The sequence below is a fragment of the Pristiophorus japonicus genome, chromosome 15 (genome assembly GCF_044704955.1).
Source record: "Pristiophorus japonicus isolate sPriJap1 chromosome 15, sPriJap1.hap1, whole genome shotgun sequence".
Lineage (NCBI taxonomy): Eukaryota > Metazoa > Chordata > Chondrichthyes > Pristiophoridae > Pristiophorus > Pristiophorus japonicus.
The window spans coordinates 177,860,384-178,116,943 of NC_091991.1; the positions used below are offsets into that span (position 1 = coordinate 177,860,384).

A 256,560-nucleotide genomic window follows, 5' to 3' on the forward strand; every position below is an offset into this window, starting at 1 on the left:
TCTCTCACTCTCTCTCTCTCTCTCGCTCACTCTCTGTCTGTCACTCTCTCTGTCTCACTCTCACTGACTCTGTCTCTCTCACTCTCTCACATTCCTGTACCTCACCTTTTTCTTCGACCGTTTCCGACATTACAACAGTGACTACACTCCAAAAGTACTTAATTGACTGTAAAGTGCTTTGAGATGTCTGATGGTCATGAAAGGCGCTATATAAATGCAAGTTTTACTTTTTTTTTGCCCAAAGTTAGAGTCTGCAACCTTGCCAAGGACCAGGAAGGAGTATGTAACAATAATCCCGCAATTTAGTAACATGATACTGATTGGTTATATTTTGTGCTTTAGTCATTAGCAACAGAGTTGCATCAGACTCAATGACGCCTAAAGCAAAACTATAAGAATTTGAGAACAAGGAAATGAGCTGCCTCCTTTTGATTGATCTGAACCCCATCTTCTAAATCCCTTTTATGTCCAGACATACATCTGATTGCCTCCCAAACCCATTTATTTTGCTCATTTAAGTGGCCCAATAGCAAATGTGACAGCCATTTCATGCACAGCTAGATGCTACTAACAGCAGTGAGATGAAATCCTGGTTAATCTGTTTTTGGTGGTACCTGTAGTTAATTGATGAATATTGGTTTCGCTCATTGGGCAATCCCTCTGGCCTTGGGACCTTTAACATATTCCCTGGACGAGTGAAGCAGTCAAACCTGGCCTCAGTTTCACCTGATGTATGGCACCCAGAATTTTTGCAGTCTGGAGGAGTCCGTGTTCCATGTGTTTGTACAATGTGTGAGGTTGCAGCCCCTCGTCCATTATTTGAACATAAGAACATAAGAATTAGGAACAGGAGTAGGCCACCTAGCCCCTCAAGCCTGCTCCGCCATTCAACAAGATCATGGCTGATCTGGCCGTGGACTCAGCTCCACTTACCCGCCCGCTCCCCATAACCCTTAATTCCCTTATTGGTTAAAAATCTATCTATCTGTGACTTGAATACATTCAATGAGCCAGCCTCAACTGCTTCCTTGGGCAGAGAATTCCAGATTCACAACCCTCTGGGAGAAGAAATTCCTTCTCAACTCGGTTTTAAATTGGCTCCCCCGTATTTTGAGGTTGTGCCCCCTAGTTCTAGTCTCCCTGACCAGTGGAAACAACCTCTCTGCCTCTATCTTGAAGGGGCTGCTCCTCGATTTTTGGCTGCATTTCAGTCCCAGGCTCCTGATCTTTGGGCACCCGGTGCGGAGGGTTGGAGGGTCTCCTTGTAGGACTGCTCCTGGGCCAGGCCAAGGTGGCCATTAACCGATCGTTCAGCCCGACTGCCTGCCTCTCTTTCGCGGCTACGTTCACACCAGGGTGTCCCTGGAGATGGAGCAGGCTCGTGGCCTTCCGCGAGAGGCGGGCACCAGAGGGACTGGAGTGCATCATCACCCCCGCAAACCAAATTTTAATTTGACCGTTTAAGGTTCGCAAAGTTTTATTTGTTAATTTGTTGGTTCTTGTGCCCCTTTAATAAGAGGGCACTTGGCTTTATTGTTTAATTAAAATAATTGTATGGCACCCAGTACGTTCACACCAGGGTGTCCCTGGAGATGGAGCACGCGGCATTTACTGGTGCGCTTGAGGCCTTCCGCGACAGGTGGGCACTGGAGGAACTGGAGTGCATCATCACCCCCGCAAACCAAATTTTGAATTTAATTTGTTAGGTTTTCTAGTTATAGTGCTCCTTTAACAAGGGGGGCTCTTGGTTAATAGTATAATTTAAAATAGTTGTACGGCCTCCAGGGTTTGTGGACAGGAAGTGCAAACCAACGCAAGACTTTTAATAACATCTCACGGGATAATGATCAGAAGTAGGAAGGAACCCTAGATGACATGGCTCCTTCCTAGCCCAGGAGCGAAGTGAAAGACTAAAGCAAAATATTGCGGATGCTGGAATCTGAAATAAAAACAGAAAATGCTGGCAATCTCAGCAGATCGGGCAGCATCTGTGGAGAGAAACCGAGTTAACATTACAGGTCTGTGACCCTTCATCAGGATTGAAGGAGTTTGTTCTATTGGAAGTCTAAGCAATGAGACTGAATGAGAATGGATTAGTTCACTAGAATTCTATACAATGGGAGTGAATGGGAAGGGGATTGATTATAATTGCATACAATAGGAGTGGATGAGAAAGAATTCAAATTGTATAATGTAGAAGTGAATGGGAGAGCGATTGATCAATTTGAATTGTGTGAAATAGGAGTAAAAGGAAGGGTTTGTTGGTCTATTTTAATTGTATAAAATAAGAGTGAATGGGAAGGGGTTTGATCCTTTGGAATTTTGTATTGAATCAGGAATGTTTTATGGGACACTAACTCGATCTTCCTCCCGCCAATAAATTGATATTAGTTTCCATACTCATAATGGTATTTTTTGGACAATATGACAAGACAGCACCCTTTTTACTCACAATAAATCCCCTTAAGGGCACCCATTAACATTTTAAACAAATGCAGTTATAGTGGATTAATGGTGAATTAATCTAACGGGCCTTGCATTTCTAATTAGAACATATATAATTTATTAAGGAAGAAACCTCATTAGGATGGGGAGCTTGTCCGAGTTGAGCCCCTCCTCTCTATTCTTATATTCCCAGCACAACCACACAGCAGAGAGGAGTGTAGGACAGCCGCTAGCAAAGCACAAGCTGAACTGCATCTGTGTGTGTGTATATGAGAGAGAGAGAGAGGAGTCTACCTGACAGGAGGAAGTACCTCCTCACAAGGCCCTCCCTCCCCGCCCCAGCTGTGAGCTATCTGGGACTTAGCCATGTGAGAGAAAAAAAACCTGCACTGGGTGGATTTCAGAGATTAGTACCCATCCATTCAGGTGCCACCGGTCTTTAATTGTTTTTTCTCTCTCTCCCTGTGAGTTTGAACAATATGGCTGCTGAAATTGCGCAGAAAGAATGAAGAGTTAATAAAAAATCTGCATTTTTCTCTCTCTGGATTTCTGAACGATCTGGATTGTGTTTTTTTGTTGGATTCTACCCCCTCCCTCCCTTTCTGTCCCCCCCCCCCCCCCCCCCCCGTCTCTGCCACACACACATTCCCTGTGGAACAGATAAAGAAGACCTGGGAAGCAGAAAATGACTGCAGGTAAATCTTGCCAGCTATTAGCAGTGCCCGCAACAAACAACAAAAAACACCTACCCGGGGGGCAAAGGATTGCTGTGAATTGATGCGTGTGACTGGCTCTGGGGAGGGAGAGGGGGCGGTGTAGACGAGAATCGGAGCCGATCTTGAGCAGAATCGGCGTTTCAGAGCCCATATCCGAAGTGGCCAGAGGTGGCTGTTTTTCCTGTCTCTGTAACGCATGCTTTTGATGTCCGATTTCCTCTTGCAGCAGGGATCAGCTGGTCATTTCACCCCCCCACCCCCCGGCTGATATTGTCAATTTCAAAGTCTAATGTCTTTTAAGAGGAGGAGGAGGGGAAAAGAATTGTGTGGAGAGAGAAATCTTGTCAAAAACTGCAGAGAGACACAACCGATGTAAGTCTGTCTGGCTTTTAATCATTTTTTTCTGCAATGCTTTTCTCTCTCTCTCTGGCGTGTCTTTGAACAGAGCAGAGGCCCCTTGGCTGACTGCTGTTGGTTGATGCAGTCTCTACTGCTGGGTATACAGACAGGCTCTTATAGGGTAACCTGTCTGCTTGTATCTGGAGGGCTGGCAATGCAAATTGCAACCCACAGATGTTTTTTTACTGGCTTTAAGTGTAAGGCTGTCTGTCTTAAGAAGAGGCATTGGCAGAGATATGGAGGGGAGGAGGAATTTAATGTAAGCAGTCATTTTTTAAATATATCTATATATATATATATGTGTGTGTGTGTGTGTGTATATTATATATTGCATTTGGAACAGTGCACTAGGTTGAAGAAATGCAGAGTCGTTTATTAACCTGACAGAGCGAAATATTAGGGCAACGTGTTACACATCTTGCCAACGCACGACCCAGAAGCTTATCTATGTCACTCGCTGATGGGGTGTTGGAGGGAGAAGGAATCTGGTGCCTTTTCCATAGAATTAGCAGGTGATGAAATGCAACCAGTGCAACTCTGTTTACCCGAGGTTATAAATTGTGCCCTGATACGTTGGGAAGCAGTGTCGGGGGCTGGCTGTCGAATGATAATGGAGTGCCTCAAGCAGAGGTAGCAAGGCTCAAAAGCCCCCGGAGGTCGGTTCCAAACGTAGTGGCGGCACTCTCGCCTCCGAGTCAGGAGGTCGTGTGGGTTCAAGTCCCACTCCAGAGACTTGAGCATATCATCCAGGCTGACACTCCCAGTGCCAGTGCTGAGGGAGCGCTGCGCTGTCGGAGCTGCCGTCTCTCGAATGAGACATTGAACCGAGGTCCCTCCTGCCGAGCTCTCAGGTGGACGTAAAGGATCCCACGACCACTATTTTGAAGAAGAATTCTCCCCGGTATCGTGGCCAAAATGTATGCTTCAACCATCATCACTAAAAAAAAAACAGATGTTATCACATTGCTGTTTGTGGGGGCTTGCTGTGCGCAAATTAGCTACATTACAACAGTGACTACATCTTAGAAAAGTTCTTCATTGGTTGTAAAACTCTTTGGGACGTGCTGAGGTTGTGTCCGGCAAAAGTTATTTCTTTCTTTAACCCACAGCCAGACGAAAGCTGTAAGATGTTTATTAAGTGTATGTCTGTCAGTCTTATGACGGGGTTCAAAGGTCATGCCACCCATCCAGACAGCCACCTTCTTTCTCCCCCACCCAAGGACAGTTTTGAACAGAATGATAGGTTGTATTCTGGCTTTCAGAGTCTTCAAGGTAAGGGACTCCACCAATACAAAACTAACATCTGTTTCTTTTAATCAATTCTCACCCTTTCCAGTCGTGGGTGGGGGTGGGTGGTCCAGAGAGCACTGACCATCTGGACTTAATGGTCATTATAAGAACAAGAAATTAGAGCAGGAGCAGGTCATTCGGCCCCTCGTGCCTGCTTCACCATTCAATAAGATCATGGCTGATCTTCTACCTCAATTCCACTTTCCCGCCCGATCCCCATATCCCTTGACTCCCTTAGTGCCCAAAAAGCTATCGCTCTCAGTCTTGAATATACTCATTGACTGAGCATCCACAGCCCTCTGGAGTAAAGAACTCCAAAGATTCACAACCCTTGTCATTATTCTAGACAGTGTCAGCAGGCTGATCGACTGTGGAAGGAATCACATCCAAGCCTGATTGGGGGTCACTGGATAGTGACCTTAGCTGATTCCCCACCACCCCCCCCCTCCCTCCCCAGCCAAGGGGTACTCTGATCGAATGCAGCACCCCCTTTATAGGCTAAGACCAGAAAACTCAACACAGATCAAACCTGGGATCTTCCTGGCCTGCATGCCTCAGCACCACAGTGGGCGATGCATGTACCCATTAAGCTTTCAAGGTGCTCAATAGGTCAATTTCTTCCTGTTTTATGCACAACTTACAATAAAGTTGCTTTAATGTAAACAATCAAAGATAAGATTAAGCACTGGAGCGGGAACTATGGGGAAAAGTGTGTTCTCCCCCCTCCCTCCAAATATTTTGGGCATGGTTTATGCTGCCCCCCCACCTTTCCAGATCTCAGAATTGCCTGACATGCTTTTCGCCATCCCATCCCCAAACTTTATATCTGTGGGTGTGCTTCAGTTTGGAGATAGTGAGAGAGGGAAGAAGAGCAAAGAAACAAAGGCACAGATCAAGATTCCTAGCTCTAAATTTTCACCATAATAAACACTTGCACAAAACAAATTCCTTCTGCAAACTGCCAATGTGGCTTAAAGGGGCAGGGGTTGGAGAATAACTTAGAAACTCTGGATTTCTGCCCCTTGATTCTCCTTTGTCAAAATATTGGGACTTGAGATCTTTCCCCTGATGAAAACAAGATATTACTTACCTACACAAGACACAGTGCCATCTTCAGGAGTCTCTTGCCACCCTCACCAGCTCTAGTCCCTGTGGCTGAGGGGAAGGATACCAATAGCCCCAATCTGAAACTCTGCATTAAGGGATCAACTTGCTGTTTCATATGTTCAGTGGCACTCTTAATTTGATCCAGCGGCTGCTTTTGGCTTGCTTCCACTTCACCTCTGAACCTTGACATGCCACCACTTCACCTCCAACCCTTGACATACCTCCACTTCACCTTCGAACCTTGACATACCTCCACTTCACCTCCGAACCTTGACATGCCTCCACTTCACCTCCAACCCTTGACATACCTCCACTTCACCTCCGACCCTTGACATACCTCCACTTCACCTCCGACCCTTGACATACCTCCACTTCACCTCCGACCCTTGACATACCTCCATTTCACCTTCGACCTTTGACATACGCACTTCATCTCTGAACCGTGACATGCCTCCACTTCACCTCCGAGCCTTAACATATCTCCACTTCACCTCTGAATCTTGACATGCCTCCACTTCACCTCCGACCCTTGACATGCCTCCACTTCACCTCCAACCCTTGACATGCCTCCACTTCACCTCCGAACCTTGACATGCCTCCACTTCACCTCCGAACCTTGACATGCCTCCACTTCACCTCCAAACCTTGACATGCCTCCACTTCACCTCTGACCCTTGACATGGCTCTACTTCACCTCTGACCCTTGTCATTGCCTCCACTTCACCTCTGACCTTTGACATGGCTCCACTTCACCTCTGACCCTCGACATGCCTCCTACTCCAATGTCTGTGAGCTCCCTTATGGGTTGGGAGTTGTTAGCGGAGCTGGGGCTCAGCTCTATTCCCTCTCCTCTTGCTGTCTAGAGAGAGAAAGCAAAGGAATGCTAATAAGAGACAGAACTATCCCAGCATCCATAGAACTAGCAAAAGAACCACAGAAGACTCCAGCTTTTTTTAATAAAACTATAATAAATCTAGTAGAAATAAAACAAATGCACATTGCAAAAAACAATCATTCCAGATAACTAACAAATCCATACACGAAAAGAGTACAAAAGTAATGATTAGCAATACAAAGTTACAGTAGAAACATTTTAGAGAGCAATTATCAGGATAAAGGCAGAAAATGCTGGAAATGGAGCGACAAACAGAGTTAACATTTCAGATCGATGACCTTTTGTCACAAAATCAGGATATCCCTGGTATCAATTTGAGGCATTCTGAAAGAATAAGGAATACTGCAGAGCAAGTGCCAAATAAATGGGTGATTAGAAACCTTTTATCACAAGGAAATTGAGATACAACCACAACTATGGGAGGGAAGAATACGACAAGGCAGACAAGGAAGTTGAGAAACACTGTGGGTGGTAAGGCTGTGAGAGGGAGACAATAAAAGGGACACCTAAACCCAGAATTATACCAGGGTTTAGAGGATTAAATTATGAGGACAGGTTGCTTTAAATTGACTTGTATTCCCTTGAGTATAGAAGATTGAGGGGTATTCTGATCGAGATGTTTAAATTGTTAAAGGGATTTGATAGGGGAGATACAGAGAAAATATTTCCTTTGGTGGGGGCATCAAGAACAAGGGGGCAACATTTTAAAATTAAGGACCAAACCCCTTAAGTGAAATCAGGAAGCACTTCTTCACAGAAAGGGTAGTAGAAACCTGGAACGTTCTTCCCCCAAAAGGCTGTGAATGCTGGGGAACAATTGGAGCTTTCAAAGCTGAGATTGATAGATTTTTGTTGGATAAGCATATGAAGGGATATGGAGCAAAGGCAGGTAAATGAAGTTGAGATGCAGATCAGCCATGATCGACTTGAACAGTGGAGCAGGCCCGAAGGGCTGAATAGCCTCCTCCTGTTCCTATCCCTACCAAAAAGCAACCAAAGGAGAACCATAGCTAGATCAAACCTACATAACGTGTCACTGCACTTCAAAAGTAATTCACTGTACGCAAAGCACATTGAGATGTTTCTGAGAAATGTGGTGGGAAAGGACTTGTATTTATATCTCAGATCGTCGGGACGTCCAAAGTGTTTCACAATCAATTAATTACTTTTGAAGTGCAGTTGCTGTTACGCAGCAACCAAACTGCGCACAGCAAGGTCCCACAAACAGAAATGAGATAATGTCCAGGACACCAGAACACCCCTGCTCCTTTTTGAATAATGCCGTGGGATCTTTTACTCGCACCTGAACAGGCAGACGTAACTTCAGTTTAGCATCTTATTCTAAAAGACAGCACCTCTGACAATGCAGCACTCCCACAGTACTGCACTGGAGTGTGGTTTAAATTATGTCCTGGAGTGGGGTTTGAACCCATGACCTTCTGACAGAGATCAAAGCACTACCAATGAGCCAAGCTGATACTTAACACGGTGTTAATACTAATACTTGATATGTCTGGTGCTCGTGAAAGGCGCTACATAAATGCAAGTCTTTCTTTTACTATCGAAGGGCCTCCCTTTCCTCCTCTCCCTCTTCTATTCAATTCCTGATCTTGGGTATGCTGTTGTGGAGAGTTGGCCTGTTTCTGTGCTGTAAATTCTATGCAAAAACTAAAGTGTTCAAAGAAAATTAAAACAAAATGCACCATTTTTTAAATTCCCCTGTGATTTTTCTCCTGGTTTTGCTCGCATAGTGTCGTGTCTAAGAGATTAATCTTTAATTTCCAGACAATCCTAACATAATGTCGGTGTGTGTAGAACATGTTCCTGTGCTTTTTGATATGTGGCTGTGTGTGTGTATCTATGCACCCCAAACTGGCACTAATCTTTAGCAGAATACCTGGATGTGCCCCTTAACCGCCCCTTCCCCGGCAGACTGTTTGTGAGATTTTGCTGGAGACTTATCACCATGGAGACAGCCACATCGTTTATTATGGTTGTCTTTGATTTTCCTCAGGTAAATTATTAATGGCTGGATTTTGTTAGCAGTGACTAGGCCTTCCATTAGTTCTGGTCATCCGTTGAATAAGTTTATAACTTCGTATTGTTGGGGGAAGTGTAAAGTAAAAGATGAAATCTGAGAATTTAATTTGGACTGTGAATAGAGAACTGGAAGACACAGGTTTAAAATTAACAGGTTTTAAATGAGATTAGATATGAGAAGATCGCCCCCCCCCCCCCAACCCCTTCCAGCAAAATAGTATTTATGGGGAAAAAGAGTCCCCTCAAAAGCAGTTGATGTTGTGTTGATAAATTTGTTCAAAAAGTATATTGGGTCAGCAACCGCATTGGTGACTGTTTATATAGACACTCGATCAGCTTTGCTGGGCAGGCCACATAATTCGCAAGCCAGACACGAGACTCCCAAAGCAAGTGCTCTATGCGGAGTTCCTTCATGGCAAACGAGCCAAAGGTGGGCAGTGGAAAAGTTACAAGGACACCCTCAAAGCCTCTCTGATAAAGTGCGACATCACTACTGACACCTGGAAATCCCTGGCCAAAGATCGCCCGAAGTGGAGAAAGTGCATCCGGGAGGGCGATGAGCACTTCGAGCACGGCGAGAGTGTGAAGAGGTCAAGCAAAGGCAGCGGAAGGAGCGTACGGCAAACCAGTCCCATCCACCCCTTCCCTCAACGACTGTCTGCCCCACCTGTGACAGAGTCTTTGGCTCTCCTATTGGACTGTTCAGCCGCCAAAGAACTCACTTCAGGAATGGAGGCAAGTCTTCCTCGATTCCGAGGGACTGCCTATGATGATGATGATGGTTCCTGTGTGGAGCTGGTACAATGATCCAGATGGCCTGCTCTTGTTTCTACATTACTGTTATGCCGGATTGCTGTGTCGGGGGAAGGGAGGGAAATGGGTTGAAGCTAATCAATGGATATGTAGGGATAGATAAATATTCTGGAGTTTTGATTCATTGCCCTTTAGGGATCAGGGAGCTTTTATCCACAGCTTTTCTTCTGAAAATGATTGGATTTTGGTCGGATAGTTTTTTTTAGTCAGGTAGTCATCTGAAATCTGCAAAAACCCAACACAATTGGGTTGATTTTACTGTTCCCACTGCTCGGGGTACGAGAGGTAGTGGGTGAGCCACCCATTTTTCGCTCTGCACAATTTTGCTTTCATTGAAGCTGACCCACTGCTGCCAGATTCCACCCTGGTGGGAACAGTTAAAATCGACCCCAATAAGAATATAAGGTAAAGTAGAACATAATTTACAACTTGAATTTTTTTGTTAGGACAGATATTTTCACAGAATTTATGCTACTCTTAAATTTTCTTTATATTAGTGGGAAAGCGGGTTGTGTAGAGGACACAGAAAGGCTGCAAAGAGATTTAGATAGGTTAAGCGAATGGGCTAAGGTTTGGCAGATGGAATACAATGTCGGAAAGTGTGAGGTCATCCACCTTGGGAAAAAAAACAGTAAAAGGGAATATTATTTGAATAGGGAGAAATTACAACATGCTGCGGTGCAGAGGGACCTGGAGGTCCTTGTGCATGAAACTCTTTTGAATCCCAAAACGTTAGTTTGCAGGTGCAGCAGGTAATCAGGAAGGCGAATGGAATGTTGGCCTTCATTGCGAGAGGGATGGAGTACAAAAGCAGGGAGGTCCTTCTGCAACTGTACAGGGTATTGGTGAGGCCGCACCTGAAGTACTGCGTGCAGTTTTGATCACCTTACTTAAGGAAGGATATACTAGCTTTGGAGGGGGTACAAAGACAATTCACGAGGCTGATTCCGGAGATGAGGGGGTTACCTTATGATGATAGATTGAGTAGACTGGGTCTTTACTCGTTGGACTAGGGGGCACAGCCTCAAAATACGGGGGAGCCAATTTAAAACCGAGTTGAGAAGGAATTTCTTCTCCCAGAGGGTTGTGAATCTGTGGAATTCTCTGCCCAAGGAAGCAGTTGAGGCTAGCTCATTGAATGTATTCAAGTCACAGATAGATAGATTTTTAACCAATAAGGGAATTAAGGATTATGGGGAGCGGGTGGGTAAGTGGAGCTGAGTCCACGGCCAGATCAGCCATGATCTTGTTAAATGGCGGAGCAGGCTCGAGGGGCTAGATGGCCTACTCCTGTTCCTAATTTTTATGTTCTTATGTTCTTATGATCCTCAACTTTGCTCCTAAATGTATATCACCAATAAAGCCACTAATGAGTGGGATGCAATGTTGGATGTATTAGAAACATAGAAAATAGGTGCAGGAGTAGGCCATTCGGCCCTTCGAGCCTGCACCGCCATTCAATGAGTTCATGGCTGAACATGCAACTTCAGTACCCCATTCCTGCTTTCTCGCCATACCCCTTGATCCCGCGAGTAGTAAGGACTACATCTAACTCCTTTTTGAATATATTTAGTGAATTGGCCTTGACAACTTTCTGTGGTAGAGAATTCCACAGGTTCACCACTCTCTGGGTGAAGAAGTTTCTCCTCATCTCGGTCCTAAATGGCTTACCCCTTATCCTCAGACTGTGACCCCTGGTTCTGGACTTCCCCAACATTGGGAACAATGTTCCTGCATCTAACCTGTCTAAACACGTCAGAATTTTAAACGTTTCAATGAGATCCCCTCTCATTCTTCTGAACTCCAGTGAATACAAGCGCAGTTGATCCAGTCTTTCTTGATAGGTCAGTCCCGCCATCCCGGGAATCAGTCTGGTGAACTTTCGCTGCACTCCCTCAATAGCAAGAATGTCCTTCCTCAAGTTAGGAGACCAAAACTGTACACAATACTCCAGGTGTGGCCTCACCAAAGCTCTGTACAACTGTAGTAATACCTCCCTGTCCCTGTACTCAAATCCCCTCGCTATGAAGGCCAACATGCCATTTGCCTTCTTAACCGCCTGCTGTACCTGCATGTCAACCTTCAATGACTGATGTACGATGACACCCAGGTCTCATTGCACCTCCCCCTTTCCTAATCTGTCACCATTCAGATAATAGTCTGTCTCTCTGTTTTTACAACCAAAGTGGACAACCTCACATGTATCCACATTATACTGCATTTGCCCACTCACCTAACCTATCCAAGTCACTCTGCAGCCTCATAGCATCCTCCTCGCAGCTCACACTGCCACCCAATTTAGTGTCATCCGCAAATTTGGAGATACTACATTTAATCCCCTCGTCTAAATCATTAATGTACAGTGTAAACAGTATCCCAGTAGTCACTGGAGGTTTCCTGGAGGTTTCATCACATGATCTCCTGCCTCCAATCTCATGACCAACGGCCAATCGGAAAGCGAAGGCTCTTCGTTACCTGATTGGATGATCCGTCAAACAGTCGATTTTCCCCATTTCCAATATTTTTATAACTAATGAAAATGAAAAAAGTTTTTTTAATGCCCCTGTGACTTGTCTCCCGGGTGTTGCTCACAGCAGTGTCCTGGAGATTAATCTTCAATTCCTGGAGACTCCTGGACAATCCTGGAAGCGTGGCAACCCCAACAGCAACAATAACTTTTATTTATATAGCACCTTTAACATGGTAAAATGTCCCAAGGCGCTTCACAGCAGTGTTATAAGACAAAACAGATAAATTTGACACAGAGGCACATAAGAAGAAATTACGGCAGATGACCAAAAGCTTGGTTAAAGAGGTAGGTTTTAAGGAGCATCTTAAAGAAGGAAAGAGAGGTAGAGAAGCAGAGAGGTTTAGGCAGGGAGTTCCAGAGCTTGGGGCCCATACTAGTGGAGCTTAAATTAAAATTCAACCTCGGTGTTTAGTACCCTGCATGATATACGTTGGGACACATTCAATTCTATAACCAGACTTCTTCCATTGCAATCGTCAGGTGCCTGTACAGTGGCTATACGCTACCTCATTGGTCACCATTGCTCAAAGATAAATGTCTCCTTTTATAATTTTGCCTCGATTTGGTCTGTTTATTGAATCATCAATCACTTCCTTCCATGGTTTTCACTTAGAAAAATATATTTTCTATGACAAAAATTATCTTCTGCTGAGCCAAAGATCAAATTATTTATTTATGTGGCAATTTTTTAAAAATGGGTTTTAAAGTCTTTCTGTTAACTTGCATGGAATGAATCCTTCATCAAGCTCCGTGCGCATGGATTTGTGCTGTCACAGGCTCAGAATTAAACGAGTTATCTGGAAATATTTAAGAGGTTTCTTTCCCACTTCTGTGACTCGTGCTGTTGAGTTTATTGGAGTCTGACGACTATACTTTATTATAAAATAAAGATTCCCTTGATCTCAGAACTGAATTGACTGGCAAGATGTCACATAGGCACTCAGGAGGCAACTGTTATCTGCCTTTCCTATCAATAAAGTTAACTGAAGGTTAAATTAAACTCCACCTCCCTGCTTCATAAACCTAGTGTTATTGGTGATATACATTAAGGAAACCATTGACGATTTGGAGAGACTGGAGAAGCTGGGATTGTTCTCCTTTGAGTAGAGAAGGTTAAGAGGAGATTTAATGGAGGTGTTCAAAATTAGGAAGGGTTTTGTCAAGGCAAATAGGGAGGAACTGTTTCCACTGGCAAGAGGGTCGGCAACCAGAGGACAAAGATTTAAGATAATTGACAAAAGAACCAGAAGGGGAGGTGAGAGAATTTTTCGTTACGCAGTGAGCTATGATGGTCTGGAACGCACTGCCTGAAAAGGTGCTGGAAAAGAGATTCAATAGTAACTTTCCCAAAGGGAGCTGGATAAATTCTTGAAAAAGAAAAATTTGCAGGGAAGCGGGACTAATTGGATAGCTCTTTCAAAGAGCTGGTACAGGCATGATGGGCCAAACGGCCTCCTTCTGTGCTGTATGAGTCTATAAGGTGTCCAGAATCAATGGAAGTTCTGGACACTGCTCGCAAAATCCAGCGATTAATAATTTACCCGAGTGAGGGGAGGAAAAATCCGAGGCAACATTATAAATGATGTGGCTGTTGTCATGGTGATAGGGGAACTTCAAATGGTCTGTGTCGAGCGGTTTGGGGAGGCGGGGAGAAGGGTTAAACAATTAGCTTGTAAACTTTCCTCAGTGCGGGGAAATCCTTGGTGAAAGTTTGGGCCATGATTTTGCTGTTTCTCTGAGATATTTTTAAGGTATTTATTGATGATAAAGAATAAAGTCCTGGGCCTTTTCGTGGGCGAATGGTCTGACTGCGTGGTGCTGAGCCACACAGTCGACAAAGGTCCCCGCCGTCCCCTCCCAATTTGATCAAGGGTCTGTGCCACTCTCAGCCAGGATGGTGGGACGGGCATCATAGTTGGCCTCAGTGCCCTAGGCTATAGAGAGAGAAATCATGATGGCTCTCTCGTGACTCCTGCTGGAAAGGGTGCATGTGAATACGTCCAGCGAGGACTGGACAATGTTCAGCAGTGATACCCCTCACAGTCGAATATCGTGGCCACAATCACTAACCAGGAATAGGTTGAAAGTAATGGAGGGTCAGACAGGTCGTGAAACTGTACCCCAGCAAAAGTCAAGCACCTTGAGGGCTGAAAAGAAAAAGTAAATCTGTATATGGTAAGATTTCAGTGGAGGGAGCAGTGTGTTCCCATCAGTGAATAAGACTGCATCTGTCTGTGTTGCTGATTTGATTACGTGCAACAGATGGCTCCATTCTGACACACAGCAGGATAATGAGGAAGAGACGTGATTCCTGGAGCATCTACAGGATGCAAGAGCAATTCAACTGCAGCAATGTGGAAACGCAGAGCGCGCACGAGAGAGAGAGAGAGAGAGAGAGAGAGAGAGAACGGCAGGCAGGCAGGCAGTGAGAGTATGGGAGAGAGGCAGACAGACAGAAGCAGAGACACAGTGAGAGTATAAGAGAGAGTTAGACAGACATGGTATGGGAGAGACACAGACAGAGGCAGAGACAGACAGGGTATGGGAGAGAGACAGATAGAAAGACCGGGAATGGAAGAAAGACAGGCAGAGAAAACATAAGAGAAAGACAGAACGTGAGAGCGAGAGAGATGCAGAAAGGGAGGGAATGTGAGGAAGGGATATAGACGGAGACAATGAAGGAAGGAGACAGATATAGAGAGTGTGTGTGAGGGAGGAAGACTGTGTGAGGGAAGGTGAGGGCAGGCAGAGATTGACTTCTTGAGAGGGAAGCCAGAGAGAGTGATGGTCACACAGACACAGAATGAGAGTGTATTAGAGAAAGAGGAGACCTGCTGGGAGAAACATAGCCAGATGCATAGAGGGAGAGTCAGAAAGAAAAATATTCCGAACGCCAATGAGAGTGTGGGATCTCTCCATGGTGCTGGTGCAGTCTGTTTGAACTGATCTGACTTTAGTTGTTGTGAAGGATTGTGTTTTCTCTGTTTTATTGTAACATTTTGGGGTACAACATTGGACAATCGAATGAGCAGGGACAGAGATTAAGGATTCTCTGCTTGGGTGGGGGAGAGAGGTTGTGGTTGGGGTGGAATTGTTGAGGCTTCATCAGCTGCATCCAGACCGTAAGCTGTTGCACCCACCCTATATAAATGAAAGTGTGTCTGTCTTTCTCTCTCGCTTTCTTTCCCTCTCTCTTTCTGTCTGTCTCTCTTTTTCTTTCTCTCTCTTCTTTCTCTCTGTCTTTCTGTCTCTCTCTGTCTCTCAGCCTCTGTCTATCCCTTTTTCTTTCTCTTTCTGTGTCTCTATTTTTCTTTCTCTCTCTTTCTCTGTCTGTGTCTCTGCCTCTGTATCTCTTTTTCTTTCTCTCTGTCCCTATCTGTCTGTCTCTTTTTCCTACATTACAACAGTAACTACACTTCCAAAAGTACTTAATTGGCTGTAAAGCTTTGGGACATCTAGCAGTCGTGACATGTACTATATTAATGCATCTTTCTTTATGTAGGAATGAGGCAGCCAATTTGCACACAGCAAACAGCAATGTGATAATGACCAGATAATCTGTTTTAGTGATGTTGGTTGAAGGATAAATATTGGCCAAGACACCGGAGAGAATCATCTTCAAAATAGTGCCTTAAGATCTTTTACGTAGGCAGACAAAGCTTCAGTTAAATGTCTCATCTGAAAGACAGCACAGCACTCCTGCAGCACTGCACTGGAGTGTCAGCCTGGATTACATGCTTAAGTCGCTGGAGTGGGATTTGAACCCACAACCTTCTGACTCAAAGACGAGAGAGCTACCCACTGTGCCACGGCTGACACCAGCTCTATATTAGTTCAGAGCTTGTACTGGTCACTGTAGAATCTCAGGGATTTAAGAAGTATAAAATGATAAGGAGTGTCACCCATGTTGATTGGAAATGGTGCCAATTTTTTAAAGATCTGATAATGCTCCTGTGAAGCGCCTTGGGACATTTTACTATGTTAAAGGTGCTCTATAAATGCAAGTTGTTGTTGTGAATTCATATTTTGGTGCCATTTAGTCAAAGTTTTGAGTTTCGGACCACCAAGGGTTAAAAGCTTGTATTCTAGATGCTGTTTCCTCAGCACTGACCACGGTTTGAACTGGGATCTTCCTTGTCTGTTTGCCTCAGTGTCACACAAGGCAGTAGATTTCCTGTTTCTTTCTTAAACATGAATCTAGGATACCTATGGCTTGTTGCTGAAGTGTACAGAATCAATAACACTCTAGGTATGTGCGGCTATTTATAAAGCACTCCCAGAGGACTGTCTGTTCAAGGCAATAGTTGTGTGAAGATGGCTTTCTCGATAGTGCTTGGTATTTTTCCCTGTACAATCAGGTGGGGCTTTACACCAATATCATCGCCAATTTACAGAAGTGGGGGGGAGGAACAGCAAAGAACGTGGAAAAAAATCTGAGCAAAAATTGCACGTAAAAGATCAGGCTCCTAGCAACCAGGCTACCCTAGCAACCGGGCTACCCTAGCAACCATGCAAAGGATTATAGTCTCTTGTATTGTGATTCCTGGCATGGATTAACTGGTGTTTAGTTGGTGGTGTTTTGAAATGTTAGTTTTAACCCTCGCTGGTCTAAAACCAACCTTGGATGTTCTATCCTGGTGAACTACATTTTTTAAAAAGGGATTATTGGTATTGGAAAGTATTCTTCCTCCGTCCCCCCTCCCCATTCCATCCCCTGTACCCCTCCCATTCCCCCCACCACTCCTATTCCCCCCGCCCCACCCCTCCCATTCCAGTCTACCCCACCCCTCCCATTCTGTCTCCAAGCCCCTCCTCTCCCATTCCATCCCTCCCCTCCCATTCCATCCCATGTCCAGAGGCACTGAGGTCAATTTTTCCTGTCGGATTTCCATCCTGACTGAGTTCTACTAACTTGGGATGGATTGGGGATCAAACCATTTGGAAACTGTTTCCACTGGCGTGAAGGGTCGGTAACCAGATTACTTTTTCTATCATTGGGGGATCTTTAGCCTCAAATTGAACAGGGCCTCGGTTTAACATCTCACCTAAAGAAGGTGAGAGTCACAGAGCTGAGCCATAATCATACTCCAACCCCAACTCTCACCATCCCCCACTAAATCCATCCTCCTCCCACCCCATCTCCCACACTAAATCCTTCCCTTCCAGGGCATCAGGAACAGATTGAAGAATAAAATCTCTCCTTTTTCTTGACCTAGTCATTGAGACCTGTTGTAGCGGCAAACCAGTGCCACCCAACCTTTCCCTCAATGACTATCTGTCCCATCTGTGACAAAGTCTGTGGTTCTCGTATTGTACTGTTCAGCCACCTAAGAACTCATTTTGAGTGGAAGTCTTCCTCGATTCCGAGGGACTGCCTATGATGATGAGTGTTCCCAGCTGTGTAAAAAAAAGACTTGCATTTATACAGCGCCTTTATCCAACACTGGACATCACAAAGCACTTCACAGTCAATTAAGTACTTTTTGAAGTGTAGTCACTGTTGTAATGTTGGAAATATGGCAGCCAATTTGCGCACAAGAAACAGCAATGTGATAATGACTAGGTAATCTGTTTTAATGATGTTGACATGAGGGATAAATATTGGCCCCAGGACATGGGGAACTGGGCTGAGGGAGGTGGCTGCCCCTTTAAGGAGGAACTGAGCCGAGGGAGGTGGCTGCCTCTTTAAGGAGGAACTGGGCTAAGGGAGGTGGCTGCCCCTTTAAGGCTGGTAGGTATGTGTGTGATTGGACTCGGGGTGCTAGGCAATGAGCAGAGTCTGCGGCAGGGCTCGCTGTAAAATTAATTTGCTGCAGACGCTCTCATATTTATAGTGCATTAAACCTGCCGTGACGGTTGCCTGCTCAACCATCCATCGAGCTCTTTTATTTTTTTTTGGTCAGCGCCCTGAAGCACTTACTGATCGACGGGACGTGACCTCCTCGCATTTGCGTGCGGACGCGCTCTCTCTCTCTCTCTCTCTCACTCTCTCTCTCCCCGCCCCCCCTACTGCGCAGCCGCTAATCTGGAGCGCGCCTGCCTGCCTGCCTGCCCGCCGCCGTGCACGCGCACCCCCGGGATTGGGTCTCGTGCGCGCGCTCTCTCTCTCCCACTGCGCAGCCGCAGTCGCCAGCACGCGCACGCGTTCCCCCCTTTCGGAATTGTTCCCCACGCGCGCGTTGCTACGGGGGCGCCTGAGCAGGGGCGCGTTGTTGTCCGCTCGACCCTCCGAAGGCGGGCTTTTCGTGGTCGACGCCCCGCCTGGAGAGGCTGTTGTCTTTCAGGTTGAGCCTTTAGCTATTTGACCAGGGCAGGCGTTGTAAGCCCCCCTCCCTCCCGCCCGCCCACCACCACCGGCTGGCTTCCTGCTCACCCCCACCCACTTCCATCTAATGCATTTAAGGGGAGGCTCGACAAGCACATGAGGGAGAAGGGAATAAATAGAAGGTTATGCTGATCGATTTAGATGAGGAAAGGCGGGAGGAGGCTCGAGTGGAGCATGGAGTGGTTGGGCTGAATGGTCCATTTCTGTGCCGTATATCCTATGTATGTAATCCAACCGATCAGGACAGTCCCCAAGTACCTCACCCTAACTCTCCTGGCCGGCCGGCCTCCCACATTCTACTCCAGGTAAACTTGAGGTGATCTATAACTGGGCAGCCTGTGTCATGACTCGCACCAAGTCCTGCTCACCCATCACCCCTATGCTTGCTGACCTACATTCGCTCCCGGTTAAGCAATACCTTGATTTCAACATTTTCATGCATGTTTTCAAATCCCACCCATGGCCTCGCCCCCTCCCTATCTCTAATCTTCTCCAGCCCCATCACTCCGCCCCCCCCCACCCCCCCAAGATATCTGCGTTCCTCCAATTCTGCCCTCTTGAGCATCCCTGATTATAATCGCTCAACCATTGGTGGCCGTGCTGTCTGTTGCCCAGGCCCCAAGCTCTGGAACTCCCTGCCTAAACCTCTCTGCCTCTCCTCCTTCAAGATGCTCCTGAAAAAATACACCTTTAACCAATCACCTGCGCTAATTTTTACTTATGCGGCTCGATGTCAAATTTTTAATCTCATAATACTCCTGTGAAGCGCCTTGGGATGTTTCACTACGTTAAAGGTGGTATCTAAATACGTTGTTGTGAACCGTTTTTTGGGAGAGGGGGTGGGGGTTGTGTGTGAGAGATCCCGAACCATAGAAATTATTTACACAGAAGAAGATCATTTGGGCCATCCTGTCTGCACTGGCTCGACAAAGAGCTATTCCAGCCTAATGCCACTTTCCAGGTTTTGGCTGTTCCTTGTATGATATGGCACTTCAAGTGCTTATCCAAGTACTTTTTAAATGCAATCAAGGTTTCTGCCTCGACCACTCTTTCAAGCAATGAGTTCCAGACTTCCACAACCCTCTGGGTGAAAAGGGTCGTCTCAACTCCCCTCTAATCCTTTTACCAATTACTTTAAATCTATGCCCTCTGGTTATTGACCGCTCTGGATGAGTGCAGCTCCAACACTCAAGAAGCTCGACACCATCCTGGACAAAGCAGCCCGCTTGGTTGGCAGCCCATCCACCACCTTAAATATTCTTCTTCTTAGGCGGTCCCTCAAATCGAGAATGACTTGCTTCCATGCCAAAAAGGGATGTATGTGTTCAATAAATTCACAGGTGTTTTAATGACGGACCTGATATTCCAGGTCCTGAACTGCATATTGAAGGGTGGAAGATGCCTGTGTGTGGATTTTTTTAACGTGTGGTGGCCGTTGCACACCAGCCATCACACGGGCTTGACAGAGCTAGGTCTTGGTCCAGTGACAAGGGTTAACCAAGACGACTGGAGAGCAGCTCTGCTGCATGGACCTAGTGCGCACACATATCGCAGTGTGGGCTGGCCCGTGCTGCCCCTGGGCCCACGCCTCTTCTGGGCCCCGAACGCACGCCTCTCCTGGGCCCCGATCACATCGCTCTGCAATCTCTCGCCGCTCATTCACCCTGACCTCCCCGCTCCTGTTGTACCTGCCCACGCTCCAATCACCGATCTGGGTTATGGTGACGTCCAACCCAGTCGCCCTCTTCACAGCCGTTGCCCACCCGGACCGGCTCGTGCTTTACCCTGCAGTGGTATGTCGCCACGCTGCTCCAAGGCCGCCGCTTCTTTTACGACTACGACCTGCCGCTCCATCACTGACATACCGTGGCTGCAGTGTGTACCATCTACAAGATGCACTGCAGCAACTCACCAACGCTTCTTCGGCAGCACGTCCCAAACCTGCGACCTATACCACCTAGAAGGACAAGGGCAGCAGGCACATGGGAACACCATCACCTCCAAGTTCCCCTCCAAGTCACACACCATCCTAACTTGGAAGTATATCGCCGTTCCTTCATCGTCGCTGGGTCAAAATCCTGGAACTCCTTAACAGCACTGTGGGAGCACCTTCATCACCAGGACTGCAGAGGTTCAAGAAGGCGGCTTACCACCACCTTCTCAAGGGCAATTAGGGATGGGCAATAAATGCTGGCCTTGCCAGCGACGCCCACATTCCATGAATGAATAAATAAAAACTATCCAGGACTCTCATAATTTTATACATCTCAATTAAGTCTCCCCTCATCCTCCTCTGTTCCAAATAGGGTGTGGTTGACCATGGGGGCACCATTGCGGCCACTTCTGCCATCGCCCAGATGTCTGCACTTGCACTTTTCGGCTGCTGGAGCAGGAGCCCTCGCTGAGTTCCCCCATTTCCCCCCTAACCTAGCACAGGGCCCCTGAGGCAAATAAAGGCTCCCAATTGCTCCATACACCTGAGAACATGATGCACTGTGTCCTGCAGTCAGAAACTAATTGTTTTATTTTAAGGGAGTGTTATTTTTGGGGGTAAATCACCCCCTCATTCGTTGCCTCAGCTGGCATCTCTGGGGCTGAGAGGAAAGGGCTCTCTCAGTGCACCGGTAGTGACCCCTCTAGCCAGGTGCCAGGAACTGCTCATGTAAACTGCTCTGCTTTTAATTTTCCCTCCCAGCTCAGCGAGACTCAGATTTCAAATGGGAAAAGGGGTGAAATTAAAGCTGCACCAACTCCCCCCGGCCATGAGTCCACCCACCCCAGCAACGCATTTCTAATGGTTATATAACTTCTCCATGGAATTCTCTGCCCCAGAGAGCTGTGGAGGCTGGGTCATTGAATATATTTAAGGCGGAGATAGATTTTTGAGCGATAAGGGAATAAAGGGTTATGGGAAACGGGCAGGGAAGTGGAGCTGAGTCCATGATCAGATCAGCCCTGATCTTATTAAATGGTGGAGCAGGCTCGAGGGGCCAGGTGGCTACTCCTGCTATTTCTTATGTTCCACAAGGTATTGCCTTGCTGGTGGGTTTATGTCTGGGAGCATTGATAAACTCTATTACCCTCACCCCTCTTGCACTATCCCCTTTCCCTCTCCCATTACTTCTCTTATCTATCTCTTCCCCTCTCACTCCTTCTCACACTCTCCCCTCACCCTCTACCCCCTCACTGTCTCCCTTTCTACCCTCACCATCCCTCCCCATTCTCGCTCTCCCTCCCCAACCTCTCTCCCCCTCTCCCCTCCCTCTCGCTCACACACTCTCCCTCGCACACTCGCCCTCTCCCCCTCTTTCTCTCCACCCTTCTACTCTCCCTCCCCATAAGCCTTCCTCTCCTCCTCGCCCCGACTCTCCTCCCTCCCACCTCACCCTCCCACCTCCCACTTTTCCCTCCCCTCCCCTCCCATATAATCTCCTGAAGACTATCTCTGCAAAACAGTCACACAAATCCCCCAATACCCACATGAGCTGAGCCCCCACTGTTTTCCCCGGGTGATGTTTCTCTTCCCTGGGTATATGAAATAGCTCAATCCCATACCAACTCAATCCGACCCGTATTCCCATCCCCAAGCATTTATCCAGCTTCTTTTTGAAGGAAGTTAACAGCATCTGCCTAACAAATATATGTATATATAATATAAAACCTGCTTTGACAAGAGTGGTCATTCTCTGTGAAGGAGAATGTTGCCTTTGCAATCTGTGGCCTTCCTTTAGGGAATGTTTCTGTGTTGAGATTATTCATTAGATTCTGTTCAGACGTTGGGAGTTAAAAATAGCTTTGATTTAAAAAAAATCTATTTAGTTTATGCTGATTGCACATACAGTCTCATTGTCAAGGGTTCCCGAGTTTGCTGCACTAATCTCCAGCCATTTCATTTCTGAGGAATGTCAGGCATTTTACTGGGAATCTTTAAGGGGAGCTCAGCATAGGCAACAGAGCCCTCTGAGAGAGGAGGTGGGGAAGACCCGAAAACAACCAGCCTGAATCAATAGAGTGAAGGAACGAATGAGCGGGGACGGAGATTAAGGATTCTCTGCTTGGGTGGGGGAGGGGGAATTGTGGTTGGGGTGGAATTGTTGAGGCTTCAGACCGTGAGCTGTTGCACTCACCCCATATAAATTAAAGTGTGCCTTTCTTTCTCGCTTTCTTTCTTTCCCTCTCTCTCTTTTTTCTGTCTGTCTCTGCCTCTGTGTATCTCTTTTTCTTTCTCTCTCTGTCTCTGTCTTTCTCGCCTTCACCGAGAGAGATCTTTGAGCCTGCCACTGATCATTGTGTATTCTATCTGTGTGCAGGCAATTTTACAGCCGGCCTCCCGGGCTGGATGAGTGGTTTCATCTGCTTTGGGTAAAGTGCTAATGCTGACCTTGACCCCACACGGTGTCCATTATCTGCATGGGTCTGACACCAGCCCAGCTCCATGTGTTGCTCAGTCAAGTTAAGTGGTCTGCATGCAACTCCTCTGTGACACGACTTTTAATAATCAGGCTGCATTTTATTAAAAGATCTCCTGTGGGGATAAGAACCACCAGCATTCCCTCCGCTGGTTTCATCTCACAGCCACCTCAGGCGGCCAGGCGTGATTTGCCTCAGCCCTGCTGCTGGTGAGGGTGCTTGTAGCTGCTCATGGGCAGCTGTGTGTACAGAGTGAGTGTGTGTAGGGTGCAAAGGAGCTGCACTACAGTGGTACCAGCGATGAAAAACTTCAGTTACGTGGAGAGACTAGAGAAACTGGGTTGTTCTCCTTAGAGCAAAGAGAACCGATTTCAATGGGTCGATAACAGGAGGGTACAGATTTAAGGTGATTGGCAAAAGAACCAGAGGCGACACGAGGAATATCTTTTTTACGTGAGTTGTTAGGATTTGGAATGCACTGCCGGATAGAGTGGTTGTTACAGATTCAATAGTAATCTTCAAAAGGAAACTGGATAAATAGCTGAAGGAGAAAAAAATGAAGGATACAGGAAAAGAGCCAGGGAGTGGGACTAACTGGATTGCTCCTCAAAAGAGCTGGCGCAGACTCGATGAGCCGAATGGTCTCCTTCTGTGCTGCACTATTCTATGATTAAGGGGAGATGTAATAGAGCATTCAAAATCCTGAAAGATTTTGATAGCGTACATAAGGAGAAATTGTTTCCAGTGGAAGAAGGTTCAGTAACCAGAGGCATACAGATTTAAGGTAATTGGCAAAAGCACCAGAGGTAACATTAGGATATTTTTTTATACAGCAAGTTAGGATCTGGAATACACTGCCTGAAAGAGTGGTGGAAGCAGTTTCAATAATAACTTTACAAAGGGAATTTGATAAATATTTGAAGGGGAAAAATTTACAAGGCTATGGGGAAAGAGCAGGTGAGCTGGACTAAATGGATCGCTATTTCAAAGAGCTGGCATGAGGGACCGAATGGCCTCCTGTGCTGTAACATTCTATGTGGGCAGTTTGTGTACAGAGGGAGTATCTATGGAGGTTTCTGGGGAGATACAATTGTGTTGTTGATAGAGCAGGAGAAAATAGAGAAATCAGCCTCAAAAATAAGGGGTGTGTGGGGTGATGTAGAAATGCCTATTTCAAGTCATCCGAGCCTGATTTGGATGAACATCTCCCCTCTGTTGCCTATAAGGGACGCATGTGAATGGAATTGGGTTCGTCGCAACCTAGTTCCAATTGGATGTGCCCTACATAGTAAATTGTCCCTTATTTCGTGGTAATTGGTACTGAGCGGAGTTTCCAATCCGTATCCTTACCGTCACCAAGATCACCTACTTCCACCCCGTCACATGGCCCACCTCCGCCACATGGCTCGCTTCCACCCTTACCCCAGCCCAAACACCACTGAAATTATTATCCTTATCTCCCGCCATTCTCGATTACTCCAACACTCCTCTTGCGTGCCTCCCATTCCTCAATTTCCATAAGCGTGACCTCTGTTGCTCATGTCCTGCCCGCACTAAGTCCCGTTCACCCATCAAACTCGTCCTTGCTGACTCTCTTTTACTTCCTGTCCACCAATGCCTCCCATTGAAAATTCTCATCCTTGTGTTTAAACCCCTCCCCATCTCTGTCACCTTCTTCAAAAGAAAGAACTTGCATTAATATAGTGCCTTTCACATCCTCAGGATGTCCCAAAGTGCTTTTGAGATGTAGTCACTGTTGTAATGTAGGAAAACGTAGCAGCCAATTTGCACACAGCAAGGTCCCATAATCAGCAATTTGATAATGAGCAGATCTTTTTTAGTGATGGTAGTTAAGGGATAAATATTGTCCAGGATACCGGTGATAACTCCTCTGCCCTTCTTTGAATAGTGCCATGGGATCTTTTACCTTCACCTGAGAGAGCAGACAGGGCCTCGGTTTAACATCTCATCTGAAAGATGGCACCTCTGACAGTGCAGCACTCCCTCAGTACTGGACCATAGCATTGCCACCTCCCCCCCCCCCCCCATTCCCTGCTGTACGCTCCGCCATTGTCAGCCATGACATCAGCTCTAAGGGTCCAGGCTCTGCAGTTCTTTCCGCCTCTCTACATCTCTCCCTTCCTTTAAGACCCACCTCTTTAACTAAGCTTTTGATCATCTGTCTAATATCCCTAAGGGTTTGGTGTCCATTTTTGCCTGATTACATTTCCTGTGAAGGGACATTTTTCAACATTTACGGCGTCATATGGCAAGTTGCTGTTGTCATTATGTTAACAATCTCACTCAAGAATAAGAGATGTGTAGAATGACAAGATAGAAAGAACTTGCATTTATGTAGCAGCTTTTCCTACATAACAACAGTGACTACACTTCAAAAAGTACTTCATTAGCAATAAAGCACTTTGAGACGTCTCATGGTCATGAAAGGCGCTATATAAATTCAAGTTGTTCTCCCGCAACCTCGGAGCGTCCCAAAGCACTTTATAGCCAATTAATTACTTTTTATTGAAGTGTAGTCACTTGTAGAAAACATGGCAGCCAATTTACGCACAGCAAGCTCCCACAAACAGCAATTATGACCAGATCATTTATTTTTAGTGATGTTGGTTGAGGGACAAATATTGGCCAGGACGCCAGGGAGAACTCACCTGCTCTTCTTTGAATAGTGCCATGGGATATTTTACATCCACGAGAGGGCACACTGGGCTTTGGTTTAAGTCTCATCTGAAAAACAGCACCTCCAACAGATCAGCACTCTGTCAGTACTGCACTGGAGTGTCAGCCTGGATTTTGTGTTGAAGCCTGTGGAGTGGGACTTGAACATCAACCTTCTGACTCAGAGGCGAGAATGCTGCCCACTGAGCCACAACTGACACCTTAAGGGTTACTTGTTACTAGTTAACCTGTGGGGCCAATTGGATGTACTGCAAAAGTCTCGTCCTGCCCTGAACCTTCCTGTGTCCCCAGAATCCAGTAGATAACAACAACAACTTGTATTTATATAGCGCCTTTAACGTAGTGAAACATCCCAAGGCGCTTCACAAGAATATTATGCAATAAAAATTTGACACCGAGCCACATAAGTAAAAATTAGCGTAGCTGACCAAAAGCTTGGTCAAAGAGAATTTTAAGGAGAGTCCTGAAGGAGGAAAGAGAGGCGGAGAGGTTTAGGCAGGGAATTCCAGAGCTTGGGACTAGGCAACAGAAGGCACGGCTACCAATGGTTGAGTGATTATCATCAGGGATGCTCAGGAGGGCAGAATTAGAGGAGCGCAGATATTTCGGGGTGGGGGGTAGTTGTGGAGCTGGAGGAGATTACAGAGATAGGGAGGAGTGAGGCCATGGAGGGATTTGAAAATAAGAATAATGGGAAGAATGTCCCACTGGTGCAGTGGAGAATGCTTCCTTGAGCTTGGTGCAGAGTAGAGTGGGAGGTTTACTCCGTGCCTTACCCTGACTGGGAGTGCTTGATACTGACAGTGTTCCACCACCTCCCCCTTTCCCACGGGGCTGGTATCTCTCAACCCTGACCAACACGAAACATTTTATGGAAAAGAAAAAGATATATATGATCCGAACAATAAAAAAAAGAATTATCTTTCAATCCTGGTGTAAATCTCTGCTCTGTGAGGTGGAAATGAGTCCAGGCGGAAGCTTTATTCGTGGCTGCCTTCTTCAGTGCCTGTGGTTGGTTATCACATCAGCACGACTCCCCTCTCTGAGCGCACGTACTAATGTACTTTGGAAAGATTAAAATGCTAATGATACACACAGGCAGCTACACAGTGACAAGGCAATGAATACAGTGATGGGTCCCTGGTATCAGGTTTGAAGGAGCAGAGAGGCAGCTGACTAGAAATCAGGCACAGCCAAACTGCTGTTGTAACATCCAGAGTCGGCAATCACATTGTAATAGGAAAGGCGCCTGATATCTCCATGAGAGGTACAGAGGGCATGTTATTCTTCAGTATTAGATACAGGGCTTCTTTGTCTCTCTATAAGGGGTTATTTTACAAGGCTATGTTCTTATAGAGAATAGCAGAGACCCCAGGTTCTGTGCATATTATAGAAAATAGAGAATAGCAGAGACTGCAGGTCCTTGTGCGTATTATAGAGAATAGCAGAGACTGGAGTCCTTGTGTATATTTTAGAGAATAGCGGAGACCCCAGGTTCTGTGCATATTATAGAGAATAGCAGAGACTGCAGTCCTTGTGTATATTTTAGAGAATAGCAGACACTGCAGGTTCAGTTTGTATATTATAGAGAATAGCAGAGACTGCAGTTCCTGTATATTTTAGAGAATAGTGGAGACCCCAGGTTCTGTGTATATTATAGAGAATAGCAGAGACTGCAGTCCCTGTGTATATTTTAGAGAATAGCAGAGACTGCAGATCCATTGTGTATTGTAGCGATCATTAAACATTAAAACTAAACCTAGCACAGAGTTGAGATTGAATCGAGAACTCTTTATAGTTGTTTGGACCAATACCACATCAGTACCATTGGAGGCAGCTTTTGGTGTTCATTATCCATCATTTTATTGGCTGAAGTTGGTTATTGTTTTTAACTTTCTCGTATGATTCTTGCTATTGTCCGTTCACAGGGCTCAGTGACGCAAGCTAAGAAGCCATGCAGTCCTTCCGAGATCCCGGGGGCTTCCAAGGCAGCCAACAGAATTTCCAGCAGGTCCGGGCTGACTCCTCGCGTCTGGAGACCTACAGGCAGCAGAACCCGGTCGCCCAAAGCTACGAGGCCCATGGCATCACCTCAAAGGAATATTACAACCAGCAATCCTACCAGGGCTATGCCAATAACACCGCTGCCAATTACTTCAGTGGCGTTAAGCAGGTTGCTGCCCAGCACCCACAGGGGAGACCTTCGAGTGCCGTGTCGACATACCAAAGCGCTGCCTACTCCAGACAGTATCAGAGCGAAGGGCAGGCTCCAAAATGGGGCTCTCAAGGCTCTTCGGTGGGAGGTCTATCCCAATACGGCCAGGACTCCTTTAAGGGGTCTGTTCCTTCCACTGCCGGTGTTACCGCCTACCAACAGCAGCACATGCAAGCCAACGCCACCAGGAACCCGCCTGCCCTGTCGGCGCAACAGACTCATTTCATGCACCAGCCCCATCACAAGCCCTTGATGCAGCAGGCCTCCCCCTACGCTGCCAGGTCGGCACAGTTCAACCAGGCCTTCCAGTCCTCGCCCACCTCTTACCCCACCGTGCAGGATTACAACCATCCCTCTCGCTCGTACGAAGGCTACGCGCAAGTGCCCGCAAATTCACAGTACGACCGGCAAAGCGCGGCCACGCCAGACTATTCCACCCAGGCCGGCTACGGGTACAAGGCGGCCATCGCCAAGTCCGGGGGCTATGAGCAGAGCAAAGCCGCCCAGGTCAAGCAGCACAGCCTCCAGTATCATAACCAAGCCAAGCTGCATCTCTTGAGTCAGTCGCCCCAGGTGTACTACCAGACCGACGCTCCCGTAAAATCTCCGGAACAGTTCTATCAAACCTTCAGCCCCACTTCTAGCCACTCCCCTGTTTCCACTGTGGTCAGGTCCCCGTCCTACAGTTCGACTCCATCTCCGTTGATGGCCAACCCCGAGACTCTCCAATACGGCCAGCCACCCGAGGGTGGCTCCATGGCGTCTGATCTCAAAGGTAACGTTTCTCACATGATGCCATCGGCAGCGCCGTCCACCACGCAGAGTTCCAGCAAGACGCCGGGTGGAAGCTGTAAGGTCTTCCTCAAGGATAAAATTCCCGAGAAACTGCTGTCGGATGGAGCTTTCAGCAGCCTCATAGCTCTCAGCTCTCAAGTCGAAAACATTCCCAGAACCGTGCAACAGCTCTTGCTTTCCAACAGCCTTGCTCCGCACAGGAAGATGGGCAAACGCCTGCCCAAAAAATCCGAGATATTAAAGGAGCTGAAGAGCTCCGAGGACACCCTGTATTCGGAAGAACCCCTGGGGACACCTCAATCGGAACCTCTGGGTACACCCCAGTCACTGCAAACCGACCTGCAGGAAGGAGAATATTCCAGCAGCTCCGAAGATCAGCTGGAGAAAATTCATTTCTTTCACGGCCACTGCAGGAGCTCGGCAAACCTGGACGCTCTGAGGAAAAATCTGGACACCATTCTGTCCTGTTCCGTCACCTCGCCGAACGACGTGGTTGCCGAGTCCAAATCGGACGACTCAATGCAGAGCGGGGAAAGCTACCCAACATCGGCAGACTTTGAGAAGCTGGCCGGTGATAGACAACCCATCCTCTTTTCAAAGGAGGACACGAAAGCCTCTAGTGTTATCATCCTAAAAGACTCTTTCAAGGAGAAGTTGGAAGCAGAACTCAAGTTTAATCATTTTGGGGGGGACAGGGAAAGTAAGGGGGCGCACTTAAATTTGTACAGCGGCGAGAACTTTGTCGGCCACCTTATCCGCCCAAAACGATCCGTTCAAGGACAAGGCTTCGCCTCGGATTGCAACCAGGGGACAGTTAAGAGTGACTGTCCAATGATGCCAAAGGGTTTTGGGGATGACACTTACAGCGAATCACAACTTTTTCCCCATGGGATGGACTCCATAAACCCATTACAACCTTTGGCAGTAGATTACAGAGATAACTTGATGTCCTCTCTATCCAACAGTAACCACGAGTGCTATTCCTCGCACATTCCGGGTGCTCCGCAGGATTTGGAAAAGCTTGATTTGCCCGATAAGAAAGGGAAGGAGCCTTTGCTGGAGTGGGAGGAGTTGGAGGTCGACCTCTCGCAATGTGATCTTCAGAAAAAGTTCCTTCAGAAGTTCCACGTCAACTACAGGCAAGAGCAGAGACCTGTGCAGAAGGATTTGACTCCTGCGCGCTTGGTCCAAGAGATGGAACCGATGAGGGGAGCTGATGAGGAGAGAGATCCAGAGAGCAGTGGGAACCAGATAAACAGCAACTCTGAATTTCGGCTCCCCACCATGGAGCAGAAGGAGCAATCGGCAGAAGATGAGGAGCTATCAGTGGAATCAAAGGGAAATGCAGTTCTACAAGACGCTATTGCTGCCATCACCGAAAGAAAATCCGTCATCTGTGATGTCTCCCCCACCCGACACTGTGTGAAGGAGGCGGTCTCTCCACATCCAGAAGGGAACTGTGGTTGTATAGAGGAAAAGCAAAATAGCACCGAGAGAGGGGAGGATAAAGTGAGTTCGAGTGCTGCACCCCGCTTGCTGGGGCATTCAGTTATCCACGTGGGACCAGCAATAGTCGCAGATTCAAAGGTTCCTCAAGGGGATCCTTCCGGAGTTGTGATGAACCCCGAAGGAGAGCACGTGAAGTGCGAAGACCACCAGCAGGACAAGGCCCCTGAACCCACGGCGGTCGCAGAGACTCTGGGCTTGCCAGCGCTTTCCTCAGAATTAATCAGCTCGGCGCTGACCGAAATAGAAAACGGTCCCTCGAAAATGTCGGGGAGCAGAGGTCCAAGATTCCGGAGACTCTCGGCCAGAGCGACGCAAGGAGTCGGTCTCGGGAGCAAAGACCATTCGCCGCCCAAGCCAGAGGAGAACGTCCAGCCTCTCAAGATGGTGCCGGCCAAACTGAGATGTTTGGGGCCACAGAGAGACCGAGCTAAAAGCAAGGGCCCCCAGGAAGGGTTCGCTGCCTCAGAATCCATGGCAAATCTGCCCACCAGAATGTGCACCCGCTCTTCTACTGCTTTACTGGAGACTGAGCTGACCATCCAGTCCAGGGGTCTCTTGAGAAAGGGAATGGTCTCTCACCGGGAGGATGGTCCAAGGGACATGAGCTGTAGCTCTAGGCACAGGTTGCACTTGGACTCAGACAAGTGTTTGATTCAAAGACAAGGTACCAGTCCAAGTATAAGAGCTCATCTGACCAGGACCAACACCGTGCCCCACAGTAGGCCCGCCTACACTGTCCACCCGGACCAACAGATGAAGGGCCACGAGTGCTTGACCCAAGAGTCCAATTCATATAAATCTGTTGTGCTGAGGGCCAGAACTAGGGCTCAGGGAATGATTTTGCAAAAAGATGTAAAACAACGAAAAAGCTGCAATCTTGTCTCCGGTCGATGTTTGACCACCAAAAATAATACTTCGGTGTCAAGGACTCAAAGACAACTGACAGCCAGACACGAGGCGTTGGATTATGTTGAAGGGGAGATGACGACCGAGAGATTAAAGGCACGAAATTCGGCTTTAAGACTTGGGGGGCAGGAGGACCAAAGGTTTCCCCTGTCGCATCCTTTGAAAAGAAAAGGTTACTGTTCCCTTCCACTGATCCCCGCTAAAAGGCAACATCAGATGTTGAAGGCAAACGATACAAGGACAGAGAAACAGAAACCACTTCCTGGTCTTTCTCCTTCAGAAAGTAACTCAACAGCCCAATCTGTGACTGGTGAACCCATCCAAGGTGCCAGTTGTGAAGGAACTTCACAACGTTGCCTCAGTAAGGAAACATCAAACACTGACAGCAATACCCAGTCTGTTATCTCTCTGAAGACCCCTCCGAAGACAAAAATTCTGCCCCCGCGGAAAGGCAGGGGCCTCAAACTGGAGGCCATTGTGCAAAAGATCACCTCTCCAAACTCAAAATCATTCGCCTGTAGCAATTATTCAGATAGCAATGTGACGTGTTTGACCCTGGATGAAATACTGTCCCTAAAAGAAGAGAAACTTGCGGAAAATGCCAGCAATGAGGTGCATCAGGCATTGATTGAACAAAGCAAAGTGACGGCAAAAGATGTTCCATCGAAGATTGCCCTGGTGGAGTTGAATAAAAAATGCCTTATCGCATCCAAGAGACTCAAAGATGAAAATGAATCAAGAACTCAGGAAAAGAGCAGTATTCATGTGAAGACTGATGTGAATGTAACTGCCCAGCCAGCAAGTATTGAAGCGGAAGACCAGCTCAATGTGAAGCTTTCTCCGAAGGAAAGGATGATGGAAGAGAAAGAGGGAAAGCTTACAGCTACCACTGATGATAATCCTCAGCTTGCCTCCCCTTCCTCAGTTTTGTCTTCTATTTCAGATCCGGGTCCAAATGAAGAGTTGGTGAATTCTCGGGATGTCGTGGAACCGAAGAGGCAAACTTCCCCGAAAAGCTGTCTTCCTCCTGCGAAGAGGCGCGGTCACCCAACAGGGAATAAGAAGGTCAAGCAAACCAAGACTAATTCCAAAGTCAAGAGGCTTGCTGGAAGAGGCGGCAGAAGGCGAAGAAAGCACCTCAAAGGGAGCAAGACCACAAAAGCTGCCCAAAGACGTAAAAACCAGCTGAAGAAAATAAACCTCCCTCCTGTGGAAACCAAAGAACCAGTGATACGGCTAAAATATGTGTCGTATAAGATGCCAAGAGCAGAGAACAAAGCCAAGACCTTTTCTCCTTACATTCGTGTTGAGAAGAGTAATGAGGTATCGTCCATCTGTACGATCATTAACACGTTGTCAGAGGAACAGTCCAGGTTCCAAAAGATCAAGAAAAAGTCTTCATTTTCACAGGCCCCTGTATCAGTCAGCAAGACACTGCCAACATCTTCAGCTATGTTACCTGGACCTGTGGTGCTAGATTCCGCTAAGCAAGGCTATCTGGTCTGCTGCTTATGTGGAAGACCGAAGAATCACAAGGAGCTCGGTGACCTTTTTGGACCATATTATCCAGAGGACTATATACCACCAGTAACAAAGAACCAGCATGTCAAGGGGAAATTGGAGATAAAGAATGGAATGAAAGAGACACAAGAGAGGCTCTCTGTTGAATCAAAAGTTGCCAACTCAGATAATGAGAGTACTGTCGGTATTACCGTGGAGGTCCCGTCCATTCAGGAGAAGGTCCCGTCCATCCCGGAGAAGATACCGTCCATTCCGGAAAAGGTCCCGTCCATCCCGGAGAAGGTCCCGACCGGCCTGGAGAAGACAACCGAGGTGGAAGATCAGAATCCGCTCAGGACTAGTTCAAGAGAAAAGTGCAAAAGGCTGAGCTGCTACTGCTGCGAGAAAAGTGCCGAAGACACTGAGCCGAAGAAGGTGAAGAAGAAGCCAGGCGTGGAGGAGGAGATGCAGCCTCCTGAACTGCCCCTGGACCCCCACGAGCGTTGGGTGCACGGAGCATGTGCTGTGTGGACCAGTGGAGTCTACCTGACTGCAGGGAAGCTGTACGGTCTGCAGGAGGCTGTGGAAATGGCCAGTGAAATGGTGAGATATCAAACCCAGATTATCATAGGGAGAAAATGCTGCATCCTGAGAAATTAACTTGCTGCAATGTTGTCATAAATATATATAAAATCTATCTTTTATTTCATATTCTCCAGGCATATATTGATTCAGTCGTGATACAACTTTTTAAAGTTTTTTTTCGAGTGGTAAACTGGGTTAGAGTAATGTCCCTGTGCCTCTTGAGATCTGGGTTTGAGTCCAGCTTAGAGTTCGGCTTTGATGGGAGGCTCCTGAGGGACAGCTGAATGCAGTCTCAGCCTACTCCCCATTGAACATCTGCTCACGGCAACAGAGCTGAATATGAATCATCCAGACAGAGACCACAGGCCTGCTTCGAGTGGAGGAATAAAAGGAAGAGGCAAAGTGCTGTCGGTAGAGTTTATCTAAAGTTTGGGGGTCAATTCGACATTTTGGGATCCATCTAACTGGTGCAATGCAGACTGGGGAGAGGGCTTGGTGCAGCCAAGCGAGGGGAAGAATTGCATTCCTTAGCACTGCAGCCTCTCACTACAGTGACTACAAAACAAAGTGTGGATGGAAATACCAAAGTAGGTTTTAAGGGGCATCTTAAATATACTTGGAAGGGAAAAATGTATAGGGCTATAGGGAAAGGGCAGGGGAGTGGGGCTAATTGGATAGCTCTTTCAAAGAGTCAGCACAGGCACAATGGGCCAAATGGCCTCTTTCTGTGCTGTACAATTCTATGATTCTAAAACTGAGTCAAATCATTTTAAGATTTAGAGTCAAGTGCATATTTTCTCTCTTCCCTCCTTAATACTTGTACCAAGTTCATTCCCCCCTTGTGTGCCAATAACTTAACAACCTGTCCTCTAAGACTTGAGGTCTGATGATGTTAAATCTTCTTACTACCATGGTGTGCAAAGATCATTAAGTCTTTGGTAGAGCTATCCACTCCCCTGCTCACTCCCCAAAGCCCTGCAATTTTTCCCCCTTCAAGTATTTATCCAATTCCCTTTTTGAAAGTTATTTTTGACTCTGCGTCCAAAATGATTTGCGACAGATTATTTTTCATATCTCCCTTCCCACCGCCCCCGAGATGGTGTTAACATTTCCTGTGGAGGAGATGTAGTTTTACTTGCAGCTTTTTCATTAATTTCTAGGAACATCCAAATATTTTCCCCAAGTCTTTTAACAAACTGACCTTTCATCAACACTGATTCATTAAATTGTCACATTTAGTAGGGGAAGCGGGTGGGGGATGATGACATTTGTGATCAGAAAGGAATATAAAATCAATTCTGGCATCTGGTGTCAAGAAGAGACTCCAAAGAAATATTTTTTTCTAAATGTATCAGTTCTTGCATCCGTGTTGCGGATGTTTGCCTGCTGTATCTTTCCCTTCCATCACTGCTTTTTGTCTGTGAGTCCTTTCCACGGTGATGATCCCAGCCCATCTAATATTAATCATCTCTCGACACACAAGCTGAGCAGCCAAAAAAATCATGATTCTCACAGTAGGATCCTGCAAGTTGGCAACAACAACAACTTTATATAAGCCCCTTTTATGTAGAAAAAGGTCCCAAGGTTCTTCAGAAGCATGATCAGACAGAGATTGGAGGCCGAGGCAACACAGCTGAGTCATGGGATAGCAACAACAGTAATTTGCATTTATATAGCAAGTTTAACATTGTAAAACGTCCCAAGGTGCTTCACAGGAGTGATTATCAAATGAACTTTGATAGCGAACCACGTAAGGATACATTAGGGCAGGTGACAATAAACTTGGTCAAAGAGGTAGGTTTTAAGCCATGTCTTGAAGGGGTGGAGAGATGGGGAGAGGTTTAGGGAGGGAATTCCAGAGCTTCGGGCCTAGACAGCTGAAGGCATGCCAGCCAATGGTGGAACGAAGGATGTGAGGGGGTGTGCAAGAGGCCAGAGTCAGAGGAATGCAGATCTTGGAGGGTTGTAGAGCTGAAGAACAAGGCTGTTGCTAATTTTTTTTTGGAATGTGAGATTTAGTTCCATTCACTCCAGTAAAAGAGGAAAGATTAATTGGAGGCAAACTTTGAAATCATTAACGTTATGTACCTGTATTTATTCTTTCCCTGCAGAGGTGCTCGATATGCGAGCAGGCAGGTGCCACTCTGGGCTGCTACACCAAGGGGTGCAATCAGAAATACCATTACATCTGTGCCATTGAGTCAGGTAAGGAGACCACCATCTCACAGCGACTGTCAAACCTAGTTAATCCTCACCGTGCCTTTCTGTCTAACTAAATAGAGGTGTTCAAAATTATGAGGGGTTTTGAAAGAGCAGATGGGAAGAAACTGTTTCCACTGGGAGGAGGTTCGGTAACCAGTGGACACAGATTTAAGATAATTGGCAAAAGAACCAGAAACGGAGATTAGATATTTTTTATAATGCAGCGATCTGGAACGCGCTGCCTGAAAGGGTGTTGGAAGCAGATTCAATAATAACTTTCAAAATGGAATTGTATACATACTTGTAAAGAAAACATTTGAAGAGCTATGAGGAAAGGATGGGGCTGGAGGGCTGGGGGGATATGACTTAATTGGAAAGCTTTTTCAAAGAATCGGCACAGGCATGATGGGATGAATGGCCTCCTTCTGGGCTATATGACTGAGAAATAATAAAATAATCTATTGATATTAGGTTCCATTTTATATTATCTCTCCAATATAAAAAAAACTAAACCTGCAAATGCAGTTAACTGTGTCTGTACAGAGGTCAGACCAACCTGCTTTCTAGGCCAGGTTACACATTGTTTACATTTAGCGATTAAGTTATTTGTAACTAATCACAATAAAACATTATATGCCTTGTTAACCCCAAACACTGATATTTTCTGTGTATCTTCGGTACAACATCAGAATAGAGATAAATGTTTAGCAGGCCTGGAACATATTGGTAGAAAGAAGAACTCGCATTTATATCGCCTTTCACCACCTCAAGATGTCCCAATTAAGCGAATTAAGTATTTTTTTGAAGTGTAATCACTGTTGTAAGGTAGGAAATGCAGCAGCCAATTATTCCACATCAAGCTCCTACAAACAACAATGTGATAATGATCAGATAATCTATTTTCTTAGTGGTGTTGTCTGAGGGATAAATATTGGATGTGTTTATTTGTACTAACTGAATGGCAGCCGTTTCTCTGATTGGCTCACCAGTATTACATGACCTATTGCTGATTAGTCCCCTTAGAGGATAAGCCACACCCTGAAGTTCCTCTGGAATGTGCAACTAGAACCACCCAGCCCAAGTTCTGACTGACTTTCCAATTTGTAATTCGATCCATTTTGACTTCATAAGACACAGAGGATAGATCTCCCCAAAAGCCACCAAGTTTCAGCTAAAGTCCCTTACACCAGCGCAAGTGCTGCCTCCCCCAGCTGAAGACCATTACACCAGCGCAAGTGCTGTCTCCCCCAGTCAAAGTCCCTTACACCCTCTACCTCCGCCATAGATAGGGCATTGTGTGTGGATTGTTAACAGGTTTATTTGGTATGAAGTGTCGTGACTTCTGGATTTCATCCACCCCAACTATGTCCCTTGTAACACACGCACCGAGCTTGCACGCATCAGGGGATTGGAAGAACATGATCCATCTTCGCTGAGGTCCCTCTCTCCCCTCCGATCACCCCACCTATGTCTCTCTCTTCCCTGCCCAACCCCCAGGCTCTCTTTCTCTCCCCCTCCCCCAACCCGCCCAAGGCTCTCTCTCTCTCTCCCTCCCCCCCAGGGCGCCTCTCTCTCCCCCCCTCCCTCCCACCCTGCCCCCCAGGGCCTCTCTCTCTCTCTTCCCCCCCCTCCCCCCCCCGCCAAGACCCAACCAAGGCCCTCTCTCCCTCTTTCCCCCCCCCCCCCAAGCTCTCTCCCTCCCCAAGCTCTCTCTCCCTCTCTTCCCCCCCCCCCAAGCTCTCTCCCTCCCCAAGCTCTCTCTCCCACCCCCCCTCCCCTCTCTCCCTCCCACCCCCCCTCCCCTCTCTCCCTCCCCAAGCTCTCTCTCCCACCCCCCCTCCCAAGCTCTCTCTCCCACCCCCCCTCCCAAGCTCTCTCTCCCTCTCCCTCCCCAAGCTCTCTCTCCCTCCCTCCCCAAGCTCTCTCTCCCTCCCTCCCTCCCTCCCTTCCCCCCTCCCCAAGCTCTCTCTCCCTCCCCCCCCCTCCCCAAGCTCTCTCTCCCTCCCCCCCTCCCCAAGCTCTCTCTCCCTCCCCCCCGTCCCCAAGCTCTCTCTCCCTCCCCCCCGTCCCCAAGCTCTCTCTCCCTCCCCAAGCTCTCTCTCTCTCTCCCCCCCTCGGCTCTCTCTCCCACCTCCCCCCCAGGCTCTCTTCTTCCTCCCCCCCCCCATCAAGGCCCTCTCTCCCTCCACTCTCTTCCCCACCCCGCGGCTCTCTCTCCCTAGCCCCCCAAGCTCTCCCCCTCCCCCACCAAAGCTCTCTCTCCCTCCGCCCCCCCCACTGCCCCAAGGCTCTCCCTCCCCTCCCCTCCCGTGGCTCTCTCTCCTCCTCCTTCTCCCCCCCCCCCCCCCCCACGGCTCTCTCTCCTTCCTCCTTCTCCTCCCCCCCCCCCGGACCCAAGGCCTCTCTCTCCCTTTCCCTCCCCGGACCCAAGGCCTCTCTCTCCCTTTCCCTCCCACCCCCCCCCCCCCCCAAGGCCTCTCTCTCTCCCCTCCCCAAGGCCTCTCTCCCCCCCCTCCCCCCCAAGGCCTCTCTCCCCCCCCCCCCCAAGGCCTCTCTCCCCCCCCAAGGCCTCTCTCTCTCTCCCTTTCCCTCCCACCCCCCCCCAAGGCCTCTCTCTCTCTCCCCCCTCCCCAAGGCCTCTCCCCCCCCCCCCCAAGGCCTCTCTCTCTCTCTCTCTCTCTCTCTCTCCCCCCCCCCCCCCCCAAGGCCTCTCTCTCCCTCTCCCCCCAAGGCCTCTCTCTCCCTCCTCTCCCCCCAAGGCCTCTCTCTCCCTCCCCTCGGCCTCTCTCTTCCCCCCCCCCCCCCCCCAAGGCGCCTCTCTCTCTCTCTCTCTCCCCCCCCAAGGCCTCTCTCTCCCTTTCCCTTCCCCCCCCCCCACAAGGCCTCTCTCTCCCTCCCCCCCCCCCAGGCCTCTCTCTCCCTTCCCCCCCCCCCCCCCCAGGCCTCTCTCTCCCTTCCCCCCCCCCCCCCAAGGCCTCTCTCTCCCTTCCCCCCCCCCCCCCCAAGGCCTCTCTCTCTCCCCCCCCCCCCCAAGGCCTCTCTCTCCCTTCCCCCCAAGGCCTTCTCCCCCCCCCTCCAAGGCCACTCTCTCTCTCCCCCCCCCCCCAAGGCCTCTCTCTCTTCCCCCCCCCCCCAAGGCCTCCCTCCCTCCACCCCCCCCCCCCCAAGGCCTCTCTCCCTCCCTCCACCCCCCCCCCAAGGCCTCTCTCCCTCCCACCCCCAGGCCTCTCTCCCTCCCACCCCCAGGCCTCTCTCCCTCCCTCCACCCCCCCCCCCCCCAAGGCCTCTCTCCCTCTCTTTCCCCCCCCCCCCCCCCCCCCCGGACCCAAGGCTTTTTCTCCCCTCCCCCCCCCAAAGGTCTTTCTCTCTCCCTCCCCCCCCGCCCAAGGCCTCTCTCTCTCTCTCTCTCCCCCCCCCGCCCAAGGCCTCTCTCTCCCTCTCTCTCTCTCCCCCCCCTCCCCAAGGCCTCTCTCTCTCTCTCTTTCCCCCCCCCCCAAGGCCTCTCTCTCTCTTCCCCCCCCCCCAAGGCCTCTCTCTCTCTTCCCCCCCCCCCCAAGGCCTCTCTCTCTCTTCCCCCCCCCCCCCCCAAGGCCTCTCTCTCTCTTCCCCCCCCCCCCCCAAGGCCTCTCTCTCTCTCTCCCCCCCCCCCCCCAAGGCCTCTCTCTCTCTCTCCCCCCCCCCCCCCAAGGCCTCTCTCTCTCTCTCCCCCCCCCCCCCCAAGGCCTCTCTCTCCCCCCCCCCCCCCAAGGCCTCTCTCTCTCTCTCTCTCTCTCTCCCCCCCCCAAGGCCTCTCTCTCTCTCCCCCCCCCCAAGGCCTCTCTCTCTCTCTCTCTTTTCCTCCCCCCCCCCCAAGGCCTCTCTCTCTCTCCCCCCCCCCCAAGGCCTCTCTCTCTCCCCCCCCCCCAAGGCCTCTCTCTGCCACCCCCCCAAGGACCCCCTTTCTCTCCCTTCCCCCCCTCCCCAAGGCCTCTCTCTCTCTCTCTCTCCCCCTTCCCCCCCCCCAAAGGCCTCTCTCTCTCTCTCTCCCTTCCCCCCCCCCCCCAAAGGCCTCTCTCTCTCTCTCTCTCTCTCCCTTCCCCCCCCCCCCCCAAGGCCTCTCTCTCCCTTCCCCCCCCCACAAGGCCTCTCTCTCCCTTCCCCCCCCCCCCAGGCCTCTCTCTCCCTCCTCCCCCCCCCCCTCCACTCCAGGCTCTTTCTCTCTCTCCCTATCCCCGCCGCCCCTCTCGACACAGTTGGAGATGCGTTGGGAGGCTCGAGGCTACTCGGGCCTCTGGGCGGGACGGGCCAGACCTGATGCATTGGAGGATCGCCACTGCCGATTGCCTCGACACAGTGGCAACGCGGTATTCGGGGCCAGTTCCGTTTCCGGGCGTGGTCGTGGAAATTGTGCTGAGGGAGGGGGGTGGGTAGTCGGTGACTATTTGTCCCAACTCTCGCCTCTGGGAGACGCATGCGCAGAAGCGAGAGTTAGGACAAATAGTCACTTTGAGAAATATATGTCAGGACACCGGGAGAACTCCCCTGCTTCTCTTTGAAATAGTATCAGCGGATCTTTTTGGTCCATTTAGGAGGCAGACGGGCGTCGGTTTAAAATCTCATCTGAAGGACGACATCTCAGACAGTGCTGCACTGGAGTGTCAGCCGAGATGATCTGCTCAAGTCCCTGGAGTGGAGCTTGCACCCACAACTTTCTGACTCTGAGACACGAGCGATACACACTGATCCACAGCTGACACTCCATCCCGAAAATGTTACCTCATCTTGACTCTTTGTAAATGCTGCAATAATTATTGCTCTGCTTTCTGTTTTCACACATCCCTTGTCCCCGCAGGTTGCCAATTAAGTGAGGAGAATTTTTCAATGAAGTGCTCGAAGCATAAGGTAGGTCAGAAATATGTTTGGGGAGTTGTGCTTCAAAAGCAGCACGATTTCCTTTTAACTTTTTTTCCGTGAAAATTACAGTATAAACAGACGGCGACTTTGTGCTGCAAGCAGGCCAGAAAGTTCACGAAAGGCTAAAATACTTTTATATGCTTTATGTAGAAAATACTAAATTGTGTGCCGTCACTTACAGTGTGCCCTATAAACCTTTCGTTCGTTTTAATCAAAGATTTGGAACTTGTAACTCGCATCGGAGGTAATAAAGCTGAATGTTTCCATTGACGAGATCAACAGTTTAATGTACCCGATCAAGAGCTGCAGTGTCACCGCCAGCTTTCCCCAGCCTTATAATGCTCCGTGCAGGAATTGACAGTGCACCAGCAGAAGAGCAGCCTCTCACGGGACTTGGTGACCAGGGTACCGGTGGCTGGAGGTCCTTTTACACCGAGGGCAGACTGTCGGCAGAGGCACAGTGCTCCTGCCTTCGATGACTCTCGTTCATGTGAAGTACCAGATTTCTGTGTGTCACGGGAGCTGCTGTTGAATCTGCACGTCGCAGCGCAGCCACTGTTGTAATGTAGGGAAACGCAGCAGCTCAGCTGCGCACAGCAATGATCAGTTATATATGTTTTAGTGTTGTTGGTTGAGGGTTAAACATTGTCCAGGACATTGGAGAACTTCCCCTGCTCTTCTTCCAGTAGCGTTATGGGATCGATTCAGTATGTTACTGGCATTCCTTCATGCATTACTGGGATACAAGTCCTGTGAACATTTTACAGTAACACACCATACATAGGATATACGGCACAGAAACAGGTCATTTGGCCCAACCAGTCCATGCCGGTGTTTATGCTCCATTCCAGCCTCCTCCTGGCTTTCCTCATCTCACCCCAACCGCATAACCCTCTATTCCCTTCTCCCTCATATGCTTATCTAACTGCCCCTTAACTACATCGATACAATTCGCTTCAACCACTCCCTGTGGTAGCAAGTTCCACATTCCCACCACTCTCTGGGTAAAGAAGTTTATTCTGAATTCCCTATTTGATTTCTTGGTGACTATTGATGGCCTCAAGTTATGCTCTTCCCCACAAGTGGAAACACTCTCCGTATCTGCTCTATCAAAACCTTTCCTGATTTTGAGCGAAAAGAGTCCCAGCCTGATCATCTTTTCTTGATAGGTGTACCCTCACATTTCTGGTATCATCCTTGTAAATCTTCTCTGCACCCTCACCAGTGCCTCTATATCCTTTTTATAATATGGCGACCAGAATTGCACACAGTTCTCCAATTGTGGTCTAATCAAGGATCGATACAAGTTTAGCATAACTTCACTACTTTACTGGGGTATTATAGAAACATAGAAAATAGGTGCAGGAGCAGGCCATTCGGCCCTTCGAGCCTGCACCACCATTCAATAAGATCATGGCTGATCATGCAACTTCAGTACCCCACTCCTGCCTTCCCTCCATACCCCCTGATCCGTTTAGCCGAAAGGGCTATATTTAACTCCCTTTTGAATATATCCAACGAGCTAGACTCAACAACTTGCTGTGGTAGAGAATTCCATAGGTTCACAATTCTCTGGGTGAAAAAGTTTTTCCTCATCTCGGTCCTATATGGCTTACCCTTTATCCTTAGACTGTGACCCCTGGTTCTGGACTTCCCCAACATCAGGAACATCCTTCCTGCATCTAACCTGTCCAATCCCATCAGAATTTTATATGCTTCTATAAGATCCCCTCTCAGTCTTCTAAATTCCAGTGAAAATAAGCCTAGTCGATCCAGTCTTTCTTCATATGTCAGTCCTGCCATCCCGGGAATCAGTCTGGTTCCCACTGCACTCCCTCAATAGCAAGAATCTCCTTCCTCAGATTATGAGACCAAAACTGCACACAATACTCAAGGTGTGGTCTCACCAAGGCCCTGTACAACTGAAGCAAGAACTCCCTGCTCCTATACTCAAATCCTCTCGCTATGAAGGCCAACATGCCATCTGCTTTCTTAACTGCCTGGTGTACCTGCATGCCTACTTTCAATGACTGATGTACCGTGACACCCAGGTCTCATTGCACCTCCCCTTTTACTAATCTGTCACTATTCAGATAATCTGCCTTCCTGTTTTTGCCATCAAAGTGGATAACCTCCACATCCACATTATACTGCATCTGCCATGCATTTGCCCACTCACCTAACCTGTCCAAGTCACCCTGCAGCCTTTTAGCATCCTCTCACAGCTCATCCAGCTCAGTGTCATCTGCAAACTTGGAGATATTACATTCAATTCCTTTGTCTAAATCATTGATATATATTGTAAATAGCTGGGGTCCCAGCCCTGAACCTTGCGGTACCCCACTAGTCACTGCCTGCCATTCTGAAAAGGACCCGTTTATTCCCACTCTTTGCTTCCTGTCTGCTAACCAGTTCCCTATCCACGTCAGTACATTACCCCCAATACCATGTGCCTTAATTTTGCACACTAATCTCTTGTGTGGGACCTTGTCAAAAGCTTTTGAAAGTCCAAATACACCACATCCACTGGTTCTCCCTTATCCATTCTACTAGTTACACCCTCAAAAAACTCTAGAAGATTTCTCAAGCATGATTTCCCTTTCATAAATCCATGCTGACTTGGACCGATCCTGTCACTGCTTTCCAAATGCGCTGCTATTACATCTTTAATAATTGATTCCAGCATTTTCCCCATTACCGATGTCAGGCTAACCAGTCTATAATTACCTGTTTTCTCTCCCTCCTTTTTTAAAAAGTGGGGTTACATCAACTACCCTCCAATCCATAGGAACTGATCCAGAGTCCATGGAATGTTGGAAAATGACCACCAATGCATCTACTATTTCTAGGACCACTTCCTTAAGTACCCTGGGATGCAGACTATCAGACCCTGGGGATTTATTGGCCTTCAATCCCGTCAATTTTCCTAACAGCATTTCCTGACTAATAAGAAGTTCCCTCAGTTCCTCCTTCTTGCTAGACCCTCGGTCTCCTAGTATTTTCGGGAGGTTATTTGTGTCTTCCTTAGTGAAGACAGAACTAAAGTATTTGTTCAGTTGGTCTGCCATTTCCTTGTTCCCCATTATGAATTCACCTGATTCTGACTGCAAGGGACCTACATTAGTCTTCACTAATCTTTTTCTCTTCACATATCTATAGAAGCTTTTGCAGTCAGTTTTTATGTTCCCAGCAAGCTTCTTCTCATACTCTATTTCCCCCCTAATTAAACCCTTAGTCCTCCTCTCCTGAATTCTAAATTTCTCCCAGTCCTCAGGTTTGCTGCTTTTTCTGGCCAATTTATATGCCTCTTCCTTGGATTTAACACTATCCCTAATTTCCCTTGTTAGCCACCTTCCCCATTTTATTTTTACGCCAGACAGGGATATACAATTGTTGTAGTTCATCCATGTCTGCCATTGCCTATCTACCATCAACCCTTTAAGTATCATTCGCCAGTCTATCCTAGCCAATTCACGTCTCATACTATTGAAGTTACCTTTCTTTAAGTTCAGGACCCTAGTCTCTGAATTAACTGTCACTCTCCATCTTAATGAAGAATTCTATCATATGGTCACTCTTCTCCAAGGGGCCTCACACGACAAGATTGCTAATTAATCCTCTCTCATTACACAAGACCCAGTCTAGGATGGCCTGCTCTCTCTAGTTGGTTCCTCGACATATTGGTCTAGAAAACCATCCCTTATACACTGCAGGAAATCCTCCTTCACAGTATTGCTACCAGTTTGGCTAGGCCAATCTAGATGTAGATTAAAGTCATTCATAATAACTGCTGTACCTTTATTGCATGAATCCCTAATTACCTGTTTGATGCCATCCCCAACCTCACTACTACTGTTAGGTGGTCTATACACAACTCACACTAACTTTTTCTGCCCTTGGTGTTTCGCAGCACTACCCGTATAGATTCCACATCATCCAAGCTAACATCCTTCCTTACTATTGCGTTAATCTCTTTAACCAGCAACGCTACCCCGTCTCCTTTTCCTTTCTGTCTATCCTTCCTGAATATTGAATACTCCTGGATGTTGAGTTCCCAACCTTGGTCACCCTGGAGCCATGTCTCCGTAATCCCAATTACATCATATCCGTTAACAGCTATCTGTGCAGTTAATTCATCCACCTTATTACGAATGCTCCTCGCATTGAGACTCAGAGCATTTCAGACTTGTTTTTTTTAGCACTCTTTGTCCTTTTAGAATGATGTTGTAATGTGGCCCTTTTTGATTTTTGCCCTTAATTTCTCTGCCCTCCACTCTTACTTTTCTTCTTCCGACCTTTTGCTTCTAGAAACAGAAAATAGGTGCAGGAGTAGGCCATTCGGCCCTTCGAACCTGCACCAGCATTCATTAAGATCATGGCTGATCATTCCCTCAGTACCCCTTTCCCACTTTCTCTCCATACCCCTTGATCCCTTTAGCCGTAAGGGCCATATCTAACTCCCTCTTGAATATATCCAATGAACAGGCATCAGCAACTCTCTGCGGCAGGGAATTCCACAGGTTAACAACTCTGCGCGAAGAAGTTTCTCCTCATCTCAGTCCTAAATGGCCTACCCCTTATCCTAAGACTGTGTCCCCTGGTTCTGGACTCCCCAACATCGGGAACATTCTTCCCGCATCTAACCTGTCCAGTCCCGTCAGAATCTTATACGTTTCTATGAGATCCTCTCTCATCCTTCTAAACTCCAGTGTATAAAGGCCCAGTTGATTCAGTCTCTCCTCATATGTCAGTCCAGTCATCCCTGGAATCAGTCTGGTGAACCTTCGCTGCACTCCCTCAATAGCAAGAACGTCCTTCCTCAGATTAGGAGACCAAAACTGAACACAATATTCCAGGTGCGAACTCGCCAAGGCCCTGTACAATTGCAGTAAGACCTCCCTGCTCCTATACTCAAATCCCCTAGCTATGAAGGCCAACATACCATTTGCTGCCTTCACCGCCTGCTGTACCTGCATGCCAACGCTCAATGTCTGATGAACCATGACACCCAGGTCTCGTTGCACCTCCCCTTTTCCTAATCTGCCACCATTCAGATAATATTCTGCCTTCATGTTTTTGCCCCCAAAGTGGATAACCTCACATTTATTCACATTATACCGCATCTGCCATGCATTTGCCCACTCACCTAATCTAGCCAAGTCACCCTGCAGCCTCTTAGCGCCCTCCTCATAGCTCACACCGCCACCCAGTTTAGTGTCATCTGCAAACTTCGAGATATTACACTCAATTCCTTCATCTAAATCATTAATGTATATTGTAAAGAGCTGGGGTCCCAGCACTGAGCCCTGCGGCACTCCACTAGTCACTGCCTGCCATTCTGAAAAGGACCTGTTTATCCCGACTCTCTGCTTCCTGTCTGCCAACCAGTTCTCTATCCACGTCAGTACATTACCCCCAATACCATGTGCTTTGATTTTGCACACCAATCTCTTGTGTGGGACCTTGTCAAAAGCCTTTTGAAAGTCCAAATACACCACATCCACTGGTTCTCCCTTGTCCACTCTGCTAGTTACATCCTCAAAAAATTCCAGAAGATTCGTCAAGCATGATTTCCCTTTCACAAATCCATGCTGACTTGGACCGATCCTGCCACTGCCTTCCAAATGCGCTGCTATTTCATCCTTAATGATTGATTCCAACATTTTCCCCACTACTGATGTCAGGCTAACTGATCTATAATCACCCGTTTTTCCTCTCCCTCCTTTTTTAAAAAGTGGTGTTACATTAGCTACCATCCAGTCCATAGGAACTGATCCAGAGTCGATAGACTGTTGGAAAATGATCACCAATGCATCCACTATTTCTAGGGCCAATTCCTTAAGTACTCTCAGGCCCCGGGGATTTATTCGCCTTCAATCCCATCTGCCTCCTTTTTACTTCCCTCTGCCTCTCTGCATTGATTCACATCCCCCTGCCATATTAGTTTAAGCCCTCCCCAACAGCACTAGCAAATACTCTGCCTCGGACATCGGTTCCAGTCCTGTCCAAGTGCAGACCATCCGGTTTGTACTGGTCCCACCTCCCCCAGAACCGGTTCCAATGTCCCAGGAATTTGAATCCCTCCCCCTTGCACTATTCCTCAAGCCACGTATTCATCTGAACTATCCTGCTATTCCTACTCTGACTAGCACATGGCACTGGTAGCAATCCTGAGATTGCTACCTTTGAGGTCCTACTTTTTAATTTAACTCCTAGCTCCCTACATTCAGCTTGTAGGACTTCATCCTGTTTTTTACCTGTATCGTTAGTACCTTTATGTACCACGACAGCTGGCTGTTCACCCTTACGCTCCAGAATGCCCTGCAGCCGCTCCGAGACATCCTTGACCCTTGCACCAGAGTGACAACATAACATCCTGGAGTCTCGTTTGCGGCCGCAGAAACGCTTATCTATTCCCCTACAATAGAATCTCCTATCACTATAGCTCTCCCACTCTTTTTCCTGCTCTCCTGTGCAGCAGAATCACCCCTGGTGCAATGAACTTAGCTGCTGCTGCCTTCCCCTGATGAGCCACCTCCCTCAACAATATCCAAAATGGTATATCTGTTTATGTTCCTACATGCAGTACACACAGAGTGTGGTGTGAGGTACAATGCTCCCGTATTTATTTTAACTGATTTCTTGTTCCTCTCTCTCTTTTTAGAGTGTATTGTCTAAAACACTATAACAGCAGGAAAGCTCCACTGTGCCAAGATTAAGTGACGTTACCCCACAAGAAGGTGTTAAATACAGACTGCAAGCTGAGAACAGTCAATGAATGTATTGTGGAATCATGCAGTTAAAGGAATGGAAAGATGAGACGCCCTGAAGCAGCATCACCTATCCTGAAATACCAAGGACACCAACAGATTGACTCAATCCTAGTCAATGTACGTTCTCCCCCATTAAATCCTCGCTGCATTTTTTTCCCTGGGGGGGCGGGGGGAGGGGAGGGGGGGGGTGGGTTGGAGGGAGGGAGGTGGGTAAATATAAATAGGTTCTGAGTTTTTCTGAACTGCAAGACGCCTGTGTAAACACTGATAATTCAAGAAGCGCCAAACCATCAATTGTCTTAATGTTGCTGTGTAGATAATCTTACGAAGTGGGATCCAGGGTGTTTTGCAAAGAAATGCAAGAGGGGGAAATGATATCAATTTGCAGACTGCCATTAAATGATAAAAGAAAACTTCATGGATGAGCGAAGTCTAATTTGTTAAAGTAGGTAATGAAATACAGTTTGAAATAAGGACACAACTGATTGCCTTGCCGTGGGTTTTTAAAAAATGTTTCATTTCACCGGTTGTTTTATACAGTAGGGAAAGGGTGGGAATACTCGCGTGACTCCCAAGTGAAGTACTGCAGGAGATTGTATAACTCACGAGGCAGCGAGTATTCCCTTTATCACACTTGGCAGTGTTTATTTTGAGTTTGCAAAATTAATTTTTTGTAAAAATTTTCTTTTTAAAAACACGAAGCAATGGTGGCATCATCATGGATACACTCCCAATATGTCAGCATTGGAAATGTGAGGAGGGGAGGAATTGTTTTTCCTGCAATTATCAGTACGTCAGAGTGTGATAATTATTGAAAATTAATGGAACCGGAGGTGTCTGGATAGTCTGATACCTACTGGGAAGAGACCCACAACTTTAAGCTCCTTCTTTCAATGTGTAATGTAATGTACTGTACATGTACCTGTAATGCAATGCCACTTTTTAGGAATAAAAAGCTGCAGAAAGCAATCTGTCCCATTGGGATAATTGAAGAGGTCTTTGTAATTAATTTTCTTTGCACTTTTCTTTTGAGTCACTGGATCAAAGAAGTGGTGCAGGACACATCCTTGGGTTGGTCCTCTACTCATTGGAATTCAGAAGAATGAGAGGTGATCTTATCGAAACGTGTAAGATTATGAGGGAGCTTGACAAGGTGGATGCAGAGAGGATGTTTGCACAGCTAGGGGAGACTAGAACTAGGGGACATAGTCTTAGAATAAGGGGCTGCCCATTTAAAACTGAGATGAGGAATTTCTTCTCGGAGGGTTGTAAATCTGTGGAATTCGGTGCCTCAGAGAGCTGTGGAAGGTGGGTCATTGAATAAATTTAAGACAGTGATAGACAGTTTCTTAATCGATAAGGGGACATGGGGGGAGTGGGCAGGGAAGTGGGCAGGGAAGTGGACCCGAGTGCACGATTGTATTAAATAGCGGAGCAGGCTCAAGGGGCCGTATGGCCTACACCTATTTCTTATGTTGTGCTGGAAATGTGCAATTTCCTCCCAAAAGGTTGTGGCTGCTAGGAGAGGTGGGGTCAACATAAGAAATAGCAGGAGTAGGCCATTTGGCCCCTCGAGCCTGTTCCATCATTCAATAAGATCATGGCTGATCTGATCTTGGTCTCGACTCCACTTTCCTGTCCACTCCCCATAACCCTTGACTCCCCCCTGTAGTTCAAAAATCTGTCCATCTCCGCCTTGAATATATATCCAATGACTCAGCCTCTACAGCTCTCGGGTGTAGAGAATTCCAAAGATTTACAACCTTCAATATCACTTCTCATTCTTCTAAACTCCAATGAATATAGGGCTCAAACTTTCCTCATACGATGTGTTCCAGGTTTCCTTGATCTCTATCCAGTGACTCCTGCTGGGAACAAACAGGATTGGGCTGGGCTATGTTGTCCGAAACGATAAGACTGCCATTGGTCCCTGACCAGGCTTGCACATGAAGAACAGACACTTTGTGGGAGGAAATAGATTGCTGCAGACACCAGGGGAACACTATCCCAGCACTGGGATGGGCAGGGGAAGAAATGGGACAGAAAAATGGGCTCCAAGCATCAGTGGACAGGCAATGCTGTAAAAACTAATTCGGAACAGAGTAGAAGCAGAAAGTTCTGTGTTGCGCTATTAGCTTTTTGGCGAACAGCAGCAGGTTTCTTGACTCTTTCATTTTGCCACTGGCCCACATTAGTGTGCAAATGACATACCGTTTCCTGACTGAAGCTAAAATATAAACAGCAACACAGTAATCCTAGTCCCCTAAGCACACAGGCCTTTCTCTTGGAAACTGAAGGCACTTTGTACAGCACTAACTCCCCACTGTCACATCTCCTTAAAAAGATGTGTACGGAAAGATACAAAGGCTGTGGAAAGAAGCCAAAGAGAGGCGACAAAGGCAATTGCAGGATTTTGATTATTCAGCGATGAAGAGAAGCTATGCCTGGTCTCGTGGGAGAGATAAATTGAGAGACGTGATCGAACTTTTCAAAATAATGAAGGGAATTGCTAATGTGGATGTAGAGGTAATTGCACAAAAATGAGAACAAATGTGAAGATTTGAAGCCAGGACTCAATGTTACCTTAAAGGGGACAGGAAGTTGAAATTAGTACATTTTATTTAATGTACTCCCAAGCCCATGTTAAATAAAATTGTGTTTTTAAAATGACAGCACATTTTCTGCTCCGATGATTGTTATTGAATGATACAGCATAGAAGGAGGCCATTCGGCCCATCGTGCCTGAATCTTACCGTTAGACTGCTCCAGTTATATAACTGATAGATAAGCCGCCTAAAGCTCGATTCATTTGAATTGGGATAGGGCGAACACAACTTTGGTTTGACCTACAAGATAATCTGTAGTGGCCCAAGCGTATCCAAACACAGGTTTGTGCTGGGGTAGGAAATTTGACAATAGCGTCTTCAAATAATACACAGCCTCCCACACACACTCAGTAGCTGTGTAACCTAACTTAGGAAACCAGCGCAGGTGAGAATTGTCATGTTGATTTCAAAATTCTTATCCTTGTTTACAAATCCCTCCAAGGCCTTGCCCCTCCCTCTCTCTAATCTGTTTCAGCCTCACAACCCCACGAGATGTCTGCACTCCTCTAATTCTGCCCTCTTGAGCATCCCTGATTATAACTGCTCAACCATTGGTGGCCGTGCCATCAGCTGCTGGGCCCTAAGCTCTGGAACTCCCTCCCTAAACCTCTCCGCCTCTCTATCCTCCTTTAAGACACCCCTTAAAGCCTACCTCTTTGACCAAGCTTTTGGTCACTTGATGTAATTTCTTCTTATGTGGCTCGGTGTCAAATTTATTTGTTTTTTATAACACTGCTGTGAAGCGTCTTGGGATGTTTTACTATGTTAAAAGTGCTATATAAATACAAGTGGTTGTTGTTTGTTGCAGATAGGTATTTAATGGATCCTCAGTGCATCTCTAAAACCACCCAAACAGAACCTCAGTTTAATGCCTCACCCGAAGACTGCAGCTCTAACAATGCAGCACTCCCTCAGTAACGCACTCTGTGTTCAATTCCTGGTGCGGGGCTTGAATTCAAGAGGCAAGAGTGCGCCTAACTGAGCCAAATTGAAAATGAGCACTCTGCTTGCAAGTACCCCATCCCTCCAAACTACAGGGGAAAAAAAATCCTGAATGCGCTGAAAACAATTGTGCAAGTTCATGCAAACATGAGTGTAAAACAAAAGACACAAGGAAGTTAGATTTTGTTTCCATAATTCTTTCATTTGGGTTATTTTAATCATATAAAAGTATATTGCACAGAATACAGCCGAGAATGGCTTTATCATTGGTGCAGTATTATGAGGGAAGCGAAGCTTCTAGAGAGACAAGTGCTTTTAATTCTACAAAAATGAATTTGCTGCATCCCAACTTTTGTCTTTTTAAAAAATTATAAATATTTTTTATATATACAGTTTCTTTAAACTATGAAAATACGATTTTATTTGACCAGGTCATTATTTTAATACGAAATAAAAAGGGCAGTGCTGCTTCACCTGGGGGGGCGCACACTATGCAGTCACTGCGCTTTTGGGGTGGGGGCTTTTAAAAAATAATACAACCACTTCAGCTCGTGGTGACGGTGGTGCCGCTGCCCAGTTTCATGATCATCTGCTGGCAGTCGTGCAGAGTCCGTTTGTCGCCAATCTTTTCCAGTGTGCGGGCTGCCTCTGCCAGCATGCCGACCCGTTGCCCCGGTGCAGACAGGAAGCTCGGGGGGAGGTAGCGACACGCCAGCAGGAGAGCTTCGGCATGCTCCCGCCGGCCAGGGTCCGTCTCGGCCTCGCCTGTTGAACAGCACAGGAAATGTAGGAAATAAGCCAACAGTTAACTCCTGGAGGAGGGGTGGGTGGGGGACACACACAGAAATAACCCAAATTGATTAATAAATAAAGCCCAATCGATGGACTGATGAACCACGTGGTGTGGCACTGAGTCAGAGAGATCCCAGCTTCAATTCCCACTATAGGCTGAATTAGCTGGGGCGGTGGTGGGCCGGGTACAATTGCCTCAGTGTGTCTCTGGACCAGTGAGCAGAGAGAGAGGGGAAACTCAGCCAGGTTTCACTATCCTGTTGGATGTCTGGGAAATTGTGCTTCCCTCTTCTGACACTCTGGTGTCCAGGATCATGCTTTAGAAACAGCCATTTGCAAGGTACTGCAGGGCTGCAAACTGCTCTCATTAACAGCCAAGAGCGAGCAAGATGGAGTCCCAGGGTCCGAGGCTCTGAATCTAGGAATTATCGAGTCCATCACCCTTATGAACCACTGTGCAGAAGAACTTTTCTGAACACTTGAAAGCCCAAGAGGCCGAGCATCGGGCCCCAAACTAAAAGCTTGAGCTGGCTTCCCATATGCCGTTGTAACGCAAAAGTATGCTGAACAACATTCATGTTTATGGTTTATCAATTTGAAGGGTGGAAATTATTTTTTTATGCCTAATTGTTTGAAAACAGGGTGTAACAAATTGGATTAAAAGACTACCCCAAAATGACTGCTCTCTAAATGCTGCTACTTACCACCTTTGGGTACTGGGGTCGTGACCCGCCTCCGGAGACTGCGGTCCAGTAACTGGTGAGTACGGGTTGGACTGGCTCCTGCCATTAACCTGGCTGTCGCTTCGTGCAAAAACACCTGAAAGATAAATGAAACTAAACTATTATATTACATCTAATCAACATTACTGTTGTCCGTGCTCTTCTGAACCTCCCTCTCTTGTTCCACCTCCGCTCCAAATAACTCTCTTCCTTCTCCATGTGTCGTCACTGGGTTAAAATTAAGACTCGTTACATCATCTCCGATTCCAACTAATTTTCCCCAAAACTGCAGACAATTTTCTCCAATTTATTTTCGTCCTGCGCGGCCTTTTGTGTGGGCCATTCAAAACATCGTACATGGACTTTTTTTTTTACATTGAAAAGCCGGCAAGCCAGCTGCGCGGGTTCCCTGGATACGTTAAATCGAGGCCCCAGCATAAAAGATCCCATGGCATTTCGAAGATGAACAGGGGAGTTTCCCCTGGTGTCCTGGCCAATATTTATCCCCCAATTAACATCACTAAAACAGATTACCTGGTCATTATCACATTGCTGTTCATGAGAGCTTGCTGTGTGTAAATTGGCTGTCACATAAGAAATAGGAGCAGGAGTAGGCCATTTAGTCCCTAGAGCCTGCTCCGCCATTTAATAAGATCATGACTGATCTCATCATGGACTCAGCTCCACTTCCCCGCCCGCTCCCCATAACCCTTCATTCTCTTATCGCTCAAAAATCTGTCTATCTCCGCCTTAAATATATTCAATGACCCAGCCCCCATAGCTCTCTGGGGCAAAAAATTCCACAGATTTATGACCTTCTGAGAAGAAATTCCTCCTCATCTTGGTTCTAAATGGGCGACCTTATTCTGAAACTATGTCCCCTAGTTCTAGATTCTCCCACAAATGGAAATATCCTCTCTGTGTCTACCTTGTCGAGTCCCCTTAGTATCTTATATGTTTCAATAAGATCACCTCCCTTTCTTTTAAATTCCAATGAGTATAGGCCCAAACTTCTCAACCTTTCTTCATGAGTCAACCCCCTCATCTCCAGAACCAACCTAGTGAACCTTCCCTGAACTGCCTTCAATGCAAGTATATCCCTTCTTACATAAGGAGACCAAAACTGTACGCAGTACTCCAGGTGTGGCCTCACCAATAGTCTGTACAGTTGTAGCAGGACTTCCCTGCTTTTATACGTTTATCACGTTTCCTACATGAAAACAGCGACTACACTTCAAAAGTACTTCATTGGCTGTAAAGCACTTTGGGTCCTGAGGTCATTGAAAGATGCTACAGAAATGCAAGTCTTTCTTTGCTTTAACCTTGGTGGGATCATACATTATGTCCCTTGGCCCTACACTAGGGTCTGCCCAAGTAATCCTATGCTCTGTATCTAGATCTAGACTGTGCACTGAATTATTTCCAGTACAATATTCAATTAATAAGCAGTTATCCCATATTAAGAGGCCAACCTACTCGGGAGTCCAAGCAAATGGCAGGATTAAGACATGCTACAGCATCCTAGACCTAAAAGGAAGATGTAGAACTGGGAGATTGCTATAGTAACTGTATTGCTTTCAGTTCAATTATAATTCATGGTTAGATGGAAGTTATCTTTAAAAAATATTTAATGATAAGCAATTGATTCCCACGGTTGATTTTTGTGTTTTTGTTTTCACGGAGTTACAGCTAATTCTCTTCCTAGCTCTGTCAGTCACCGTTAACTCACTGTTAAATCAAGTACTGATCAGGTCTAGGACAGCCTCCAACCTGTTAAAAAGCAAACTAGCCTCGGAGTTATTTAATTAACCCTTTCCTCAGACTATGTATGTCTTTCCCATCATATAGAAATTGTTTGTTAAAAAGTTTAAGCATTAATGCACAGAATTATTTTGAAAAAAGAAATTGCTTAATTTAAAAAAAAATAAGTTGGAGGGAGGAATGCCACGTTTTTCCACAATATTATTTGCCAAGAATGTACTCCACTCCCAGAGGGTGGTACGGGTGAAAAGCTCAATCACTACGCCCCAAAGTATTTCATATCCAAAATATTACTTTTAAAGTGTAGTCACTGTTCGGTAAGCAAATTTGGCAGCAATTCTATTCACAGCATGTTCTCAAAATTAACAAGTGAGATGACAGAGCAGTTAATCTGTTTTTGGTAATGTTGGCTGAGGGAGGAGTCTTGGTCAGGACGCTGGGAGAGCTCCCCATGCTCTTCGAACAGAGCCATAGCATCTTTGACATCCGCCTGAACAGGTGGACAGGGCCTCAGTTTAATGTCTCATTCAAAAGACGGTATACCTTTGACAATTGGCACTCTCTCAGTACGGCACTGAAGTGCTGGCCGAGATTATATTCTCCATTCAAGTGGGACATTAACCCCCAAACCCACTGACGCAGAGGTGAGTGCTTTCAAGTGAACCATTGCCATTAGTGCTCTGAAATAGGCTTCTTTGGATGCCTCTCCCTTTGATTTTTCCTTCCTCTAAGTAACATTTTAATCGCCGTTGAGTATTTCTCCCCTCAACACCACAGCCAAGATCAATAACTCAAGCAGTGGAAGATCACTGACCACAATCAACAATTCCACTACAGAATCCAGCGCTACTCTTGCCATGATCTTGTTGAATGGTGTAGCAGGCTCGAAGGGCCAAATGGCCTACTCCTGCTTCTATTTCTTACTTTTTTGATTTGTTAAGTCCCTCAAAAATAACCCCCCCCCGCCCCCCTCACAATCTACTTACCCTACGGAGGGCAGGTCTGAAAGTTTGGGACAGTTTTCTGAGGCTGCTAAGGTCCTGTTGAAAGCCTCTCAGCTCTATCGGGGACGCCTGGTGTGCGCAGTTCACAGGCTGACTCCCGCTGATCTGTTGCTGCCACGTGCTGGTTCTGGTGACGAGCAAGAGATCACACAGCAAGAGCTGCACTGCCTGAAAAGAGAAGAACAGACAACCTCAGACACACAAACCTCTCTGCTGCCGTGGTAACCGAAGTGACTGGCGTATCTTAACTCTCTGTAATTATTTAGTTGTGGTTCCTGGATAGCCAGCTCCATATATCCACACAAATGTCTTTTAGTTTGTAGTTGCTTTACTCAAAACTTCTTTTAGTCAATTAATGTGACCATTTCAGCACGACCCAAAGCCCAACACGTAATGGAGGCTGTTGATTTGGGGGCCCATTACAGGGTAGTGGGGACACAAGGTTTCAGCTACGATTCTCCACATGCAAGTTGTCTATTTCAGTCATTTGACAACCAGCAGAAATAATCCAAGAAGGGAGATGAGAGAACAGTATATTAAAGAAGAGACACACACAATGAGAGAGAGAGAGAGACAGACAAGAGAGAGGGGAAGAGATTAATAACAGCAGAAATAAGCCACTCAAAAAAAACAATACACCTCAATCACAACGCACTGGTCAGCTCTGATTTTTAAGGTTTGCAGCTTTTCCTCTCGGACGCTCTGTAGAACTGGTGACAGGGTCTGGCTCTGTATTGCATTGCAGGTGCATTGCACATCGAGGACACATGCAATGCAACTACAATGCACCACAGCTGCAGCCATTCATCCAGTAGAGTGGGGTCGATGAGGCAGAAAAAAAAATACACTGAGCGTTTTGACCATTACCAAGTGGATTCTATTTCTTGGTGGTGTTTTTCCCCTCCTTTGTTCGAAAAACTTGTGGGGGGAAAAAAGCTGCATTATTATCACAGAAAACAAAGGTACATAACTGTGACTATAAATATATAGTGGTCTTGACTACATGCCCATGTCCTACTTGCATCTCTTTAGGGTAGAAATGAATTATAATCTAAAAGGTCAAAGCTTCTCCCAGCCGATTTGCATTACACTCCAAGAGTTATCAATATACAGTGAGATACATAAAACAAAGTTTACTGCCCTCTCCCCCACTTCAGACGAGTCGACAGGGACTGTAACTGACGGCTCAGTGATATTTATTGAGCCACACATATCAGGAAGGTCTCTGGTCTGTGCCAAGTTAGCGGATCTCAGCTGTGATGGCATTGGGAATGCTATGCTCGACTCCAGTGGCCTCGGCTCCTGCTGCTGATTATGTCCAGTGACCTCTGTTGTTATACGTATGGACGTCACGGTGAGGACAGGATCAGAGTGTGCTGTGATGCTGCTCTATGCTAAAATTCTCATCCTGGTTTTCAAATTCCTTCATGGCCTTGCCCTTCCCTATCTCTAATCTCCTCCAGCTCCACAACTCCGTCCCCCCCACTCCCCTCCCAGAACACTGCACTCTTCTAATTCTGACTTGTTGAGCATCCCCGATTTTCGTCGCTTCATCATTGACGGCCGTGACTTCAGCTGCCTGGGCCCTAAGCTCTGGAATTTCCTTCCTAAACCGCTCTGCCTCTCTCTCCTCCTTTAAGTCGCTCCTTCAAACCTACCCCTTTCACCAAGCTTACAGTCACCTGCCCTAATTTCTCCTTGTTTGGCTCAATGTCAAATCTTGTTTGGTAACACTCCTGTGAAGCGCATTGGGACATTTTACTGCATTAAAGGCGCTATATAAATACAAGTTGTTGTTGATGATACTGTCTTTGCTCACACCTGAGCAGTGACCTCGGACCATGCACTAAGAGGGCTAAGGCACCTGTGGAACCAAATCCAACCAGACAAAAAAATACAAGTGGCACATGGTGGGGGAGGGGGTTGAAGAACACATCAATCTGAAAAACCACCTTGCCTAGCCCCTGTAGCAAATATAACCCAATGCACATTATACTGCAAGGGATACCAGTAATTGCCCAGCCTTTCAAATTTTTGCCAGAATCCTTCTAGTGACTAGTTGAGCCTAGGCAGTGCTTAACTCGAACAACGATGTTAAACTGGGGACGAGGAGTGAGGGAAAGAGGGGGAAGAGAATGGCAAGGGAAGGCAGCTGCCTACAAACACTGAATTATGATCGCTCATTGCCCACTGAGGGCTTTTCACAACAGTCTGGGCTGACTGTACAGCAGCAAGACATGCCTGGCACTGCTTTAAAAAGCACAGAGCAGCAGCTCCTGTTGGCGTGGATGTACAACTGTCACTATTTCTAGGCAGACACCTCCCGCTGAGATTCGATTTCCTTTCCACCCCCCACTCCACTACCATCACCACCCTTTCCATCAGTGTTCAGATAAAATGTCTTCCCATCATCGGCTGCAGAAATACTCCACAGGAAAGCGTCGGCAGATTTTAAAATGTTTAAATGCAGTTAGCACAAGACATTAGGGGGATAAGTACTTTTATACTGCATGTGCTTCCTCCCACACCAAATGCTCTTTAACACTTTCCTACCTAAGCTCGTCAGTAGACAAGGAGCACTCACCCCTTAATGGCAACTGCAAGCTGTTTAAAGGCTTAAACGGAAAGGTGCTGAGCAGAGGCTGCAGTGTGTCCCAGCAGGGAGGGGGGGGGGGGGATTGCAAGGCTGAGTCATGCCTGAGTGATCTTCAAACACCACTTGGCAGCCAGCCTGGGAGCAGCCTGTAAACACAGGGAGTTGGGAAAAAGGAGGAATTTAAAAAAATACCGAGGGCCACTTGCCCACAAAAATAATGCTTACAAGCACAAAAATGCTGATCATTTATTAGATTACCAAAAGAGATCACTTTAATTTTTGGGGGGTAGGGGTTAATGAGAGGGGAAGCTGGAAAGTATGTCGCATTGCCAACGGAATGTTTAGGAAGCAGATTAAATACGCTCAGCGAGGTTTTTCAACCCCTCCTGATGATTCTTCTGCTCATCATAATGAAGGATGATAGCGGTAGAATTCGAGCACGTCCAGTATTTTCTCTGCTTTTATTGCAATCATCTATCTCACACGCACTAGGAGTCCAAGGCTCCCCCGCTCCTGTACCTTATCAATACTGTTGCTGGTGGGAGAGGCCATATTCAGGCTGTCCCTCAGGTATCCGCTGGCCTTTTCACAGTGCACCAGGCTCATCTGGCTGCTGTCCTGTTTACCCAGCATGGCACGCACAGCCTTGAATGTGAACAGCGCTGCTTTTGGCAACTGGCTCCTGCAAGAGATTAGCGTTCAAAGAATCAGGCAAGATTCTCCAAGGAGGCACACGACTAATAATGCAGACGGGTAGGTGGAATGAACTCTGCTGGGGTCGGCATATCATTTACCCGTGCAGCCGGTGCGGGTGACCAATGTACCAATTAGGCACTCAGTTGCCCAGTTCCACACCTTTAACAAGATTTAAACGATGGTTTCTAATCGTGGGGGAAATACTTTCAAGCCCTTCCCACCACATTTGAGAGAATGAATAATCCCACTCACTAATACTGAGTTTCCGACACTAGGGGAAATTTTAACAGCATCATAATGCCGGAGGTCCACGTAGTGGTTGAAACCCGGGGCTGCAACAACAACACAAGCTTAATTTAGTGGCTTTGGTGCAGCACAGTTTGTGCTGATTCAGACCCATCTCCCACAAAATGAGGTCCTAGATTTTAAACTGTGAAGCATTTAAGGTGTCAGTTTGGCTCACCTGGTAATACTCTCGGTTATAACAACATGGTTCAAGATATTTTCAGTAGATGTACTGCAAGAGATTATATGGAGAGAAAGCAGGTCTGATACTTACTCTGTTGCATGAAGAGTCTTCGGCATGTATTCCACCACCGGGTAAAGTCGCTCTGCTGCCTCATCATCACCTTGCAGCCAGTTGATAGCAACTACAATCATGGAAGCCCACCATTTGGCTACTGGATCAGTGCCTGCGCATACAATGAATAAACAGCATTAAAATCATCAGAATTAGCATAGGCTGGTGTGGTACTGTGCTATACGGATCAGAGAGTACCAGGTATAACTCTGGTCTGCGCGGAGTTAGCTAATCTCAGACCAGGGGATGGGAGGGATGCACTTGGGATGTGGCCAGAAAATATATTCAAGCATTTCTATTTGCGGTCTCCTGCTGGAAAGTGCACATGCATCGACATTGGGCGAGGACAGGGCCGGGCACAGGCTTTGATGTCAAATAGCCTGCCAACATTAGCTGTCTAGACTCACACATGAAGAGGAGTCTCTTGGGCAAGGTGGCACAGGGCAGCGATACCATAGAGTCAGCACTGCCTCCATTCGTAGGGCTCAGTACCACACGGGATGAAATGCAATGGTTAGTATTCGGGTGACACCCAAGAGCTGAAAATTGAAATCTAGAATTTAGAAGAAAGTGTGCAGGCTGACCTGTGACGGCTGCCATACTGGAGCCGATAGCAAAGGTCTGCGTGGTGATTGCAGCAGCGTCAGAGCAACCGTTCAGCAGCTGTAGGTACTCGAGAGCGTCCGAGAATTCACTGTGACAGAAAATTGGGGGTAAATAGTAAACAACTGCACAAGATCTCTATTCTGCCAGAACATTTAATTTAGTATATACACAGGATTACTGAATTACTATATAATGAGAGTAAACTGCTACTCGTGTAAAACTGAGCACATTATATAATTCACGCAAGACTATTATATAATATATACAAGGAGTGTCACATCTCTAACAGTGTGTTATTCCTCTATAAATCTCGCTGCCTGCTACCTATTATATCCCTGATTGAGTGACAGATGAAGCAAAATCCCAGGGACCATATGGTATCTGCAACACAAGAACTTCAAAAGGGTTTATACTAAAACCAAACGGAATGTACCGATTATGAAACAAACCGTGTCTGGGAAGAGGATAGCTCAGCAGGTAAAGGCATGGAGGCATACAGACCAGGAAGGTCTGTGCCAAATTCACTGATCTCAGCCAGATTAACAAGGCTGAGAGGACTAGGCTAACCCCTGCATAGGATCACTCCTTGGCAGTGTTCAGGTGCTCAGCCACCCACCAGTGCTGCCCGGCTGATGCAGGGAGGCACGGACTCTCGCTGGGGAATGGTTCCCATACACCTAGCAGCTCTCTGTTACTTTGTCCATTCTTCAAAAGCTACTACTAAATCGAGGAAATGGATGAGCTGCACTCTGAAAAATCTTAAAGCACTGAATGGTCTTTTCACTTTTCAGATACTGATGGGGCTGCTGAGTTTTATTTTTCATCTTCCCATCTCTCCAACTGCAACGTGCGACAATACAACACAGCAGCAGACTACGCGAGTGGTAATAACTGTTACTCACCCTCCCGATCCGGTCACTGGCTTGCTGTTCTCTGGTTTGGCAATACAATACAACGCTTTTTCCAACAGGTGCTCACGGAAAGCCTGAGTCACCTGAGCCAACGGATCGACTGGAAGAAAAAAATAAATAGCTTTGCATTACACATTTAATAACGTTAACAACCTGCGTCTGGCACTTCAAGGACAGTGGGCAGCAAGTTCTCGCTGCAGATCATTGTGGACCAAACTTTCAATCACCACTCCTAATCTCTCCTTCCCTGCCAACTGTTCCTTTTGTATTTATACTTTCCCTGTAAAAGGCCTTGGGTCATCTTCTCGGTTAATGCCACGTTATAAATGCAAGTTGCTGTTCTTACCGATAGAAATTTGGCATTTCGAGGGCTGCATATTTGGCCGTACTTCTTTCACTTAGTCTTAATTCTGTCGTTTTTTTTACTCTTTCCGATACCAAATTAAACAAGATGATATGACGGTCTGTTTTATTTACTTGCAATCGTAAGTAGATAGTACATGTGAGCCGCCATACAGACATCAAGTAATGAAAAGCTCCCCCCCACCCCCATGGCTCAATGAGTAATGAGCTGTCCCTTGTGAGACTGAACCACACAGGCCAGGACGGTCACAAGTCTGCGCGGATTTAACCGTCCGGGGTAGTGAAAGAGCTGCTAGTTGCGATCAGCCGCCCTGGTCTAGGGAAGGAGATAGAGATAGAGATAGAGATAGAAAGAGAGAGAGCGCAAGAGAAAACATTCAACTCGGCTTCCTGTCCCAATGAGCTCTGCTGGTGTAGTGTATGCACCTGTGAGTGCCCTCACAGGTTTATAGAGCTGTTGAGATCACGGAGTATCTTTTCGGAACTCTGCACGCTTTCGGGTTCGGGACGCATTTCGTTGCCTGGATCCGACTTCTGTACGCCGCCGCGGAGTGTCTGATTAAGGTTAACAGCTCTTTGACGGCCCCCCTTCGCTTTGGGAGAGGGATGTGCCAGGGATGCCCCATGTCCGGCCAGTTATATGCCATATGTGTGGAGCCTTTCCTGCACCTCTTGCAGAAGAGGTTGACGGGACTGGCTCTGCAAGGGCCGGGCGTGGAGGTCGTCCTCTTGGCTTACGCCGATGACATGCTCCTCATGGTCAAGGATCCCGTTGATCTGTGGAGGATGCGCGAGTACCAGGAGATTTACTCGGGCGCATCCTCCGCCAGGATCAACTGGGAGAAATGTTCCGGACTCCTGGTGGGTCAGTGGCGAGTGGACACCCTGCCGGAGAAGCTCAGGCCTTTTGCCTGGAGCACGACCCATCTCCTCTATCTGGGAGTCTACCTTAGCCCAGACGAGGAAGGCTGACCGGCAAACTGGCAGGAGCTGGAGGCCAAAGTCGCTGGACAGGACTGCTCCGAGTGCTGTCCTACAAGGGTCGAGCGCTAGTCATAAACCAGCTGGTGGCCGCTATGCTGTGGTACTGGCTGGTCACTTTGACCCTCCCCCTGCGTTTGTCGGCAAGATACAGAAGAAACTGGTGGACTTCTTCTGGAACAACAGGAAGCACTGGGTCTCTGCTGCGGCTCTGAGTCTCCTGCTTAGGGAGGGCGGTCAGACGTTGATGTGCGTCAATACCCAGCATGCGACTTTCAAGACCCTGCAGAAATACCTCTACATCGAGCCCCCTGCTAGATGGTGCGCTGGCAACGTATTTCTTCCGCCAGCAGTACAGCCTCAATTATGACACGCAGCTCCTGTTTGTGAGCCTGGGAGGGCGTCAGGACCGCCATGCGGGGGCTGGCTGTCTTTTACCAGGAACTCATCAGGGTCTGGAACAGAGTTGCCACCAAGCGCAGCTCTCCCCCCATCTGGAGTGGCGGCTGTCCTGCAGGGGCCACTGCTCAGGAATCCGTACCTCCACGACCGCGGTTTTAGGTGGCAGGCGGACAAGAGGCAAGGTGACCAGGGTCAGGGACCTGCTCGATGGTGGAGGAGCAGGCTGGATGACGCCAGACATGCTGGCACGGTGCCTAATCTGGGCCGACGTCCAGCACGCGGCCAATGCCATTCAGTCGTTAAAAACCAACACTGGGCCCCAACTCCGATAGGTGTGTCGAGGAGGCTCAAGCACATGGGGAGATCCCGTCCGAACTGACCCCCGTCCGGACGGAATTCCTCATCGGTGCCAAGCCCCGAAACCTCCCTCAGGAGCTGGTGCCTCACAACTTGAGCCTCCTCTGGGAAATCCCCTCCATGCCTTTCAGTTCCGCGTGAAGCGGTTTCCTGTACGGGCTGCTCTTGCACACACTCTCCACGTTGCCATCCTCGTCTGCCGTCCGGACACGCCATGGCACACCATCTTGCCGTCCGGAGGAGCCGGGGGTCCCCAATGGAATGCTCTCTACGTGGGAGTCCTCCTTCTATTTATTGGGGGCTTGGCCTGGAGGGTGTTGCACGGGGCAGTCCCGTGCAATAAATATTTAAGTCAGTTCATGGGCTCCCAGGCCAGCTGCAATTTCTGCGGTCTGGAAGAGTCCGTGTTCCATGTTTTTATTGAGTGTGCGAGGTTGCAGTCCCTCTTCCAATATTTGAAGGGGCTGCTCCTCAAATTCTGGTTGCACTTCAGTCCCACATTCCTGATCTTTGGGCACCCTGTGCAGAGGGAAGCGAGCAGGTCGGAAGGCCTCCTTGTAGGACTGCTCCTGGGCATGGCCAAGGGGGCCATCAGCCGGTCCAGGCAGTGGGTGGTCGAGGGGGTTATTCAGCCCAACTGCCTGCCTCTCTTCCCACGGTTACATCCGAGTCAAGGTGTCCCTGGAGATGGAGCACGCGGTGTCCACTGGTATGCTCGTGGCCTTCCGCGAGAGGTGGGTGCCGGAGGGACTGGAGTGTATCATCACCCCCGGCAACCAAATTTTAATTTGAACCACATGTCTAAAGTTTAATTCGTCTAAGTTTGTCGGTTTTAGTGCTCCCCCCCCCTTTTAGCCAGGGGGCACTTATATTAATGATGCCATCTAATTTACCTTTAAAAATGAGGCATTTGATTTACAGGTTTACGGATGCAACTAAAATAGTTGTAGAGCTGTTGAGTTGTGAGTAGCTTAGCCAGTCATGCGATGTTCGCAAGAATCAATAAAATCCCAGCCAGTTGGGTTCAGGGGATTCACGATGAGGCAGATGGTTGTGAGCCTGGTGGATGAACTGGTAATGTGTAGTGTGATTGTTAAACCTTTGCTATTAAGAACTAGTTAGTTTATTAGCAATGTGTTGCTTTGAATTCTTAAGCAAAGAACCCATTTAGCAAATACATTACAGCTGGTATATATGTGTGTGTGTGTGTGTGTGTGTGTGTGTGTGTGTGTGTGTGTGTGGATCAGGGGAGCCCAGGATGCTGCTCGGCTGTGGTAACCTTTACACTTGAATAACCTGCCGCCACGCGCTGTCAAGGATAACATGAGGATAGCCGCTTGGGTGAGCTACTGGAAGGTCTTTGGTGCCAATGGAATTGCACTCCAGCACGAGTCGAGGACCTTCAAGAAAGGAAGGAGAGGGGATAAAATCCAGAAAGAAACAACGTACAAGTGGCAAAGCTCTAAGCGCCCCCTCCAATCGCGAGTCATGGTGTTACACCGAACTCTGTTGTTCTGACAACAAACAAAATCGTTACCTGGGTTTCCAGTAACACTGTAAATGCCGTCTTTAGGGGCGCTTTTTACAGACCAGTCTTCATCGACAAAGAATCTGTGGCCCAGAGGGTGGCACAACCATTTCATTGCCAGTGGTATGGTCCCACTTTGGGACAGGCAGATCTGCCTGGCACTGCTCAGGAAGAAGCGCTGCGATAGAATGGGAAATACAAACTTTAAATACAGGGAAGAATAATAATCAACAAAACACAAAAAATAACCTCCCTAAACGCCACTGAATAAGGTTTGAATAAAATGTTGTATGACCCAATCTGTGCTGAATTAGCGGGCAGTGGCAAGGGGAAATCAGTCAAGGTTCCTGCTCCTGATTGCAGTAGCTGTTGCTGGTTCGCTAAGTGTCAGTGTTTGCGGATAAGACAGGCCTTGGCCGTGATGTGTTGCTTTACCATTACCCCTGCCATTTCCCTCCTCTTGGTTGAATAGCCTCTTGGCACTCCCCACTTGGGCTCACTCATGAAGTGTTAATGCCCTTGACTTATGAGGAAAGGTTGAGTAGGTTGGGCCTCTACTCATTGGAATTCAGAAGAATGAGAGGTGATCTTATCGAAACGTATAAGATTATTAGGGGGCTTGACAAGGTGGATGCAGAGAGGATGTTTCCACTGATGGGGGAGACTAGAACTAGAGGGCATGATCTTAGAATAAGGGGCTGCCCATTTAAAACTGAGATGAGGAGGAATTTCTTCTCTGAGGGTTGTAAATCTGTGGAATTCGTTGCCTCAGAGAGCTGTGGAAGCTGGGACATTGAATAAATTTAAGACAGAGATAGACAGTTTCTTAACCGATAAGGGATTAAAGGGTTATGAGGAGCGGGCAGGGAAGTGGAGCCGAGTCCATGATCGGATCAGCCATGATCGTATTAAATGGCGGAGCAGGCTCGAGGGGCCGTATGGCCTACTCCTGCTGCTATTTCTTATGTTCTTATGTAGAACTGCACCCAAGTACGTGTCAGTGTCTTCAGCAGGGACACTAGAAAATTAAACGTTTAATTGCACAAGAAACTCTCTTGTACCCAATGAACCTCTCCATATCAGATTCCAACACAGTAAACTAGCAGGGAGCATTTGATGAGGAGCGAAACCTTCCAATCTTTCTGTCAATATGATCATTTATTTAACCACTTCGCTGGAGGTCACTACAGGGAGCCCTGTTCACTGCATCCCTCTGCCACAGAGCCACCTGTTGCACAGCGGAGAGATGCCCTGTTTAATTCCCCATTTTCTGCCGAGTTCCTGACACTAACCAGGGAGGCACTGAGCAGAGGCCAGTGCCTCTCTGTCAATATGATCATTTATTTCAAATAACAAAATATTTCTTCCAAAACACTAAATAGACATAGCAGAGAAAATGAGAGCTTCCATTTCTGACAGCCGAACCCATAGGCTAGTCAGAAATATTAACAGGTAGGAAAGTTCAAATATTACCCTGCAAGTATAACAGAACCTTCACCATCACAATGAATACAATGAGATGCAGACCTGCTCCCTCGGCTGGACAGGAAGAGTACAGCACCGACCGCTGTACCAGGAGACAGATGGAGGCGGGGGTGGAGGAAGTTTCATTTTCTCAGACAAGCAGGCTACTCATCTGTCTTGCTATCATTTTGATTTACTTTCCTAATATGCTATCCTTCAACTGTAGCTCATACCTGTTTTGTCCACATTTGCTGTGTCTTTAGGTGCACGTATGGGAGCCCATGTGCTATTTAACACATTGTAATCGAGAAAGATATACATTTGTTCAGGGCTGCATCACGCCACAAATCGTTTCACATGCAATGAATCGCTCTGAAGTGCAGTGGCTGCTCTTACGCATGTATATATGGCAAGCATTTTGTGCAGAGATAATGATTCAAACACAATACGGCACTTGACAGCCGTGGTATTCAGCTTTTACATTTTAGGATTACTTTTCAGCTTATCTTTTGAATGCCACTTGCAGGTTGTTTAGCATTTGAAAGAAAAAGACAGGTTAACATTTGGGTGGAACCCTTCATAAGAAATGTGTCAGCTACAGCCTCAGGAAAGGTCAGTGTCTTTACCTGCAATGTCGCTGTGCCAAAAATGCTCAGTTCTAACACTCTCCAGTGGAGAGGATCCTCACCTCCATAAATCAGTACAAAATATTTACCTGAATATCATTTTAAGTAATATTAGATAAATAAATTATAGATGAAAAAAGCCAATCGATTATCTCCCATCCCTCCAATCCCATAGCATCCATCTGCATTTTGAACATCCCTAATATTTTTGCCTCCTTTATCTTCCCTGGCAGATTACTTTTCAGTAAAGCAGCTCTTCCCAATAAGAGTTTTAAATTTACTTTCCAATAATTTAAAGTTATGTTCTCTGGTCCTACTCTCCTGGTTAGCTTTAAAGTCATATATTTTTGGTTTTCCCCATCTACCAGTTTACATTTCTCCCTTTTACTGCCTTGTCTCTCTCAACTGCCCAGACCTTTAAACATCTTGAATCTTTAATCAAAGCCCACTGCGCTCGTGATCAGTCCAGCTGCTCCTCTCCAGTCCCCAGGAGCTTACTTTGCATTGTGTGGTAGACATAGTGCAATGAGGGAGTGTTGCTGCAATCCTTTTTTCCGGCTATACACCTACGTCACTCTTTACTTGCTTGCATATCTTTCCCTTCTCGCACTCCCCCAGTCTATTTTCATGTCTTGCCCTTTTAGGACCAGGTCAATGGTAAGTGGGACTAATTGGACAACTCTTTCAGAGAGCCAGCACAGGCACAATGGGTCGAATGGCCTCTTTCTGTGCTGTATGGTTCTATTATCTGGTCGCTCAGATTCCTTCCAGGTGTGCCTTACCTGGTCCCCCTGCTCCTTCCTTACATTTGACAGCAGTGATGAGGTTGGATGCAGAGTTATCTTCAAACCGAAAGTGCAAGGGGTCCGCTTTACTTAAAAGTTTTGCTCCCCCCTCTCTGAAGGAGTCAGGGTGGGGGGGGGGTGGGGAGTAGGGTTGTGTTAGCCACGGCAACTTCTCAGTCATGGCCATGTGGCCACGTGGGCCCCTCCGTTCACGTGAGGGCCTGAACAGTGTCAGCAACCCAACTCTGGGGGGGGAAAATCACAGCCAGACCCAATCTAGTCCCCACCTGCCGCACCCACACACGGCAGCAGGGCGAAGTGCACAGCAAACAGAGGCAGGTAGCGGGAACTGTGGCTGATTTTTCGCTTCTGCCTAAGCCAGGGATGGTTCCAGCTAACTCAGTACCCACTGGGAGTCGAGCCTGGGACTTTTCGCTTATTTGCTTTTACATTTTCAGTATAGGATATTTTTTTAAACTCCAACAAGCTCAGGTTAGAGAAGAGAAAAACGCACGATTATCTGTTTACCACTCACCGTCATGAAGTGCAGCCTCCTGTGCAGACTTGTTTTGATGCGGATTGCGGCCGCCACGTACATCTCCGCCATGGTAGCGACAGAGACAGCATCTCCGGCACATTCAGCAAGGTTCACCGCACTGAGCGCCATGTTAATCGCAGACAAGTGGCTGCCACCCAGTTTGCCTGAGAGTTTTGGGAAACAAAGACAGCCGTTAATAACAAATCCACGCGCGTGAATGATGCAATGCAGAAGGAAGCGACAGGGAGAGATCACACAAATACGGTTTAAAAAAAAAAATTTATTTACTATCTTCCTTTCGCCCCCCCCCCCCCCCCGGGGATTTCTCGTGTGGGGAGGCAGTGAAGCCCTGATGCCAAGCCGCTCTCTATGAAACTCTGCTAAGGTTACAGCATGAGGATGGATGCTTCAGTTTAATTCAAGCAGGTGGTGTGGGGGGGGTGACAGACAAGCCCTCCAAACCCAATCCTTTGCTCCGGAAGTCAAGTGTACTGGCACTCAAATGACTAGTCTGCTGCAGACACCTCATCTCTCACCATTAAAGCCCACAGTAGCTGGCAATCACTGCACGTGGATTATCGCTTACCTTTCCATATGTAATACCAGAGCCTCAAGAAGAGTTTAATTTCTGCTCTCCACTCTTGAAGGCAGTGGCTCATGCTGGGGTACACTTTTACAAGTGCTGACCTCCCTCTGGTACATCCCCTCACTCTCTGTGTGTGTACATCCGGACAGCGAGCATTGACAGGCTATTTATCTTTGAGTGGGCCATCAAAGCTGTGCTTGATCCTTTCCTCACCCACATTTGAGAAGCATCTGCCGGGAACCAACAGATACCCAGGCTGATAATTTTGCCCTCTGTAGCCAAGGGATTCACCCCAGAGAACGGAGCCAGGGCATCGATGCTGGGAACCTTCCTGGTCTGCATGTCACATGGACACATTGGGTGGATCATTTAACCCACTGAACTATCAAACCAGACATTGACCTGGGTCTTCCTCCTGCTGTGTCACTCCATAAAAACATAAGAAATAGGAGCAAGAATCGGCCATTTGGCCCCTCGAGCCTGCTCCGCCATGCAGTAAGATCAGGGCTGATCTGATCGTGGATTCAGTTCCACTTCCCTGCCCGCTCCCCATAACCCTTTACTCCCTTATCGCTCAAAAATCTGTCTATCTCCACCTTAAATATATTCAATGACCTAGCCTCCTCAACTCTCTGGGGCAGAGAATTTCATAGATTTGCAACCCTCAAGAGAAGAAATTTCTCCTCATCTCAGTTTTAAATGGGCAGCCCCTTATTCTAAAGACCATGTCCCCTAGTTTTAGTTTCCCCTATGAGTGAAACTATCCTCTCTGCATCCATCTTGTCGAGCCCCCTCATTATCTTTTTGTTTCGATAAGATCACCTCTCATTCTTCTGAACTCCAATGAGTATAGACCCAACCTACTCAACCTATCTTCATAAGTCAACCTAGTGAACCTTCTCTCAACAGCCTCCAATGCAAGTATATCCTTCCTTAAATACGGAGACCAAAACTGTACGCAGTACTCCAGGTGTGGCCTATACAGTTGTAGCAGGACTTCTTTGCTTTTATACTCTAATCCCTTTGCAATACAGGCCAACATTCCATTTGCCTTCCTGATAACTTGCTGCACCTGCATACTATGAGGTCAATTACAGGATCTGTTCCACTGTAACCCAGAGTGGATTCACTGCAAACAGCAGTGGGGGAGAGTGACTTTAAACTAGCGTGCAATCTTTTCTAGAGCCACCCAACACCGGAGGCAGCTTGTAGCATGGTTTCTTCGGGTCTATTTAAAATTGTACCACCGTACTCGAGGGTCTGAATGTCAACAATAAAATTGATATTTGTGGGGGAAAAAAAAAACCATTTCCTGGTAACACGGTTATTTTCTTCTGTAAGGGAGAAGTATTTCAAACCAAATGTTCCCCCACCTCGAAACATTTCTGTCCCTTTCATGAGATGTCTTGGTTTTTCAAATAGCAAGCATGAGTTGGCAGTGCAGTGCACTATGGGGAGGAGGGACGTAGGTTCGATCTCTTCCCCGCTTCCTGGCCACTCCACTGAAGCTCCAATACCAGGCAAGCTACCACGGGAAACACCAAGCAGGGGGAAGGTTTGGAGCAGAGTTGTTATCGGTCACATGCCCGTCGGCAGTGGTGACGGCATTAGTCGACTGTCAGTCCTGCCAGCTGTCTGGGGCATGCAGCTCAGCAAGACACTGGGGACAAAAGTAACGGGATCCGTACGCTTATTTAAAAAAAAACTGCAGCAATTGACTTGAAAGCCTGTTGCTGTCCATCTGGGTTACTGTGTACAGTTCTGACCACCCAATCATAGGAAGGAGGTCACCAAGTACTGAGGGAGTGCTGTACTGTCAGAGGCGACGTTAAACCGAGGCACTGTCCGCCCTCTCAGATCCCTCGGCATTATTTGAAGAGCGGGAGCTCTCTTCCCGGTGCCCTGGCCAATGTTCATCCTTCGATCGACATCACTAAAAAACATTATCTGGTCATCAGCTCTGTTGCTTCTGGGACTTTGCTGTGCGCAACTTGGCTGCTGCATTTCCTACATTACAACAGCGACTACATTTCAAAAATTACTTCATTGGCTGTGAAAGTACTTTGGGACGTCCTAAGGTCGTGAAAGGCGCTGTATAAGTGCAAGTTTTTCTTTCTTTCACAAACTAACCTAAACTGGTCCTTACCTAAAAGTTCACACACATGTGCATTTTCCAGCAGGTTTATTATTGGACGAGTAAACACGAGTGGGAACCCCAGCGGACTTCTAACCCGCCTCACACGAGCTTTACTGAGGCCAGCTGTAGCACTGCAGGGTGTCATAATAACCAGGACCAGCGAACTCAGCACATACCAGGTCCTGAACCTGGTATCATCCTCATCTGCATGACTCTGTAGCGCAGGAGTAGCGCTATTCACTATCAGCTAAACCAACTCAATCTCGATGCTATCTAGCATCTTATGAATGGATGCAGCATGCAGAGAAGCAAACAAGCTGTCAGCTCTATTCTTTCTCTCGTGTTGCTCTGAACTACCGAGGCCGCCCGGTTGTCACAACAACTGCAGTGCCAACTGCAGAGACTAATCTGGTGCAACATCACGTTTGCTTTGGTTACTGCACATGCAATGCAAATGTCGCTACTCCAAAAGGCTTTCAATTCTGCACGGAACACACACCGGTCATGTGGAGCTGCTGCAGTTTGTGGTAGACCAGCGCCGCGTCCCGGGTGCTCTTCCGCATGTCGTCCTTCAGCTCCTTGTTCCGCCTGAAGCCTCCAGCCCACGCTGCAAACCAGCGCCCGACCCACAGCCGCTGCAGGATGTGCCGGATGACGTTCCACATCAGGCTGCAGGCAAAGTCCAAGTTAGATGTAGGCAGAGGGCGCCCCAATGCCTTCAAACAAGTCCAGAGGTTCTGAGAAGCTTGAGCAAAATCTCCCTGACGAAAATGAAACAAACAAGGAAAACATGCTATTATTTTTCCCCACTGAGATTACTTCTCTTTTTAAGAAAGAAATCCCCAATTTTCTCCCCATAGAAATATAGAAAATAGGAGCAGGAGTAGGCCACTCGGCCCTTCGAGTCTGCACCACCATTCAATGTGATCATGGCTGATCCTCTATCTCAACACCATATTCCTGCTTTTTCCCCATACCCCTTGATGCCTCTTGTGTCTAGAAATCTATCTATCTCCCTTTTAAATATATTCAGTGACTTGGCCTCCACAGCCTTCTGTGGTAGAGAATTCCACAGGTTCACCACCCTCCGAGTGAAAACATTTCTCCTCATCTCAGCCCTAGATTTCCTACCCCATAACCTGAGGCTGTGACCCCTTGTTCTAGACTTCCCAGCCCAGGGGGAAACACCCTCCCCGCATCCAGTCTGTCCAACCCAGTCAGAATTTTACACGTTTCATAGAAACATAGAAAATAAGTGCAGGAGTAGACCATTCGGCCCTTCAAGCCTGCACCACCATTCAATAAGATCATGGCTGATCATTCACCTCAGTACCCCTTTCCTGCTTTCTCTCCATACCCCTTGATCCCTTTAGCCGTAAGGGCCATATCTAACTCCCTCTTGAATATATCCAATGAACTGACATCAACAACTCTCTGCAGTAGAGAATTCCACAGGTTAACAACTCAGTGAAGAAGTTTCTCCTCATCTCGGTCCTAAATGGCTTACCCCTTATCCTTAGACTATGTCCCCTGGTTCTGGACTTCTCCAACATCAGGAACATTTTTCCTGCATCTAACCTGTCCAGTCCCATCAGAATTTTATATGTTTCTATGAGATCCCTTCTCATCCTTCAAAACTCCAGTGAATACAGGCCCAGTCAATCCAGTCTCTCCTCATAGGTCAGTCCTGCCATCCCGGGAATCAGTCTGGTGAACCTTCGCTGCACTCCCTCAATAGCAAGAACGTCCTCCCTCAGTTTAGGAATCAATGAGATCCCCATCTCAACTGAAATCACTGGATCCGCTGGTGTGCAGTTCCGTGGGCGCTGGAATCCCTCCAAGTGTGACCAAAGATAGTGCGGGTCAACAGGCTAATCGCCCACAGGTGGCATCATGGCAGAGGCAGATTCTGGCCTCGCCCTGCACCTGTCCATATCGTTTCCAGCACATGGAATTCTAGACTCTGATCAGGAGCAGAAACCCCGGCTGATTTAGACCAGGGGTGCTCAGGCCCACTTTTGCAACTTACAAAACGTTATTTCTGACTGACACACAAACTGTTTGGCTCACTACGGTACGTCTTAACTGGAATTACTTCACAATGCGAGTCAAATAACTTAGAGCCGAAACACCAAGGCAACCAGTAAAGTTAGAAAAAGAAATGACTGATTAAGTTTACAACTCTGCACGGAAGATGCCTATAGTCAGGAATCCTTGGAGAGGGAGCTCTAATGAAAAAAACTAGTATATTTGAGTACGGTACATAAACAAAAATATATACCATCAATTTAGGTGCAACATTTCAAGCCTTTAATGCCCATTACTAACTGATTTCCTCAAACCGGGGTGAATCTTTTGGTAAGAGAAATATCGATGGCATTACAGGCATAAAAGAACTCCACATGCCTATCACGGGATTCTGGTCTGGCCTCTATCCGTGGGGTAAATTAGCCACTGAAAATTTAGGAAATGGTTCAAGACTGCAATTTTTCACAGGAGCAGAAAAGGAAAATACTGTTGGTGACAACTGAGCGATGATAAATTTACATGCCAGGAGCCAGGCCGGAGACTGAATGAAGTAAAGGGGATACAGCGGAATTGTCTCAGTGTGGACTTTGAGAACTGCCCTTGAATCCGTGAAGGGGCACTGAAATGTCAACCTTTTTGGATTATGTCGACTTTGTGAATTTAACCAAAAATTTCAACCTTGTTCCAGAGAAAAGAAGCAAGCAGAGGGCCCAGGCTTTACAGCGCGCAGTGGATGCTAGATCTGTACTTGCCTCAACTTTTTGCTTTTAAGCAGTTTCACCATTAAAAAGGGGGCGCATCAAACCTAAACCTTCTGCTTATCATCCTTACCCTTGCCAGATCCAGATCAGCCTGCTTGCGATGCCTCCAAAACAGGACGGATGATTCAGAGTGTAGCCGAGTGACAGGTTCACCGTAGACAAAGATCTTAATAAATACGAGCAGGACAATTATTCCATTAATTAACCAGAGGATCAATGTTGGCCAGACCCAATCAAACCAGCTGGAAGAATCTGCCAGAAAGAAAAGGGGAAAAAAAACATTATTTGCTAGGTAGTGGGGTTATTGCCTAGAGCGATAACAAGGTATCACTGAACAAAACAAGGGTTCGGCCCATCAGGACAACTTCTTTGCCCGACCAAGTAAAATCTACCCCATCGGTTTAATCCAAGGGGAAACCTTCACAAATATTCCCAATTCCTCCCCCAAAGGTTTCAGAACAAAAAAAAATGGAATATTCATCCATCCTCGCATCGCCACCATTCAATCAGATGCCTGCTGCCCTTCAATTAACATACCAGCAGCATACGAGCCAGTGTTACAGGGAGGGTTTGATGAGTTTAATCTGCAAATGCAGAAAAACGCTGACTGTAATCCAACTCCACGCTGTGAAATATGATTTTTTGCATATCCTCACTGTCATTCTTTTAAACTGTTGACAGGGAAATAACAGGGAGGGTGCCCAATTAAACACTGATGGACATGTAGAGAAAAAGCAGGACGTAAAAGGAGGGCACTCGACTTAAACTGTTGTCAATTACGACCCATTAGAAGATTGCGAAAAAATATTGAGACCTAGCATTGATGAGTCTCGAAGCTGGACAGTGCAAAATAAGGCATTTAAATGAAAACTAATTGGGATATAAACTTTATTTTGTTTCCATGTATAAAGTGATCAAATTGCAACCCTTCTCCGTTATACTGGAAACACAAATCAAGTCTTTTCTACTAACACTCGGAACAGCCAAGCGTTTTTAAATTGAAAGGATGATACAGTGATGCTGAACGTTTGGATGTTATGTTCAGTACTACAGAACAGACGCTACAGGCTCGAATTGCACTCTACACCAAGTCCCTCCCATGCTGAATTTGATTGAGTGGACTGTCCCAGCCAGGAGGTACAGGAAGGGCAGAATCAACACGGGATGGTGCCCAACACCAGCTGACTAGTTATCGGGAACAGAGGCGGTGTGTCCGTCCTCTCAGCTCTAAGCTTCAGGCCAAACATGAAGCAGCAATGTACCTCATTACAATACAATATACAGCAGAGGAACAGGCCATTCGGCCCCACTGGTCCATGCCTGTGTTTATGCTCCACATGTGCCTCCTCCCACCCCTTTTCATCCAACCCCAATGGCATATTCCTTTCTTCCTATATAATGCCATATTAAGTTAAAACTTCTGTTTAGTAACCTTCCCTTGGAGGCCATTTCGGCCCATCGTGTCTGCATCGGCCGACCAAGAGCTACCCAGCCTAATCCCACTTACCAGCTCAGTCCGTAGCCCTGTAGGTTACGGCACTTTAAGTGCACATCCAAGTATCTTTTAAATGTGGTGAGGGTTCCTGCCTCTACCACCCTTTCAGGCAGTGAGTTCCAGACCCCCACCATCCTTTAGGTGAAGAAATTTCCCCTCATATCTCCTCAAAACTTCCCCTCAATTACTTTAAATCTATGCCCCCTGGTTGTTGACCCTTCTGCCAAGGGAAACAGGTCCTTCCTAACCACTCTATGGAGGCCCCTCATAATTTTACACACCTCAATCAGGTCTCCCCTTAGCCTCCTCTGTTCCAAAGCAAACACACCCAGCATCTCCAATCTTTCCTCATAGCCAAAATTCTCCAGTCCAGACAACATTCTTGTAAATCTCCTCTGCACCCTTTCCAGTGCAATCACGTCTTTCCTGTAATGTGGTGACCAGAACTACACACAGTACTCCAGCTGCAGCCTAACCAGTGTTTTATACAATTCAAGCATAACCTCCTTGCTCTTGTATTCCATGTTTTGACTTATAAAGGCGAGTATTCCATATGCCTTCTTAACCACCTTATCTACCTGGCCTGCTACCTTCAGGGGTCTGTGGACCTGCACTCCAAGGTCCCTTTGTTCCTCTACACTTTTCAGTGTTGTACCATTTAATGTGTATTCTCTTGCCTTGTTAAGACCTCCCCAAATGCATTACCTCACACTTAACTGGATTGAATTCCATTTGCCACTGTTCTGCCCACCTGACCAGTACATTGATATCTTTCTGCAGTCCGCAGCTTTCTTCATTATCAACCACACAAGACTATTTTAGTGTCATCTGCAAACTTCTTGATCATACCCACAACATTTAAGTCCAAGTCATTGATATATACCACAAAAAGCAAGGGAGCCAGCACCAAGTCCTGCAGAACCCCACTGGATACAGCCTTCCAGTCACTTCTTTTAAATTAAATCCTCCTGGGATAAGCGCCCATCAGTCCAAAATACCTTCTTTATATCAGTGCTGTATTCATTACTGTGCAAGCACTTCACCTTCTGTAACCAGGTCTGGGTTTAATATTCACCAGGACCACTATGGGACCTGGTGGGGTGCTCTGATCTGAGATGTTGCGAGAGGAGCTGTCCCGTTTATGATGCTAGGCCGGAGCTGGAGGAATACCTCTGCCACACTTCCTGCAAGTTTTCCCTTTTTGATGGGAACTATTAGACAGCAGGTCGTGCAGTGATGATCATGGAGTTTGTACCACCTTCAAACTGGTCTTCAGAAAAAACATAGTCCCGAGATGGTTTACTCGAAGCTTCAGCTGATTAACAGTGCAAGGGACTGACAGGTTATACTGGCGACTGGAGGTGGGGCAGCAACAGATTCTGGGTGCAATCTGATCACCGATTCTCCTCTCAGATCTCTTTAAAAACCCTCTGCAGTCTTGCTTTCACTGTGCGGTACCTGGAACCACTCACGGGTTCCATTCATCTAATTTTCCACTCACATTCCTAGCACATCTGGCCTCATATCCGGTTGTTTTCCCATTTCTGGGTTTAATGGAATTCAGAAAGTTGACTTTGTGGGGCGAGGCACTTTAATCATTTTCAGCTTGATTCTAAAAAAACACACACACACACACACACATCTAGCTCTCTGATTCCGATGCTAGTGGATTTTCTCATATATTTATTAACATACATAAAAATGAAAATGCATTGAATAAAAATGATATTACAAATTAGTCACATTTGTGAATGCAATGTACCACCCGTTTTTATACGGTTCTCCTTTTCCAGCTTGTATTGGGATGCATTGGCAGTGGCTGCAACTCTGGTGCTTCGGCCAAATGGCCATTTTTCACGTGCAAACCTAGACTGCGGAGATAAACGAACCCTTGGAATAGATTCATTATTTGCTGTTGCTCATTCAGACACCTACCTTCTACAGAAAGCCCCAATATGCTTCTGCCTGCTCCGTGGTATTCTTCACCCTCCACAGACCTGCTGATGTCCACCCCACCCATCAACGACGCCAGAGGGTTAAAGGAGAGGCAAAGGAACACAAAGGTACACAGCACCATCCTGGATCGATCCAACATGCCAACGCTAGCTGGCAGCGTCTGCTCTTCTTTCACAGACACCTAGGGTAGAGTCAATAGGACGCACCATCAGCTCAAAATGCAAATCAGTCTAATCACCGCACTGGTGCACAATCCTGGGACAGATAAGAACAAAGCACAAAAGAATAGGCCTTTCAACTGAATAAATTCCCATCTTCCACAGACTGTGCATAATGCACAATATCATGGACTCTACTGCACCCATTTATAATCTCCGCTATAAGTAGTCCCCAATTCCCAAATGTTATCAAGCAAAGGCGAGAATTATTGTCTATCCTCGTTAATCAACGGCTAGAAAAATACCACCAGACGAAGCTAAAACTGTGTGGGGAAACTTTGTGGTGCAGTGCTTTAAGTGCGAGCAATTCTAGCTCCTTTCCCCTTTCCATAATGATGTGCTCTCAATGGATTTTCACTGTATTTTCAGTGCTTGGGATTCTTTGAGGAGTTGGGTGAGTTTTGCTTGCTGTTAGTTAAGTTGTGTTGGCCTCCACAGACTACATTCTAAATAATTCCCCCCCCCCAGCAACAGAGGAGATTGCACAAAAAAATTAAGAACCATCAGGTTCAGTATTTTCCTTGGTAACACTTGAATGTCATTCTGAACAAGTTTGTTGGGATTATACTTTTCAGCAGTGCACATAACCATTGTTTAGAGAATAAACTTATGAAAAATAGTTCATATTTCATGGCTTTAAAAAAGAAATGGAACCAAGTCAGTCTTCTGATAGCTCCTGAATAAACTAATCAAAATGGCTACACTTGCCTGGGTGAGTGCAGCTCCAACAACACTCAAGAAGCTCGACACCATCCAGGACAAAGTAGCCCGCTTGATTGGCTCCCCATCCACCACCGTAAACATTCACTCCCTCTATCACCGGTGCACCGTGTACCATCAACAAGATTCAGTGCAGCAACTCGCCAAGGCTTCTTCGACAGCACCTCCCGAACCTGACCCCTCTACCACCGAGAAGGACAAGGGCAGCAGGCGCATGGGAACACCACCACCTCCACGTTCCCCTCCCAAGTCACACACTATCTGGACTTGGAAATACATCGGCCGTTCCTCCATCAACACTGGGTCAAAATCCTGGAACACCCTTCCAAAAAGCACTGTGGGAGCACCTTCACCACGCTGACTGCAGCGGTTCAAGGCGGCGGCTCACCACCACCATTGGGGATGGGCAATAAATGCTGGCCTTACCAGCAACGCCTACATCTCGTGAGGTATTAAGGGACATGGAGAAAAGGCACTTACTATATTTAACAAAGAACATAATAACATAAGAAATAGGAGCAGGAGTAGGCCATTTGGCACCTCGAGTCTGTTCCGCCATTCAATAAGATCATGGCAGATCCAGTGGTGAAGGAAGGCTCAATGGGAAAATGGTCTTCTCCTGTTCCTGTGTGCTATTCTGGGGAGGGCAAGATTGGGATCAACTCTCATATGCCTTATAATCAAACAGCCTGCCAACACTCACTAGCCAGGCTCACATATGAACAATGACTGCCTGGCCAAGGTACTAAAGGAGAATGGGCAACCATGAAACTCCAGTCCAGCAAGCAGTGGAGGCGGGGAAGAAACATAGTGAGGTAAAAGAAACACAAAGCTAGAAAAGCAGGGAGAAAATCAGGAGGAAGTTTTTTTGTTTGAATTGAGAATGTGAAAAAAAATATAGCAGCCCCCTGACAGCAAACACAAGTACCTTAGTATCGTCAAAAAACGGGCTGTCTGGCTCCGAATCACTGCTGCTCACGGAGAATGGACTGTTCTGAGGTGGTGAGCCGACATCGGACGGTGGTGGGGTGAGCAGGTCAGGGTCCTGCTTGAACCCATTCGCCGTTGCATCCAGACTTATTCCGTTGGAAACCACAATGTCTTTCAGGGACTCTGAAATTGGACACAATACTTGATATAAATGAGACTCATTCTCACGGCAATATCTGAAGTACACAACTATCAATTCAAAAGCACCATTTCTCGAAGATGTATACTTAAAATCAGAGCAAAGATTGATATTACAACTAAAATGTCACTAATCTATGTATTAAAAATCTAACGTCTGCATGCACTTGCTGTCAACTTTCCCCCCCATTATAAATTCCAACGGCCCCATGTAGAATGGAAACTGCCTATGGAAACTGGTCACGCTGCAATTACACCACCCCTCCCACTGGAGGCGCTGCAGTGTCCCCAATGGCCAGAGTGTGTAATTACAGTGCAACAAGTTGACATAATAAGCTGCCATTATAAATGCGCACATAGAAACTTACAATGGAAATATAAAAATAAGGACACAATGTGTGACTTTAAAAAGGGGGACTAAATTATGTCTGCACAGCCAGCTCGAATTATCCTCCGGTCTCTAACCGGACGACAACACTTGGGCGCCGAAGTTGCCCCGCGCCCCATCTGGGGGCGGGCGAGTTATCCGGCACAGAATTGCCCTTTGCGCCCTTCAAATGAGGCGGAGCGCTGTCCCAGGCGGTCCCGAGGTGTTAGTTAAAGGGGAGGGTCGCTGCGGACTCTACAGGCTCTTTGGTGGCCATCACTGGGCCACTAGGGACAATCTCGACCGGGCCAGCGGCCGGGCACCCAAAGAGGAGTACTGGGCTACATGATGGCGGCCCGATCGAGAAGAGGGCTGCCACTGTCGGGCCGACGGAAGAGTCAGCTGACAAAAAAAAGTGGCCGAGTGCGCTCACGGCCTCCCCTTTATGGGGTGCCCCAGGCGGATGTCAGCACCCTGCGAAGCCCCAATTAAGATCATATTTGCTTTAGTGCCACTGATCATTTCAGTTTTTAGCCACTGGTTAGGTTCCTGCAGTTTACTTCCCCCGCTTTGATGTCATTCAGTAAATAGGCAGGCTAAGTATTCCGATGTTTCTGTAATTTGCCAATAGGAAGTGTGCAAGAACAGTGCAGGATGGTTCACCTGCATACTGTCCATCTGTGCTGAGAGAGAGGGGAGGGGGAAGACGGCCTGAGACCCGTGAACTTTTTGTAGGAGAGGGCATCACGATCACCAACCAGTGTGCTACCACATGCTCATGGCCCAACTCCCAAACCATAGCAAGATAGAAAGGGGTATATTTTATTCACACCAATTGGTACGATTCCAGTTCCAATCACCTGATGTGTGTGCGACGCGCTGAGCACTTACGGTTTTTCTGGCTGGCCATTCTCAACACCATGTTCTCCTGTTTCAATTTCTGATTGGTTTGTTGCAAGAAGCGGATATAATCGACAGCTTTCCTCAGTATTGCCGACTTGTTCAACTGCCAGGGCAAAGGAAGAAAGCAAAAAGAAGTTTTCAAAATATCACAAATTCACATTTACAAATTAAAATTGTGGTTAAGATGCAGGAGGCCTGTGGTACACGCAGCATGCCTGTCTCGCAGCTTCTCAGGATGCACGACTGCACCTTCGCCACTCCTCACACGGAGAGGTTCAGATTCTGAGCAGCCCCTTACAACAGGATGTGCTTCCTTGCAAGGAAGGACACTTGGAGGAAGCTTCGGCCCTATAATTGTGCATCTACTACCAGATAGTTACTGAAAGAATCAAAGACTTGCATTTATATAGCGCCTTTCATGACCACCGGACGTCTCAAAGTGCTTTACAGCCAAAGGAGTACTTTTGAAATGTAGCCACTGTTGTAATGTGGGAAACGCAGCAGCCAACTTGTGCATAGCATACTCCCACAAACAGCAATGTGATAATGACCAGGTAATCTGTTTCTGTGATGTTGTTTGAGGGATAAATATTGGCCAGGACACCGGGGATAACTCCCTTCCTCTTCTTCGGATCTTTTACGTCCACCCGAGAGAACAGATGGAGCCTCGGTTTAATGTCTCATCCGAAAGACGGCAACTTCGACAGTGCAGCATTCCCTCAGTACTGCAATACTCAGTGTCAGCCTAGAATTGTGTGCTCAAGTCCCTGGAGTGGGACTTGAAACCCACAACCTTCTGACTCAGAGGCGAGTGTGCTACCCACTAAGCCACAGCTGACACTGAGTAGCATTAGTCGAATAGTAGCTGCAGATTGCCTGCTTGACATGCCTTCTTCAATCAGGGATGGGCACATACTGGGTGGGGGAAGGGGAGGTACAACAAGGTCGAAAAAAAGCTAAAGATTTTTTTGCTTGCGTTTTATTAATTTTCCCCTCCTTTCCTGAAGATCTTGATTCACACTAGTGTCTCGTTCCACAAGTGTCAGCACCCCTCTGGTACTTCACGCGAGTGGTCATTCTTGATACAGAAGGCTCGGCAGCAAGTGCCAGCAGGATATTTGACAGCGGGTGCATCATAGCTGAGCTAGACCTTTCCCTCAAATGACATCCAAACGTGCACTTTGCAGCATGGATCACAGGATAGTGATTAGAAATTGGAACGCTGGCTTATCTTGCCACACTCTGACCCAAGGAAGCGCTAACTAGTTGTAGCAAACTCCACACAGACCAGGGATCTGACTTGTAATGGTCAGCATGGCTCAGCATCATCACATCAAGTAATGTTCTTATCCAACAAGGAAACTGTTACTTTTTTTTTTAAAGTACAAACAAAAAGGGGCATTTAATCAAGTATGACTATGTGAGTAATGCATCTATTCTTCCAGTTAATGGACAGAGTCTTAGTTTAGTAAGAGTATTTTACCTTGCCTTCAGTGCCAACGATGAGATCTTTCAGCTCCACAATCTTGTCATTGATGGATGACCTGTAGCGTTTCTCAATAGCGTTATGTGCCGTGCGTTTTTCTCCCTTGTTCGGGGCGTTGCAAAACCTGCCACTTGTTGGGATACGATTGATGGGAAGTTTGTCTGCGTCAACCATCAGAGGGACTGTTGTCAAAATTGTGTTTCCACTGACCAGAGTCTGGAGAATATAACATTTATAAACAAACTCAGGAGAGATTCTGACAAGAACAACAACAAATCCACACTATATTTAATTTTTTTTTTATAAATCAACTTTATATTTAAATAAAAACTCTTTGCCTCCTTGCTCCTCCTAAACTCTAAATGCACCATTGTGTCTGGTGTTGAAATCAATTTCAGCTTTAGGTAGAACTTGCTGGTGGATCTCTCGTGACGTTGCCCACTCATAACGTGTTCCAGACCCATGGCTGTGATATTCAGCAGCTAACTTGGCCTGTCCCTCCAAGGCCATTGTTCTCCTCTGTGGGGCAAGTGATCCAAATGGCCCGAAGATCAAGTAAAGCCTAATTATTGCTGTTGTTGAAAGTTTCTTTAGCTTTTCAGCTGGGCTGTTCCTTTCCTCAAGGAGGGGGCTAGACTATTTAAAGCTCAGAAAAACTAGCAGAAAATGACTGGTTTTCTCTCCCTCTGTGTTTCTTTAGGGAATGTGCAATGGTGATTTGTTGCTGTTTGATACAAAGTGGAATATCTGGATTATGAACACTAATAACTATCACAACTGTATATACACAAATTTGTGTCACACTTACCCAATTGTCTCAAATTTTGTATGAATAAAATAGCAAATCAGAAACTAAACACACTTTGATAAGAGTTTAATGTGCAATCAAGCAGGACTCCTCCCACTGCCACATCAAATCATATGCCTTCGCTGAATTATACAGCACTACTTTCATCTGCGGAAAGCAGAAAACCTCCTAAAACAGTAATTTCAAGAACAATTATTTAATCTCCCATCACATATTATCAATGAAAATACCTACAAGTGAACTGAAGACAGTAATCTTATTTTAAAGGTTAGAACCATTTAAAGTGGTTGAGATTCATTGACTTGGATTAACTAGACCTTTAACTAACATGATCTACCAAAACCACCCTAATGTAACACAATAATAATGATACCTACCGGCATTTGCAGGGACGCGGTTTGAATGGGAGTAGTGGAAGATGCCAGAGCTGATATGGTTGGAGACTTTACTGATGTCACAACAGTACTTCCATCCGGCTTCAGAGCTGTCAGAAGCAACGAGTCAGCCTTAATGAACTGAGACTGGAAAAGTAGCTGCAGAAGAATACAGATACAAAATCAAGACCAACCCACATTTTTATATTTCTGCTCGATCGCTTTACCACTTCCTTCCGTTGCAACATTTTCTCTGGGCTGCCTTCTAGGATCAATGACATGTCAGTCAAACAGTTCCAAATTTGATGAGGAAATTGTGGAAAAATGCTCCATGTTTCAGGAGGAACTTTTGCAAATTTTCTCCCCTTCCCATCTCCTGAAGGCATTTACGCTTGCTGAAGTTGGATTCCACAAGTCTTGGATGTCCTCCTGTACACTGTCAAATGCCCAGTCTTCACAAACCCCCCCCCCCGCCCCGAGATGTCTGCGCTCCTCCAATTTTGGCCTCTTGAGCATCCCTGATTTTAATTGCTCAACCATTGGTGGCCGTACCTTCAGCTGCCTGGGCCCCAAGCTGTGGAATTCCCTCCCTATACCGCTCCGCCTCTTTCCTCCTGTAAGACTTTCCTTAAAACCTACCTCTTTGACCAAGCTTTTGGTCATCTGCCCTAATTTCTCCTTATGTGGCTCGGTGTCACATTTTGTTTTCTAACACTCCTGTGAAGTGCCTCGGGACGTTTTACGACATTAAAGGCGCTACAGAAATGCAAGTTGTTGTTGTTGTCGTCCAGTTCCCCGTGACAAACAAAAGATCCCCAGTTACTTAGTCCGTCTGAAATCTAGCATGACAGCAGATAAATAGCTGCACAAATCATTCTCGGAACATGTATACAATGTACACTCAGATCTATAGCTTGTAAAAAGCTTCGGTTTTTTCAGAAGCTGTTACATGTTGATTATTGAATTGTGACTGAACTGTCGATCAAAATGTGAAATACAGCCAAACAACAGCTTTTACCCTTGGATTTAATACCATCAATCCACAGTTTATTATTTCATTCGCTTGCTGCCGTTATAGCTGTGGCTCAAGTCACAATCCAACTTTTACACAATATTCCTTTCAGTACGTCCAGCAAATCCACAAAAGATAAACAAACAGTCAGCTATTCCTAGAGGCAGGCCTTGTGCCAGCATGTGCGCATCCCACCCGGCAGACTCCCCATCTGGAACTGGATTGCGCACTCAATTAATACCGGATGTCTTCATTTCTTACAACAGAAGTGCTAGGATAGGGGCAGTCTTGCTCCTGACGTACACTCAATGTCAACAAAGCTGCAGTACAGAGTGGAGCTGACATACTTTGTCAAAAGACAGGCGAGTGGAGAAAAGAGGGGAATGAGATCAATTCACCAGCGATAACTTTTAGAACTGTCGGGACTAGGCGTGCAAATGTCATTTTCAACTTAAAATTTCCTACACTTGCTATACAAGTTGTAGAGTCAGAATCTGGGTTCTGCAACATCCAATTCTTCTCCTCCGCCTCCCTCTCTCAGGCTTCTCTTTCCCAGCAACTGAAGTTACTTACCGGTAGTTGCTGGAGCTGTGGTGAGATGGTCGGAGTAGAACTGGCTGGTGCAGCAGTCAAAAGGTGCTGGGCAGAAATATTCTGGACCTGAGCCTGCATGGTCATGGGCTGTATCTGCTGAGGAACCGCCAGGGTCTGCAGCTGCTGGGGAGCCATCGCCTGTGGTAGTGCTACACAAAATAAAAGCAAAAGAAAAATTAAACTTCAATGCAAGATACTTTACTGGGGGTAAAACAACTTATTTTAGGTGCCAGCCTTGGCTCAGTAGCAGCACTCATGTCGGTGAGTCAAACGATCGTGGGTGCAAATCCCACTCCAGGGACTTCAACATGAAATGTTAGTGCAGTATTGAGGGAATGCTGCAGTGTTGAAAGCGGCTTTCACATGAGCTGTTAAACCGAGGCCCCGTCTGCCTTCTCAAGTGGACGTGAACGATCCTTTGGTGCTTTCCAAAGAGTATGGTCGTTCTCTGGGCCAACATTAATCCCGCAACCATTGTTGGCAAAACAGATTATCACACTGCTGTGCGGAAATTGGGTGCCGCGTGTCCCAACATTACAATGGTGATTACACTTCAAAAGTACGTAATTGGATGTGAAACACTTGAGATGTCCTCGGGTTATGAAAGGCGCCGTATAAATGCAATGCCAGTGATCGGGCCATGCCATTAAAAATATGGGTGGGGGGGTAGTTAGACCAGCGATCAGGGATCGGGTCATGCCTTTAAAAGGTTTTGGGGGGGGGGGGGGGGGGGTTGGGCAGAGATCACCACCGGATGGTTGGAGTGAGTGAAGAGAAGATCGGGGCCAACCACAGAGGATCGTGGCTGGCCTCAGTATCGTCGGTTGGGGGTGGGAGATCGGAGGCCTCGTTGGCGGGGGTCTCCAATGGTGGGAGGAGAGTTAGGTAAGGACCCTGGATCCAAGAGGTAGGTATAAAAGCACTTACCCCCATCGATCCAGCTTTAACTGCTGGGTTTCACAAATTGTGTGAAATCCGACCACATGCAGTTAAAAATAAAATTGAGTTTAAAAAAAAAAGAGTGCGTCTTCCAGCCTCATTGTAATATTTAAATCGACATTTTGCCTTTTGGGAGCAGCTTAGTCGTTCGCTCCCATTCTGCTTCCGTTAAAAATGGAAGTGGGCCGATTGGAGGCGGGATCAGGTTGAGAATTCCATTTTTGACAATTTAACTACCCCCACACTCCAAACCTATCCTAGGTTAAAATCCCCCCGATTGTCTTCCATAGGTTGCCCGTTTCACGGAAGGCGAGCAGCGGATGAGATCAATCAATTATCAACCATTGCCTCGTTGCTTCTGGCTAAGAACCGACCAAAAGCCAAACAGTTTGCATTAATATAAAAAGTCCTACTTCTGCTAAGCATTTTATTTAAAATTGGAGAAAACTAACCCAAACTAATCTCGTGCCATCCGCAGTGACCAGGTGCAAAACAGATGGACGAAAGCATGCTAGCAGGCTGCTTGCCCATTCCCTCAGTCCATGAATGGTCCCCATTGCTAGGGGGAAGGAAAATTGAAAAACATGCTTTTTGTAATGATTCCCCATTATTTGAGAGTCAGGGGGGAGTTGACACACCCAACAAATATCTGCAGATAGCAAGGAGCTCTTCCTTGACTGATCCACCAGGAGGCGCCCTTGTACTGTAGATGCAGTCTATTCAGTCTTTATATGGAGACTTGTACAAGAAAGTTAGGAGAATTCCTTATACACAGAGGACTGTTACAATAGGACTGGGAGAAATTTAGAACTCAGCAGAAGAGGACAAAGGGTTTGATTAGGGCAGGGAAAATGGAGTACGAGAAGAAGCTTGCAGGGAATATTAAGGCGGATTGCAATAGTTTCTATAGGTATGTAAAGAGAAAAAGTTAGTAAAGACAAACGTAGGTCCCCTGCAGTCAGAATCAGGGGAAGTCATAACGGGGAACAAAGAAATGGCGGACCAATTGAACAAGTACTTTGGTTCAGTATTCACTAAGGAGGACACAAACAACCTTTCGGATATAAAAGTGGTCAGAGGGTCTAGTAAGGAGGAGGAACTGAGGGAAATCTTTATTAGTCGGGAAATTGTGTTGGGGAAATTGATGGGATTGAAGGCCGATAAATCCCCAGGGCCTGATGGACTGCATCCCAGAGTACTTAAGGAGGTGGCCTTGGAAATAGCGGATGCATTGACAGTCATTTTCCAACATTCCATTGACTCTGGATCAGTTCCTATCGAGTGGAGGGTAGCCAATGTAACCCCACTTTTTAAAAAAGGAGGGAGAGAAAGCAGGGAATTATAGACCGGTCAGCCTGACCTCAGTAGTGGGTAAAATGATGGAATCAATTATTAAGGATGTCATAGCAGCGCATTTGGAAAATGGTGACATGATAGGTCCAAGTCAGCATGGATTTGTGAAAGGGAGATCATGCTTGACAAATCTTCTGGAATTTTTTGAGGATGTTTCCAATAAAGTGGACAAAGGAGTACCAGTTGATGTGGTATATTTGGACTTTCAGAAGGCCTTCGACAAGGTCCCACACAGGAGATTAATGTGCAAAGTTAAAGCACATGGGATTGGGGGTAGTGTGCTGACATGGATTGAGAACTGGTTGTCAGACAGGAAGCAAAGAGTAGGAGTAAATGGGTACTTTTCGGAATGGCAGGCAGTGACTAGTGGGGTACCGCAGGGTTCTGTGCTGGGGCCCCAGTTGTTTACATTGTACATTAATGATTTAGACGAGGGGATTAAATGTAGTATCTCCAAATTTGCGGATGACACTAAGTTGGGTGGCAGTGTGAGCTGCGAGGAGGATGCTATGAGGCTGCAGAGTGACTTGGATAGGTTAGGTGAGTGGGCAAATGCGTGGCAGATGAAGTATAATGTGGATAAATGTGAGGTTATCCACTTTGGTGGTAAAAACAGAGAGACAGACTATTATCTGAATGGTGACAGATTAGGAAAAGGGAAGGTGCAACGAGACCTGGGTTTCATGGTACATCAGTCATTGAAGGTTGGCATGCAGGTACAGCAGGCGGTTAAGAAAGCAAATGACATGTTGGCCTTCATAGCGAGGGGATTTGAGTACAGTTGTACAGGGCCTTGGTGAGGCCACACCTGGAGTATTGTGTACAGTTTTGGTCTCCTAACCTGAGGAAGGACATTCTTGCTATTGAGGGAGTGCAGCGAAGGTTCACCAGACTGATTCCCGGGATGGCGGGGCTGACATATCAAGAAAGACTGGATCAACTGGGCTTGTATTCACTGGAGTTCAGAAGAATGAGAGGGGACCTCATAGAAACGTTAAAAATTCTGATGGGTTTAGACAGGTTAGATGCAGGAAGAATGTTCCCAATGTTGGGGAAGTCCAGAACCAGGGGTCACAGTCTAAGGATAAGGGGTAAGCCATTTAGGACCGAGATGAGGAGAAACCTCTTCACCCAGAGAGTGGTGAACCTGTGGAATTCTCTACCACAGAAAGTTGTTGAGGCCAATTCACTAAATATATTCAAAAAGGAGTTAGATGAAGTCCTTACTACTAGGGGGATCAAGGAGTATGGCGAGAAAGCAGGAATGGGGTACTGAAGTTGGATGTTCAGCCATGAACTCATTGAATGGCGGTGCAGGCTAGAAGGGCCAAATGGCCTACTCCTGCACCTATTTTCTATGTTTCTATGTTTATTATTGAATGCCCTACCAAAAGCACTACTGCAAGCAGAAACAATAGATTCCGAAAAAGAAAATGTTAAAACAGGGCAGGCAAATGGGACTGGAGAGGGTGCAGAGAAGATTTACAAGGATGTTGCATACCAGGAAAGAATGAACAGGCTGGGTCTCTTTTCCCTTGAATAAAGAAGGCTGAGAGGCGATTAATAGAGGTCTTTAAAATTATGAACGGTTTTGATAGAATGGATACAGAATGTTTCCACTTGTGGGGAAGAGCATAACTAGAGGCCATCAATATAAATATTCCCAAGAAATCCAAATCGGGAATTCAGAAGAAACTTCTTTACCCAAAGAGTGGTGAGAATGTAGAACACGCTACCACAGGGAGTGGTTGAAGCGAATACTATAGATGAATTAAAGGGAAGGCTAGACAAGTATATGAGGGAGAAGGGAATAGAGGGTTACGCTGATAGATTTAGATGAAGAAAGACGGGAGGAGGCTTGAATAACCGCTGGCATGGACTGGTTGGGCCAAATGGCCTGATTCTGTGCCGTATATCCGGTGTAATCCTATGTAAATGGAAAGTTCTTTCAGAGGCACAATGGCCTGCACAGCTTCCTTCTGTGCTGGAAGATAATGGGCTTGGAATTCCGATGTCCCGGGTCCGTACAAAGTTCCTACGACCTGGGAAGGCATTGGAAAAGCCGGGTTTCAGCGTGCAATGCGCATGCGCTGAAAACCGGCTTTTCCGATCTGTCAAGTTTCTGGTTTGACAAATCTCGCGCATATCGGGAGTGAGGACACTTGCAGGGCAGATTCCCGATGTTTACGAATATCTTGCCCTGAAAATGTCCTTTAAAATCTTGTGCCTGAAAAAGCAGGTGTATAGCCTACTTTTACAGGCATAAGTGTTCAAAAATACATAAAAACATTAAAATTAAATTAAACACATATGAAAACATACTGTATTGTTAAAAGCCCTCCCTACTATGGCAAGTTTATTTTAAGGCATCTTTTTAAAAAAAAGTCAGGAAAATATTATTTTTTAGAAGAACTTTAATTTAAATGATTCTTAAATATGTTGTGTATTTTTCTATTTTTTATTGATGTGTGTGTGTTTTGGGTGGGGGTGGGGGTCTCATTCATAATAATGGGAACTCCAACTTACGGAGTTCCCATTATTATGAATGAAAAAATACTGTACCTTGATTGGCTGCCCAGAGCCATGTGATTACAGCTCCAGTCCTGCGCACGTCCCAACGTGCACGCGCTCCGATGCGTAGGAGTGAAGGCCTCAGGCTCGGAAGTTCGAGCGGGCGCAGCAGCAACAGGTAAGTGCGCAGTTTTTTTTAACCTTTATTCTTTAGCATGCCCACGGGAAGACCTTTGCGGAATTTCAGGCCCACTATGATTCTATGCTGAAACCCACCCCTCTCCAAGGAGGAAATCTGGGTGTAAGCATCAGATCATTGGGATTTGAACTTGAATTGTCTTGAGTAAAATGCTCCAAAATGTTTTCTTTAAGTGGCCTGAACTCAGAAGCAAGTCCTGGATGTTAGTCCAATGAACTATCATCACTGATATTTTTTGAAAATGTCAAAATGAAAGATTTATGTTTTCTTTCAAACACCTTTCACAAATAGTGACTTTTCTTTTTAAAAAAAATGCAAAAATAAAAATCATGCATCTTCTGGAAATAAACGTTGCTTCAAAGAAATCAATATTTATTTAACACAGTTTTGTGGGGTGAAAAGCACAGCAATAGATTGAAATCAGCAATGGTGGGTTGATCAATCGCGGTGAGTTACCAACACTGCAAGGTTCATGCCAGGAAAAGATAATTATGCAATAAGTTCTGATCCAAACAAGTTCTTTTTATTTGCTTGCGGTTGGATTTTTCTAATGGTCCCTGACAGTTTAACCTTGTCAAAAATAAATCTTTCACTGATAATTTTTTATAGTCCATTTACCTAGTTTAAAAACTGCTTTGTACATTAGGGCATTACTCCTCAACCCTCCGTAACCTATTCCGACTCCGACAAGTCTGGCACTCATCCAAGGCCTCATGCAAATTGTAAAGTGGTGGATTTCTCTGAATATCTTTTATGCTGACAAGTTCTGAAACACTGCTAAACTATACAAGTCTGAATCTTAAAAAGTCTCAAGGCACAGACAGAATCATACAACACAGAAAGAGACCATTCGGTCCATTGTAACTTTGCCAGCTCTTTGAAAGAGCTATTCAATTAATCCTGCCTCTCCCTGCTCTTGCCCCATAGTCATAGAAAATTTTTCATTTTAAAATATATATCCACTTCGCTATTGAAAGCTACTCTTGAATCCACTTCCACCATCCTTTCACACAGATCATCATAACTTGGTGCGTAAAACAACACCCCTCTGGTCCTTTGTCCAATTATCTTAAATCTGTGTCCTCTGCTTACTGACCCTATGCAAAAATAAAAATCATGCATCTTCTGGAAATAAACGTTGCTTCAGTTTTGTGGGGTGAAAAGCACAGCAATAGATTGAAATCAGCAATGGTGGGTTGATCAATCGCGGTGGAAACAGTTTCTCATTTACTCTATCAAGCAAGATAAATTAAAGGAATGGGAGTGTCCAGGAAACAGGACTTTCCTCCATAAATGCGCCATTACTGTTAGTAGGGGCGCCTTTTTAATCGACAGCACTTCAACAGCTGAATGTTAACGTTGCTCCCAATGATAGATGGCATTGTGATGATGATCAGATTCAATGGCAAAATCCTGGGGTCCGCTCCCAGCATTAAAATGCAAGTTGTACAAATTGTGTTTATTTGTCCTTAAAAAGGTATAAAGACAAGCAGCAACAGGATATATATCTGGGAAAGTACCCATTTTCTACCCTTTCTTGCCCATTTCAGTCAGCTAGATTCTGAAAGTAGTAGGGAGGATTCAGATGTTGCTGACCTCACCAAAATTCAAGCAGCACAACAGTTTAATTCCAATTTTCCAAATAATTCTGCTCAAGTAAAATGACAAACTAAATGGGCCTGAAATTCCGGCCTCCCCGTGTCCATACGGACCTGGGAAGGCGTTGCAATAACCGTTTTTCGGTGCGCAAAGTGCACGCACCGAAAACCGGCTTTTCCGATCTGCCAAGCTCTGACTCGACAGATCCAACGCATCTCGGCAGCAAGGACATGCGCATGGGCAAGATTGCGCTATCTGCCCATCTCTTGCCCAGCAAATGTTCTCAAAATGCTTGCGCCTGGTAAAAGCAGGCACTTGCCGACTTTTACCAGCGTAAGAGTTTTAAAACTTAAAAATAAAATTTAAAAACACATTTTAATGTTAAATACCCTGCCCACCAAGGTAAGTTTATTTTAAACCATAAGTACAAAACTTTTTTTTTTTTTAAATTGGAAAAATATATTTATTTTCTAACACATTTATTAACTTTAATTTAACTATGTAGGATTTTAAAAAAATTTGTGTTTAGGTGTTGGGGTGGGGGGGGTGGTTCTCATTCATAATAATGAGAACTCCTACTTAGAGTTCCCATTATTATGAATGACTCCAGCTCCAGCTCTACGTCTGTTCAGACGTGCACGCGCTCCGACACGCATGCCTCTTTAGGCCTAAAACCGCAATCGCTGGTGGGCGCCCGAGCTAAAGATAAGTGCGCATCTTTTCTCTTCTTTTCAGGCAACCGCCCGCAGGAAACCCAGAACCGGGATTTCAGGACCAATATTTCATTCAGCCAGTGTTACTGAAACAAATGAAGCAGCAGGCTCCACACAGCAGATCCTCCCACACCACGACTAATCCTACTAAGAAATGATTTTTGCTCATGTATTTTGTTTAGCGACAGTGTAATTAATAGCCTACATTACTCAACAGTCTACAATTAATGCATGCTGGGTTTACTGAAACAGCGATCTGAATCTCACTAGGATGCATCTCACTCTGAAAATTTGTAATGAATATTTAGCCTTAACTTTCTAATGCATTTTAAGCTGCTTTCACGTTGACTTTAGAAGACAGCTTCTGCTGCTGGTCCTGGACACACTGCACTTGCATACGGGGTGGCACCTGGTGTCAACCGACAAATTCAGTGAGCCAGGCTGCAAGGATGGCACAGAAAAAAAAACAGGACTTCCAGCAGCCAGATTTAATCAACGTGGCATGGTTATATTAGGGTCGCTGCTGGGTGCACGAGAACCCACACGTCAGGAAGCGACCATGCAAGCATTCGTCTAAGGTCAAACAGCTTTAAGGAAATGCAAGACATACCAGCCAAAGCAGTCGACTCAAGTACTGCTCCGACAGCTCAGTCGGTAAATACACTTGCTCACTGTGAAATGGGGCCCCCAACAGAACAGGAAGGCCCCGGATTCAGATCACCAGTCTCCACTGATCTTGGATAGAGCAGAGGCAGGGGGACTACAGTCGGCCTCAACAGGGCTGCGCTTCTGAGGGCAACCCCTATTAAAAAGGGGGACATGTGTAACCAGAAACAAGCCCCTGCTGGGTGACCACCCCCACTGTCAAACAGCCTGTCATTCACTGCCAAAGCTCATTGGTGAAGAATGCAGAACAGAGTTTGTGATTCTGGAGCCCCTCAGTTAGCATTGGAACTAGCAGTTCCTGGAGCGGCAAAATACCCGTACTGCAACTTATTCAATTATATTCTGGAGGCAGCAGTCCTCAGACCTATGGAATTTTACACCCCATGCAGTTCAATAAATTATCATACCTTTGAGAACTCCTGATGCCTCAATTGCTGGTAGAATTTTATAACAGAGAAAGAGGCCATTCAGCCCATTGCACCAATGCAGCTCTGACTTGGTCCTATTATCCTGAGCTTCCCCTATACTCTTTAAAAAAATCTTCTTCAAATAATTACCCAGTTCCCTTTTAAAAACCATCATGAATTCTGCTCCCACCATTGTTTCTGGTGGGACAACTATTTAAGAAAAATTCTCCTATCTTCTTCCATCATTCTTTTGACAATCTTAAATGTATCCCCTTTAGTTACCAACTCACCAAGCAATGAAAATAGATGTTCCCAAGTTACCCTCAAGGTCTCCTCTTAACCTTCTTTGTGGAAATGAATAGAGCCCTAGTTTCTCTTGTCTCCGCATAACTAAAGCCCCACATCCCTGGGTTGACCTGAGTGAAACTCTCACGATCATTTCCACGACCTTGACATTCTTCCTAAAGCCAAGTACCCCAAAACAGGACACAGTGTTCTCACTGTGGTCGAACTAATTATTTATGTAGGTTTAACTTTACCTCTTTGGTAAGCGCGCTGCCTACTGTGCAAGTGAACTGCAAGGACCAGTGGGACCCAGGTTCAACTCTAGTCTGTGCTGAGTTTGTTGATGTCAGTAGGGGGCAGTATAACTGTTCTTGGAATGCGGAGGTAACAAAAAAATAGGAAAGTCAGTCTCATTTGCCACTGCTGATCACATCAAGTGGCCGATGCCGATCACATGGGGGGTGCCAGGCCAGGAAACACTGGACTCAGTTGTAATGCCACCCACCTCCCAATCATAAATCGAATACCCTGCCAACAGGGTAAGCTCAGAGATGAAGAATGGCCATGTGGGCACCATACCGGAGGGTAGCATGTGTCCATGGAACTGTACGCCAGAAAAATTCAGTGCCTTCAGAAGAGGAAGGAAGAAAATGAGGGAAAATATAAGTGACTATACTTTGCAATTCTGTGCAGCTCAATGTTACACCCAACATCTAAAACAAGTAGGGCTCTATTCATCTTTACTTCACCTATACTTCTTGCCTCTTCGCAACTATGATGAACCTATCTGAAACTGATATTTGCCTTTTAATTCAGACTGACTGCACGCCAGATACGAAATAGCAAATATTAGTGTGAGCCCAGTTTAAAAGTATCATGTCTATAGTTTATCATGGATTACTCTATCATGCAATAGGATTAAGATAGCGAGGAAAAAAACACACATTTATGAGCATGCAAAGATGATTACATTTCAACTGATAAGATTTGTATTTAACTGTCCTTATGCACCAAAGTCCCAAACCATAAAATATCATACAAGCTTTGTTCAATGCTAATCTAATCATAATCAATTACCCATGAATCCATTGGTATTCGGATAGCCCAGCAATGGCTGCTGCTGCTGTGGCTGCACAAACGGTGTCTGTGATTGCGGGGAGGCTGTAAAACTCTGCGACATCATGAGAGGCTGCTGCTGTTGGCCCTGTTGCATTGGCGCAGTCTCTTGCTTGACGTGTTGCGGAGAGGGGGCCTGAAGGAGCTGCGGTTGCTGCGGATGTTGAAGCTGCTGTTGGAGCGAAGGCCCCTGGTACATTTTCACAGGGGTTTGTGTCTTGCCGCTATTCCCCAAGAGGCTGTCGAGGGACAAGTTCAGCGAGCTCTGGTTAGGCAGGACGGGGGGACTACTATCCTGCAGAGGGGTGCTAGCACAATAGTGGTTGTCAAACAACCCAGGGAACTCGCCATCCTGGTTGCTAATCAGCTGCAACATATCTGGAAATCAAGCAGAACACAAATGACATGAATGGATAAGTTGCTACCTTTACTTATTGGACATGGCAACAAAGGGGGGCTGATGGTGGTTAACATACGCACAACAGAGCATTTACTCTGCCCTAATTATAGACGTGCTCCATTGAAATAAATGAGTAAACTTAAAAGTTGCCGGCACAACAATGGCGACTGCAGTTCAAAACAAATTCATAAATTGCGATGTGTCTTGGGCATCTTGAGATTGTGATAAGATACTATATAAATGCAGGTAGTTTCTGTTCATTAAAATCTACATTAGAAAAAAACCATAATCTTCTTAAATTTATAATAGGGCAGCTCTTTCAATACAATCAATTCCCAAACCGTATCAGGGATACTCTTGCCATTAATTGTACTAACTCCATAGCTTCCATGTATTTTGGATTATTGCCAACACTCCTGCATTTCAGATCCTGAATATTAATTTACTTTGCAACTGCAAGAAAACAGCACAAATATTCTCCTGAATATCATTTTGTCCGCTTTCACAAATGCATTAATGCCTTGCATTTTCAAAATAAAGATAATTGCGTTTTTGATGCCATTCAGTGTCACTTACTAAAACTGACATAACTACATCTAAAATCAAATATAGCCATCTTGTAAAATATGCTGAGGGAATAGAAACCGACCCAGTTTTTTTTTTGTGTTTAAAAATAGATTATCCTGCATAAGTTGAAGCAGTCATAACAATAGTAACTTTAGGTCATTTACACCAACACACCTCAACCTTAACAGTGAAACTACACCCTTGACAGTATTACCTTCAAATGTGCAGTCCATTGCCGCACCTTATCTGTTCAAAACTTCACACAAGGTGTATGTTGCGGACAGTAAGAGCAATATTTTCAGTCATACATAACAACACTTTAAGGTCTTATCTGCTTAGCCTCTCGGAACAGTGCGAGTACGAAACTACATTGCAGAGCAGTGGAAACAGAACTGCTTCACTTCTTGCCTCCTCCTCCCTCTAAGAAAAAAAATCCGCCGACTGTATTCAAATTGAGGGGCGGATTTCGGAATCTTTTTTCTCTCATGAGGTGATCTGGTTGAGCCAATCGCTGCAGTGCCTCGTTCGCTCGCTATGTTTGGTTTACCACTCAGACATGACAGAAAGGATTTGTTTAACAGTCTACATTGCCAGGGGAGCTGATTAATTCAGAAAGGTGAATAACCGGAGGTTACTATCGGACATCTGCTCCCAAAGCTCATTCCATCACAGCTGCCAGCCTTCAAACTACACGCGAGACCTTTAAAATTATAATCAAACACTGCAACATGATTTCAGTTTCAGAAAAATGAAAGATTTTTTTATATTTTCAATAAAAAAGTATTATTTAAAATACCAAAACATCCTAACATTTCGTGTTTTAAAAAATGTATCAGAAAGGGCTCCACAAAATTGACATTTTTATTGAGGATAATACTTAAATACAAAGAAAACTATGCCCCTTTTGATTTACACCAGCTCAAAGTTAGCCAGGTGCAATATGTGTCAGAGTAGGTCAGTGTGCAGATGAACTTGAGAATTCCCCAGCAGCAGAAGGCAATAACCGCTAGTAACCCTGGAGTGACGTCGCTGCCCGCCCGAGAGGCTGAAAGGGATTTGGTTTAAACTGAACTCACAACTCAGCAACTGCAACCCTGCCAGGGCTGCAGAGTGCCAAAGCACCGGGCAAACAGCATGCTCACCCTCCGAAAAGATACATATAAAAGTCAAAAGTTTTGATGTGATCAATATATTAATTAAATGTAAATATAAACCATTTTCTTCATTTACCAATGCCCCATAGCAATTCAGGGTAGATTTCAGTTCTAAATATTATTTTTCGTAAACTTATTTCTTTCATTTGCTTTGTGACATTGCTTAAAATTCAAATTGAATACAATTATCATTCAAATGTTTATAAAAGTTATTGTTAAAGGAGTCATTTACAATTGCATGCGATTTGAACGAATGTATATCTATTAAAAAAGTTCCACAAAACTTGTAAGTAGAATAACGTTCTATGTATATAACTATATGAAATACGCAAATCATAAAAGTACAAGCAATAACACTGTAATTTATACATATTAGCATAAACTTGACCTGCACTCTCAAATTTTAATCCAATGAAAAGCAAATGCTGTCAATTGTTTTGCTATGTGATTCCACGCATTCCTAATTCTACCCACGACTGTCCATGCCCATCAGGCAATGGCCAGGCTCTACCCAACACCCCCATGGGTCCTGTCCATCCAAACCCCCCCCCCCATGGACCATCTCTTCCCCCCTCATGGACCATCTCTTCCCCACCCCGCCCCCCATGGACCATCTCCCCCCCGCCCCCCCCCATCATGGACCATCTCCCCCCTCCCCCCATCATGGACCATCTCCCCCCTCCCCCCATCATGGACCATCTCCCCCCTCCCCCCATCATGGATCATCTCCCCCCTCCCCCCATCATGGACCATTCCCCCCCCCCCCCATCATGGACCATCTCCCCCCACCCCCCACTATCATGGACCATCTCCCCCCACCCCCCCATCATGGACCATCACCCCCCACTATCATGGACCATCTCCCCCCACCTCCACCCCCATCATGGACCATCTCCCCCCACCTCCACCCCCATCATGGACCATCTCCCCCCACCTCCACCCCCATCATGGACCATCTCCCCCCCACCCCCATCATGGACCATCTCCCCGCCACCCCCCAATCATGGACCATCTCCCCCCACCCCCCATCATGGACCATCACCCCCCACTATCATGGACCATCTCCCCCCACCTCCACCCCCATCATGGACCATCTCCCCCCATCTCCCCCCCACCCCCACCCCCATCATGGACCATCTTCCCCCCCCCCCCCAATCATGGACCATCTCCCTCATCCCCCCCATGGACCATCTCTTCCCCCTCCCCATCATGGACCTTCTCTTCCCCCTCCCCATCATGGACCATCTCTGCCCCCTCCCCCCCCCCCCCCCATCATGGACCATCTCTGCCCCCTCCCCCATCATGGACCATCTCTCCCCCCATCATGGACCATCTCTCCCCCCTCCCTCCCCCATCATGGACCATCTCTCCCCCCTCCCTCCCCCATCATGGACCATCTCTCCCCCCTCCCATCATGGACCATCTCTCCCCTCCCCCCCTCTCATGGACCATCTCTTCTCCCCCCCCCCATCATGGACCTCTCTTTCCCCCCCCCCCCATCATGGACCATCTCTTCCCCCTCCCATCATGGACCATCTCTCCCCCCCCCCCATCATGGACCATCTCTCCCCCCCCCCCCATCATGGACCATCTTCCCCCCCTCCCTCATGGATCACCCCTCCCCCCTCTCTCGCAAGCCCTGCCCATCACTCACCATCAATGTCACTGAGCAGCGCGCTGTCGATTTCGCTGCTCTCAGTCAGGGACGGGTCCAGGTTGTCCAGGGACGAGTCCTCGAACATCATGGCCGTGTCGGGGACTGTGTGCGGCTGCCCGCCGTTATTCATGTTAAACGGCCTGAGAGGGGTCAAGTGGCGGGAGGGGTGGATGGGGAGGAGGCAGGGCGGATTCCGTGTTTACACCGAGCTCACCCGCCGCGGATACATGTCAATAAACGCCAGGACAAACCTAACTCGCTACCGGAAATTGAAGGGGGCGGCAACCCACCCGGGGCCCCGCCCCACCCACCCTCCTGATTGACTGTCAACTGGACCAGCCAGCGATCAGAGCCGAGGTGGGCGCGGCGCGCGCGGGCCGTCCGATCCCACCAATCAGCCGCCAGTTTGCCCCAAGTTCGGTTGAGTGGACAACAGCGCGCGCGGGGGGGTGGGGGGAGGGGCCGGGCCGCGTGCCGCTAGAACCAGCGCGCAGCAGCCAATCACAGCGCCGGCTGCGGTGTGGGGTGATCCGTCGTCATCGCTTCAAAGGCCCCGCCCCCCTTTTTGTGGCGATTACATCATCCCACCCCACGTGGTGTCTGGGACTGGATGGTTTTATGGTTAACAGTCGAGTGTCTTTTACAACCGGAGGTGGGAGGGCACAGTATTTTGTTTCAGCAACAGCCTCTTTCTGTGCTGTAACCATGCTATGATTCTATGAACTTGACTTCTTGGAATCATACAATGTTGCAGCACAGAAAAGAGGCTATTTGCATACAATATACAGCATAGAAACAGCCATTCGGCCCAACTGTTCCATGCTCCATCATCAGCATCATAGGCGGTCCCTCGTATCGAGGATGACTTGCTTCCATGCCAAAAAGGGACGAGTTCACAGGTGTCTCACTAAAGGACCTACTATTCCGGGTCCAAAACTACATCCTGAAGGGTGGAAGATGCCTGTGCGTGGATTTTTTAACATGTGGTGACCGTTGCACACCAGCCACCACACGGGCTTGACAGAGCTAGGTCTTGGTCCAATGGCAAAGATTACCCACGACGACTGGAGACCAGCTCTGGTGCACGGACCAAGTGTGCACACACATCGCAGTGTTGGCTGGCCCGTGCTGCCTCTGGCCCACGCCTCTCCTGCGCATCCGATCACATCGCCCCACGATCACGCGCCGCTCCTGCTGTACCTGCCCACACTCCAATCAGTGACCTGGACCTTGATGACGTCCAATCCAGTCGCCCTCTTCGCTGGCGTCTCCCTCCTGCACCACCTTGCACGCGAGCTGGTACAGGAGGGTGACGGCAGCCTCCCACCATATCCTTCTATGTCTTTCTGCCTCGTGTTTATCTAACTTCCTCTTAAATGTATCTTATATTATTTGTCTCAGCTACTGCATGTGGTAGTGAACTCCACATTGGCACCATTTTCCAGATAAAGAAGTGAAGGGTAATCACCGACATGGAGTAGTTGGGCCGAATGGCCTGTTTCTGTGCTATAAATTCTATGAATTACTTATTGGATTTGTGACTGCCTATCTTATACTGATGACCCCTAGTTTTGGATTCCCCCACTAGTGGAAACATTTTCTCTATCTTTACCATATCAAACCCCTTCATTATGTTAAAAACCTCTATTGGGTCACCCCTCAGCCTGCTCTTTTCCAGTTCAATCTTTCCTGATAATCGGCTCATCAAGTTTGCACAAGTTTTTCAACTCATGAACCATCTAGTTGTGCTCACGCCTTTTAAAATTGCTCTTTGTTTCAAGCAACTCATTAATTCTGATTTGAAAAATTTAAAGAATCTGCTTCAACAACATTTGTGGTCGGCAATTCCACACTGTAACAACAAGGTGTGGAAAGGTGTATTTTCTAACTCCACCCACTCCTTAATTCTTTCTGTAATTACTGTCTCACAGACCAGGGGAAACAATCCTTCACTATTTACTTCATCAAAACCCTTCATAATCTTGAACACATCTATAAGGTCACCTCTTAACCTCCTCAACTGCAGATTAAAAAAAGGCCCAAACTTCTCAAACCTCAACAACAGTAACACCTTGCATTCGACACACCCCATAAGCAGCACTGTCTCCTGTGTGGCTTGTCTCCCCCACTGCGCAGCCCACTCAAAGTTTTGTGCACGTGCAGTATCTACAATGTGGCTAAGTGGGAATATTGCTTGCATTTATATAACGCCTTTAACATTATCAGATTTGCAATATTTGCAGTATTGTTTCTTTTTATGTGGCTCTGTTCCCTTAACCTACAGTGGTACCAGTAGGTGTAGAAAGTCCAACGGCATGCATTCAACTTCACTGTTTGCCTAAAGGTCCAGCAATGATAGCCTGTATTTGAACACTTATCTGTGGGACTGCTTTTTGACACAGCTGTCATCCAGATAAGAAAAAGTGAGTTTGCTAATCTCTCACAGATTGCATCATCTAATCTGTACTTCTGAAATAACTGGACGACTGTAAAATTGAGCAATGATTTAAGTTCCCAAAGGATTGTGCAGTTTATAAATATAACAGCCGATTTTATCTCGTCCAGTCTAATGGTAACAGGGCAGGGAGTGGAATTAAAATCGCTATGGTGAATTTACCGCCCTGTTCCCAATCGGTACAGCAACAACTCAATTTTAAAATTCGCATCCTTGTGTTAAAATCCATCCACACACCCCGCCCCGCCATGCACCCCAACCCCCCCACACACCCCGCCCCGCCATGCACCCCAACCCCGCCGCCGCACGCTCTTTCTGCTGCCTGCGCTTGATTTCTGCATGCTCTTGGCAATGAGACTCAAGGTGCTCGCCGCCCTCCTCCACTTAGGTCAATCTTTAGCCAGGGACTCCCAGGTGTCAGTGGGGATGTTGCACTTTTTCAGGGAGGCTTTCAGGGTGTCCCTGTAACGTGTCCTCTGCCCACCTTTGGCTTGTTTGTCGTGGACAAGTTCCAAGTAGAGTGCTTGCTTTGGGAATCTCGTGTCTGGCATGCGAACGATGTGGCCTGCCCAGCGGAGCTGATCAAGTGTGGTCAGTGCTTCAATGCTGGGGATGTTGGCCTGGTCAAGGACGCTAATGTTGGTGCGTCTGTCCTCCCAGGGAATTTGTAGGATCTTGCGGCGGCATCATTGGTGGTATTTCTCCAGCGACTTGAGGTGTCTACGGTGCATGGTCCATATCTCTGAGCCATACAGGAATATTACTACAGCCCTATAGACCACGAGATTGGTGGCAGTTTTGATCTTCAAACACTCTTTTCCTCAAGCGACCGAAGACTGGACTGGCACACTGGAGGTGGTGTTGAATCTCCAATGGCCAATATTTATCCTTCAACCACCATCACTGAAAAACAGATTATCTGGTCGTTACCACATTGTTGTTTGTGGGAGCCCATGTACGCAAATAGGCTTCCGTGTTTAACACATTACAACAGTGACTATATTTCAAAAGTACTTCATTTCTTTGTTTAACATGGTGTTGGAGACATTTCAAAATATGGGCCTCCATCATTCCTTTTCAAAATTAGGGTTCAAAATATGGAAGATTAAGGGGTGATCTAATTGAGGTGTTTAAGGTGATCGAAGGAGTGGATAGGGTAGAGAGAGAGAGAAACTATTTCCTCTGCTGGGGGAGTCCATAACCAGAGGACATAACCTTCAAATTAGAGCTAGGCTATTCCGGAGTGATGTCAGGACACAGTTCTTCACATAGAGGAGTGGAAATCTGGAACTCTCTCCCAAAAAGCTGATGAGGCTAGGGGTCAATTGGAAATTTCAACATTGAGATCGATAGATCTTTGTTAGGCAAGGGTATTAAGGGTTACGGAACGAAGGTGGGTAAATTGAGTTGAGATACAGATCAGCCATGATCTCATTGAATGGCCTCCTACTGGTCCTATGCTCCTAAATTTATATGGGGTTTTTATAGAGTAGAGAGGAAGACACTGTTTCTACTGGTGGTAAGGTTAGTAATCAGAGGACACAGATTTAGAATAATTGGCAAGAGAACCAAAGGGAGGTGGAGAGAATCTTTTGGACGCAGTGAGTTATGATGATCTGGAATGCATTGCCTGAAAGGGTGGTGGAAACAGATTCAGTAACAACTTTCAAAAGAGAATTGGATATATACATGAAAAGGAAAAAAAAAATTGCAGTGCTATGGGGAAAGAGTTGGTCTAATTGGATAGCTCTTTCAAAGAGCTGACACTTACATGATGGGCCAAATGGCCTCCTTCTCTGCTGTTATCCTGATGGGCTCAATAAGGGCCACTGGCACATTTCAGGTCTTGGATGTGCTTCTTGGCTGCCCTCCCAGCACCCCAGCCTACAAAGCTAAAGACAGCTCAAGTGACAGCGACTCAGAGTAGAATGAGCAAGCTGCTGACGTGCCTGGGAACACCAGCACTAAACACCAACTGCGGTGCTCTTAACCCACTCTCCCGAGACCTGCAACCTCCACACTGCTGCTTCCAATCGAGCCGGGTGACCCACGATTCCCACAGGGAGGGAATATGGCCTCACGCTTTCAGTTTTAAATGCAGGCATGCATGGAAGCGTACTGGACCCAAGACACGTGCGTCTTGGATTGTCGGAGGGGCTCTGGAATGAGACTTTATACCAAGGCCCCGTCTGCTCTCTCAGGTGGACGTAAAAGATTCTATGGCGCTATTTCGAAGAAGAGCAGGAGATGCTTCCGGTGTCCTGGCTCGTAGTTATCCCTCAACTAACAGCACTAAAAACTGGTCATTCATGCAGGACCCTGCTGTGCATAACTTGATTGCCATGTGTTGCGATATAAGAGGGACTGCACTTGAAAAGTAATCCATTAGTTGTGAAGTGCTTTTGGAGGAGGTGCTATATAAATACAAGTGGGGTTTTTCCCCCCTTTAGACACTGCAACAGACTACAAATGGCATTCAAAATTTGTAAGCTTTGAGTCTGAGATTTAATGTTGCTATTACTGAACTGTTATACATTTTGACCTAATACATGAATGTCAAGAGCTGCAATGGACTGACCATTTCATCAATGCTGCATCATTTACACACGTACAAAATGGTAAAACTCTTATTGCAATGAATACAGTGTCAACAATTCCAGATTAGATCACTACAATCAGTATCTGTATATGCTAGAATTGCCCATCACACTGTTGTAATACCCTGGGGCACACTTACTTAGCATATTGATTTCAGTTTTATTGATGTCCCTCCTTATAACTCTCCATAAAGATTCTGCTCACCATTGCCGAGGCTGTCTTGGTAATTTGAAACTCCATTTGCTGTCAGTTAAATCATTAAACTATACTTGAGATAGCATAAAAAGGCCAGTCTCTGTTCAGTATGGGATCTAATAGTGATAATGAACTCCAAGCATACAATTCTCAGAGTTAAATCCGATACAGACACAGTTTTTGTTCAATGATCAACTGCTACTTTATTCCGCATCACTCCCACCCAAACCTAGAAGTCAAACATAAGAAATAGGAGCAGGAGTAGGCCATTTGTCCCCTCGAGCCTGCTCCTCCATTCAATAAAAACATGGCTGATCTGATCATGGACTCAGCTCCACATAACCTTTTACTTTCTCATCGCTCAAAAATCTCAGTATCTCCCCCTTAAATATATTCAATGACCCAACTTCCACAGCTCTTTGGGGTAGAAAATTCCATAAATTTACAACCCTCAGAGAAGAAATTCCTCCTCACCTCAGTTTGAAATGGGCGGCCCCTAATTCTGAGACGATGTCCCCGAGTTTTAGTTTCCCCTATGAGTGGAAATATCCTTTCTGCATCCACCTTGTCGAGCCCCCTTGTTATCTTATGTTTCAATAAGATCACCTCTCATTCTTCTGAACTCCAATGTGTATAGGCCCAAACTATTCAACCCATCTTCATAAGTCAACCCCCTCAGCTCCAGAATCAACCTAGTGAATCTTCTCTGAACAGCCTTCCTTAATGTATATCCTTCCTTAAATACAGAGACCAAAACTGTACGCAGTATTCTAGGTGTGGCCTCACCAATTCCCTGTACAGTTGTAGCAGAACTTCTCTGCTTTTATACTCTATCCCCCTTGCAATAAAGGCCAACATTCCATTTGCCTTCCTGAATACTTGCTGTACCTGCATACTAACTTTTTGTGTTTCATGCACAAGGACCCCCACATCTCTCTGTACTGCAGCACTTTGCAATTTTTCTCCATTTAAATTATAATTTGCTTTTCTATTATTTGCCATCTGCCAAATGTTTGCCCACTCACTTAGCCTGTCATTATCTCTTGGCAGATGTTTGGTGTTCTCCTCACAATTTGCTTTCCGCAAACTTGTATCAGCAAACTTGGCTACATTACACTCGGTCCCTTCATCCAAGCCATTAATATAGATTGTAAATAGTTGAGGACCCAGCATTGCTCCCTGCGGCAACCCACTCGTCACTGTTTGCCAACCTGAAAATGACCCATTTATCCCAACTCTTTTTTGTTAGTGAGCCAATCCTCTATCCATGCTAATATATTACCCCAACCTCGTGAACTTTTATCTTGTGCAGTAACCTCTTTTGTGGCACCTTATCGAATGCCTTCTGGAAATCCAAATACACCACAGGCACTGGTTCTGCCTTATCCATCCTGATCGGTACATCCTCAAAGAACTCCAGCAAATTTGTCAAACATGATTTCTCCTTCATAAAACCAATCTGACTCTGCTGGATTGAATCATGCTTTTCCAAATGTCCCGCTACTGCTTCCTTAATAATGGACTCCAGCATTTTCCCAACAACAGATGTTAGGCTAACTGGTCTATAGTTTCCTGCTTTTTGTCTGGCTTCTTTTTTAAATAGGGGCGTTACATTTGTGATACTATATACTTAAAAAACTTGTTTTGGTGCAACTTCCCATATTTAATACAGAATAACTGACAGTTAGGAGATGAATTACAGAGCTGGTCGCAGACTAATTATTTTAAATTGACCGTTGAAAATGAACAAGGATAGCCAGTTCTGAACTGAAACAAGTTAAATATGCAAACAGCAAGCATTGGCATTTCAAAAGAAAACATTTTATATTAAATTAGATGAAATAGTTACTTTAATGACAATTTTAGAAGCCTCTTGGTATAATAAGTCTGTGGTGGGAGTCATACACAATAAAAATGAGGGGTGCAGACATTTCACATGTTGTGTTTGTTAGCGAGACCATGATAATGTCCATGGTTTTGCTACATCAGATAGTTTGTCACAAGGATCTGTAATTATTGTCAATGTGAAGCACTTCGACTCAGCACCTCCAGGTTGTGGTGGGTTGTCACCCAGGGTTCTCATCCCCAATTGCTCGGCAGTGAGCCCCCTCCTCCCACTAGAAAGCATCTATGTGGGACTGTGATGCCCCCAACCCCATCATATTCAAATAGTCTGACGACACACAACATCCAAGCAGGCACGTTAAGAATGGCCCAATTGTTCAAAGTACCAGAGGGCTGCTAGCACACGTGGAACTGTGTCACGGCCACAGTCAAGAGCTTCAAGAAGGCAGAGCAAATTGGAGAAATAATCGATCTGACATTGTATTCCAGAGAGCGGCTTCATCCCATTCAGCCATCAATCTGTAAAATTACAGCAAGGACATTGCTGAGTTAATGCAGAGAGACCTCAGCATGTTTAAATTTTTACAAAATTCTTTGGTCACCCCGAGCGCAATGCGAAACACAAAATGCAAATTACACAGGAGCAGGGATCAAAATTCCAGTAAATTTCAGCGACCAAGATATTTCTCAAGCCACCAAATTATGACCCCCAGTAGTCCAGTTAACTACCCATTTCTTAATCGAATGAACATTTCTACAAGCCCCCAAAAATAAGATATCTTGATTATCTAATACGCTGCACTGTGGTAAGACACAAAGGTGAACTTCGTAAGTGGGTACACATGACTTATTAATGAGTTTTAATAAAAAGGAAAATGCTGAACCTCTCCATTCAATTAGGATTAGTCATTTAGGTCTTTAACTTTCCACGTGCCTTCGTGTGTCTTATTAAAGCTTCCTGTTGTAAGTACAATGGCATCTGTCCAGGGGTGCATTTCCCTGTCGTCACAATGTAGGATTTCCGACCCAGTTTTTTTTGATATTTCTGAGCAGGCTGATTTCAGTGACTTGCCAACCAAAGATAAATAATACTGTATTTGAAACTCAGAACCGTCCGCGCTCCATGATGTGGAATCGAGGGTGTTTGTTTCCCCTCCCACCAGCCTCTCTGTAAACAGAGTTCCTGAATTCAGCTGTATCACTTGTGGGGACGTTGCCCACTGTTAGTCATGTGGTCAGGCACGGAGAATGATTTTGAACTACATCTGTCCAAGGGGTGTGCATACACACTTGTTGTAGCCAGAACTCACTCCAAGATCATCTCATCAAAATAAAATAAAGTTGTTCAAGATTTCAACAAAAGGCAAAATATGCTGCGGATACTGGACATTTGAATAATTGTTGAAGGCTTCAGTCAGCTTGAAACAGCAACATTTCAGAATAAGGCACGAGAGGGCATTCTAGGGTAACGGTATTTGCTTTGCCATACAAGGCTATCTAAATTTAAATTTCTTTTAAAATTTAGAGCAGATATAAAAAAAATGCTGGTGATTGAAGGGGGGGCGGGGAAAGCTAGCCCTTGTGTGAATGGGGTCGGACAAGTTCCTTGCAGCGCTGAACTTGTTTTCTCTTCCAATTATTTTTACAAAACAATATGAACACCTGCACTCATTCCATAATGAGCGAGATCCGTTTGCATCCTATTCCTTTCATGTACACAGCCAGACTGTGTACACGTTAGTAACCAGTATTAAATCGTTCCCATCCTAGTGACTCAGGGCATTCACTCGGGATGAAACTCCACCTTTCCTGAGTCTGCAGTTCAATATTGCATCACAGTCCAGCCATTACGTAGACCTTCTTAATGATGCAATATCACCGAATAGTACAGCACAGAAGGAGGCCCATGATACAAAGATGGGTAGGAGTCACTGCCTTGCAGAGGAAGGTAAAGGGAAAATGGCCATGGGTGGTAGTGAGAGAATACCACCACTTACCACAATCCCTCTCCAATATCTATCTCCAACACGGTCATCTTGTTGGCATATTTATGCTGTTCTCTTTCAGGCAAGTTAAACAGAGGTTGAATGATGCTTGCAGTATATACACCAGATGCTTTTTTCTTTTTCTTTTTCTCTCTCTCTCTCTCTCTCATGCTCTTCAGTGTGAGATACAAGGCTAAGCACCGCTGAACCCCCCTCAATGAAACAGCAAAGCTTGAATATCTGCTAACGCCTGGATTCAAACTTAAACCTTCTAGTTCAGAATATAATGCACCAGCTCCAACCGCATGTCTCTGCCACGATTAAGCAATGAACAGAACACTAGGGCAAAAAAATAACACACACAGGTACACACACCAGTAGTATTTATTTATAACATTACATGCAAGGTCAAACACTACAGAATTTAAGCAGTAGTGACAGTTCAGTACAAACCACACATTCATACCATTCTTGCACAGATGGCGGACATAATTCACAAGTCTGCAGAAACACAAAGTCAGTGAAATGCCAGGATACGGACAAGTATATATATATATATATATATATATATATAATATATATATTTTTTATATATATATTATGTATATATGTATGTATGTATGTGAAGTCTATTCCCGTATGTGGAAACTAAACCCAGAAAAGCTAAAATGTTCATAAATAAATATTAAACCACACTCCTGTGCAGACTGACTAACATACAGGGGTTTAGCTCTTACAGCCTGCAAGGTTATGTATAGTGTTATAAGAATGTATAATTGAAGAGGTCACACTGTTAAGCTGCATAATTTTGAGTTGGTTATATGTATACCAAGCCTTTGTAAAAAAAGCAATCACTTCCCTGCAGTAGCGTCCCACCATCGAATGGCAGTGATGATCACAAACCTTACTTGTAATGAATGAGATCCAGGATCTAAAACCGGGTTAATACTTTAATTCATCCCCTTCCCCTTTTCATTTACTAAAAAGCAAAGCTTGAGAACTGATCCTATTTTTAAAAAAAAGTTGATAGCTGAACACTCCTTGCACTGGGACAGCTTCAGAAAGAAGTGCTAATTTATGAAGCGTCAAGCATTTCCTGACACAATTATGTGGGACACCGGAGTCTGAGGTTGCATTTACACTACAGCTACTGGTTGGAGATCACTAAAGTTTGGACTTTAGTCGGAGTACCCAGATTAATTCTCTGCTGCCCAGGCATACTTCTACAAGACCAGAGATAACTCCAAATGTGTGTGCAGGCAGGAAGTAAAACCCCTGGCTAGACCTGGCCAAATGAACACCCTCAAATGGAAACAGGTTTTATTTCCCAATCTGGATTGACAGGGACAATATACCTCTTAACAAAATGGGAAAAAATGCACACAAAAATCCATCATCTATAATTTTAAGCCTCATCGTAAAAAAAAAGATTATACACCTGGAGGCAGCAAGCGTGCATTAAATTCCACTGGGGAGGAGTTAAGCCACAATAATTTTAATGTTTGCGGTTGTGGGGGGGGGGGGGGATTTCACACTGCAGTCTGCAGCCCCTCCTCATCCGCTTTTGAACTTAACTAAATAAATGGAACATATCACATCTTTGATGTTCTTTAGTTGCTGAGCATTTGTAAATGATTTAATTCATTATTAAATATTATCGTTTTATACATTTGTTTCCCCATTTAAAAAAAAAAATGTTTTACATATCCTGACAAAGAACATTATCAGACGTAACATCTAAATCAACAGATCATCATGTGGGGGGACGAGGGAAAGGGTGTTGTTTTTGAGCACTCCATTCTCACTTGGAATTCTGCACGATCAAATACTCCCACTAGATCCAATCCAGTTCAGAACTCCCTTTGCACTGCCCTGCCAAGTCAACCGTAACTTCAGAAAAGAACCCCCTACTAGCTAACGTTTCCATCTGCCTCACCAACAATCTACGAGCTGTTTTTCTTGTTAGGGGACGGGCGGGCTGGGGAGGAGGGATGGTGAAGAATTGTGTTGTGGCTTTGTGACTATTTTGAATAGGGTGTCCAATCGATATTAATTTTGCTTATTATCGGTAATAGCCATATCCATCTCTTTCCCCCCGCCAAAAATCCAGAGGCGAAAGGGGTGTATGCTACCCAGTACCCAATGAGAAACAAAGCCTTTGGTCCCAACTCATTTGCAGGACAATGTTCTCTGGTTAAGCGGCATTTCTGAGTAAGGTTATAAATGGTGAACAGTAAAACTAATTTTAGACACTGGTGTATATATATTTTTTTTTTAAGGAATTCGCAAGATACAAGTGAACAATTTAGTCCCATATTTACAATGTTTATCCCACATTATCTTCTCATTACACTCAAGAGTTTTTAAACATTCAGTGGTTAGTAACAAGAACCAATCGTTATTTGCAGTATAGGTAATCCTTGTATTTTAACAGCAGCTGAGAATTTACAATAAATTTAAGGTACCGACTCAAAACATATGTATCTCAACAGTTAAAAAGGAAAACAAAAACCATTTAACCAGTTTTCCAAGCTGAAAGACTAGTATAGAAAACTCACCACTGCACTCTCATGAGGATTTGTGAAAGTACATTTTAACTGTTCCAAAATACTCACATTTTTGACCTATTCCTTTAACAAGCACTCGATTGAAGTGATTTGCAAATCAGAACTGTTCTACTACCAAGCAAATGGCAACACCAAGAGAGGCTATGACTAGAGGAGGCAACTTTAACTCCTTTCGCTTGAGGTCATTAATAATTACTACACCGTTTGAGATGATCAGATAGGTGTTACTAAACACCGTTGATCAAAAGGAGTTTAATGCTATGTGTCAGTATTGCACACCATACTACCTTACAATAACAGAAACAGTACATTTGAATTCCATTGCTGCTAATTGCTTGTGCACATCACTTATTTTTTGATACATTAATATGTTTGGCAGGTTATCAAATTATACATACCTTTATACTACCAACACATTGCCTACTTATCAAAGTATCATTGAGAATTTTTCTTTGTTACTGAAAGTTATTTTTTTTTACAATATTGAACTGTACATTAATATTTGTATTAACATTTACTAAACCTTTATACACATTTGAACAGCATTCCCCCAGGATGGTATAATGCTCTATCTAGATCTGCAGGACTGTTTTTCCAGTTCCCCCCAATTGCTTTACAGTGATGCAACGTTATGGGAAGGAAACTGAAGCAACTCGGATTTCTTTTTATGCTACCGGGCAGCTCATGTTTGAGCGCTTAATTCGCAAACCGGGGGAGTAGATTATGCATCCCAAGCCAGTTTAATCCACCCCACTCACCCGGAAAGAGGAAACAAACAAGGTTGTGTTCTAAATCATTCTTCAGCTCAACGGAGAGATGGAGCAAACTTGCAGATAGGGAGATAAGAATCTGCACTGATCAAAACGGCTCCAAAGCCTCAGTTTAACAGATCCAGCTTCAAACAATATTCATACCGTCACTGTGGTGATTCCTTCTGCTGCTTTGTTAGCTTTGAACCCTTTTTTGCAGAAGTTAGATCATTCATGCCCCTCAAAACATTAAGTAGGATGCACAAAAAGCTGAGCAACGTACACTTGGATCCTTTGAGACTGGGATGCAACAAACAGAGCTTCTACCAGCAAAGCCTGTTAATGTTATTTGGACAATTTAATTGGAAAAAGCTCTTCAAGAGATGTCACAACTTCCCTAATCCTTTCATATTATAAAGGTGCTTAATACAAGTAACCACATGGCCCACCTTAGTGTTGGTATTTCTACGGTAAAATAGATCCAAATCCAAAAACACAACACTAACTTACCAGCCATAGAGCTAGAAATCCCCCAACCTTGCGCCGGGTTTTTCGGCGATATTTCGCCATTTTTGGCGAAAAATGGTGATCCGTGAAATTCGTTGAGGTCTTGCGCCGGCGGTTTTTAAGTACCGCTGGCGTGCAAGACTGGAAAAAGCGCTTTCGCCTAAAATTTGGCTTGCAGTGCACCGATAGATAGGACGAAAAATCGCCTGGGAAAAACCTGCGTTGCAGCCCTTGGAACAGCAGTAGGTATGAAGACCTGCAAAAAATATTGGGGAAAGTTTTTCTTTTTTCATTCTTTTGCAGCAATTCAATAGAAAAGGGTCTTGTGAATGTTTTGTGATATGTTGGATTTTTTTTTTTGGGTGTTTTCCCCCCTCCCTAGGCCTAACTCTCAGCGGTATGGGCCTCGGAGAAAAGTTGCAGAAAGTGTGGGGTTTGTGCCACAAATCCTCGTGCAACGCTGACTTTTACCACTGGCCGCATTTCCTCCCGAATGTTGGCCTCGGAATCATAGCGGTATTTTTGGCAGAAAAATACCGCTATGACCAAAAATGGAATTTCTAGCCCATAGTGTCCAACAACAGACCAGTACCTGAAACACTGGTGCCTCAGCTATGAAAAACACCAAATGACCAGCAAGTTAGATGCTCTCGTAACTACAGTTTGTTAGTCTTACAACAGTTCTTGATGGTCTAAGCATTGACCAATGGAGGGAAAAACATCATGGATTTATTTTTATTACTAAGCTTAGCAATTTGTTGTGAAAATGAAGATTCATGGGTTGATATTTCATTACAAAGGAGGACACTATCAACCACTTAACCATGCATAACATATATATACTAACCCTAACCATACACAGATACATATACTTTTAATTGCAATGCAAGCCAGACACTGATACATCACACAACTGCATTAATTTATGTATTAGGGTACAGACTCAATTGATGTGATTCTAAATTATTTTGTTTTACTTTGTGCCGTTCGGTATTCAAAATATTCTGGCAATGCAGAACATTTAAGGCATGAGAATGTGTAAAACAGTAAAGGCAACATTTGGAATAGTTCAAATAAAAACAGAAATGCTGGAAACCCTCAGCAGGTCAGGTAGCATCTGTGGAGAGAGAAACAAGGGGTAACAGGATGTACAGAGGGACCTGGGTGTCCTTGTACACCAGTCATTGAAAGCAAACATGCAGCTGCAGCAAGCAGTTAGGAAGGCAAATGGTATGCTGGCTTTCAGTGCAAGAGGATTAGAGTACCGGAGCAAGGATGTCTTACTACAGTTATACAGGGCCTTGGTGAGACCGCACTAGGAGTATTGTGTGCAGTTTTGGTCTCCTTACCCAAGAAAGGATATACTTGCCATAAAGGGAGTGCAGCGAAGGTTCACCGGTCTGATTCTTGGGATGGCAGGACTGTCGTATGAGGAGAGATTGGGTCAACTAGGCCTGTATTCACTAGAGTTTAGAAGAATGAGAGGGGATCTCATTGAAACGTATAAAATTCTGACTGGATTGGATAGGCTGGATGCGGGGAGGAAGTTTCCCCTGGCTGGGAAGTCTAGAACAAGAGGTCACAGTCTCAGGGTACGGAGTAGGAAATTTAGGACCGAGATGAGGAGAAATGTTTTCACTTAGGAGGGTGGTGAACCTGTGGAATTCGCGACCACAAAAGGTTGTAGAGACCAAGTCACTGAATATATTTAAGAGTTGAGAAACAAAAGACATCAAGGGGTATCGAGAAAAAGCGGGAATATGCTGTTGAGATAGAGGATCAGCCATGATCATATTGAATGGCGGTGCAGACTCGAAGGGCCGAATGGCTTACTACTGCTCCTATTTTGTAGGTTTCTCTAACGTTTCAGGCCAATGACCTTTCATCAGAAATGTTAACTCTTTCTCCACAGATGTAATCTGACCAGCTGCTGAGTGTTTCTAGCATTCTTTGTTTTTATTTTGGATATCCAGCATCTGCAGTTTTTCATTTTTAATTTAAAATAGTTGATAGCTTTGTGGAGAAGTTAACTTTTCAATATTATAACACTGTGAAAGGTTGGGTGTTTAATGTTCCCCACTGCTCGTCATCTTGATGAAGCATTTGGCAAACCTGGTTGCAGACAAAAGTTGATCAAATCACTTTAAATGCAGCACTGCGTCAGTTTTGAGAAGAATTATGGACAGCGCCTTACCCAACCTCCCAGGACAAGGAACGTGACAACGGCGTGGGCCAAGTATGCATCTTACGATGAACAAACAGGTGAATGTTAAAATGGAGCCAGCAGATGTGGTTGGCACAGGGGTACGTGTGTGAAGTTGCAGTTATGAATTATTTCACCACACCAAGCTCGCTCTCCCAGAATCCTAGCTACAGAAGTAGCAAATGTAAAAAGCACCTACAGATGTTAAGTGGCTTCCTAGATTTACAAGCTGGATACATGGCGTGGGGGGGAGAAAGAGGGGGTAAGGAGTGAAATCAAAAAGGTTATTTTTGTGCATTAGTCAAAGAAAGTAGAATAAAAATGCCAGAGGCATGTTATTCATTAGACTGAACAATAACTTGCATTTATATAGCGCCTTTAACGTAGGAAAACATCCCAAGGAGTGTAATAAGACAAAAATTGACACCAAGCCAAAGGAGGAGATATTAGGACAGGTGGCATAGGTGTTTCAAGGAGGCTCTTATAGGAGGAGAGAACAGTGAAGAGGCAAACAGTTTAGGGAGAGAATTCCAGAGCTTAGGGTCTAGATGGCTGAAGGCAAGGACACCAATGGTAGCATCCAGTGTTGCCACTCGATGTATTTAGGATACTGCTACCAATAGACATGGTGGGGGGGGGGGGGGGAGAACAAAACAAAAATTCAACCAATACACTTAATAATGTGTAAACATCAGCTCAACTTGCTCCCACCATTAATAACCAATACTTCACCCTTTTGATTTGAAGTTCAAAATACTCTCTGGAGAGACAACCCATGTTTGGGAAGGAGAAAATCTCTAATTGCCCTGCTGGTATTTTTCCAGTTCCAAGGGGCACCATAGAAAAAAATCATACCAATCATAGAATTGGCAGAAAAAAAATCAGAGCAAGTTATTATTTAAATGGAGAAAGATTGCAAAGTGCCGCAGTACAGCGGGACCCGGGGGGTACTTTTGCATGAAACACAAAAGGATAGTATGCAGGTACAGCAAGTGATCAGGAAGGCCAATGGTATATTGCAATCGGGATGGAGTATAAAAACAGGGAAGTCTTGCTACAGCTATACAAGGTATTGGTGAGGCCACACCTGGAATACTGCGTGCAGTTTTGGTTTCTATATTTACAAAAGGATATACTTGCTTTGGAGGCAATTCAGAGAAGGCTCACTAGGTTGATTCTGGAGATGAGGGGGTTGACTTATGAGGAAAGGTTGAGTAGGTTGGGCCTCTACTCATTAGAATTCAGAAGAATGAGAGGTGATCTTATCGAAACGTACAAGATTATGAGGGGGCTTGACAAGGTGGATGCAGAGAGGATGTTTCCACTGATGGGGGAGACTAGAACTAGAGGGCATGATCTTAGAATAAGGGGCTGCCCATTTAAAAGAGATGAGGAGAAATTTCTTCTCGGAGGGTTGTAAATCTGTGGAATTTGCTGCCTTGGAGAACTGTGGAAGCTGGGACATTGAATAAATTTAAGACAGAAATAGACAGTTTCTTGAACGATAAAGGGGATAAGGGGTTATGGGGAGCAGGCGGGGAAGTGGAGCTGAGTCCATGATCAGATCAGCCATGATCTTATTGAATGGCGGAGCAGGCTCGAGGGGTCATATGGCCTACTCCTGTTCCTATTTCTTATGCTAACCTTTTACTGAAATCCTAGTGATAACATTGGAATATATAATCACCAGCTTTTAGCATCACACAGGCCCCTTCCTCAGGGACTGTTACCACAATACAAACTGGAAAGGAGAGAGAAAGCATGCAAATATATAAATGTATTCAAGCCATCATCAACAGCAAGATAATGCATTAAACGCTCCAACATTCTTCTATCTACATCACTTGCAGCTTTTACTACCCAGACAGTCACCTTATGGTCAACTCAAAGGACAAATGTACAGCTGGAGTTGCCAAAGCATTGAACTTCAAAAAGTATACACAGGTCTGATCCTAGTATCAAAGGACTACGGGGCAAGAAAAGGCTCCGATTCTCCTGCCTTGAAAAGAGGTGACTGAGAGCGGACTTTATAGAGAATAGAGAAGGCAAATCTGGAGCACAGCTATGGAGCAAAGAGATAGGGAGGCAAAATGGTAAAGGCAGGTTCAGGACTGAGGTCAGGAAACACTTAATGAGTGATTAATATTTGGAATTGTCTTCCAGATAGGGAAATGGAGGATGAAACTTTGGAATCATCATTCAAGAGACAGATAGATGCTGTGGCAGCAGGGCTCTAGGTTTCTATGGAAGAGTGAGCAAGATGGAATGTATGGCCTTCCTTACCTGTACATAACTCATTTAGGCTGGATGGTGGAAGTGGCACAGACCTACATTCTGTCTCCTCCCCCACTAAACAAACCTGAAGTAAGCATTAGGATTTACATAGGCTTGACTTCAGGAGGTGGACTACTTCTCAGTGAAGCCTCTCTGTGTAAATGGTTATCCGATCTAACAGACTATAGACATGCCTTCTAGGGATTGATGAGTTGGTTCAATAGTAGCTCTTGGACAATAACACTGCTCCTCGGCAATGTTCCCTCTAAGCTGCGTGGCTGGGTAATGGAAAAGGTTCCGCGCAGGCCGCTCTCCGGCTTCTGTATTGTAAACACACATGTGGAAATTTAACGGGACAGCGCACGAAAAGAAACAGGCCACGCAGAACAAAGCGCAGTTTACAGGGAACATTGCTCCCAGGTGGCACAAACATGCTCTTCAGTTACTCGAATATAATCAGCATCGGCCACACAACAGGATAGCAGGGTTTAACTAAAAAAAAAGACCCCACACACACACACACACACACAAAATCCAGAAATTGCCAATTCACCACTTTGCTTCATAGAACGCACGCACAAGTGGCTACTCTTGCAACAATCAGTAACTTCTCGTGGCTACATCAGAGTTCATCCTGCATTTAATGCATATTTCCCAGTGCAGTTCTAGTTGCAACACACTGCATTTTAGTGTTACACATGTAATACAATTACTATAGTTCAACACACTAAAATATAGATTAGAATAAACTTCTCAATTTCTCTAATGTCCCTTATAATACAGACAACTTCTAGGATATCTATTGCACTGTACAAGGTGCCACGTCCCAACAGCACTGAACTCTGGCCTGAGGAACTTGTTTACTGTGACATTTTTACTTTTTTTTTAAATTTTAAAAAGCACACTTGTTGAATTGTTAGCATTTTAGGAATGAACACTTTGTAATAATGCCAAAGCATCCAGTTTTTTCAATTCCCTTTGGCGAAACGGAGGTTAACTAGAAAGTAGGTCCTTTGGGCTCGTACTGTTCGAGGAGGTAGTGGGTCTAAACCAAAATATCATCATGAACTGCAGGGACATGTTACAAGTTTAGCTATATATGCGCATAATACTTTGCATTGTGGAAAACATTAAAAGCCAGTGGTGCGAAGAAAATAAAACAGTCCGTCAGTTTAAAACCAAAGAGTGCATGCCAAATAAGGCAGTTTATGAATTAGTGGGGGGGGGGGGGGGGGAGAAGAGATAAAGGAAATGCACAAAATAACTCAAGTGCATCACCAGCTGCGTATTGAGAAGCCATTGCAAACTGTACAGCAGCAGCACCCTGCCCAGTAACAGATGAACCACACCCACGTACATACACGCAAAATAACCCACACACACACAGGTTATTTACAAAGCGAAGAGGGCTTCCTTGGAACGGTCCGGCTTCTTTACGCTTGCAACCGGCACTGGCGGAGGAGTGTTGCTGGAGGGAGGGGAGGGCAGGTTCGGCACACTCTCTGCTGCTTTTGCTCTTTCTTCCAAAAATTTATCAAATTCTGAAAGAAAAAAAAATTAAATAAATAGATAAAACCCACACAAGATTTGATGTGCTCTTGAAGACAGCTAGCTCTTCCTTTTTGCTTCAACCCCATTGCCATGCATCATTCCTCGGTGAGAACATGGGCAGCTGACCTGCTCCCACGTCACTGCCAATGCCCCTCAAAAGTAGCTGCCAGAGGGCTCGGGAGAGTCGCCCAGAGAGACTCACCTGCCAGTTTTCCTTCCCTTTGGGAAAGTGTGTTGACTCTGTTTAGCCTCTTTGCCAATGGCACCAGCCAAGCCCGTGAACTCACCTGTGTGGAGAATCACCAGAGCAGCATGTTGGTGCTCCAACCTCTCCGCCCTCACTGATTATTTCTAGGGTTTATGAACAGACAACATGATAAGAAATCCTGAACGTATGTATTAACACACTTTATGAGCTCAGTATAGTAAAGGCTGATCTACAACATACTGCTTTTTTGCAAACAAATTATAGCTATGAAGATAGCAGATCAGAAGCTCACCTTCACTTGTTACTCCTTCTTCTGCATCATCTCCCTTCTGAAATCAAAAAGCAAGTCATTATAACACTAGTAGCTGGCCTTCACACAGCTGGAGGAGATCTCATGGATATCAACAAAATTAGACATGTCTAGAACATTTCAGTTCTACTTCTCCCCCTCCTTCAAAAATCTGAAACAGAAGTTAGTATACTTCTTGGAAAAGAAAATGCATAGCAATTTCAGTTTTCTTTTGAATATTTAAAATGACTTCTCATTACCCTCACTCTACGTGGTTATTTAGAGAATGTGTAACAAAAGACTGGAATACCACCAACTGGTTCAAAACATCCCACAAAAGCATGCACACGCACATTGCAAGCAAACCAGTGTAGGTAGATTTTAGAGACCAGGAGACAATGCTGAAATTTGCAGCCACTTAAAAAAAAGAGATAACTTATTAAAAGTTTCTGCTTTTGGAAACCAGGGGTGTAAAGTTGGAGGTATTTTACAGTCTTATTTTCTCCTTCCAAGAAGGACAAAGTTACATTGCTGGGATACAATCTTTGTAACACATCCAGGCACGTGACTCCCAGAGCAAGAGTAAGGGGAAAACTTAATATTGGGGAAATGGCACAGGTGAGATCTGCATGATCAAAGAGAATGAGACAAATTCAGAAACTTAATTAAAATACACAGGGCTCTGTTCAGAGTGATCTATATTGACGCATCTCACATTTTTAAACCAGACTTAGCAAGTCTCTGTAATGTATGTATGCCTGGGTTTACCTGCCACCAGGAGGAGCGACAGTCGGAGGTCAATGGGCCACAGACACATACGTGCAGCCTGGTATATAAAGAAAGCCTCCATGTTTAATCCTCACTTTGAGAGCTAAAAGTAGTCAGGTCACACCTGATTGAGTTCACGGTACTAAGCCTATTGAGTTATTGCATACGCAACAGTCTCATTCCAAATGACTTATTTTGCTCCAGGGCAGGATAATGTCCCCATCTTTATTTGTGCTCTGAAACAATAGGGGCAGGAAGCAGCAACACTGGCTGTTTCAGTGCCTCAGTCACTGTGCCAAACCCTTTCTCTTCCACCAACCCCCAATAAAAAAATGTAATCAACAAATCCCTTTTATGATCAGAAACTTCCAACAGGATGTGTTACAAATACCCCAGCAATAGTTTTAGGACTTCAGTCTAATTATGCCTACAATTCTAGTCAAAGCCAGTCTGTGAACAGTGGATGCAATACGAGGAGAAACAGGGGTTTTCCACCTGGATCTCACTTTGGGATGAGGGTGTTGTAATCTCTCTCTCTCTCACACATCATCATCATCATAGGTAGTCCCTCGAAACGAGGATGACTTGCTTCCACGCCAAAAAGGGATGAGTTCACAGGTGTTTCAATGAAGGATCTAATATTCCAGGTCCCGAAATACATCTTGAAGGCCTGTGCGTGAATTTTTTTTTAACGTTTGGTGGCCGTTGCACACCAGCCACCACACGGGCCCGACATGCTAGGTCTTGGTCCAGTGGCAAGGATTAACCAAGACGACTGGAGACCAGCTCTGCTGCACAGACCTCTCACACATACAATGACAAGCAGATGCAACTTATGTCACATTGATTCTTAAAATTTATGGGGAGTACACAGCAACATTCATGCATGCTGTTTGAATGTCTAACTATACAAGAGTGACTTGTACATCAGTAAGACGTAATAGGATTTTTTTTTTTTCTTTAAAAAAGCAAAATAGTAGCCATGAAATAGAGAGTGAATGTAAATATAAATTTACATTCAGAAATTTATTTAAAATATACAGGGCTCTGTTCAGAGTGTAAATGTAAATGGGAATGTAACAGGAAATTGGGAAGGAAGGATGAAAGTTATTCTAGGGCACCAATGGCTACGAGCAAATCAAATCTAGTTGCATAAACCTCTCGGCTCATTCAGTTTTTAAGAAATACAACAACGAGCAATAGATATAGTGGGAACAAAACTGAATCAACACAAATAGTACAATATTTATCAGCATGAACTCTTTTGTTCAGTTCTGCCATTAATTATTTCATACTGGAGTCTTGTCAGTGGGCATGTTGCCCTCATTTGCTCCCTTAAGATTTCCTCCCAGGTGAAATACTTCTTATGGACAAAAAAGCAGATGAGTAGCCCATTCCCAAGCCACAGTTTTAGGTCTTCAGCCTGCTAATAGGTATATTCCATCACCACTCTAAGCCGTGAATGCAGTATAAGGACAGAAAGGGCATTGCATCCATATTTCAACCCCGAGAACACATACAAGAGCAGCATCATGAAAACTCTCCCATCCAATTTTTCCCCCCTCTCACCCGCTTTTCTCCAACAGATATGCACCCAATCTCCTAAGGATTTCCCTGTAATGTTTCTTTTTTCTATGTTTCTATGTAATAGCTCGGCTGGGATTGGGAACTCAGTGGAGGATGGGGGGCAAAAAAAAAAGGACATAGATCTAACCTACAGCTCACCACTTTGTGTTGCCCTAATACATCACCTGAGAACCATCTGTAAAATATTACTCCCCCTGCACAAGACCCTGCAAAAAGAAATGCTCTTACACAACAACTTTCACACCTGCCTGCACTGAATGTTGTAAATTGGTTGCACAGAATTGTAACTTTATTCTGATAGTTAGAATAAACACTTCAATTTGCATTACCTTGATTATAGAATGAGCTCCACAAGAATTTTAAAATCTGTTTTAGTGCACCGACTCTTCTAAAATAAACCAGGCTTTAACAGTATGAATTATTCAAAAGAGTTGCCAATACTAAAATGGGGCAAGTTGGGCTTATCCCCCTAATGAATAACCCCTTGGTTTAGCTCACATGATTATTAGGACAATGTACACATTATGTGGGGTCAATATTTTTCAGCATCCACGTCCCCCATCTCTAAATCCCCACGGCACAGCTTCTTCCTGGGATACAATTCCACAGGCACCAAGTACCTCACCCACTCTTTGTGCCTCCCTCCATCAATCGGCTATTTTATTGTGGAGTTGAACCAGATTAAATTAACTTCCACACAAGCACTTTCCAGGAGTTGATGGATAGGAGTCAGGAGCAGAAATCCTATCTGATCTCTAACCCTGGGGTCCTGAGGGTAATTATAACTCTCCCCCCGCCCCCCCGCACCCCCCCCCCCCCAAACAGTTGAAATCAGAATCCACTTTCTGATCATTACTGGCTCCAGTTCTAAAAGGTCTGGAGCACAATATCAGATTAAATCTCTCCAATTAGATTATGTCAGCACTTCAAGCCTCTGCCGATGTTTTTGAAGCAATTATATTGCCGAAGCACCATGCACAATTGTCACTCAGCATCTATGGATCCAACATAAACAGGACCTTTGTTTACAAAATAATGAAATTTAAACTTTGAAAAAAATACAACTCATAATTTCTTCCCCCAATGGACTGTACAAGGTTTTGATTTGTCGAGTGGTGCTAATTTATACAATTAAATCAAGCGGGAGACCACAGCATTTTGCAACAAGAAAAATTGTTCCGCAGTAGGAAATATTTTCAAAACTCAATTGTGCAAGTGCACAGGAGCCAGTAAGCAAATCCATTTGGTATTTATATAGATCTCACTTCTTCTCTCCCCCCTTTGCCTCCACAGCACAACCTATAATTTCTCCTGTAGACATCATGAACACTGTAGATTGTGCATCCCAGAAGACCACTCACATGGCAGGGGTAGACTTCCCTTCCCCCTACAGACAGCTGGGCAGAAGTCCAGCGAATGACTGGACATCCTTTTGCAAACTAATACTTAAAGAACAGGATGTAATTCAAATCGTAAGTCTATGTATTTCATATTCTTGAGTTTTAATTTTTTTTTAAAACTTAAAAAGGGGGAGGAAAGGAGATAACAGTTTTACTAGAAACAATATTTATATGTATTCACTCCTGATGTAGCAAGTGGATGGGGGTGGGGGCAGGGAAAAGAGGGGAAAAAAAGTGGGAGAGAGAAAAGTTCAACCAAAACCAAAAAATAGCAAAAAGCCCCTCACCACGTCAGTGCTGAGCCATTCTTCAACGTCGTCCATGAGAGACTGTGCGACAGGAATCTACACAGCGATGGGCAAACCAAAGCGGACAACCAAAGTACAACACAACACAGAAAATAGAACAAAAAAACATAATGGGAATGCAAAAATTCAAAATGTATTTTTTTTTAAAATGGACAACACCGCACAGAAATATAAACACAGCAATAACAGAATTCATATTAAAAACACACCAAGATCCAGCCATGAAAATGGAATGTACATGAACCAACTAATGGCATCTTTTGGAGAGACACAAAGAGGACCCTCATAATGAGGAATGCGTTAGAGAAAACATTTTGTATGGCTATTCTTTTTTTATATAAAAGTTTTTGTCAGGAGCCAGAATGGATACATATATTTTGCGAAGCCACTCAGTATTTATGAGAATATATGGTCGCCATCAGTACATGCGTTGGGAGCAGTGTATTGAGGGGGAGCAGGGATAGTTTGCCAACAGTCCGTTGGGGTTTAGCTGTGTCAGGGGATATCAAGTCCTGCCTTCTTATTGATGGGCCTTCGAGAATTAGGTCATTGCTCTTTGTGTTAGCTTGTAGCTTTATTCCAGAGAATGGCCTTGGTACGTGTGGGAAGTGACTGGGCTTCCGCGAAAGGGTTCAAGGTTGCCTGGTACTTCGAGTTGCAGGTGGAGTCTGTGTTATTATAAAGGTCACTCGGAGGTGCACTCCTAAAGGGAATATGAGTGTTACAGCACTTTGGGGCTCTAAAACACAGTGCCATGGAGTACATGGCATGCACTTTCAGATCCCCACAAAGCGAGGTTCCAATGTCAGCCAGGATGTTAGGAGAGGCACGATAGAGCACTAAGACGCATTCTGACAGAAAGGGGAGCATTTCTGTTTAAAAAGTGAGCAAATTAGATGAGTGCGCGTAATGTCATAACTTTCGAGTGTGGGGTGGGTTATGCAGAAGTTTTATACACTTTCTCCAATAAACAATTATTGAAGGTTACCACATATGCAGGTAGCTACAATTAATGTATAGGGGGAAAAAAAAAAAATGTAGATTTTGTTCCAAAGATCTTAATAATCTGCTCCTCATGAGCATCAATTCAAGAAATAAACCTGTGTTTAACTGTAATAAAAATACAGAAATCTTCAAATTCAGAGTTTTCTCTCTTTATCTTTTTAAGCAATTAGTTTACTAAACTGAGAGAAAATTAGCACATGAAATGAATACGTTCATGAAATTCCTTTTTCTGCTATTTTCATGGAGAGATAAACCCATTTGAAATGCACTGACGTTTGCACTGTGCCATTTCAAGACTTGAATTACGACAGTTCTTTCATCTCAATGTTCATCATTTGAGAAAAGCAGGGATTAAATGGCCATCACCCATCTTCATTCTCGATTTCTCATGCACCAATATTTAAACCTGCTTCACAGCAGCACCAAGATACAATTCATCACTGATGATGTGAAATTATGGTATCCCCTTTTGCATAGCTGCACACAATGTCAATAAAGGGACCATGTATGCCAGACAAATTTCTGATCCAATCCTGCCCTGGAGGACAGAATTACCTTATTGCAATTTTTCAGTTATTATGAAAAAAAAATAAAAGCTCACAGCAATTTATTTTTGCAGACAAATCAGTGCTTCTCAAATCAACGAATTAAGATTTTGGTGGTGAAACTGGTGTTGGGTAGCAAGACAAAACGCATTCATAGTCCGTTTAACACTGCGTTCAATTGTCTTTTCCATCTACTTCATTACGGTGTAAAATGGGCTGCCGATTCACTAAGGATGCATTTCATGCTACCGACGAAGCCCAATTTCACCCGCATTGAGTAGATTTGTAAACACTATTGAAAAGTCACAGCCTACAAAAGGGTATATTTTCACCAGCATTCAATTGGTAGCTTTAGCTAGAGGGAACCAAAACAAAAGGAACCATGAGCAGTAAAGCATTTATATCTGGGAAAACAGCAATATGCTATTGCAGGTTGGCTACAGAATTCACCTGGCATAAGAGGAACAAGAGACAGCACCAGATAGATGATTCAAAAGGCCAGAGAGTTTTTGAAGCAGAAATTGTTAAGTCATCACAAAGAGTTACCATTTTTGTCCCATATTTAGATATCACATCAGTTTATAACTCAGATTCACACCTTCCTGGGACGGCAATTTTTAAAGACAGCTGTTACATCAAATTAGCCACCTATTAACTTTTCTTTTGAATGGCAAAGCATTCAGATGCATATTCCACTTGTCAAACACTTTTTTTTGGGTGAGGGTATCAAACTAGCAAGTGTCATGGAATCTTTTCCTCCCCATCCTCTCCCCCTTTCCATTCAGGTTCACACACCAGCTGTGTACCTCCGCGACAAAGAACAGTTTTAGCCCAGATCACCACCGTTCTTGGCTAGATGACTGGAGATGCACAAGGGCAACTGGTATAATCACCCTGCCCCATTCTCCCTCCGTTCTGTTTGTGGAGAGATACCTGGCCTGCGCTCAGCATCGCCCTGTGCAGCACTGTTGGAGATTGGGAAACCAGTGGAATGGGGAGACAAACCTTCATCCCTGCACTCGGCACACTGGTGCAGAACAGCACCCACGTATACACAAATTAAACTCAGTAATGAGCAAACGGTAACTGGGAAGTGATCTTTGCAGCTCGAGGCCAATGAAATGTTGTGCATTCTGCAATTAAAAACAAAGAAACAAAAACACATTCTGAATGCATTCACTCTTAAAAGAATTAATTTAATTCTTTATCACTTTCACAAAATAGTCCAATCTATAGCACTTGGGACAACTTATTATGACTGTGGAGCCACCACCCTTTTAGATTAAAAAGGCCCCAAAAATTTGATTGGTTAAGTCGGACTTTCAAATATATTTAAACCCAAGTAACATTAATTTAATTAAAAGCTTGGGTTTGTAATTAGAGCACTACAATGCACAATATTTTGGGCACTTTACATGTCCCAGGTTTGTAAGGATTTATTGTAATTAACTTATTTATACAACATCTCCTTCCTGCCCCTTTAATTTTCTCCTTTTTTAAAGACGATGACTGTTGCACTGGAAGCCCCCAGTGCCTCAACCAAGTGGTCCTTCTTTATTTGTGAACTTAAACTGAGACGAGCTACTGCAGAGAGCAGAAATCAAACTTGGGACCTTCTGGTCTATATGGTGTAGGGTACACAGTGCTGTGTTTACCTACTACTAGGCAATTGGCATGTTGTCACCTTAAGCGAGGCTCGTTGTGCACTCCAGTGAACCTGATCCATTTACACTGGCTCATAGAAGGGCACCTCCCAAGTACTCCTACACATCTCAAGGCTCTGCCTATACACAAATATCCATTTTCTATACCATTATTCCAATTTTGTGAAGTGGATTCGGCAACAAATCCATCCAGAGTTCACAATGCTCTGCCTCCAAATTTTTCCCAGCATAAAACCAACAGTGGGACAGATTTGGAATGCAGAAGCAGCTACGGTTACACTAGCAATTGGGAATCAGATTTAGGTGTGACATCAGGTTCATTGCAACAACTTCTGTATGAAGGAAATGCAAAGTTTGTGCTAGAGAGAGAGAGAACTGGCCCAGATTCCGTCTACGCAGATGATTAAGAAGATTGATCTTTTGGGAAGGAAAGAAAAAAGTCCAATTTAAATTACACTGTTGAATTGTGAAGAACACAGCATTATCACTGAATAGAAAGCAGAAAGAGGTGAGAGCTAGAGAAGCTGAGGGCTGATTAACGATGGGAGCGGGGAAGATAAAAGGAACCTGGGCCATAATCATATAATATAGAATTTAATACAGGGGAGTAGAAAATAAAATAGGCTGCAATCAAATACAACAGGAAATAACATCTTCCCCCAAATAAGAGAAATGTATTGTTAATTATTATTTGAAATAATGTAAAACATGTTATTTTATTTATTTGCTACTAGGACCTAGACAATTAGTAAGTTTAACGCAGTTAATAAATACTATGTTAAAAGGAATCTTGTTAAATTACATTCCAAACTGGATAGTAAAAGACCAATTGATTCATATCATAAATCAGAATACGATGACTGCAATCACTGCACAAAAAGAATGTGGAGAGCAGGATGCCCAACACAATGTCTGGCAAAGAACATTCTCTTCTACCCCTCACATTGGTTTCTGCATTTTCTGTTGGCTCATCTGCACCCTACAGTTGGCTTTTATTAGTTTCCCAAAATATCTATGCACTAGGATAAGAGCTTCTGTTTGTTGGTCCTTATGGCTCTACATGTGTCAGCTGTGGCTCAATGGGTAGCACTTGCCTCGGAGTCAAAAGGTTGTGGGTTCAAGTCCTACTCCAGGAACTTAAGCACATAAGTTTAATCGGACATGCAAGTGCTACACTGCTGCACTGTCGAAGGTGCCGTCTTTCGGATGAGATGTTAAACCAAGGCCCTGTCTGCCTCCTCAGGTGGACGTAAAAGATCCCATGGCACTATTTCGAAGGAGCAGGAGAATTCCCCCTGGTGTCCTGGCCGATATTTATCCCTCAATCAACATCATGTAACAGATTATCTGGTCATCATCACATTGCTGTCTGTGGGAACAGTGACTACACTCCAAAAGTACTTAATTGGCTGTAAAGCGCTTTGAGACATCCGGTGGCCATGAAAGGCGCTATATAAATGCAAGTCTTTCTTTTACCTGAAAAGAGTTTGGGTAGTCCTTAGTGAGCATGGGTGGACAGCACAAGGCTCCCAGTAATGTGTCAGCTGTGGCTCAGTTGGTAGCACTCTCACCTCTGAATCAGAAGGTTGTGGGTTCAGAAGAGACGTTAAACCAAGGCCCCTGGCTACTCTCTCAAGTGGACTTAAAAGATCCCATGGCACTATTTTGAAGAAGAGCAGGGGAGTTATCCCCCAGTGTCCTGCCCAATATTTATCCCTCAAACAACATCACAAAGAAAACAGATTATCTGGTCATTATCACGTTGCTGTTTGTGAGAGCTTGCTGTGCGCAAATTGGCTTCTGCATTTCCTACATTACAACAGCGACTACACTTCCAAAGTACTTCATTGGCTGTAAAGTGTTTTGGGATGCTTGGAGGACTTGAAAGACTAGATAAATGCAAGTCTTTCTTTTTAATTCAGGCACTAATCTCAGCCCCGGAGACCACAAGGACTGCTGGTGCGGGAAGTGCAAACATTCAAGTAGGTCGTGCAAAGACACATTGTTGGGGAAAGGTAAAGAGGTGACTTGGCAGTTGGCTACCCTTATCCTGGGAATGCTTGATGCAGACACTTGGTGACAAACTGCAAGAAGTCTTCCACTGCAAGGTCCTTCAAGAACACTCAAGGAGAGAAAAACTGAATCCTAAAATAGGAGCAAACACAGGAAAAATAAACTCCCATTTGGTACTGTAACATCTCGTGTATCACTGTTTGCTGCAAGGCTATCGTGAGTGATATCCAAGACCAAAACAAGCTGTCTTTCCTATTGGAAGAGTCAGTATTCATTGGTACAAATACAAAAGCCATACAATTTATGTACTGTACCTCTCTAGCACAGTGCAATCTTCAATACAAACAGCTCTTATTCAACAAATGGTACCCTGGCAGAAAGTAGGTTTACATCTATGTATGTTACACTGCAAAGAAACACACCTCTGTCTGATGCTGAAGCTTGGTCTTTTACTGTGCAGTGCTGGATCAGTAAGGATGTGGTTCGGGGAGGGAGGTTGTTTAGCAGGGTACAGCAGATCAATGTGGTGAAAAGCTCACCATTCCTTGTGTCATGAGCCACTTGTCTATAGGCTCGATGTCTGGATTGCCAGCTCTAATGTCCAGCTGCATCAGTTACAGAACATTCCCACAGGCCCAGCAGTAACAAAAATCAGGACAAAGCCAAGAAAGGAGGAGAAGACAAATTAAAGAGAAATCCACACAAGATTACCGCAGAATATCTTTAGCACACCCTTGCTGCACCACTGCTAAGCTTTTTTTTGAAATAAACCTTAAATGCTTGCACAAAAGTAATGACCTTCAACTCCAAAGCAATAAAAATAATGGATGGTCATGTATGGATTACAAAATAAGGTCATTTGCTGGTTTGAGGTTAATACAAGGTCAAAAATAAAGAATCTCTTATTCGCCTTAGTAACATTGTCTAGCCATCATTTATCTAGCACTCCCACTGGCAAAACGATGAGTTTACTGAGATTTAGTGTGAAAACTGTTTGACGTAATAAGCAGATTATGTAGTCAAGCAGAACAATGAATTGAGACACAAATGCACACACACAAGTTTCTGAACATCCATCAGGAGCGGTGCAAATCTGTGCGCTTGAACAGGATGTGCTTTCAACCAATGTGCACTTAACCAAATATTTCAACATTGGTTAATAGCAGAAGAATCAAGGACTCCAAAAGTGCAGATTTAACTGGTATGTGCATTTAACCAATGAGTGGGCTTCAGTGTGTATATGTTTGATTCCAAATACATTCATGCCCCCTATACAAATTTTTATTGCAAACTGTTGTGGTGAAGGTTTCCTTTTGAAAGTGAAGGCTGGTCCTCAATCATTATTGAGAAAAAAAAATCTAAGCAATTCTCAGTGAAAGATTGATTGAAAAGTTTGCACGTGTGTATTCTAATAGAACTGTGCCAGGGTCAGAACTCAGAGTGCAACTTCATGTGCCTAGGAGCACATTACCAAGTCATGCTTACATACCCTCAACATAGCAGCTGGCGTGGTCTAGGATATTAAAAATTGTACTTGAACACAGTTCTGTGCTCCCATTAACCCTCGAGGTCTACAGCAGCATTTCTGTACCAAACAGTGTTCACATTGCCAGTTTACTCACAGATGATTCAAAGTTTCACTTTAGCACATTCGACATTGCTAAGATTCACATCCCTGACTAAGTGCATCACAACGTGATCTACACAGACCAAGCAAATTCTCTCTTGGTCTCTGATGTGTTACTAACTCGGGTGGCAAAATGGTATGAACACTACAATGAGCCCAAGTGCTCAGTGTTCCTGGGCTTGCGGGGATGGGGAGGAGCAAGTTAGCCACAGTTGCTACGTCTGATCACTAGCTCGTGACCTCTGCTGGGAGGACAGTATAGTGTTGCCCTCCTCTCCACAAATCAAGTAATCTGCCAGGATTCACTTCTCATTCGCAGAGAATTGATTATTTGGGTGAGGTATCAGAGAGCTGCCACTACCCCAGCACATGTTGCTGTGTTTAGGAGAGATGGGGTAAGGGGAGAAAGTATGAGGGAAAGAAAAGAGCTCAAAAAGTCCTTGCAACCAGGAAAATCAATGTCAGATTTTCTGAATAAACTATTATATATATTAAACAGCATTACATAATAAAGCACACTTTGGAGCATCAAAACTATTCACTCTAATTGATAAAAGTGGAGAGGGAATGAACACATTAATACAATCTCATGGTTCAAATGGCTTATGTAAGCACTGTATCAGCCCTAGATTTTGCTGTTCTCTTCCATTACTCCCTCCAAAAATCTATCCATTATTCTTAAAATGAAATGCATTTTGGCACACAAATGCAACACAGTCCTTGAACAGTTTGATTAAATGGATCTGATGTATTTCAAACATTATTATTCGTTGTTCAAGGGAGGACTGTGGTCATTTCACCCACACCACACACACCCACAGTGATTTCCTCTTTCATGTCTGAACATTTCACTTTAACCATTTGGTAAAATAATCCGTCTCAATTTCTGAATATAAAAAATGTAAAATGTAAAATGAAAAAATGGAGCCCTTGCAGTACATAACCTCTACAGAGACAAATCTCAATACCTGATGTGATAATTCTAACAGATAACAACTTTGGTTGCCCAAGCAATAAATTATTATATTGGGTTAAAGTCAAACTCAACTAAACAACAGCTGGTGAACTGGGGGTAAAGTAGACAGCCACAAACACAATAGCAAGGTCAGTTAGCGAAACACAGACAGAAAAAGAACAATTAATAGCACTTCAAGCGCAATGGGGATCCTCTCAAAAAAAAACTGTTTACCAATCCGTAAGAAGGACATCGGTAATTATCCAGAAACAAGTTGCACTTTTGCTTGTAATATAGTTTTAGGATCCCTGAGTAATTGTAAGAACGATGTAAACAATTCCAGAATGAACATTCCATCAGGATGGAAAGACTAACACGGGATTCATTCATGTGAGGTGATCATTTTCTTGTGATGTAACAGAGCCAGTGCACATTAAAAAATTTTTTAATTAAAAGCTGCTATGTGGACAGAATACTGTCCAAGAGTCAACACCAGCACCAACCCCAGCACCAACCCCCCCCCCCCAAAGAGTAGATGATCTGTGATGGCAAGTGCTAACACAACTAGAAACTGATTTTGCAGTAACCAGTTTTCATATTCAAATCCACATCTGTCCATTCAGATGACTGGAGTTTCACACATCGATTAAAGTAATAAAGCAGCTATAGAGCTAATTAAATCCTGTCAAATTGTACAAAATTACACAATTCTTATTTTCACCGAATGTCAAAGTCCACTATAGCAAACTTAATGCATAGATAAAGTTAGAGAAGAGAAAAGTAGGTTTGGAGGTAAAGTTCTCAAAAGTATTGTACCCAAGTCTAATTTGAAACCCAGAACAAGCCATCATTAACCCTTTAAAGGTTGATGGGAGTAGTATTGACCGACATAACAAGTAAGCCAACCCAGCATGTAAATCACACTCCAAACTTAATCCTGCCCACATTGCGGGTGCAAGGTGGCAAAATAATAGCTTGCATACAAGCTGGATTGACAATTGGCTTTAGAAAGTGCAGCCTATACATCAATTAATACAGGAGGCCCGGGGTCAGAATACTGCAGAGATAAGATTTTTGTTTCACATCAACCTTCTCCTATTAGATGTCCCGTACTATCCAACAGCCAAGCAGTCGTGTAACCTCCCTATACCCTACCTCTGCAATGTTCTCCAGCCTTATGTTGCAGCTCACCCCCGCCATTCTACTGAGCGTTCTCCTCTTCATCTGCTCCACCACCAGTGGCACAGCTTTGGCTGCTTGCCCCTGCTATCTTCCCACGTCTCTTCATCTTCTCTCCCTACACTCAAAACTGAATACTTCCGATTATACCTTCAGTCTCTCCCTTAACTTCTCTTCTACTTCCTGCTCGGTGTGTCTCTTCCTCTGAGGCAGTCCCTCGGAGTAGAGGATGATTTACTCGGTGTGTACTATTCACATGTAAAGTGCCTTAGGATGTTTAATTATGTGGAAGATGCTACATAAATGTAAGCAGTAATTGCTGCTGCCATCATTTTGAAACTGGGAGGTGGGGATCAACTGAGGCATTTTTTTCCTCCCTTGCTGTGCGCAAGCATCTGGCCTGTGCTCTGAACTTCCATCTGACAAGAGTCAAAGTAAGGGAATTACCAACTCAAACTTGTAGCCTCCCGCTCTAATCTACAGCATAAAGCCCACTGCTGCGCATTTGCTCCAGCTGTATTATATTTAGCCATGAGATATACTTCCTAATTTTGCAGGTGTTACATTACAGAAATCACGTGTGTTTCAAAAATTACGAACTATCTAGCAGTTTGACATTTGGAGATTTATGTGCTGTGCCACGAAAGGGTGAGTTTACATACTTCATTTTCCAAAATATGCAACAATCCCATCCGTAACACTGGGCAGTGTGTCGAGGGAAGGCCTCCGTGCTTCGCCACACAGCCCAAGAGTATAGGAAAGGGACATTCACCCTGTGCTGATTTATTCGGACAAAATAGTCAGTGGCCTTAAAACTGTTCATCTGCCCCATGCCCCAAGAGTAGTACTGTACAAAGGGAGAAGACATCTTATTAAAGTGCCATGTTTAATTTAGTACTCAATAAGGATTAAAGCTGAGCTTCATCCTTGAGCAGAATATGAATAAAGCAACATCTAGTGGCATCTTTGGGACGATTGGTTAAACTGAAAGCAAATTACAGCCAGTTGTAGTAGCACACAACATGCAAGGTCTATTCTGAAGGTACAAAAGGTCTTTTAAATCCAATTCCTCAACGACAGTTTTCATTTGCATTTGGCGCTACTAGTAAACTATTGGATGGATGGCTCACATCACTTGAGTTCAGTTGATACACCAAAACAGTTTACCACTATGAGCAAAACTAAAACATTTACACGGAAAGAACTGTTTATTTCAATTCAGTTAAAAAAGTGAAAACTCTTACCACTGCTGCATTATTTTGTCGAACATCAAGGGCAGTTGCCAATCCTCCAATCGACTGTGGGTCTTCATAAGTTACACTACAAGTAAGAAATATACATTTCAAACATTCACAATGGATAGGCACCCGATGGGAAGTTACAGCACTAACTATGTGTAAGCATGGCACCCATTTATGTTCAGACTATAAAATGCTCAGGTACACTGCAGCAAGAGACTTACTTTTTGCGCTGATCAGCCAGGGAACTGCTTCTGCTCTGTGCAAACATATCAAAGTTAGCCGAATCGCGAGCGTCCGGATTGCAGTTGGGCAATGAGCTCAGGGTGCCACTAACACTATCTGTACCGAGGTCTAAAGAAAAAAATATTCCAGTGGCAGTTACATCAGTATCAGGGTAGAGCTAATTAAACAAACTTTATTCAATCTTGCTTTTAGGGCCCCTCAAACAGGAAGAAATTCAGGTTTAAAAAATACATCAGTGAGGAGCATTTCCTCCAATTGCTTCTTGTAGTGAGCTTGTAAACAAATGAGAGACTATTCCCTCTGGGACCTGGCCATGGCTCAGTTGGTAGCACCCTTCCCTCCGAGTCAGAAGTCATGGGTTACCCAGTCTGCCCTCTCAGGTGGACATAAATGATCCTATGGTACTATTTTGAAGAGCAGAGAAGTTCTCCTCTGTTTCCTGGCCAATAATATTTAGCCCTGAACCAACATCATTAATACAGATTATCTTTTCATTATCTCACTGCTGTTTGTGGGATCTTGCTGTGTGGAAATTGGCTGCTGTGTTCCTATGTTACAACAGTGGCTACAGTTCAAAAAGGACCTCGTCAGCTGTAAAGTGATTTGGGACGTCCGAGTTGTGGAAAACACTGTATAAATGCGAGTTCTTTCTTTGATAACATGGCAATTAATTCCGATGTCAGAAACCTTATCCTAATCTGTTCACTAGTAATACCAAGCATTTGTTTACAATGTTACTTCACAGAGGGACTAGAGGAAATTGCTTCACAATGCTCACTAATAGCCTGGAGTAAAAACACCGTCTGACAAAGTACTAATAAGCTTAACAAGGCGGCTCCAGATTTAATCTTCAGTCTCGGCTGAGTTAGCTGATCTCTGCTGGGGTCCCTATAGGGGTGCAATAATTGGACAATATCCCTGGGATAGAGAGGGGAAATCAGACAGGGATCCGGTCCTGATCGCTATCAATAGACAGAGACAGAGTAAACGATTGAGCAAGTCAGTGTAGGCTTTTTGGCACAAGACATTTTCTCTACAGACCTCCTGCAGTACATTGAGATAATACCACCAATCAGTTTGGGTCTTTTTAAAAAAAAAAATGTTCAGAACCCTTTTTTTATGCTGCAGACAGTAATGAAACACAGATGACCTTGATTTTGCACAAGCTAACAACCTTGTCTGCTGAAATCTGATAAACATGCCAATCACCCAACGCTTTGGAAAAGGTTCCAAGGGAACTGGCGTAGTCAGATGATGATAAACTCGCGTTGGGGTTAGTCACCAATCCTTCAGTTATTAGTTGACAGACAAACAACTCTTCGCAGCAATTCTTTGCATATGACCACAGTGATCATATTCTAATGCTTTATTTACTGGGATTCTAAACAGGAATCAGGGAATTCAGGCCAATTTTGGCCAGGTTAGATAATCCGAATTAAAAGACAATGAAACAGCCTCCTTACCAAGTCCGGCGAGCTGTGAGGACAGAGTGGGAGCGGTCATATTTCCAGCCATCGGGCTCACAACTGCTGGAGACCCTGGGCCCAAGTCTATTAGATTATCCGTGTCTGTGATCTCATTCAATACCTGATGAAATGAGAGGGGAATAAATAGAATGCGTGACATCTTAAACGCTTACACCTGTTGAAAGCTCCTGCAGATTTTTCTGATTACAATTGGCATCTGCATTTAACTTGACTTTCACTTGTCACTTATTTTGGTCAAAGTCCAGAAATCTTCAGAGAAATTTACAGAGGCATTAAACCTTTAATATTGATCATGTATAACAGGTAGTGTAATAGGGTGCAGTTGGAGATAGTTAATAAGGACAAAATTAATTCCCTGTGGTTGCTGGAAACACAGACATATTCAGAAGAAATTACACTGGGTTGCAATAGGCAGTTCACAGCCTAATGCCAACTCCAACAACCCTGTTTCAGCAGATGACTGCATTTAAACCAGCTTTAAAAAAAAATTATGTAGTCATCACTTACACCATCTTCTGTGTCCTGAATTCCACGTCCTGATCTGCATCGTTCCAATCTGCACAGAAGATATGGAAAATCACAAAAAGTAATTTGGCTTCCTATCCGCTGTTAGTTCCTTGGGTTCCAGCATGTCCCCATGGATGTGCACCTGAAATCGAGAACCCAGCATCCTTGTGCTTAGTTAGTTAGTGTAGAGTTTCAGTTCGCTGTGGCATTTCTCACATTGGTGTGTTATAAAACACCAAAACTAGATACGAATCTGAACCACTAGTGTCAGCTGTGGCTCAGTGGCTCGTACTCTCATCTTTGAGTCAGAAGATTGTGGGTTCAAGTCCCACTCCAGAGACTTGAACACAAAAATCGAGGTTGACACTCCAGTGCAGTACTGAGGAAGTGCTGCACTGTCGGAGGTGCCGTCTTTCGGATGAGACATTAAACTGAAGCCCCGTCTGTCCTCTCAGGTGGACATAAAAGACACCACGGCACTATTTCGAAGAAGAGCAGGGGAGTTCTCCATGATGTCCTGGCTGATATTTATCCCTTAAATCAACATCACTAAACAGATTATTTGGTCATCATCACATTGCTGTCTGTGGGAACTTGCTGTGCGCAAAATGGCTGCCATGTTTTATACATGACAACAGTGACTACACTTCCAAAAGTACTTCATTGGCTGTAAAGTGCTTTGGGACATCCGGTGGCGATGAAAGGTGTGGCAGAAATGAAAGTCTTTCACTCGGGCTATAATATCAATGTTGCTTTTCTCCCGACATATCTCTCCGCCTCTCCTCATCCACCCCCCAACATTTTGTTACATTCCCTAAAAAAGAGTAAGCACAAAGCCCATTGCAGGCTTCTGCCGGTCTTGATTCATCATTTATAGACTGGAACTCAGTAACTCTTGTACCAGGCATCTTGCTTACCACTCTTCCTTCCCCCACCCCAACCCTGCACCTTGGGAGGAAAGCTCTGGCCTCAACTTAATGGAAACCTCCTCTAAGAAATTCCTCCCCAGCACAAGGTGGCACAGCTAGTTGGTACACCCATACACTGTCATTGTGCCACAGTCACACACATTGATTTTCAAAAATATCTATGCAGATGTTGACAAGCATGGCTTCTTTGGCGGCATATATAAAAGATTCAGCTAGAGACAAGACGGGATCACTCACAATTTGAACCTGGCAGTTGGAAGCAGAGAAGTGTGATGACATTATAATAGGGTGCCAACATGAACTTCACATTTCTGCATTTTGAAGTTCAGCACATAATTAGGAAAAAATTGACAGAGTGCAAAATTCCTCACCAAACCTTGTAAATGTTTACACTTACTGCAGATAGCATGATTTGTTGCCCAACTGTTTTTTTTTTAAATCCCTCAATCAGATAATCTATTTTTGTTATGTTGATTGAGGGATAAATATTGGGCAGGACACCGGGGATAACTCCCCTGTCCTGGGATCTTTTACGTCCATCTAGAAAGCAGACGGGGCCCTCGATTTAACGTCTCATCCGAAAGACAGCAACTCCGATAGCGCAGTGCTCCCTCAGTACTGCGCTGGGAGTGTCAGCCTAGATTTGTGTGTTGAAGCCCCTGGAGTGGGACTTGAACCTACAACCCTCTGACTTGGAGGCAAGTGTGCTACCCATCGATGGCTGACACCGTGTTATAATCACATTGCTGTTTGTGGGAGCTTGCTGTGCACAAATTGGCTGCCACGTTTCCCACATTACCACAGTGACTACACTCCAAAAGCACTTCATTGGCTGTAAAGTGCTTTGAAATGTCCAATGGTTGTGAAAAGCACGATATAAATGCAAGTTTATCTTTCTTTTTTAACTACCCTGTACTGTATTTTGCATTAAAAATATCACAAAGACAGTGCAAATGCTGGTTTCTGAATAGATCAAAACAAGAAATTTATCACAACAAACAATTTGCTCTGGTGCGAACTAATTCTGCATTTGAACTTCATCATCATCATCATCATCATCATAGGCAGTCCCTCGGAATTGAGCAAGACTTGCTTCCACTCTTAGCATGAGTTCTTAGGTGGCTGTACAGTCCAATACGAGAACCACAGTCTCTGTCACAGGTGGGACAGATAGTCATTGAGGGAAAGGGTGGGTGGGGAGCCTGGTTTGCTGCACGCTCCTTCCGCTGCCTGCGCTTGATTTCTGCATGCTCTCAGCAACGATACTAGAGGAACTCAGCGCCCTCCCGGGATGCACTTCTTCCACTTAGGGCGGTCTATGGCCAGGGACTCCCAGGTGTCAGTGGGGATGTCGCACTTTATCAGGGAGGCTTTGAGGGTGTCCTTCTAACGTTTCCTCTGCCCGTCTTTGGCTCGTTTGCCATGGACGAGTCCACACAAGGGACAGAGGGCTAAATATTAATACTGAGTGGGAGAGTGTTAGAAAAGCAAACAGTTACAGCACAGTAGGAGGGCAATTAACTCATTGCATCTGAGCTCGTTCTTTGCTGGAGCAATGAAAAACTAATCCTACTGCTCTGCTGTCTCCCAATGGCCCTGTATTTTCCTCTACTTCAAATATTTATCCACCTTCCCTTAAATGATGCAATGGTCTCTGCCTCAACTACTCCCTGTGGCAAAGCATTTTGTGCTCCAACAACTCGCTGTGTCAAGAAATTTCTGCCAACCCCTCCTCATTCTTTTAGTCACCATTTTACATTGCCAACCCCTCAACACTGACCCCCAAGACCGCTCAAAGTGGGGGAGAAGCATTCAAGAAGGTGCCAAACACTTCAGAGTCTCTTCTCTGGGAGCACGCGAAAGCCAAATACAAACAGCGGAAGGAGTGTATGACAAATCAAGCACCCCACCCACCCGTCCCTCCAACCACCATCTGCCCAACCTATGTAGATCCTGCATTGGTCTCATCAGTCACTTTTAAAGTGGAAGCAAGTCATCCTCAACTCCGGGGGACTGCTGAAGGGAAGACCGACACACCAACCAGAGGAAATAGTCTTTTCCTATTCACCATACAAAAATCCGTTAATAAGTATTTTAAAAATCCTCAAATCTCCTTTTGTCCTTCTCAGCTCCAGAGGAAATAGTTCCATACTTGCAGCTCCTCTTGTAATCCTGTCTTACATGATGAGAGTTGGCAGTTCTAATGGTTGCGACTACAAACCATCACACGCGGTATGCATGGCAGAACTAGCCAGTGACATTTAGGAACTACAGTGGTGAAGTGCAACACATATTTTAGTTTCATGCTCAACCTGTCGCAAATGGGGAAAATCACTAGCACAAAACTGGCAGCTAATCACTCACCTCTCATACCGAAGGAAGACATTATTAAGATCATCGTTAACGTGCAAAAGTTCCTCCGTGATCTCTTCATTGGTTACGTTGGAGAGAAGTTCTACAACCCGTTGCTGCATCGCTCGGCATGTACGGTTCAGTTCCTTGTTTAAAGAGAACAGGACACGTTAACCAGTTCTTTGTCATTTGATGCACAATGAAACAAAGGCTTCTTTAAAAAGAATTTTGCTGAATGAAGATCAGCAACAGGGAATTGAAAACAGGTGGGGTTCTCTTTTCTTTTCAAAAAAAACCATCTCTTGGTATCATATCAAGCAGTCCCGGGTCGGGTCAAACCCAGTTGGACTTGCCCCTAAAACGCGTAACTCCAAGCCACCTGTATGAATTTTTTTTCATTTCTCACACTAGTCACCCTATGGCTTCTGAGTTAGTCTGTCAATTTAGTGACTATCTGTACTGAATTATGGGGCATTCCTGCACTATGGGCTCAGAGGTCAAGACTGCCTCGGACTCCATTTTTGTGGGACCCAAACAGCTGACGGTACAGAAGACATTCATCGCAATTGGATAAGCATTTATAAAGGATGAATGTAAATGATGCTAGCAAAAGGTAAGGCAATGGAATTAGAGTTAATAGCTATACTCAAGGGTAAGCACCTGTACAAGCGATGGGCCAAATGGCTTCATTCTGTGCTTGAATTTCTATGATTTTTAGCGTGGACTGGATTCAGATCCTAGAGTGTACCAATGCACTTAAACAGCCACCCTTCAATAAAACAGCAACCTCATGTCAAATATTCTAACAGTGTGAAAAGATGGCTTAAACTATGAATAAGCAACAAGGATGCATGCAGATTGTACAGCAGACAACACCAAGTTGTCACACTGGAAAACGTGTAGATATTAAAACATTTTCATGAGTTAGAAGCAATCTAAAATTGAGAATTTGGGCTAAATTTTCGCCACCATTCTGCGCCATATTTTTGGAGCAATCTAAAATCTGCAAGTTTCGCCAAAGCTTCTGCGCCATCGTAAACTGCTTATGGGAGATTTTTTTTAGTTCCCGATTTTTTGATGACCTGGGGGTGCCGGCTGCTGGCAGCGCCATTTCAGCGAGTTTGGCCAGCTAGGATTTTTTCAAAGATGGTGCGGGACACTGTTCTGAAAAACCTTACTTGAACTTAAGAAAATCGGCGCAGAGAAGACAAAATCGGCAGAGAGAAGATGCCATTATTTTAGCGGAGCTGAGCAAGTTTTTGGAAGGAGAGAAGACACAGCACCGGGGGCAGGGGGGCCTTTCGGCCCGGGATAGAAGCAACACCGGGGCTCTACAATTGCTTATGGCTTGCTGCATCTTCTACATTTCACTTTGCAGCCTCAGCCCTTCAATGTGTCCCTCGTTACCCTGGCAACCTCAGTTTTTCGGTGCAGATCTTAAGCTCCACCCACAGAGCTCAAGGTCAATCTGCACCACTCCAAATTGAAAGTTTATCCCGGCGAAACTTGCAACTTTTTTGGGGGCGCAGTAGGCAACTAAAAAAAAAACACAATCGGATGTACCTCTATAACGGCACCAAAAATGGCAATGTGGAAAATTGGTGCCTCGAGATTAACCAGATGTGGGTCCCTGTTTGATTACAGTTCGGTACCATAAGCGTAGAAACACTCTGATGTAAAATGCAACTCACAAATAACTTCAGTATTCTCACCTGCAGCAACTCAGAATCTGATTGATTTTCCTGCCCAGGGACTGTTTCGGTCAGCATCTCGGACATCACTTTTGTATTTCCACGGACAACGTCCAGCTCACTGCGCAACCTGGCAAGCTGCCATACAAAAGGCTCAACTTAAAACAAAGGGTAAACCCTTAGATTAGCCAACACAGGTTACATTGCAAACACAGAAATAGACTCACTCACATATTAAAAAACCAGAACGAGGTTGTCTAACCCACTGTACCACCTCAGTCATACCTACATTTTTCTGACACTGCATCGTTAACAGACAGACACGATGGGTCCAGCATCACATCTTTGGAGCTGTCTGCTACAAAAGCCAGCAGGAAGATATGGTTTGAATGTGCTACCCAAACAACTCCTGTAGTGCCTTTCCCACAGGAGAGGTTAAAACAACTAAAAGTATGTATAACCCCCACTGGTGCCCAAGGCAGAATGTACAATGTATCGTTAACTGTCAAAATATACATTTATTATTTGCACTGATTTTGAAAATAGTAAATACTCCACTATTCTGCTTTCTGAGCGGAGAGAGAGCCTAGAGTCCTACAAACACTGTAGTAAGCAAACTTTGGCATGATATAGGCTCAATTTTTGCACCTGTTCAACATTCGCAGTGATTGGTCCAGCTGGAAGGTCTTGGGGGACTGAATAGGCAGTCAGCGTTGATGGTGGAGATGGATAGCTGTTTGTGGAAGTGGTTTTCTGCAGGGATTGAGGCATCGGTTTGTTCATTGCAGGATCGACTTCAGGAATACACTGCCAATGAAAAAAATGTATATATGCATATTCAGTGCAACATGTAACAATACTCTGAACTCCAATAGCTTTCATTTTTGGAGGAAGTTCAGAATGAACGTTAATAAACATTTTCCAACTTCTGGCAAAGCAACCTTATTCCCTCATTGGTCCAGCTTAATCATTGTGTATGCTCAAAATGAGTGCTCTTTTTAAATTAAGTATTTCAACAATAACTTTCAAAGCACAGCATTAAATCTACCAAAAATCCTGAACAAACATGCACAGAACAAAAGGACAGTTCCAATGACGCCGACATAAATCAAATCAAAAGGGGAGGCTTCCCTAAGCAAACGTGGAAAATGCAGAGAGTCTGGAGCACAGCGAACGATGAGGCTCTATGGCGGGATGCACAGAAGCAACATTGGTTACTGTAGTTCAGAAACGTCCAAGACCCAAGACTTGTAAATAGAAATATATTTTCCCCAGTGGATAAGCTCATCAACTGCAGTGCAACAGCCTTTATTCTATGAAATTTTTTTTTAAAAAACAAGCTTGAAATTTGGCAACCAATCTGGAAGCAGATCCTCCTCACTTCAAAAGGAAGTCACCGACTGAGCTTTCTACACACAAACCAAAATTATCGACTGTCCCCATTATGAGTTAGTTCTGTTGAGCTATTTCTGCAGGCAAATAGAATATAATTTTATTTTTTATCATCATTTTGAAAATATCACGATGGAGATAAACTGGTGAACAGATACATCCATAGAATAAAAAGATTGCTGAATTTTCTTAAACAACTGACTGCAATATGTAATCTACACCAGAAAGCATTACCATACTGACATGCATATAGGCTGCACATCCAACTAAATCCCTCTCCTATGAAAAAAAGGCAGCCTCCCGCCCCATTAAAATAGTGAGAAAGGAGTTTGATACAAATATACTAATCATTTGTATCATTCTTTTCCATCAGTTCCCAGCTATAAATAACCTATTAGTTCACCTATAGGGTGCTGCTCAATTTCAACAACTGATTATATTTGCCTTCAACAAAATGCAGTCTATATGCAAGTCAATACAGTACTTGGAAACATCCAGCTAATAACGCACTGGCACAGGTTAACTCTTACTCTCCCTGGTGTGTGTATTGGAGACAGCGCATCCAGGTCTGCCATTGGGAACTCCATCCCTTTTCTCTTTAACTCTTCATAAATATGAACTACTCCAGTCAGATCTGGACTACTCCTGAAAGCATCAGCCCAAGCCTAGGAGTGAACACATCAAGCAACGCATCAGAATCTTTCCAGCACACAAGGAAGATTAATAATTGCCACTGCACATTTTCCTACAATGACCTGCTATATCAGATCTCTGCTCCTTTTAAGTTGCCTGGGAATTCCCAGCTTCATCCAAGGAGCAGAGCAGGGCCTACTTCTGCAAGAGGTGTAGGTCTAGTATTCCACTGTTAGTGAGGCTGTAGGGGATGTTTCCAGTCTCGCATTTAAAATGTTGTGATTGCAGCCTCGGGGCACAGAAATTCAGGGCTGTCCCAAGCAGTTGGTGGTGGTCCTTGCACTGGGGCTGACACAAAGTCTGGGTACAGCTCAGCTTGGAGAGCACAGCACAGCACATTTTGGACATGCCTTGCCTGTCCAGCAGCCAGGCAGAGATTGGGAGTGCCAGAAAAATCAGCCCCCAAATGTGGGACCTCCTGGCCATGATGTCTTAGTACAATATCTCTCAGTACTGCACATTTACTCACTAAGCCACAGAGAGCTCAGTGACAGAACATTTCAACTGGCTGATGAAATACCACTTTGCCCATTTGAATATTACCCAATGAGCACTTGATGCAATCATCATAGGCAGTCCCTCGGAATCGAGGAAGACTTGCTTCCTTAGGTGGCTGAACAGTCCAATATGAGAACCACAATCCCTGTCATTTAAAGGCTTTCATTGAACAATGAACTACATTTACGACATACCAGCTGATCACTCGTGTTGTTACTTGTGAGTAATATGGGGTCTGAAGTGCAGTTGTAGTATTTATCAGCTAACCTGGTCCACCGTTTTAAAGCGACTGCTAAGGTATTTAGACAGTCTAAATTGGGCCTGAAGTCCACTGGAGGCTCATTCTCTACAACGGGTTCTGTTTGCCTCTCTGCTGGTTATCTCAAGTTCACAATAACACCAGTAAATAACTAGATTTCTTTATCTTTATACTTTTTAAAATTAAAGTTAGTCATATTTTGCTGATGCTTTATACCAAATATATCTTGACTGGGAAAGATGCTCTCAAAACCTTTATATGAATAAATAAATAAATAGATATTTACACAATGAGAAAGCAAATGTTTTTGTCACACCTGTATCAATCCAAGGACTTTATCCTGCACAATAGCTGGTGGGTTATTCTTGGGTAAAACTATTTTCACCAATACGCCATCAATAAAGTCACGGCTGGCTACGAGGACATGGAAACGATGACCGCAGTTCTTAACACACGTCTCCAAAATCTAATTATGAAAGTGAGATAAATGAAGTTAATACCTTGCAACAGGTTAATCTGAGAGCAAGTACGTGACAGAACATTTCTTCTGCCCTTGCCCAATAAAACATGCTGTAGTAGAAATTTATTTTTTGTTTAAATGCTCAAAGTTCTTAGGAGAGATTGCTGGTGGTAGAATTAGCTATTAATTCTGTTAGTTGCCAGTTGCAACACCACTCTTAAGAATCTTTCTGAAGCCCTGACAAATAAGTTAAACAATCGACTTTTTATTCATTGGGTTTCAGGACGCTTTAAGTGGAGGCTGTCAATGTTTGGATTCTGAAAGCCCATTCAGACTCCCACATTCAATCTTCAAAAGACTAATTTTAGAGTTCAAGGAATCCCAAGTGGAGAAACAGTTGGTCTTAAATATCTTTAGCCTGTTGGGCACATATAGTAATTATCCAAACAAGCACTAGTTTATACCTCATCCAAGAACCCCTTTGTTTCGTAAAATTCAACGTTATTACAAGGAGTTATGGGGGGGAAAACAGTAGCTACTGAAATAGGATGGAAGGGGCGAGAGAAAGGCTGACTAGCATTGAAACACACTTAGTTACTGCATGTGTAAAAGCAGAAAATATTTTCACACATTTGCAGAATAGCGAGTGGATTGGACAAAGCACTGCTACTCATCCATCATTCCAACGAGACATTAAACCGAGGCTTCGTCTACCTGTTCAGCTGGATGGTAAAGGTCCTAGGGGTCTATTCAATGCAAAGCAGGGAACCCTCTTGGTGCCCTGACAACCATTTGTCCCTCAACTAACACCAAAAACACATTTACTGGTCATTCATCTCATTGCTGCATGTGAGAATCTTACACAAATGAACTGTTGTGTTTGCCTACATAGCAACAGTGACTGCACTTTTAAAATTAATTTGTGCCAAACACTAGAAGACGTTTCTCAGAAATGTATAGGGATGCAACTCTTTTTTTTTCCACTCACCGTTAAAGCAAGCATCACTTCCCGGTAATTTTTGTTTCCACTCAGCCTTTTTTTGAGAGCCCTGATTGCATCCTTTGGCCTACAAAAGGGAGGATTTTATCTTTTTTTAAAAATGGTCCGTTCTCCTAAGCAGGATGCAACACAACATCAATTTTAATAGTGGAAGCAGTTGACAAAAATAAAAATTGCTGTCTCTTCAACTCATCCCGCTCTGGGAACTAAGAAATGCACTGTGCAAATGCACCATGCAAATACACCAGTGACCCCAGGTGGCAGATAACAAATATTACAGCAGTTAGTGGCTTAGATGATAGCAAAACCCCAACAGTTGGAATAATTTAAACATACATTTGTGCATTGGGATTATCTTATAGCATTAAACCCACTTAACTAGGTGTATTTTTTGTTGGTTTTTAAGGTGTTAAACATTTATTTGTCTTGTAACCAACTATCCAGAATGAGTTTGATGCAAATAACAAGAAACCAGACTGGATTCCGACATTCGTTCTGCAGTACCACAATTGTACTTTCAAGGACAGAAAGAGCATTTTCTTTTTAGAAAACTGAGTTGTTTAATTCTGGATTTGAAGAACAATTCCAATTGTCTTTGTTTCTGGGGCATACTTGCACGAGCACTGCCAGTACTCCAGTACCTTACCCAAGGTGCCATTTCTCATGTACGAGCCTGAGAGGGGCTCTAAATATGGAGAAAATCTGGTCCTAAAGATGTGCTGGATTGCGGAAATTGACATCATTAGAGTAAACTCAAGCAGCCAGTCCCTCTTGTTCTACTAATTCAGCAACTGAGTCTCCACATTGCTGGTGGAACCCAGCCCACCAGCACCCAACAGTGAAAGAGGGAGAGTAATGCTTGGAGATGCTCTCCCAAGAAAGGAACAGCAAAATTACAAGCAATATCAGAGAGCCTTAACAGTAATCCAGAACAATTCACAATGGTATCCAGGAATTATACCAGTGGAGTTGCATTCTTTGACCTCATTACCACAGCAATATGTATTTTTGTCATGAACTATGACTTGGGTTGTGTGTACAAACGGTCTATTGGTGGCCAAAGACAAGCCAATACAGAAAGGCAAGCCTTGCAGAGTATAAACTAACATACCAGGTATTGAGGCCTGGTTTCTTAGCTAACTGCCAGAATGAAGGAACTAAAAACTAATTTTTAAGCTCAAGTATCCTTAAACTAGGATGAAACCACCTATAACCGGAAGGAAATAGGCTTTATCATCATTGTAGGGTTCCCACCTTTTGTCAATCCAAAACTGACAGAAAAGGGATGGGGGCAAAAGCATAAAGTGGGATAATTATTGCAGTCCTGAGGTTTGCTTTGTTACAGTGGAAAAGTAATTGGAAACCTTAACATTATTATTGTTGCAAATGATGGAAGTAATTGGAAAAATGGTCTTTCGTTCAAAAAGGACTGCAAAAATGACCAGCTTATATATATTTTTTTTTAGAGATTTCTAGTCAGCCCAATCAAAAAACTGGACAGTCTTGTCCAAAATGGAATGGATGGCACAACTAGATCAACGTAAGTTAGAAACTGTATGAAATATTTAAGCTACTGTTCTCATAACAGAAGGCAGAACATTCAAACAATGTGAAATAATGGAACACATTCTGCAAGTGGGAGCAGGTTCACTTCATTGGGTATTTGAAGGGATTAGAAAGACCACAGGCTGCACACAAATTACCTCACTTACAGGTATTATACATTTCTTCTTCCAAATATTTAATACTCATATTCAAGCACTTATTACTTTCCCTGTTTGATACACAAAAGGACCATAATATTTGATTGGACCCCTACTTAATTCTTACCCTTCTTCAGTCTCGTTAATAATATCACAGATTTCCATATTCAGAGCCCAGTCTTCTGCCTGTAGGGATCCATCTGTAGCTCGTTCTGTTAATAAAGAACATCAAAATTTAGGAACTTTATTTAACATGTTGCTTTTAACAAACAGGTGCCATGAGAACAAGACTGTAAATAAAATATCAGAGGTTATTTGCCTTAAGTTTGCCTGTGCACAAAGGTCAGTCCAGTAGCCTAATAAGTGAAATCCAAGACCGACAAAACTCGAATTTGAAAGAACTATTGCAAAACGCTTATTACACTGCACAGCAGGGATCAGAATAACGCCAAAGTAAAAATCCAAAGTAAATGAAATGCTGTTAACGTGCAACTCAAACCAGCCACTACCAGTGCAGAGATTGAACAGATTGAGCAGAGTCCAAGATCGATTAGGTCTGTTAAGGGAAAAGGCCGGATGGCGAAATGGGTTTTCCCATCATCTTGTGTCTGCTGTGCTAGAGTGATGGCTCATACTGTATTGGGGAGAGAATTGAAGATAAATAAATGTCAGATTTTCATTAATAATACAGAAGTCATGTCAGCATACCATTGCTTCATTAACAGGAGTCCTAATAATTCAATTTATGTTACATATGCATATTAGATTTATGGATGACACTAGCTTTTCTGGGTTTTAGTTCAAACCTGTTGAGCATATTATTGTTAATGGCAAAATTAAATATCTAAATAAATATATGGAGACAAAGCCAATGACCAAAGCACATTTTACACAATTGGCTCATTTATAATCTGCAATCCATTCCGGTAAGACTATACAGTTGCTCATGGATCATTCTGTTCTGGACTTCAATTATACTGCAGTCTTTACATTTCAATTTAGTGACCGATAGCTTTCCTTTAGTTTCTTCAACTAAACTCATTTCAGAGCGATTTTAACATCAACATATAATCAGCGCAGAGGTTTGCAGGAATGCAGTGAGATCACAAAGGAATTAACCATGTCACAAAATTCCCTGCAGAATGAATATGGATGGAATTAATTTTGCATTCTCTTCTTTTCACCCCTGATCTTCAGAAGGCACGGCTCTTGATGGGATACAGCTTCATGGGCACCAGCAGCCTTCCGGTACCTTATCTGAGGAGCTGTGTTCCAGCCGTGGCTCAGTTGGTACATCCTCACCTTGAAGTCAGAGGTTATGGGTTCAAGTCCCACTCCAGAGACTGGAGCACAAAAATCTAGGCTGACACACCCAGTGAGTCTGAGGGGTTGCTGCAATGTCGGAGGTGCTATCTTTCAGATAAGACAAGACGTTAAACCATCTGCTCTCAGGTGGACATAAAAAGATCCCATATTACTATTTTGAACAAGAGCAGGTGAGTTATCCCCGGTGTCCTGGCCAATATTTATCCCTCAATCAACATAACAAAAACAGATTATCTGGTCATTATAACATTGCTGTTTGAGAGCTTGCTGTGCGCAAATTGGTGTCATGTTTCCTACATTCTTCCTTCTTAGACAGTTCCTCAGAGTCGAGGATGACTTGCTTCCACACTAAAAATGAGTTATTTAGGTGACTGATGAGTCCGATGTGGGACCTAGTCTCTGTCACAGTAGGGCAGACGGTGGTCAAGGGGATGTTGATTGAAGGGCCAGTTGGTTGGGGTGCTCGGGTTGTCGTGCGCTCCTTCTGCTCGGTCGCCACTTGCTCCCGGCAAAGAGAATCAAGGAGATCGGCGCCTTCCTGGACTCTTCTCTTCCAATTTAAGTTGTCTTGGGCCAGGGATTCCCAGATGGCCATGGGGATATTGCACTTTATCAAGGAGGCCTTGAGGGTGTCCTTGACGTGTTTCCTCTGCCCATCCGAGGCTCATTTGCCATGTTGGAGCTCCGAGTAGAGCATTTGTTTTGGGAGTCTTGTATCGGGCATGCGGACGATGTGGCCCGTCCATCTGAGCTGATCAAGCATTGTCAATGCTTCGATGCTGAGGATCTTGGCCTGAGCGAGAACACCGATGTTGGTGCACCTATCCTGCCAATGGATTTGCAGGATCTTGCGAAGGCAGCATTGGTGGTACTTCTCCAGTGCTTTGATGTGCCTGCTGTATATAAGCCATGTCTCTGAAGCATAAAGGAGGGCAGGTATCACTACTGCTCTGTAGACCATGATCTTCGTGCCGGGTTTGAGGTCCTGGTCTTCACTCTTCCTCAGGCGACCGATTGCTGCGTTGGACCTAGTCATCGACGTATGCGCTTGTTGACAATAGACTCCTGAGGTATGGAAAATGGTCCCCATTGAATTTTGATAATCGGGGGGGCAGTACTGTGTGGCAGGGGCAGGTTGGTAGAGCTCATTTGTCTTAAGGACGTTTAGTGGAAGGCCTATGCTCTCATATGCTACAGTGAAGGTGTTGACGATGGTTTGGAGCTCGGCCTCCGAGTGTGCGCAGGTGCAAGTGTCGTCTGCATACTGTAATTCAATGACAGAGGATGGGACGACCTTGGATCTGGTCTGGAGGTTGAACAGTTTCCTGTTTGTTCTATAGATTAACTCAACTCCAGTGGGGAGCTTACTGCGGGTGAGATGGAGCATTGCAGCAAGGAAAATCGAGAAGGGTGTTGGTGCGATGACACCGGTCCGTACATGAATTGGTTCTGTGGATGATCCGTTGGTCAGGATCACGGCTTGCATGTCATCATGAAGCAGGCTGAGGATGGTGACAAACTTTTGAGGACAGCCGAATTTGAAGTGGACGCTCCATAATCCCTCACAGTTGACAGTGTCGAAGACCTTTGTGAGGTCAAAGGCGGCCATGTACAGAGGTTGGTGTTGTTCCCTGTATTTCTCTTGAATTTGACATGGTGAAGATCATATCCATTGTGCCCCTTAGTGGGCAGAATCCGCATTGCGACTCTGGGAGGAGCTCTTCAGCAATGGGGAGAAGGAGATTGAGGAGGATTCTTTGCGATGACTTTCCCTGTGGTAAACAGCAGGAGAACTCCTCTATAATTACCGCAATCGGGCTTGTCTCCTTTCTTGAAGATGGTCATGATTACTGAGATCCTCTGGCATGCTCTCCTCCTTCCAAATAAGAGAAGAGAAATGAGTTCATGTTTTCATGCCAACAGTGCTTCTCCGCCATCTTTTAGCACTTCGGCGGGGATTCCATCTGCTCCCGAGGCCTTGTTGTTCTTCAGTTGTCAGATAGCCTTTTCAATCTCATGCCGGGCTGGGGTTGTACTGAGGTGGTGGCAGGTAGCATGCTGCGGGATGAAGTCATTACATTACATTCCTACATTACATGTAAAGTGACTACACTTTTGTTTTTAAAAAGTACTTCATTAACTGTAAAGCGCTTTGGGATATCCGGTGGCCATGAAATGCACTATATAAATGCAAGTCTTTCTTTCTTTAAACAGTAGGTATCAGCAGGCCATCTGAACCGTCCATACTCTTCACATATGCGCACTTTTCACCATGGATCATGATCAGAAGTGGTCGATTTTTCTGTTCCTATCTCAAAAGGTGCTGAGATCAGCTAACACAACAAAGAAAAATAACTTGCACTTTTTAAACCATCTCATCACTTGATAATCAATAATTATTAATTATTTTTGAAGTGTAGCCACTGTTGTGCAAACGTAGCAGCCAGTTTGCATACTGCTCAGTCCCACAAACATAGTTAGATACATGACCAGTTGCTGTTTTGGTGTTGGCTGTGGGATAAATATTGGCGAGCACACCCTGTTTTTCTGTCATGGGATCTTTTTATGACATAGGCAGCTGGGCCTTCAGTTTAATGTTGCATTTAAAAGATGGCACCTGACAGTGATACATTCCCTCAGCACTGCACTGAAGTGTCACACTAGATAATATAGTGGAGCTTCAACACACCGCTTTATGATTCAAAGACACTTGTGCAACCACCAAATCAAATTGACACAAGTGAATAGAATCTGGAGTCCTCGATTCTGCACAAGGGCCGAGGTTTCAGTTCTGGAATTAAGTATGGAATAGCTTTGATACAGGTTTCAGTTCCCATTTGGCACCTTCTCATATTGGTATAACTAGACACATTGCACTATTTGGCACAATAATGTGCAACTAAGTACACACAGATCAGATGCCTTTCGGAATACAACACTTGGGCTCTAAATATCAAGTCTATGCCCTCTCAAGTCCTTGAATGTTTAAAAACGCATGGTTGCAGACAGGTGTGACAGAACTTCCTGTAGCAGGTACAGGTCATAAACCTCATATATAAATAGGAGTCTAACATAGTTTCTAGGTGGAGGGACTACGTGTGAGTAGAGGAACAATCACGGTCAAAGAAACTGCTATTTTGAAGCTGTGATTCTCCTTCACCGACAAAAGAGATCAAAGAGACACTACACTGCAAGTTGTTAATTTTTTTATATTGCTGTCAATGTGCCTAGAATAAATTAAGTACAAAATACTCCATCTTTAAAAGTGTTTTTCAATGTGGAGTGGGTTAGTCTTGACCGTGCTATCACATAAACTAGTTTTCCTTCTCATCTCTAAGGGAAAAGGCTTTTATGAAATGTCCTGAAAAATCCAGGTCATATAAACATTAGATTAGTCCCATGCAATGAGAAATTGATGCATCATCAGTGTTGAAATAACCTTGTTCCGGAAACTATTTTCGGCTGTCTTGTCATTTCACTATCTCTGGCTAATCGGCTTTCTGACCCCCAGTAAATTCCCTTGTAAACAGACCACGGATAGATATTCCAGTGCAGTTAGCAAAACAGGACGAGAGTGTGAATGGATGCAACAGTCTTCCACAACCATGTGCAGTTTCCCCCAACCCCAATCCTCTTTCCTACTCTCCCTTAGGCTCGGTTTCTTGCTGGGATGAGGAGCCAGCCCTCGAATATCTCAACCAAGTTACCATTCTTGCCTATACAGCATATGGCAATGGGCCATTTAACCAGTGGGCATCACAGCCAAGCATCATCTTGTCCTCACCTGAATCTAATACAATCTAATAGGAGTTACTGGATAGCAAGCTTAACTTTTTTCTTCTCCTTAACCCAGGGAGGGGAGGCAATTTTCAATACTCCAACTGCTAAGATCAAGTAACTCAACACAGACCTTCTTGGTCTGTATGGTTTAATATCACATCACACAATTACCCATTAAGCCAGTAGGGAGCTCACCGTTGCAGTTTTCATTGAGCTCTTCAAATCAAACTATACATCAAAAATAAATGCAAAATAAAGTGTGCATGTACACGATTTACTGTTTTACAAGTGGTGTACTGGGAAACAACTCCCTTTCCTGCTACAGGTACCAACTTTACACTGACATTGATACGATGATAGGAGAACCATGACTGAAGATGAATAAAAATACCATAAAGGATGTACTTGCGGTAGCCATGACTTTGTGTCATTACAAATCCTGCTATGCAGCTTGCCATTACATCAGTGGAAGTTCCGATTTTGATCAAATGAAACCCATTAAAACAATATGTTGTACTGTGGCTCAACAGAATAGCCTCTTATTTGTAGCCAATGCAGCTCCAGCTTCAACCTACAAGCAAATTATAAAATTGCAAGTGCAATGTGCATTCACCAGCACACCAGCCTGCTTTCTGGCACTATGTAACAAGGATGCTAACAAACCAAGCTACCGAGATACTTTAACATAAGTCGCATTTATTAACAAAGATGCAAAAAGATTCAATGGAAGAATAAAAGTTTCCAACAGCGTGTTGATTTTATGCTCATTTCTTTTAATACAAACCAAGGAAATTCCAAAAGAAATGAGACAAAGTCTGCTCTATGGCAGGCACAGCCATGTCAACTGATACTCCGGCCCATGTACAGCTCCATTCATTTGTTGCCTTGTTTTCTGTAAACTGGTAGGTAGATTTACTGGAGTAAGTGCCTTCATTATTAAAGGATTTCTGGCACAAGAATCATTGTTTGCAAAGAATCGCTATGTGTAACTGTGTGGATCTGAATTGCTACAGAACGCTTTTAAAATCAGAAAATTCGGTACAATTACAACAGCCTTCAGACCTGCCTGGTTATCATGCTGGTAGAGACAGCCGAGAAGCAGGCATTTCAGATAAAATCTCTTTCCCGCCAAGTGAAATCCGAAGTTTGTCATTGGCATAATAAATTGGAAATGCGGAACACGGACCCAATTCACTGAAGCAGAACCTCTTAATATCACGAGTAATGGATTTTTTTTTACAAATATCCGCTCCTAGGTCACCTTTGGCAGTAGACAACAACTCATGTCCTCAACAAAACTGTTCACACTGCAGGTTTGACAGTTGTGATGCTGCTACTGTAAGTTATAAACAAGTTGCAGACAACTACAAAATCTACAGGTAGGTGAATATAGTTGCAAATGACTGCAAGAGAAATCATCTTCCAGCGAAATTAACATTTGTTTTCAGCTCCTTCACATTTACTAATATATGAGAACAGTGCGTCCTTACTATAACTTCAAACTCATTGAAGGAGATGTGTTGCATAATACTACGGCACCAGTAGTAACTTTACTGGAAATCAAACATATTTCTATCCTGGAAAACTATATGCCACCATAGCTACTATATGCTGAAGGACCCAAGAAAAAACTATATATAAAAAAAAATAAGCAAATGGAAAACTTTCTAGAACTGTATGAACAGATCGGATATTTAGAATGTCTCTATCCAACTAAAATGGTTTCTGTCATCACCAGCTGTGTGTATATTTGATGCTGGGGTGGTGCGACCATGGAGAAGCCAGAGAATCCCATCTCTTTAGTTATCTCTAGAGGCACCAACATCACAGAATTTACTTTACGACACTGTGAAATAAAGTTAAATGTGTGCTCATTTGCAGACAACTGTACTTGGTTAAGAAATGGATTGAAGACTTTGTCTGCTGTGGCTTAGTGGTAGCACTCCCACCTCGGAATCTGAAGATCGTGGGTTCAAGTCCCACTTGAGCACAAAATCTAGGCCGATACTTCAGTGCAGTTTTGAAGGAAGTGCCATCTTTCGGATGAGACATTAAACCGATAGCTTGTCTGCCCTCCCTAGTGGATGTAAAAGATCTCACGGTACTATTTCGAAGAATACCAGGCGAGTTCTCACCAGCGTTCTGGCCAATATTTATACTTCATGCAATATCACTAAAACAGATTAGCTAGTCATTACCTCATTGTTGTTTGTGGGACCTTGCTGTGCACAGATTGGCTGCCGAGCTTCCTACAATACAACAATACAACTACACTTCAACAATAGTTCATTGGCTGTGAAGTGCTTTGGGACGTCACAAGGTCACGAAAAGAGCTATATAAATGCAAGCTCATTCATTCATATTAGAGACATAGATGATCAAATACTTTCTACAACAGTGTCCTGTTGGGAGTCATGAGGGTATCATGTAAAATGTCATAAGTACAACTGGTCAATGTGGAGTAATGCGGATGCTGGATCAAATTTTGTTTAATCACTTTCATGAGGCAGAGACAAATTTCAGAGTTTCCTTGAATTTTTTACAGTAAGCTTTAGTACTCTGGTTTTAGTCAAACTGAGGAATATCACTGCCGCATAACAAGAATTCTTTTTAGCATCCAGTGTCAATATCAAGCTTATGTGGGTCAGCTATAAGTTAGATGCTAAATAAATCTCCTACCCACACCTCGAGGGATCCAAGATCGAATGCAGCAAGTTATTTTTTCCCCCTTTTTATGCATTGCCATGAAAAAAATCCACTTCAACCTTTGAAAAACATAAGAAATAGGAGCAGGAGTAGGCCATTCAGCCCCTTGAGCCTGCTCCACCATTGAATAAGACCATGGCGGATTTTGAACCTCAATTCCACTTTCCTGCATTATCCCCATATCCCTGGATTCCCTTAATATCCAAAAATCTATCGATCTCTGTCCTGAATATACTCAACGACTGAGCCTCCACAGCCCTCTGGGGTAGAGAGTTCCAAAGATTCACCACCTTCTGAGTGAAGACATTTCTCCTCATCTCAGTCCTAAATGGTCGACCCCTTATTCTGAGACTGTGACCCCTGGTTCTAGACTCCCTGGCCAGAGGAAACATCCTCCCTGCATCTACCCGGTCAAGCCCCGTAAGAAATGTATATGTTTCAATGAGATCACCTCCTCTCATTCTTCTAAACTCTAGAGAATATAGTCCTACTCTACTCAATCTCTTCTCATAGGACTTTTCCCCCCATCCCAGGAATCAGTCTGGTGAACCTTTGCTGCACTTCCTCTGTGGCAAAACTGTACACAATACTCCAGATGTGGTCTCAACAGTGTTCTATATAATTGCAGTAAGACGCCTTGACTCTTGTACTCAAATCCTCTCGTAATAAAGGCCAGCATACCATTTGCTTTTCTAATTGCTTGCTGTACCTGCATGTTAACTTTCAGTGATTCGTATAGAAGGACACACAGGTCCCTCTGAACACCAACATTTGCCAGCCACTCACCATTTAAAAAATACTCAGTTTTCTATTTTCATACCAAAGTGGATAACTTTATATTTCTCCACCTTATATTCCATATACCATGTTCTTGCCTACTCACTTAGTCTTTCTATATCCCTTTGAAGCCCCTTGGCATCCTTCTCACAACTTACATTCTCATTGGGGAATATCAATTCATCCCCAAACTTTACCACTGGGAATTTTCTATTTCCCACATCAGCAAAATACTGCCAATGCTGCAAATCTGAAATAAAAACAGAAAATGCTGGAAATACTCAGCAGGTCAGGCAGCATCTGTGGAGAGAGAAACAGTTACCGTTTCAGGTTGTGGGAGGCAGTTCAGAGAAGGTTCACGAGGTTGATTCCAGAAATGAGGAGGTTGACTTATGAGGAAAGGTTGAGTAGGTTGGGCCTCTACTCATTAGAATTCAGAAGAATGAGAGGTGATCATATCGCAACGTATAAGATTATGAGGGGGCTTGACAAGGTGGATGCAGAGAGGATGTTTCCACTGATGGGGGAGACTAGAACTAGACGGCATGATCTTAGAATAAGGGGCTGCCCATTTAAAACTGAGATGAGGAGGAATTTTTTCTCCGAGGGTTGTAAATATGTGGAATTCGGTGCCCGAGAGCTGTGGAAGCTGGAAAAATAAATTTGAGATAGACAGACAGTTTCTTAACCGATAAGTGAATAAAGGGTTATGGGGAGCGGGCAGGGAAGTGGACCAGAGTCCATGATCGTATTAAATGGCGGAGCAGGCTCGAGGGGCTGTATGGCCTACTCCTGCTCCTATTTCTTATGTTCTTAGCTCGGAGCACAATGATAGGCACATTTGCCTTTTTTCCCCCACAACTGAGTACACAGCACACTTCAAACGTAATTCATTGGCTGTGAAGCACTTGGGTAAATCTTGAGGACGTGCTTTCAAGAATCCATACTTATTCATAGAATCAAAGATTTACGGCACAGAAGGGGCTATTCGGCACATCGTGCCTGCGCCGGTCGAAAAAGAGCTATTCAGCCTAATCTCACTTTCCAGTTCTTGGTCCATAGTCTTGCGAGTTACGGCACTTCAATGCAATGAGGGGTTCTGCCTCTGCCAACCTTTCAGGCAGTGAGTTCCAGACCCCCACCACTCTAGGTGAAAACATTTCTTCTCAACTTCCCTCTAATCATTCTACCAATTACTTTAAATCTATTTCCCCTGGTTATTGACTTCTCTGCTATTAGAAATAAATGCTTCCAATCCACGATCTTGGCCCCTCATAATTTTATACAGCTCAATCAAGTCTCCCTCAGCCTCCTCTGTTCAGAAGAAAACAACTCCAGCCTACCAATCTTTCCTCATAGCTAAAATTCTCCAGTCCTAGCAACATCCTCGTAAATCTCCTCTGTATCCTCTCCAGTGCAATCACATCTTCCTTGTAATATAGTGACCCGAACTGCACGCAGTACTGTAGCTGTAGGCTAACTAGTGTTTTGTGCAGTTCTGGCATAACCTCCCTGCTCTTATATTCTATACCTCGGCTAATAAAACAAAGTATCCCACTTATGCCTTCTTAACCACCTTATCTACCTGTCCTGCTACCTTCAGGGATTTGTGGATATGCACTCCAAGATCCCTCTGTTCCTATACAACTTCTCAGTATCCTACAATTTATTGTGTATTCCCTTGCCTTGTTAGCCCTCCCCAAATGTATTATCTCACACTTCTCCGGACTGAGTTCCATGTGCCATTTTTCTGCCCATCTGACGACATTAAACCGAGGCTCTGTCTGTTCTCTCAGGTGGACTTAAATGGTCCTGTGGCACTATTTCAAAGAAGAGCAGGGGAGTTATCCCCAGTGTCCTAGCCAATATTTATCTCTCCATAAACATCACTTTAAAAAAAAAACAGGTTATCTGATCATTATTACATTGCTGTTTGTGGGAGCTTGCTGAGCACAAATTGTCAGCCACATTACAACAGTGACAATACTTCAAAAAGTACTTCACTGGTAAATGCAAGTCTTTCTTCCTTATCAACCACATGGTCAATTTTTGTATCATTTGCAAACTTCTTAGCCATGCCCCTTTATTGAAATCTAAATTCAGTGATATAGACCACAAAAGCACTGTATTTTGAAGAAAATTTATTTTTACGAAGTATAGAAACAGAAACACGGTTGCTATATTTGGACATTTGCAAGTCTTCACATTAAAACTTTAACCAAAGCACACAAATGAATTTTGAAAGTCTTTGCTCTGCACTGCCTTCATGTTAACACACGACGTCTGAATATATTCTAAAAGGCACATTCTATATAAAACTAGAGTCTCAGAAAAGTAAGCTTTTACAATAGATGAACAAGTCATGCAGACTATAAATGTTGCACACCAGTGTAACGTTAGCTAATCTAAACTACAATTGACATCTGATAGAGAATTCAAACAGGCTGCATTTAGACAGGCTGTGAAAAAAAAACACAGGCCACATTGCATTAAGTCATCAATCAACTTGACATTTTCGGACCTTGGGTAGCAAGCCAATTAAAACGTTAAAAGACTTTCAATTGAGCCAATAAGGTCAAAGAAGGCGAGTTCTTTTCTGTAAATTGATCCAGGTATAAATACAGCCATTTTGACCATGTGGTTTCAGTAAGACAAAGGAACTGGCAATCAGCCAGCAGATTGTTGCTCTCTGCCAAGATTAAAGAAGTTAAAACGACCATCGGAGTTTGTATTTCATTGGAAATTAAGAGATCTAACAATTTTGGCGCTGCGAGCAGGGTCGCTGAGGAAAGAAACTGAATTTTGGACATCGGACCTACATACTGAGGTAAGGACACCTCTTTTTTTAAAAAAAAGTCCTCGGTCAAAAGTCTAAATTCGCCTCTCCTTCTACGCGATTCCGAAAGCCTCCGGTTTGCGAACCCTCCAGTTGGTAGTCGGCTCGAGGTCCCATAGACGTCTAAACTTCGGCGGTGTGTTAGTTAATTAATCACTGATCTATTGATCGGCTAGCAAGCCTACGACTCGAGACCCCAGTAAAGAACTCAGTATAATGGCAGCAGGAGATAAGAACAAAGAATTGCCTACAACTGTTAAAGGTGGGCAGGCACCACCTGAAGTTTCGCTAGATTTAATTCTCGAACAGTTGAAAGAATACATAGAGCAACAATTCAACTTATCTAAAAGCTGTATTAAGATCAAACAAAAGTACGGAACCTCCAAAGGACAATGGTCCTGGGACGAGATTAAAAGGGTCTGGGGAAAAACGACCCGTATGAAAAATAAAGAGCGAACTAGATGGTCCCTAGCGGTGATGGGCCAGATCCGAAACTGGAATGAAATTATAATGCGTTCCCAACATGATCGAGAACTGACCAGTACAAAGGATCAATTGCAAGCTGTTTGTGCACAGCTGCGACAGAAAAAGCTTGAACTTGAAAAGCTGGAAGCTGAAGTTAAAGATCTTAAATGGAAAAAATCATTAGGTCAAGAGACAGTAATAGGAAAAGGAAAATGTATTGATCAATTCCCAGGGTACCCATGTTTGGATAAATTAAAAGCGCAAACCCGAAGACACGACCGAGGAATAGATACGGTTTCTGAATCCTCCGACAATACAGTGTCAGAGGATGATGAAGAATTAGGGGTGCGCTTTGCCCCGTTTAAAAAAAGACGAGTTGTAGTCAAATCAGAAGAGACCAATATGTCGAGGAACCAACTAGGGGGGAGGCCATCTTAGACTGGGTGTTATGTAATGAGAGAGGATTAATTAACAATCTCGTTGTGCGAGGCCCCTTGGGGAAGAGTGACCATAATATGGTGGAATTCTGCATTGGGATGGAGAATGAAACAGTTAATTCAGAGACCATGGTCCAGAACTTAAAGAAGGCTAACTTTGAAGGTATGAGGCGTGAATTGGCTGGGATGGATTGGCAAATGATACTTAAGGGGTTGACTGTGGATGGGCAATAGCAGACATTTAGAGACCGCATGGATGAACTACAACAATTGTACATTCCTGTCTGGCATAAAAATAAAAAAGGGAAGGTGGCTCAACCGTGGCTATCAAGGGAAATCAGGGATAGTATTAAAGCCAAGGAAGTGGCATACAAATTGGCCAGAAATAGCAGTGAACCTGGGGACTGGGAGAAATTTAGAACTCAGCAGAGGAGGACAAAGGGTTTGATTAGGGCAGGGAAAATGGAGTATGAGAAGAAGCTTGCAGGGAACATTAAGACGGATTGCAAAAGTTTCTATAGATATGTAAAGAGAAAAAGGTTAGTAAAGACAAACGTAGGTCCCCTGCAGTCAGAATCAGGGGAAGTCATAACGGGGAACAAAGAAATGGCAGACCAATTGAACAAGTACTTTGGTTCGGTATTCACGAAGGAGGACACGAACAACCTTCCGGTTATAAAAGGGGTCAGGGGGTCTAGTAAGGAGGAGGAACTGAGGGAAATCCTTATTAGTCGGGAAATTGTGTTGGGGAAATTGATGGGATTGAAGGCCGATAAATCCCCAGGGCCTGATGGACTGCATCCCAGAGTACTTAAGGAAGTGGCCTTGGAAATAGTGGATGCGTTGACAGTCATTTTCCAACATTCCATTGACTCTGGATCAGTTCCTATGGAGTGGAGGGTAGCCAATGTAACCCCACTTTTTAAAAAAGGAGGGAGAGAGAAAACAGGGAATTATAGACCGGTCAGCCTGACATCGGTAGTGGGTAAAATGATGGAATCAATTATTAAGGATGTCATAGCAGTGCATTTGGAAAGAGGTGACATGATAGGTCCAAGTCAGCATGGATTTGTGAAAGGGAAATCATGCTTGACAAATCTTCTGGAATTTTTTGAGGATGTTTCCAGTAGAGTGGATAAGGGAGAACCAGTTGATGTGGTATATTTGGACTTTCAGAAGGCGTTCGACAAGGTCCCACACAAGAGATTGATGTGCAAAGTTAGAGCACATGGGATTGGGGGTAGTGTACTGACATGGATTGAGAACTGGTTGTCAGACAGGAAGCAAAGAGTAGGAGTAAATGGGTACTTTTCAGAATGGCAGGCAGTGACTAGTGGGGTACCGCAAGGTTCTGTGCTGGGGCCCCAGCTGTTTACACTGTACATTAATGATTTAGATGAGGGGATTAAATGTAGTATCTCCAAATTTGCGGATGACACTAAGTTGGGTGGCAGTGTGAGCTGCGAGGAGGATGCTGTGAGGCTGCAGAGCGACTTGGATAGGTTAGGTGAGTGGGCAAATGCATGGCAGATGAAGTATAATGTGGATAAATGTGAGGTTATCCACTTTGGTGGTAAAAACAGAGAGACAGACTATTATCTGAATGGTGACAGATTAGGAAAAGGGGAGGTGCAAAGAGACCTGGGTGTCATGGTACATCAGTCATTGAAGGTTAGCATGCAGGTGCAGCAGGCGGTTAAGAAAGCAAATGGCATGTTGGCCTTCATAGCAAGGGGATTTGAGTACAGGGGCAGGGAGGTGTTGCTACAGTTGTACAGGGCATTGGTGAGGCCACACCTGGCGTATTGTGTACAGTCCTAACCTGAGGAAGGACATTCTTGCTATTGAGGGAGTGCAGCGAAGGTTCACCAGACTGATTCCCGGGATGGCGGGACTGACCTATCAAGAAAGACTGGATCAACTGGGCTTGTATTCACTGGAGTTCAGAAGAATGAGAGGGAACCTCATAGAAACGTTTAAAATTCTGACGGGGTTAGACAGGTTAGATGCAGGAAGAATGTTCCCAATGTTGGGGAAGTCCAGAACCAGAGGTCACAGTCTAAGGATAAGGGGTAAGCCATTTAGGACCGAGATGCGGAGGAACTTCTTCACCCAGAGAGTGATGAACCTGTGGAATTCTCTGCCACAGAAAGTTGTTGAGGCAAATTCACTAAATATATTCAAAAAGGAGTTAGATGAGGTCCTTACTACTAGGGGGATCAAGGGGTATGGCGAGAAAGCAAGAATGGGGTACTGAAGTTGAATGTTCAGCCATGAACTCATTGAATGGCGGTGCAGGCTAGAAGGGCCGAATGGCCGACTCCTGCACCTATTTTCTATGTTTCTATGAGGGCGGAACCAAAAAAACAAAGAGAAGGGTGTATGCAGAATACTTAGTTCATGCTCCGGCAGACCCAGAGAAAATTGATAAATGATCCAAGGAATTGCCCAATCCAAAGAAAGGGGGGAGTAAAAACGTGGGACCAATTGGACCGCTTAAGAAATATATATCAACTTCATCCCTGGGACGGAGTGCAAATTTTGACCATAATGGTGCCAAAAACACAGGGAAGAAAATTGCACGACAAGGTAGATGAAGCTTTGGGGCAGAATGAGCAAGAATTAGATGCAGGATGGGAGGCGATTCAACACTGGCTGCAAGCCTTCAGTCCAGCTAAGACAGACTGGGGAAAAATTGCAGCTTGCCAACAGAAAGGAACAGAGGAGGTCCTGGAGTATGACGAGCGGTTTAGATGCACGTGGCTAGAACATTCGGGTATGAATAATACGGATGAGGAAATGGATGAACAAGCGTTTGGACCCCTGAAAGCAGCTTTCGTGGCAGGTCTAAAGCCAGAACTGTCCAAAATGCTTAAGGTAGTGTTACCGGACTGGGAAGGTAGAGGAACTACCTTTGCAGCATTGGTGGATCGATGTAACCAATTAGATCGGGATATGGGAACTAAATTCCGAGTTGTACAGGCTATGGGATGGAAATCCCAGGATTCCGATAAACAGTCATTAGGAAAATTACCCGGAAAATGTCATTATTGTGGGAAAGAAGGTCACTGGGCCAAGACATGCAGGGAAAAACAGCAAGGTCGTGGCTGGGGAAGAGGACGCAGCCAGGGATACAATTCAGCCAACAAGCCAGGCTTGTCACAAGATAACAACCTCATAGAAGCATTTAAGCGACTGACAATACAACAACAGGAGTTACTTGGGATAGCAAAAAACGATTAGAGCCCACCCTGGCCCCCCTCCTCGCACTAATACAACAAAGGGGAGATGGGCTATATATAACTGTGAGGGTGGATGATAAGGATGTGGACTGTCTTTTAGACACAGGGGCGGAATTAACATGCTTACCCCTACAATATGGAGACTTTTTGCCGTTGGATGGTTGGGCACGTACAGCCTATGGAGTTGGAGGCCATAAAATGGAAATTAAAAGGACAACACCGGTACTTATAGGGCTGGGTCCACATGAAATAACCACACCGGTCTGGATAGGCCCAGTAGATCAACCCCTTTTGGGAATGGACGTTCTAATCCAAATAGATTCATCGTTGCATTTCGAGGATGGTCGGGTGACATGGTCAATTAGAACTTTGAAGAAAGAAGAATTGAAGGAACACCCGATATGGGCTAAAGATAAGAAAGATTGTGGCCTACTCCAGATGGAGCCTGCGTCATTTATAGGGACCAAGCCTCCATGCACTAAACAGTATCCCATCAGTCCAACTGCCATCGCGGGAATCTTACCGGTTATTCAGCAATTGGAGAAACAAGGGGTGCTTATTAAAACACATAGCTCCTCCAATAGCCCCGTGTGGCCGGTACAGAAATCTAATGAGACTTGGCGTTTGACTGTCGATTATAGGAAAGCTAACCAGTGTATTGATCAAAAAGCTCCTTTGGTCGCAGATCCCTCCACCATTTTTAATGTCCTCAAACCGGAACATAAATATTTCTCGGTTATAGATATGGCCAACGGATTTTGGTCGGTGCCTCTGGCACCGGAGGTTCGACAGTGGTTTGCTTTCACTGTTCAAGGACAACAGTATACTTGGACCCGGTTACCGCAGGGTTTCCACAACAGCCCTACGGTATTCCACATGGCTTTACAAAGCCATTTGCGAGAATTACCTCCCCTGTCATCCACAGTCATCCAATATGTAGACGATATCCTGCTAGCTTCAAACACGGAAGAACAGCATGAACAAGATTTACGAGCTTTGCTGGATCACCTTTGGCTGAAAGGACATAAAGCCAGCATCGACAAAGCACAAATATCCCAAGAAGAGGTTGTATACCTGGGACAAAAGATTTCACAAGGAAAGAGAACTTACCCAGGATAGAACTGCAGCCATTCGGGCTGCTAAAAAACCCACCACTGTTCAGGAACTACGGTCTTTTTTGGGATTGTGTAACTTTAACAGAAATTGGATTGACTCCTTCACACAGCTTGCTCAGCCACTGAATGATATTTTAAAGGGGAAACGTGCCTCTAAAGAAGCCATCACCCTCACTAAAGAACAGCAAGAGGCCTTCCTGAGTTTGAAAAAGGCTTTGTGTTCGGCACCGGCTCTGGGAGTCCCCAACAGTGGTAAGCCATTTACCCTGTTTGTTCATGAGAAAGAAGGATATATGACAGCTATACTGACAAGAACATGGGGATCGGCAAAGACCTATTGGCTATTATTCGGCAAAACTGGATGCGGTAGCCCTCGGATGGGGAAGTTGCCTAAGGGCCATGGAAGCTACATGTCGAGCGGTAATGATCACTGCGGGTCTAGTCCTCGACCAAAAGCTGATTGTCAAGTGTCCCCACACCGTACACGCTTTGCTGTCTATGAATAGAATGTCTCAGGTAACAGCAGCAAGATGGACCCGCTGGACAGCAGTTTTGGAAGCTCCTAATCTCCATATCATCCGGGCCAGCCTGGTTAATCCCGCAATTATGCTCCCGATGTCAGAATCGAGGGAGCAAGAGGGGGGAGAATGTGAAGAGCATGACTGCGTGGAGATTTTAAAAGAAACAGAAGAAGCAGCCTTAGCAGCAGAGGAGCCTCTGCACAACCCAGACCTCATCCTGTTTACAGATGGTTCCTCCTTTGTTGACAATGGTACCAGAAAAGCAGGATGGGCAGTTACAACCTTATATGAGGTAGTGGCAAAAGGACGTTTACCCTCAGGAACGTCAGCACAACAGGCCGAGTTACGGGCCCTGTCAGAAGCATGTCGAATAGCAGAAGGACAGACAGCTAATATCTACACAGATTCGCGTTATGCTTTTGGAATCGCTCACGACTTTGGTATGTTATGGCAGAAAAGAGGATTCCTCACTGCTGCTGGTACACCTATCCGAAATGGAAAAGTCGTCCGAGACTTATTGGAGGCCATACAATTACCTCAGAAAGTGTCCATCCTGAAGTGCAAGGCCCATACCAAGGAAAATACTACAGAAGCACAGGGAAATTCCCTAGCCGACCAGGCAGCTAAAGATGCCGCCTCACAGGGCGTTCCTCCAGAAGAACCAACACAGATGTGCAGATTGAAAGCACTCAGGACTCTGACACGAGACCTTCAAACAATGCAAGGCGAGTGCTCCAGAGAGGAAAAATGGACATGGATCGAGGCAGGAATGAAGCTATGCGAAGATGGTGTCTGGAGACAAAGAGTTACCGACAAGCCAGTCGCGCCACAAGCGCTTATGCCTTTTTTAGCCCAACAGATCCACTCGTGGGGACACTTGGCCTCACAACAGATGACGGCACGGTTCCAGAAAAGCTGGTGGGGTCGGGGATTTAAAAAACATGCCCAGCTGGTAACAGACCGCTGTGTGGTCTGCCAGAAAAATAATTCTGGACCCATCACGGTAACGCCCCAACTGAGGCCCCCTGCCCCTGTCGGACCATTCCAGCATCTGCAGGTTGATTATATATCTCTTCCTTTATGCCAAGGATACATTAACATTCTTGTCATGGTCGACAGATTCTCTAGATGGGTAGAAGCTGTCCCAACTAAAAGAGCCACAGCCAATCACACTGCAAAGGTCTTGTGTAAGGATTACATTCCCCGATGGGGAGTCCTGAGTAACATTGACTCAGATCAGGGAACACACTTCACAGGTTCTGTCTGCCAAGAAGTCTGTGGGTTACTGAACATTACGTGGGATTTACACTGTCCTTATCATCCACAATCATCAGGACAAGTAGAGCGAATGAATTGAACTCTGAAACAACGGCTTGCCAAATATCACCAAGAAGGAACACCATGGCCCCAGGCACTACCAATAGTGCTATGTAGCATTAGGGCAACCCCGAACAGAACTACAGATCTTAGCCCATTTGAAATTATAACAGGAAAACCCATGTCGCTGCCAGGAACTATTGATTTACGGAAAGCTGATGTTCACTTAATGAGTGACACTCTTATCATACTGTCAGAACTTAACCAATGCTATTAGTTCTGTTTCCCGACAGGTATCGGCAGCATGGGGTAATCCACCCGAAGGAGGACACGACATCATCCCGGGAGTCTGGGTGTATGTGAAAAAGTTGCATAAAGAACCTTTGGGTGCCAAGTGGGAGGGACCTTATCAAGTGTTATTGACCACCCAGGCAGCTGTTAAAGTCCAAGGAAAGAAAGCCTGGATCCACGCTTCACACGTTAAACGAGCACCCGTAACTGAAGCTGAAATCTAATAAGGACAATTACTTTTCGCGAAAATGTATAAATTTACTGTAGTATTGATTGTAGGTATTTTAGGCATAGGCCTACTTCTTACTAGCCGACCCTCTGCACCAAAGGGAAATAGTAGGGTAGCAAGGGAATTACATGTAAATACCTTTTACTTTTATATTGTTTGTTTATGTTGATTAAATATTGTTGCGACCAGGCAGCTGTAGCTGCTGTCCCGCAGGAGAGACACCTTGCAGGTCCCAGCAGACCATCTGTACGTGGCACAGGTGTATGTTATGCTTAAGGAAAGGTGGTTTACTGGTTGAATTAAGATATTGATTTGGATTAAATTGGAATAAGGTTAATTAACTTACTAAAACCAGACTTCCATTGTGGCCATGATGGAACTCGGGTTGGTGTAAATTTGTGTGGAAGCTACTAGTCCGGACATGTGGCGAAACACATCAACAAATTTTAGAAGGAAACTCTATTAACATGTGTGAAATAATTTTGTAGAATGTTTAACCAGTGATACCTGATGTTTTATGATACAGTTTGTGAAAGAATCAAAGGGGGGATTGATAGAGAATTCAAACAGGCTGCATTTAGACAGGCTGTGAAAAAAACACAGGCCACATTGCATTAAATCATCAATCAACTTGACATTTTCGGACCTTGGGTAGCGAGCCAATTAAAATGTTAAAAGACTTTCAATTGAGCCAATAAGGTGAAAGAAGGCGAGTTCTTTTCTGTAAATTGATCCAAGTATAAATACAGCCATTTTGACCATGTGGTTTCAGTAAGACAAAGGAACTGGCAATCAGCCAGCAGATTGTTGCTCTCTGCCAAGATTAAAGAAGTTAAAACTACCATCGGAGTTCGTATTTCATTGGAAATTAAGAGATCTAACAACATCAGCATTCCTGGGTTAGAGGGGGAAAAGCTGTCCAGTCTTCCGCTCCTAATTACTAGCCACTCGCCCCCACTGGAAGTGCATGCATGTGCAGAAGCAAGGCAAGGACCTGAACAGCCAGAAAGCCTGCCAATACTCACCATCAAGTCTCATGAACAATGAGCACTTGAGTGGCAGTATGGGAGGGTGACTGCACCTGTGGAACCATATCCTAGTAAAGAGTCAACAGCTTCAGATGATGTGGGAGCAAATTGGCAAAAAATAGGAAATCTCCCTTCAGATTAGAGAATCTCTAAGCAATTACATCTGTAAGTTTAGAATGGCAATTTTTATGATGTGGTGGAGCACTGACAAGGTGTGTCACCTAGTGCAATGCAAATTAGTGTCCACAATTTCTCACAAAGCTGTACCTGTAGCAGAGATAGAGAAGAATTGAAATACTGCTCCATAGGGGATCAATGGGTTGAGTAGCTAACACTGTTCTTTTACCACCGGCTACAGTTTGGATCCAGCACAGTATGTGACAGCTGACACAAATCCAACACTGTCATTTTGCACTGTGACAAAGCAGGTTAGTGTCCCAGGGAGTGGCCTGGAGTCAGTTTAATTCCCCACCAGCCCTCACAATTAGGCGTGGTGCACAGCATAGCAAGACTACGAGGAGAAAAGATGTTTTTTTTAAACTATGACTTTTTTTTTAAAACTCTTAAACACTCCCAAACAACAGAATGAGGACACAAAATTTGCATTTAAAATCTAAAAACATCCCATAAAGCTCTAAAAATATGCACTTCCTTTAAACTGTACCCATTTACATCACACTGATCATAAAAATATAGCAAGTTATTAATTATGCATCTTGCTGACATAATATACAACAATTCCATTGAAATGTGTAGCACAACAGATATTGTTAAAGTATTCATTTTGATGTATTAGTTAACAGATTTGAATGCCTTAATTTGGGGGGAGGGGAAAAAGGAAAATTGTATACGTTTGCATCCTGTATCACGGTTGTGGTGCTGATTAAAGCTCATTGATAAGTGCACCAAGGTTGGTGGTACCTTGAAGCAACCAGCCAAAACAAGATCACTGAAGGGTACAGTCGTCTTTGCTTTAGGCTTTTTGGACCCGCTCTTTAGTTTATATCCCGTCAAATCATCCAAACGCTTGACATCTTGCAATACATTTTGCAACGACTCAGGATTTCTCAAGATTGGGAGGGAGCAAACGAATGACATGTTGCAATTCTAATCTTGGATGAGCGCTTGCGTTCATTCACCTTCTACACCGATACGAATTACGCTTCGTGGTAAAGTTGACATAAGTAGAAGAATAAAATCAAAACGACTAAAAGAATGCACTGACACAAACGGTTCAAGCTGGTGTCAGGAACGACCAGCATCCAACAAGGACCAAGGCGGAGAGGGCAATCTGATTGCTCCTAAACTCCATTCCTCACAACCGCTTAAGTAGTTGCAAAACTTGATATATATATAAAAAAATCACTTTAGGCCGTTTAGATTTCGAATGACATTGCAAAAAAATGTAAACAAACATTTCTCTTTTGGGCGGACACCCGCACCCTGACGACATGCGTCACCCTGAAAAGAATATTTTAACACTCTAATGTTGATGAGTACTTTCCTCGTTATTTTTATTGAGAAAAAAAAACCAGGACTAAAATCCAGAAAGACCCAGAAGCAAATTAAATGCCAAAAAGATGACGCGACATCCTCGTGAGGGGATTGATTTTAAAAACAACAAACAAACATGCTCATTTTTTTTTACTTCAGGAATAATGTACAGGGTGACAAAGCGAGGTGGGCTGACGGTGCGGGGTGAGGCGCTCACCTATACATTGTCCGACGGGAGTACTGTACGGATTCCCGATGAAGAACTCCATCTTGACGCTTCCCCCCCGCGAGCATCCAATGGACGCCGGTGACATCCCCTCCACCCTCAACCCAGCTTGATGGCGCGGACACGCCCCCGGCCCTGCCCGGCCCGCCCTCTATCTCCACTCCGATTGGCTGGCGGCCCGCACGCCGCAGCTTCTTCGTTACTTCTATTGGCCAACATTCACATCAATCAAACCTTTCATCAAGTTAGTTCGCCTTCACCTTTAACGAAAAAGGGGATAATTATTTTGCCCACCCTCCTCTCCGTTAAAATTATGTTTTAAGTCGCTTGTTTTTTTTAATTTAAAATATTATTTTTTGTACAATTAAAAAAATTACTCATTCAACCTCACTGCGAAATCCAGATGATGCTGCTTCAGTCACGTGATGTTTATCCTAGCAACCGAGAGAAGCCTGGGCCCAGGCAGGAGAAATACACGAGATGGTTAATTCCAGTCAAATTAATAAAATAAAACAACGGGGAAGGCAAGTATTGATTCTAACCCCACAGATTTTAAATATCAAGTGATTATGTCTTCATTAATTTTTCAATTTACAGGTAGGTGTCAGTGACAGGAGAGTTCACCTGTTATTTGCAACAAGAACTTGCATTTATATAGTGCCTTTAATGTAGTAAAGCATCCCAAAGCGTTTCTCAGGTATGCCATCAAACAAAATTTGACACCAAGCCACATAAGGAGATGTTAACACAGATGAGCAAAAGCTTGGTCAAAGAGGTATGATTTAAGGAGCGTCTTGAAGGAGGAAAGAGAGGCGGAGATGTTTAGGCAGGGAGTTCCAGAGCTCCCTAAGGTAAGTTTTAAGGAGCATCTTAAATGAGGAGAGAGAAATGGACAGGTTTAGGGAGGGAATTTCAAAGTTTAGGGCCTAGGCAGCTGAAGGCACAGCCGGCAAGGGTGAAGCGATAAAAATCGGGGATGCACAGGAGGCATTGGAGGAGTGCAGAGCTCTCGGACTGTTGTTGGGCTGGAGGATGTTACAGAGATATGGAGGGATTTGAAAACAAGGTTGAGAATTTTAAAATTGAGGTGTTGCTGGACCAGGAGCCAATGTAGGTGAACAAGCACAGGGATGATGGGTGAAAGGAACTTGGTACGACTTAAGGTATGGGTAGCAGAGTATTGAATGAGCTCAAGTTTATGGATGGTGGAAGATGGCCGGCCGGCCGGCCAGCCAGGAGAACGTTGGAATAGTCAAGTTTAGAACTAAAAAATGCATCGATGAGGGTTTCAGCAGCAGATGAGTTGAGGCAGGGTAGGAGTCTGGCGATGTAACAGAAGTAGAAGTAGGCAGCCTTGGTGATGGAGTGGATATGTGGTGGGAACTTCATCTCATTCAACTATGACAGCAAGTTTGCGAACAGTCCGGTTCAGCATCAGACAGTTTCCAGGGAGAGGGATGAAGTTGGTAGCTAGGGAACGGAGCTTGTGGCGGGAACCAAAGGCAATGGCTTCGGTCTTCCCAATATTTAGTTGGAAAAAATTTCTGCTCATCCAATAAATAAGCCATGTGACAAATTAGGGACAGTGGAAGGGTCATAGAATCATAGAATGGTTGTAGCACAGAAGGAGGCCATTCGGCCCATCAAGCTTGTGCTGGCTCTCTGCAAGAGCACATTAGCTGGTCCCAATCCCTCATCCTTTCCCTGTAGCCCTGCAAATTGTTTTCCTTCAGGTACTTATCCAATTCCCTTTTGAAAGCCACAATTCAATCTGCCTTCACCACCCTTTCAGGCAGTGAATTCCAGATTCTAACCACTCGCTGCATAAGAAAGTTTTTTCTCATGTCGCCTTTGGTTCTTCCTATTGTGTTCCTAACACAGATGAGGCTGCACACAGGGAGGTTAAAGTAACAGTGACCTCAGTCTTTAATCAGACACTCCAGAGTGAGGAACAGGCCTTAGGGGCCGGCTTATATACAGTGCTCCCAAGGGATGCTGGGATCCCTTGGGACTTCAGGGGATGAGCTCCCTGGTGGCGGAACATGGGAGTACATGCTTTACAGATACACAACACTCCCCTCCACCCCACCGCCCCAAAGTCAAAGTGAAAACTATTTACAAGGTGAGGCACTCGGGAGCCTTTCTTTCCCTGATGGACCGCCTCGGTACAAATGTCTGTTCTGGTGTGTTGGCTGTGCCCTCGCTGGGCTGGCGTGTGGTTGGCCCTGCAGGACTGCTAGTTGAGCCTAGCCTTGCTGGGCTGTTGGGCGTGATGGGTTCGATTTCCTGGTCCGGCGTGGTGTCGTTGATCCTTTGGGTGTGTGTTGTGGGCTCGAAAAAGGTGGTGTCTGCTGTGGGTTGTTCAGGGCAGTCTGTGAACCGCAGCCTCGTTTGATGCTTTCTGCAAATTTGTCCATTGTCTAGTTTGACTACAAACACCCTATTCACTTCTTTAGCTATCACTGTGCCCATGATCCACTTGGAACCATGTCCATAGTTTAGCACATACACAGGGTCATTCAGATCAATTTCCTGTGACACAGTGGCACGACCAGCGTTTACATTTTGTTGCTGCCGCCTGCTCTCTACCTGATCATGCAGGTTGGGGTGAACCAGCGAGAGTCTGGTTTTAAGTGTCCTTTTCATGAGTCACTTAGCCGGGGTCACCCATGTGAGCGAGTGGGGTCTCGTGCGGTAGCTGAGCAGTACTTGGGACAGGCGGCTTTGGAGTGAGCCTTCTGTGACTCGTTTAAGGCTCTGTTTGATGGTTTGTACTGCCCGCTCTGCCTGCCCATTGGAGGCTGGTTTAAACGGGGCTGAGGTGACATGTTTGATCCCATTGTGGGTCATGAATTCTTTAAATTCGGCACTGGTGAAACATGGCCCGTTGTCACTGACCAGTATGTCAGGCAGGCCGTGGGTGGCAAACATGGCCCTCAGGCTTTCAATGGTGGCGGTGGCGGTGCTTCCCGACATTATTTCACATTCAATCCATTTTGAAAAAGCATCCACCACCACCAGGAACATTTTACCGAGAAACGGGCCTGCATAGTCAACATGGATCCTCGACCATGGTCTGGAGGGCCAGGACCACAAACTTAGTGGTGCCTCTCTGGGTGCGTTGCTCAACTGAGCACACACGCTGCATTGCCGTACACAGGACTCTAAGTCGATACCGGGCCACCACATGTGGGATCTGGCTATCGCTGTCATCATTACTATACCCGGGTGCGTGCTGTGGAGATCCGAGATGAACGTCTCCCTGCCCTTTCTGGGTAGCACTACGCGGTTACCCCACAACAGGCAATCTGCCTGAATGGACAGCTCGTCCTTTTGCCGCTGGAACGGCTTGATTAGCTCTTGCATTTCAATGGGGATGCTGGCCCAGCTCCTACGCAGTACACAGTTTTTTACTAGGGACAGCAGAGGATCTTGGCTGGTCCAAGTCCTAATCTGGCGGGCCATGACAGGTGATTTATCATTTTCAACACTTCCATGACAATCAACAAGTCTGCGGGCTGCGTCACCATCAACAAGTTTGCAGGCTGCGCCATTTCCACCCCGGTGGTGGGCAATGGTAGCCGACTGAGAGCATCCGCACAGTTCTCGGTGCCTGGCCTGTGGCGGATGGTATAGTTATACGCTGATAGCGCGAGTGCCCATCTTTGTATGCAGGCTGAGGCATTAGTATTTATCCCCTTGTTTTCAGCGAACAAGGATGTGAGGGGCTTGTGATCGGTTTCCAGCTCAAATTTGAGGCCAAACAGGTACTGATGCATTTTCTTTACCCCGAACACACACGCTAATGCCTCTTTCTCAATCATGCTGTAGGCCCTCTCGGCCTTAGACAAGCTCCTGGAAGCATAGGCGACAGGTTGCAACTTCCCCGCAACGTTAGCTTGTTGTAATACATACCTGACTCCGTACGACGCACGTCATGTTCTAGCACAAGTCTTTTACTTGGGTTATACAATAGAAACAGCTTGTTGGAACATAAAATGTTTCTGGCTTTCTCAAAAGCAATTACTTGTTTTTTTTCCCCATACCCAGTTCTCACCTTTGCGCAATAACACATGTAGGGGCTCTAAAAGGGTGCTTAACCCCGGTAGGAAGTTACCAAAATAGTTGAGTCGTCCCAGGAACGACTGCAGCTCTGTGACGTTCTGTTGCCTGGGCGCGTTCCTGATAGCCTCTGTCTTGGCGTCTGTGGGCCGAATGCCGTCCGCAGCGATCTTTCTCCCCAAAAACTCCACTTCTGTTGCCATGAAGACGTATTTCTACCTCTTCAGCCGGAGCCCTACGCGATCCAGTCGCTGGAAGACCTCCTCCAGGTTTTGTAGGTGCTCGGGGGTGTCCCGACCCGTGACCAATATGTCATCCTGAAAGACCACCGTGTGTGGTATCGACTTGAGTAGGCTCTCCACGTTTCTCTGGAAGATCGCTGCAGCTGACCGAATTCCAAACGGGCATCTGTTGTTGATGAACAGTCCCTTGTGCGTGTTGATGCAGGTGAGGCCCTTCGAAGACTCCTCCAGCTCCTGCCTCATGTGGGCCGATGTCACGTCGAGCTTGGTGAACATCTTGCCTTCTGCCAGCGTCGCAAATCGGTCGTCTGCCTTAGGTAGCGGGTATTAGTCCTGTAGCGAGAAACAATTAATAGTTACTTTATTATTGCCGCAAATCTTGACCGTGCCATCACTTTTGAGTACTGGAACAATTGGGCTGGCCCACTCGCTGAATTCCACTGGGGAGATGATGCCCTCGCATTGCAGCCTGTCCAGCTCAATTTCCACTCTCTCCCTCATCATGTGAGGTACCGCTTGCGCCTTGTGGTGAATAGGTTGTGCCTCTGGAACCAACTCGATCCGCACCTTCGCGCCGGAAAAGTTTCCAATGCCTGGCTCAAAAAGGGAAGGAAATTTGTTAAGAACCTGGGTACATAAGGCCTCATCGACATGTGATAGCGCTGGGATGTCATCCCAGTTCCAGCGGATTTTGCCCAGCCAGCTCCTTCCAAGCAATGTGGGGCCATCGCCCGGTACAATCCAAAGTGACAGTTCATGCACCATGCCCTCGTAGGTGACCTTGACCATGGTGCTGCCCAGGACAGCGATAAGCTCTTTTGGTGTACCTTTTCCGTTTTGTGTGGATGGGGCTCAGGGCTGGTCTGAGTGCCTTGTTGCACCACAGTCCCTCAAACATCTTTTTACTCATGCTGGATTGGCTAGCGCCAGTGTCCAATTCCATGGCTACGGGTAAGCCATTCAAGTTTACGTTTAGCATTGTAGGTGGACATTTTGTCGAAAATGTGTGCACCCCGTGTACTTCAGCATCTGCCTTCTCTCTCTGAGGCTCGAAATTGCTTTGCTCCACCATGGACCGATCTTCCTCTGCCACGTGGTGGTTAGCAGGTTTTGCAGAGCTTGCAGCTCGTTTGCAAGCTCGTTGGAGGTGCCCCATTGTTCCACAGCTCTTGCAAACATACCCTTTGAAGCGGCATGAATAGGCTGAATGGAAGCCTCCACAACACCAACAAGGTGTGAATTGCCTTGCATTCATCCTTTGTTGGGGACTCTCAGTCATTTGGGTCACCTGAGGCCTGCTGGCAGTTGTAGACTCGTGGGTTCTGCCCTGTACATTTCTGCTCGCAAACACAGTTCCAGTTAATTTATGAACATTGCTAGCACTTGTGTGCTGAGAGATTTGTTTGGTGTTATCACTGGTGGACATAAACGCCTGTGCTATCGCAATGGCCTTACTGAGGGTCGGTGTCTCTACAGTCAAAAGTTTTCGTAGGATGGTCTCGTGGCCAATGCACAGTACAAATAAGTCTCTGAGCATTTGCTCCAGGTAGCCATTAAACTCACATTGTCCTGCAAGTCGCCTTAGCTCAGCGACGTAGCTCGCCACTTCCTGACCTTCAGATCGCTGGCACGTGTAGAACCCATACCTTGCCATCAGCACGCTCTCCCTCGGGTTAAGATACTCCTGAACCAGTGTACACAGCTCCTTATACGACTCATCTGTGGGTTTCACCGGAGCCAGAAGATTCTTCATGAGGCTGTAGTTCGGTGTCCCGCAGACTGTGAGGAGGACCGCTCTCCTTTTTGCAGCGCTTCCTTCTCCATCTAGCTCGTTGGCTACAAAGTACTGGTCTAGCCGTTTGACGTAGGCTTCCCAGTTCTCACCCTCCGAGAACTTCTCCAGGATGCCCACAGTTTGCTGTATCTTTGCGTTGGATTCGTATACTCGTCGCCAGTTATTGTGTTCCTAACACAGATGAGGCTGCACACAGGGAGGTTAAAGTAACAGTGACCTCAGTCTTTAATAAGACACTCCAGAGTGAGGAACAGGCCTTAGGGGCCGGCTTATATACAGTGCTCTCAAGGGATGCTGGGATCCCTTGGGACTTCAGGGGATGAACTCCCTGGTGGCGGAACATGGGAGTGCATGCTTTACAGATTCACAACACTTCCGACAATCACCTTAAATCTGTGTCCTCTGGTTCTTGGGGTCGAGCGAGGTGGTGGTGAGGTAGAGCTGGGTGTCGGCGGCATACATATGGAACCTGACATTGTGTTTTCGGATGATGTCGCCAAGCGGCAGAGTGTAGATGAGAAATAGGAGTGGGCTATGGATATTTCCTTGGGGGAGTCCAAAGGTAACAGCGAGGGAGCATTGCAGGTGATTCTCTGCCTACGACTGGATAGATAAGAATGGAACCAGGTGAGTGCTGTCCCACCCAGCTGGATGACAGAGGAGAGACGTTGAATGGAGGATGGTGAGGTCAACTGTGTTAAAGGACTCAGACAGGTCGAGAAGGACAAGGAGAGGTAGTTTACAACGGTCACAAGGGATGCCATTTGTGACTTTGATAAGGGCCGTTTCAATCATCATCATAGGCGGTCCCTCGAACGAGGATGACTTGCTTCCATATAAGTTCACAGATGTTTCAATGAAGGACCCGATATTCCAGTCCTGAATTCCAATTGAAGGGGTGGAAGATGCCTGTGTGTGGATTTTTTTAATGTGTGATGACTGTTGCACATCAGCCACCACACGGGCTTGTTTCAGTACTGTGGCAGGAGCAGCAACCTGATTGGAGGGATTCAAACATGGAGTTGAGGAAAAGATGAGCACGGATTTAGGAGGTGACATTATGATCAAGGAGTTTGGAGAGGAAATGGAGATTAGAAAGGGGCGGTAGTTTGCAACGCCAGAAGGCTCAGGTGGGTTTTTTGAGGAAAGGGGTGATGACGGGAGATTTGAAGGGGAGGGGTACAGTACCTGAGAAGAGAGAACCATTAACATTATCAGCTAACATGGGGGCCAGGATGGAAAGTTGGGTGGTCAGCAGTTTAGTGGGAATAGGGTCAAGAGAGCAGGGGGTTGGTCTCAAGATAAGCTCGAAGAGGGAGATAGGAGAGAAAGATGCAAGTTCAGGGCTAGGGAAAGGGGAACCCTTTGGGGAAGTTTGGCCCAGTGGATAAGGGGAAGGCAGAGGCAGCTGAACGGATGGTCTCAATGTTAGCGACAAAGAAAACCCTGAGCTCGCATTTGTTTTTGGAGGTAAGGATGAAGGAGGCAGGGGAGAGGGGTTCAAGAAGATGGTTTGTAGTGAAGAAGAGAAGGTTATCTTTGCAACCCACAATTATCCTGGAATAGCGAGCAGTTTGGCCAGACGAGAGGAGGACTTGAAAGTGCTTTATGTGGTCCAGCCAGATCTGGCGATGAATGGCTAAACTAGTTGTCCGCCTGAAACTTTCAAATCTGCGTCCATTGGACTTAAGGGAGCGGAGATGAGATCCGTACCGGGGGAGCAATCATGGTGAAAGAGAGTAATGATTTTTTGGGAGAAAAGGGCTTCAAAAGTGGAGGTGAAGGTGAGATTGAGCAGATTGGTAGCTGAAGAAATGTCATGATGAAATGTCATTGTTTCAGTACTACATTACATGGTGCAGTCATCAATCGAGCTAGTGAATACTTGTAAGAGTTCAACAGCAAGGCTGCAACAAAAATGTAATTGTCTATTCCTTAACAAAGGTAACGCAGGAAACTGAAGGCAGACAAATCTGATGGATGCGATAGTAACACGTAAACATTTCAAGCATCATTTGGACCCCTTGTAATTTGCTTCTGCCCGTTTACTGCCTCATTTGAAAAAACAGAATACACTATATATTTTCACTGGACCCTATCCACAAGCAGGTGGAGAGCGGAGCCTCTGTAAACAGAGTTGTGCAATCACCCACTGTGAGGTGTGTGAGAGTAGCTGAGGGTGACCCGCCCTTCAGCTTTGCCCCTCAATACAGAAGGGCTGAGCTTGAGCCTAATCCTAGACCGGGGAATTAGTAATGGGGAACATGGAGATGGCAGAAACTCTGAACAAATATTTTGTATCAGTCTTTACGGTAGAGGACACTAACAATATTCCAACAGTGGATAGCCAAGGGCTATGTGGGGGGGGAGGAACTTAACACAATCACAATCACTAAGGAGGTGGTACTCAGTAAGATAATGGGACTAAAGGCAGATAAATCCCCTGGACCTGATGGCTTGCATCCTGGGGTCTTAAGAGAAGTAGCGGCAGGGATTGTGGATGCATTGTTTGTAATTTACCAAAATTGCCTGGATTCTGGGGAGGTCCCAGCAGATAGGAAAACTGCAAATGTAACGCCCTTATTTAAAAAAGGAGGCAGACAAAAAGGAGGAAACTATAGACCAGTTAGCCTAACATCTGTGGTTGGGAAAATGTTGGAGTCCATTATTAAAGAAGCAGTAGCAGGACATTTGGAAAAACATAATTCAGTCAGGCAGAGTCAGCATTGATTTATGAAGGGGAAGCCATGTTTGACAAATTTGCTGGAGTTCTTTGAGGATGTAACAAACATAAGAACATGAGGAATAGGAGCAGGAGAAGGCCATACGATCCCTCGAGTCTGCTCCGCCATTTAATATGATCATGGCTGATCCGATCATGGACCCAGACCCACTTTCCTGCCCTCTCTCCATAACCCCTTATTCCCTTATCGTTTAAGAAACTGTCTATTTCTGTCTTAAATGTATTCAGTGTCCCAGCTTCCACAGCTCTCTGAGGCAGCGAATTCCACAGATCCACAACACTCTGAGAGGTGGATAAAGGGGAACCAATGGATGTAGTGTATTTGGACTTCCAGAAGGCATTTGACAAGGTGCCACATAAAAGGTTACTGCACAAGATAAAAGTTCACGGGATTGGGGGTAATATGTTAGCATGGATAGAAGATTGGCTAACTAACAGAAAACAGAGAGTCGGGATAAATGGTACATTCATTGGTTGGCAACCAGTAACTAGTGGGGTGCCGCAGGGATCAGTGCTGGGACTCCAACTATTTACAATCTATATTAACGACTTGGAAGAAGGGACTGAGTGTAACGTAGCTAAGTTTGCTGACGATACAAAGGTGGGAGGAAAAGCAATGTATGAGGAGGACACAAAAAATCTGCAAAAGGACATAGACAGGCTCAGTGAGTGGGCAAAAATTTGGCAGATGGAGTATAATGTTGGAAAGTGTGAGGACATGCACTTTGGCAGAAAAAAATCAAAGAGCAAGTTATTATTTAAATGGAGAAAGATTGCAAAGTGCCGCAGTACAGCGGGACCTGGGGGTACTTGTGCATGAAACGCAAAAGAATAGTATGCAGGTACATCAAATGATCAGGAAGGCCAATGGTATCTTGGTCTTTATTGCAAAGTGGATGGAATATAAAAGTAGGCAGTTCAGAGAAGGTTCACTCGGTTGATTCCGGGGATGAGCGGGTTGACTTATGAGGAAAAGTTGAGTAGGTTGGGCCTCTACTCTTTGGAATTCAGAAGAATGAGAGGTGATCTTATCGAAACATATAAAATTATGAGGGGGCTTGACAATGTGGATGCAGAAAGGAAGGGGGAGACTAGAACTAGAGGGCAAGATCTTAGAATAAGAGGCCACCCATTTAAAACAGAGATGAGGAGAAATTTCTTCTCAGAGGGTTGTAAATCTGTGGAATTCGCTGCCTCATGAGAGCTGTGGAAGCTGGGACATTGAAATGGAGCTGAGTCCATGATCATATTGAATGGCGGAGCAGGCTCGAGGGGCCGTATGGCCTACTCCTGTTCTGACTTCATATGTTCTTGTGTGACAACCTCCGACAGTCGCGGCAGCATCAGACACCTGTAGTTTATTCATTATACTGTTAGAACAATATTCAATTTTTGTATGACATGTACGTTTTAAAAAAAAATTTTTTTTCCATCTTTTTAAGTGAACACAACCATTCAGAATGAGCCGGCTATATAAAACAATTGAGCCCAGCATCATCGATGATAAAATGCTTGAAGAGGCAGTGAAGAAACAGGGACCACCAGGAAAAGCAGGACAGATAGCCCATGCGGAAGGCATTGACTTCAAAGATGTACTTCGCCTTCAACTTGATTTCCAAAGTATGTTTTAGATCTGCACCAGTGACTGTCCTTCATGACCTTGATGAACAAGATGTTGATAGTTTGTGGTATAATTACTGCAGGTATACTGATAAACAATCTTCAGTTGATTGCCAGAGAATGCGCCATTGCATATATGTATATGTGGACAAAAATGTATTCCTCTGCTTTTTCAATCTGCACTGAAAATGTGTTTCACATGAAGCAGCGTGGTGGCCCCGACCTGCGTGAGAACACCAGCGGCAGGTCGCGGCCATAAAAGGAGCGGAGGCGCGGCGGCCCGGGAGCCGCACCTCCATGGTGTTGTACCATTTCAGGGAGCAGCGCGAGCTGGTGCAGGGGGGCGTCGGCAGTGAAGGGTGACGTCATCAAGGTCCAGATCGGTGATTGGAGCGTGGGCAGATACAGCAGGAGTGGTGAGGTCGGGGCGAAGGAGCAGCGAGAGACTGTAGAGGGATGTGATCGGGGCCCAGGAGAGGCGTGAGTTCAGGGCCAGGGGTCCAAGGGCAGCACAGGCCAGCCCACACTGCAATATGTGTGTGTACTAGGTCCATGCAGCAGCGCAGGTCTCCAATCGTCTTGGATAACCCTTGCCACAGGACCAAGACCTAGCTCTGTCAAGCCCGTGTGGTGGCTGGTGTGCAACGGCCACCACACGTTTAAAAAAAATCCACGCACAGGCATCTTCCACCCTTCAGGATGTAGTTCAGAACCTGGAATATTAGGTCCTTCATTGAAACACCTGTGAACTCATCTTTTTTTGGAGTGAATGCAAGTCATCCTCATTTCAAGGGACTGCCTATGATGATTCCTCTGCTGAAGCCCCACTTGGATCTGAATGCCCTGTGATTATCGTGTGATTGCTAATAGCAAGTAGTATATATAAAGTAGGCTTAGCATAGAAAATGTCCCAAGGTGTTGTACAGAGGGGGAAACATGAGGGAGAAGGAACAGAGTCCGAACCATATTCGGAGAGTAAGAAGTGGTGACCGAATGTTTGATTTTAGAAATGAGTTTTTAAGAACGCCTTAAAAGACAGCAAAGTGGAGGGGTTCAGGGAGGGGCGTCTATGATAGTAGGGCCAAAGTGGCTGAAGGCTGGAGGAGGTTGCAGAACTATGCTGCCTTGTGAACAACTGGAAATAAGTTTAGAACAACTGGAAATCTGAAATAGAAACATAGAAAATAGGTGCAGGAGTAGGCCATTCGGCCCTTCGAGCCTGCACCGCCATTCAATAAGATTATGGTTGATCATTCCCTCAGTACCCCTTTCCTGCTTTCTCTCCATACCCCTTGATCCCTTTAGCCGTAAGGGCCATATCTAACTCCCTCTTGAATATATCCAATGAATTGGCATCAACAACTCTCTGCGGCAGGGAATTCCACAGGTTAACAACTCTCTGAGTGAAGAAGTTTCTCCTCATCTCAGTCCTAAATGGCCTACCCCTTATCCTAAGACTATGTCCCCTGGTTCTGGACTTCCCCAACATCGGGAACATTCTTCCCGCATCTAACCTGTCCCGTTCCGTCAGAATCTTATACGTTTCTATGAGATCCCCTCTCATCCTTCTAAACTCCAGTGAATAAAGGCCCAGTTGATCCAGTCTCTCCTCATATGACAGCCCAGCCATCCCTGGAATCAGTCTGGTGAACCTTTGCTGCACTCCCTCAATAGCAAGAACGTCCTTCCTCAGATTAGGAGACCAAAACTGAACACAATATTCCAAGTGAGGCCTCACCAAGGCCCTGTACAATTGCAGTAAGACCTCCCTGCTCCTATACTCAAATCCCCCAGCTATGAAGGCGAACATGCCATTTGCCGCCTTCACCGCCTGCTGTACCTGCATGCCCATTTTCAGTGACTGATGAACCATGACACCCAGGTCACGTTGCATCTCCCCTTTTCCTAATCTGCCACCATCCAGATAATATTCTGCCTTTGTGTTTTTGCCTCCAAAATGAATAACTTCACATTTATCCACATTATACTGCATCTGCCATGTATTTGCCCACTCACCTAACCTGTCCAAGTCACCCTGCAGCCTCTTAGCGTCCTCCTCACAGCTCACACCACCACCTAGTTTAATGTCATCTGCAAACTTGGAGATATTACACTCAATTCCTTCATCTAAATCGTTAATGTATATTGTAAAGAGCTGAGGTCCCAGCACTGAGCCCTGCGGCACTCCACTAGTCACTGCCTGCCATTCTGAAAAGGACCCGTTTATCCCGACTCTCTGCTTCCTATCTGCCAACCAGTTCTCTATCCATGTCAGTACATTACCCCCAATTTCATGCGCTTTGATTTTGCACACCAATCTCTTATGTGGGACCTTGTCAAAAGCATTTTGAACGTCCAAATACACCACATCCACTGGTTCTCCCTTGTCCACTCTGCTAGTTATATCCTCAAAAAATTTCAAACGATTCGTCAAGCATAATTTCCCTTTCATAAATCCATGCTGACTTGGTCCAATCCAGTCACTGGTTTCCAAATGCGCTGCTATTACATCCTTAATGATTGATTCCAACATTTTTCCCACTACTGATGTCAGGCTAACCGGTCTATAATTACCAGTTTTCTCTCTCCTTCCTTTTTTAAAAAGTGGTGTTACATTAGCTACCCTCCAGTCCATAGGAACTAATCCAGAGTCGATAGACTGTTGGAAAATGATCACCAATGCATCCACTATTTCTATGCCCACTTCCTTAAGTACTCTAGGATGCAGACTATCAGGCCCCGGGGATTTATCAGCCTTCAATCCCATCATTTTCCCTCACACACTTTCCTGCCTGATAAGGATATCCTTCAGTTCCTCCTTCTCACTCGACCTACTGTCCCCTAGTACATTCGGAAGGTTATTTGTGTCTTCCTTCGTGAAGACAGAACTGAAGTACTTGTTCAGTTGGTCTGCCATTTCTTTGTTCCCATTATAAATTCACCTGAATCTGACTGCAAGGGACCCACGTTTGTCTTCACTAATCTTTTTCTCTTCATGTATTTATAGAAGCTTTTGCAGTCAGTTTTTATGTTCCCTGCAAGCTTCCTTTCGTACTCTATTTTCCCCCTCTTAATTAAATCCTTGGCCTTCCTCTGTTGAATTCTAAATTTCTCCCAGTCCTCAGGTTTGTTGCTTTTTCGAGCCAAATTATATGCCTCTTCCTTGGCTTTAACACTATCCTTAATTTCCCTTGTTAGCCATGGTTGAGCCACCTTCCCCGTTTTATTTTTACTCCAGACAGGGATGTACAATTGCTGAAGTTCATCCATGTGATCTTTAAATGTTTGCCATTCCCTATCCACCATCCACCTTTTAAGTATCCTTTGCCAGTCTATTCTAGCCAATTCACGTCTCATACTGTCGAAGTTACCTTTCCTTAAGTTCAGGGCCCTAGTTTCCGAATTAACTGTGTCACTCTCCATCTTAATAAAGAATTCTACCATATTATGGTCACTCTTCCCCAAGGGGTCTCGCACAACAAAATTGCTAATTCGTCCCTTCTCATTACACATCACCCAGTCTAGGATGGCCAGCTCTCTAGTTGGTTCCTTGACATATTGGTCTAGAAAACCATCCCTAGTACACTCCAGGAAATCCTCCTCCACCACATTGCTACCAGTTTGGTTAGCCCAATCAATATGTAGATTAAAGTCGCCCATGATAACTGCTGTACCTTTATTGCACATATCCCTTATTTCTTGTTTGATGCTGTCCCCAACCTCACTACTACTGTTTGGTGGTCTGTACACAACTCCCACTAGTGTTTTCTGCCCTTTGGAATTCCGCAGCTCCGCCCATACCGATTCTACATCATCCAGGCTAATGTCCCTCCTTACTATTGCATTCATTTCCTCTTTAACCAGCAACGCCACCCCGCCTCCTTTTCTTTTCTGTCTATCCTTCCTGAATGTTGAATACCCTTGGATGTTGAGTTCCCAGCCTTGGTCACCCTGGAGCCATGTCTCCGTGATGCCAATTACATCATACCCGTTAATTCGCAGTTAATTCGTCCACCTTATTCCGAATACTCCTCGCATTGAGGCACAGAGCCTTCAGGCTTGTCTTTTTAACACACTTTGCCCCTTTAGAATTTTGCTGTAATGTGGCCCTTTCTGTTTTTTGCCTTAGGTTTCTCTGCCCTCCACTTTTACTATTCTCCTTTCTATCTTTTGCTTCTGACTCCATTTTATTTCCCTCTGTCTCCCTGCATAGGTTCCCATCCCCCTGCCACATTAGTTTAACTCCTCCCCAACAGCACTAGCAAACACTCCCCCTAGGACATTGGTTCCAGTCCTGCCCAGGTGCAGACCGTCCGGTTTGTACTGGTCCCACCTCCCCCAGAACCGGTTCCAATGTCCCAGGAATTTGAATCCCTCCCTTCTGAACCACTGCTCAAGCCACGTATTCATCTGAGCTATCCTGCGATTCCTTCTCTGACTAGCACATGGCACTAATAGCAATCCTGAGATTACTACTTTTGAGGTCCTACTTTTTAATTTAACTCCTAGCTTCCTAAGTTCATCTCGTAGGACCTCAGCCCGTTTTTTACCTATATCGTTGGTACCTATATGCACCACGTCAACTGGCTGTTCATCCTCCCTTTTCAGAATGTCCTGCACCCCTCCGAGACATCCTTGACCCTTGCACCAGGGAGGCAACATACCATCCTGGAGTCTCGGTTACGGCTGCAGAAACGCCTATCTATTCCCCTATAAATTGAATCCCCTATCACTATAGCTCTCCCATTCTTTTTCCTGCCCTCCTGTGCAGCAAAGTCAGCCACGGTGCCATGAACTTGGCTGCTGCTGCTCCCCCCTGATGAGTCATCCCCATCAACAGTAAACAGTACCCAAAGCGGTGTATCTGTTTTGCAGGGGGATGACCGCAGGGGATTCCTGCACTACCTTCCTTGCACTACTCTTCCTGTTGGTCTTCCATTCCCTATCTGGCTGTGTACCCTTTACCTGTGGTAAGACCAACTCGCTAAACGTGCTATTCACGTCATTCTCAGCATCGTGCATGTGAGGTCATCCACCTTGGGAAAAAAAACAGTAAAAGGGAATATTATTTGAATGGGAAGAAATTACAACATGCTGCGGTGCAGAGGGACCTGGGGGTCCTTGTGCATGAAACTCTTTTTGGAGTTTATCTGCAAAACAAAAACATTAATCGGTGCCACCCGACCTGGATGACACACCAGACATTTACAAGGCCCTCTTTTTTTGGTTTTTTTGGGGGTTATTTTGTTTTTCTTTTTTTTTGTTTTTTTTTTAGGCACTAAAATCACCTTTTTTCCCCAGTGCCCCCTATAAAAGGGAAGGGGATACTAAAAGCACCGGCAATTAAAACAAATTAAACTTTAAATCGTAAAATCAAATTAAAATTTGGTTGCCGGGCGTGATGATGCACTCCAGTCCCTCCGGTGCCCACCTCTCGCGGAAGGCCGCGAGCGTACCGGTGGACACCGCGTGCTCCATCTCCAAGGACACCCTGGACCGGATGTAAGAGCGGAAGAGAGGCAGGCAGTCAGGTTGAACGACCCCCTCGACCGCCCGCTGCCTGGATCGGCTGATGGCACCCTTGGCCGTGCCCAGGAGCAGTCCTACGAGGAGGCCCTCGGACCTACCCGCTCCCCTCCGCACAGGGTGCCCAAAGATCAGGAGAGTGGGACTGAAGTGCAGCCAGAATTTCAGGAGCAGCCCCTTCAAATAGTGGAACAGGGGCTGCAACCTCGTGCACTCAATAAAAACATGGAACACGGACTCCTCCAGACCGCAGAAATTGCAGGCGGCCTGGGAGTCCGTGAACCGGCTTAAAAATTTATTGCACGGCACTGCTCCGTGCACCACCCTCCAGGCCAAGTCCCCGATGAATAGTGGGAGGACCCCTGCGTAGAGTGCCCTCCATCGGGGACCCCCGCCTCCTCCGGACGGCAAGATGGTACGCCATGGCGTGTCCGGACGGCAGGCGAGGATGGCAAAGTTGAGAGTGTGCAGGAGCAGCCCGTACAGGAAACCCCTCCGCGCGGAACTGAAAGGCACGGAGGGGATTTCCCCGAGGCGGCTCAAGTTGTGAGGCGCCGGCCCCCGAGGGAGGTTCCGGGGTTTGGCGCCGATGAGGAATGCCGTCCGGACGGGGTTCAGTTCGGACGGGCCATTGGTGTATGAAACTCTTTTAGAGTCTACCTACAAAACATAAAACATTAAACCGTGCCACCCAACCTGGGTGACACACCAGACATTTACAAGGCCCTTTTTTTCCTTTTTTTTTTGTGTTTTTCTTTTCTTTTTTTGTTTTTTTTTGGGCACTAAAATCACAATTTTCCAGTGCCCCCTATAAAAGGGAAGGGGACACTAAAAGCACCGGCATTTAAAACAAATTAAACTTTAAAACGTAAAATCAAATTAAAATTTGGTTGCAGGGCGTGATGATGCACTCCAGTCCCTCCGGTGCCCACCTCTCGCGGAAGGCCGCGAGCGTACCGGTGGACACCGCGTGCTCCATCTCCAAGGACACCCTGGACCGGATGTAAGAGCGGAAGAGAGGCAGGCAGTCAGGTTGAACGACCCCCTCGACCGCCCGCTGCCTGGACCGGCTGATGGCACCCTTGGCCGTGCCCAGGAGCAGTCCTACGAGGAGGCCTTCGGACCTACCCGTTCCCCTCCGCACAGGGTGCCCAAAGATCAGGAGAGTGCAGCCAGAATTTCAGGAGCAGCCCTTCAAATAATGGAACAGGGGCTGCAACCTCGTGCACTCAATAAAAACATGGAACACGGACTCCTCCAGACCGCAGAAATTGCAGGCGGCCTGGGAGTCCGTGAACCGGCTTAAAAAATTGTTGCACGGCACTGCTCCGTGCACCACCCTCCAGGCCAAGTCCCCGACGAATAGTGCGAGGACCCCTGCGTAGAGTGCCCTCCATCGGGGACCCCCGCCCCCTCCGGACGGCAAGATGGTACGCCATGGCGTGTCCGGACGGCAGGCGAGGATGGCAAAGTTGAGAGTGTGCAGGAGCAGCCCGTACAAGAAACCCCTCCGCGCGGAACTGAAAGGCACGGAGGGGATTTCCCCGAGGCGGCTCAAGTTGTGAGGCGCCGGCCCCCGAGGGAGGTTCCGGGGTTTGGCGCCGATGAGGAATTCCGTCCGGACGGGGGTCAGTGCTGTCCTACAGGGGTCGAGCGCTTGAGCCTCCTCGATGCACCTAACGGAGTCAGGGATCAGAGCTGTTTTTAGCGACTCGATGGCATCGGCCGCGTGGCGGACGTTGGCAGAATTTAGGCGCCGCGCCAGCGTGTCTGGCGCCATCCAGCCCGCTCCTCCGCCATCGAGCAGGTCCCTGACCCTGGTCACCTCACCAGCCACAGCCCTCTCTTCCGACCGCCACATAAAACCTCGGTCGTGGAGGTACGGATTCCCGAGCAGCGGCTCCTGCAGGACGGCCGCCAATCCAGCCGCCGGAGAGCTGCGCTTGGTGGAGACTTTGTTCCAGACCCTGATGAGTTCCCTGTAAAAGACAGGCAGCTCCCGGAGGGCGGTCCTGACACCCCCCAAGTTCACAAACAGGAGCTGCGTGTCGTAATTGAGGTCGCGCTGCTGGCGGAAGAAATACGTCGCCAGAGCACACCACCTAGGAGGGGGCTCGACGTAAAGGTATCTCTGCAGGGTCTGAAGACGGAAAGTCGCGAGCTGGGCGCTGACGCACACCAACGACTGACCGCCCTTCTCAAGCGGGAGACTCAAGACCGCAGAAGAGACCCAGTGCTTCCTGTTGTTCCAGAAGAAGTCCACCAGCTTCTTCTGTATCTTGGCGACAAACGCAGGGGGAGGGGTCAAAGTGACCAGCCGGTACCACAACATTGCGGCCACCAGCTGGTTTATGACTAGCGCTCGACCCCTGTAGGACAGCACTCGGAGCAGTCCTGTCCAGTGCCCTAGGCGAGCGGCGACCTTGGCCTCCAGCTCCTGCCAGTTCGCCGGCCAGGCTCCCTCGTCGGGGCTAAGGTAGACTCACAGATAGAGGAGATGGGTCGTGCTCCAGGCAAAAGGCCTGAGCTCCTCCGGCAGGGAGTCCACCCGCCACTGACCCACCAGGAGTCCGGAACATTTTTCCAGTTGATCCTGGCGGAGGACACGGCCGAGTAAATCTCCTGGCACTCACGCATCCTCCGCAGGTCAGCGGGATCCTCTACCGCGAGGAGCACGTCATCGGCGTAAGCCGAGAGGACGACCTCCAGGCCCGGCCCTTGCAGAGCCAGTCCCGTCCCATTGGTGCATGAATCCCAAAAGGTTAGTTTGCAGTTGCAGCAGGTAATCAGGAAGGCAAATGGAATGTTGGCCTTCATTGCGAGAGGGATGGAGTACAAAAGCAGAGAGGTCCTGCTGCAACTGTACAGGGTATTGGTGAGGCCGCACCTGGAGTACTGCGTGCAGTTTTGGTCACCTTACTTAAGGAAGGATATACTAGCTTTGGAGGGGGTACAGAGACGATTCACGAGGCTGATTCCGGAGATGAGGGGGTTACCTTATGATGATAGATTGAGTAGACTGGGTCTTTACTCGTTGGAGTTCAGAAGGATGAGGGGTGATCTTATAGAAACATTAAAATAATGAAAGGGATAGACAAGCTAGAGGCAGAGAGGTTGTTTCGACTGGTCGGGGAGACTAGAACTAGGGGGCACAGCCTCAAAATATGGGGGAGCCAATTTAAAACCGAGTTGAGAGGAATTTCTTCTCCCAGAGGGTTGTGAATCTGTGGAATTCTCTGCCCAAGGAAGCAGTTGAGGCTAGGTCATTGAATGTATTCAAGTCACAGATAGATAGATTTTTAACCAATAAGGGAATTAAGGGTTATGGGGAGCGGGCAGGTAAGTGGAGCTGAGTCCACAGCCAGATCAGCCATGATCTTGTTGAATGGCGAAGCAGGCTCGAGGGGCTAGATGGCCCACTCCTGTTCCTAATTCTTATGTTCTTATGTTCCAGAGTGAATCCACCCGCAGTTCCAGTTCCGCAATGTGGTCCGTCAGGAGTTGGAGGCGGATACACTTCCCGCACACGTAGTTGCCAGGGACACCGGAGGTGTCCCTGACTTCCCACATAGTACAGAAGGAGCATAACACGTGTCTGAGCTCTCCTGCCATGACTTAACCCTTAGCTACACTTAAATTGGCAACACAACGCTAAAGGTTACTTACCAATCACTTACCCCTTTGGCTGTGACGTCACCTTTTGATTTCTTTCTACTTTTTTGCCTTCTACCCCTGCTGCAGCTGCACAAACACACCTCAGCAACGAACTCCCGACTCTGCCGCTCCGCCCCCGACGACGCTGCTCCCCGGACTCCCTGCTGTGCCTTTTGTAGGCCTCAGCAACGAACTCCCAACTCTGCCGCTCCGCCTCTGACGACAACTTGGCGTCTTTAACATAGTAAAACATCCCAAGGCACTTCACAGGAGTGATATAAGATGAAAAATATTTGACAAATAAAAAGAGAAATGTTGAAATGCACATCCAGTTGATCAAATGGAAGAAATTGTAAATGGAAATTACCTTGAAAAGGAGTCTTGCCCTCAAAGAAAATATTTGTGTAGGTATTCATTTTTACATTGTCATTTTATGTTGTTTCAAAATTGTTATTAATGTAAAATCTCCGATTGATCTCCCTGGTATAGATATATTGAAGATTGATAATTTGTGGCAGTTCAAAACACTGACCAAACTCCAGCTGGACAATAACGTAATTGAAAAGATTGAGGGACTGAACACGCTTGCCAACCTGGTGTGGCTTGGTAAGTGTTGGAGAATTCAGTATACCGCACGCATTGGCTTTGTTTTCATTCAGCTATATTTTTACTTAAAAATATATATATATATTCAGCCAGGGACATGACAGATTAGCCATGATCTAATTGAATGGCAGAATAAGCGCGAGGCGCTGAATGGCCTACTTCCTGTTCCGATGAGTCGGGAGCATTACAGTCAGGCTCTGCTGATGTCTTCCTGCAGGAATGTGGGTATGTGTGTCCGTCAAGTGAAGACCGAATTGGACTTCACTGTTAAGTCCTCCATGGTGGGATAGCTAACCAACACTTACTATTTAGGTACATGCAAAAAGGCAAGGAGGGCACCCAATGCCCATTAAAGCGAACCTCAACATGAGTTACACCTTCTGAGAGGGGGGTGGGGGGAGTGAATGAGGGAAAATTTGTAAGAAAAAAAGTCACTAAAATAATAAAGTTTTGTAGTTGTATGAGTGTATGGTACTGCTTTGCTTTCTGATTGGTCCAGGAGCAAGCAGATTGCAAAATCAAAGACTGAAAGCAATCTTGCCAATTAACAGTATGGAGATTAGTCACTGTCTAAATCCACACATGAAGAACAGCCATCTGGCTGAGGTACTGGAGAGCTGACAGTGCTCCTGGAACTGTACACGAAGGATAGGAGAAGAGGGGATAATTGGGGGAAAAAAATGCCCGATTGTGGTTTTTTTTCTAGATTTGTCCTTTAACAACATTGAGATGATTGAAGGCCTGGATGAATTGATTAAGCTGGAAGACCTCAGTCTGTACAGTAACAGAATTTCCAATTTTGAAAACATGGACTCGTTAGTAAACCTGCAAATCTTCTCTATTGGAAAAAATCACATCAACAATCTGGAATCTGTGAGCAATTTGATTTAAGTGGAACTCATCCTTCCCTCCCACCACCCCCAATATTCTGTCTGGTTTGTCAGTGTTTCCTATTTCATTTTTAGTGCTCAGTATTTCTGCGCAGTTTTCTACATTACAATAATGTTAATCTTACAGATTATCTACCTTAGGAGATTTAAGAAGCTGCGCACACTGAACCTGGCTGGGAATCCTATCTGTGAGGATGAACGATATAGTATGTACATTCCTGCCTACCTGCCTAATCTGATGTACCTGGACTTCATATTAATAGATCAGACCACAGTAAGTGTTTAATAGCAATGGACCAGAGATGAAATTGATGTTGTAATGAGATGCTGCTTGTGTACAGTTAAGGATTTGTGTGATGGAACATAATACATATTTCACACCCCAACTTTGTAAGTTTGTAAAATTATTCAAACAAAATGAATTCCAGCCAAATCCTAGGTGATAAATTAAGGTTGTGGTGGCCAATGTTCTATGTCATTCAGTGATATGGAAGGGCTTCAGGTCTATGTATGTCTACATGGGTTCCAATCTTTTTGTGCCATTAAGGAAAACAAACTATATGAAGGCTATTAGTCTTAAGAATTTCCATCGTAACCATTTAATGAATATTTTAAACAGCCAAACGTATAAGATTATGAGGAGGCTTGACAAGGATGCAGAGAGGATGTTTCCACTGATGGGGGAGACTAGAACTAGGGGGCATAGTCTTAGAATAAGGGGCCGTCCATTTAAAGCTGAGATAAGGAGAAATTTCTTCTCTGAGGGTTGTAAATCTGTGGAATTCGCTGCCTCAGAGAGCTGTGGAAGCTGGGTCATTGAATAAATTTAAGACAGAGATAGACAGTTTCTTAATCGATAAGGGAATAAGGGATTATGGGGAGCGGGCAGGGAAGTGGACCTGAGTCCATGATCAGATCAGCCATGATGGTAATAAATGGCAGAGCAGGCTCGCGGGGCCGTTATGACCTACTCCTGCTCCTATTTCTTATGTTCTTAAATAGTCTTGCATTCCAAGTATTACTAATCTGAGTAATTCGGGAAATATATTCTATGTTGTGAGCATGATGTAAATCTTTACATTTCAAGAAACACTCGCAGCTCGAAGTTTCTACCAGTTTGCTCCCCGAATCTCCTCCTTTCCTAATTGCATTGACTCCTTGCTGAGGTACAGTTCTACCAGTGGCAGCCATTCTCCAATGCCTCCCTCAGGTTGTCATTCTTCATATGTGAGGCCAAAACGTGAGTGTTCACAGGCCATTTGAGTGCAGGGTGTATCCCTTCCAAGTGTAAACTGTGGGCTACATGCAATAAATACTTTCTTTACAAACACCACCCCCAAATGCTTTGTAAACACTCTATTAGTTTTCTGGGCCACCAATCACGCAACTCCAGCCATGTCTGATTTGATAACGGTCCTTTTTAAGAAGAAGAAAAGGCTCTCCCAATGGCTCAGTTGGTCAAGGCCATGAATAAATGAGCCACACAGAACAGGAAGGGCCCAGGTTCTGTCCTCGGTCTGCGCCGAGTTAACAGATCTTGGCCACAGCAATGGTGGAACACTGCAACTGGACTCAGTGCCCTGAGTTAAGCAGGAAACAAATTGGCCAGAGTACCAGCTCCTCATAGAATCATAGAAATTTACAGGAAAGAAGGAAGTCAGCCTAATCCTACTTTCCAGCTCTTGGTCCGTAGCTTTGCAGTCTACAACACCTTGGGTGCACATCCAAGCATCTTTTAAATGCGATGAGGGTTTCTGCCTCTGCCACCCTTTCAGACAGTGAATTCCAGAACCTCACCACCCTCTGGGTGAAAAAACTCCTCCTCAAATCCCCTCTAATCCTTCTAATTACTTTAAATCTATGCCCCCTGGTTATTGACTTCTCTGCTCCCTGGTTATTGACTTCTCCTATCCACTCTATCCAGGCCCCTCAAAATTTTATACACCTCAATTAAATCTCCCCATATCCTACCCTGTTTCAAAGAAAACAACCCCAGTTTGTCCTATCTTTCCTCATAGCTAAAATTCTCCAGTCCTGGCAACATCCTCGTAAATCTCTGTACCCTCTCTAATGCAATCACATCTTTCCTGTAATGTGGTGACCAGAACTGTATGTAGTATTCTAGCTGTGGCCTAACTAGTGTTTTATACAGTTCAAGCATAACCTCCCTGCTGTTATTTTCTGTGCCTTGGCTAATAAAGGAAATAAAGCTCCTGATTTCTCTCCAACAACCCCGGTGATGGACACTGCTGAGGGAAGGTGAAAGTGGGCTCGGCTGTGATGTCTCCTGTGATCAAATAGCCCATTGAAATGGATGGCTAGCATGCACCCATAACTCCAGTTAGAAGTCCACATCTTTCAGCAATGAGAAGGGGAGGGGCGAAATGAACAGGAAAAGAAGCAGTACTTTTAAAAGTCAGCTGTAATGTATTCTGGGTTTTAACAACACTATTTGATGCAAGAAATTGATGCTTTCTATACACCATCACTATTACAAGCGGGACAGAGAGGGAAACAAATAAAACATGTTTTTGAAAGTGTGCAGCGTATTAGAGATGCAACACACTGTGTTGAGGGGTCATGGAACGTAAGGATCTGGCATCCAGAATTCCTGACCTCAGCTGTGCTTCTGTGGGGAAGTGCCAGGAACAGGCCTGGCTCTATTCACAGGGAAGGAGATAATGTCATCTGCACCTTTTAGGTGTCAGCCGTGCCTCTCTTGCCTCTGAATCAGAAGATTATGGGTTTAAGCCCCATTCCAGAGACTTGAGCACAAAGTCCAGGCTGACACTCCCAGTTCAGTGCTGAAAGAGTGCTGCACTATCAGAGGTGCCATCTTTCGGATGAGACGTTAAACTGACGTCCCGCCTGCCATTTCAGCTGGACGTAAAAGTTCCTAAATCACTATTTCGAAGAAGAGCAGGGGAGTTCTCAATGGTGTCTTGGCCAACATTTATCCTTTAACCAACATCACTAAAACAGATTATCTGGTCATTATCACATTGCTATTTTTGGGACCTTGCTGTGCGCAAAGTAGTTGACACATTTCCTACACTACAACAATGACTAAACTTCAGAAGCACTTCATAGGCTATAAAGTGCTTTGGGATGTCCTGATGTCGTGAAAAGTGCCACAAATGCAAGTCTTTCATTTTTGAGGCAGCTAGTTTTACAATGGCAGTGGCAAGACCTGGGAACAATTGCCTGCCTCACGCGCTGGGACAATGATGATCCCTGACTCGGAGAGATCAAAGATTGGGGAAGGGAAGAAAATGTGTTTTGCAAAAGTCATGAATAGAAACATTTCTATTTATTTGTTAAAGAAAGAAATGGCTTTAGAAATGCATCAGCATGATGTTGCGAATTTGGTGCACCATGAAACTTCGGCATTTAGAAAGCTCGAGAAGATTAGGTTGGAAGAAGAAGAGCTAGTTCTACATAAGGTAAGCAAACTTCTTGTATTATAGAGTAAGCAATGCAATCGGCAATCAAATCTTCACTGAAGTATTTTTCTTAAAGGTTCAGTTCCTTGTAACCGTTACTTTATTTTAGATAAATGTGTGGGTCAACTGATCTCAGTCAAGGAGGCATTAAATTGGTTTGGAAGGGAGAAATAAAAAATTAAATACACTTTCCACTCCTAAGGCCTCCCCACCGGGGAGAACTCCTCTGCTCTTCTTTCTGCTGGAAAGTACACACGTGTGTGAATGTTGTGTGGACAGTTGAATAACCTGTCGATGCCCAGTTTTGGCTCACACATGAAGAAGGGTAATTTGGGAGGACTGACTGTACCCCAGCACGATTTTGCACCTTCAGGAGAGAAAATTGAAGGCATTTTGGGATTAAGTGGAGACATAACCAGTTGGAGCCCTGATGCACAGCAACATTCTGGAGGTAGCAGATTCACTTCCTCTCACGGAGAGGTGCAGAGTGGAGAAGCTGGAGGCAGAGTTGTCACCGAGTATCTCCCCGTGTATTACATTATTGCGTACCCCATGATCACACTGAAAATTCCAAACATCACCAGATACTTAGCAAGATTGAAAGTTGGCATGCAGGCACAGCAGGCGGTGAAGAAGGCAAATGGCATGTTGGCCTTCATAGCTAGGGGATTTGAGTATAGGAGCAGGGAGGTCTTACTGCAATTGTATAGGGCCTTGGTGAGGCCTCACCTGGAATATTGTGTTCAGTTTTGGTCTCCTAATCTGAGGAAGGACGTTCTTGCTATTGAGGGAGTGCAGCGAAGGTTCACCAGACTGATTCCAGGGTTGTCTGGACTGACATATGAGGAGAGACTGGATCAACTGGGCCTTTATACACTGGAGTTTAAAAGGATGAGAGGGGATCTCATTGAAACGTATAAGATTCTGACGGAACGGGACAGGTTAGATGCGGGAAGAATGTTCCCGATGTTGGAGAAGTCCAGAACCAGGGGACACAGTCTTAGGATAAGGGGTAGGCCATTTAGGACTGAGATGAGGAGAAACTTCTTCACTCAGAGAGTTGTTAACCTGTGGAATTCCCTGCCGCAGAGAGTTGTTGATGCCAGTTCATTGGATGTATTCAAGAGGGAGTTAGATATGGCCCTTCGGGCTAAAGGGATCAAGGGGTATGGAGAGAAAGCGGGAAAGGGGTACTGAGGTGAAGGATCAGCCATGATCTTATTGAATGGTGGTGCAGGCTTGAAGGGCCAAATGGCCTACTCCTGCACCTATTTTCTATGTTTCTATGTAAGATTGTGGAGATACTGGAGTTCTGTATAATTTTGCATTTTATCCTTTATTTTCTTCCAACTAATTTCTGCAAGCTGTTTATAAAGATTTTAAAATGCTGCTGCTGACTATCATCCAGCAGATCAGCAGGATTTCTGTGATTATAATAAAAATAGAACATGCTACAGAGCATTGGAAAATTATCCACTTCCAATGGAAATTCAAGTTCTGCAGCCCGCCAGATGTAATTCCCCTTCTAATGGGGTTAGAGTGGCGGGGGGAGGGGGGGGCGGGGGAGAGCCGGTCTCTTTGGGGTCTCCAATATGACCTGTTTGGCAATGGAAGTTGAGAACTAAGACCACCCTCTGTGGTAGATTTAAACAACTTGTTACCTGGGTCAAAAAAGGCTAAAACACTGTTGGAACATAGAAGGTTGCGAGCCTTAATGAAGGCGCGTTCTTGGGCGTCCCCCCAAAACCAATCGCACCCCTTTCTGAGTAGCACGTGGAGAGGTTCCAGCAGCGTGCTCAAGTTCTGCATAAAGTTCCCAAAGTAATTGAGTAGCCCGAGAAAAGCGCGCAGTTCCGGGGCCTGGGTGCCACACGAATTGCTTCGGTTTTGGATTCTGTTGGGCGGATTCCATCAGCGGTAATCCTTCTGCCCAAAAATTCAACCTCGGGCGCGAGAAATAGACACTTGGATTTCTTAACTCTTCGGCCTACCCGATCCAATCGACTTAGTACTTCCTCCAAATTGCGGAGATGGGAGTCGGTGTCCCTGCCCGTGATGAGTATGTCATCTTGAAACACAACCGTTCCCGGGATGGACTTGAGCAGACTCTCCATGTTGCGCTGGAATATAGCAGCTGCTGACCTGATGCCGAATGGGCATCGATTGTACATAAAAAGGCCTCGATGTGTGTTGATGGTGGTGAGTAGCTTAGACTCTTCGGTCAGTTCTTGCGTCATATACGCAGATGTGAGATCTAGTTTTGAGAAAAGTTTTCCTCCAGCCAATGTGGTAAATAGGTCCTCCACTCTGGCAGCGGGTATTGGTCCTGTAGGGAAACTCTATTTATGGTAGACTTGTAATCCCCACAGATTCGTACGGATCCATCAGGCTTCATGACGGGGATGATGGGATTTGCGCAGTCGCTAAATTCCACGGATGAGATAATGTCTTCCCGCAGAAGCCGGTCCAGTTCGTGTTCAATCTTTTCCCTCATCACATAAGGCACAGCTCTAGTCTGGCATCCTGTGTGATGTAGATTTTAACTTTAACCCCTTTGAAGGTGCCCACACCTGGCTGAAAGAGATGTTCAAAACGACTTAGAACTGTTGAGCAGGAGGTCCATTCCTCTGACAACATGGCGTGAACATCATCCCATTTCCAATTTAGTTTTGCCAGCCAGCTTCTCCCCAACAGTGCTGGGAGATCTCCGGGGACAATCCACAGGGGAAGTCGGTTCACCGTCCCTTTGTGTGTGACTGAGAGCATGGCGCTGCCAAGGATTGGGACGATTTCTTTGGGATAGGTCCTTAGTTTGGTGTCGATCCTTGTGAGTTTTGGTCTGTTGCTTTTGTGCGGCCACAACTGTTCAAATTGTTGGACGCTCATGAGAGATTGACTAGCTCCCGTGTCCAGTTCCATGTTGACGGGTATCCCGTTGAGTAGGACCCTCATCATTATTGGAGGCGTCTTGTTGTAAGAACAGTGGACATTGATCGTGTTGACCCGCTGTACCCCGGCGTCCCAGGCACTGTTCCCACCGTCTTCTGGTCCGCTTTCCGACCCTTCCGATTTGTATACCAGCCGAGCTGCTGTTTTTCTGCACATGCGAGCCAGATGCCCTGTATAGTTTCAGTTTCTGCAAACAGCATGCTGAAATCGACACCCCATTGTTGAGTGCCTTCCCCCACATCTCCAGCACAGACTGCTTCCATTGTTTCCGAAGGATGAGCTGCGTCTGGCTGATCTCTCTTGAGCCTCTCTCAGTCTGTAGTTGATTGCTCGCATTGTGGGTTGATGAGGTGTGAACGCCTGATCCTGTGGCCCTTGATGGCTTCTGGCGCCACTGCCTGCTGTTGAAGGCCTGCTCTCCTGCCTTTGACTGTGTGTGGGGGTAGCGGCTCGTTTCACGCTATGAACCCCTTGTTCTGATGTTTTGTTAGTTGTCGTACCCGCAGTATAGATCAACCTCGTTTCTTCTCCTGCCAAGAATGTCTGTGCCACCAGTGATGCTGCCTCTAGGGTCAAGTTCTTTGTCTCTATAAGCTTTCGGAATATGCCTGCGTGGCCTATTCCTTCAATAAAAAAGTCTCTCAGTACTTCTCTCCTTAGTTTATCGGAGAACTCACATAAACTAGCCTCCGAAGTTCCGCCACAAAATCGGGTATGCTCTGGCCCACACAGCGTCTGTAGTTGTAGAACCTGTGTCTGGCCATGTGTAGGCTGTTCGCTGGCTTCAGGTGGTCTCTCACCAGTGTGCTCAACTCCTCAAATGACTTGCTTGCTGGTTTCTCGGTTGCCAGCAGGTCCTTCATTAAGGCGTATGTTTTCAAGCCACAGCTGGTCAAGAGATGGGCTCTTCTCTTGCCTGCCTTATCGTCGCCCAACCAGTCTTTGGTTACAAAGCTTTGCTGAAGCCTTTCTATAAAGTCCTCCCAATTGTATTCAGCATTGTATTTCTCATCTAAGCCGTTGGTAGCCATTCTGTGGATTCTGTGATCCTGTAACTCATCGCCACTGTAAAGTCCTGACCCTGCAGTACAGACTTACACGAGGCACATGCTGAAGTCAAGGTCACTCTGGACCTGCACCTTTATTTCACAGCTCTTGAGTGCCACACTTGCCTGAGACCTGCCTTTATATACTTGTGTGGAACAGGTGTGCAGTGTCTCCTGCAAGTGCACTCCTGGTGGTAACGTATGCTTGTGGTTACAGGTTATATCTAGTTACAGTCATGTATAGCACGGTAAGATACAGTTATATATAGTAGTGTGAGATACATGACAGTTACCTGAGCCAGATGAGTCTGCTGTATACCAAGGCATTGTTGATTGACCAGCTGATGTGGCTCACTAATGGAACCCAGAGAGGCAGACCTGTCAATACTGCTTGGGATTCCTCTGACACAGTTCCAGATAATCCTGAAAGCCAAAGCCTGAGTGGGTAGGGGTCTTGCCTGGACAAGCAGTTGGAAACTTACCAGTGCTCTGTGCAGGAAAACTGTGCAATGTTAACTGGTTAAACTCCAATACTAGCATTGGAGATCCTTAAGCCTGCACCTTCTGCTGATCTACACCTAAACTCTTTTTACTTGGCTAAGTGGGCAGTGTCCTTATAGGGACTCCATTATCAGACAAATAGAAGCTTCTGTCTGGATTCCTCAGGAGTTTATTTTGGAGAGTCTTGAACAGGTTAATGCCTGCACATGTCAGGTCAGCTAATGAAAACATCTCACCTGATGGATATGCAGGGTAAATGTACAGCATGGTTTGTTGCTGACCAAGAACATTCTTGGTTTGATCCCAAGTCAGGTCCCTTAAGTTGAAGTAACTTCTTTTGTATCATCACTCCTTGAATAATAACTTCCACTAACCCCACCTCTCTCTCGTTCTACAATTTCAATATGCACCTTCTCTGAAAGCTGAAGTGACGTACATCATACTGCTTCTATTGCCTTTCCAATCATCCATTTTGTAGCTTTCTCGGACTGCTTTCGAATGAGACATTAAACCGAGGCCCCGTCTGCCCTCTCAGGTGGATGTAAGAGACCTATGGCACTATTTTGAAGAAGAGCAGGGGAGTTATCCCCAGTATCCTGGCCAATATTTATCCTTCAATCAACATAACAAAAACAGATTATCTGGTCATTATCACATTGCTGTTTGCTGGGAACTTGCTGTGTGCAAATTGGCTGCCGCGTTTCCCATATTACAGCAGTGACTACACTCCAAAAGTACTTCATTGGCTGTAAAGAACTTTGAGATGTCCAGTGGTCGTGAAAGGCACTATATAAATCCAAGTCTCTTTTGTTAAGTTAAGAGCTAAAGGAAAAAAATCGGAAAAATAATTAAAAACAAAAATCAAGTGTAGAAATTGGAAATGTTACATAAAGGGATCCAATTATCCAAAATAGTTTGAGAAATGTCCCAGTTTGGATTAAAAAAAAAAAATTTGGATAACTAGTTCAGCCCAATTTTATATTGCATTAAATGGTATTAATTATGCACAAAAACATAAAGTATGATGGCAGAATTATGCACACAGGATTTGCAGGGAGGTCCAGTGGTTTTGTATAACCGCTCAGTTGGAGTAAGCACTTTCCACAAGCGAGGAACACCCAGACTGCAAATGCCAACATTCGCACTGCACTGCGATGTCCTCTTGCGGTGGAGCGAATTTTTCTTGGTTTAATAACTCCTTTCTTTACTTAGGACGCCTGTGTAGAATATCTGAATGGACCTGGTCTGTTTAACAGTATGTTCACAGAAGATCCTGAAGCACCAAAGCTTTTACTGCTACCTGGAGTGACAGAATTCCTGGAAACATATCCCTTTACAAGTGTTATGTATGTATTGAGCATGTTAAAGGAGCACTGTTGTTACCTCCAACCTTATCATGTTTGTTCCATCTCCATTTAATATTTACACCTATGGGTAATGAACTAGGGTTTACAAAGTCACACACAAGAACAATTCTGTGCAGGCGATTAATAAAGCCCAATGCCACCAAAACAATTCCAAGCACTCCGCTTGAGCCCAATCGCCTTCCAGCAGGGCATCACTGCACCTTCCCTAATCAGGGGAGCTGAGAGCAATCATCGTGCCTCTACTGGTAAAAATTCTAATGTTGGAAAGGAATTAACTGAGCCAATTGCTCTTTTTTAACATTAGAAACTTACAAACAGTCCAGCGGCTCTTTAAACTTTAACTTTAGAGCCTGTTAGCAGGTTAAGGCAGGGAGTAGCCAAGCCTTTACACAACAGGAAAGTCCCACATGCGATAACTACTCTGTGCTGAGTTAGCTGATCTCAGCCGAGGCAGTAGTACAATCTGTCTCTGTGCCCTGGGTTAGGGAGGAGAGAATCGGCCAGGGTTCCTATTCCTGATTTTACCCAGAGATCCCCGTTAGAGGTGGGTGTGTGTGTCTGATGGAGACAAGATCGGGTTCAGCTGTGATGCTCCCTGTGGTGGAATAAGCTGCAAACATTCATTGTCCAGACTCGTGCGCATAAAGTGTGACCACTTGGATGAGGCATTAGAAGGTGACTGGCAAACATCACCCGGGGAGGAGAGTTTAAAAAAAAATAGTTGGTATTCATCATCATCATAGGCAGTCCCTTGAAACGAGGATGACTTGCTTCCACTCCAAAAAGGGATGAGTTCACAGGTATTTCGATGAAGCACCTAATATTCTGGATCCCGAACTACATCTTGAGGGGTGGAAGATGCCTGTGTGTGGATTTTTTTAACGTATGGTGGCCGTTGCACCCCAGCCACCACACGGGCTTGACAGAGCTAGGTCTTGGTCCAGTGGCAAGGATTAACCAAGACGACTGGAGACCAGCTCTGCTGTACGGACCCAGTGCACACACACACATCACGCACCTGATGCAAATGCTGAACTGACATTGGTTCAGTTGCAATTATACTGCTCATTGTTTGTTGTGGCACAGAACCCATTCTGCAGAAACTCAAAGATGTGCAGCATGATTGCAGTAAAATGTAGCTTGGGCACAAAAAATTGAAAGACAATGAATTTAATTATTAGCTTCAGTCACATTTCAGAAAATGAAATGTGGCCTGTGATATAATGTCCTTTTATAATCCACACATGACAGCATCCTTGACGATTTGGCACATACAAGATTGGGTTCATCGACGTTTGCCAGAAGCTCTTCGAATACGGACTCAAAGGGTTTGATATACGCAAGAAGGAAGTGGAACATTTTTTGGAATGCTTGCGAGAAGCAAATGAAGATAACCAGAATCGTGGAATAAAAATCATCAAGGAATTTGAGGACAAGAACAAAGAGGTAGGAGGAAAATCACAAAGTCAAACCAGAAAATGCTGGAAGTACACCGGTCAGTCAGCATCTATAAAGAGAAGTGAGAGGTTACTGGTGTTTTTGAGTGTGTAGCTGATGTGTTTAAAGTGCACTTTAAATGAAGGATTATGGCCATGGAACAGAGGAACCTAGAAAATGCATGACAAGGAAGAGGTGTGATACCATGCCTATCATATAAGTGAGACCGGGATTGTCCCTTGTAATTTATGTAGATCCAGCTCATAGGCTTTCAACCAGTTACCATCAAGTATTTAATTTATACAATTATTTTTCTGAAACTTTGCAGATCTGCAGGCTCCCTTGATGGCTAAAGGCACCAGGTGGCATGATACTGAACCGTACAAACCAGCAATATACAAGTTTGACCCACGCCTATGCTGAGCTTGCAGATCTCAACCAAGGCAGTACTTGGGACACTAAATTGGCCTCAGTACCCATTCCAGCAGGAATCACTGGCGAGCAATCAGGACTGAGCCTTGGTTGACTTTTTTCCCCCCTACTACTGAGGTCAGTTGAAGCAACTGCACTGCTGCCTCAGCTGAGGTTACTTAAGGCAATACAGACTAGAAACCACACCTGCCAACTTCCTGGTTGCCATCGGTTTTTAACCCAACTAGTTAGCTCTATTGCCCAACAGGCTAGAGGGGACGATATGCTGAAATGGTCTTCTATTTTTGCTGAGCAAGACAGAGGGGAAACATGATGCAGGCCTTTAAAACATTGAATGGCATAGCTAAGTTAAAGTAAACCATCAGAGGTACAGTATTAGCTGTGGCTCAGCTGTAGCACACTCGCCTCTGAGTCAGAAGGTCATAGGTTCAAGTCCCAGAGTCGTGATCACAAAATCTAGGCTGACACCCCAGTGCAGTACTGAGGGAGTGCTGCACTGTTGGAGGTAAAGCGAGACCCTGTCCGCCTTCTCAGGTGGAAGTTAAAGATCCCAAGGCACTATTTTGAAGAAGAGCAGGGAGTTCTCCCCAGTATCTTGTCCAATATTTGTCCCTCAACCAACACCTAAAAACAGATTATCTGGTCATTATCGCATTGTTGTTTGTGAGACCTTGCCGTGCGCAGATTGGCTGCTGCATTTCCTACAATACAACAGTGACTACACCTCAAAAGTACTTTATTAGCTGTAAAGCGCTTTGGGACATCCTGAGGTCGTGAAAGGTGCTATGTAAATGAAAGTCTTTTCTTTCTTAAGAGAACACAAGTACAAAATTAAAGTTCTGAGCAATTACATACAGAAAATGCTGGAAATACTCAGCAGGTCAGGCAGCACCTGTGGAGAGAAAAACAGAGTTAACGTTTCAGGTCAATGACCCTTTGTAAGAACTGGAAAAAGTTGGAGATGTAGGGGTAGGAAAAGGGAGCGGGGAGGAAAGAACAAAAGGGAATGTCTGTGATAGGGTGGAAGGCAGAAGAGATTAAGAGATAAATGGGATGATGGTGCAAAGCAAAAGGAGATGATAATGGGACAAGTTAAGAAACAAAAAATGAGTTTGGATAGGATATAACTGGAAATGGCAAAATCATCAACAGCTGCCATGGGAAAGAGAGAAAAAAACAGAAAAAATATAGGGGCACGGGTTACGGTCTGGAAATTCTGAACAAAGCTTTTTTTAATAAACTTTTTCCCTGCAGAATGCAGCATAGACTCCCCGACAAGTGTCAAATGACACCTTTACAAAGAAGCTGGGTCAATATCTATTGAGAAAGAGCTCTGAACAGTCAGCTTGATATTTTTCTAGGGGCGGTGGAGGAACGAATGTATTATTGTTGAGTTCAGGAGATCCACAGGCGGCGTGGGTAGGAAGTCCAGACTGCAGTGATCTGGATGGAGTAGACTTAATGGTCTGAATGGCCTTTTTTCATCTTGGGCTTTCTGTTCTGACTTTTAGGGCTAATTTTTGAAATGTTGAAAATGTAGTGCAAGGCGCTAATAATTCCGAGCTTCCGGTAAATTGCCCATTAGCACTCCAAGAATGAACTGGAACACTAAATCAAGTGCTAATGAACTCACTAGGGCACTACAGGGGCGCTACCAGCAGAGCGATAATGCATTGCACCGGAAATTCAATCAGGAATTATCATTCACACTGGCTCCTTCCAGCTCTTAAATGGGAGGTTCCATCATTGTGCAGATCCTCATTATCAACATTGCTGGTTGTGAAGATGACCTGCAAGCAACTGAATCCGGTAATTGGCTGATCCCAGTCCCAGGGAGAGAGCTCACCGTTTTAGTGACCGGGTATTAGTTGCGGGAGTGGCATGAAGGAGGGCAGTGCTGTTCCCGGCCACTGGAAGAAGGCCATTGCCCCAGGTCTTCAGACCAATGTGGAGGGAAGTGGCCCAGGAGGTCTCGGCTAGCAGTGTGGTCGTCAGGAGCCTGACACAGTGTCGCAAGAAATTCAACAGCCTGATTTGGGTGGTTAGGGTGAGTAGATGCTTCAGCAGGTCCTACATACCAGCATCTGACCCTCAATCTGTACACACTGCATAAACCACCATACCCCTACTACTCACCCACCAAGCATCTGCACCTACTAAAACTCACATCCACATCTCACGTCTTGCCTACAATTACAACTATTCAACTGCGGCACTCACATTTCTCAAACGCATAACTGCACTCTCACTCACACACATTTGTTTTTCTTGCAGGCCAAGATATCCCACAATAAGAGGAAGCAGCAAAGAACAGTCTGTGGTGATGTGCAGATCCAGGACCTTACAGACCTGGAAGAGTGAGTGGTGCGACTCATTGGGCACCAGTTGGCAGGCATCATGCCCATCGGTGACGTCGACCCCGTTGGGGGCAACAGTATGTTCATTCCCTCTCCTCTTGTCTCACTTCTCCCTCACACACAAGAACATAAGAAATAGGAGCAGGAGTAGGCCATTTGGCCCCTCGAGCCTGCTCCGCCATTCAATAAGATCATGGCTGATCTGATCCTGGCCTCAACTCCGCTTCCCCATTCGCTCCCTGTAACCCTGGATTCTCTTGACACTTTGCGGCTCCTGATACTGTCTGCATTCCTTGCTCCATTCCTGCCCCCCTGCCCTCATCTTAACACGAGTCTTGTGCCTTCATGCTTTCAGATAATCAGCAACCAGATGACCAACCTGGCCCTGAGCCTCCCAGTGAGAGTGAGGCAGGAGAAGAGGAGAAGGAGCAAGGCACGTATCACTGCATCTCTCACCCGCAGGCACCACCTCAGATACTGGCACTACGCGATCTTTCGAAGCAACTTTAGTAGAGTGGTCTGCACTGGGTGATGCATGGGGGACGAGCGGGCTGCAGCAAGGCCAGGAGAGAAAGAGTAGCTCGGGAGTGAGTTCTGCTGCACAGGACTTGGGGAGGCATTCACAACAAGGGTGATGGCTACGCACTTGGAGATGATAGATTCAATGGCAAGAGTGCCCAAGAGCCTATCAGCAATGGTAAGGAGCATGAAGGAGTCCGCCTCCAACATTGCACACCATAGGACCCATCATTTCCACCCTGCAGAGGATGGTGGACTCCCAGAGAGACCCTGGGGACCGAGACCTCATGACCTGTGTCATGGGCAATGGAGCAGCATCCATTGCAGCACAGGCGGAAGCCATGCAACGTCTTAGTGCTGTAATGCAGTCAATAGTTTGTGGCATCGAGTCTCAGACTGCTCTCGTGCAGTCTCAGCTTGATGCCACGCAAGCTCCAACTGCTGCCATCATCGCTGGGTCCACCACAGTCCACCGGAGATCTCTTGATGTCGCAGCAGGCCACCAATCTGTGCTCCAGCAGATTAGTAGGGATGCTGAGATGCTGCCCCGGGGAGTGGCAGTGGGTCAGTGGAGCAGGAACCACTGTCCTATCTCAGGATGACACCATTCCTGATCCCACCACTGCCACTCCGCCATTGCATTTGTCGCTGCCTGTCATCCAGCCAGCCCACACTGCCGCCGCCCATTCTTAGGTGGTGCAGTGTGCAGCCGGGCCTTCCAGGCCCAGAGCGCCGAGTGTGTCCTGCAAGGCCATCTGTAGTCTCTGGCACCAACACTCAGCAGCCTTCCACCAGCCCTGCTGCAGCCACTGGGGAGACACTACATAGGAGCAGTAGATTAGGAAAAGGCACTGTAAGAAGGGGAAGTAAGGGTTTGCACAAGGGTAATTAGTTAATATTGTTATATATATGTGGTTACTGAATTTGGTTAAATTTATTAATGGCATATGGCAAATTTGGTGTCTCATTTCAGCTTTGCGCTGTGATCTGGAATGAGAAATTGATCGAATGATGGGGATGTGCTGAGCAACTGGGAAGCGGCCTCGAATTCATTGGAACCGAAGTCTGATGAGGACCACCCTTGCACAAGGCCTATTGAATGGCTGCCTTCTCCCTCGCTGCTGTTCGTGCTCTTCCTCGTCCTCCTTCTCCTCTCCCTCTACCCCCTCCTGAGGTGGTGCAGCTATGCCTGGTTGCAATGGCTGCACCCTCATGATAGCCAAGTTGTGCAGCATGCAGCAAACGACAAAAGAAAAGGAACACCCGCTCAGCCGAGTACCAGAGGGCTCCTCCAGAGCGGTCAAGGCAGCGAAACCGTTGCTTGAGCACTCCGATGGTCTGCTCAGTAATGTTCCTGGTCGCAACATGGCTGTCATTATATGAGTACTGGACACGAGTGTTGGGGTTGCGAAGGGGAGTCATGAGCCAGATGTAGAGCAGATAGACCTTGTCTCCCAGCAGCCAGCCGCGAGCTTGATGTGGTGGCTCGAAGAGTGCTGGCATACTGGTCTGGTGCAGGATGAAGGCATTGTGACTGCTGCCAGGATAGCGGGCATTGACGGTGAGGATTCGCTGTGTGTGGTTGCACACCAACTGCACATTAAGTGAGTTACAGAATACCTCAGGATTGTTATGTGATGCCCGCAAAGCGACTTGGGTGCAGTCAATGGCGCCCTGCATCGTGGGGAAGCCCGCTATCCTGGCAAAGCCACATGCACGTTCACGCTGCTTCTCTCTGGCGATGGGGAAGAAAATGTAGTCCCTTCTCCTTCTGTAGAGAGCCTCTGTGATCTCGCAGATACAGCAATGCACGGCAAATTGCGTATGTTAGGTATGCTTCCTGTTGCACACTGGAAGGATCCGTTGGCGTAGAGAATGAGGGCGACGGTGACCTTGACTGCCACTGGGAGAGCCATGGTCATCCTGGTCTGAGGCTCAATGTCTTCTTGTAGGTGGTGGCAGAGCTCTATGACCACATCCTTGGTGAAGTGGAGACTTCTCACACACTGTTCCTCAGTGAAATTGATGTAGAAGTGCTCCCGGAATACCCTGGGAGGGTACGGCCTCCTGTTGAGAGCCCTGTTGGCCCTCCACCTTCTGGCCACATTTTGCAATCTTTCTCTCTGTCTCTGACGTTGATGCTGGAGGGCGAGGTTGAGTGCCAGTACAGCCCCCAGTAATGTATGGAAATATAGCACTTGTAAATCTCACCTGAAGGATACTGAATAATGTTTTGAGAAGACTCCTGAAATTGAAAAACGCTTACATCGGTGAAAACGGCTGTTTGCTTATATCAACCTGACGACAAGGCAGCATTGTTTGCCGACTACAAATAAACCGGATGTTGATGCCTTTAAATACCGCTCTTACAGCAGCCATCCAAATGCATACCGCCTCCTCTTCCTGCCATTGTTGAGGGCAGGTGTTCAGGCAGGGGGTGAGACCGAATTTCTGATCCGGGGCGGTGACGGAGCGCTGCACACTTGATGACATCACGATCAATGGGGTGCTAGAGACCGAAGCAGTAAGTGTCAGTGCCAGCGCAAAACCACCAGGTCGGCGAATTCACTGCGCCCTGTCGGCAACCCCTTAGTGCCCCATTACCGCCCCCCCGTGGGTGCTAACGGGAGGCGCAAAGCAGCCGAAATTCTCCCCTTAGTGTTTTGTCTGTTATTGAAACAAACACCAACTTCACTGGAAGCGGAGGAGGGGTCAGGTGTTATCAGTTTAAACTTAAAGCCTCAATAATACATTTCCCTACATTACAACAGTGACTACACTTCAAAAAGTAGATAATTGGCTGTAAAGAACTTTGGGATCTCCTGAGGCGGTGAAAGATGCTATATAAATGCAAATCCATTCCTTTTTTAATAATACATCATACCCCGTGAGGTGTTTTCTCTGATACAAATATAAGATTGCTGTGATGTTGCCAATGCAATACAATATTTATAAGATTCTGTAAGACAAGTAACAGTAACTGATTCTGTAAGACAAGCAATAGTCACGTGTGTAATGCACAATTAGCTCTATGATTTCCATAAATATTACATCAGGAGATGATTGCCCTGCTTTTATACAGGTCCATTTTATTGATGCTCAAGGGAGTAATTTTTTTTTTTGTATCTATTTTTCTAATGTCCAAAAGTACGGAATAAATTCTGTATTCAGCACCTTGTACATCAAACATTATTTTAATTTCTTAAAATACACATAGGCTATTACTGCCTCTCACTGTCCATTTCTTAAAGCCAATAAATATTCCCCTGATGCCAAGTTTAAAACAAATACAAAACCAGATGTAGCAAAGCAGAAAGATGTTCATAATAATTCTTTGTTGCTAGTTGATTTATTTTCAGATCCCTCCTCGCCCCTCCCTATCTCTGTAACCCCCTTCAGCCCAACAGCCCCCCCAAGATCTCTGAGCTCGGTCAATTCTGGCCCCTTGAGCATCCCTGATTTTAATCGCTCCACCATTGGTTGCTGTGCCTTCAGCTGCCTAGGCCCTAAGCTCTGGAATTCTCACCCTGAACCTCTCCGCCTTTCTACCTCCTTTAAGACGCTCCTTTCAAAACAAGCTCTTTGACAAAGCTTTTGGTCATCTGCCCTAATATCTCCTTATGTGGTTCAATGTCAAATTTTGTTTGACAACATTCCTGTGAAGCGCGTTAAAGACGCAATATTAATGCAAGTTGTTGTTGTTGAATTTTAACAGGAGTCCTGATAGAAACATAGAAAAAAGGTGCAGGAGTAGGCCATTCGGCCCTTCGAGCCTGCACCACCATTCAATAAGATCATGGCTCAGTACCCCTTTCTTGCTTTCTCTCCATACCCCTTGATCCCTTTAGCCGTAAGGGCCATATCTAACTCCCTCTTGAATATATCTAACAAACTGGTATCAACAACTCTGCGCGGAAGAGGATTCCACAGGTTAACAACTCTCTGAGTGAAGAAGTTTCTCCTTATCTCAGTCCTAAATGGCTTACCCCTTATCCTTAGACTGTGACCCCCGGTTCTATACTCCCCCTGATATGAGACACCTCCTTTATTCAAAGACTGTGCTTTAATATGTTTTTGTTTGTCATTGCTTTGTCTCCTCTTTTTCTTTGCTTTCTTTTGCAGTTTCCTTTCTCTTTTCTTTCTCTTCTACTCCCTTTACCAGCTTTCTTTTCCTTTCACATTGCTATATCTATGCTTTTACATTTCCTCACGCTTTTTCTTTTTCTCGCTTTTCATCTTTTTATGGTCTCTTAATTTACTTTTCAAAGCCCTGCTACCTCAATAGTGGTTGGAATGAGCAGCAATGAGCAGTGAGTATTTTTTAATACACAGAAATGCCCTTCTTTCCTGTATCTGCAATCGAATCCAATTTATTTTGCAGATTGGAGATTTGATACATCAAACTTGCTCTTAAGTAAAAGTATATTCAAGGCTGGGATGGATAGATTTTTGGACTCTAGGGGAATCAAGGGATATGGGGATCAGGTGGGAAAGTAGAGTTGAGGTCGAAGATCAGCCATGATCTTACTGAATGGCAGAGCACGCTCAAGGGGCGGAATGGCCTACTCCTGCTCCTAATTCTTATGCTCTTGTGTTCGTAGTAGCCAGTTCCTTTGACGTTGCTGGGTCAAAATCCTGGAACTACTCCCTAATGACACTGTGGAAGCACGTTCACCACAAGGACTGCAGCGGTTCAAGAAGGTGGCTCACCACCATCTTCTCAAGCGCAATTAGGGTTGGGCAAAAAAAGGGTGGCCTTGCCAGCAACGCACACATACCAGGAACACTTTTTTTTTAGTATATTTTGGTCCAATTATCTTCGTCATCATAGGCAGTCCCTCGGAATCGAGGAAGACTTGCTTCCACTCTAAAAATGAGTCCTTAAGTGGCTGAACAGTCCAATTCGAGAACCACAGTCCCCGTCATAGGTGGGACAGATAGTCGTTGAGGGAAAGGGTGGGTGGGACAGGTTTGCCGCACGCTCTTTCCGCTGCCTGTGATTGATTTCTGCATGCTCTTGGTCCAAAGGTAACTGCTGACTGCTATTTTCTCTGCGCAGAATTTTAACAAAATGCAACATATCACCGAATCCAAAATTCTAGAGCTGAAGGTCAGTGCGTTTAGGACAGAAATCGATCTGCTGTGGAGCAACCTGATGAACCTGGAGATGCAACTGGTTGACCAGCTGGAAGTAAGAAATTGACCATTTCTCATTGTAGCAAACCATTTCCTGCTAATATTAAAAGAAGATATATTATGGTCAACAGAGATGTTTAAAATAAGAACAGAAAATGCTGGAAAACACTCAGCAGGTCAGGCAGCATCTGTGGAGAGAGAAACAGTTGCTGTTTCAGATCGATGACCTTTCATCAGAACGAGAAGAATTAGAGATTTAATCATTTATAAGCAAGATCAGAGCCAGGGGAAGGGGGTCAGGGGAGGAATGAACCAAGGGGAAGGTCATTGATAGGGTGGTGGACAGGAGTGATTAAATTACAAAAGTTCAAACCTCCCCTGCAGATTGCTTACTGAAGTACTGTTTCCCAGCGCAAAGGTGCTAGCTGGCCTCCAGTATGTCATTCGTAAGGACTTTGTCCATGCGTGAACTTAGACACATTGAGCATTAACGAGCTGTTCGACCATGAGGAGGTCACAGCCAACTCTGATCCTGCCCTTGCCCGACACGTGCATGTGCACTTCCCAGCAGGAACGTCAGGATGACAGTGGAGGATTGGATTCCTGGATGTTTTTTTCCCCTCTTCAGCCCAGGAGCACTCGGGTCATTTGTTGTGACCCCACTGGTGTCCCAGCTGAAATCAATTAACTCAGGACAGACCAGGGATCAAATTTGATTCTTTACTGCAGTTATCAAAGAGATGGTTAAACATGAAGAAAATACAGTGTCTGGTCACGAATTAGCTGCACCACGCATTGCTGGAAGCAAGTCCCTCATAATTCCTCACACTCTGAATTCTCAATTTTAGCTGAGCCATCTTGCAACTGAAAAGTTCGAGACTCAGCCCACACCTCCTTGTGCCTGGTTTTAGGTAGGACATCCGTTTTCATTCAAGTATGTTCAGAAAATGCCATTTTCACTGTTTCTAGGACTTGTTGTGGCACTTGGACGATTTGTGTCCACACAGCAAGTGCAGAAAGATTGCAGGATCACACGCGTTTGTCCCAGTTATCGAGCACCAATTCCTTGGCTTTCAACCTTTATTCAGCATTTTTTTTTTTTTGCAGTATGTTTGCTGGTTTTCTTGCTGGTCAGCTCCAAGGTTGGTTAGCATGCCTCATTTTGAGCCGACATCCGCAGCCCTCTGTCCTTAGTAACCCAGCCGAGCTTGTGAGCTCAACATGTGGAGGGAACAAACGTGAGTCTGGATCTAACTCCTGTGTGAAGCATTGTGGCAGCTGTGCCTCTTTTATGCCCGAGAAGTCTCGTTATCAGACATTTAATTTACTAGCTTATTGGTGTAAAATCTAATCCTACATAGCCCGCAGGTTACAAACAAGCTAAGAAAGGAAATCACTTATCGTTCCCTAATATACAGTACTTTGATTCAGCAAATGACATGCCCTCGAATCATTCACTGAGTCGGGTAATAAATAATTCCTGCTATAAAATCAGCAACCTGCAAGTATAAATATATTCTGGAACATCATGATCTCTTCCCATAGAAACTCAATATAAAAGGGACCTTTGTCTTGTGTATTCCCCCCCCCCCCAAATATCTAATTATATTAAAACCAACCAGTGGCGTGGTATTGAGGAGCTCTGTTTAAAGTGAGCTGAGCGTGGCAGGGCAGAGGTAAGGTGATCTCAGTGCCCTTGAACTCGGGAGGGCAACAATGAGCCAGAGTTCCCATTCCTGAATGTCCTCCAGCTGGAAGGTGCAAGTGTGCAGATTTCAGAGGTGGACAGGATTGGAACCTGTTTTGTATGCAACCCTATGTAACCTGCACACTACCGCCACCAGAGGGCGCATCTATTGGAGTCCTAAGGGATCCCAGCATCCCTTGGGAGCACTATATATAAGCAGATCTCCCATGCTGTACCAGCACTCTGGGGTTAGAATAAAGAGACTAAGGTCACACTTACGTCTACAATACTCAGTTACATTGCTTTATTGAAGACATAACAGAACCCATGATGGGGCCGGGGAGCGGGGGGGGCGACGGGTGGAGAGGAGTTGCCAACCTGCATTGTCAGAACTTCCCCTGAACAATGTCCACTGGGTGAGGTAGCAGAGGGCTGCTGGTGCTTGTGAAGTACCCCAGCATGGGTCACCACCATCGAAGTGGGGGCAGAAACTGGAGTGAGATAAAACCAAGATACTCGATGTATTTTATTCTGTATTTATTTTATGTTGAACCTTATCGTTAACTGTCGTCCAATAAAAAAAAATGAACAGAACTGGTCGGAGTTGACGGTGTGACATTGCAGAGATTTCCAGTAGCTCTGTGCTTGTGGCTCACGCTGCAGTGTTTTGCAGTTGGGTGCTGTTTTTTTTTTCTTCACGCCTCTTCAAATTTCCCAGAAACGAGTGGGGAAAAATACATGTTTTTACTGAGAAACACGTGAATGGTCAAAACCCCCAGTGCAGGACTAAATCAAGGTTAAAGAGTAAGAGAGAAGACCTGCTAATCAGAAGGTAGTGACTGGGTGAGACCAAGCTCGGGATTCAAAGCTTGGAGATTGTAGGAGGAAGATGAAGAGGGAATGAGTTGAAGGAGTTTCACTGTTTTGAAGCCCTGGGACAGAATGTGATAGAGTAGATTAAGTCTTGATTTCAAGCCTCGACTGGCACAGACACGATGGCCTCCGTCTGTGTCGTAATTGTTCGAGGCTGGAGTAGAATTCCTCTTTGGAATCGTCTGTAGCTTCCAGTGTTCGGGTGTATGCGCTAAAGACCGTAGCGCACTGGTTCCGGGCTAGGGTGAGCCAAAGAGTCACGAGGCATTCGTTTATCCCGCAGGGGGGATCTCTGAGACGGCCCACTCGTTCATTTTTTACGGCGAAGCCTACCCCATGGAGGCAGCGTTCTACTTCTGGTTTGCCTCTCCAGAAGAAGGTGCAGCCACCACCTTGTTCTTTGAGCTGGCCTTCCCCTGCCTGTCGGGTCTCACTTAGGGCGGCGATGTCAATGTTGAAGTGTCCAAAAATTTCCGGGCAATGATAGCAGTGCGGCGTCCAATCTGTTGCTGTCTGGGTTGTCCATAAGGGTCCCGACGTTCCAGGTCCCGAACTTCATCTTAAAGTGTGGAAGATACCTTTGTGTGAATTCTTTTAACATGGGGTGGCCATTGTACACTGGCTACCACATGGGCTTGACAGAGCTAGGTCTTGGTCCAGTGGCAAGGGGATCCAAGATGACTGGAGACCAGGCTCTGTTGTATGGGCCTAGTTCGAACACACACGCATACTCCTACCGTCCTCCTTCCTCCTTCCCACAGAGCCTCTATCCCTGGGTTTCGTAGGATGCAATGGCGGTCTCATGTACTTGCTGTTGGCCCGTGCTGCGCCACTCTGGGCCACGACCCTGCTGCTGTCCTCCGACCTCTCGCTGTCCTCCGACTTCTGGGCTCCCGTTGTCCTCCAACCTCTCGCTGCCCTCCGAACTCTTGCTGTCCTCTGACCTCTGGGCTCCCGCTGTGCTCTGACCTGTTTTGGCCCCGACTCCAAGAGTTGCCAACCAATCCTCTACCTGGGATACTGTGACATCCGGTTTGTTGCTCGCTTTGCCTTCGTTGCACGCTCGCGCTGCTCCCTGCAGTGGCCGGTTCCTGCTCCGCTCTCGCCCGCTCCTGCACCGTTCCACTGTTGTTTCCCCTCAGGTTGGCTCCTGCCAATACCGCGCTGGGTCCTGGAGCTCTCTTCCTTTATGCCACCTGCTCCGCTCTTGTTCTGCTGCTGTTTCCTCTCAGGTCGGCTCCTGAACAATCCCTGTCCCGAGTCCCAACGAGCGACAAGCTGATCCTCCTTGGCGATTTCAACCCCAGAGTCGGAAAGGACACTGACCTCTGGGGAGGTGTGATTGGCAGAGAGGGGTAGGGAAAGTCAACTCCAATGGCGCCCTCTTCCTGACAAAATGCTTAGAACACGGCCTCATCATAATTAATACCCTGTTCCATCAGAAGGACAAATATAAAGCTTCATGGCAACACCCTCACTCCAAGCACTGGCATCTCCTAGACCACGTCATTGTCTGAGCGACGTACCATGAAGACGTGCGCATCACCTGCGCTATGACAGGAGCTGACGACTGCTGGACGGACCAGCGCCTAATTCGCTCTGTCATCGCCATCAACATTGCCGCAAAACAGCGATGACAGCAGAAACAATGCTGCAGGAAAATCAACGCTGGTGCACTCAAAGATCCTGCTAAGAAAGCCCGATTCAGCCAGCGCCTTGCTATCAACTTGACAACTTCCAGAGACGCAGAGTGTCCATAATGTCTGGTCTGCCCTCAAGGCTTCCATAATCAACACCTGCGAAGAGACGCTCGGTCACTCGACCACGAAACACCAAGACTGGTTTGACGAGAACGACCAGGAGATCCAGCAGCTAATATGCTGCAAGCTCAAGGCATTCTTGGACTGAAAGCAGCAACACAACCCGAGGACAAGAAAGCAGCTCTACAGACGTCTGAAGGCTGAGCTCCAACAGAAAACCTGCAAGCTAAAGAACAGATGGTGGGTGGAGTAAGCTCAAGAAATCCAGCTAGCCGACAACCACGACGTGCGAGGATTCTTCAGCGCAACCAAGATGACCTACGGCCCAAGCACCCAAGGCCCTACCCTATTACTGGCCAAGAACGGAGAGGTGCTTATCAAGGACAGAGAGGCAGTCAGTGCCCGCTGGAAGGAGCACTTCAAGGATCTCCTCAACCGAGACTCTGTCTTCGTCGTGAGTGTCCTCGTACCATCCCACAGCATGCTACCCACCACCATCTCAGCACAACCCCAGCCTGGCATGAGGTTGAAAAGGCCATCCGACAACTGAAGGAAGTCATCAAGAGCAGATGGAATCCCCGCCAAAGCACTAAAACATGGTGGAGAAGCACTACTGGCGCGGATCCATGACCTCATCTCTCTTATATGGAAGGAGGAGATCATGCCAGGAGATTTCAGAGACGCTGTAATCGTGACCATCTTCAAGAAAGGTGACGAGTCTGACTGCGGTAACTACAGAGGAATCTCCCTGCTGTCAACCACCGGAAAAGTCATCGCAAGAGTCCTCCTGAATCGCCTTCTTCCTATGGCTGAAGAACTTCTCCCAAAGCCGCAATGCAGATTCCGCCCACTAAGGGACACAATGAACATGATCTTTACCGCGCGGCAGATACAAGAGAAATGCAGGGAACAGCACCAACCCCTACATATGGCCTTCTTTGACCTCACAAAAGGTTTCAACACTGTCAACCGTGAGGGATTATGGAGCGTCCTCCTCAGACTCGGCTGCCCTCAAAAGTTTGTCACGATGACATGCAAGCCGTGATCCTGACCAATGGATCCACCACAGACCCATTCCACATTCAGACTAGGCTCAAGCAAGGCTGTGTCATCGCACCAACGCTCTTCTCGATCTTCCTTTCTGCAATGCTCCACCTCACCCTTGGCAAGCTCCTCGCTTGAGTGGAGCTAAATTACAGGACAAATGGGAATCTGTTCAACCTCAGCCGCCTCCAGGCCAGATCCAAGATCATCACATCCTCCATCATCGAACTACAGTACGCAGATGACGCCTGCGTCTGCGCACACTCTGAGGCCGAACTCCAAGCCATCGTCAACACCTTCACCAAGGCGTACGAGAGCATAGGCTTTACACTAAACATCCGTAAGACAAAGGTCCTCTACCAACCTGCCCCTGCCACATAGCACTGGCCCCCCCCAGTTATCAAAATCCACGATGAGGCCTTGGATAACATGGACCATTTTCCATACCTCGGAAGCATATTGTCAACAAGGACAGACATCGACGACGAGGTCCAACACCGCCTTCAGTGTGCCAGTGCAGCCTTTGATCGCCTGAGGAAGAGAGTGTTTGAAGACCAGGACCTCAAACCCGGCACCAAGCTCATGGTCTACAGTGTAGAGGTGATACCCGCCCTCCTATATGGCTCAGAGACGTGGATGTACAGCAGGCACCTCAAAACACTGGAGAAGTACCACCAACGCTGACTCCGCAAGATCCTGGAAATCCATTGGCAGGATAGGAGCATCAATGTTGGTGTCCTCGCTCAGGCCAACATCCCCATCATCGAAGCATTGACCACGCTCGACCAGCTCTGCTGGATGGACCACATCGCCCGCATACCTAACACGAGACTCCCAAAACAAGCGCTCTACTCGGAGCTCTGACACGGCAAGCGAGCCCCAGGTGGGCAGAGGAAACGCTTCAAGGACACCCTCAAAGCCTGCTTGAAAAAATGTAACATCCCCACCGACACCTGGGAATCCCTGGCCCAGGACCGCCCAAAGTGGGGGAAAAGCATCTGGGAAGGCGCTGAACTCCTCTAGTCTCTTGGCCGAGAGCAAGCTGGCCAAGCGTCGACAGCGGAAGGAGCGTGCGGCAAACCAGGCCCCCCACCCACCCTTTCCTTCAACCATCGTCTGCCCCACCTGTGACAGACTGTAATTCCCGCGTTGGACTCTTCAGTCACCTGAGAACTCATTTTTAGTGTGGAAGCAAGTCATCCTCGACTGCAAGGGACTGCCTATGATGATGATGAATTTTCCATGATTCAATACAGTGAGGATGCACGTAGGTCAGTGTATTGGGGAGATTCTTGAGAGGGGAGCAGAATGCTGGTCAGTTTGCAATATTTGTGTTTCAGCTGCTGGTTTTAATACTTTGTTTTTTTGTTTGGTTTTGCAGGAAACAACCAGGGACTTTGAACGAAATATTTCAGAAATGGCTTCAACTTACATTGAAAACATACAAGCTCTATATCCTTTGACGTAAACACTTAATTGTCAGCAAACATTACCTTCAGTACATAAAGCATGGAACGAGAAAAAGGTCATTGATCCCATTAAGACAGGTTTTTCCACGGCCCAGGTACGTGCTCCCCTGTCATGGACTCTTATCTATTCCATTTAGACACCTGAGGGACTGTTCGCAAAACTGTGAAATAGTCAAATATTTCCACATCTCACCGTGAGAACCACTGCATCCCATGGGATGTTTGATCATCTCAGCATATCCTTATAACCTTTAATCCCAGTCAGATATTTATTTTTTTGAATGTTAATTGACATAGTATCAGCAGCTGTTGCCAAGTGTCTACTAGTCTGAGACAAAATAAAATCTACTAAGAACATAAGAAATAGGAGCAGGAGTAGGCCATTCGGCCCTTCGAGCCTGCTCTGCTATTCAATATCCCCTGATTCCCTTAGTATCCAAAGAGCTATAGATCTCTGTCTTGAATGTACTCAACGACTGAGCATTCACAGTTCTCTGGGGCAGAGAATTCCAAAGATTCACAACCCTCATTTCTGTTGTAAATGGCTGACCCTTTATTTTGAGACTGTGAGCCCTAGTTCTAGACTCCCCAGCCAGGAGAAACATCCTCCCTGCATCTACCCTGTCAAGCCCTTTAAGAATGTTATATGTTTCAATGAGATCACTTCTTATTCTAAACTCTCGGAATATCGGCCTAGTCTACTCAAACTCTCCTCATAGGATAATTTTCTCATCCCCAGAATCAGTCCAGTGAATCTTCGTTGCACTCACTCTCTAAGGCAATTATATCCTTCCTTAGGTAAGGAGACTAAAACTGTACATAGTACTTCAGGTGTGTCTAATCTCTAGTCTTCCTTAAAGCCTACTGATTTTGAAGCTGCATTCTCTAATTCTGCACTCATAGTCTGCTTATGTCGACATTATCTACACCGCTCAGAATCTTAGTCTTGTATCATGTCCTCCTTCCAATTTTCTGCTCTTCAGTGAAAAACGCACTTGTACTATAATATATACAGTATCAAACTACATTCAATGTGTTTCTTCAGCTAATTAACTTACATTTTAATTTAGCCACACATTGGCTGAAATGTGGAGCATTTTCTGTGGAATATCACATTCTCTTCCCACAGAAATGCAATGTAGCAGCTACCTTTTGTCTCGTGTATCCTCCAAAATGGCTATGTTAAAAATGCAAGGGAATTCAAATCTGACACGGAATATGGTTGCAAAGTAAACTTTTCATTGTGTTCGGCTAAGTCCTTGACACGCAAAGTCTCCAAGCAGTAGTCGTCCAGAGAATTAAATGCAAATATCATGCTTTTCCCCTGGGTAGAAATGTAACCTTCATCAAACCTTTCAATCCCGTCTCTTTCCACAAATTGTGAAGGAAAGCTCAATATTGAGAGATTGCAGCGAAGGTTCACCAGACTGATTCCCAGGATGGCAGGACTGACATATGAAGAAAGACTGGACCAACTGGAACTTAGAGAAATGAGAGGGGATCTCAAAGAAACATAAAATTCTGACGGGATTGGACAGGTTAGATGCAGGAAGAATGTTCCCGATGTTGGGGAAGTCCAGAACCAGGGGTCACAGACTAAGGATAAGGGGTAAGCCATTTAGGACCGAGATGAGGAGAAACTTCTTCACTCAGAGAATTGTTAACCTGTGGAATACTCTGCCACAGAAAGTTGTTGAGGCCAGTTCGTTAGATATATTCAAAAGGGAGTTAGATGTGGTCCTTACGGCTAAAGGGATCAAGGGGTATGGAGAGAAAGCAGAAATGGGGTACTGAAGTTGCATGATCAGCCATGATATTGAATGGTGGTGTAGGCTCGAAGGACTGAATGGCCTGCTCCTGCACCTATTTTCTATGTTTCTATATCTTTAAAGGCCTCTAGTCACGTACACTGTCCGAGGTGATTCTTTATAGCCTGACAAGAGTTTGTTGTGAAATTAGGTAGATCCTACAAAACACCAGTTTGGTATCATCTTGGCCCATTGCCCCACATCCTTTTGTGATCTTTGGCACATCTTATTTCACAATTTATTGACAAGAGTTTAGTAAAACAGACATGGATCGTGCACTTTCAGTAGAAGCTAAACAACACAGTCAGCCTAAATTGTACCCTGACACATTAAGACCTAAAGGATCCTGGGAATGAACAACTTTTAACGATTTCATTATTTCTAGCAACAGTACAAATCCACAAGCCATTTATAAGTAAAGAGAAAGCAGAAACCTTAATTATATGAGTTTAAACCATGAGTTTAAACATGAATCCTACGTATATATGTTTACACGACTAGAGCATAGCCATTTTGGAGGATACACGAGACAAAAGGTAGCTGCTACATTGCACTTCTGTGGGAAGAGAATGCGATATTCCACAGAAAATGCTCCACATTTCAGCCAATATGTGGCTAAATTAAAATGTAAGTTAATTAGCTGAAGAAACACATTAAATTCCCCCAATATTCAATAGGAAGGTGGGCCATATAGTCTAGTACTAAACCACACAGATCAGGAAAGCCCGAGGTTCGAGTCTCGGTCTCTGGATTTATCTGGTCTCAGTGGGGCAACAGTTGAGACACTACAATTGGCCTTGTAGGCTAGGGAAGGGTTCCTACTTCTGATCGCTTGCTATCCGTTGATTCCTGCTGGAAAGTGTGGATGTCAGATGAGAACAGGATCAGCCAGTTTCTATACTACCCTCCGTGGTCAGCAGTATGCTGACAATCGCTGTTATTTATTTGTGAAAAGTGGCCACTTGGGTGAGATCTAACCCAAAACTGCACCCAGCAAAAGTCAGTGCGTTCATAAGAAGTGTCTTAAATTTATATTTCTGACCTGAAATGAGAATCCACTTCAGTCCTTGGGACCTTAACATAATCTACAACAGCTCAGTGCCGCGACATGGAAAACCGTTACAACGAGAACATGTTGGAAATCGCTGTGAGCAGTTATGAAAAGATGGGAAAGAATGAGGAAGAGGAAATGCCAGATGAACTCCGAGCAGTAAGATTAGGACTATTTCTGCACGATTATGTTCCATGTTTATATTTGAGAAAACAAAAATGTTATTTTCTATAGCCTTGAGCAATAAATATTCTTCAGGAAATCCAACCTTCGATGTTTCTGAAAGATATTTTCTGTCTTCCATTCCCGTGGCCTCCGACAGGAGCATGGGTGAGTGGCATGTACACAGGCTCTGCACATGCTCCTCTGAAGCTGGTTCATCTGTGGCATCACATCCGATTGAAGCTGCTGGAGAAGTGGGTGTGTGCAGTGGAAGTACAGACCAGAATGATGCTCCAGCTCGCTTCTCCTTTCCCTCCCTGGCATCACTGTGTGATGCGGGAGTCCAAAACTAGGGGACATAAATATAAGATGATCACTCATCAATCCAACGTGAAATTCAGGAGAAACCTCTTCACCCAGAGAGTGGGAAGAATTTGGAATGCGCTGCCACAAGAAGTGGTTGAGGTGAATAGCATAGGTGCATTTAAGGAGAAGTTAGATAAGCACATGAGAAAGGAATAGAAGGATATGCTGTTGGGGTTAGGTGAGGAAGGGTGGGAGGAGGCTCGTGTGGAGCATAAACACCGGCGCGGACCTGTTGGGCCGAATGGCCTGTTTCTGTGCTGTAGACGCTATGTAAGTCTGTGACACTTCCACTGCACACACCCACCTCTCCAGCTGCTTCAATCGGATGTGATGCCACAGATGAATGAGCGAACAATTTAGCCCCCTTTCAGCCACCATTACAAAGTACATGCTCCACCCCAACCCTTATTTTATCCGTTCTACCCAGCCTCCTTTCCTACCAAGGTCCATCCTGCTCTGCACGCTCCCTCCCACTAAGGCTAACCCCAGTATTGCAGCCCTGGCCACCCGATCCCCCCCCGCCGGCCTCGATCCCAAGTGCAACAGCCAGCTCCCCACCCAAGCCCAATTGTTAGCGGTTATCTCTGACCTGCCCACTCCCAAATGCAGCAACCAGCTCCCGCATGACTTCGAGTACAGCCAGCCTGCCTGGTCCCACCCAAAGGTCGGTAGAGGGTAAACATTGTGCGACCATTTAAATGCTATTGAATGGGAGCACGGTTTTTCATTTTCTATTAGACACACGCTCTTTGTCCTTCAAGGTACTTGCATTATAATTTTTTTAAGTTTATATAATTTACAACTTTAATCCGTTGGGTATTTATGTAACAATTTACAATACTGGAATAATTCAACTATTCAATGGAAGTCTTGCATATAGCACACAATTCCGTTAAATGTCATAATTCCTACAACACTTTCCCGCTTGCGCTTTATTAATGACATGAGAGATCTGCTAATTTAAGATTTTATTCATGTCCCTGAGCTTTGATTGGTCCGAGCTATCCATGTGACTGTGTTGCTCACATGATTACGAGGGACCAATCTGCCACTCCTGTATTGGTCATCATTTTGCAGCCAACACCACCGCCCTCCCACCAACTCTCTCTGAGCCCAAAGCCCATGCCAAGGCAACAAGACAAACTAAGTGCCAAACCACTGTTCCCAGAAAAAGACCAGTTCATTTCTGCAACGATCGTTGGTTCCTCCTGCACTTCAGAAGTCATGAAGCACTTTAGGACATGCTGGAGACGTTAAAAAGAACTGTATAAATGCACGTTTTTTTTAAAATTTCCAAAGATATGCTTTCTCAGCACATTAAATATGTTTTCTGTTTCTTTTTACAGCTCTTTGTAGATAAGGATACAGTCATCAATACAGTAAATGCTTCACATGACTTGCACCTGCTGAAGATTGACAACCAAGAAGACAAAATGGTGACGAGGGCAAATAGCTGGGTCACTGAGATGATCGAGAAGGTAAGGTCAATCAGAATGCTTTAGTTGTGCATTTGTTTTTATGTAGGGTTCAGATGAATAGGCACGCAATGCTAAAGGGCCCTCGAGCTTGATTTTGTGCTGCGGAAATCAGCAGCATTTCAAAATGCATGGTGATTGAACATCACTTCCAATTACGTAAAATAGCTAAACGGTAATTACTGACCGCACAGAAAATTAAATACATGACATGGGACTATCATGTCCATGAAGGCCCGAGATTTAAAGAAAGAACTTGCATTTATATAGTGCTGTTCATGACCTCAGGATGTCCCCAAAGCGCTTTACAGCCAATGAAGTGTAATGTAGAGAAACACAGCAGCTAACTTGTGCACAGCAAGCTCCCACAGCAAGCTCCCAGCAAAGTGACAATGTCCAGATAACCGGTTTTAGTGATGTTGACTGCGGGACAAATATTAACCAGGACAACTTCAATAACTCCCCTGCTCTTCTTCGAAGTAGTGCCATGGGATCTTTTATGTCCACCTGAGGGAGCAGACGAGGCCTTAGTTTAACATCTCATCCATAATTTTTTGCCGCTGCATCAAAAGGCCATGCTGCTGTCTTTCTTCCCATGAGTCAGTTAGTTTCCAATCTCAGCCGGAGCTGTTTAGACAGGCAACAACTGGAAGCTATGTGCATTCCATAGCGGGAGAGGTGAAAGGGGCAAATCAGGACAACTGTCAACTCACCATTGTGCATTGACATCCCTTACTGACTCCTGGGCATCATTATTAGTATGACACGGAACATACAACATTGACGGGCAGGAAAAGACAAGCTGCTCTATCAAACATCATGATGGTCCGAGCATCATGACTAAACACTTCTTCCTCCCGCAGCCATGTAATCTCCTCGGAGAGGCAAAAATCCCAGGCCAATAAACGAAGAAATGCTCTGGAAATATCCTCTCCAACCCCATCAGATGATCAAAACGAGATCAGGAGATCACATGGATCAAACAGGTCTCTAAGCACCTTCTCAATTAGATCTGAGAAGCGTGTCAGCTGTGGCTAAGTAGGTATCATCTTCGCCTCTGAGTCAGAAGGTTGTGGGTTCAAGTCCCATTCTAGAGACTTGAGCACAAAAATCGAGGCTGTCGCTCTAGTGTAGTATTGAGGGAGTGCTGCACTGTCGGAGGTTCCATCTTAAGGGGGAAGTAAAAGATCCCAGGGCACTATTTTGAAGAAGCGATGGGGAGTTATCCGCAGTGTTCCAGCCACTATTTATCTCTCAACCAACATCACTAAAACAGATTATCTGTTCATTATCACGTTGCTGTTTGTGGGGGCTTGCTTTGCACAAATTGGCTGCCGCGTTTCCTACATTACAACAGTCACAATACTTCATTGGCTGTAAAGTGCTTTGGGACGTCCATCGGCACTATATAAATGCAAGTCTTTCTTCCTGTGGGTTTGGAGAAGGGTTACACAACAACAACTTGTATTTTATATAGCGCCTTTAACGTAGTGAAATATCCCAAGGTGCTTCACAGGAGTATTATGAGATTAAAAATTTGACACTGAGCCGCACAAGTAGAAATTAGCGCAGGTGACAAAGAAGTATGTTTTAAGCAACGTCTTGAAGGAGGAAAGAGAGACGAAGGAGTTCCAGAGCTTGAGCCTAGGCAATGGAAGGCATGGCCACTGATGGTTGAGCGAATTACAATCAGGGATGCTCAAGAGGGCAGAATAGAGGAGTGCAGACATCTCATGGGGCTGGGGAGATTACAGAGATAAGGAGAGGCAAGGCCATGGAGGGATTTGAAAGTAAGGATGAGAATTTTGAAATCGAGGCATTACTTAACCGGAAGCCAATGTAGGTCAGCGAGCACAGGGATTATATGTGAGTTGATAACGTGGACCATTTCCCATACCTCGGGAGCCTCTTATCAACGAAGGCAGATATTGATGCGGAAATTCAACATTGCCTCCAATGCGCCAGTGCAGCCTTCGACTGCCTGAGGAAAAGAGTGTTCGAAGACCAGGCCCTCAAATCTGCCACCAAGCTCATGATCTACAGGGCTGTAGTAATACCCGCCCTCCTGTATGGATCAGAGGCATGGACGATGTACAGAAGACACCTCAAGTCGCTGGAGATATATCACCAACGTTGTCTCCGCAAGATCCTGCAAATCCCCTGGGAGGACAAGTGCACCAACATTAGTGTCCTCGTCCAGGCTAACATCCCCAGCATTGAAGCACTGACCGCACTCGATCAGCTTCGCTGGGCAGGCCACATAGTTCGCATGCCAGACACGAGACTCCCTAAGCAATTGCTCTGTGGAGTTCCTTCACGACAAATGAGCCAAAGGTGGGCAGCGGAAATGTTACAAGGACACCCTCAAAGCCTCCCTGGTCAAGTGCGACACCTGGGAGTCCCTGGCCGAAGACTGCCCTAGATGGAGAAAGTGCATCCAGGAGGGCACTGAGCTCTTCGAATCTCAACGCCGCGAGCGTGAAGAGGTCAGGCGCAGGCAGTGGAAGGAGCGTGTGGTAAATCAGTCCCATCCTCCCCCCGACAAATGTCTGTCTCACCCGTGATAGGGTCTGTGGTTCCCATATTGGACTGTTCAGCCACCAAAGAACTTACTTTAGGAGTGGAAGCAAGTCTTCCTCGATTCTGAGGGACTGCCTATGATGACGATGATATATGCGAGTGGGACTTGGTGCGAGTTAGGCAGCCGAGTTTTGGATCACCTCTAGTTTACGTAGGGTAGAATGTGGGAGACCAGTCAGGAGTGCGTTGGAAGAGTCAAGTCTAGAGGTAACAAAGGCAGGGATGAGGGTTTCAGCAGCAGCAGAGCTGAGGCAAGGGTGGGGACGGGCAATGTTACGGAGGGCAGGAAAGAATCATTCTTGAGTGGGGAATAAACGGATAAGCGTTTTAATTTGCAATGCAGCAATATGCTCATTTACACTTTTTTTGCAGCTGCACGTAGATGAAATAAGCCGCAACCGTAAGCGAGTTTTGGAAATTTACATCTATGTCACCCACTGGCGCGATGAGTTGGATTATCTTGAAGTTCAGGACTCGCCTTAATCCCGAAATGTAATGTGACGGGCAAGAGGTGGCACACAATTTTGTGTTGCTGTGAGTGTTGTCTTCTTTCTATAACTTCCGATATTATTGTTTAGGCTTTGGTGTAACCAGATTTGACTTGGATTATTTTTTTTACATTTTGTTTCCCCCCCCCCCCTGCCCTGCCCCTCTCTGATCAGTGATTGAAACTGTTATATATAGATGTTGGAGAATCAGTACTTCCCCACCAATGACTCCACTGCACCCCATGGTGCTAAACAGCCTCATCTCATTTAAAGTATAACCTGTTTGCTTTGCCTTTTTCCTGGAATTCCCCAGGCCGGGGAACTGACTGTACTTGTAGACGCCTCTATAAACACATCTTTCAGCAAATGAACATTTGTTATTGTACCAGAGAGCAAGTTTTACTTCACATGCACATCTCCTAACTCATTCCTTCCCAGTACTCCTCCCCTTCCTTATTCTTCCCTTCCTTCTACAATCTACAGGCTTTTAAAACCCAGACTTGGTGCTTTTTACTTAATCACTACATTAATCCCATCTTCTCTCCTACTCCCTTCAGCCTTGGTGGAATCCTGAACTGTGAAGCCTTGTCCCTTCGCCTGGTTTCCTCAATTAAAAAAACCCCACAATGCTCATGTTTTGTTCTGTAACAAGAGTGGCATATTTTAAAATATCTGACTAATATTGTCGTCTGGAGTTTTCTTTAAACATCAGAATGTGAATAAAATAAAGCCGAGACTTTTTACAAAAACCCATCTTTTTAAAAAGGGGCATTGGTTTCCTTTATTGACATCGCTGCCTCTTCATTTTGCAACACAATGCTCGATGGAGTGTCTGTGTATATTGACATTTATTATCAGTCGAATGCATCGATTGCTTTGTGTTAAAAGGATGCAAAGCTGTAAATGACAGAAAATTATTTATTTTTGTTGTGTTTTGTAAATGCATTATTTTTTGTGTGAAAGTCGTAAAATGACCTGGTACACAGCAACCCTAAAATGCAGCAGGTTCAAAGATCAACTTAACACTGACCACGCCCACACATCGCCCTCTGTGGCACTGAGCTACACAGAACAGGAGAATCAATACTCTGTGCTGAGTTTGCGGATCTCTTCTGGTTCTGTGCTGTAGCACTCCTGGGCTGGGTGGTGGGGGAGGGAAAGAGTCAGTTCACAGTTTAGATTACTATCCTGCTGAAAATGCTACATAACACAGTGGTGCGTGGATCACCCCATGGTCGAATAGCCTGCCAACATTCCCTCCCCTGTGAACTGTGGTCATTTAGATAGGTACGAGATGGGGTGCCTATGAAACCCTGGCCCACTCCAGCAAGAGCTCCACAGAAAGAGGGGGGAAAAAAGTTTTAAAAACTGGGGAAACAGAGTACATATAAAGAAGTGATGAGATGAAACAGCAGACTCATTCTATGACTATGTGGAGCACTCCAGTAATTCTCGTAGGATTTCTGAGCTCTCTGCTCACAATTGTTCTATACCATGACCCAGTCCCATGGGAATGTAGGCAAGCAGACTACAATCCGACCATCTCCAGGAGCCAGGTCAAAAGCTGATCTCTTAACCTTTCACAGAACCAATATGGAGCACATTTAACACACATGGTGCTCAAGTTCAATATGAAGTTAATTCGTGAAAACAACTGTGCGATGCTGTTGCTGGATCTTATTGCCAGAGGCACTTTTATCCAGGGACTATAATACAGCTAAATTTCAATTCCAACAGTGCTCCTTTAAGGCAAACACTTTACAGAAGCAAATTGGACACCAAGTGACGGTAGAGTTAGGAGAGGTAAATGAAGCAAAGTCGAAGATGTAGGTTTGGAGCTGGGGAAGATTTGTAAATTACAAGGGGGTTTAGGAAGAAAATTCCAAACTGCATTTTTCAAGCTCTCTGGAGTGAAAGTGCCGTTTAAATTTTCAAATAAAGTGGCAAGCATTAAATTTCAACAAGAAAAATCAGCTAATGGAGAGAATGTGCATCACTGGATGCTAACATGGACTGAAAGGGACAAAGTGAAGTTCCTGCTGTGAATGCACTGAGCATTAATAAAACGTATAGTACTTGGAATGAAAATGGAAGGTGACTGACTGACTTCCCTCTGTGGAATGCACCACCTGCTGCGGTCATTGGAAAATGACAAAAACAAGTCACACAACCATCACATATCTCCAGAATGATGCAGGCTGTTTCCTGGATCACTATTTTAAAATCTGGCAGTGTGTTGCTGTTCTGGACTGGCAGAAGAAAACCTTATAAAAAATCATTTAATACTTCATTTCTGTGCAAAACTATTTTAAAACTCATGTTCACATGAATAGAAGTACCATTTATTACCTAAAGTTATTTTTTTTTCTCTTTATGATCATTAATCTCTAAAATTTCATGAAATCAGTTAATGAATTCAATATTTACAGGTGTTTTTTTTAAAAAAACAAGGAGGCATCAACTCCCTCTGTAAATTTTGAAAAACTCTCAATGAACAGGACTGTTCCAACAGGCAAAACACATTTTTATTATTTTTTAAATTACAGACTATCATGTACCCATCAGGGAAAAGAATCCAGCAGTTAGAGGAAAGAGCGGAACACACGATCTTAGTCCTGCAGCAATTTGTGTTTGATGGTGGAGCTCTCGGAGCACAGATGGACGAACAAGGTTCCCGCCGCCGTGCGGGATCGAAGCTCATAGAGGTCATAGTCGTGTGCCCATTCAATGCTTCCCCAAAACTCGATCTAGAGAGAAAGGGTGGGGAAGGGAAAAAAAAGTGTCACCTCTGCTTATTTATAACAGTTGTTCCAGTCTCAACCAGTGTCAAAGATTAGCAGAGTCTGTGCGAGATAAAGGACATGAGCAAACAAATGCACTTGCTTGTGGGCTGGGTGTGTTTACGGTTTAAATACACGGAACCTGCTCCCTCAACCACCAAAGAGCACAATTCACAGCCTCAAGGGTTGAGACCCAAGGTCATCCCCACACGCTTGCCTTAAAGGAGCACGTCTAATAAGATTGCACTGTTGGAATTGAAATTTGCGATTCAACACTTAGGCCCCAAGTTTCCACACGCTACAAAACGGGTGCCCCTCCGAGCTGGGCGCCCGTTTTTCACAGCGAAAACGGCGGCAGAAAAAAAACGCGCGATTCTGGAGCGCCCTGCAGCTCCATGGCAGCTTGGCGCGGCGCCCAGGGGGCGGAGCCTACCACTCGCACCGATTTTGTAAGTGGGAGGGGGCGGGCACCATTTAAATTAGTTTTTTTTCCTGCCGGCAACCTTGCGCGTGCGCGTTGGAGCGTTCGCGCAGTGTGAAGGAAACATTGGCACACAGCCACTTTTGTAGTTCTTTGTAGCCGTTTAATTTTTGAACATTTTTTAATAAAAGCACATTGCCATCAGCACTGAGGCTTCTTGCAGCAGTGAGAAGGCCGCAGGAAGCCTCAGAAAGTTGAGGCGGCCGTTTCCAGACGGCCTCCCCTCCCCTGCCATCGGGAATGGCTGCCTCAACTTGTGAGGCTTCCTGCAGCCTTCTCACTGCCTCCTTCTCCCCCCCCCCCCCCGACGTCGGGAACGGCTGCCTCCCCCCCCGCTGCGGTCGGTCGGGCCCTCACTCCTTCCCTCCCTCCCTCCCGCCCGGGGAACGGCTGCCTCCCCCCCACTGCGGTCAGTTGGTCAGTCGGGCCCTCACTCTCCCCCCCTCCGGTCGGTCGGTCGGGCCCTCACTCACTCCCTCCCCGCCGGGAACGGCTGCCTTCTCCTCCCCCCCTGCCGTCGGGAACTTCTGCCTCAACTTGTGAGGCTTCCTGCAGAATTCTCCCTGGCTGAAGGACTTTCACACAGGTAGGAAGATGGTTTATTTAATCTTTTCTTTGCTTATAAATTTTTATTCAGGTTGGATTTATTTGTATAATATTTGTATAAGTATAAATAAGGATTTATTAGAGAATTTAATGACTTCCCTTCCCCCCCCCACCTCGTTCCCGACGCCTAATTTGTAACCTGCGCCTGATTTTTTAATGTGTAGACAAGGTTTTTTCAGTTCTACAAAAATCTTCACTTGCTCCATTCTACTTTAGTTTGGAGTACATTTTCACTGTGGAAACTTTCAAATCAGGCGTCAGTGGCCGGATACGCCCCCTTTTGAAGAAAAAATTCTGTTCCAAAGTGAAACTGTTCTAACTGACTAGAACTGCAGAAAAAAAAGTGGAGAATTGCGATTTCTAAGATTGTCCGTTCTCCACCAGTTGCTCCTAAAAATCAGGCGCAAATCATGTGGAAACTTGGGGCCTTAGTGTTTACATATACTGATGAATTTTTATATGGACGCAATTATTTGTACTGCTGAAATGGCTGCATTGTTACTGATTGGCCCTCCATTATTACATGACCTATTGCTGATTGGTCCCCTTGGAGGAAACCCTGAAGTTTCTCTGGAATGTTAACTGGAACCGCCCAGTCCAAGTTCTAACTGACTTTATAAATTGTAATTCGATCTATTTTGACTTCAGAAGCCAGAGGATAGTTCTCCACTAACCCAGCAAAAGCCTCCCAAGTTCCAGCCGAAGTCCATTACCCCAGCGCTAGTGCATTCCTCCACCTGCCAAAGTCCCTTACCCCTGCGCACATGCTGCCTCTTCTACCACCCCTTTCCCCCCCGCCACTCCATAGATGGGTCACAGAGTGTTAACATGTTTATTGGGTATGAAGTGAATAGTGACAGTGTCGTGACTTCTGGATTTCATCCACCCAAACGATGTCCCTTATAACACGCACCGAGCTTTCCGAGAAATCGGGTGTGGGTGTAAAGGGGGTGGGGTTGGAAGAATGTGACCTGTCTTTGAGTTCCCACTCCACTCTCCACTTCTCCGTGTCTCTCTCTCTCTCCCCCGCCGCCCGCCCGCCCGTCTCTCTCTCTCTCTCTCCCCCCCAGCCCGCCGTCTCTCTCTCTCTCTCTCTCCCCAGCCCGCCGTCTCTCTCTCCGGGGCTCGGTTGGTCGGAGGATCAGGGGCTCGGTCGAATATCACGGTCAATTGATTGCAGGGCCCCACTTCCGCTTCCAGGTGGGAGAGGTCGGGGGCGGAGTCCAGAGGACGCAGGCACAGAAGGACAGAAAAAGTACAGTACAAATAATTACTCTGTTTGAGACGTGGATATGGAGGTTATATAAAAACAATGTGTATGGCCTGACTTCCACTAGGTTCCTAATCCATTGGTGGCGCCATCCAAGTGGACATTATTTATGCACCGAGCAGCGGATGTTGACCGGTTGTTCAACCGTGGGAGAGGCACCAAAGCCGCGGCCGATCCTGACCTCACCGTGCACTTTCCAGCTGGGGTCTTGGGTCAGCGATTTAGGAGCAGGAGCCTGCTTGATTTCACCCCACATCCCACGTCCAGATGCACTGTGGCTAATGGTAATGCCCCCACTGCAAACAGACTGGGGATCCTTCAAGTCACACACCATCCCAACTTGGAAATACATCACCATTCCTTCATCGTCGGTGGGTCTAAAACCCAGAACTCCCTCCCTAACAGCACTGTGGAAGCACCTTCACTGCAGCAGTTCAAGGCGGCGGCTCACCACCATCTACTCACGGGTAACTAGGGATGGGCGATAAATGCCAGTGATGCCCATATCCCAAGAATTAATAAATTAAATAAAAATCAATCATGGGATCTTACTGGGCTGTATAATTCAGTCCCACACCAGGTAGAGCCTTCACCTGTCGAGCCAGAGCGGATGTGAGATTTTATATCTCCTCAAAAACAAATAAAACTGTGCTCCAAACTGAGCTGCATCCCCAGTTACCACGCAAGAAGCCAGCTCGGCCTCTGCTTGCTCACAGCACCTCCAGACTTTGGGCCGAGCAGAAGAAACCTGCTCTTCTCCACTGGGTCATGACTGTAAACCCAAAATAGCCATCCCACACCGGGTTTGGTAAGGGAATGCACAGGCCAGGGAACAGCCCACATGCAGCCCAAACTTTGTTTCATGGCGAGAGGCAACGAAAGCCAAACCAACGTCAGTCAGTAAATAGAGGCCTGTGGATTGGAGATGGGGTTCAAGCAGCGCCCAGTCCCAGACATATTCCGTACCTGATACTGTTCCTCCAATCGAGACAGCAGCACAGCCTTCTCTACATCCAAGTTTCGGTCGATTAGATTTAATGAAAGAACCAATGATTTCAGCTGATGGACGACATACTCCAGACCTACAAAACAAAACCATCATAAACAACTTGTATTTACATAGCGCCTTTAATGTAGTAAAACATCCCAAGGCGCTTCATAGCAGTGTTATAAAACAAAACAAATAAAATTGACACCGAGCCACACAAGAAGAAATTACAGCAGATGACCAAAAGCTTGGTCAAAGAGATAGGGTTTTAAGGAGCGTCTTAAAGAGGATAGAGAGGCGGGGAGAGGTTTCGGGAGGGAGTTCCAGAGCTTGGGGCCCAGGCAGCTGAAGGCACGGCCACCAATGATTGAGAAGTTATAATCAGGGATGCTCAAGAGGGCAGAATTTGAGGAGCATAGATATCGGGGGGGGGGGCGGCGTGTATGAGGCTGAAGGAGATTACAGAGATAGGGAGGGGCAAGGTCATGGAGGGATTTGTAAACAAGGATGAGAATTTTGAAATCGAGGCAATTCTTAACCAGGAGCCAATGTAGGTCAGCGAGCACAGGGGTGATGGGTGAGCAGGACCTGGTGTGAGTTACGATATGCGCTGCTGAGTTTTGGAAGACCTCAAGTTTACATAGGGTAGAAAGGGCAGTGATTTCAACAAGGATTTCTTCCAATTGTCAACTACTCATTTTTTGAAATCACAAGGCGTACCAGAAAAGAAGTGGAGTGAATACTTTGCACTCAAATGACCCTCATTTCTCCTCCCCCCAACCATAGCGCAATTCTCCAGAAGGGAATGTCTTAACTAGTCGAATAGAAAGATTTACATTTGTAGGTTAGAGGGAGAGGACCTCCCTCATTGTATGGGTTGTGGGAAACCATAAAACCCTCCTGCCATATAAGACTAACCTCCCCTATTGGCCGGTATAAAGATGGTTAAGGCCATAGAAGGAGTGTTCATGTCAGATTTAATCAGCCTACGAATCCTTCCTCTCCTTCACACTATTCCTCAAGGGAAAAGCGTGAAGATGTGAAAACGTTAAGAGATTCCCTCCAGCCCACATGCCTGGACGTACCCTCCCACTCCTCGGATAGTGGGTGACTACTTACTCTCCAGCCCAGTCCTGGTGGCCACTCATTCAGCCACTGCACTCCTACTCACATTTCTGCCCATCTCCTTGCTTTCAACTCTTCTGACCATATCACCAACCCACTACACCCCATTTGGGTGGGGTGGAGTGTCTATCTTGAGACACACAAGGTATCACAATTGCAGGCTGGAGGAGCCAGAGCATCTTTTCCTGCCCACCATTTTCCCTCTCGCTAGCCGTCTAGTTTCTCCTCCTCAAAGCAATGTGCTTCGAGATGTCTTGCTATCGGTGAAACAACATAGGAATGCAAGTTGAGGTTGCTGCCCTAGGTAAGAGGACAATTAGGCTATTGCGTTAGAGCAAAGGAAAGAGAAACATTGTTTTAAGTTTTACCTTATGGTCCAGAGTATTTGACTATGACAAAGACTTGTGATTACACACCTACTAGTGCCCAGGAATTGTACGAAGAGAGGTGTTGCTCAATGGTCTCCTTGGACTTATTTGGAATGTTTGGTCCCAAGATATTTGTGGAGGAGCCAATCACGACATTATATCTGTTCGAAAAAAACATAGATCAGGATTCAGCAAAACACAATCAGCGAGTCGGCAGTCAGAGAGTATTAATGTCTAGTTACATTTCATTCAGGGTGTTTCTATCCGACAAAAGTGGCCGGAAGCTATCACAAGACTTTTGTCGCTGTACAGCTATTGACCAGCTGAAGCAAATTTACACACCAAGGCTCTTAACTAATACGCCAATTGCGTGATCAGTTATACTCTCCTCTTCAACAGGCAAGAAACGCAGGGTTACTTTGTTGCAGACGAGGTACGATACTGACCAACATCGACCGCCCAGGGCCACCACTTTTCACTCACCTCTTTTCTATCCATTCGATGACTGGATCCCATTCATTTCTCTGGAGCTCCACTAAGCCTGGTGGCTCCTCCACTCTGTAACTGCACATCAACAAACACAAATAAGTGTGGACGAGGAAGATCCAGTTTAAGCTCATCCATACAAGAAAGGCCCTGAAGTCACCTCAAGTGCTGCATCCAACTGTATCTCATGCCCTATTTGCAAATCTTTATGGTTCTCGCTGCCCTCTTACTATTCAAGTACTGAAACAATTTCTTATTACGGTTTGCATCTGCAGCTATGCTTCCCCTTCCAGGTCTTTTTGCTCCTCTGATCACCCTCTTAACCTTGTGTCTGCATGTTCCTATATTCATCCCAGTGAACCACTTCTCCATTCTCTATACAGCATTTATAGGGGGAAACCTTGACCAAGGTTCAAACCGATAACTCTGCGGGTAGGCCACTTTTATCGCACCACTTGTTTAGGCTGAATTCTGGCCGACTCGCCCCCGCCCTCCCGCCAGGAGCTGGGTTCTGGCATTTACCCTGTCGAGAACACTACGCGAAAACCGTCCAAACTTGATGTCAAATATTGGCCAAGAGCCTGACTGTAAGGTACAACGTGGGATCACTGAATGTTACAGCTTAGAAACAGGCCATTCAGATCGTCAAGTCTCCACATGTTGCGCGGGCTAATCCCACTCTCCAAACCTTTTAATAGCCCTCTTATTCAAGCAACCATCCAAAATTATTGACAGCATCTGATGTAACAAAAGTTTGTGGCAGAGAATTCCACATTCTAAACATACTCTGCATAAAAAATGTTTAGTCTAACTTTTGCCTTTTATTCTTACTGTGGTTTTTTAAAATTCTTACCCTCTTACTACCGTCTCGCTGATCTGTGGAAACAATCGATGATTGTTTACTTTATCGTAACCCATCTGAATCTTTAAGACCTCGATCAGGTCACCCCCTAAACTTACTCATTACCCCCTAAACTTTCTCATTCCTTGTCCAGAAAAGCCCAAATCTCTTCTACAACTGTAACCCTGCATCCAAGTCAATGTCCTAGAGAATATACATTATATCCTTTCTATCCTTCCTATAATGGGGTGCCTAAAACTGTACACAATAGTCCATCGGCAGTCTGGCTAAAGTCTTGTATAAGTACAACATTACCACCTTGCTGTGTAGTCTGTGCCCCAGATACAAAACTAATAGCCTTATCTACTTGAAGTTGGCACCTTCAATGACTTGTGTGTCTGCACACCAAAGCCCCCTGCTCCACTGCTTCATTTAATATCTCACCATTTAAGGTGATTTTTTTGCTGGGTAAGGGTATCAAGGGATGTGGAGCATAGACAGGTAAATGGAGTTGGGGCACGGATGAAACTGAATGACGGAAAGGGCTCGAAGTGCCGAAAGGCCTACTCATGTTCCTACGCACTTCCATTCCCAAGCCTTACTTTCAAAATGTATCTTCATATTTTTCTACATTAAACTGCATTGGCCACCTATCTGCCCACCCTATCTGTGTCCTCCTGCAGTTTTTCCACAGTCCTCCTCAAAAAATAATTGGTGCCAGAAGCAGATTTCAATATTGTCCCATCAATTCCGAAGTCCAGATCATTTATGCGTATAATCAATGTGTTTTCAGAAATTCGACAATCCCACCCACAGCAAAAATGACTTACCAGACAGTGTCTGTGTCCAGATATTTAAGAGCTGACCTAATCAACTGTTCTTTTGTTCTTTGTGTGGGATTATCCAGGGCGGTGTTGCACAAAGTTGTCTAATCAAAGAGAATATCGCTCAGTTTAGCTTCAGGTTATCATAATTTTCCTACAAAATAGTCACTGTACTTCATATTGTGAAGCCTTTGAGATGTTTAGAATATGGCAAGGAAAGAAAGAACTGGCATTTATATAGCACCTTTCACGACTCAAGACGTCCCAGAATGCTGTACAGCCAATGAAGTGCTTTTTAGAAGTGTAGTCACTGTTGTAATTTAGGAAATGCAGCAGTCAATGTGCGCACAGCAAGGTCCCACAAACAGCAATGTGATAATGACCAGACAATATATTTTTAAGTGTTTGTTGAGGGATAAATATTGGCAGGACACCAGGGAGAACTCCCTGCTCTTCTTCAAAATAGTGCCATGGGATCTTCTATGTCCAGCTGAGAGGGCAAACTTGGTCTAACGTCTCGCCTGAAAGATGGCACCTGCAACAATGCAGCGCTCCCTCAGTGCTGCACCATATAAATGTGGTGAATCCCCCTTTCGGATTGGAAAACAGCTAATGTAACGCCTCTGTTTAAAAAAGGGGGGCAGACATAAGCCGGTTAGTTTAACATCTGTAGTGGGGAAAATGCTTGAAGCTATCATTAAGGAAGAAATAGCGGGACATCTAGATAGGAATAGTGCAATCAAGCAGACGCAGCATGGATTCATGAAGGGGAAATCATGTTTAACTAATTTACTGGAATTCTTTGAGGATATAACGAGCATGATGGATAGAGGTGTACCGATGGATGTGGTGTATTTAGATTTCCAAAAGGCATTCGATAAGGTGCCACACAAAAGGTTACTGCAGAAGATAAAGGTACGCGGAATCAGAGGAAATGTATTAGTATGGATAGAGAATTAGCTAACTAACAGAAGGCAGAGAGCCGGGATAAATGGGACCTTTTCAGGTTGGAAATCGGTGGTTAGTGGTGTGCCACAGGGATCGGTGCTGGAACCACAACTGTTTACAATATACATAGATGACCTGGAAGAGGGGACAGAGTGTAGTGTAACAAAATTTGCAGATGACACAAAGATTAGTGGGAAAGCGGGTTGTGTAGAGGACAGAGAGAGGCTGCAAAGAGATTTAGATAGGTTAAGCGAATGGGCTAAGGTTTGGCAGATGGAATACAATGTCGGAAAATGTGAGGTCATCCACCTTGGGAAAAAAAAACAGTAAAAGGGAATATTATTTGAATGGGGAGAAATTACAACATGCTGCGGTGCAGAGGGACCTGGGGGTCCTTGTGCATGAATCCCAAAAAGTTAGTTTGCAGGTGCAGCAGGTAATCAGGAAGGCGAATGGAATGTTGGCCTTCATTGCGAGAGGGATGGAGTACAAAAGCAGGGAGGTCCTGCTGCAACTGTACAGAGTATTGGTGAGGCCGCACCTGGAGTACTGCGTGCAGTTTTGGTCACCTTACTTAAGGAAGGATATACTAGCTTTGGAGGGGGTACAGAGACGATTCACTAGGCTGATTCCGGAGATGAGGGGGTTACCTTATGATAATAGATTGAGTAGACTGGATCTTTACTCGTTGGAGTTCAGAAGGATGAGGGGTGATCTTATAGAAACATTTAAAATAATGAAAGGGATAGACAAGACACTGGTCGGGGAGACTAGAACTAGGGGGCACAGCCTCAAAATACGGGAGAGCCAATTTAAAAGCGAGTTGAGAAGAAATTTCTTCTGCCAGAGGGTTGTGAATCTGTGGAATTCTCTGCCCAAGGAAGCAGTTGAGGCTAGCTCATTGAATGTATTCAAATCACAGATAGATAGATTTTTAACCAATAAGGGAATTAAGGATTATGGGGAGCAGGCGGGTAAGTGGAGCTGAGTCCACGGCCAGATCAGCCATGATCTTGTTGAATGGCGGAGCAGGCTCGAGGGGCTAGATGGCCTACTCCTGTTCCTAATTCTTATGTTCTTTTCTGGTATTCACTCTGCAACTACCACAAGTGGCTTGCATTAAATCAGGAGAGGGGGGGGGGGGGGTGGAAATCACAGACACTGTTGGATGATGCACTGTTTTAGCAGAACAAGACCAATAAGTCATGGATGCATAGTCTCTAATCATTGTTAAGCATATTCAGTATAGACTGGGTGACGTCAGTCAGACGTCAGGTGCTCTTCAGACCACACGTCAGAACTAGGTTGCAATGTCTGGCTTTCTTTCCCTTTTTCAAGAGTGTGATTTGTAAGGTTGAGCAGAGATTACAGACATTCTGACTCCTGTGGCAATGAGGTATTTTGAATTGCCGTCAGATTTCTTTGCATATTTCAAATGATTGGCCTTCTTAGTACTTTTATAGAAACATAGAAAATAGGTGCAGGAGCAGGCCATTCGGCCCTTCAAGCCTGCACCACCATTCAATAAGATCATAGCTGATCATTCACCTCAGTACCCCTTTCCTGCTTTCTCTCCATACCTCTTGATCCCTTTAGCCATAAGGATCATATCTAACTCCCTCTTGAATATATCTAACGAACTGCCCTCAACAACTTTCTGCGGTAGAGAATTCCACAGGTTCACAATTCTCTGATTGAAGAAGTTTCTCCTCGTCTCGGTCCTAAATGGCTTACCCTTTATCCTTAGACTGTGACCCCTGGTTCTGGACTTCCCCAGTATCGGGAACGTTCTTCTTGCCTCCAACCTATCCAATCCCGTCAGAATTTTATATGTTTCTATGAGATCCCCTCTCATTCTTCTAAACTCCAGTGAATACAGGCCAAGTTGATCCAGTCTCTCCTCATATGTCAGTCCTGCCATCCTGGGAATCAGTCTGGTGAACCTTCGCTGCACTCCCTCAATAGCAAGAACGTCCTTCCTCAGATTAGGAGACCAAAACTGAACACAATATTCCAGGTGAGGCCTCACCAAGGCCCTGTACAACTGCAGTAAGACCTCTCTGCCCCTGTACTCAAATCCCCTTGCTATGAAGGCCAACATGCCATTTGCCTTCTTCACCGGCTGCTGTACCTGCATGCCAACCTTCAATGACTGATGTACCATGACACCCAGGTCTCGTTGCATCTCCCCTTTTCCTAATCTGTCGCCATTCAGATAATATTCTGCCTTCCTGTTTTTGCCACCAAGAAGTATGACAGAGAAAATTTGCATGCGTGACACCCAAGGTGTGATAGACATAAACACATGTTCGACTTACTCTTTATATATTAATAATAATTAGAGAAATACATCTCAATAAGATTTGCCCCAACATCATCTCTCTGGACTGCAATAATGAATCTTTTCTCATAGCTTGTCCCTTACACTTCGGGACCACCTGAAAAAAAAGTTAGTAATAACTTGTTTATTTTTATATAAATAAGACTTACGCTTCTGATAATAGAACCTTTTTTCCCTAACCCGATCCTCTCCTGTCTTTCTGACTCTTGCTGATAAAAAAAGACTTGCATTTGTATAGCAACTTTCACGACCACCGTACATCACAAAGCGCTTTACAGCCAATTAAGTACTTTTTGAAATGTAGTCACTGTTGTAATGTGGGAAACGCGGCAGCCAATTTGCGCCCAGCAAGCTCCCACAAACAGCAAAGTGATAATGACCATATAATCTGTTTTAGTAATGTTGATTGAGGGATAAATATTGGCCCCAGGACACTGGGGATAACTCCCCTGCTCTTCTTTGAAATAGTGCCGTGGGGTCTTTTATGTCCACCTGAGAAGGCAGACGGGGCCTCGGTTTAACGTCTCATCCGAAAGACGGCACCTCCGACAGTGCAACGTCCCCTCAGCATTGCTCTGGAGTGTCGGCCTAGATTGTTGTGCCCACGTCTCTGGAGTGGGACTTGAACCCACAACCTTCTGACTCAGAGGCGAGAGTGCTGCCCACTGAGCCACAGCTGACACCTCCACGAGTCGCAGATGCTATTGCACCCACGTGGCAGGTTATCTGACTGGAGAGGCTGCAGAACCGCTCACAACCCTGATCCTGTCCCAAACCACCACCAATGCACACTTACTTTCCTGCAGGCACCTGGTTGATTCCCTTCCCCAGTCCGTGGATACTGCGGCCAATGATAATATCCCCAGCACTGCCCTGGTGCAATCGGCTAACTTAGTACAGAGCAAGGACGTTTCTGGGTCCTTGTGGCTCCGTTCCACACCGGACATTGAGTTCAACAATTTTAGATCAATAGCCACTGCTCCCATTGTTTCGGACAGCGAGTGCTGGTAATGGTTCTGCTGTTGCCATTTACAACTCCTCTAGGCCCACCTTTTGTTTCTTTACCGCCCCCTTCTGCCTTGCACCATCATCCCATTTGTCATTTAATCACCCCTGCCTTCCACTCTATCACAGACCTTCCCTTGTCCTTGATTTGTTCTGTCCTCCCCGCCCCCTTTCCCTGCCCCTGCACTTGCATAAAACCAGTTACAGCCCTAGTTTTTTTTTTCCAGTTCTGACGAAAGGTCATCGACCTGAAACGTGAACTCCACAGATGCTGCCTGACCTGCTGAATGTCTCCAGCATTTTCTGTTTTTGTTTCAATGAGTTCACTTGGCCATGCTGCCAGGTTTAAGAAGTTTGTGAACTCCAATTAATTGAAAACAAACAATTAAAACCGGACTCTACCAGGTGCATGGTGAAGAACTGCAGCGTGTCTCGCTGAGAATCCCATTCCGTGGCGACAGCGATCGCCAGAGCTTCACTGGGGACTGTGAACAACTTGCCCTGAGGCGTCTTCAGCTTCCTGCGGTCCAGGTTTATCTCAAATGCTCCTCCTGCAACGGCAAAAAACAAGACACTGTACAAAGTCAGAGGAACGGCCGTTCTACAACGGGATGGCTTCGACCTTCACCACGAACATTCAGCCTCCGTGAAAATATTGTCCAGTTGGCACAAGAGTTCTTTGTTGTAAACACTGATCCTTGATACACTCAGAGTTTCACAAATAAACTAATTTCAATAACATAACCACTACTGTAACCAACTACAGGTTTTACCCTTTCAAGAAATATTTTTACTGTCAGCTGCAGCTCAGTTGGTAGCACTCTCTCGCCCGGGAAAGAAAGACTTCGATTTATATAGTGCCTTGTATGACCACCTGACGTCTCAAATGCGCTTTACAGCCAATTAAGTACTTTTGGAGTGTAGTCACTGTTGTAATGTGGGAAATGCGGCAGTCAATTTGCACACAAGCAAGCTCCCACAAACAGCAATGTGATAATGACCAGATAATCTGTTTTTGTTATGTTGATGGAGGGATAAATATTGGCCAGGGCACCGGGGACAACTCTCCTGCTCTTCTTCGAAATAGTGCCATGGGATCTTTTATGTCCACCTGAGAGAAAAGACGGGGCCTTAGTTAAACATCTCAGTCAGAGGGTTCAAGTCCCACTCCAGAGACTTGAGCAGAAAAATCTAGGCTGAACCTCCAGTGCAGTGCTGAGGGAGTGCTGCACTGTTAGGGATGCCATCTTTCGGATGAGACGTTAAACTGATGCCCCGTCTGCTCTCTCACGTGGATGCAAAAGATCTAATGACACCATTTCAATGGAATCAATTATTAAGGATGTCATAGCAGCGCATTTGTAAAGAGGTGACATGATAGGTCCAAGTCAGCATGGATTTGTGAAAGGGAACTCATGCTTGACAAATCTTCTGGAATTTTTTGAGGATGTTTCCAGTAGAGTGGACAAGGGAGAACCAGTTGATGTGGTATATTTGAACTTTCAGAAGGCTTTCGACATGGTCCCACACAAGAGATTAATGTGCAAAGTTAAAGCACATGGGATTGGGGGTAGTGTGCTGATATGGATTGAGAACTGGTTGTCAGACAGGAAGCAAAGAGTAGGAGTAAATGGGGACTTTTCAGAATGGCAGGCAGTGACTAGTAGGGTACCGCAAGGTTCTGTGCTGGGGCCCCAGCTGTTTACATTGTACATTAATGATTTAGACGAGAGGATTAAATGTAGTATCTCCAAATTTGCGGATGACACTAAGTTGGGTGGCAGTGTGAGCTGCGAGGAGGATGCTATGAGGCTGCAGATTGACATGGATAGGTTAGGTGAGCGGGCAAATGCATGGCAGATGAAGTATAATGTGGATAAATGTGAGGTTATCCACTTTGGTGGTAAAAACAGAGAGACAGACTATTATCTGAATGGTGACAGATTAGGAAATGGGGAGGTGCAACGAGACCTGGGTGTCATGGTACATCAGTCATTGAAGGTTGGCATGCAGGTACAGCAGGCGGTTAAGAAAGCAAATGGCATGTTGGCCTTCATAGCGAGGGGATTTGAGTACAGGGGCAGGGAGGTGTTGCTACAGTTGTACAGGGCCTTGGTGAGGCCACACCTGGAGTATTGTGTACAGTTTTGGTCTCCTAACTTGAGGAAGGACATTCTTGCTATTGAGGGAGTGCAGCGAAGGTTCACCAGACTGATTTCCGGGATGGCGGGACTGACCTATCAAGAAAGACTGGATCAACTGGGCTTGTATTCACTGGAGTTCAGAAGAATGAGAGGGGACCTCATAGAAACGTTTAAAATTCTGATGGGTTCAGACAGGTTAGATGCAGGAAGAATGTTCCCAATGTTGGGGAAGTCCAGAACCAGGGGTCACAGTCTAAGGATAAGGGGTAAGCCATTTAGGACCGAGATGAGGAGAAACTTCTTCACCCAGAGAGTGGTGAACCTGTGGAATTCTCTACCCCAGAAAGTTGTTGAGGCCAATTCACTAAATATATTCAAAAAGGAGTTAGATGAAGTCCTTACTACTAGGGGGATCAAGGGGTATGGCGAGAAAGCAGGAATGGGGTACTGAAGTTGCATGTTCAGCCATGAACTCATTGAATGGCGGTGCAGGCTAGAAGGGCCGAATGACCTACTCCTGCACCTATTTTCTATGTTTCTATGTTTCCATTTCAAAGAAGAGCAGGGGGGTTATCCCTCAATCAACATAACAAAAATAAATTACCTGGTCATCATCACATTGCTGCTTGTGCGAGCTTGATGTGCAAATTGGCGGCCGCGTTTTCTACATTACAACAGCGACTACACTTCGGAAGTACTTCAATGGCTGTAAAGTGCTTTGGGACTTCCTGAGGTCGTGAAAGACACTATATGAATACAAGTCTTTCTGTTCTTTCACTGATCGTTCCTTAGTTGATTATTAACTAGCTGAAATAAAAGAATCATAGAAAAATCATAGAATGGTTACCGCACAGGAGACCATTCAGCCCATCGAGCCTGAGCCGGCTCTCTGCAAGAATATTTATTACAGTGTAACACAGATCTGGCTGATTCATATGAATTATTTTAAGTAGAATAGGAATATAAATGCTTAAATCAGGATTGAGCAGATTAAGTTACTTTGGTCTGACACAGCTTTAAATCTGTCAATAGCTGAAGCCAACTGTGATACCGAAGACTTCAATTAAAATTTTTTCTGTGCCCAGATTTACATCTTAATGGAGCATTGTTCTCGCAGGTTAGAGCTACAGCAATGCATAGTGGCAGGAATCTGCCTTAACAGAAAGAGGAAAGGTTAACAAACTGTCGAAATCCCACGTCTGCATTTACCGGTGTCTCCAGACTACGTTCTGGGAATTTGTTAATGCTCTGGAACCAATTTGAGACAGTACGACACAGAGAATCAGCGCACAAGAGGAGGCCATTCGGCCCATTGTGCTTGAGCTATCCAATTAGTCCCACTCCCCCTGCTCTTTCCTCACAGCCCTGCAAATTATTCCTTTAACCCAGAGATAAATCCCAAAAACTTCTACACTTCTACACAACTGCCCTAATAATGCAATTTTCCATTAAAGACCTTGGACACATCCTTTTCTGCAGGAATAAGATTCATAAATCCAGTTCCCAGAATAAGTAAGTCAGTTGCTCTGTTAATACCTGGAAGGTTACCAAGTGTACTGGGGTTGTGGTGTCAGCTCAGAATTGTGTTTTCGGTCTTTCAGGATTAACCAATGGGTGCAAGTATCCTCCAGCTGATTAACTGTACACACCCTGCTTGGCACGTTCATCAACTACTATTTGCATTTATAGAGCACTTTTAATGTAGTAAAACGTCCCAAGGCACTTCACAGGAGCATTGTCAAACAAAACTTGACACCGAGCCACATAAAGAGATATTAGAATAGGTGACCAAAAGCTTGATTAAAGAGGTAGGTATTAAGGAGTGTCTAAAAAGAGAAAAGAGAAGTGGAGAGGTTTAAGGCGGGAATTCCAGAGCTCGGGGCCTCGGCAGCTGAAGGCACGGCCGCCAATGGCGGAGCGATTAAAATCAGGGAAGCGCAAGAGGCCAGAATTGGAGAAGTGCAGAGATCGCGGAGGGTTATGGGGCTGGAGGCAGTTACAGAGATAGGGAGGGACGAGGCCATGGAGGGATTTGAAAACAAGGATGAGAATTTTAAAATTGAGGCGTTGCGTAATCAGGAACCAATGTAGGTCAGCGAGCACAAGGGTGATGGGTGAACGGGACTTGGTCCGAGTTAGGATACGGACAACAGAGTTTTGGATGAGCTTAAGTTTATGGAGGGTGGAAGATGAGAGGCTGACCAGGAGTGTGTTGGAACAGTCAACTCTAGAGGTAACAAAGGCATGCATGAGGGTTTCAGCAGCAGGCATGGGCGGAGATGGGTAATGTTATGAAGGTGGAAGTAGGCGGTCTTAGTGATGGGGCGGTTATGGTCGGAAGCTCATCTCGGGGTCAAATATGCCACCAAGGTTGCGAACAGTCTGGTTCAGCCTTAGACAGACACCAGAGAGAGGGATGATGTCGGTAATGAGGTAGAGCAGGGTGTCCTCAGCATACGTGTGGAACCTGACCTCGTGTTTTCGCATGAGGTCACTGATGAACCCTCCGCGATCTCTGCGCTCCTTCAATTCTGGCCTCTTGCGCTTCCCTGATTTTAATCGCTCCGCCATTGGCGGCCGTGCCTTCAGCTGCCGAGGCCCTGAGCTCTGTAGATGAGAAATAGCAGGGGGCGAAGGATAGATCTTTGGGGGACATCAGAGGTAATGGTATGGGAGTGGGAAGAGAAGCCTGTGCAGCTGATTCCCTGACTACGACTGGATTGATAAGAATGGAATAAGGCAAGTGCAGTCCCACCCTCCTGGACGACGGAGAGGCGTTGGGAGGAGAATAGTGTGGTCAAAGGCTGCAGACAGGTCGAGAAGGACGAGGTAGGATAGTTTACCACGGTCACAGTCACATAAGATCTCACTTGTGATTCTGATAGGGGCCGTTTTGGTACTGTGGCAGGGGCGGAAACTCAATCGGCTATGTAGATATGTGTTTATGACCACGTATGATTACATTTCTGCAGACAGATTAGTCACACTCGTGACCAATGTTCCCCGTGAGCTACACTTTGTTCTGAGTGGCCTGTTCCTTTTGATGCGCGGTCCCTTTAAATTTCTGTGCATGCGCGGCGTTTATAATGTTATACTCAGTGAACAGCCTGTGTGGGACCTTTCAGATTACTGTGCGTCTGCACGTGCACCTCAGCAGGAACACTGCTCCTGAGTAATGTGCCCAAACAGAGCATTTACACAGCACCCTATCATCTCTGAGAAATGTCCTCACGAGCTTCACACAGAGCAAATTATGCAGGTAAACACAGCATCAACTTTGCAGGTGGCAAGATCCCAGAAACAACAATGAGATAAATGGCCCAGTTCATCTATTTTTGATGGTGTTGCAGGAAGAATGTTGGTCGAGACAGTGAAAGAGCTCCCTGCTCCTCTTCGAACATTTCCCTGGGTCATCACTGCCCATAGGCAGCTTTAACATGTCATCCGTAGGAGAGAAGAGGAGAGATAGTGTAGACGAGGCCTATATTCTCTACAGTTTAGAAGAATGAGGTGTGATCTCATTGAAACATACAAAATTCTTACAGGGCTTGACAGGGTAGTTGCAGGGAGGATGCTTTCAATGGTTGGGGAGTTTAGAACCACAGTCTTAGAATAAGGGGTCGGCCATTGAGGAGAAACTTCTTCACTCAGAGCGTGGTGAATCTTCGCAATTCTCTACTCCAGATGACTGAGTATATTCAAGACAGAGATTGATAGATTTTTGGATATTAAGTGAATCAAGGGATGTGGAACTCGTGCAGGAAAGTGGAGTTGAAGTAGAAGATCAGCCATGATCTCAATGAATAGCGGAGCATGCTCGAGGGGACGAATGGCCTACTCCTGCTCCTAATCCTCATGTTCTTATAGCATTGCTGTACTCCCTCGGTATAAAGGGCAGTGGAAATCTGGAACGTTTCCCCCAAAAGGCTGTAGATACTGTTCAATTGGAATTTTCAAGATTGAAATCAACAGATTTTTAGTAGGGATATGGATCAAAATCGGATAAATGGAGTTGAGGTGTAGATCAGTTATGATCTAATTGAATGGTGGTACATGCTTCAGGGGCAGAATGGCCTCCTCATGTTCCTATGTCGTGTAATACTGCACAGTTGCCTGGAACTTGGTTACAATGGGAGTTAGGTGGGGGTCACTCTGTTGTGTGGCTGAAAGGAATTCAACATTTTTTTTAAATCTTCACTCTTAAGCTTCAGACAGGAGAACAGAAATCTTACCTTCCCCTTGAGAAATGCCAACATCCTGATAAAATTTCTTCCGTTCTGGAAAAGAGCAAAATTCAAAATCAGACAAATTTTATTTATCAAACACATACAGGCCTGAATCTGCTGAAAACTTGCGCCGCGCCAACAGTAACAGTGTAACTGCAACGTAATCTGTTATTACGGTGCAGAAACTCCAGGAAATTATGGCGTGAGTTGCACCAGTCAAGCAAAAATTTCCTGGGTCTTTTTGCATTGCTCCTCAGAAACCATCGGACAAACAGTTGAACAGCTAATGAATATACCTGTACCTCTGATTAAAATCAGCGGGGAGATCAGGTTTGCTGAATTATCATTCTGATCGTCAGTCATTTGGACCAATGCAGAATGACGCTGGAGGCTCAGAATGAGTAACTTATACAAATGCTCACCAGGTTGCCCGTGAGTAACATTTATTGAAAACTTAAATCTCAAATAAGTAATGATTAGTGTTCTGACAGCCAGGCATATACAGATTTCCCCTGGCTGACATTTTCATGCCAAGCACAGATCGCAACCTGTAATGAAATATGAGTACGGATCCTATGCAGCTTGAGAGACAACGCTACACATCCCTCAATGTCGATTTGTATAAAATGAAAGGACTTGCATTTCTATAGCACATTTCACAACTTCAGGTCATTCAAAAGCACTTTACAGCCAATGAAGTCCTTTTCAGGTTTGCAGCCATGGCTCAGTCAGTAGCACCTTCGCTTCTGAATCAGAAGGTTGTGGATTCACATCCCACTCCAGAGACTTGAGCACAAAAATCTCAGCTGACACTCCAGTGCAGTACTGAGGGAATGCTGCACTGCCAGAGATGTTGTCTTTTGGATGCGATGTTAAACTGAGGTCCGGTCTGCTCTGCTCTCTCGGATGGACGTAAAAGATCCCATGGCGCTATTCTGAAGAAGAGCAGGGGAATTATCCTTGGTGTCCTGACCAATATTTATCCCTCAACCAACATCATTAAAACAGATTTTACAGTCATTATCACATTGCTGTTTGTGGGATCTTGCTGTGTGCAAATTGGCTGTCGTGTCTCCAACATTACAACACAGTGACTACACTTCAAAAAGTATTTCATTGGCTGTAAAGTGCTTTGGGACGTCCAGTGGTCGTGAAAGGCACCATATAAATGCAAGGCTTTCTTTTTTTAATTGAGAATGCGATAATGACCAGATAATCTCTTTTTGGCGATGCTGGTTGAGGGATAAATATCGGCCAGGACTCTGAGGAGAACGAAATTGCTCCATGGAATCGTTTATAGCCACCCGAGAGCAGACGGAGCTTCGGTTTAGCGTCTCATCTGAAAAAGACGGCCCCTCCGACCGTGCGGCGCTCCCTCAGCACTTCACCGGGAGTGTCCGCCTGGATTTTTGCGCTCCCTGGAGTGAGGCTGGGACCCACTCAGGAGCCAGACTCTGGGGCGAGGGTGCTGCCCAGGGAGCCCGGGCTGGCAGCTGGCCTCCCATTCCCGCCCTCGGGGGCCACTCGCTCACCTGCTCCCGGGTAGCGCCGCCTCCACTCGGCCGTCACCCGGCAGCCCAGGCCGGGCCTGAGCGCGGCGGGAGCCCGGGCCCAGAGGCGGCCCAGCATCCTCCCGCGGCCCCGCCGGTTATTTTGATTCCGCGACTGCGAAGGACAAGCCTCAGCCCGGCTCTGCCTCTGCCTCAGGGCGCCGCCATCTTCCCGACCTTTCACCCCAAGCAAAACCCGGCCGCTTGCGTCATCGCGCAATCGATTGACGTCTTCTGCATCCAATCACGCCGCGGGGTCCGTCTGCCAATCAAGCTGCCGGGAGGCGGGGCTCTGGTTTGAATCTTTTCCCGCCAGTCTGAGCTGCAACACGTGGCTGTGTTTCTGTCTGCTCCCTGGCTTTGTCGCTGAGCTTAATCTGGGTATAAAGAGAGAAATAATCGTTAAATAAAGAAAGAATTTGTATTTGTACAGCCGCCTTTCGCGACCTCAGCCAACGAAGTACTTTTTGAAGTCCCTGTTGTAATGCAGGAAACACAGCAGCAACATTGCGCACAGCAAGCTCCCACAAACAGGAGTGGGATAATGACCAACTCCCACTCCCACTAAACCTGCGGCAGAATCCAACCAAAACAACCATGCACTGTCGGGGCTTCACTGGTGAGACTGTTCCAGTATGTTCGGCTGCAGTGCGAGAATGTGTTTGAGAAAGTGAATGACTGCATTAGTAGGAAACTCGACATGAGTTTGGAGAGCATTCTTCAACAGCACCTCCCAAAACCGCAACCTCTACCACTAGTGGGGTACCGCAAGGTTCAGTGCTGGGCCCCCAGCTATTTACAATATACATTAATGATTTGGACGAAGGAATTGAGTGTAATATCTCCAAGTTTGCAGATGACACTAAACTGGGTGGCAGTGTGAGCTGTGAGGAAGATGCTAAGAGGCTGCAGGATGACTTGGATAGGTTGGGTGAGTGGGCAAATGCATGGCAGATGCAGTATAATGTAGATAAATGTGAGGTTATCCACTTTGGTCGCAAAAACAGGGAGGCAGAATATTATCTGAATGGTGGCAGATTAGGAAAAAGGGAGGTGCAACGAGACCTGGGTGTCATGGTACATCAGTTATTGAAAGTTGGCATGCAGGTACGGCAGGCGGTGAAGAAGGCAAATGGCATGTTGGCCTTCATAGCTAGAGGATTTGAGTATAGGAGCAGGGAGGTCTTACTGCAGTTGTACAGGGCCATGGTGAGGCCACACCTTGAATATTGTGTACAGTTTTGGTCTCCTAACCTGAGGAAGGGACATTCTTGCTATTGAGGGAGTGCAGCTAAGGTTCACCAGACTGATTCCCGGGATGGCAGGACTAACATATGAAGAAAGACTGGATCGATTAGGCTTATATTAGAATTTAGAAGAATGAGAGGGGATCTCATAGAAACATTTCAAATTCTGACAGAATTGGACAGGTTAGATGCAGGAAGAATGTTCCCGATATTGGGGAAATCCAAAACCAGGGGTCACAGTCTAAGGGTAAGGGGTAAGCCATTTAGGACCGAGATGAAGAGAAACTTTCACAGGTTCACTCAGAGAGTTGTGAACCTGTGAAATTCTCTACTACAGAAAGTTGTTGAGGCCAGTTCGTTAGATATATTCAAAAGGGAGTTAGATATGACCCTTATGGCTAAAGGGATCAAAGGGTATGGAGAGAAAGCAGGGATGGGGTACTGAAGTTGCATGATCAGCCATGATCTTATTGAATGGTGGTGCAGACTCGAAGGGCTGAATGGCCTACTCCTGCACCTATTTTCTATGTTTCTAGAAGCACAAGGGCAACAGGTGCAGGGGCACATCATCACTCCAAGTCACACACACCATCCTGAATTGGAAATATATCGGTCATTCCTTCGTCGGCACCGGGTCAAAATCCTGGAACTCCCTCCCTAACAGCTCTGTGGGAGAACCTTCACCACACGGACTGGTTCAAGAAGGCGGCTCACCACCACCTTCTCAAGGGCAATTAGGGATGGGCAATAAATGCTGGCCTTGCTGGCGACGCCCACATCCTAGGAACCAATTAAAAGAAAGACCCCTATCTCCTATTGCTTCCAGGCCCAGAATCTGGGCTGACTTCTCATCAGGTGAACAATGCTGGACCCTGTCTGACCTGCTTATGCTGTGCCCGGTACCGTGCTGCCTTCTCCTGCAAGTTGATAGAAAAGGGAATTTGTCTGCCCAGCAAACTCATGTGAATTCCTGAAAATGCAGCATGCAGGTAGCTTGTGTTGACAGCAACAACATAAATTTGCATTTATATAGCTCCTTTAATGTTGTAAAACATTCCAAGATACTTTGCAAGAGCATTATCAGACAAAAACTGACACCGATGTAAAGAAGGGGACATGAGGACAGGTGACCAAAAGCTTGGTCAACGAGGTGGGTTTTAAGGAATGTCTTAAAAGAGGAGAGAGGTGGAGAGATTTAGGAAGGGAATTTCTGAACTTATGGCCTGCATGGCGTTCAGAGCTTGCAAGATTTAATGGGCAAAACTGTAAGGCCATTCGTCTTACACTGGGCAGCAGGTGGATGGGAACACCACCACATCCGAGTTCCCCTCTAAATCACACACCATCCTGATTTGGAAATCTATCGGCCGATCCTTCATCGTCACTGGGTCACAATCCTGGAACTCCCTCCCTAACAGCACTGTGGGAGCACCTTCACCACACGGACTGCAGCGGTTCAAGGCGGCGGCTCACCACCACCTGCTCAAGGGGCAATTAGGGAGGGGCAATAAATGCCAGCCTTGCCAGCGATGCCCACATCCCCAGAATTATTATTTTTTTAAATCTGGTACTAATGCAAGGTGCGCTGCTAAAACATGGCCATTTGAAAAGCAGGTGAATAGTTGACAGAGTGCTGGGCTGTGTCTTCTGTGATTCTGAACCAAGCTGACAGTGCTATTGGCTTGCATTGTAAAGCAATACTCTATAAAGTAGACCAAGGGTGAGCACGTCCAAATGACCTCCTCAGCTGCTCCCACAAACTCATCTTTTCTCATGGCTCGGTTGGTAGCACTCTCGCCTGAGTCAGAAGGTTGTGGGTTCTCACTCCAGAGATCTGAACATAACATTTCGATGGACACTTGCAGTGCAGTACTGAGGGAGTGTGGCACTGTTGGAGGCGCTGTCTTTTGGATGAAACCCTCAACCTTCTTCTCAATCTTCCTCGCTGCCATGCTTCACCTCATAGACAACAAGCTCCCCACTGGAGTGGAGCTAAACTACAGAACCAATGGGAACCTGTTCAACCGTCGCTGTCTCCAGGCCAGGTCCAAGACCACCCCAACCTCTGTCGTTGAGCTACAGTACGCAGACGACGCCTGCGTCTGCGCACATACAGAGGCTGAACTCCAGGACATTGCAAGACGTATTTACTGAGGCGTACGAAAGCATAGGCCTTACGCTAAACATCCCTAAGACAAAGGTCTTCCACCAGCCTCTCCTCGCCACACAGCACTGCCTCCCAGTCATCAAGATCCACGGAGCGGCTCTGGACAATGTGGACCATTTCCCATACCTCGGGAGCCTCTTATCAACAAGAGCAGACATTGACGACGAGATTCAACACGGCCTCCAGTGCAGCCTTCGGCCGCTTGAGGAAAAGAGTGTTTGAAGATCAGGCCCTCAAAACTGCCACCAAGCTCATGGTCTACAGGGCTGTAGTAATACCCGCCCTCCTGTATGGCTCAGAGACATGGACCATGTACAGTAGACACCTCAATTCGCTGGAGAAATACCACCAATGATACCTCCGCAAGATCCTGCAAATCCTCTGGGAGGACAGACGCACCAATGTTAGCGTCCTCGACCAAGCCAACATCCCCAGCATTGAAGCACTGAACGCACTTGATCAGCTCCGCTGGGCAGGCCACAACGTTCCTCCCATACACGAGACTCCCAAAGCAAGCACTCTACTCAGAACTCCTTCACGGAAAACAAACCAAAGGTGGGCAGAGGAAACGTTACAGGGACACCCTCAAAGCCTCCCTGAGAAAGTGCAACATCCCCACTGACACCTGGGTGTCCCTGGCCAAAGATCGCCCTAAGTAGAGGAAGTGCATCCGGGAGGGCACTGAGCACCTCGAGTCTCATCGCCGAGAGCATGCAGAAATCAAGCACAGACAGCGGAAAGAGCGTGCGGCAAACCAGTCCCACCCACCCTTTCCCTCAATGACTATCTGTCCCACCTGTGACAGGGACTGTGATTCTCGTATTGGACTGTTCAGCCACCTAAGGACTCATTTTAAGTCTTCCTCGATTTCAAGGGACTGCCTATGATGATGAAACCCCATCTGCCTTCTCAGCTCGACGTAAGTGATGTCATGGCACTATTTTGAAGAACAGGGGAGTTCTCCCCAGTGTCCTGGGCAATATTTATCCCCCAACCAACATCACTAAAACAGATTATCTGGTCATTGTCACATTGCTGTTTGTGGGAGCTTGCTGTGCGCAAATTGGGTGCAGCTTTTTCGATATTACAACAGCGAATACACTTCAAAAGGAACTTTCTGCCTGTAAAGTGCTTTGGGACGTACTGAGGTCCTGAAAGACGCTAAAGAAATACACGGCTGTCTTCCTGCAACTGATTATCCTGGCTGCTTTGACGCTTCTCTTAACTGGATGGATGCTCCTCTGTTCCAAATAGGGGTGCCCTTCTCTTGAGCACCTTCTGCAGAAGGACCATCAAAGCTACAGCTTCAAGAGAGGACAGGACCCTTTGTCCTGTTGATGGAGCCGGTTCTCAGCCCTCAGCAGCAGGTTAGCTTTAAGGGCAACCCTTGAAAAGCTGCTGATCTCAAACTCTGGCGAATTCCCACCATACTATTGGACGTCTGTCAAGAGCGGTGGTAAAATTTGTTGTTCGCACTGATCCCACCTCCGTAGTGACAGAACTGGGCAGTGAAATGGCAGAAAATGATACACGGCCACTCAGTCATTGTTGGAATAATGTGCATCTTGTACGTCTGCTTCAGTTCCTTAAATAATACCCATCTAAATCAATTCCACTCCCTCGTTCCTACTTTATCAGCAACCCATTAGCTGAGTGCTAGCTGATTGTATATGCGTGCTGCTTTTAAGGTTCCTCACATATCCTGTTACTGGAAAGAGCATTGTTCACTTAAACTGCAGGTCGTAAACACACTTTATATCAGAGCGAGAGCACTTTGCTTTGATGGCATTGGAAAAATCTTTGTGTATAACGTTATGCTTCTATGCCACTTAAGGTAACTGACCCAAAATATACATTGCCTTTTTAAAAATAAAATCAAAAATGTAAACTCTGCTGATTTTTGAGTGGTTTTTGATATCTTTCAATGTCTACTAATTTAATTGAAATATTTCCATATGTCATTAGGGTTTATTTTGTTCTGAATACATTTTTATCTGTTTTTTACCCTCTCTATTACTTAGAAAAAATTATTTCCCTGCATGATTTTCAGATACCTTTTAAATTTGACTTGATTTCTTTTGTGACTCAAATCTTGCTCTGATTGCGCCTCTAAGTATCAGCTGTGGCTCAGTGGGTAGCACTCTCGCCTCTGAGTCAGAAGGTTATGGGTTTAAGTCCCACTCCAGAGACTTGAGCACAATATCTAGGCTGACACTCCCAGTGCAGTGCTGAGGGAGTGCCGCACTCTCAGAAGTGCCATCTTTTGGGTGAGACATCTGCTCTCTCAGGTAGGCGTAAAAGACCCCATGGCACTATTTCAAAGTTATCCCCGGTGTCCTGGGGCCAATATTTATCCTTCAACCAACATAACAAAAACAGATTATCGGGTCATTATCACATTGCTGTTGTGGGAGCTTGCTGGGCGCAAATTACCTGCCGCATTTCCCACATTACAACAGTGACTGCACTTCAAAAGTACTTAATTGGTTGTAAAGCACTTTGAGACGTCCGGTGGTCATGAAAGGCGCTATAGAAATGCAAGTCTTTCTTTTCTTTTTTCTTTCTCTCTACTGTGACCATTTTGTGGTTCAGACTTGGCAGCTCAGGGTTATGGTCTGTTCGTGTAGGACCAGAAAAGGAAAGGTAGCAGATGCAATTTGGCTAACTGGGTAACACACTTGCCTCTGAGTCAGAAGGTTACTGTGTAACAGCAACAGTAAATCAACAGTTACCATTTCTGACTGTTTGTGCCTTTTCAGTTGAAGGTAAACAAGTTGGTGCACATTCTTCAGATGGATAAAAGTTTGGGAATTCAATACCCTCAGGATAGGGTAAAGAGGACAGCCAAACTGGTGTCTTCATGCAACATACTGAGTTCCAAGGAGGGCAAGTATTGAATTCCACAGTAAGCTGTAAATGTGTGAACACTGGTGGTTGTGTTATGATTAGTAAAAAAAAAAGACTTGCATTTATATAGCGCCTTTCACAACCCCAGGACAACCCGAAGCGCTTTACAACAGCAACAACTTGTATTTATATAGCACCTTTAACGTAGTGAAATGTCCCAAGGTGCTTCGCAACCATTGAAGTACTTTTTGAAATGTAGTCACCGTTGTGATGTAGGAAACGCGGCAGCCAATTTGCACACAGCAAGCTCCCACAAACAACAATGTGATAATGTCTGGATCATCTGTTTTTAGTGATATTGGCCCCAGGACACTGGGAATAACTTCCCTACTTTTCTTCGAAGATCTGTTACTTCCACCTGAGAGGACAGATCATTTGCCCCTTCCAGAATCAGCTTTTGTGCCATTTGTTTTTATAGCTGCTGCTGAAACTGCCTTTTGGCTGCTGTGTGTGAAGCAGGTGTCTGCAGGAGAGACTTCTGCAAACTGCATAAAATCTAGGCTAATACTCCAGTGCAGCACTGAGCGATTGCTGCACTGTCGGAGGTGCCGTCTTTCGGATGAGACGTTAGACCGAGGCCCCGTCTCCCCTCTCAAGTGGAAGCAAAAGACCCCATGGCACTATGTTTAATAAGAGCAGCAGAGTTCTACCTGGTGTCCTGGCCAATGTTTATCCCTCAACCAACATTTTTTTTTAATTATCTGGTCATTATCACTTCACTGTTTGTGGGAGCTTGCTGTGCGCAATTGCCTGCCGCCTTTGCTATGTCACAACAGCACTCACACTTCAAAAGTACTGAATTGGCTGTAAAGTACTTTGGGACACCCTGAGGCCATGAAAGGCATTGGATAAATACAAGTTCTCTCTTTAATAGAGCAGCAGATAATTGCTGCTGCCAGACTGACTCTCCTTATATTCTTTCTGAATAATGACCTGGATTTTGTGATGGGTAATGACAACGAACTGTCAACTCTGAAACTTACCGTAACTTCAGGATTTGCACATGCGCATCTAAAGGCAGAAATCCTGAAGTTGCGGCCAGTCACTCACTGCTCCGACTGCTGTGGACCCTCCGCCATTGCCCGCAATCAGTGAAACTGACGAAAACGTTACTTTTCCGTGGTAATATCGCTGTTAAATATCCCATTAAATGCTAAACCTTGTTAGAATAGGTGTAACTGGGGTTTTAACCGTGTATTGACTGTTAAGCAACCCTTCTAGCCCTGAAAAGCTATTTTTTTATATTTGTGGCATACCAAATTTCTCCATGACGATAAAAATTACAGTTTAAAAAAATTAAAGTCTGTTCATGATATTTCAGCTCCTATCTTATCCCCATGTGCATGACCCAATCTTTATTTTGCTCGCTGTTACATTTTTTTTCAAGTGCAGATACTCAGTGCTTTTCATTTCCCGGTTTGCTGGCTGTGTGAATTCTTCAATGTGATTGGTTGCTTGGACAGCTTGATGATGTCACTGCTTCATCGCTCTCGGAATCCCCTATTCACAGCGCTACAATCAATTGCACATCGAGAAACCTAAAGCTTTCGCCACAGGGATCTCTGTGGGCAGCGTTCTTCCACAAATTATGGACCAATGTAATGGAAACATAAACTGATAACCTGGTGACTGCTAGTTCTTTACAGCTTTGTTTTAGAGAAGAAGGATGGGATCATAACTGGATTTTTCTTTGATGCTGCCTGTTAAATGATAGATGTAATAAAAGTATGAAAGGTTGTTGCAATTACAATTTTTAAAATGCTGACATTGTTTTATAAGTTGTTGAAAGTTTCTCTGCACTTTTTAGATTCTATCGATCTCCCAGGCTGCTGCAGATTAAGCCCGGCTTTGGGTGGACGTTGATATCACACCAAGACTCTGCTGCCACCTGTTGATGTGGCTATCAATCTCATCATCATAGACAGTCCCTCCGAATCGAGGAAGACTTGCTTCCACTCTTAGCATGAGTTCTTAGGTGGCTGTACAGTCCAATACACACCACAGTCTCTGTCACAGGTGGGACAAACAGTCATTGAGGGAAGGGATGGGTGGGACCTGTTTGTCGCACGCTCCTTCTGTTGCCTGCGCTTGATTTCTGCATGCTCTCGGCGACGAGACTCGAGGTGCCCAGCCCCCTCCCAGATGCGCTTCCTCCACTTAGGGCGGTCTTTGGCCAGAGACTCCCAGGTGTCAGTGAGGATGTTGCACTTTATCAGGGAGGCTTTGAGGGTGTCCTTGTAACGTTTCCGCTGCCCACCTTTGGCTCGTTTGCTATCAATTTACAAGTAACAGGTTGGCAAAAAAGTGGTTACTGCAGCTTTGAAAATGATTACTAAAATGGATTTCTGATATGTAAATGCTGTGAATCTCTATTGGCTGCAATGTTAAAATAACAACATGTTTTATTATAAACTCCAGTTGTAGTGGAAGATGACACACATGCAAACTAATAAAAGGTAAATGTTGGACATATTAGGAAGTTCTTCCCAGAGAGAAACAACATTGGAATGGACTTCCAGATAGAGTAGTGGAGGTGAAAACATTGGAATCATTTTAAAAACAATTGGATGCTATAGTGGAGGGACTTCAAGGTCTTTCTGAATGGACGAATTAAGATTGGCCAATTGGCTAACATCTTGGTTTATTTGGTTTATCTCATCCCTGCAGTACTACCGAGTGTCTGTGAGTGGCGCAATTGTATCAGAGATCTGCGGCAAGTGGCTCAAAAGCGTCACCAGAAGGAAATGGTGATACTGCGGGTTTTATTTTTAAGGGGTTTTGGCTTTACTTTAATATCCGGGTTCTCCTCTATAACTTACCAAAGGTATTCGACGTAACCATATTTGTGATATGCTACATAATTTAACTGTACATAAAGGACATTTGTGCCAATCTACAAAACGACAAAAGCTGACAGCTCAAAAATTACCCTTAATAGTAGCCAAGGACTTGTGGAAACACAGAACCACACTGAAAATGCAGTGAGACGTGGGCTTGTAACCTAACCTTCTCACTCATTGAAAAAATATACAGGTAGGTAAAAGCCAAAAGTGAGGTCCGTGTTTTAAATATTTTGAGGTGAGAGTATCTGTAACATACCCTCCACAAATGTTGATCTTTGACACTTTATTTGGTGTATTTTTCATCTAAAAATGGATTTCCTTCAATATTATTGAAATAATTTTCTACTAACCATTTGTGAATTAATTTATTTCTTTAAAGTTTAAAGCTTATTTTTCCTAATTGCAGCAAATAATTTATTACTGCGAGAGAAAAGTTCAAATTATTTTTCTTTAAAAAAAAATCAAAATTGCCTATTAGCAAATTGTATTAACCATTTGTTTGTCTCGATGGGTAGCTCTCTTACTTCGAAGTCAGAAGTTTGTGGGTTCACGTCCGACTCCAGACTTTGGGCATATAACCAAAGCTGACACTTCAGTGCAATACTGATGGAGCACGACACTGTAGGAGGGCCAGTACTGAGAGAGCGCTGCACTGTTGGAGGGGTAGTTTTGAGCAAGTGCTGCACTGTCAGAGGGGCAGCACTGAGGGAGCTCTACACTGTCGGAGGGGTAGTACTTTGAAAGTAGGGTTTTGAAAGAGATGGCTGTAGAGATAGTGGATGCATTGGTTGTCATCTTCCAACATTCCATAGATTCTAGAAAGGTTCCCGCAGATTGAAAGTAACAAATGTAACCCTGCTATTTAAGAAATGAGGGAGAGAGAAAATGGGGAATTACAGACCAGTTAGCCTGACATCAGTAGTCGGGAAAATGCTGGAATCTATTATTAATGATGTAGTAACAAGGCACTTAGAAAATAATAATAGGATTGGGCAGAGTCAGTACAGATTTATGAAAGGGAAATCATGTTTGACATATCTGTTAGAGTTTTTTGAGGTTGTAACTAGCAGAATAGATAAGGACGAACCAGTGGATGTGGTGTATTTGGATTTTCAGCAGACATTCAATAAAGTGCCATGCAAGTGGTTATTAAACAAAATTAGAGCTCATGGGATTGGGGGGTAATATACTAGCATGGATTGAGGATTGGTTAACGGACAGAAAACAGAGTAGGAATAAATGGGTCATTTTTGGGTTAGCAGACTGTAACTAATCGATGCTTGGGCCCCAGCTATTCACAATCTATATCAATGATTTGGATGAGGGGACCAAATGTAATATATCCAAGTTAGCTGAATATACAAAGATAGGTGGGAATGTAAGTTGTGAGGAGGATGCAAGGATATAGACAGGCTAAGTGAGTGGGCAAGAACATGGCAAATGGAATATAATGTGGAGGAATGTGAAGTTATCCACCTTGGAAGGAAAAATAGAAAAACAGAGTATTTTTTGAACAGTGATAGATTGGGAAATGTTGGTGTTCTGAGGGACCTAGATGTCCTTGTACATAAATCATTGAAAGTTAACATGCAGGTACAGCAAGCAATTAAGAAAGAAAATGGTATGTTGGCCTTTATTACAAGAGGATTTGAGTATAAGCGTAAAGACGTCTTACTGCAATTATATCGGGCCCTGGTGAGACCACACCTGGAGTATTGTGTACAGTTTTGGTCTCCTTACCTAAGGAAGGATATACTTGCCATAGAGGGAGTGCAACAAAGGTCCATCAAACTGATTCCTGGGATGGGGGGATTGTCCTATGAGGCGAGATTGAGCAGACAAGGTCTATATTCTCTGGAGTTTAGAAGAATGAGAGGTGATTTCATTGAAACATACAACATTCTTACAGGGCTAGACAGGGTGGATGCAGGGAGGATGTTTCCTCTGGCTGGGGAGTCCAGAACCAGGAGTCACAGACTCTGAATATGGGGTCGGCCATTTAGGACTGAGATGAGGAGAAATTTCTTCACTTTGGAATTCTCTACTCCAGAGGGCTGTGGATGCTCAGTCGTTGAGTCATCACCATAGGCAGTCCCTCAGAATCGAGGAAGACTTGCTTCCACTCCCAAAGTGAGTTCTTTGATGGCTGAACAGTCCGATACGAGAGCCACAGACCCTATTACAGGGGGGACAGACATTTGTCGAGGGAAGGGGTGGGTGGGGCTGGTTTGCCGCGCACTCCTTCCGCTGCCTGCGCTTGACCTCTTCATGCTCTTTGTGTTGAGACTCGAAGAGCTCAACGCCCTCCCGGATGGACTTTCTCCACCTCGGGCGGTCTTCGGCCAGGGTCTCCCAGGTGTCAGTGGTGATGTCGCACTTTACCAGGGAGGCTTTGAGGGTGTCCTTATAACGTTTCCGCTGTCCTCCTTTGGCTCGTTTACCATGAAGGAGCTCCGCATAAAGCATTTGCTTAGGGAGTCTCGTATCTAACATGCGTACTGTGTGGCCTGCCCAGCGAAGCTGATCGAGTGTGGTCAGTGCTTCAATACTGGGAATGTTAGCCTGGTCAAGGACACTGATGTTGGTGCGCCTGTCCTCCCGGGGATTTGCAGGATCTTGCGGCGACATCGTTGGTGATATATCTCCAGCAACTTGAGGTGCCTTCTATACATCGTCCATGCCTCAGATCCATACAGGAGGGCGGATATTACTACAGCCTTGTAGACCATGAGCTTGGTGGTAGATTTGAGGGCCTGGTCTGCAAACACTCTTTTACTCAGACATCCGAAGGCTGCGCTGGCGCACTGGAGGTGATGTTGAATCTCCGCATCAATGTCTGCCTTTACTGATAAGAGGCTCCCGAGATATGGGAAATGGTCCACGTTGTCGAGGGCTGTGCCGTGAATCTTGATGACTGGGGGGCAGTGTTTTGCGGTGGTGATAGGCTGGTGGAGGACCTTTGTCTTACAGATGTTAAGCGTAAGGCCCATGCTTTCATATGCCTCAGTGAATACATTGACTATATCCTGGATATATTCAAGACAGAGAGCGATATTTTTTGAATATTAAGGGAATCAAGGGATATGGGGATCGGGCAGAAAAGTGGAGTTGAGGTAGAAGATCAGCCATGATCTTATTGAATGCCGCAGCAAGCCCGAGGGGCCGAATGGCCTACTTCTGCTCCTACTTCTTTTGTTCTTCTGTACTGAGGGAGCGCTACATTGTCGGAGGGGCAGTACTGAGGGAGCACTGCACTGTCAGAGGGGCAGTACTGAGAGTGTGCTGCACTGTCAGAGGGGCAGTACTGAGAGTGTGCTGCACTGTCAGAGGGGCAGTACTGAGAGTGTGCTACACTGTCAGAGGGGCAGTACTGAGAGTGTGCTGCACTGTTGGTGGGGCTGTATTGAGGTCTCAGGTGAGACGTTAAACTGATGTCCTCACTATCTTTCCAGGTGAAAGCTAAAAATCCCACGCCATTATCCGAACAGGAATAGGAAAAGTGCTCTGGCCAATGTTCTTCCCTCAACCAAAAACACACACACAAAATAAATAGATGGTCATTCACTTCATTGCCATTTGTGGGATCTTGCTGTGTTAAAATTGGCTGCTGTACTTGCCTACATCACAACAGTGTCTGCACTTCAAAAGTAATTTGGGTGAACTGTTTTTGGGACCTTTCTCAGAAAGATGATGGGATGCGGGCATTTCTTCTCCTTACAAACCACCTTCTTTTTATCCCTCAACCAACTCCTAAAAACAAATGATCTGGTCATTATCACACTGCTTTTTGTGGGCATAGTGGCTGCCATGTTTCTCTACATCACAACGGTGCCTACACTTCAAAAAAGTACTTCATTGGCTGTGAAGCGCTTTGGGATGTCCTGCTGTCATGAAAGGCGCTATAGAAATGCAAGTTTTTATTTTCCTCGGGTTGCAGAAAATATGCATTACAACCTGGTACGCGAAAGAGTCAAATTTCAACGGAGCAAGGGGATCCTTTACCACTGATTAGGGCTTTTGTCCTGAAATCTGTCAGATTACGGTGAAGTGTTTGGTGAAGCAAATGGACAGTCCTATCACAGCTGAAGGAAATTCAGCAAACCCTTGCATTCAATTGAGAAACTTTGATTCCAATGCGGAAAGAATCTTTACATTTATC

At 45.5% G+C, this 256,560-nt stretch overlaps 5 protein-coding genes and 1 long non-coding RNA gene across 18 annotated transcripts; 2 read left to right on the plus strand and 4 right to left on the minus strand.

Moving 5' to 3' along the window:
* Positions 1 to 3,954: 3,954 nt before the first annotated feature.
* On the minus strand, positions 3,955 to 18,219 carry LOC139281268 (uncharacterized). The gene is made up of 3 exons (XR_011596856.1): positions 18,156 to 18,219; positions 6,689 to 6,816; positions 3,955 to 4,497 (listed from the first exon to the last, which is right to left on the minus strand). It is a non-coding gene; the product is annotated as an uncharacterized lncRNA (long non-coding RNA).
* Positions 18,220 to 18,469: 250 nt separating this feature from the next.
* On the plus strand, positions 18,470 to 47,199 carry LOC139281267 (transcription factor 20). 2 transcript variants are annotated; one of them, XM_070901346.1, is made up of 5 exons: positions 18,470 to 18,519; positions 27,596 to 33,195; positions 35,289 to 35,382; positions 40,211 to 40,260; positions 46,937 to 47,199. In XM_070901346.1, exons 2-5 carry the CDS (start codon positions 27,622 to 27,624, stop codon positions 46,958 to 46,960), a joined length of 5,742 nt encoding a protein of 1,913 aa, XP_070757447.1. In that variant the 5' UTR covers positions 18,470 to 18,519; positions 27,596 to 27,621; the 3' UTR covers positions 46,961 to 47,199. The 2 variants fall into 2 exon arrangements, with proteins under 2 accessions (XP_070757447.1, XP_070757446.1); XM_070901345.1 differs by lacking the exon at positions 18,470 to 18,519 and adding an exon at positions 18,782 to 18,865.
* Positions 47,200 to 50,774: 3,575 nt separating this feature from the next.
* On the minus strand, positions 50,775 to 97,733 carry srebf1 (sterol regulatory element binding transcription factor 1). Of its 4 annotated transcripts, none has more exons than XM_070901347.1 (19): positions 97,442 to 97,731; positions 93,628 to 94,044; positions 83,858 to 84,027; positions 82,276 to 82,431; positions 81,088 to 81,306; positions 79,593 to 79,707; positions 78,135 to 78,319; positions 76,248 to 76,449; positions 72,888 to 73,069; positions 70,528 to 70,789; positions 67,303 to 67,469; positions 63,902 to 64,070; positions 60,253 to 60,361; positions 59,329 to 59,438; positions 58,724 to 58,856; positions 57,988 to 58,150; positions 54,855 to 55,040; positions 52,090 to 52,204; positions 50,775 to 51,358 (listed from the first exon to the last, which is right to left on the minus strand). In XM_070901347.1, exons 1-19 carry the CDS (start codon positions 97,572 to 97,574, stop codon positions 51,138 to 51,140), a joined length of 3,414 nt encoding a protein of 1,137 aa, XP_070757448.1. In that variant the 5' UTR covers positions 97,575 to 97,731; the 3' UTR covers positions 50,775 to 51,137. The 4 variants fall into 4 exon arrangements, with proteins under 4 accessions (XP_070757448.1, XP_070757449.1, XP_070757450.1 ...); XM_070901348.1 differs by lacking the exon at positions 97,442 to 97,731 and adding an exon at positions 94,848 to 95,036; XM_070901349.1 differs by lacking the exon at positions 54,855 to 55,040 and having other exon boundaries at positions 97,442 to 97,732.
* A 9,157-nt stretch (positions 97,734 to 106,890) lies between these two features.
* tom1l2 (target of myb1 like 2 membrane trafficking protein) lies at positions 106,891 to 166,255 on the minus strand. 7 transcript variants are annotated; one of them, XM_070901354.1, is made up of 17 exons: positions 166,158 to 166,255; positions 144,504 to 144,588; positions 142,662 to 142,740; positions 141,530 to 141,679; positions 140,294 to 140,428; positions 139,020 to 139,178; positions 138,393 to 138,509; positions 136,693 to 136,826; positions 133,400 to 133,448; positions 132,869 to 132,992; positions 131,384 to 131,513; positions 131,166 to 131,241; positions 126,700 to 126,765; positions 120,913 to 120,969; positions 116,874 to 116,910; positions 116,661 to 116,724; positions 116,271 to 116,363 (listed from the first exon to the last, which is right to left on the minus strand). In XM_070901354.1, the coding sequence occupies exons 1-17, from the start codon at positions 166,252 to 166,254 to the stop codon at positions 116,357 to 116,359; spliced, it is 1,566 nt and encodes a 521-aa protein (XP_070757455.1). In that variant the 5' UTR covers position 166,255; the 3' UTR covers positions 116,271 to 116,356. The 7 variants fall into 7 exon arrangements, with proteins under 7 accessions (XP_070757452.1, XP_070757454.1, XP_070757453.1 ...); XM_070901351.1 differs by lacking the exon at positions 116,661 to 116,724 and having other exon boundaries at positions 106,891 to 116,363; XM_070901356.1 differs by lacking the exon at positions 120,913 to 120,969.
* Positions 166,256 to 166,547: 292 nt separating this feature from the next.
* drc3 (dynein regulatory complex subunit 3) lies at positions 166,548 to 236,061 on the plus strand. 3 transcript variants are annotated; one of them, XR_011596857.1, is made up of 14 exons: positions 166,548 to 166,690; positions 176,451 to 176,628; positions 186,298 to 186,414; positions 187,121 to 187,287; positions 187,432 to 187,578; positions 190,628 to 190,747; positions 196,456 to 196,566; positions 197,880 to 198,056; positions 206,415 to 206,546; positions 213,237 to 213,307; positions 216,222 to 216,342; positions 218,058 to 218,189; positions 221,139 to 221,300; positions 235,545 to 236,061. XR_011596857.1 is itself a non-coding variant. In XM_070901358.1 (13 exons), exons 2-13 carry the CDS (start codon positions 176,469 to 176,471, stop codon positions 221,247 to 221,249), a joined length of 1,566 nt encoding a protein of 521 aa, XP_070757459.1. In that variant the 5' UTR covers positions 166,548 to 166,690; positions 176,451 to 176,468; the 3' UTR covers positions 221,250 to 222,003. The 3 variants fall into 3 exon arrangements, 2 of the variants coding, with proteins under 2 accessions (XP_070757459.1, XP_070757460.1); XM_070901358.1 differs by lacking the exon at positions 235,545 to 236,061 and having other exon boundaries at positions 221,139 to 222,003; XM_070901359.1 differs by lacking the exons at positions 166,548 to 166,690; positions 235,545 to 236,061 and having other exon boundaries at positions 176,536 to 176,711; positions 221,139 to 222,003.
* Positions 223,758 to 243,431, minus strand: atpaf2 (ATP synthase mitochondrial F1 complex assembly factor 2). The gene is made up of 8 exons (XM_070901360.1): positions 243,220 to 243,431; positions 241,694 to 241,738; positions 235,720 to 235,868; positions 231,030 to 231,127; positions 229,356 to 229,436; positions 228,921 to 229,033; positions 227,358 to 227,473; positions 223,758 to 224,001 (listed from the first exon to the last, which is right to left on the minus strand). The coding sequence occupies exons 1-8, from the start codon at positions 243,314 to 243,316 to the stop codon at positions 223,864 to 223,866; spliced, it is 837 nt and encodes a 278-aa protein (XP_070757461.1). The 5' UTR covers positions 243,317 to 243,431; the 3' UTR covers positions 223,758 to 223,863.
* Positions 243,432 to 256,560: the final 13,129 nt, after the last annotated feature.

Bases quoted from the DNA above. Each gene is read 5' to 3' on its own strand.
- LOC139281267 (XM_070901346.1), top strand. From the start codon at position 27,622: ATGCAGTCCTTCCGAGATCCCGGGGGCTTCCAAGGCAGCCAACAGAAT. The intron at 35,383-40,210 runs GTAAGGAGACCA...TTGTCCCCGCAG, and splicing joins CATCTGTGCCATTGAGTCAG to GTTGCCAATTAAGTGAGGAG. The intron at 40,261-46,936 runs GTAGGTCAGAAA...CTCTCTTTTTAG, and splicing joins TGAAGTGCTCGAAGCATAAG to AGTGTATTGTCTAAAACACT.
- srebf1 (XM_070901347.1), bottom strand. From the start codon at position 97,574: ATGAATAACGGCGGGCAGCCGCACACAGTCCCCGACACGGCCATGATG. The intron at 94,045-97,441 runs GTGAGTGATGGG...CTTGATTTCCAG, and splicing joins GCTGCTCAGTGACATTGATG to ATATGTTGCAGCTGATTAGC. The intron at 55,041-57,987 runs GTACAGGAGCGG...TTCTCTTTTCAG, and splicing joins CCAGCAACAGTATTGATAAG to GCAGTGCAGCTCTTGCTGTG.
- tom1l2 (XM_070901351.1), bottom strand. From the start codon at position 166,254: ATGTCACCGGCGTCCATTGGATGCTCGCGGGGGGGAAGCGTCAAGATG. The intron at 133,449-136,692 runs GTGAGTGATTAG...TCTTCTGTGCAG, and splicing joins GTCTTCCTTCGGTATGAGAG to ATTGGAACGATGCAGATCAG. The intron at 116,911-120,912 runs GTGAGGGGCTTT...TTTTGATTTCAG, and splicing joins AATGGCTCAGCACTGACGTG to AAGGGAGATGATGCAGAAGA.
- drc3 (XM_070901358.1), top strand. From the start codon at position 176,469: ATGAGCCGGCTATATAAAACAATTGAGCCCAGCATCATCGATGATAAA. The intron at 190,748-196,455 runs GTAAGCAAACTT...TTCTTTACTTAG, and splicing joins AAGAGCTAGTTCTACATAAG to GACGCCTGTGTAGAATATCT. The intron at 213,308-216,221 runs ATATCCTTTGAC...AACATAATCTAC, and splicing joins ATTGAAAACATACAAGCTCT to AACAGCTCAGTGCCGCGACA.
- atpaf2 (XM_070901360.1), bottom strand. From the start codon at position 243,316: ATGCTGGGCCGCCTCTGGGCCCGGGCTCCCGCCGCGCTCAGGCCCGGC. The intron at 235,869-241,693 runs GTAAGATTTCTG...TTGCCGTTGCAG, and splicing joins TGGCATTTCTCAAGGGGAAG to GAGGAGCATTTGAGATAAAC. The intron at 231,128-235,719 runs GTAGAGTCCGGT...CTCTTTGATTAG, and splicing joins AGTTCTTCACCATGCACCTG to ACAACTTTGTGCAACACCGC.